The 238,279-nt window shown below is 45.8% G+C and overlaps 1 protein-coding gene across 1 annotated transcript; it reads right to left on the minus strand.

Annotated features, from left to right (window-relative positions):
- Window positions 1-725: 725 nt before the first annotated feature.
- SUMF2 (sulfatase modifying factor 2) lies at window positions 726-237,016 on the minus strand. The gene is made up of 9 exons (XM_069614876.1): window positions 236,844-237,016; window positions 224,460-224,619; window positions 198,924-199,038; window positions 155,568-155,612; window positions 139,829-139,979; window positions 66,949-67,004; window positions 49,250-49,334; window positions 23,115-23,271; window positions 726-1,492 (listed from the first exon to the last, which is right to left on the minus strand). The coding sequence occupies exons 1-9, from the start codon at window positions 236,941-236,943 to the stop codon at window positions 1,396-1,398; spliced, it is 966 nt and encodes a 321-aa protein (XP_069470977.1). The 5' UTR covers window positions 236,944-237,016; the 3' UTR covers window positions 726-1,395.
- Window positions 237,017-238,279: the final 1,263 nt, after the last annotated feature.

The raw sequence follows: 238,279 nt of genomic DNA on the forward strand, positions 1-238,279 counted from the left end.
TTCTGGTGTTACAGGCGTAATAAAATAATTACTTAAATTTAAAAATTCTGTTAGCGTTTGAAATTCTCTATTGGGACACACGTAGAGGTGGCCTCCTCCATATCGCTGCAAATTCCATTTACACACACACACAAACACACCAATTGTAGCTGTATTTTCACCGTTTGGATTGAAAGTCTACAATTACCAGCATGCAAAGTTATGCTAACCGAAGCAAATCTAAAGAAACACACTGAAATTATCACAAACTCAGCTTTGTTTCACATGCCATGCAGATTTATCCACATATTCCCTTTCTAATCGGGCATCATTTGCACCTCTTGGCGACAATGGCAACAAGACACATTTCCTATCTCTTTTTGTTATTGATAGTTAAACCATTGTTGGGACACTGCCCAGAGTCCTTAAAGCCTAGGTGCAGCCCCTCCTCTCACCATGAACACAGCTTTTGGCTGTTTGCTTGGCAGGAACAGGAGAGCGAAGGGACAGGGGATGAGGCACATGGACTTCAGACACCAAGATAAACACACAGTGCTCATTTTGGTGTCTAGGTGAGGAGCTACTGGGAAGCCTCAAGCGAGCTATCAATGTCTCGCAATCTACTGGTTGTTGCCCCTGCAGCATAAAACATCGTATCTCCTTGCATTATGCATTAGTTGACAACAACCTATACTAAGGACCATCATTACTTTGCTTTTAAAAAATAAATAAAACAGTGCAGAGGCTTAGGGGGTGCATTGTAAACTTTAATACAATTCTCTAATCCAACATAAGCCTTGAAAAAGTCTCTTGCTGCATTTAACACCCGTTGCCTATTTTTGAGACTGCTCCAATAAAAAGCTTTTGCACAAACAGTACCATCTCATGATTATGCATAAGGACAAAGTATCCTTTTTTGAATTACAAGTTGATTGACTATACAGAGAGCTTAGCCACTAAGAAGCTACAATCTAACCTATGTGTAAACAGTTAACAGGGAAGTTTGTAAATATGGTACTAGACATTGACCAGTTGTTAGATTTGACAATGAGTGTTGCAAGATACATATTCTCAGAAATAAAGGGAACATACAAATTAGTACTTTTCCAAAAATAAACAATTCCAACAAAATGTACAGTCAGCCTATCTGTGATGGTAGCATTTGGCATAAAAATAACAATTGAAAGTACTCCGAATTAATCATAACACAAATTTGTAAATTATTTTTATTCCTAAACATCGTACATGGAAAGATCAGCAACGTTTCCAAGAAAAGTTACTGCAGTACTCACAATGTTTAAAAACATTGAATTATCACCCTGTAATAGCTCATCTCCATAGGAGAAACATGCGTGATCAAGATAGATGTGGTGGAAATTCAACACCTCTGATCAGGATTGTTAATTTCTTCTTTGCTCATAATTCAGTTTTTGATTTGTTTGTTTGTTTGCTGATGCTCACGGCACAACGGAAACTCAGATTGTCAGACGCGGAATCAGGTGTGTTTCCCATTCTAGAGCAGACAAAAAAGATGAGTATCAAATGAAAGTTACCTTAGCAAAACCGATTATGAAGCCAGTCAATGACAGTAGCAATTGGCCCACAATTGGCTGATGGTAAGACAGAGGCGAGGGTACATAACAAGTGGATGTAAAAATAACTAGCAGAGCAGGTTTTCTTTTCTTTAGATAATCAGCAAGTTTGGAGTTCAGGCTGCTACCACACTGCTAGCACACACTTCTAAACCTCTCCTTTGTTCTTCGCACAGCTTCCAGCTCTCTAGCCAATCAACAAACATACAATGGTGGCTCTAACCGCCTTCAAAAGCTACATTTCAAGCTTTCCTTTTTAAGGAGGACACCGTGGGCACGGGTCAGGGAGAGATGGACAAGCTGCTATACAAGAAGCCCCAGGTGAGGCTGATCTTCCCACCCGCATTAAAGCATTTGTCATCAGGATTGATTGTGTACTGGGTGACCTTCATCCTCGTCAGAGGCACTTGCCTATGGCTTGGGACTCCTACTTGGGAGAGCAGTCATCTACCACTCAACCGAGCCCTCTGGTGCAGGCTCTAAAACCTCATAATTGATCCGTTTCAAGGTGAAAAATATTAGTAGCACATGATTTTGCTATTATTTCTACCCACCATTTTGTCCTCTACTACGCTTTTTCCCCCCTCCAGAAACCTCTACTCTGCTTGCTGCTAGCAATGATGTCTATGAACTGTGTTTTCTGGGAAAGATTCACAAACAGTTCAGAACGAGCTATGGTCTGTGTTCTCAGGAATTTGATGGTCTTTCCCGCTTTCAAAATTAATGTTTCAGTCCTTTATCCTTTATCCCAAAAGTTGACTTAGCATCTTCAGTAAACTTACAAAACATGTTATCCCTAGTGGACCAGTAATGCACTTGGAAGGCCACTGAACCAATTGAAGGTATCCAATTTGCTATATTCAAAGATAGTGTGTAGGCGGAAGGAGCAGACTTATTTTGCATCTGCTCACGCTTAATCAAGGCTCATTTCAATCTGTTCTGAAATTAATTGTATGTAAGTAAATAACAATACCAGAAGAAAATTAAAAACAGACAAAGGAGTTACAAGGAATAGAAATACAAAACACATTTTGCAAGATACAACATGCAGTTATAATTATGGATACGTTTCAAACTATCTTAGTACGAAAGTATTTACTCAAGTAAAATTGTATATATAGTAATTAGTAATCTGCATGAGGCAACGATCACCCCAAAGTGTGAGGTAATCCTGAAGTTCTCAGTCTTTCATTGTATGTGTATAAGGATTTAAAAAACTTTATGAAAAGGCATCCCAAACTTCAAGTATATGACTTGAAGGAGAAATTTGCGGGAACACTTTAGATTTCTGCTTCAGAGTATATAGTAGCTTCTATACTGTGAAAATCAAGTTCTAGGTACAATTTAGAGAAAGTAAGAAAGTAAAAGAAACAGGTAAATGTTCAGTTTAATTCTGTCTACTTTTTAAAATATATATATATACATATATTTCAATATGGGTGAGCACACGGGAGGTTATCTGCATGCCTAAGGTTTACCGGTAGCACCATGTGTCGCCTTCCAAGAGGCTAACATGGCTGGTGTGTTGAATTGCAAATGAGTGCAGAAGAATTTTTCAACTCCTTTCTCCATTTTTCTTTTTCTTTACTTAAATACGAGGGATTTCCTTATTTGATTCAAGATTGTAAAAAGACTTTATAGAGTATCAAACACGAAACCTGCGTCGGCTCAACCACATACTAATATTACCTTTTAATGTATCACATTGGATACAATCAATTGATTTAGAAGCCTTACAAGAGTGTGAATGTTCCACTTATTGAGGATATCCCTCTAAGCAATCTATTAACATATTGGACTGTCAACTCCTCAAGGGACACACTGCGTTCTTTAGAATTACTGAGCAAACTCCCAAAATCTCTCTGGAGTGGAAACCTACCACCGACCCCTAACTTCATTTGAACATGTCAATTGTAATGATAAAAGCTTAGAAAGGAGGCAATATTGTTTTTATAAATGTTTTATAGATTAGCGTTCCAATATCAAGCACTGACTAAATGGTTGTTAATATGCTAAATTCACTTAAAATTTGATCGTAGTCAACATTTATACTAACACTGAAAGTAATGTATTAAAGAGAGAACTGAGGTTGATAGTGAATACAAATGCATCCCTACACCAGTATGGTGCTCTTTATACTTTACCTAAAGTCCGTGGCAGAAATCCTTAGTAAAAGGAATTTCATGCGATAGGAATGGCAGAAAGGGCCAGTGGAAAGTAATGGCTTGAGCAAAGGCTGAACTGGAGAGTTAGCAATATGAACTAGAGTTCTGCACTCCTGCAAATGTTACCAAATAAAATGGCACTTTGAAATCAACAGTAAGATATCTTAGATTATTTTACTTGTGTTGCTGCAGACATCTGTTACCTGCAGGTCACAGATTTCAATCAGGGTAGTTATATCAAGGGCTCCACTCTACTAAATTAGCTAAAATAAGTACCATTGACATGGATAACAAACATTTCATGGCACATTGTAACATCTGTAGCACCGGGGCACACGTCAGACCTGCTTTCCATCCTTCATATGCAAGTAAAATGATTACTGTTGAGGTATGTAATATTACAATATGGAAAGTTCCTCTCAGGCATTAAATGCTGAAAGGATAATAGGGCTGGGACAGTCAGTCTTAGCATGCATGAGGTAGTAATTCACTTTCTCAGGTTCCTTACACGACTATGATTGAGGTTGGGAATATTACAACAGAGAAAAGATTTGACTGGCATTTACCTCTAAATAGGCAGGCAGGGTTGGTGCATGCCTAATGCAGTCATTCATCCATCTGAGGATGCTTATATGAGCATGATTGCCATTAATAATATTTAGAGGCAGGCATTTGCCACTAAAAAGGCCTTTGGGCTAGGGAATAGTGTTGCATGTCAAGCAAGCAAAATGCACAAATCCTTCCCTCTAACTCTGCTTAAATGAGTACTGTTTAGGTGGGTAATATTTTGTTGGTAACTGATTCGTAAGCTTGCTTCACATCTTGGACCTACTCCACGTAGAGTAATTGCCGAATTATAGACCGTGAGAAAAGACCCAGGGAATCCTTTTTCCAGTCACAGGATTTAGTGAGGGTGTCAGGTCACCTCATGAGAAATTGACATGGAAAATACAACTTATACAGCCAGGAAATCTAGGCAGACACTTCAAATGCATTCTGACCAAAGACTTATGTACAAAGAGTTGTTTAGTAAAACGCATACAGGGATTAGGGGAGAATGGGGGGGGGAGACAGCCTTTGGGCCATTCTACTTTTTACAAATAATGCCCCTACCTTTGAAACTCTAAATATGGGCTGGTGGTGTTGTCCCAATGTATTTGTGGAAGGCCCCTTGTTTAATTACCTCAATATCTGGGCATTGAAAATCCCTTTTGGCAGGTTTAGGATTAGTATTAATGGGAAGTGAACACTTGTGTCCTGTCACAGATGGCTTTGAAGACCCTGATATGGAGTTTAGGTGCCCTGTAACCATGTGGGTATATGGCTACAGGGGAGCGGTCATAGCTTATGAATCAACAGACAACTCAGTGCTCAAGATAAAAGGTTCAGACAGGTTTATTTTTCAAATGTTACAAAGGATTGGAATTTTTCAAATATTACAAAGGATTGGGATGAGCTGAACTGATGAATGAGGCTTGTTCAAATAATACTTAAAGTGTGGAATTCCAGTTTGCTTGAGGCCTGTAATCTGTCAATCCATTCCTCACTTTAGTGGGGCTTTGACTTCTGGCAGTCAAACCTCAGTCACTCACCATCAATGGTGTTTTAAGGGTCCCCTGCACTTCTTACTTGACTGGGTTGAACCTTTCTGTCCTCGTCACATTAGATATAATGTTGAGGTCTCTCAAAATGGGTGTCTCCACCCATCGTACCTGTGGGCAGACTAGATTTACCTTTTTTCCAAATCTCACCGGGCCCAGGGTGAATTAAGCCTAGGCCGCTGCAAAATGCACAGGAGTCTCTGCCAAAGTCTTTGCAGCACATGAAGGACAAGTGTTAATTTCACTGTCTCGCTGTAGTCTCCCCTCCACCTCTTGTGCAGATTCCCTTTCAGTCTTGTTTTCTCTTTTCTCTTACTCCTCAGTGCACTGCAACATTCTGGCTCAGCTTCACTTTCACTGCAAGCTTCTCGTCTGTGGGTGATTTTGACGTTCACCACCTTGGTTTCTCACATTCTCTTTCTCTCTTAGCTTCTCACTAAGGTGTAAGTCATTTTGAGATTATGTAGTCTCAACTAGGTATGTTGCCTGCTCCCAACATTCTTCACTGCCTCTTTCTGCCCTTCACCTCTTCCCTCCAGTTTTCACCTTCTTTCCTAGCACCTATACCCTCATGATCTGTCCCACCTTCTTTATTCTATTTTCTGCCCTCCAATCTCCTTCCAGCACCTCTACTATGCACTCCAGATCTCTTCCATCTTATTTACTCTTCTCTCCCCACTTCAGAACTTCATGTTCTATTAATCCTTCTTCCACAAACCTGCTTTCGGATGCTCTCTGCTTTTCCCATCTTGCTCTGCTGTTTGTCTTTCGATTGCTGGCCTTCGTTGCCTGAACCAGTTATCATTGTGGCTAGGTGAGACTCCTTTTGCTCACTACACTCAAGCTTGCACTGAATGTCTCTTACCCTCCTGCTGACCTCGATCCTGCGTCTGTGAATGAACTACTTTCAGCTGTGGCATGCAGCCTACGCTGCACAGGGATTGGTTAATGCAATTCAAACTTGGGTTCTCAGTGGTTTTACCTGGTACCGAAATTGTCAGCATGGTTCCATGGAGCAAAATGTTGAGTGCTGTTAAGAAAGGTGTTCTACTTGCTGCTTTCCTCCCATAGACTTCTGTGGGACACCCTTTCTTTTTGCTTTGTTTAGACTCCTGACCCGACTTTTTGGAGAGAAGTAAAGCCTTCTGCTTTACTTCCCTTGTCATGTTGCTCATTCTTATTGGGAGACTGATTATTCAATAAGACTATAAATACCGAGAGACTATGTCTCTCCTGGTGTATTCCTTGTATTTGCTACAATTGCACACATCACCTTGAAGTGAAATGAGGCTAGGATGCGTTGTATCATAATTTTTGCTATAATGGCTTTTTGGTTACTTTTATAATGTGTCTAGGGTGAGCATGTGGTAGTGGATGATTCTACCGTTTTATATACTTATTTACTGGTGCACTTTTGCTTTTACTGCAAAGGGATACTAAAGGTGGCTAGCGCCCCAAGATGGCCATGCCACAAGGTATTTGCTTGTCCTTTAGCCATATTGTTCTTTGACACTCTTCCTGCCTTCTCAGGTCAGAAAATGCCATATATGAGAAGCCCTTTCCCAGGGAAAGCTGCTGCTTTTGCGGGCAAAGCAGCAGTTTGTGTGTGCTTGTATGTGGGGGCTGGGACTGTCTGGTCCTACTACACATCCACGTGCCTGAATGTCAGTTGCTGGGCAGATGTGGTGGTCAGTGGCTATGCAAGATTGGATAGCCACTGGCTGTTTGAATGGTGCAGTTTCTTACAATTGGTGGACCTGGGTGAGCTTCCAGTCCAGATCGTGGATAAAAGGAGGACTCCTGCAGCCATTCTTCAGATCACTGTTAAAGCCAAGTCCTCTACAAATAAGAGCAGCCCGTTGACGACCCAAGGATGACCGTGGCAGTTGACCAGCACCAACTCCAGTGAAGTCCTGGTGAAGCCTTGCTCCCCTCATCGATGCTTCGACCCCTGAAACGGTGGGAACAACCAGTCTTGGCCCCTGCCTTTTGAGCCTTCAGAAGTGCCCCTAGACCAACATGTGGGCTGACCAGCTCTCTCCTGGGGTACCTCGCTGCAGCAGTCGCCATTCCGAGTGAATTCTTGGAACTCAGCAGTGGTCGCTGGAGAAATCGGAGTCAGGAGTCAGGGGGCTGAGGGGGGATGGGATAAGTTAACATACCTGTCTCATTCATCCCCTGTTCTCGATAGGGTTACATGGGCATAAAGTCCTGTCCCTAAATATTACTCTTTCCTGACTTTGGTCCATGGAGGTCTGGTCAAGGATCCATTCCTAGGCCTATCCTGGTGGCTGGGATAGAGTCGCCTTACCTTGTTGACTTTGGAATCATAACCACTGACATCATCCAAATCCCTTAATAAACATACCTGTGAACTAAAACTTTGGAACTGGTGACATTAGGCCACAAGCCCACAGACCATCTTAGGATTGGACTCATTAAGTATTAGGGGGAGCGCTTCTGACTGTTTATCCAAGTGTGTTTGCTGATATTCATGCATATAAGTACTTTACTGGTTATTGAAGTGTATTCCTTCTTTCTCTCCAAATGGTGAATGTATATATCTGTTTTATAGTATGTGTGTGACAATATTTGGGTAGAAGTATTAATTACTTAGTGTGTATTTCAAAGGTCTAATAAATAAATGTATATTTTTGTACTTGCCTGTCTATTGGTGTTCTGCGTGGACTCATTGTAGTCCTAGATCACTCTTGCTGCGCTCCCGAGATTAAGCTTTCCGCTCTACTACCTTACCTAGAAAGATAGCTTGCTGTTAGCTTGGGACTGACTCATTGATGAATACTGTCTGAGTGCACACAGTGGGACCCCGTGGGCAGTGTTTGCCTTATTTGCCCCGCTCCTATAAATTAATTTTCTGATGCACAAAGCCAGTGGTTTCTCCTATTTATCAAATTATGTAAAACCCCAATCTAAGGCCCGGCCAAGTGACCTGGTCAGAGTTGTAAGGAAAAGGGGAGGGGCAAACAAAGCGGTCAGGGGACTGCCTGAGATATCAAGCAGACTAATTACATTTACTGGCACATTTTCCACAATATCTGGTTGACCATGAGAACGGGAGGTCCAGGGAGGTGGGACAAGGCCCCCATTAAGGCAGCAGAAGTTGTCAGAAGGGTGTGGGAGTCTAAAGAGAGTAGAGGTATGGAGTGTTGTGCTGGAGAGAGAAGTGGATAGGAGGAGTTTGTTGTGAGGGAAGCTGATGGAGAATAGAGGAATTGGGGGAAAGGAGAGGAAGTTTCTTGGAATTGAGAAGAGGAGGTGAACTGGAGGAGAAAATAAGGAGATTAGAAACAAAAGCGGGAAACAGAAGGTGAAGGAGTTAGTGGAGCCAAAAGGGGGATAGGAAGAGAAACAGTAGACCAATGTGGAGAGACACCAGAAGGAGGTGGTGAAACAGGAGAGATATTAGGATAAGGTGAAGACACACTAGAAGGAGGTGGTGAAACACAGGAAGTATAATGAGCAAGTGGAGTGAGAGCCTGATGAGGTGGTAGTTTGCTATGTGACAGGGCCGTTGTTCCAGTCCTGTCAGGGGTGGGAGGGAGCCCAGTGCCCAACAACCCTGGGTACCAGAGAATGTATAGACATGCCTCCTCCCACCATTGCCTTTACTGCCAATATGGTTGCATGGCAGGGCCTGGAATCCCGCTGCATAACATCCATGCAAGAAAAACCAAAGACCAGAAAAGAAGAACAACCAACCGACCAAGGGAAGCTCCCTATACAGCAAAGCCGTGTGAAAAGGGGGCAGGGTTTAAAGCCCTTATGTAACCTTCCAAGTCCTCCCCTGTGACACCCATTGAAAGCAAGGTAAGCCATTGGTAAGTGGCCAATCCAGAGAGGGTGAGGGATATATAAGAGGGAGCTTGGGAGTTGCTTGGAGTGGGCTGCATTTGGGTGAGGACCGGGAGCAGAGGACGTCCAAGAGACCAGAGAAGGTGAGAGCGACTGGAATGTGGAGGCTATAGTTAAGTAGGAGGTCTGTGGAGTGTTTGTGTGAGAGAGGGAGAGTGTGTGTCTTACAGAAAGAGTAGGAGTATTGGCAGATGGAAGTAGTGGTAGAGATGGTGGTAGTAACTGGAAGTAAGTAAAGTAGGCAGTGGTAGTAGCGAGTGAAGGAGATAGGTGGTAGTGGGTAGTATAGGGATGTGAAGGGCACCTTATCCCTGGGTGTCCCTGGGGTTCTGACCAGGGTCTAGGGAGAGAGGTGAGCAAGGCACAATTTCCCTGGAGGTCCGGTGAGAGGAAGACATTGGTAGTAGGGAGGTAGTGGTAGTAGCGGAATAGGAAAAGTGGTAGAGGTAGAGCAGGAAGAGCGACAGTGAATGGGAGAATAGGAGTAGATATTAGTGTAGACGGACGTTTAAATGAAGAACCAGTAAGAGGAGAGGAGAGTAGAGTGAGAGGAAGAAGGGAAAGCAAACAACAGAGGTTGAGGGACAGTTGGAGGTACAAGTGGGAGTAAGAAAAAGAGTGGGAAAGGAAGTAAAATCAAAGGGTGGAGGTGGAAAGGCGGAGTGAGAGATTGGAGGGACAGTAATGTGGTGGGAGGAGAACAGCTTAAGAGATAAGTATAGAGAAGGGTCAGTTACGAGAGGGTGTAAAAGGTGTGAGCGTGACTCTGGGTGAAATAAGGTACCATTGCCTATTCCCTGAATTCTAACCAATGACAGGAGAGGGACATTTAGAAGTTCCCTAGGGAGTCCAGTAGCCATCGTCCCAGGGCAAAAACCTAAAGTGTAGAGAAGAATAAAGACAGATAGTTATTATTGATCTGAGAGTTACTAACCACCCCGATACGGACATCTGGGCTAGGGAGGTGGGAACCAAGCCCGGGGAAGTCGAGAGAGGAAAGGGCCGGCCCTAGCGCCAAAATCCCCAGCTCCATTAGAACCCAAAGAACCATGCAAATCAACCATTTTGACCATCAAAGGTCTTTAATAAACACCCTTGAATTTACTCTAGGAGTCAGCGTAGTTATTTGTGGCGGGCTATCACAAGGATTTAGTGAACTTCCAAGAAGTGGGGAAAACATTGGTGGAGCAGATGCAGAAGAGGCAAAGCCTGGAAAGGACAGAGAGGAAAGGTACCCCAGGTGCCCTATATGCCAGAAGGACCATTGTGGTGTATACAGTGGTCAATTTGTACGAAGACAAGTGCCAGGCCCCAAATATCTTCTTGCACGTCAGTGACACATTGGGCGGGTAGCTCCTAACCCACTAACCACTCTCCTGTTATCTGATGGCACACCTTGTTCTTATTATTAATTTAAAACTTTACGGTTTCATTAAATGTAGTGGGGTGCAGGGGAGAAAATCAACCCTGACACTAGGTTGTGTTTTGAACAAGCAGAACAACAGATGTCCACAGTCTTGTGAAACACTCCCGTCCCTTGCACACCCGCTTGTTTCTGTGCAAAGAGCAACAAATAACCAAAAATATATTTCTTCTTAAAAATAAAAGTTTTTAGATCTTTAATAGTCTCACTTTTTCTCATTACATTTTCAAATAGAAAGTATATCCAGTTTGTTAGTAATCATTAAAGTGATAATCGATTTATTAAAAAAATGTCATTTTTTACAGAATATCACAAGTCCAAAAATAGCATTAATCAGCAACATTTGTGTTGCATATGAAAATAGAATTCTTCACTTCCGAAGAGTTCATTTCCCGAAACGCGTAGAGCAATATGCAGCCCACGTACCTTGTTAGTCGCTGCTGGGTGACGGCTGCTTGCTTCCCCTCTGACGCATGCACACATTGTTGGGAGTCGCTTCTACAGGACTAGTCTGTCATCTTGGCTCCTCTACCTTAGGGGCTGCAATGGGCAAAGGGTTGCCTTAGTGCAATGAGTCTTGTGGGCCTCATGTCTGGTCACAGCTTTGAGTGGTATTATGCTTTGGTAATCACCCAAAAGAGTAGTGGGGGGAGGGTGGAGCACGATAGCACAATGGGCTGCTGCTTGGAGGGGAATCAAAGGGAGCAGGCCACAGTAACAGAGAGCGCCAAGTGCCAGACACCACCCTCCTGCGCCTTGAGTTTAAAGTGGCGTGGAGATGCGTCACACAAGTGGCAGTGGGGAAGTCTATGATTTACTTTTCGGTGAATAAATGAGAATGAAAGGTTAATATGCTAGTGTGGCTGATTGAGGTGGCTCCTTTGGGCAGTGTTGGTGGGCAATTGTTGAGGTGGCTGCCTGCTTCTCCTGCGGACACCGGCAGACACCATCTGGAGCTGCTTCTGTAGGAGCTTCCCTTAGCAGAGGGCTGTCCTGGGGAGGTTCCTTAAATGAGGTGTTCAGGTCACCTGGGCCTGAACGGGCCTATCCCCACTACTCTGGGAGTTGACAGGGTACGGGACATGGCAGGCAAGGGGTTAAGCAGGTTACAGATGCGGCCGAAATTGACTAACACATCCAATCCATGGTGCCGCAAATTAAATAAAATACCATGGGGCAGTTGAAATTAATTAAGTAATCCCATCTATGGTGCTGCAAAATCAATTAAATAAAAGCAAACCATGGTGCGGCCGAAAATAGTTAATTAAGTGGGTCGGGATGGAAGGAGGAATCAGGCAGGCAACGGAGCCTGCAAGGTCAGAGGGCGGGGGCAGGCAGAGACACTCACCGCCAGTAGTTCAGCAGGAAAATGGCATACAGCTGGATCCAGGTCAGGGAGTAGATTCTGACGAGGGTCAGGGTGTTCAGGTCACCTGCCCCTGAATGGGCCTATCCCCACTACTCTGGGGGAGGGGAGGGGACGGGACAGGGCAGGGCAGGCAAGGGGTTCCGCAGGTTACAGATGCAGCCAAAATTCATTAACACATCCAATCAATGGTGCTGTAAAATATAACTCCTGCAAGTACATTCAAGCCAAATTTCCAGGCTAAGCCCGATTTGGGGGAAAGCCTAAAGTAACAACCAACGGGGGTATTAGAACTAAGTCAGTAGGAATCAGTCCTCTTTTCCCTGGGGGGATGGTCGCCTCCCTACTGCTGCATATATCAAAGGCGATAGACTATGTTGTAGTTGTGGTGGAGTCTGAGGCTTGGTTACTGGGTTTCTGAAATTGTATGGTTCCCCAACTTGTCTCAATTGAGTTGCATCCCATTCCCGACACCATATCTGAGGGAGGCATGGTATCATAAGTTGACACTGACACAAGAGTTGCATGTTTTCAAAACCTTTATTGTAACTTTCAAGAGGGTTGGAAAACTCCTATCTGGCCCTATAGCTAAAATGGGAGTGTACTCTACCATCAAATAATAAAGAAAACAATTCTAGTCAGTCTTTGCCCAAAACTATAATAGTTAACCTAGAAAAACCTATTGCCTGCCCTCATTCTAATGCAACTAAAGTGACAAGGAAAATGTATCAAAAGGAAAAATCAGTGTTGAAAGAAAAGGTCAGAATGGCAATCGGGGTGCACTCTCAACCCCACGTTGTGCAGCACAGGGTTTGGTAGAACACTTGACAAACGGACACACTTTGGCTAGCAAACACAACTGGGCATTTGGCTCCACCTTCCGGTCTTGTGTCACCAGTTTGGGGTTTAACCTCTCGGGGTCCCTTCAACCAAGTCCAGGATACCTTTTACTCAGTTCAACAAAAAGTTTTCAAATACGATAGCTGGTCACAGTTCAAGATAGGCTCCCCTTGGTCAGGCTCAAACCTTTCAATTCCAGCACATCACAGTTTTCCCTCAGTCAGGATCAACCCTCCTCAACTTTGCAATTTTCTCTTTGGGGATACCTTCCCCTAGCTTTCATCATCACTTTTCCCCCGACTTCCCTCTGTCGAGTTCAAGTCCCCTTTCACTTGTTCAGTTTGTCGAAAACTTCGAGCCTGCAAGGATTTGGCTTTATATCTGCATAACCACTTCGGCCCTTAACACAATGCTTTGATGCTTTTCTCGTTCACTACGTCTTTCACAATGCCTCTTGGTACTTGTAGTTTTCCGTTAGGCAAGGTTAATTTAATAACTCAAGTTTCCCTCTGCCGGTATCAAACTATAAAGTTCTTATTCCAGAGTTATAACTTCTTTCATGCGCTTTACACAAATCTCTCTCTTTCATTTCTTGCTGCCTCTTCAGCTTCGCAAGCTTTCACAAAGACTTTCGATTGGGCAATCTCCTATCGCCAGACCACTCTGTTACTTTGTACCTTCGATTGAAAGTTCTTAACAATGGGCTCATTTTCTCTCGCGTCTTATCGGCACAAACCTAACCTTCATCTCTCGGATATTGTTGCAAACATTCTTCTTAAACACAGACCAGACTTTCAGTGCTTCCATCAACTCACTGGTCGTGTTAAGACACTTTGTTTCTCTGGGTCTTTTAATCTGGAAGTCAAGCCGTTACCACAGCCGCCTCTGTTCATCCCCAGCTCTTCTGTTCACCCAGGGGGTGGCTGGTAACCTTGTAGCGCTCTGTAGAGCATCTCCTCTTTCCAGCTGGACTGGAATTCTTAACCTTCATGATTTTTAGGAGACAAGGAACTCTCGCTGAGGGACCCTCGGTCACCCCACCACTTCAGTCGAGCCCCTTGCGTTACCTCACTCCTTCGCCTGGTTCGCCAATGCCCTGGAAGATTTGCTCCTTCTCGTGCATCGCCTCACTCAAAGTGTGTCACAGTGTTCCACCTTTTAACCATGTGAGGGGCGGGGTGGAGTTAATAGGTGCTAGGTGTGGGCGATTAAACTCAAGTTCCTGACCCTCACTGATTTCATTAGCGGGACATGTCCAGTGTATTGCATGGGTGTTAATGCTTTCAGACTCAGACCTCCTCTTCCTCGGCTCAGTGTTTGTGTAGGAAAAGGGGGAGGGGGACTTTGGGAGTTGGAATATCCTACAAAATAGGACTGGACAAGGGTGTAGGAAAGGGGGGGAATACCACGTCTCGCCATCGCGTATTTCCTCCCCACTCCCCCAGAACGCCCCACTCAGGTGGATCCTCCCACACTGATCCACCCCCAGGGTCTGGATCCAAAGGTGATGACTGTGCCCTAGCCACCTGAGTAAAGGATCCCCGGCGGGCCGACAGGGAAACAACTTCTGTTTTTTTACAGCATGCTCTCATTTCGGTAATACCTAAAGAGGGCAGAGACCTGTGGTTCGCATCGGCCAATTTCGATCCTCAATGTGGAAGCAAAGATTCTTACTCGTGTCATGGCTTCAAGGCTGGATGTTTATATGCTGTGGTTGGTACACTTGGACCAGGTGGGCTTCATAAGGGGACGACAAAGAGCAGACAATGCGAAAAATCCCTACACCTGATTGCATGGGCCCAGGGCGGGGGGGGGATAGCCTAACCCTCCTGTCGGTTGATGCGGAGAAGGCATTTGATGGGGTAGACTGGGATTGCTTAAAGGCAGCCCTCATCAAGTTTGGAGTGGGGGAAACATTACGGCAAGGAATCATAGCTTTATATTAGGACCCAAAGGCAGGTGTGGCTACCAATGGGTGTTTTTCTCTGTGGTTGGGAAAACGCACAAGGCATGGTTGTCCCTTTTAGCCGATTCTCTTTGCTCTTTCTGTTGAACCTTTGGCTCACATTGAGGTGGGGGGAACAGAATACAAATTGGGATTATATGCGGATGACAGACTGTTGCACCTCAGGAACCCAGTAACATCGGTCATAACTGTAGTGGAGTGGGCAGAAAAATATGGTGTGCTCTCCGGTTTTAAGATAAATGAAGGGAAGTCTATACTATTCCCGTTAGACCATGTGGGTGAGGGGGATCTACAGAGGTTGGCCCCCTTGGGATGAGGGTCACTGAGGATCAGTTGCGTTACCTGTGCATAAATGTTACATGGGAAATAAGCAGACTTTATGAAGCAAATTCCCCCCCTCGAAACACCATCTGTTATGGAAGTTGTTTGGCAACATGGAGGAATGTGGGAAATTAACTATGTCATGATTGGTGTGACTGAATGCCTTAAAAATGAATTGCCCTCCAGGATCTCATACTTATTTCAGATGCTTCCTATTCAGATCCCTGACTCTATGTTTGGGAGGTAAAGGGGTGCCTTTTGAAGTTCTAGTGGCAGGGAAAAGAGGGCAGGGTGGTATATGAGGTGTTGGTGCTTCCGAACGAGAAAGGAGGGGTGGGTTTTTCAGGCCCTTTCCTGTACTACAAGGTGGCGCAAATTTGAATCCTGATTCCAAATTTGAGGGAACAGCGGGAATACCAATGGGTGGAGGTGGAAAATATTCATCTCAGGCCGGTGACAGTAGGGGAATGGTTGTGGGTGACAAGAGACCAGATCCCAAGAAGGATCAGAGAACATCCCATCCTGGGGGTCATTTATAACGTTTGGCGGAAGGGCCCGAGATGAAAGGAGTGACGACTTGACCCTCTCTGCTGTGCCATCTGTGGGCAATTGGTGCAAGGGACTGTATTCCTAATTTGGAGAGGTTTCAGAGCTGGTTTGAGGCAGGTTTAACAAGGGTTAGTCAATTGTGGAGACATGGGGCCTCAATACAAGTCTGGCAGTGGCTGTGCCGATAAAACCAGCAGGCTGCCGCCGGACTTGTGAATTTTTCCGACGACTGGCTTCACAGAAATTTTGGAGGTTTACGACCCTGGTATTCCTGGAAGTCATGCGCCGGTCCGGTAGTAACGGCGGTGTTACCGGTCCAGCACACTCGTAAGGAGGCCCATGTCAGTTTATCCTGTTGGTGGATTAGGAGGCAGCATTAGGAATTGGGATGTTGTCTTGTCTTTTCATACCTGCAACTGAAGGGAGTAATTACATCTGAGTCCTGGAAGGATACGATAGAGGGAGCTCACCCCCTTGGATAAAGTAGGAGACTCCCAAAGGGAGATGAAAGGGCCGATCTCAGCTTTATATGGTGCTTTGGTGGAGGCAAGGAAGGGGAACATAGAAAGGCTTCGGAATCATTGGCAAAGGGTTCTGGGTCTGGAAATGGATGCACCACTATGGCATAAAATGTATTGTGGTGCGTACAGGGTCTTGATTGTGTGCCAATACAAGCTCCATGCAATTAAGCTATTACACAGGTGGCAGTATGACCTGGAAAGACTTTGTAAAATGTTTGTTGGCAGGAATGTGGAGCTTGAGCTGATTATTGACACATGTGGTGGGGCTGTGAGAGGGTGCAGGTGATGAGGTGCTAGGATGGATTAAGAGGTACTAGGATGGATTAAAGAATTGGACAGAGTTTCTTGGACAAAGACACCGTTACTGGTATTATTCAGTTTGGAGGGTAGCGAGGGGGAACACTGTAGCCTGCCGCATCTGGCGCACAGTTTGTTGTTGGCGGGAAGGGCATGTTTGGTGATGCACTGGAAGAGGGTGCTGCTTCCGGGTAAAAAGGAATGGATAAACACAGCAATGAATATATATGTAATGGAGAGTATCACGGCAGACGTTCATGGTAGTGGAGTTAATGTTGAGACAGAATGGGTTTAATTTTAGGAGAGGTACATGCCTACAGAAGGGGAGTGGTGGGGTGGGAGCCAAGATAGGGTGCAGTAAGGATTTTGGTGGAGTTTCTTGGGATGCTTTCATTTTATAGGGCGCAAATCAATCGCTCATCCCCCACTTGACTGACTCCTCACTTTAATGCCTTCTTCCAAACCGTTTGTCTGTTCTGTCCGTCTTTTATGTGTGCCCTGTGCCCTCCACATGTGGCACGTTATAAAAGTTTAAATAAATAAATGTTAAAGGTTGAAGTGACACCGGAAGAAGGGGAGGGGGTGGATGGAAGGCTGATGCACTGGCCAGGTTGATGCAGACTGTGATGCTGGTGGACTTACTCGGTTCAGACGGAGATCATAGCCTATACCAGGGGGGCATTTAAGGGTGTTGTTTTGACTGGCCAGAGTTAAGCATCTATTGTGGATGGTATCGCACTTTTGGCTGTACCTTTTTTGTAACAATGAAAAAGTTAATAAAGTTGATTTTTTTTTAAAGTGCCGTGGCGCAGAAACAAGAGCCAGGGCTGAGCCCTGGCAAACCTCACCCCCCCCCCCCCCCCCCACACAAATTAAGCACTGGGTGTATAACAGGCGATACAAGCATGCATTGAGGAGATGAGAGGAGTTCAGAGTGAGGAACATTATAGTAGTGTGAGATAGTGGAACATAAGAGGGTCTCAGAGGACGGTTGCATAGTTGTGAGGAGATTAGCAAGAGTGGGTTTCTGGGTTTCAGGGAGATATTGCCCGTATTAGAGTTAGAAGTCCCTCCCCCAAAGCCAGCCAACCAAGCAAAGATCAGCGAGAGACTTTGGGGCCCAAGCTTGATGAGACCCAGCCGCTTTCCAGTGGTTGTCCAGATCTGGACAACAGCAATGTGCAAACCCTGGAAAAGGCACCAGACTGAGAAGGTGGCAGGGAAAATCATGGCTAAGAAGGATCTGAAAAGATGTATTGGGACATGTAAACACCTGAGACCCTGAGGGACTGGACACCTTCCTCTCCCAAGGATTGCGGGTCAGGACCTGGAATTAAGTGAACTTTGAAACCCTTGCGTAGATACTTTTGGTTTGCCCATGTTGAAACTTAAGACCTTTCTTTTGATTTGCATTTGTGGGAACTGAAGGAGAAACCATCCTGTTATTTGCTTTCTCCTTTGTTTGGACAGGGAAAAGGACAAGGAAGAGTCCATCTAACCACCTCTTTTATACAGGGTCCAGGGAATCACCCCCACCGAACTATCACCCTCAACCTGACTGTCAGTCCCAGTAATTTCTCTTTATTCTTTCCTAACCGGCAAAGAAGGGCATGGGAAAAAGGTCAAGGGATGAAAATGCATTTGGTAAAAATATGTTATGTTGTATATGTCCAGCTTATTTTCCCATAAGTATATCATTGCAAAGAATCCTCCTTGACGTATGTGTGTTGATCACACTCCACTTCATGACATTGGTAACAAGGAGCACTGCAGTTCAAGGGAGGTTTAGGTAGACAGGAACTTTATCGTGACAGTTGGGTGATGAGCTTTAGGAGACGTTTGGCATAGGAAGGTAGGATGAACCAGCACTCAATAATTCTGGGCTTCTGTTAAATAAATAGCAGAACTGTGTCTTACCATTGAGTCTATGGGCTTTAGGAAACAATGTTGTTCAAGGGCTATAATTAAGTGTTAAGGTGGATTTCTGAACTCTGAACTGGTGGGCAGAGGTTCAGAAGGTGAGCCTAGTTTCTTGGAACAGGGTAATCTTCTGGGAAAGCCAGACCAATCAAGGTAGCATTGGCGGCGGTCAAGACTAGGTCTCAGGAGGGGCGAGGGTGATCAAAAGCCCACAAAGAGCACACACAGTAAACGACACCACAAATTACTCTGTTTTGGTGTATATATCAAAAATACATATACATTTATTGAAGGCCTTTTAACTCAAACACACAGTAAATCTTCAGCAATCTTAACAAGTCTAACAATAACTATGAAACATATATACAGTAACAGTGGCCTAAAAGAATATTACACACGTAGAGATCCACAAACTGCAAAGAAAAGGGTCACAAAGTGCGAATATATTTTAGGCAGTTCTTCAACAATTCAAACCCTAATAGGCAGTCCAGTCCCTAGGAAGTGTGGAGCCTTACGTTCAACAGTACATTCAGTGCCGGAGAAACTTGAATCTGCGGTTAAGTTAAAAACAGGTCTTTATTCAGGAGGCTGTACTGGCTCAGGAAGGTGGGTGAGGTGATGAAGAATAACTTCCCACTATTCAAGGAGGGTCTCCCCAAGAGGGCAGAACAGGTTGCAAGAATTGGGAATAGCTCAGTAGCACAGGCTACCTCGACAAAGGAGAGTGGTCCTCAGGGGACACTCGTGCATAAAAGTCTATGGATGCGCCAGAACCCACCGTAAAGGGATGCAAGTACTTACTGACCCTTAGCGCACTCCGGACCAAACTTCGACAGTTCAGTCCAGTTTGTTCGCAGGTTCAAATCCTGCAGTTGCGCGGCTATGCAGCTTTCAGGGGCTGCGTTCCGGAATTTATTCTGTGGCGGGACAGTGGTGATTTCTCCGCTCATGGTGAAGGTATCAGGTCATATCTACTGCAGCGAGTCTTGGGGAACAGTGGAGCACACCAGCAAGGCACCCACAGAGATAGTCACCACAGCTGAGCCACACGTTGACAGCATATGGTCGGGTTGAGGCGTACTCTCCTAATTTCAGACCTAGGAATGCTAGGTGTACGTAACTCGGTGGGAGAGTGCCTTATACCCAGAGTTTACAGTCTCCAAAGGCTCAAGTCGAAACTCAAGACATCAGCGGTTCCAGAGCAAAGGTCCCGTACGAGCTAGTCAGTTCACTGGGCGGTCCAGGAACACTTCCGAGCAGGCTCGTTTGAAGGTTAAGCAGGAGGTGCAGAGAATAGTTAGTCCCACTATTCCAATGGGTCGAAGCGCCCTTACAGGCCTTCTATGATCAATGCGAAACAGGGGCTCCAGCGGGACAACAGCAGGGTCAGGGTGCCAAACCTTCCAGTGGGTCACCAGCGGTTCCACGGATCTGCTTCAGTGGTTCAGAATACTTGGCTCCTTTACTAAGTTCGTTGTGAACTCAGAAGATCGACCTGGAATGGGTGTACGGTGCCTTTTCTTATCCAGAATCTCCTTTGTGCCAAAATGAAGAGTAACTAACAGGAGATCTGCTCACATTCAGCCATCGCAGACGTGGACCAATCACGGACCATAGGGGTCCCGGTCACTCCCAGCACACCAGACATCCTGGCAGCTAGGATGTGTATTGGAACTACACAGCTCAAGCCCATATTCTGGGCGCAAACACACACACAAGGCATTCAGAAGCCTGTGAATGCTTCGGTTTTGTGCGGGCGTCTGCATGACCAAATAAGGAATTTTCCGGGTCGGGTTGGCTCGACCTCGGGAAGGCAAAGGGACAAAATTACCAAAGGTCAGAACAAAGAACCTTGTGGCATGGCCATTTTAGGCACTGGCCACTGTCCTGGACCAAACGCAGTAAACGCGGTATGGAAAATAGAAAAGGGTAAAAAATGCTTTAAAAGTAACTGCTGCCACGAGCTCTGTCCTGGGCACACTTGTACATTTACCAAAAATCCTTCAAGGGTGTTTAGGGCCTAAGAAATGAAAAAGAGGTCCCAGCGCATTGTACTGTAAGGTACATTGTGCACTGATAAAATGTTACTAAAAAGTAGCAACAAAGTGAAACACTAAAGGAAACAAAATCTCCCAGTACTGACAGTCTGAAGGGCATGTCAGTTTCCCCATTACAAAATGAGCAAAAGCCCAGCGGAGTGCAGCAAAAGACTGGGCTTCACTGGCAAAAGTCAGGCTAGGATGGTCAGACAACAGCAAAAAGTGGGAAGGGTTCACAACTGGAGGGAAAATTACCCATAAATGGAAATCTTTCCTAACATTAAGCTTAGACTTTGCAGCAAACACGTTTTCCAGGCTGCTAATGGGCCTGGGAAACTGGGGGCCCCCACCAGTTCCCACCTCCGGGCATTACATTAACTACAGGGTGGCGGAAATCTGCCCCAGAGCTCCTATAGCCCCAGTCAGCCTTCCCAAAGAAAGGGACTTCGTCACATCCCTGTATCTATGAAAGAACTGCAGTACACTGATCTAAGCAGTGAGATTGTTTTTTAAAGAATAGCTTTTTTTATCAGCTGGAAAAAAGTTCATTTTCCTTTCTTTGTGAGATAAACTGCCACACCAGCTTCACGCAATAAGCGTTACAAGATGTTACTTGAAGCAAAACCGTAAGCCTTTCAACACAGAAACGTTAATTAGCCTTTAACTATCATGTACTGAACACCTGAACAGGTTGTTCAGAGTTCAGCCGAATAAGCTCACTCATGGCTAATATGAGGCGTTCAGGAATGCACTAAGTGTTGTGACGAACCCTTGGATGTGGTTGTCCCTTCTCCCATGGGGGAGAACCCTTTTCATGTGACCAGGGCTCTGCAGAGACAGTCCAATAATCCCCTTGGGGGTGGTGCACTGCTGGAGGATCACATGGGGAGGGAACATCCTCATGGGATGAGGGATGACATCCTAGGAGAGACGTCTCCACTTTAACCAAAATCCCAGCTCCCTCAGCCTCTTACCCTCTCCATGGTGCAAGAATCCTCCATGCTTCTATGTATGGAAACAAGTTGAGGTTTGTCCTCCTTTCAATTACACTGAGATGAAGAAGAGCAGTCATGACATCCTGAAGAATAGTAATGCGACAAAGAAGATGGGCTTTGTGCAGAAGAGCACCCTGCGGTACCGCAGTGAGCAGACCAGCCTATTCTACCTACGCGAACCTGACGAACAAATAAGAAGCAAAGAAGGACTCCCGAGAACCAGTCCTCCCTGGAGTAGCCGCGAGGAAGAGCACTGTGGTCCGCTGGACATGGGAGAAAAGCTGGGACACCCAGGAAGAAGCTGAGAGTTCCAGAGCAGGTCCTGTGAAGCTGGAGGGGACAGCAGGCTGGCTGAAGCAGGTGATGGGCGTTCCTTAAACTTTGGAAGCGCAACAGCTTCCTGAAGGACGGCTGGTGCTGCGGAGCTGCCGCAGACCAGGCAAAGCCTGCACCAAGCACCACGAGCTCTGGGGATGATGGAGGAAGCTGGGAGAAAGCGGATGCCCTCGAAGACCAAACACACAGGTACACGAAGGGGAGGGAACTGCTGGGTATCAGAAGTGGTGGCAAGACAAAAGGGGGAAAAAATACCCCGAACATAGGCTCTGGAACCCTGATAAGCAGAAGTGGTGGTGGCAAGTCAAAAGGCGATAGAACTTCTCTGAACCTAGGGTCTGGGACCCTGAAAGTAATAGTGAAGGGGCTGTTACATCTTTGATCGTATATGGTAGTGCTTGGCAGGAGAGTGAACCAAGCATACCTAGAAAGAGGAGTACTGAAGGAAATACATCATTTGCTTATCTTCATATTCACAGTACCTGGGTGGTGCAATAGTTCATTCTTGGCAGGAGAGTACACCAAGTCTACCTAGAAGGAGAACTGTTAAAGCTAGGCGAGTCTGGGGCTCGCACCCACGTCAAGAAGGACTGTTGTTGCAGAAGGTAGGCATTTGCAGGAGAGTACACCAAGTCTACCTGGAAAGAGAATTGTGTGTGCTAGGCGAGTCTGTGACTCGCACCCAAACCCATATAAGAAGAACAGTTGTAACTCCTCTTCTTAATCACAGTACTGGAGAGAAGTTTGACCCCCGGTTGGCTGTGTAAAAGGAAGAGAAACCTGGGTAAGAGAGACAACCCATGGGATTGTGAACATTGTATAAAAGGAAGAGAAACCTGGGGAAGGGAGACAACCACTGGGATTGTGAACATTGTGACAAAGCCGAGAAAAGGGAGATAATCTCAAGTAGACACTTCCTCTTGGAACTTGTGAACACCATGAGAAGTCAAGAGAAAGGAAACATTCTCTTGACCTTTGTTTGTTTTTGCACCATTTGGAACTTTATGTTTGTAACTCTGAAAAGAAGAACCTGCTGAGCAGACAACCCCTTTGCACCTTATACTTAGTTATTAGTGTGACAGCGGGAGTTAGGGTTTTGACACAACAGTGTGCTTAGCTTTATTTCTCCTGACAGACCAATTTAAGATTTATGTAGAGGCTGGGAAACCCCTCTTTTACCGCAACCCTATTTTTCCTTCAATAATAGTCTGTAGCAACAGAAATGCTACATGTTTGTCGATCTCTCACTACTGCACCCTCACAGTATGTATATAAATAAATGAAAATCATTAATAAAAAGGATGAAGCCAAAAACCAAAACGTTCACTTGCCTTGTAGTTACCCGTGCTTTATGATTAGCGGATCCATCCACTGTGTCAATCCAAGATGCTCCCCTGAGTGCATACATCTTCTGCTTTTGTCTATGTCCAGAGGACAGATATTCAGAGGCGGTCCACTCCCATGCATTCCCTAACATGTCATAGAGGCCTGTAATACAAAACCGCAGTTCAAAACAATCCCATTGGTTCTCTTTTACAGGAGACAATAAAGTCATCATGGGGAAACAATGTTGGATAAATAAGTCTTTTAGAAAGGAGTAGTGTTAGAACATATTGTCTGCAGCTCTAAAGAGGATTGGGAGCATATCTGCTAACTGCTTTTGGATCCTGACTGGTTTTATAGTGGCTGGTCCTTTTAATTCACTCCCGTAGCCCATTAGTACTTAAATCTTCCAGTGCAGGTGGTGGGGGTGGGCAGTCCCGTTCGATGTCTATTGAGTAGTACTAGTACGGTCTCCCTTATGGAGACCAGCATCTGGAAAGCTTCTTGCCCCTTTCTTTTCTCTTTATTGGCCTTTTCACATACAAAGCATAGCCCAGACAGGCTGGTGGAAGTAGTACCTTATTTTAACATATCTGGGTGCAATGCTGTGTGATCTCTTCCATCGCTAAAGTGGCCAAAATGCATGGTAACCTTGTGTTTTAATATGTCTTTTTGGCTTAAAGTCTTTGTTGGAAGTCTACCTCTCGGGAGGGATAGGAAATATAATATATAAGGTAATGTCCTTCATAGTTATGCTCAGAGCCTGGGCGTGGCTTTTGTGTATGGTAACACAACAACAACGGTTTTGTAGGAAGGTAGGCATTCAAGGTGCATCTAAGGTATACAAAACAAATGAATCAATTAGATTGCTCACACTCAAAACACATCAAAGGGGGGGGGCACCCGACTCGGCGTACCTAACCCTAAGGAAGAACACCCTAACCCTGGCGGGGGTGCCTGTCCCAGGGTGGCGCGTGGTGTATCGCCTACTAAAAAGATATAGAGGAGAGTACTTTCCCTCAGCCTTCTATACTAGTGGCAGTGTCTGGAGACAGACACAGATCGTCCAACAGAAACGTCTAAAACATTGGTAAATTCCAGAAGGTTAAGCAGCGTACAACAAGGCTGTGAATTCGATCTTGAGGCTGCTTGATCTTGGACATGGGTACAACCTGCGAATCAGGTCAACTGCTTACGTTCCATCCAAAGTGTGCAACTTTAATGGTACCCGTAGGTCACTGTGGTTGGGGTATGTAACAGTACTACTGGAGAGACCACTGGTGGGTGAGGTAAAATAACAGCCAGGAGGCTGGAGGGCTAAAAAATGGCTCTTATAAGAATGTATAGCTCACTCTGTGGTAATGAGTGTGCTACAGTGAATGATATTTAGAAGATTGCGTCTCTTTTGTTGGTGTAGAAGAGATCAAAAGTGGGTCATGAGAGCCCTCATGACCGAAAGGGGCCGACCGGTTTCAATGGCGTAGGAGATTCAAGCCATCTTCTTCAGGACCGTGATTTGGAATGCAAACAGGTTTGCCAAGTGTTCAGATAGATGCTGAACGAGAAGAGAGATGCTGGTGTCTCCTGGGGGGAGGCAGAAGAGAGGGGGGGGGGGAGAAATGGAGGAAAACAATCAATGAGGAGGAAAAAGCAAAAGGGGGGAAGTAGCACCAGGGGATTGATGCAACACTTTGGGGTAGTGCTTAATCATGCATTGAGTGGGGCATGTAGGAGCGAGACCTTCAAATGGTCAAAGGTTTTCAGGAGATGTGTGGGTGCCTGGGCACCTGTGGTGGGACTCATCGCCAAAGGGTGAGGGAAGGGGAGGGGGTGCCAGACAAAGTCTCTAACGGTGACGGGTGAGCTGCTTCCGGGGGGTGAGAGGCAAACATGCACACAAATGGATGGAAATTGTGCACTACAGGGCGGTTATAGTGAGCCCCTATCTCGTGAGCAAAATGGGGGTAGTGGGGACAACCAGCTCCCAACCAGGTGCAAGTTGAGTGCCTGAGTGGTGGGGAGGCAGGCTGAACATACCTCTGAACCAGCGTACTAGCTGGGATGTGAACGGTGAATAAAGGTTGCTCAGAGCACCGAGCTGTTGTGGGAGAAACAAGCACCTACACGGCAGGTAAATGTATCTGTGGAAGCAAACAACCCGATATCAGGTATGTAAGTTTGTGCAGGGCACATGGCAGAGGTAACATTGCGGAACAACCATGGTGCCTGAGTGTGGTCTGTACCTGTAAGGGGGCAGCTGCTCTCCTCCGTGGTGTCTGTGAGCTCTATCGCGCTGTACAGCTCGAGAATGGCGGTTCCTAAAAAACGCCCATTGCCTATAAAAAATAGCGAGCAACGCGCTCACTCTGGCGTCGGCGTGACGTGGCTGGCTCCCTGTGTGCCTCGAGCGTCGGGAGGCAGCGAAAGTAGCCCGAGCGCCTCTGAAAACAATGGAAAAGCGCGCTCAAGCTCAAGGGGGGTCAGGCACTGGAGCGCAGACTGTGCGAGTACCGCACAGGGCCTTGTCCCTTATAAAGGAGACAGGGTCTGGAGGGAAGGAGTGCAAAAGGGGGGGGGGAAAGGGGGGTAAGAGAGAGGGGGGATAAAAAAACTGACAAGCGGCGGAGCTGGAAAAAAGAGAGGAAGAAATAAATAAATGAAAAGTGGATTGTTGATCCCAATAACCGTGGTTAAAGAATGGACTTCGGGGGCATCGCGACCAATTGTTAAGGAAATGTACACTGTACGCTTTTCCTTGTACACTGTTGTTGCCGGAAGGCTGTATTTATATAATGGTCATTGCAACTGCAAGTAATACTAAGTTTCTTTTCGGACAAGTTCAACGCCTTTGAAAAAGAGCCTTGCTCGAAACACGTGTCAGGCTGTGGAAGGGAATTAAAAATATAACCCAACTGTTACTGTATCACTGATAATTGACGCAGTTCACTGATTACATCTAACTTATAAACTGCATCATACAAACAGTGTCACTATCGCACCCGGCTACCGAAACAAGCCTGTAGTTTTCTACAGGAGAACTTTGACTAACTTTCCCCAAAGTATCTAACATTTTGTTTCTTACCTGAAATGTGTTAGTTTAGGCTAGAAGTCACTGTGCCTCATCACGAGTCTGGCGGTAACCCTTAAATGCAGCGGTAGCGCTATTACCGCCGCATTTAAGGGTCCGCCAGATCATGGCTTTGGCGGATTTCCCCCCAGCTCTGAGTGTTGCATGTTGTTAAGTTTACAAGGCCTGTGATAACTAACCGAACATCTTTTCCCTCAACTTTAGCTCTTACAACAGTGTTATATTATGCAATATACATATGTATTGACAGCGAGAAAGGCCCACCACCCAAGTTAACCCACAGGCAATGTGTCATTTGCGGCAGAGACAGCCAGCCACCACGAGTTATATCGCCATTAACATCCGCTAAAGGCTAAAACATGCTTTGTTGAGATGGAGTTTGTTTTCAGTGTTGATTAAGATGATGTAATCAACACTGAAAGAGGACTCTCTCTCATCGAACTGGTGTCGCAGGAATTAATAAAAGTGAAGGTTTCCTTTTTTTAAACACTTGGTCTAGTTTTTAGCACCTGTGGGGGAGAAAGGCAGCAAGGAGGGGAAGGAAGGGAAGCACATGGCGAGGGAAGCTCAGCATTTGGGAAGCTCAGGAATGCAGGCTTATACTAGGGAATACAGCCCACACACTGAGCTTCCAGATTGGCAAGCAGTCCCACCCAGGGTGCCTATGGACTGTATTAATATTAAAGTGGGCAGGTGTCCCAATTGGGCACCTTAACCGAGAATATGTAAATATGCACATACATTTTACCTTCCTGGTAGTGTTCTGAAAGTTCATGCAGCCATCTTAGTAATAAATAGGTATATTTGATATTTACCATGTGGTTAATCTATTGTTGTGACAACCACCGTGTAAGTGTCACCACTTTGCAGTCTGCTTACCTTCAGGGGGCTGGCACCTCGATTACCGATAGTGTTTGAATTCTGGTGCTGGCGCGCATGGCTGCCTCCCATCCAATGCTCATGGGTCGCCACCACCCCGGAGGGGATGAAACCCCTTAAGGGACTGAGCACCACTGGGCGCTACCATGATGGTCCTTCCAGGCATGCACAAGGGACCTCAGCCGTGACTCGGCGCAGTTGCTGACATGCTGCGTGTAGTTATGACAACACAGGACCGGAACTCATGTCTATTTCCACATAGCAGAACAGCATTTAACGAGTATAGTGAAACTGGTCGGCGTTAGGAAAGATTCCTCATTACTGCAGCTTTCCTTCCATTTCTATGGACCCCCAAACCTTTGCTTTTATTTTTTAATCTGACCTGCTCTTTTGGTAGTGCACTGGCTTTTGCTCATCTGTTATGGGGAAACTGACATGTCCTTCAGGCTGTTAGTACTGGAAAACCTTGTTTCCCTTAGTCTAATTTGTTGCTACTTTTGTTAAACTTTGTATCACTTGTGGTAACTTGTATCATTGTACAAAGCATCTTATAACGCAGTACAATGGGGTACACTTTTTGTTTTGCCCTAGACTAACACTCAGAGGATTTTTGGTTACACTAGGTGTGCTAAATTGACAAGCTGGTTGCAGCAGTTACTTGTTTCAATTTTTTGATGTAATTCGTTTTAGCTTTATCGCGTTTACCACGTTTGGCTACTAACTGTGGCTACTGGTCACTCATGGCCATGCCACAAGGTTTTCGCTTGTCCTTTGGCCATCTTGTGTTTTAGCCTTCTTCATGGTCTGAGAAGCCAGGAAAATCCTTATATGGACTTCCTATGCCTGGCATAGCAGAAGCATTTGGCAGGCTACTGGAGGGCTACCTGTGTTTGCCACCAGGAAGTGGGGTGGGACTGTCTGGTCCCAATTCACAACCTGGTGCCTTTGTGTCTGGGTGGAATTAATGAGTTTTGCTGCCAGTGGTCCTGATTGGACCACTTCTGCAGTGTTTGTGTGGGGGGGGGGGGAGCAGATCTGCAATTGACTAGTGGGGGCTGCTGCTCTTACCTGGATTTTCGGATAAGAGGTAGACACCTGCACCCACTCTAGAGAGATCCTGGAAGAAACTGAAGGAGCCAAGACTCCTGTCCAGCTGCAAGACTTTCGAGGAGACCGTGGACTCATCGGAATAAGGCTTGATGACCAACATCTGCTGCTGCCCTGGTAGAGCCCTGTCCTGTAGGAGATCTCCAGCCGTCCTGCGAAGGAGCTGCGACCCTTGGAGTGGAGGGACCATCCATTCCCGACGCCAGCTCAGAGTCCTGCAAAGAAGAGCCTTCAGAAGTGCCCTGGGACTGCCCTGTGGCTGACCAGCTCAGAGGTTGGGCTACTGTGCTGCCGACGTCGCAGTTCCAAGGACTGCAACTTGGGGGATCCTCAGCTTGCCCTAGAAGACTTACCTCAGCGAAATGTCGTTGCACTAGCATCAAGGAGACCCGAGATAGGAGGGAAAGTCTGACCGTGACAAGCGAGTCCCTTTGTGTCACAGTGCTGCGGTGACCGACGTCAGAAATAGCTTACCCTCATCCATTCCTGTCCTGTGAGTGGCCCTGCATAGAGCTTATCTGCATTCTCCAATCGAGGGACCTTGCACCAGCATTGGACACCGACCAGAGGGTTGCTCGAACCTGAAACCCTTGGGGATCAAGGGCCGAGTCCGACGGCAGGAAAAGCAACCTCTGACCTTCTGCTACTGACCTGCCAAGTCTCATAAAGAATCTGAGTACAGGGGGTGTGTTACAGCGATACCTACCTGCCCACTAAACTCCCTTTAAAAGTTTGATAACTTTAATAAAACCTTTATAACACTTTGGCTTTGCCATTCCTTGATCACACAAGCACTCCGAAAGTTTGGAACACGTTTGCTAGCTAGTTAAACTCATCCCCTGACACTTGGAATTGTTCACTGGACCCCAGAGACCCTACTTTCATTTTTTCCAGCTTCAAAGAACTGTATGAAAGTTTGCTGAATTTTTTAGCACAAGACCCCAGACAACTTAGGGTTGGACTTCTGAAGGTAGGGATTGTTCTAAAAGCAAAATCTAATCTGAAAATTTCTTTTCAGGGATTTGATTGGTATTTTGCCCTAAATCTGTAACTGTATATATGTATCTTATCTTTAGTATTGAGTGATAATATTACCTGTTTGTAGTCATTTTTCATTGTGTGTCTTGGCCATAAGTAAAGAAGTATTTTTTATAACGGACCGTCTAAGTATATTCCTTGACTGCTACACTGTGTGCACTCATTGTGGACCCTTTATAAGCTTACCAACTCTTGTGACTTAGCCTAGACCACTTGTCTAGCTACCTCAAACTGGTTTGGCTACAACCCATAGTTGTCCCCGTCACAATATAGGTTGACCTTCTATACATCTGTCAAACATGCCAGAGAATAGAAAATCAGTCCTAACAGTCAGCATGTTCTAAAACGCTCCACGCCGGCATTACGCCTTGTAGCTCTCTGGTTTTGACTTCCTTCTGTCCCCCTGTATGTATCACCTTGCACTTACTTTGATGCCGTGTCTTCCGCTCAATGGCGCCAGTTGGTTGTGCTGTGTATTCTGCTGCAAATTTGGTCTCCATTGCTCTTCTCCCATTTTCTCCCCCTTTTTTCTGACCACCTAGGTTTCCTGGTCTATTTCCACTGTTTTATCCCTGGTGAGAAATCTGCCACAACCGTCCACAGAACGTGCACCCGCATATGGGTGGGGAGTCTGGTGTCGGTAGGTCGCCTATGTACTTGTTACCACAGAGGCCAGTGGGCGCAAGCTCCCACCATTCAAAATACACACCCAAATATCTCAAGCTGGACTAGATTTCGAGCATTGGGAGCCTCCATTTTGTCCCATGAGGGAAAGCAGATATGCAAGCAAGACGCTGTGCTTGACAGTATGTTAATGGTCCCAAACCCCCTGATCTACTTAGTCTAAGACAACCTGCATAGTCACGTACAATTGAAAGTTTGATCAAACTTTGTATTGAACCTTGCATGTCCACTAAGGTTGGCTTCTGAGAACTTAATACGAGTAGTGGTTCTGAAAAACCAAAGATGGTCGTAGCTTGCTCCCATCTTAGATTTAGGTTTAGATTAGGCATTTATCTCACCCATATAAAGTTCAATAAACACCCTTGAACTGTGATCACTTGTTTCTGTCTTTACTGTTGGCACCATGAGTTACTTACAACACACACAATATGCACATGTATGTGCTTTAAATTTGCAGCACTAGTTTATATTGTTGGAACCATCATGAATGTTTTACAGTGGAAATACTGGCAGATACATGGGTACAAGCATTATGAAAATGTTGTACAGTGCTCCTGTGAACTGCCGGGGACCTGGCGTACATCTATTTCATTACTAACCCCACAGAACTGTTAAAAACCGTAAACACTGTTAAAAAACTGCATGGTTTTCTAACCAGTTCTGAAAAAATAAGCACAATATTAAAAAGAATTCTCCGGTAGAGCATACCCCCAAACCTCCCTACACCAAGCGGCACCACTGAAATGCAATACTTTTCATCCAATTGCACCCATGAACCCTATTTCACTCATCTACCAATAAACACAATTGCATACATTAACCACATTCACACCCATATATCTATTCAAACCCAGTACTCCCAATCACACCCAACCACACCCAAACACCCTTTCATACTCATGTATAGCTACAATTTCACCCATTCATTAATACCTGTTCATCCTTCCACAATCACACCCATCCCCACAAATCCACGCAAACATTTTCCCAATCATATCCATTCACATAATGATATCCAGTGTAGAGGAGGAGCCAAGTGCCTCTACAGGAAGTCCCGCCCCCCTGCTACCTGTGTGCTGGAAAACAGAGGTCGTGCAAAGCCTGATACAAGTGACTGTGACAATTCCGAGGAGGGTCTTTAAAACAAGGTATCCATTAAGAAAACATTATATGACGTACTCCCGAAGAGATAATGATCTAATAGAAGCAGCTCCCAAGGGAATATGAGAATAAGAAAGGAAAAGGCTGATTATGTCACAAGAGGGAAAAAAAGTGACACGCTGAGAAGGATGGTCAAAGGAGAAGATGTATAGACTTTATATATATATACTGATGGCGGAGTAAAGAATCTAGTAGCTTATATGTGCGGACTGAAGATTGCACAAGAGGAAAGCACTACAGAAAACACAAGTGTTTTACAATTGTACAGAATGTACAGACGCTGCAGCGCAAGTAGACGAAGTATTCTTAAGATTGGCTATACGTAGTATGTAGACTGCAGGCGGTGCCGGCAATATGCATATAAAGTTCTGGATATTCAATTACCTAATTTAGTAAGCGAGAAGCCATGAAAGAAGACGGAATAAGGCTATGTGTGGCGCAGTAAAGAAAAGTTTAAATTCGAAGCAACACTGAAGAGGTTGCCTGGCTTGGTGTCAAGGACTGCAAGCAGCCAAGAACTGGTTATCAGCCTGCGAAGAACAGTAGACGTGAGAAGCCAAGGCATCCCTTGTTAAGTTGCAAAGAGAGAACACCATGAGTGCCAAGTTTTTTCATTAAAGACTATTAAATGCTAGAATATGGTCTCTGATCATGTCTCTGATCATGTGAGCTAAGGATGAAAATAGACGAAGAGCATGGTGAACCAGATTGGAGATAGCGAGTGCCTATACTCCCTTTTATTCCCAGAGGCGAGAAACTACTACACGGCCGAGTACAAAGGCAAAATGAATGGCAGACGGCATGAGTGATGAGAAACTGGGCTAATTGGGTGGGGAGACGTGGTCAGCGTCGCCCACCAACTCCAGGGATACCAGTTTACATGCTGCTAGAGCATTGAATATCCCAGAAGGGTACAAGCTTGCCAACCAATTGTAGAAGGACGTATACTGAGAGCCTTATAGTTTGAGAGCCAATGAAATGTTGTGTTTCTAGTAGCTATTGAGGATGACTTGCACTATGACTTGCCCTTGGGGAGGTCCAGAGTGCCTACCTGACTATAGAGGCCCAATCACAATCCTATCCCATATAGAAAGTATATTTGGATGTTCCCCTTAAACCACCCACAGTCCCACCTAGGTTTTCTAGTTTGCCACGTAGTACGACGTCATGCATGACACATTTTTTATTATATAACTGATTTTTATAAACTGCGTTGAGATTTGCTGTGCGACGTCCGTTGATGTCCCTTGATCTCCCCGTTTTAGATAAGTGTTAATAAAACAGTGACCTTTGACAACTTCTTCAGTCGGTCTTGATATTTAGTCTGAGAAGTTATTCTCTTTCCCATCCATAGTACGACATGTTACGATGAGTAAAAGAGCCCCACCTAAACAATCAGGCTAATCAACCCATTCAACCATCTATCCGTCTATAAACAAACACTAATAGTTCTAAAAAGCTAGACCAATTGGTTTTGCCAATGTTTGAGAGAGGGAGGGTCACAACTAAATACACGTGTCTTACAACCAGTTGTGAATAAACATTTTGACCGACAGCTCTTACTGTTTTAGAGAGGAGAGACTGTTCCGCTAAAGCCAGATGAGTGAGGAGACAGGCAGTGTCCCATTTAAGCATGAGCCTGTGTAGAAAAGCACCTCAGTAGGTTGCATGCTGGGCTGCAATTACTGGTGTTTATTCAGTCAAAGATAATGTGTAATCTTTTTTTTTTAGGATTTACACCAACAGTGTGATGATTGGGAAGGTAATAACTAGTAGCACCCAGGAAGGTAACCAAACTTAACTCCTGATAGAACAGAAAAAGTGATACAACAACACTCGCTCCAATTGGCCAGGCAAAAAGGCGAGAGGAATGCCACATGACTCTCTCCTAGGCAGCAAAAGAAAATGCACAGTTAAGTAATCGAGTCCCACATTCCCTGATCAGAACCCCTATGCCATGAAGAGTGGAAAATGACAGGGACTTAGGTGAACGCTTTCGCCCTTCATGGAGGGCCCAAGTCCATAGATCAGAGGAGCCCACCCCATTGAAAGTTGCCAAAAAGGACACTACCAAATTAAAAGGAGAAGTCCACAGACACCTGAACGGCACAAGGGCACAATTACTTGATCACAAGGAAGATGAGCAACAAGCAGGTTGGAAATCCACTCAGGCAGCTAGTAGCAGTAATCTCAAAAAAGAAAGGGCCACGCAACTAATAAATCATCTGAATGACAGGTACTCCGCCTACAGTTCTTTGCATACACTCGTGCACAAATGTGCACAATTTCCCAAATTGCTGCACTATTTTAAATTCAACCTTTTTTTTAAATGACTAATAATTAATCAATTCATTAGTATGAAAGAATATGCAAAATGCTGAATTTAGAATCAGTGTGTGAATTATGTACAGGTTGTGAATGAATAGTTTTTAAATATCAGAATGTAGACGCAGCAAAACCTTGTGGGTGGAAAGTTGTAAAGTTTTATTATAAGTATGTCTTAGAAAACAAAAAATAAGAGACATTAAGCTATCTACCTTTTAATATTAGTAAGGAAGTGTGTAAGGACATGTGTTTATTTATGACAGTGAATTAATTTTGTAAAGGTTATGTAATTTAACCAAACACAATAAATAACAAATGTTTTATCAAGAAGTCATCAACATACATAGACTTCATAAAACCTAGCTACTACTGGAAAATGCTGAAATTATTTCATTAAGCTCTCTACATCATCATCAAATCCAATATAGAGGGAACATAACATACAACACTAAGGAGGGGCGTGGCTAAGCAGCCGATGTAGTGAGACATGCCGCTGAGGAGCTCCGGAGCGATCCTGACAAAATCCGATAAAAACTAGCATAAATTGGTTCCAGAAGACCGCCAAAGTCTCTCCACAGAGACCGGAACAAGAAAACCGGGCAGTGGAAAAGAAGATAGACCGCCGGAGAGGAATCGTCCTGCAAAATCAAAATGGCGGACGCGCGAGCTGTGGGAGGACCCCGGCCGCGTAATACAGAATGAGCCGGAGAATCTACGATCGGCGAGAGGGACACATCCCGCACATAACGCAGAAACCAGCGCGGGGCAGACCCGAGCCTGAGTCAACCCCACGGCGTGAAGATCGGCGCGACCGGCGTAAGTGGGACGCAGAAGCGGGGAGGCCCCTGATACGGTGAAGTGACACACGCAGCAGGCACGGGAAAGGCCCGAGCCCAAAGCGACATCCGACAGCAAAAAGCGCCGGGAGCAACGATGGCCTAACGTATATACCTGCCGGAAGAGTGTTATAATCCTATTACAAGGTAGTAGGTGCCCGAGAAACATATGCCGGAGAGACCCGTAAACACTGAGGAGCAGGAAGAGCAGGCCGGGGGAAGAAGCAGGGGCTATGGCACGTGGGGCACAGCCAAGACTGGTACTGGCAACACAGGCAGAGGACGGTACCTCCCGCGATGCCGAACAAGAAAATAGAAGGGAAAACCAAACAAGTAAGCATGGAGACCTTTACGAAGGTGCCCGACACAAACTGTCGCCTTCAGCGGACAAGGCAGCAGCCGCGGATGACACCTCACGCCCAGCAGAAGCCGCTAACGAAGGCACGATACTGGAGGAAATCGCCTCCATTAAAGCATCCCTCGAAAACAAAATGGACACAGCAATAGTGGCTCTGAAAGCATCTCTAGAAAATAAACTGGATACAGTAATGGTAGATGTGGGCCTCCTCTGCCAGGACGCAAGGAACCTAACAGAGAGAGTGACGGCGACGGAACAGCAGGTGCAGCAAAATACGGCAGGGGTTGCTGTAACGCAGACACAGATGTGGGAGGTATTACAGAGAATTAAGGTTCTGGAAAGGTGAGCGGAAGACGCAGAGGGGAGAGCGCAGAGGAACAACATCCGCATAATTGGAATTCCGGAAGGTGAAGATGGCAAAGACCCCACTGAGTACGTGGAAAACATGCTCCTCCAGGATGTCGGAGTAGGTGTACTATCCCAGGGCTTTGTGGTAGAAAGGGCACACAGAGCCCTGACCAGAAGACTCCAGCCGGGTGCCCCCCGAGAGCCATGATTGCTAGGATCATGAACTACAAAGACAGGGAGAAAATATTAGCGTTCTCAAGGAGGGGGGGGGAAATCATCAGAAACTCTTCCAAGATCACAATGTATCCGGACTATACGGCCATGGTGCAGAGGCAACGGGCACAGTTCGGCCCAACAAAAGAACACCTCAGGACCGCGGGGGTGAGATGGAACGAGTTACTTACCTGTAACTGTTGTTCTCCAGCATGGGTCTGGCATGGATTCACATGCTCATGAATATTCCCCGTCGTCAGGCTGGGAATCCTCGGTAAAGAAAAATCAGTATCAGTTTCCTTTCTGATCTGTCTTTCGTAGTAGTAACCAATCACTGATCTCTGCGTCATACTGACCACAGCCAATGACTGCCATCTCCCTAAGCCCCGCCTCTGGCAGCCATCTTCAGATTTGGTAGCACGTGAAGTGGCAGTATGACCAAGTGAAGAGCCGCAGAGGGGTAGGCGGGAGGGTTTGCATGTAAATCCATGCCAGACCCATGCTTATGAACAACAGTTACAGGTAAGTAACTTGTTCCTTCTCCAGCATGGGGTCTGGCATGGATTCACATGCTCATGAATAACAGAATACATAGCAGTACACACATGCACAACCACGGTAGGTGGCAAAGGCTCAACATTAAGCATTACATCCAAAACTCAACATTAAGCAATTATTAAGTCCTCACCAGGCTCACCTTAGGCGAACAAGTTGCGCAGCACTGCTTGGCCGACCCTGGACTCCTCCCTGGAATCCCGATCGACGCAGTAGAATTTAGTGAAGGTGTGCGTCGACCTCCACGTAGCAGCCCTGCAGATGTCCAGCAAGGGCACACCAGATAGGAACGCCGTGGTAGCTGCAATCGCTCTGGTGGAATGGGCTCTCGGACGGCCAGGCAGCGGTCGGTTTGCCAACCAATGACAGTACATGATACAGCCGGAGAGCCAACTGGAAATGGAAGCCTTCGAGAGAGCCTTCCCCTGATTGACACGTCCAAAGTTCACAAAAAGTTTTGATGTCTTCCGAAAACTCTTCGTGCGGTCCACGTAGAACTTCAGCGCACTAGCCAGAACCAGCTAGTGCAAAGTCCTTTCAGCCGGCAACGAAGATGACGGGAAGAAAACAGGCAACACCAAGGGTTCGTTGAGGTGGAAGTCCGACGGCACCTTGGGCATGAAGGAGGGGTGTGACAAGAACTTCAACAGAGCTGAGTGCAGAGGCTCGAACGGAGGTCCCATGAGCTTGGTCTGTACCACGTTGAGCTCCCATGCCGGGGCCGGTGCCTTCACCGGCGGGAACGAGCTGAACAGTCCCTTCATGAATTCTTTCACCAGACGATGAGACCACAAAGACGTCCGTCCCGTGGTTCTGGTGTATCGGGAGATCGCAGCAAGATGAATCTTGAGGGAAGCGTGCGCCAGTCCAGCCTTGGCCAGCGTCAGCAGGTACGGCAGTACTTGAGGAGCCGTAATCCGTAGAGGGTTAATCTTCTGTGCGTGGCACCAGACAGAGAGAACCTCTTCCATTTGTGTCCGTGGTATTTAAGAGTTGAGGACGCCCTGGCCTTTGCAAGAACCTCTCTGCAGTCGGCCGGTATGTCGTAACCTCCAAACTCTAACGCTGCAGAAGCCAGGCCTGCAAGTTCAGCGACTTCGGGTCGTGATGGAGGATGGCGCCTCCTTCCCTGGAGAGAAGATCCGCATCCACCGGCAGCTTGATTGACGGGGACGCTGACAAGTCCAGAAGGTCCGGGAACCATATCTGCCTCGGCCACGCAGGTGCGACGAGGAGCATCCTGCACCGTGACCTCTTGAGCTGGTTGATGAGCCGGATCAGCAGCGGCAATGGAGGGAACGCATATAGGAACAGGCCCTCCCAGGGGAACGAGAAAGCTCGGCTGCGGAAACCTGCTGGCGAACCTCTGGCACTTGGAGTTCGTCGCCATCGCGAACAGATCGATCTGGGGTGTGCCCCACCGACGGAAGAGGCGGTCCACTAGATCCTGTCGTAGTTCCCACTCGTGGCACGAGCACAGCTCTCTGCTGAGCGAGTAGGCGATGGTGTTTTTTATCCCTGCCAGATGAAACGGCACCAGAAACATCCCTTGGGTGACGACCCAATGCCACAGATCCTGAGCCTCCTTGGACAGGGCTGGGGATCTGGTACCGCCCTGCTTCCTGATGTAGAACATGGTGGTGGTGTTGTCGGTGAAGATCCTCATCACCTTGCCCTTGAGGGACGGAAGAAAGGACCTGAGGGCCCAAAACACTGCACTGAGTTCCAGGACGTTGATATGGAGGGACTCCTCTGTCGGCAGCCAAAGGCCCCTCGCGTGCAGATTTTCGGTGTGCGCTCCCCACCCTTCCAGGGAGGCATCCGTGGTCGCTGTCTTCTGGTGGCCCGGGGTCTGGAAGGCCATGCCCGCCGTCAGATGCGCACCGGTGCCCCACCACGGGATCGCTCATCGGAAGCTCTCGTCGAGTGTGATCCTGTCCTCGAAGCTGCCCGTCGTCTGCATCCAGCGAGCGTCCAGGAACTCCTGCAACGGGCGCATCCGAAGCCTGCACAGGCGGATGAGATAAATGCAAGAAGAAATCATTCCGAGGAGGGATTTGATGGACCTCACCCTGGCCGCATCCGCAACCAGCATCCGCTGCACCTTGCCCAAGATGGCCCTCGTCCTTTCCTCCGACGGAGAGGCCAGAAGCGCCACTGTGTCGAGTGTCGCTCCCAGAAACAGCGCGTCTTGCGCGGGCACCAGGTGGGACTTGGCCTAGTTTATGGAGAATCCCAGGTCCGTGAGTAGTTGGACGGTCCTCGCCGTGTGCTCCGCGGCGAGCTCCTTTGTCTATGCTCGGATGAGCCAGTCGTCCAGGTAGGGGTAGACGTGGATCCCCTCCAGGTGCAGCCGCACCGCCACCGGTGCGAGGCACTTGGTGAACACCCTGGATGCCGACCCCAATCCGAAGGGAAGGGCTCTGAACTGGTAGTGACGCCCTTGGACCACTAATCTGAGAAACTTTCGGTGTCCCTTTAGGATGGGGATATGGAAGTAGGCATCCTCCAAATCCAACGACGACAGGAAATCGCCCTCCTCCAGTTGACCCAGGACGTGCTGGAGGGTGACCATCCGGAACTTCTGTGCCTTGATGAATTTGTTCAGTCGTCGTAGGTCCAGGATGGGACGCCATCCTCCCGTCTTCTTCTTCACGAGGAAGTATCTTGAGTAAACTCTGGAGCCCCGAAGCCTCTTTGGGACGAGCTCGATGGCGCCTTTCTTGAGCATCGCCTTTACCTCCAAGAGAACTTGAGGGATGTGATGTTCCTTCCTTGCCACGGGGGGGACGCGCGGGCACTTCTTTAGAAACTCGAGCGCGTGACCCTGGGCCAGGGCATCCAGCACCCAAAGGTCGGTGGAGATGGACTCCTACACGCTGATGAAGTTCGCCAGCCAGCCTCCCACCGGGGTGCTTCGGTGGGGGCCCGACCCCACGGCCGGTTCAGTCCTGCTTCGACGAGGCTTTGCCGCCTTGGCGACGACGGCGGGGTCTGCCCGACTTGCCTCGTTCCCTGTAGGCTTCCTGTGACGACGAACGGGCCGCTTGACAATAGGTGGAAAATCCGCCGCCGGAACCTTTGGAGGCACCCTGCTTGCCTCCGCCGCTCCGAAAAGGCGGCCGTCGTTGCTGGAGAACAACAAGAGCCCGGGCAGTCTCCGTGTCCGTCTTGATGGCTTGTAGGGAATCATCCACTGTTTTCCCAAACAGGTTGCTCCCGTCGAACGGCATGTCCAAGACTCTGGTCTGCACGTCCTGACGGAAGTCAGTTGCTGAGCCATCCACGCCGTCTAAGGCATACGCCATTGCCCAACTGGCGAAATCCAGTGTCAGCGATGTCCGTCGCTATCGTAATGGCGTGGTCCGACGCCACTTCTCCTTCCTGCAAGATCTCTAGGGCTTCTGCCCTCTTGTCGTCTGGTAGGAAATCCAGCAGGGGGGCGATTTTGTACCACAACTCCCTGTCGTAGCGGGCTACGATAGCCAAGGCGTTAGCAGCCTTAATCGTCGTCGCCGCCGATGAGATGACTCTGCGTCCCATCGTGTCCAACTTCTTTCCCTCGCCGTCCAGCGGGGAGGTTGACGTAGAGGCCGAGGCCCCCCCCCCCGCTTTCTTCCTGGCCGCCGCGGAGACGACCGAGTCCGGGGTCGGCTGTGCACGAAGGCACAAGGGGGCCGCGTCTGGGACCCGGTACTTCTTCTCATACCGATCCCTTCTCGCAGGCGTTGTGGATGGGTTCTTGAGGAGGGCGAGACCCTCATCCCAGATATCGTCCAGTAGAGGTACAGCGAGGACCGTCTTCCTCTTGGTCTTGCGCTGTTGATAAAGGAAACCTTCCTTCTTCTCTTCCGGGCAGAGCTGGAAAAGCTTGGATGCCCTGGCGATCATGGCATGAAACGATTCAATCTCGTCGGGCGGGAAATCCCGGGGAGGAGGTGACGACGGGAGATCCTCGTCGTAAACCTCGTCGTCTGTGCCCGTCGCGGCCGTGTCAGTCCCCGTATCATCCCCACGGGTCGTGGATGGGGAGGAGGGCAGAGCAGGGCGCGATGGTTGAAAAGGAGGTGGAGGATGAATCCTTCTTCTCTTAGGAGGAGGGCTCCCAGAAGGGCCTGGCTCCGGGTCCCCCATCGGGAGAGGTTCCTCCGTTGGTGGTAACGGCAATCTCGTCCTTATCTCCGAGCATAAGGACTGTATAGCCAACAAAATGGCCGCCGAGTTGTCTTGCGGCACTGGTTGAGGGGAGTCCGACGGGCGGTCAGGAGCCCCGTCGGCACCCTCGACGTTCTCGTCGTCTCCTACGTCGGGGTCCCTCCCGAAGGGCTGGTCTTCTTCCACGCCAACGGCGTGGCTTAAGGCTTCGATCAGCTCCTTCTCAGAGGTTGAGGCCGAATCCACAACGACCTCCTGCCTCCCCTTTTTTCTTCTCCGTCGGAGGTTTCACGGGGGTCCTGTCGATGGGCATGAAAGAGGACTCCCTCCGCGGTGGCAGGGAGACCCTGTGCCCCGAGGTCGCCACCACTGGTGTAGCCTCCACAGGCTGAGCCAAGGCCGCCGCAACTGTCTCGATAGAGGCCTTGGCTGGGTGGATTAAGGCTTTCACCACCTTAGGTGCGCTCATCGCCTTCTCCTTGGGGGGAGGGTCACCACCTCGCTCCCCCTCCGATGGGGCCTTCGAGCTCGACCGGGGTCTCTCCAGGAGCTTCGCCGGGTGCTCGGCCTTCCTCTTACCCGAGCCAGAGCGTTGGCTCATGGTTGATGGCACCGGGGAGGATGCTCCCTGCCTGGCGCCCGTAGAGCCCGAACGTTCGCCGCTCCCGGTGCCAGCGGACTCGCAGTGCTTGTCCTTCTGTTGGATCCCCGTCGCCGGGGCGCCCTCAAAGGTCTTAGAAGACCGCTCTGACTTCTTCTTCTCCCCTGACGGGCTCTTCCCTTCCAGCCAGTTGGCGAGACGTAGATGGCGGTCCTTCATGGTCCGCTCTGACATATTGCCGCAAAACGCACAGTCCTTCTCCACGTGTGTCTTGTCCTCATGCAGGCAGTAGAGGCAAAGGGAGTGTTCGTCCTCCTTAAAGACATTCTGAAGCTGGCATCCAGGGCAGACCCTGAACAGCTTTCCGGGCGTCGAGCTTCCCTTCTCCTGGGCCATGATCGAGATGGGCCTGAGAAACTTCTGGAGTCCTCCAAAAGCGTGGCTTGACGAAATCTTCACCCTTGAGGGGCGTAGAAGAATCCGACACGGGTCCCCGTTGATCGGATAAAGAAACGGTGGACTTGAGGCTCTTTTGACCGAAAAAGAGAACATTTTCCTAAGAAAAGGCGCGAAAAAAGCACTAAAGCTCGAGAGCAATAGCACGAGGATCCCAACACTTGAACATGCAGTAAAAATCTGAAGATGGCTGCCAGAGGCGGGGCTTAGGGAGATGGCAGTCATTGGCTGTGGTCAGTATGACGCAGAGATCAGTGATTGGTTACTACTACGAAAGACAGATCAGAAACAAAACGGATACAGATTTTTCTTTACCGAGGATTCCCAGCCTGACGACGGGGAATATTCATGAGCAAGTGAATCCATGCCAGACCCCATGCTGGAGAAACATGCTCCTGTTCCCCGCTAAACTCAAGGTGATACACCAAGGCAAAACATGTTTTTTCGACTCCAGCGAAGAGGCACACAGTTGGATGGACTCACAAGGCATCCCTCAGCTGAGGCAGAGAAACGCTAGCAATCCCGGAAATAGACCCCGATGAGTAACAAAGGCAACCTGGAACAAAGAAAATAAGCATTACGCAAGTTAAAAGAAGCTAGAAGAAAGCATAGAGGAGCAACCAGCCCTACTTTAGCTGTGTTAGCTGAGAGAAGCAGCACCCCCGGGAAGAATGAACTACTAGTTTAGATGTCAGTTTTAAGGCATCACGCTGTGGCGAGTCTGCCCCCCTCACAGGAGCATGACGAGAGAAGCGGCGGAGCCCGAGCAGGGGGAGGGTGGCTGGGCAATAGTTTTCCAGTTTCTGTTGAAGTTAAGGACGTTGAATGGAGTGAATGGGCAGCACACGGTACAAACTACAGAAGGACTATTGTAAAGGACATTGAAATAATACAGACAATAAGCGACCGGAGTAACATGGGACAGGAACCATGTGACAGCAGCAGTGGCTGCATCAAGAGGCAAGGATCCAGGACCAGGACACCGAGGGAGATGGGTATGAGGAGACTAAAGGGCAGGGTGCAAGGACACGGCAGTGGGATAATGAAGCCAGGCAAACAAAGAAGATCATGGGGCCAGACGAATTGACGATATCCACCTGGAATGTGAGAGGACTCAATGCGTATGTCAAGAGACTTAGGGTTTATGCCTGGCTAAACCGGATGAAAATTAAGATAGCGATGTTACAGGAGACACACCTCACAAGAGACAGACAGGCCAAGGTGGATAAGAAATGGGGAGGAGAGATATACAGCGCCACATATTCAAATTACGCACGAGGAGTACTAATATGGATTGCCCCGGGTGTCCTGTTCCAGCTACTCAAGCAGGAAATCGACACAGAGGGACGGCTAGTATTGGTGCATGGCATGCTAGAAAACAAAGAGGTATGCCTGGTCAACACCTACGCACCGAATACTGATGCAACAGACTTCTTCAAAAAGCTAGCGCCCAAGTTAGCGCAATATAGGGAGGCTACGTTCATCTGGGCCGGCGACTTCAACTGCACCTTGAATCCCCTCTTCGACAGGTCTGATAATAAACACAAGAAGCCGGCGCCCCCAACCAAAGAACTGCATAGGATCCTGGAGCAGCTACAGCTAGCAGACATATGGAGGCAGGTACATGGGGAGGAGAGGGGCTATACACACTATAGCGCAACACATGGAACATTCACACGTGTAGACTATATATTTGCGGGCAGGGAATCACTACAAGATATCACAGGAATCACCATTAAAGCACTCTCTGATCATGCCCCAATAGTGGCAACATGGGCACACACCAATAGGAAAGCCCCTATCCCAACATGGCGACTTCGAGCAGAGGCCCTGAGAGAGGGTGAGTTTGAGGAACACCTCCAGGAGGTGATCGATGATTATTTCGAGCAAAACGAGGGCAGTGTTGAGAGTGGCGCCGTATTATGGGACGCATTTAAGGTGGTAATAAGGGGAGCAGCAATAGGCAAAACAGGAAGATTGACAGGAGCGGCCATGTGGGAGTTGAATGAACTCGAGAGGGTGATCGAATTGAAAGAACAACGAGCGGGGCTAGAGGGGGAGGAACCTGGAGAGCTGATAGAGCTGCAGACTAAATGTATGTTGCTCTGGGAAAAACTAGGGAGGCTAAACTATTGGAGGTACCTACAGCGGTTACACGCGGAAGGGGATAAACCTAGTAGGCTCCTGGCCTGTCTTACCAGACAGGAGAGTAAAAAGGATCCCATAACGGTGCTAGAAGACCACACCGGGACAGAGATCAGGGACGTAGGGCATATTAACGCTATGTTTGCACGTTTCTATGAGCAACTGTACCTCCGAATCCGGAAATAGACCCGGAGGACATAGCAGATGCACTGGTAGAAATAGGGTTGCCGAGGCTAGAGGAAGAACAGGTTCAGCTACTGGATGCACACCTCACGGTGGAAGAAATAGAGATGGTGATCACAGAACTTCCCACCGGCAAAACCCCGGGCCCGGATGGGCTTCCGGGAGAGTTCTACAAGGCGTACAAGAGCGCCATTGCCCGGAAACTACTAGAGACATTCCAAGCCGCATATGAGACCATGCGTATCCCGACAAGCCTGTCGGAATCAATAATTGTCCCGATTCTCAAACCAGGGAAGCCCCCTAGGAAATGCGCCTCCTATAGGCCGATATCCCTTATTAATCAGGACGCTAAAATACTAATGGCAGTCCTAGCCCACCGCTTAAGACAGGCAATATCCACGCTGATCCACCCGGACCAAACTGGCTACGTTCAGGAAGAAACACGTCCTGGAACCTCCGCAGACTTCACCACGTGATAGATGAGACAAATCGACTGCAAGACGAGAGCGTAATAGTTTCTTTGGACGCTGTCAAAGCTTTCGACTCCGTGCGTTGGCAATGGCTGATGGGTGTACTCGCCCACTTTGGTATCGGGGAGGGGTACCTCCGATGGATCAGGTTACTATACAAGGAACCCAGAGCAAGGGTGAAAACTGGGCGATTCATTTCCGAGGAGTGGAAGATACATAGGGAAACCAAGCAGGGGTGCCCGCTATCACCAATGTTATATATTCTGGCCCTAGAGCCATTTGCGGTATTCCTTAGAGCAGAATATAGAGACACCGGATTGGACATAGATGGGGTACTCCACCAAATCTCGCTATATGTGGATGATATGCTCCTATTCGTAAGCAAGCCAATCACAAACCTACCCTGCCTCCTAGAAGCGATCGGGGCGTACACCAGGCTTTCGGGCATAGCGATTAATAAAGAGAAGTCCCTCCTCTTCCCCTTGGCAGGTCTAAAACATGTCCCCCCACATTGTCTGCGGACCTGGGTCTGACATGGGCGCCCTGCACCTTCAAATATTTGGGTATAGGGATACATCATGACACCGCTGATACCCATACATCCAACACGCTTGTCGCTCTAAAAAGAACACAGCGGTCAATGACCTTCTGGGGGACACTCCCACTGGGAATGATTGGAAGAGCAGCCCTCCTGAAAATGGTGGTGCTGCCCCGCCTATTATACTTCCTCACGAACATCCCATACAGCATACCCAGGGCCTTTTTCACTAAACTAAACACAAGGACTACGAAGAGGGGTGTATCAGACTACCAGACTTCGAGAGGTACTACTTAGCGGGGCAGCTGCAATTTGCAGTAAAATGGCTGGGGGAAGACGAAACAATAGACACACGCATTTTCAAGCCAGCACTGAAACAGTATTATCTAAGGGAAATACAATGGCTCGACAGACCCAGGCTCAGAACGCTGCCGAACATGCTCAACATTGCAGTGGACTTATGGAAAAGAGTGTAGAAACTCCAACGGGTAAAAGATCCGCAGTCGACGCAAATCCCTCTAGCGGGTCTCCTGGGAGGGAACACAAATACACTAGCAACATATCGAGCACAATGGGAGGCTAAAGATGTAGCACAAATTGGAGACCTGAGAAGGGAGGGAAGGTGGGCGGACTTCCACGAAATGGTAGACGAATATGAAATACATGTGGTCAATTCATCCTATATACCAGCATGCTGAGAAACATCACAAGAAAATGGCCAGATTGGGAAGACCAGGATGAGGAAACGGCATTAGACATATGGTATGACATTGCAGAGGGAACGCACACAACCTCCAGGTTATATGAACAGGTTATATGAACAGCTCCTGAAGGTTAAAAACCCACAGGAACAACACACTAGGCAGCGCTGGGAGGAGGAGTTGGGGAGACCCCCTCAGCGATCAAGAATGGACCAGGGCCCTATGATACCCAAAAAAGGTATCCAGAAATGCAAGATTTAGGCAGGCGCAGCTATATGTAACGCACAGAGCATATCTCACACCCATAAAGATGAAAAAAGTCCAGACAGGAGGCCAGAGCGGGTGCCCCCACTGCTCGTCGGAAGAAGCGGACATGGTACACATGTTCTGGTCCTTCCCAGTGATTCAAGAGTTCTGGGACGGGATCAGACTTAAGATAGCAGGAAGCAGACTTCAAATCCAGGTGGAACACCCCGAAAAGTACCTACTGGGCCTCTTCTGGAGAGGGGGTAAGCACGAATCGCATCTGGCTAAGATGAAAGATTTAATAAGTATATTGGCCAAGAGAAGGATAGCAATGACATGGAAGTCAAAGGAGGGCCAGCGTGTAGAAGCATGGTGGTCAGACCTTCAGAAGTGGACGCAGGCAGAGACAGTGGTGTGGACAAGAGCAGTGATAAGAGGGGAAGGTGAAACTGCGCACAAGTTGACTCCATGGAACACACTAATGCAAGACCTCTTTGGCAACCCGGAGGAGGGAAACTCCGAAGATCCCATGGAAACAGAGGGTCCATAGACGAAATAGTAAGGCCAAGCACGAAGCCTAAGAATAGAACATTATGCGTACCAGACCTGGTGTTCGACCCAACGGGAGGTCCGGACTGAACTAACAAGGTTGTTGGGGAAACCATGAAACTACAATGGAAGGGCAAGATCCGTATGAAGTGCCAATAAGCCATTTATGTTAAGGTTGTTTATATGTTATGTGTTTTGTTGTTGTTAAAAGAAAACAAAGACATTTTTTTAAAAAAAAAACATACAACACTAAAACACGCATTGAGACAACTTGGGACAATTATTACACAAAGGAGTGCATCATTAGAAGATTAAGGACTCGTAGGACTGCCCTGTTCATAGGGATATGATGTGGCCTGCAGTCCTAGAGTTGGAAAAAGAACCTCCGAACACAGAGAAGAGTCCTCAAGGGAGTAGTAATGCTGAAAACACTGTTGTGCAGACCTCGGAAAGTAAGCTGTGGAGAGGCAAACAGATGGCAGTAGTAAGAAACACTGGTGTCTGACCGTGACACCCTGCGCAACAGTGAGGACGAGACACAGCCACCAAAAAAGAGAAGGAAACCACAATGGTAAAGATAGAATGCTAAAAATGTTGCAGTCCTGTGTAGTGGGCAGCACATTTCCTTGCCGAGAACAGCAAGAGCGAGCTGGAGAAAAAGGGTAGATAGAACGAGTCGACTAGAATCCACACTAGTGAGAGAAGCTTGCAGACACCTAGTTCCTAAAACAAGGAGAACCGACAGACGCCCAACACAGAGGAAAACCTAAGGCCAAATGCTGGTGAGAAATTGTGGGCAAGAGAGTGAGAAAAAAGGAAGACTACCGGAGGCAAACATGGTGGCCGCTTCTTAGAGCCGTTAGGAAATGTTGTGCAACAAGGATAGCTATATGCTGGCACTTGAGGTGCAAAGTTCCAAAGGCCACGAAGAAACAGTGTAAACGAGAAGTTCTTCATGTTTGGACTTTGTTTTAAAAGTTCATAGAGCAAATAAGAAAAAGAGTGTAATAAGTAGTGTATGCATTCTGAAACTTAATGTATACCGTTCCTAGAGTCACTGATAAGCAGAGTTTAATGAGAAGTGCTACATGCTGGAACTATAGATCCAACTTCATAGGACCAATATGAAGCACAATAAAGAGAAACGCCAAGGGCCTAAAAGTCTGATGTCCCAAGCAACACTGATTTATTGAAACACCCCTATATGCTGCTAGATAGTGGAAGTCTAAATCACCAAAGTACATTTCTGTTAAGAAGACCGCCTGACAAACCAAAAACAAGCATTAGAGTTCTGCACCATCTGACAATCTGTCCAATCTATCGATGAAAAAAATCTCTGATCTTAGGTAATAGTATTGTGTCATCATGGAGACAATATTATTAAGGCACACAAGCTGTGCTATTCCAACAGAACGCAAATATAAAGGGCATCTATTTGGAGGTTGGGATCGCGTCTATGACAACATAAATTATCAGCAGAATACTGTACGACTATCAAACACCTTAACCCAATAGTCTACCGTGTGGTGAACGATATATAGAGGTTTGCCTGTTTAATTACTTCTACAGTAGGGCTTCACAATATCAGAGAATTGGCAGCCGTCAAGGCTCACAGGGGTCTCAGTGTAAATGAAACAAAGGCAATTGTACAATCTGTGAAGGGGCAAACTGCTGGTGCATGATCGCTCTCCAAGGCTTTTGAGACTTCATTTGGTTCGTCTTGCAGATTTATTCTGTGCAAAACAGGTCATCACCTTTATCCACTGTGGCAATGTCCTCTGCCTTGCCATGACTCCTGGCATGGGGGTAACCCGGGCGGTCGGGCCCCACCACATGCTAAGTAATGTGGGCTCCACTGGCGGTATAGGGAGGATGCCCCCACCCACAGTACAGGGATGGGTTGGCATGAGATTACATTGTTAGCACTACATTTAGTGTATATGTGACAGGACCTTTTCACATATGCCCACAAAGGTCTGTGGGCTCGAAGTTGCGGTATCTGACCAACATAGAAAATTAATCAGAGTGTACCGTAACAGGTTAAGCAAAGCAAACAGGTTACCGTTAATGCCTTGAGAGAAACGTCTAACATGAGTTACACACATACACAATTCACCGGGGTTACTGCAAGCATAGCGGAGAGGAAAGAGGCAGCAGCTGAGAAGCAAACTGAGGGCTAGGTGAGCATTATGCCGTGCATTCCCGATCAAAACCAAACAAAGATGGAGGACTGGCCTTAACCACAGACTGGATCAGAGAAGTTCATTAAAAAACTTGACAAACCCTCAGAGGCAACAATTACAAGTTCCAGTGGCAGATCCTTGGGGAAGGCCCCGCCCAAGGGGATGGACAGAGTATCAAAACCCATGGGGAAGGGCAGGCAGTGTTTCGGTTTGGAGTAGTTGAGCAACAAGCAGGAAGGTGCAGGAGACGGATCAGAGGTGCTGAAAGAGCTAAAAGGTGGATGTTTAGCAATAGCTGGAGCAAAATGAGGAGGTGAAGGCACAGAAATACTTGGAACTACAGGAGGAGGCAAAGGGTTAGAATGAGAAAAATGGCAGAAGGTGGTGGCGGAGTGGATTGAGCTCCACTAGCAGGAGAAGTAGAGAGAAGGAACATTGGAGGAGGTGAAGAACAAGGAGAAGGGGAAGGTAGGGAGGAGTTTGGAGAAGGTATAGGAAAAGGAATAGAGGAAACACAGAGGTTACTTTAGAATAGAAGGAGATAAAGTGGGGCATTCCCTGGGGATTTAGGGATATTGATAGAAAAGAAGAAGGAAAACCCTGCCCTATCACTTATCTGGATGTTACCGAAGGATGAACGATCTTGTGCGGAACGTCTGAGAGTTTAGTTAACAGCCAGCGCAAGGAACAGAGTTTAGGTTCAGCATCATGCTCCATTACAGCTGATAACTGCCAAAAACCGACTGCTGCATTGGGCCTTCACTTGGCGGAGCAATACTGCATATGAAGGCTGAGAAAACGAGGACTGACCTGGAGACTGAGAAAATGATGAATGACCTGGACAGACTTTTTGGAGCATACGAGAAAAATATTTTCTTGTTTCATTTGCCATTCTGAGCACCATTGAATTACTCACCTTTGTATACACAATCTAAATCAACCCGTGTCAACTAAACCTTGCAGCCCCTCTCCTCTGTTTAGTCCAGTTCCTTTCTTGACACTGCCCATTAAGAATCAAATTTACTAGCCAATGGAACTGAAATTGAAAGGTTATAGCTTTTTTAAATTTGGCAAATGATTTACAAATGGAGAGTGGATTTTCTGTTGTATGCTTTAGGTGAGTTCGGAAACTCTTCAAGGTCTAATGCAAAGAGGCAAGTGATTCATATGCATGAATCATTTAATTCATACATCCACATCACGGGATCAGGATTTAATCTAGTCAAAGGCATCATCATAGTGTGATTGGAGGAATGAGTAATATGGCAGACAGACTAAAAAGGAATAAAAGTGACCTATTAGAAAATTATACTTTAAAATTTACCGTAGTTGTTTTGAGAAGGGAATGCATTCACAGGAGAAATTCCATGATACCCGTCTTCTGCTGTATCCAACTCTGGGAAGTTTCCCTGTATCAAACACATTCCAACATTAGGATAACAAGATACATTGTGTGCAAAGGCAATCAATTCCCATAAATAGTGTGTGCAATTCATAATGGCATGTTTACAATGCAACAAGGAAACAGAAAGCCAGGTTTGAATAAAATGGACCTTCTGTTAAGTGCTGCAAGAAGTCAGAGTTTCTACATCCAATATTTGACATGTTACTGCAATTAATCCTCCACTAAATCTGATAGTATCTTCCTTATAGCAAAATAGAAATTAGTTGATTATCCAGAAATGTGATTGGGGCCAAAATCTAACGTATTGTTTTGTCATCCCCACAAAAGCTTCTACATAAGACAAGAGCAGTTTGAAAGTTGAAAATGCAGTACAAAGGTCGGATGTTGTCCGTGGTTTGTTGGAGAATAAGAATGACTTTCAAAGATTGCGACAAAATGCTAAAGGTATTTGTTGTGAGCATCTTCAGCCATCAAGATTACGACAAATTGGTGCATTATCACATGGTTTGGGCAAGCAGTCGCTGGGTGTGGATGCCTAGTGTTGCATAGGATGTGTGATGTCACCTGTGGAAGGTGAGTGTGTATGTGTAGTGCTGTATTAGTGTTATTTTTCCCACACAAGTCTATATAGGTTGGAGTATGTACATGGTATGAAAGGTTGTGCTATCTCCTATTGAACTTTGCATAGGAAGGGAGCGATGTTATGGTCGGTTCTCCTTATTGTTATTTGCATAGAAAGAGGGAGAGGTTGTTGTCTGTTCTACCTATTTGCAAAGGAAGGGAGATATGTTGTGGCTTGTTCTCCCTATTGTTATTTGCATTCAAAAGGAAATATCGCCATCCATAAAACCTTCATTGCCTTCTGTAACAATTACTTGCAATGATCTGTTATGTACCCTCTGCAAATTTTAAGTGCAAGATCTTATAAATTATCATCAGCGAGTACGCTCAGGAGTATGCTGTTCGGCTGGGGAGGCTGTCCGTGAGAATTCTGGATATGCTGCACTGAAAGAAGCTGGAAGAAACCATACGAACTCTATAACTCTTATAACTAAGGTGAGACTCCCAGTGATTAAGGACAACTAATATATGTTTCAGTGTAAGAAGATTGTAACAAGAAAGGAAAGGAAAGCTAATTTCCATTCATTGCTCATTTTTAGAAAACGAAACAAAGCAATCGAGTGAGCCACGCCTACAAGGCGGCACATAAATCTTGGGCCGTGCGCATCAGCGAGTATGCTGTTCGGCTGTTCTGCTGGGTGAGGGGCAGGGCTTGGAAACCTCATTTCTGTAAGCAATGATAAGATTACGGTTCAAACGCATTTAACTGTGGAAGTCCAATGAAATTGAGAGGCATATACTGAGACCTGTTGTAGGCTGTTCTGCTGGGCGTGGGACAGGGTTTGGAAATGTTATTACTTAAACAACGATAAGATTACGGTTCCAACGCATTTAACTGTGCAAGTTTGTTGAAATTGTGAGGCATATATTGAGACCTGTGGTAGGTAAGGGGGACTAGATGATAGGAGGGTAGAAGTACCATAAGCACCATAAAACATGGATATGAAGAAAAAAACTATTACCACGCAGAAGGATACAGTGTTGGCTCCCCTGGTCTTTACCACAAGGAGGAATACATGCACAATCTCCTGCAATTGAATCTGAGTTGGATGACCATGACTGTGAGGGGTGGTTGAAGGAACTGATGCTCTAATGGTGGCAGCATTAGTGGACACTGAAGGGGGGCATTATGTGACGGAAGGGGTGCCGGGTCACTCTCAATCTTTGTATGAAGATAAGGTGGAGCAGAATGTGGAGGGTAGATTGAGAATGAAGAACAGGGAGAAGGTGGTGTGGGGATACACCGCCTATTTTTTTCAAGCGGGATAATGACTCAACTGGCAAGGAAGGTAAAACTTAATGATTTGTGGGCGGTAGAGGCTGAAGAGGAGGAGGAGGAAGAATCAGTTGGTCTTAGTAATGGTAATTTGGATATAAAGTTGACAGTCTTTACTGGAAATGCAATCATGGTTAAAGAAAGAATAAAATGCACATACTGGCTGTCTAAAAAATATTGTAGAGAGACTTGCTATAATAGACTAGTGTGTAAATCTAAGAGGCAAAGCAAAAGATGGGAGTTTGACACATGACATTGTGATGGAGACGGTAAAAGAAAGGGGCATTGATGTAGAAGTGGAATCAAGAGCGGGGGGGTGAAGGTGAGGCGATTGTTGTGCCGGACGAGGAATTGCTTGAGGGAATGAAGGAAAGGGAAGAGGAAGAGGAGGGAAGAGGAGGAGCCTTTAAGAATTGTGATCTCGAAAAACGCAAAAGAAAGTAGGGAAAAATGAGAGGGCTTAAGGCAGCGGAATTGAAGAATTCAAAGGCTACATCTCGTATATTGGAAAGGACTTAAATGAGGGTGAACAGGATGTAGGTAAGGGGAATCTAGTGGTGACTGAGGCGGACTATATACAAGGAGGAGAACGTATAAAGAATGGTTTCATTTTATCGGAATCGGATGTAAGAAATCTCATCAGAAATATATTAGAGGAAAAAAAGATTGAGAATGAAGAGGAAAAAAAAAGATGTATTGAAAAAATTAAGGGGTATTAACCCGGAAAGGAGAGGGGAGCAAGGAAGAGAGAATGAGTGCCTGCGTCAAGGGGAAAATTTGAGCCAGCCGCAAGCGGGGGTTCTTAAAGAGAGGGAGAAACGACTTCATAGGCTTGAAAGAGAGGAGGTGAGTGCACATGTACCTAAACTACATGCACCTAAGCTCCCGGATGCCCCAGTCTAATTCTGAACTATTTGTTTGATGAAGGTGATCCTAGTTCACTGCATAGTATGGGTATCCTGGCACTATTTCATGAGATCCCTGCATTAAGATTGATAACCTCGGCTGATATCCAATTGGTGGATTTCATCCACCCGCAACGTTATGACTTTGTGAGACTTGTCATTCAATCTCCCTTGGTAAGGAATGTAATACTGAAAGAATCACTTAGTCTGCCGAAATGTGGTTATGACATTTCAGTATTTAATAACAAGAGGTATAATGAAGCGGAAATCAGGGTGAGGAATGATTTATAAAATGGGGAGAGAGAAAGAGGAAGATTGAGACAAAGCGTGCCAGGCGGTGAAGCTCCAAACTGGCAGTGGCTGGCACTTACACTAAAAGAATCTATAGCACAATTGAAATCCTTAAGTCAACCACTTTAAAACTAATAGAACTTTAAAGCTCCTTATTTGGAACACCAGGGGGGCATAGGCACCAACTCACCAGCGAAACGGCCTTTAAGGGAATACAAGAAAATTATGTAATATTTTTTCAAGAAACCTGGGAACTTCAAAATTAATCTGGGATAGATTTGATATGATTAGTATATGTGCTCTGCGGGGGGTGAAGGGAAGCCCAAAGGCAGGTGTGACAACAGCAATCAAAAAGGGGGGAGAATTAAAGAAATTCAAGAATGGAGGATAATGGATAACATTCTGGGAACTGGGGTTGACGTCAAGGGGGTAAAAAGGAACATCCTTCATATTACTGATTAATGTATGTTGGACTTCTAATCTCAATTTGGAAATGGTTATCAGCAAGATGAACCAAAGAATGGAAGAGTGGTACAACTTGCATGTGGGAGGGGACGTGATTCTTGCAGGGCATTTTAATACAATATGTAACATCAAAAGTATGGATAGAATGAACTATCTTATGACTGATTATGTACAGGTACTAAGAAGTAGGAAAAAATATATTGAAGGAGTTAACTGGCTTAATTTTGCAGAAACCTGGGGGTTGGTACTTTTGCAGACTAGTGCCCACACATGGGCGGCAAGGGGCTACTCCTCGGAAATAGACTAAGGGCTTCATTACAACTTTGTCGGTCTGGAAACAACGGTGCCGGTAAGCTTTCCGGACCGGCAAAGTATAAGTCTGGTGGGCGGGTGCCAACCCGCCCGGCAGGTCTGACTTGCCGGGCGGACCATCACCCGTCCACAGACTTTCACGGAAGCACCGGCACTGTAATTAATGGTGCAGGTGCTTCTGTGTTCCCCATTACCATTGAGTCCTATGGGACTCAAATGGGAATAGGGAACAACATGTTACCAGCGCTTGATTTACCGGCTGCTGGGGTTGGAATACCCTGATGTTACCGGCAAGTCAGGCGCGGTAACTGTTTACGGGTCTGGCGGCTACCTGCCAGTTTTACCCACACGGTTACCGCTGGACCCGTAATGAGGGCCTATATATTCGTAAACAACTAATGTATACCGCTGGACCCGTAATGAGGGCCTATATATTCGTAAACAACTAATGTATACTCAAAGGTATTGAATTATGAGATTACTTTTATGGATACGAGTGACCACGCGCAATGTGTTCAGTTTGACTGGTTTGCAAATACTGCATCTCAAGATGCTAATTTGAGGGAACTAATGGTCCATGTGAGTGGGAACAGATTGAGATGGACCTCCAAGAATGTGAGTCCATTTAATAAAACCATGATGATGGAATTTAACTCTAGCCCATTGGAAGAGAAACCGATAAAATATTCAGTGCAGGGTCTTCCAGAAAATCTTTGTGGATTTGCATCCACCACAGGGCCAAAAGAATAAGACTAAAACAAAGGAAACCATGTATTTAATCTACAGTACAAGAAAGGGAAAACCACACTGCATAGAGAGATTAGAATAATTCAAAGGAATAGGAGCTGCAGGGTTGAAAAGGGAAGAGAAAATTCAGTTATTAAAACATTAAAACAGAGGCAAAAACTAGCTGAAGTTCGAACGAGCAAGACTATATCAAATTAATGGAGAAATAATGCTAGATCGTGTTAAAGGTAAAATCTCAAGAGCCTATGGGATTTAATAAATAGAACAGAAAAAATCAACATCTACTCATAACTAATCCCATTGGTGAGGAGATTTGGGTGCAGTACTTCGAGGACATTCATAAACCTAATTCCTCAGGAAGCAATATAATAATGAGACAGGACTATAGGTGGAGAATTGACATCTCAGTGAGTAACATCGAAGCAAAAATGAAGAAAGCCAATACATCAAGAGCGACAGCGCCAAATAAATTAACCAATGTCATTTTGAAACAGAAAGTGGGATTGTGGGCTAAGATTCTCCATATAGAATTTAACAACATTATTGACTCGCAAGACATTCCGGATACATGGAAAATGTCTTATATAGTGGCAATATTTAAGAAGGGCTCGAGACTGCTACCTATGAATTATCGATCCATCTCAATAATGGATATGGACTAACATTTTCGCTTCGATTGTGCTTGAGCACATAGAGGAATGGCGTTTAACAACATCTTTGATTATAGACAGATGGGTTTCCGAAAAATGGGCACGCATTGTGGGTGATTACTTGTGAGTTGTCTGCAGAGATCGGCCTGGTCTTCCACAAATTATGATATGTTTATGGCCTCAATGCACCTAAGTAAGGCTTTCGATACGGTAAATGGAAATTTACTGTGGAAGAAACTAGATACATTCTGAATGCCAAAGGGGTTATTGAGCATTGTGATGCACCTCCATAGAGATTCGAAAATGAAGATCAGATTGAACGCAGAGGGATTACTATCTAAGGAATGTAAAACTTGTCGAGGGATACCCCAGGGGTGTTTTTCGGGACTCGCATTGTATAACCTGTGTCGGACGTAGGGGAAGTTCTGGATAAGAAAACGCTAGCTTTGCGAAAAATTGGAGCATTAAAATTAAATTAGGCGGCATACGCCGACGATTTTATACTAGTGGACTCCACTCCTGTAGGTCTGCAAAGACTCATTTCAGTGTTTGGTGAATATATGCTATCAATAGAGTTAAAAATAAATTCCTCAAAAACAGTGATTATGAGAAAGGCCAAAGGGAAGGAGAATAAGTCATTGAATTTTAAGTGGACCTGGGAAAACAGTGTTTTGGCAATAAAAAGATAACTTGCAATTCCTAGGCTACCCAATTGTGGCAAGATTCAAAATAATCTTCCATAAAAATGATCTAAAATCAAAGGTATCAGGAACGATGAGACAAATGAGGCAACTGGATCGGAAATTTAGCTAATTCTCGTTTGCAGGGTAGGGAATTTTATAGAAGCAAAGTCTTAGCAAGCACCTGTTATGGTCTAGAATTTTGGCCAAAAAGATTGGAGTCTGAATTTAAGGTAATAGAAAGTGTGATTTGGCGATCTGTCCTTTAGTACCTGCCGAAATGTGTTCCAATACAGGTAATACGGTATGAGCTTGGTTTGCAGTCAATTGCCAGTATAGTCTTGTGGAGAAAATTGTGTCTGTTAAGAAAATGTGAAAAATCGCATGATTGGACTTTATATACACTGTTGGGAATAAATGATACGGTAGGTTATATGAAGGATCTCAGGGAAGACTGTGGTAAAATCCTTGGGAATCTGTGTCTCTCTCTCGATACCTTAAGAACCAACCCGACAAAGGTTAAAACATTAATAAGAGCATGGATTGGGAGAGAAACAGGTTGGAGATACTAGATTCATGTATGCACAAAAAATCCCGGTCTCTATGGAGCACTATCTAAGCGAATACCCTAGTAGAAAGGTGAAAATTGGGATTATGAGGTTCAGATTCAATGTTATGCTAACAAGTGAAATACATTTCATTCGTAATCCGTTGGAAGTGACAAAGGGTATATGTATACAATGTACAAATTCATCTGAAACTGAATAACTTTCATTTATTACTGCTTTGTCCGGAATTGTTGACCACTAGGACAAAGAATTTCAATGGATTTGTAAATACTGAATGGATTCAACAGCATCAGTTCTGGCTAACTTTGCTACATGGTGGCTCAATGTCACTAAAGTTAAGAGCATTTTCACTTCTGAAAGTTGTTTGCAAAATAGATTAAACAGATTAAAAGTAATATCAGGTGAGTTCTGTAGATCGTTTTAGAATTTGTATAATCGGGAAAGTAGTGCATAATAGGTAGTTTTTTTAAGATATGGAGGACATTTTTATTGTATTTTGTTTATTAGATAATCTTTTTGGGATGAAATTGGATCAAATTATAAGGGTGAATATTTTAGCTGGTTATTCATTTGTTAATGTTTTTTTATATAAAAAGGGGGAAAATATATATGTATTTTGACATTATATTGTTCATATATGTTTTAAAAGATTTTGTAAAGGTTTATATAAAACAAACACAAAATAAAGACTTAAAAATAATAAATATAAAATTGTTTGCACTAAGCTAGTGCTTTACAGGAAATTATTTCTTAGGCCAATATTTTTATTTTATAATGTACAGACTTTTCAGAACACATTATGTTGATTGTATAGTATTCCTGATAGTTTTATTGGATATCATTTACAGGAACTCTGAACAGCCTAATAGAATTATTTAAAATGTAGTCCTTTTTTAATTCCCACTTTATACATAGTGAACGCATATCTTTTCATATCACATACCAGCTCTACACAGTGTATCACACCCTGATGTATCTCTATCCCTCTCCCTCATCTTTCAGGGTCAGATGGTTGGAACCGCTGAGAGCCATTCTTTAGGTTATACTGTGGTGGGAATCGTGTGTGTGCGTGTGCGTGTGTGTGTGCGTGTGCGTGTCTTCCAGTGGAAACTTCAAATAAAGCAAATACATATTAAATGCAAAAATAGGGGGCGTGTCTACAGAGCCATGCAATAGGACGTGTCTTGTGGAGCTCCTATGATCCGTCCATGAGTTTATACCAGACACAAGGTTTTAAGCCAGCCTATGACTTCAAAACTGCAGCACTGCCCGAAGAAACAAGGCGAGCACAGCTGGACATTGTTTGGGACCCCGAGGCACCCCATTGACGGAGCGGTAGCTGAAGGCAGATTGCGTCGCTACTCGTAAAGAAGAACCCCAAGATGGTGGCAGGGAACAAACGGTACGCTGCAGAGAGCGGATTGTTCAGAGCGGAACAAGGCTCCAACGGACACGGGTGCCAAGAGCTTGGACATTTGAAGCCAAGTTGCCACTGTTGGAGCTAATATTGGAAGCCTGGTGTAGCAAGGCAGAAAACGAGGCGCAGCACAAGGGAAGCAGGGACACGCTGATGATGTTCCCTAAGGAGCGTGATCGTGGATTGCAGGTTGGGGGGACTGAAGAGCGGAGTGAGGCAGTGTGGGTGGGGCGCACGCCATGGGTGACTACAAGTTAGTAGCACCTGGGCAAAAGGACAACAGCACCCACGCAGCGTAGAACTAGCCAGTTAAGTGCAAAAGGACAACAGCACCCACGCAGCAAAGGACAACTAGCCAGCCAAGTGGAATCACCCAAGACCGCTATGTGGTATAAGGCGCAGCCGGGGACAAAGACTTGTGTAAAAGGAACTTAAGACCGCAAGTAATTTAGCAGAGTCTCGCGGATGCCACTTGGTCGGTGTGAGAGACAGCAGTGACGTACCCTGAAGTCCAACGGAGCGGCAGCAGCTTCGTAGTGGCACACGTACAAATAATGCAGAATTGAGACCACCGCTGCAGTCCGAGCAGAGTGAGGGTGGTGGGCAACCGAAAGTTTATAGTGCAAATCGGCTGAAGCACTTAAGAATTCGGAAGCAGAGTGCGTCCGTTGCTGTCAGTTCAACCCTGGCAGCCACAAGGGATGAGGACATGACCCGAGCACAACAGCATTGCTGGGTGCTGTGACACATGCCCAGCAGTACCACAAGCCCTTCCTAAAGAGCCATTGTGAGGCAAGTAAGACAGTGGGGCACCCGTAGCGGCCGTGCAGGACCATAAGAATAAAGAATGGCAGAACGAACAAGAAGCAAACACAGCTGGAAGAGATCCGGGATGAGAGCTGAGCGTGCAACGTGGGAGCAGGAGGCCCAGTCGCAGACGGTGTGGGATGTCGCAGAAGGTGTGGGATGTACACAGCGTGTAACCTAGTCTGGTGAAAATGAAGTTGTGAGCGAAGTGCCAGGAGACCGGACACACACGGAGGTTAAGCTGCCAGAAGTACACAGTGGGGAGCTGTCAATAAGTACTCTGCTGGGGCTGATAAACAGAGCTGTATAGGGGGCTCTGTCTGGAAGCTGCGGTGCACTGAATGAAGATGGAGAGGCGAGTGTTTGCCGCACTTTGAACATTGTGCGCCCGCCCGTGGTCAAGGTAAGAGCACGCAAGCGTGACTAGAGGGCTGCGATCAAGAAGAGTGCGTCTAAGAGTGCTGCGCCCGAGGGGGTAAACGTCCTCTCCCCCACATGGATCACCATCGGCGTTGCATGCACGCGACCTGAGAGTATCACATAGGTCTTCTTTGGGCAAAACGGAGTATGCACAGCGCTGGTGCTGAGAGTGGATGAGCCAGAGGGAGAGCGTAATCAGGAGGGTGAGCGAAGTGGAGTCCTAAGAGTAAGTGAGGCGGCTGGGTGGACCAGCGGGCTTCCATCAAGGTCTGCTGCAACGGTAGGACACTGATGGCTCGGCTGTGAGGAACACAGCAGGCTACAACATAAAGATTAACACCTGGACGGCCTGAGGCTAGGACTGGCTAAACACTGTGTACCGAGGGACACAGTCAAGGAGGCCCGAAACGGAGAACCATCGGCGAACTGTGACTCCAAACTAACTGTCAGGCTGAGAGGTCCTGTGTCCGCGGAAGCTGCTGAACCCCCGAAAATCCCCCTGAAATGTAATTCCCAGAACTAGATTTCAATTCAGCTCTGCAAACTACACCCCAAAGGGAACGGGGGAAGTGGATAACAAAACAACACCAGGCTGACTGCGCCAAGGCTAACCAAAGCTGAACCTGCAGAGGATATAAGAAAAGCAGATACAATTCCTTTTATTACTTACTTAACCTTAGGAATGGGAAAGACTTTAAATCCTTAACTAATAATTAAGAATCACACCTGGTTCTTCTCTTGAAATTTCTTAGAGAAGCTTGTAAAGAAGCTGAAAATCTCGCTTACTTGAGACTCTTGAAATTCACAGCAACTTCTTAATTTGGGCAAATCTGGAAAGTTTTGTTCTTTGCCTTTTTTCCAAAATTCACTAGTTGTCCAGTTAAATTGTCTTTATTTATTCTTTCCTTTTCTTTCAAACTTTTCTTTTGTTTTCAAACTATTTACAATTCAATAAAGTTTGTGAATTCTTGAAGAAACACGTGCTAAACACACACGCGGATTATTTCAATACAGATGAATTGCACGTTGAAAACTTCCTGCGTTGAAGAACACGCGCACGGTAAGCAAAGTCCACGCGCAGAAAACATACACGCTTGCCAAAACACACCAAGTAGAATTCAGGCGCAAACGAGAACACGCGCAGAAAACACACGCGCTAATAAATTCCTGCGTTGATGAACTTCCGCGCCTATTCACACACGCCTTATAACCCACACGCAAAGAGTTCACACGCGATCGAGTACACGCGTTAAAAAGGACACGCGCAAGAAACCACACGCGCAATCGAGTTCTCGCGCTGAAGCACACGCGCTTGAAAACACACGCGCTATAGAGTTCTCACGTGGCAAACAGATTATCGCGTCAGGAAGTACACGCGCTGGAAACACACACGCTTTAGAGTTCTCACGCAACAAACAGATTCTCGCGCTAGGAAGCACACGCGCTGGAAAACACACGCAGTTGAATACTCTCGCACGCGCAAGGTTCAACGATAGTTTCAGATTACACGTAGTACGCGTTTTTACAAATAGCGTTCAAGTGCACTCAGAGAGTTCAATAGTATAAATTGAAAGGTAACATTTTACGATTTCTCAAGTAAATGTCATTAAGATAAACAGAGCTGCAGTACAAACAAAGTCACTTATCTCCAGAACGATTTCTTAAGGATCTTCAGAGTTTCCTGTCTTCAAAACGAATTCCTGACAACTGATAGCTTCTCCAGAAACCCCCAAGAAAGTAGCCGCTCAACTGCTAACGCTTGAAGGATAAAATCCACCAGGCCGAAGTCTAAAGCAGGAGCAGCCACTAAACACGTCCTCTCAGCTGGGGTTTAGATGATGAAAGGCAAAGAGTGACAGTTTAGAATGTTCATTGTTGTTCAGCAGTGTCTTCTAACCAATCAGAGCTGTCACTGTGAGACTCCATTTTGCCTTGGGTCAGAACCAGGATTCTGAATCAGCAAGTTAAGGCCAAACCAACTACAATAGAAAACTTCCCACCCACACAAGGCTAATCTAAAAAGGATAAATAAAGAGAAATAATGGGAAGGAAACTGGAATAAGGGAAAATAGCCTGAATAGGGGAAGGAAACCTGACACTAACGCAGCTATCACAGGTCGAAGTAACATTTTGCGCAGTGCAGCCCCACACGGAGGTGGGCCCACGACAGAGTAGCTAATAGACGCTGTGCGCACTGGCCGGTCGGTGCTCGGAAGAAGGCTACTGCTCGGCCACTAACTATAACGCAGAGGAGGGAACTCTGAGGAACCCGTCAAGTGGGACAAACGACATCAGGCAGATGCATCGGGCACTTTCAGAAGGAAGCTGGGTGGGCGCGACATGATTCGCCCGCACTGAGGCGACATCACAACGCCAGGGTTATTTTAACTTTGTCAAAAGGGCAGACAGACGAGATGGAAATGAACCATGGCGTCCAAGCACCAGAAAGTCAATGGGAAACTATTCACCCTGGAGGCATGCACCAAAACCACGCTCTCGATGTAGAGTCCCCCCCAAGCAACGTCAACACCTTTAAAGGAGCAGAGGCTAGTTGATGGAAACAACAGATCCTGGCGGCCATAGAATCATTGAAGGAGTCTTTGGGGGCCAAAATTGAAGCAGTCAGTATTGACGTGAACTTGCTTAGACAGAATGTGAGGGCCCTCGCTGAACGTACGTGAGGGCCCTCGCTGAACGTACAGGTACGCTGGAAAAATCAGTGATGGAGAACACAAGTGGCGAATATATGAGCTGCTGATGTCCAAAGTGGGAAAAGAGTTAGGACAAACAAAGCAGAATTGGGAGGCAGATTTACAGGAACCAATGTCAGAAGCAATGCGGATTAGAGCTATGGCGTACCACAAAAAGGTATCGAGAAATGAAAGGCTCCAACAGATTCAATTATATGTGACCCACAGAGCATATATAACGCCAAACAGGATAGCAAAGTTCAGCCCGAGAGCAACACAATCATGCCCGAAGTGCAGAGAGATTATTTCAGATCTGGTCCACATGTTCTGGGTCTGCACAGAGATTGGGAGATTCTGGGCAGAGGTAGCCCAAGCATTAGCAAAAGCGGATATCGCCCTGGACATCGGATTCCCCCCTGGCGTGTCTGCTAGGGGGCTTCACAAAACCCAAGAGAGCTAGAAATATGAGTAAGCTTAAGGATCTAGCATATATACTGGTGAAACGCAGGATAGCGATGGGACGGAAAGCACAGACGAGGCCTGTAGTACACGTATGGTGGAGAGACCTGTTAAAATGGCCGAATGCAGAAGCTGTGATGTGGCAAGAAGCAGTGGGTCAGAACACGGAACAAGAGGGGTTGGGGGGATTAGACGTGTGAAGGCGGTTGATTGCGGATTTGGCCAGCTCTACACAGGGAACTAAAGACTCAGACTATTCCTGTACAAGTGGGTCCAAGGGGTTGATGAATGATAAAGACGGGTGGTGTTACTATTTGGTGCGACGTAGGCCGGGGTAGGGGAGGGGGGGGGGGATATATGAGGGGAGGAAGAGGGGTGCAGACAGCCAAGAATGTATGTGTGATGCACGTATATGTTTATGCAAGTCTGTAAGTTATTATGTTTATTAAAAAAAAATGTAAAAAAAAAATGCCAAAATAAGAGAATAATTCAGGATCAGTTTACATTTTTGATGGAGAGCGTTACAAGTGAGAAACATTGATCATACCAACACCCTATTTTGCCACTTACACACCTGTATTCTGGCAATGTTTTTACGCATTGAGTTAGTTAACGACTATTGTGTGCCAAAAAATGGCAAAGCCATTTACTATTTTCCAGGCATAGTATTACAGCTTCTTGACTGGAACAATAGCAGTCAAACCGACTTGGAAAACCGACTTGGACAAAGGTAAGAGATCTTAGTGTGATTGATGTGTCTCACTTACAATTATTGAATGTCTTATTTTTGTATCTCATTTTTAATAGGTTTTATCACATATTGCATGCAAATAATTGTCCCATCCATGTATACAATGTGGGCCTATGCAAGCCTATGAAATAAGCAGATACAGGAGTAGGACTCTAAATAATTGCACGTGGAGCAACCATGAAAAAAGCAGAATCAAATCATACAGCATAATTGACATTGAAAGTGGGTTCCATTAGAGATGCCTTCAATAGGAATATCATTTTAAAAGTAAAATGGTCGGAAAAAGAACTTGATATGATATATATTTTATTTATATCACGCCCATAAACAAGTGTTTCAGGGCGCGACGAGGCAAGGGAAGGACAAAACCATCTTACTGGGCCCAGTGACATTGAGAAGGTGCAAGTGCAGGGGAGGGGGGGAATGCAGGGGGCAGAGGAGGAGTGGGAAGTGCTGAACACAAGATCAAAACAACAGGTAGTGCGGTCAGCAGGAGACAAGTACAAGAATTAAGTGAAGACAAGGGGTGTCAATAAGTGCCGGTAAGGGTACTGTAGGGTTGCAGATACAGACCCAAGTGCAGAGGGTTGCCAGGGGACAGTGCAGGTATGCAGCTGAGAGGGCAGGGATCAGAGCACGAATTCAGAGGGTAGCCAGGTGCCCAGTGCAGAAGCAGAAGAGATCAGCAAGGGAGAAGGCAGAAGCAAAGAGGAAGGTCTTGAGGTGCTTCCAGAACCGAAGATGGTTCTCCTCAAGTTTCAGAGAGGTAGGGAGGCTGTTCCAGAGGGAGGCTCCAGCCGAAGAAAGAGATCTACCACCAACTCGTTGCTTGGAGAAGCGACTGACCCTGAGGGATTGGAGGTGGAGGAGAGAAGAGCTCGAGTAGGAAAGTATTTTACAATGCCCCCAGAAGGACCTGTGGACAATGCAGAGGGTCTTGAACTTAATCCTTGAAGCCTCTGGGAGCCAGTGAAGGGATTTCAAGGCTGGAGAGATACAATCCCTGGGCTTGAGGCCAAGGACAGGTATTGCAGTCTTGTTCTGGATGAGTTGCAGAGGGCGGACAGTGGCAGCAGTCAGATTTAAGAAGAGGCTGTTACAGTAGTCCAGCCTAGAGAATACCAGAGCTCTACAGACGGTGAGCTTCTGGGGGAATGAGAGGAAAGGAAGAATACCCCTGAGAAGGTGCAGTTGGAAGTTTGACTTCTTAGAGATATCAGAGATGTGTGGAGAAAAGAAAGCGTGGAGTTTAAGATGACCCTGAGGTTCTTAGCCTCACATGTGGGAGCAGGAAGAGGGCCAAGGGAGGCCGGCCAGAGGGTGACAGGAAAGGAAGGTGCAGGGGTGCTGATGAGGAGGATTTCTGTCTTACTGGCATTAAGACAGTGGTCGTGGGCGGCACACCACTCCTGGATTGCAGACAGACACTCAGAGATGAGAGGGGGAAAAGAGGTGGCAGAGGGGAGCCTGAAAACGAGCTGGGTGTCATCCGCATAGCACTAAAAGTTGGAGCAGAGAGCAGCAATGCAGTGAGCAAGGGAGGCCTAATTGAAGAGCCAGGGAGAGAAGTTAGACCCATGAGGAACACCACAAGTAGAGAGTGAGATAGAGGATAGGAAGGACCCAAGTTGGACCTGGGAGGGTCGATCAGAGAGGAAAGAAGTGAGCCAGGGCAGGGCCTGATCATTGATACCCAGGTTATCACTGAGCCTATTGAGCAGGATGGCATGACCGTATCAAAAGGCAGAAGCGAGATCGAGTAGGATGAGGACAGAGGGGAGATTAGAATCAAGGTTAGAGAACAAGTCTTCACGGATGTTCAGGAGAGCAGTTTCCGTGCTTCTGGTAGCTCTGAAGCCAGAATGATGGTCATGGAGGCAACCAACAGAGTCAGTGTGGACGTTAAGCTGCGAGATGGCCAGCTTTTCCAGGAGTTTGCCCAGGAAAGGAGTGATTGAGATTGGGCGATAGTTAGCTGGGCAGGAGGGGTCAGCTGTGGGTTCCTTGAGAAGGGGGTGCACAAGAGTGCTTCAGAGGGGAGGGGAAGGCTCCAGTGTCGAAGGAGTAGTTGCAGAAGTCAGCCAGGGCAGGAGTGAGGGTGTCAATATGGTCCTTGATGGTTTTGGACAAACAGGGAAGAACTTGATTTCAGTATTTAGTTTTTGTTCATTTGGATTTCAAGAAATTTATTAAGTTGCTCTAGGTTCAAAGTTAAAAACGTTTAATTGAATGTATGAGAAGTTAGCATTCTTAAATCAATAAATATGTACCTAAAGTAGCAAAGCAGCACAAAACGTGTGCACAAGTAGGCACTTGTTTGGTAGGCGAAAGTATTTGGACTCATATCTAGCTTGTTCGTTAACGGAAGCTTGGTTTGAAACAGAGATTTGACTTGTTGGTTTTAAGAGACCATTGGTTTCAAATACTAGTTCTATGTAATATGTGGTGAAATACAAATACATGTATGAAAGTTTATACACGTCTCTAATCTGAAAGCAGTGAGCGTGGGTCAGTAAGATCAAGGGATGGCTGCCTGCTTTTATATTGCATAAAGATACAGGGCATTTTATCCTAACAGTCAGACCCAGCAGATACAGAATATAATAACAGGGCTACGATGAACGCCATGATCGCCTCTTTTTGCTCTTCTTGCAGGCTGAAGTGATGTCAATTTGAAAAATGTAGACTCTTCCCCTGATAATTGGACGCGGGAACAAAGGGAATCTTATCTTTTAAATGAAAGTAAAATGTGTTTTTAAATAAAGATAACAATACTGACGTTGAAAGGAACAGATACTCACAATTAGCACCCTTGGTGGGTGCTGAAGACCATCAGGTCGCTCCAAACCCGGGCCGAATCTACCAATGCAAGCCTGGGTTCGGAGCAACCAGAGTTGTCGCGGAACCCGGCGCTGCTGTTTTCCCTCCTCCCCAGACTCCCACCCCCAAATCTAGTCCCACCAAACCACCCCCAGTCCACCCCTCCCCCCAGCAAAATCTCCTCAACTTCTAAGGTCTCCTTCAACCGGCTTCCGGGTAAAGCCATGGAAATGAGGCGCTCAGAGTGGAGCCCCGCCTTCCATTTCCATTGCAATCCTGACTCTCCCCGGCCACCGTTGCGAACAAAGCAGTGCAGGCGGTTTATTTTGATTCTATTGCCATTAGCACCTCCAGGGTTTGCGTCGGGGTGCTAATAGCAATAATCTGGCGTTCTGCAGGCTTCGCCAGCCCAGTAATGGCACTGGGGTCTGCCGTTAAAGCCCAAGAGAAAACTTTGGTCCTGGGCCGTTATTGCTTTATCCTAAATCTATGTTGCATGCAGTCAATCTCTATACCAATTTATTTTTTATTCCAACCATCACATTTATCACCGACGTAGCCCCCAACTACCTGGGTGCTGCTTTTCCAGTGTATTACAATTGGCTATTTATACCAGAGGTTTTCAAGCGCAGACCAGGGGATCGAACCTGTGTTGCTCAGCGTCATCTTGTTTCGAAGGTGAGAGTGTTGCCCCTGAGCTATCCTCCCGAGACTCTTCTTACTGCTAATTTATTATATTGCTGTGCCCTGCTACACCATCCCACTTCGCAGGAGACAGCAGGAAGGACCAGTCTCTCTTTCATCTTGAGAAAAGCTAGCACAATGTCCTACAAATATTTACCTGTAACTGTACACCTGATGTAGCCCCTGTATCATGAGGAGAGGCGTTGTAAATATGGTTACCCACATGTATGCTGCTTCTTAGCTTGACTGTACCTCACATTTGATGTCGCCCCCTACACGAGGTGAGGCTTTGCCAGTCTGTGCACTCACACTAATTGTTCCTTTTAATGCTCAACTATACCTGTACATCTGATGTAGCTCCTGCAGCATGAGGTGAGGCTATGCCAGATTGTGCATCCACACTAATTGTTCCTTTTTTTAATGCTTTCCTGTACACCTGATGTAGCACCCTCCAACCCCCCGCCACCATGAGGTGAGGCTTTGCCATATTGTGCACCCACATTAATTGTTGCTTTTAATGCTTACCTGTACACCTGATGTAGCCGCCCGCACCACGAGCTGAGGCTTTGCTAGACTGTGCATTCACGATCTACCTTTCTGGTGTAACTCTCACGCTCAGTCCTACACTCTGTGGACTGTTCTACTGCACTTGTACTGTAACTAGCACCTAGATAGTTCAGGGTTTTGTGCGCTGCTATAAACGTAAACATAAATAAATGATCCACCTTTAAATACGACACAAGGAAAGTGATGTGGGTAATTGTGGAGGATGTTTATTATTTGCAAAAGTTGAATTAGACCAGATAGAAGAGGCTTTTTACGAAGTTCTACCTCAGCCAAGCACATTATTGGCAGCGTCCAACAAATAGAATCTTAGTGATGGCAGAGTGGTATAGGCGTGGTAACAACAATCTGTGCTCCACAAAACAGTGATAGAAATAATCGCATAAAAAGTTAAGCAGCTTTAAAGTGCACTACTGTAAAGCCTAAAAACATTAAAAGCAGGAGCCCTCACAGCTTAACGGAAGAGATGTGCAAATTGGAAAAACATTACCTGCCAGAGATTAGTGCGGTTCGGTTGATATTTGTTTCCCCAAGGATAGATTCTACCTGCCAAAAAAGGAGGGAGTGGAAGGTAAAACAAAACATTATCTAGCAATCAATCAATAAAATATACTGTTAGTGTACTTTCATTTGTGGTAGTAGGGAAATACAGTTTATGCTAAAATAAAATGGGCGGTTATTCACTGGTAACACCTTATCGTCTGCCTATTTTCCAGGTGAAAGAAAAAAAAAAGGAGTATTCATCGCCTTTATGTTTAACATTTTTGCAAGCATTTTTCTTGCTGTGCTTGTTCTCGGTTTTGTGGGCTGCCTTCAAGGTCTCAAAGAGGAAGTAAAACCAGAGGAGGAGAGGAAGTGCAATCTGTGGATTGATAACAGCCAAGAGGCAAAGTAATAGCATTTTCTTTTACTGTACACCAAGACGTTCAATTAGCTACTAATTCTTCTAAACCAATAGTAGCAGTACCAGAAGCAGGAGCGCGATGATATGTAATATCGATACCGATTCTCTTATTTGCAGATGATGCAGTATTGCTTTCCCTTACTCCCAAGGGCCCTCAGAGGTAACTGAATATTTCTGAAAATGTCTGAGGATAATGGTCTAGCAATAAATGTGCAGAGGAAACAGTCAATGGTGTTTGGTAAAAGAAGGCCAAAGAAAAACCTGTGCCTTAAAATCCAACTTTAGGGATGGCCCGGTTGAGCAGGTCACCCAGTAGGACTATCTAGGTATTACAATCAAGGTATTTGTACTTGGGGTGACCAGGTGAACCGAGCAGAACTAAAGCTGACCAGGCACTGTGGGCTGTGTCTAGATTTGCTCAGGACCATGGGGCGGGCCCAGTGAGCGCCTCTTTAAAGATTTACAAGTTCCAGGCTTGGCAGGCTGCCCTGTATGGGGCAGAGTTGTGGGGCACGAACAAGAAAGGCAAGCTCCAAGCTGTCCAGCAGACATTTTTTAAAACTGTTTTGGGCATGCCTGTAAGTGCCCCTAAAGTTCTGGTCCTTTCGGACACAGACTTACAAAGCATTGGCTACATTTGTGGTGCAAGGCCAATGTTCTTCTGTTCACACCTTTGGACCAATTGTAACTTGGTTAATTTTAGAAAAGTGAACAAGGATGTTATGTCCCAGGATGGTGGCTTGAACATATCCTGGCTGGTGGCCATAAGAAACAAGTTAATTATCTTGGGATGGGAAATATATTGACTCTACCCCAAAACAATCCCACAAAATTTAAAATTACAATTGAATAAAGCCTATGAAGGAAGATGGGGGAGAGACCGTGGTGAGAAATTAGTAAGTTTAACTAGCTTGACTATGTATGCTTCGAGTAAAGTAAAGCCTGGTTTTAAGTAATATCTTGATAGAATGCAACCAAAATTGATGGGATCCTTATACACAAAGCTGCGCATACGCATTTTGCATCTTGCTAGCCTGAGGCACAATTGGAATTCAACTAACATAGCAGATTGTCCATTCTGCAGAAACGTGGCTGGAAGCACAGTGCACTTTATTCTTCTTTGCCCAGAGTATTTCCCTATTAGAAGGAAATACTTGATACCGCTTTTTAAGCAAACTTGTACAAGAAAAGTAAGTGATGCTCTCCATTTAGGTCTGGCTGGGGTAATTAATTAGCAACCCATTTTATGTGGAACTACGTATAGCAAGCATGGAGGAAAAGAAGCATGTTACTTGCTCAATGAATGATGTATTAGGTCTGGATGGTTTGGACACTTAGCTTATTGTATTTTCAATATCTTATGTATTTTATGTGTTTTTTAATCCACATTTTGTTTTATTTATTACTGACCCAATTTGAATGTTGAATTTTGTATGTAACTTTTATGGTCTTTTAGGTCGAAATAAAGTTACATTATTATTACATACCATCATCATATTACTACTACCAACAGTACTAACACTATTACAAGCAGTAGATACACTATCAGTCACAGTAATATTGCTGCTAATACCGGCATTAGTACTTTTAGTAATAATAGTATTACTAGCACATCTAATAGCAATACTACCAATGCCAACACTAGTACTATCGGTTGATAATGACTGATCCGACAGTCATAGTTTCAAATGCCAATAGTTCAGACACAAAAGTGTCGGAAAAAAAAGGTTTCGATTTTTTATTTATTTAAATATTTAGGGGGGGGGGGTCCTCCCAAACCCCTGTTTTTTTTAAACACGTATTTCACTAAACTAAATTAAAATAAACCCTTCAATATTTAAAAAAATTAATTTGAAACTTGTTTTTAACACTTTTGTGTCGGAACTTTTGGCATTTGAAACTATTGTTTCGCAACTTTGCCTGGACACCGTACTATCATAAGCACTATTACTGCTACTAGTACTACTAAGAGTAGTCATAGTCAGCCATAAAAATAAAGGGAGTATAGGCCACTTCAAAAAAAAATATAATATAATTTAGCATTTATATAGCGCTACGAACCCTCAGGTATATGAGCGCTGCTTATTATTACCCACAGTGTGTGGTGCTCATTTATCGACCTTGGAAGGATGAAAGGCTGAGTTTGGCCCTGCCAGGATTCAAACCTGCGTCAGCAGGCTCTACACAGATGTCAAAGCGAGCGCTCTACTCGCTGTGCTATCGGACCGGCCCTAAAAGTAGGCAAAAACTCCCAAAAAATATAAATAGGGAGTAAACATGCTCCCAATAAAAAATGGGAAATGGACACACAGGAGTGTATGCTCCTGCTTTCATCCAAACCGCTCCATGGCTGCGTTTGGGCTTGTAGTGCATGCAATACCACAGGAAGAAACTACTATAATTACAGAAGTGAGCAGAACTCATGTGAAGAGTCTTTTCTCCATTTAACTATTTTAAACGCGTGCAGCCCGCCTTCTAAACCATCAGGACAAGCATAGCGGAGTGTTACAGAGTGTTTGGTGTTCAGCGAAAAGGAGAGGAGGAGCCTGCGGCAAACACTGAGCACAGTACAATAAGAGGTACTTGTTTATGGATGTTTGCCATCTGTAAGATTCCTCTGACAGTCGGGAAGGCAGTGACGGATTTAATTGTGAGGGTGTGTCGTGCTCGATTCTCCAAGTACATATAGGGTGACGGGAAGTGACTGTGGGCCATCGAGCCTTTGAGCCTTTTAGCCCACTGAATGATTTAAACAAGGGGAGGCACCTAGGCTCGTGCTGCTAAAATAAACATTGGGTGCGGTGAGGTGACTGTGGGCTGCCAAGCCTTTGAGCCTCCGAGCACACGGAGGGTCATTCAGTTAAAGTACAACTTGTGTCACTTCTGTTTGGCAACACAGTCTTGCAAAAACGGATTTCTGAAAACCACTGGAAGAATTCAAAAAGGATATTTGAAGTAAAAAATAAAAAAAACACTGACAGCATTAACTAGGAAAAAACAGACCAGATTAACTGCTTCACTGTTACTGAAGCAAACGACGAAGACGGCAGAATTAAACACGGCTGCATCACGGCAGGAAACTATTTAAACAATAGAAAAAGATCTGATCATATCGATGGACTCAGAGGGCGAACCAACACCTATGAAAATTAGCGTACAATTGGAGGATAAATTACTAAACACAATATGCACAGGCCTAGGTCTCAGTCGTCCCAGCACGTGCCCTGGAGTGCAAAACAAGAGCTGCTATTGGAGGAATTGCCACAACGCATAAAAAATCATGCGGTAACAGCAGAGGTAACCCCGCTGGCCTCATACAAGATTAGTAACATTTACCCCCTGGTGGGAGTTAGCACACTTGTAAGGAAATCGATTCCATAGCTACATCCATGTATAGACCCAGGAAACATGAGTGATATCAGCTTTTTGGAGGGAGCAGCCACTGTGGGCTGTGTAACGGAAGTGCTGCTTCGCCTTAGTAAGTAGATACTACTGACAACTGCTAACCAGAGATCATTACACCAACAGTACACTCTGGGGAAAGAGACACACACTCCAGTATTTCCTCAGACATGTCCCATTACCATGGTCAGGCAGAGTCAGGCAATTGCCGGAAATGACTTGCACCTGATTCCCATTCAACTTCCTCACACGGATAAAAGGCGGAGCACAAGAACACACTTTGAGCAAGGCAGAGCACAAGAAGGAGCAGTTTCTTTCAGGCCACAGCTGAATCGTTGGGGAAAGACAGGTCGAGAAGAGAGAGAAAGGAGGGAGATGCCCTTGAGCTTTTCGATGGCTGATCGTTCTACTCTGGAGGATTGGAAAGCAGCCCATGCAAAGGCATGAAGTAAAGGAAGATAATCCTATTCTGTGTGTCTGTGGTACCCAGGGCCCTCCTGCATGACTGGCCGAGTTAGGGAGAAACTGCTACTGCTGTGGTATCGTCCTTGGTTCCAGTATCGAAGCCGACAGCAGAACCTTCATCACAGCCGGTGAGTCAGAGGGAACCGTGCAAGGCTGGTCTGTGTTTAAATTAAGGTTACTAGGGGCAACAATGTATCCTCAGCGAGCAAACGTTAAATCATTTGATGAAAGACGCAGCATTTGATGAAAGACGCAAGCTTAATACAGAAAGCTGATAAGTGTGTTGAACATTTATGAAAGAAACAAAGATACGAGTATGCAGAGTGGTCCAGCACAGCATGGGTGCTCAATCAAAGGTCTCTGGCGAAAGGTGTTTTACCAAGAAACGAAACAGCGAAACTATGATATTTGAATAACGACAAAACAGATGAAATTCCAATGAGAGAAAAACAAAGTGGTCATGGAAGGTTGTAAGAAAAATCCTTTGCACAATCGAAAAACTTCGATCTAAGTGAACTACTCATTAAAGTGAACCCTACCAAGACCCAAGCCCAGCTGAGGGAGGTCTATCAGGGTTATAAGTTGCAGGAGGGTCCGAGCCCGGCTGAGGTAAACCCAAAGTGAAAAGTTACACCAGAAATTGAATGACTGAACTTTTCAGAAGAGACAACATCAAGTGTAAGTTTGGAAACCTGTGACATTCTGCGAGCGAGAGACTTGTGGAGAACTAGAGATTTTATCGCAGAAAGTCTTGTCTGTCTGTTTGACTTATGAACTGCATCCTGGTGCTCAACGAAGGTAGAGTTACTCCAAGCTCAAGTGTGACGCCTTGTCCCGTGCTGAAATATGGGGAAGGGGAGCTCATCACTCTTCTATCCTGACATATTGTTTCTTGGACACCATTTCTTTTTCATGTTACATTTTCCCCTCACACTTGACAAAGACTCCACAGGACTGTGTTATTTTTTTACCTTGATGGTCGTAGCTTGCACTCATCCTTAGATTTAGGTAGGCGTTTTTCCAACTCATTGAAGTTCAATAAACACCCTTGCACTGTGATCACTTTTGTCTGTCTTCGCTGTTTGATACCATGCCTTCCTTACAGTATGGATGATAAAACCACAATACTGGGCCCAACCATAGAAAATGGAAAATATAGAAACTCGATATTGCCAAAAAAATATCAAAAAAGGCTTTAAAAAATAAATCGAACAATGGTTGGAGAAATCAACTGAGAAAAGACTCTAACATACATACTGAAGAAGAGGAGGGCACGGGGCATAAGAATGACTCAGTGGAACTAGGCCAGATAAATGATCTAGCTCCTAAGACTGCATCTACAAATAAAACAACTCAAAACCAAGCATGTATCGATTTAACTCCTTTAAATGTGTCATCTGTCTCCGTGGAGGTTGAAGTTGATGACTTAGACACTGATCACAATGGATTGTCTACAATAAATCTAGTGGCGGAGTAGCAGTTACAGCACCCAACGAATGTGGAGTCCATCAGTGTTCAAATTGCCAGCAGTGCTCAGTCACCTTCCATACAAGTATCGAATGACCATCTGGGGCAGAAGGCAGTCAAAGGAATTTGGTGGAAAATGGGGGCACACAAACAATTTACAACGGTCTGGAACAGTCCACTGTAGATTCAGGGTGTGCAGGTAAATCTACCCAAGTGGACACAGTCAATCAGAAAAGGGGGAAATCAAAACTCACATTGGCAAAGGAGAGATGGGCAACTATATTCAATCAGCCACACATCACTCAACAACAGCACTGTTCGATAAGATCATAAGCTGTACGCCCACAAACGGTAGCTTGTGCTGACTCTCTCTATACCTCTGATTCCCAGGCAAAACAGAAGCCATCTCGCTCGTATACATTGGAGGGGAAAAACCCACCAGAAGATCAAGAGGGCATGGTCGGACCTGGGACCGTTTACTCAGTCTTTTTGGCCCACCCAGAGTACCGACTCAGGATAGAGTACAGATTGCACAGCATAAGAAAAGGGAGGGGGACCATGGGCCACCAATTAACCTGAGTGGCTTTGAATTGGATGGAAGGAAGACAATTGCCGAAACCAAATGTGCTGTATTTTGAAATTAGCCCTGATATAGATCTAGACATTGTGCTTAATCTTTCGAACATTTTCACAGTACTTAGACAAATAGGTAGTCTGGCAAACATTTCTACACAAGATATAATTTACGTGAGCTTCTCTTTCGAAGATTGATTTTATTTGGCTGAAGTATGTTGGAGATCAGCATTTGTAAAACGATGTGGGTGTGTGGTCTACTATGAAAGATAAGAGGTAAAAACCATGTTGTGTAAGGGCACTAGTTATTCAGGGTCCCACGTGGTTAATAGGGCAAACAAATCTGGAAAGGGAAATGGGCTATTTAAGAGCTGGACCTTCGAGTAACGTGATGTCATACAGTATATTCCTGGAATATCCTGGGTTGCAGGAAGGGGTTTTGGATCTATTAAAAGAAAGAAATGATGGGACAAATGGGCGTACCAAATGAGCTCTGACAAAGGATAATATAAGTTATCTAGACTGGAACACGCAATGGTACAACAGTTTCCTGCAGTATGAGCATGTAGATCATATTTTTTATGTTTTTCATATCATCATATTCCGGGAGACTTGGTTAACAACTAGATTGTGTCGAGATGGCTTCACAATAATTCAACAAGTGACTAATAAAGCCGACAAAGGAAGACCCTCAGGGGGTCTCTTAATTGCGACAAGAAATTCCAAGATAACATTGGCGGTAACCGTCTCCAAAGAAGTTGAGGGTATTCTGGCAGTATCTATTGAAATGTGTGCGGATACAATCAGAAGTGTTCTAGTAGTTATATATTGGAACCAACAATTGGACAGTTTGGATGTATTTGTAGACCATATCTCGGAATTAGTAGGCTCATGGTTGTCAAACTCTGATTCTCTGATTTTGTTGGCGGGAGGTTTAAATGCAGACTGCTTTGAATTGTAAAACCCGCTCGAAATCGCAAGATAGACTAGATGAAAAGAAATGGGAAAATGTGTGCCAAATTTGGGACTTGCATATTGTAAACAGTACGCTGGAGTCGATGCAAAAATAATCACAAATAAGTAGTTGTTCCCATTCTACCATTGACTATGTCATTTTGTCCAGCATTGTCAATGCTGGTCTCATATAATTATTTGAGGTTAAAGAAACTAAGCTAAGCGACCACAACATGCTAGTTACATCTTGATTTGAGAGTGGGGCATTATTTTTTTTAAACAATGTACAAATTCGACAGTCAATCCAGCTGGAAATAAGAAATTCTTTCGACAGTCAATCCAGCTGGGAAAAGGATTCGCAAATTCAAAAGAAAAGGATCTTCGTTGGCCAATAAACTCGAACAATATGTAGGCTTGGTAGAGGAAGATACCATTGTTTCATTATGTTCTGTGGAAAGGTTCAATGAATTCATTCTGCAAAGGGAAAAGCCGCAAATAATGACCTTCACAAAAGATTGGCATAAACATGATTTTGACTAAGAAATTTGTTTGGAAAAGAAAAAACGGGGCTATCACCTGAGACAACTCAAACTGAATAGTATTGGGTTACAAATGTATAAGAAGAAGAGGAAGGAAATTCAGCAAGTTTATAAACATTGGGTGAGGGGGCACAGATATCTTACTGCCACAAAATAAGGAGATGAAATGGTAAAAGTATTAATTAAAAAGGATACAAGGGAGTTTTGATCCCTAATTAATGACTTGGAACATCCGTAATGTGTGCATCAAAGTACTGGTGTAACTGAAGCGGCTTGGCAAGTACGTTGGGAGAAATTTCATAAAGAAATATATGAACCATCCCCATGGGTGGCAAGTATGTAGGAACCGTGGGTTATTCACTTTGATAGCGAGGATACCGAAAGATTGATCTCCAAAGCATCTGACTCATCGGCAGGTGGCCCAAAGAGTTTGTCAAACACAATTTTCAAGACCAATAGTAAACTTTGTTCTGTATTGTTAGACCTGCTGTTTAAGGACAGTCGAAAAAACACCAGATCCCTAAATCATGGAGGGAATCTTTAATAATTCCTATCTCTAAAAAAGATCGAGCTGACCCTATCAACTACCGGCTGATTGCACGCTTAGACCCAGGCAGTAAGATATTCGCAACTATACTTTTAGAAAATTTGAATGAGTGGGTCAGAAGGAAAGGCCTATTGCTGAAAGACCAAACTGGGTTTAGAAAAAGAATAGGTACTACGCTGAATGGGATGATCCCTTCAGTCTTGAAGGATAAAATAGGGAAGGAACACGCGCTCACTTATAACAATGTTTTTGTGGCCTTCATAGATTTTTGGAAGGCTTTTGACATGGTGTACCAGCATTTGTTATGGAGAAAATAACAGGCTTGGGGTATTCCCAGAGCGCTGCTGGCAATCCTGGAATATATTCATAAAGAGACCTGGATTAGAATTAGGTTGGATCCCCAGGGATCATTGCTGTTTCCAATAAAAATGTTAAAGGAGCTGAAGCCGGGGTTACATTCTTGCTCCCTGCCTCTTCAATTTATATATGTCAGATCTTAAGGACGCTCTGAAGGGAGTTGGGCTTGGGCCCTTGAAATTGGGTGGGGAACCTTTGAATTGGTTGGCATACGCGGGTGACGTTGCACTCGTAGACTCCACCCCAGTAGGTTTGCAACGATTGCTAACTAAGATGAGTGAGTATGTTACAATTAATAGATTACTTATTAATCAAAGTAAATGCCAAGTGATCCAATTTTTCATACCCAAAAGGGACTAAAGCTAAATTTAGATGGCATATAGAAGATATCAAGATTGAAGTCCGAAGGGAGATCATCTACTTGGGCTTCTATTTCTCAGACAGGTCATCCAGGGATGATGTGATTAGGCAAACACTGGCTAAGAGTGACCAGTTAAGGTTTCAATTGATGAAAATGTACAAAAGTATTCTAAGTATTCGGGGGGCGTGGCTTGGCAGCCATGGAGTAGGCTGCTCTCTGGAAGAGCTCCGTGAATCCGCACATTTATCCGACGAAGCGCGTTGACTTTCGGCGGTGAATCCAATGTGAAACTGACATTGATGCCTCATGAATGCATGGAGTCCACGATGCATGAGGTCATACAAGATTTAAGAAGAAATTGACGAAGATCTGCAACATTGTTGCTTCCTGCGAGCACCCAGAGCTTGCAACAAAATGGCGGCTGCCCCAAAACAGAAGAAAAGACATGCGACGGCTGAAACGGGAGCAGAGGATCGGTGAGGATAGTGCAACTGGCACCCCTCGAATGAAGTGGCCGGAGCGGAAAGAAGACGACGTGGTCCAGAACAGGGACGTCCAGAAACTTGACCGACTCACGTCGCCAGCCCTGGTAAGCCTAAAATCCGGTGACCACGGTGTGGGGTCCTGGCGCACCCGTGCGCACACCAGAGCGAACCCTCGACACTCTGAGGCAAGACTGGGTAAGGCGAGCCAAGACGTGAAGGGGCTTGCGGGCCCGCAAGTAAACAGCAGGTAGCTGTGGAACGAAGGAGCTGAAGGATGCTGGGGGACTGGAGAGGTGGCGGTGAACGATAGAACCATAGAAGCTGCGTCCTGGGCGCTGAAGTGGAGCACAAGCATTCGCGGCAGCAAGAGAGGAGACTGCAGGACAAGACTTTTAGTAGCGGCAGGGGCCACGTGCCCTGGAACGAGGATGCCAGTGAGGCGCTCATGGGTAAGACAAAGCCCACAGTACTGACTCGCTGAAGCAGCGCGATCTCCCAAGGAGGGCAGAGGAGTGTCATCACGGAGGCCCCCCTCTACCCCCAACATCAAACGAACATTCCCAGAGCGGAAACCCAGAGCAGATGGCTCGGGGATAAATGAGGGGGCCGGATAAACAGCATGAGGGGTAGCAGGACAATGGAAGCCGGAGAAAAAGGAGCAGACAACCCCCTATCTACGGCAGGAAATTAAAATAAAGTTCTAGCTGGGAATAACGGCAAAGGGTGGAAGTACGCCTCCATAGCCAGCAGATGAACACAGGAGCTACATGCGAGATAAGAAAATAAGCACCCACTGCCGCTACAAAGGGCAAATAGGGTTCTGCTAATGACAGACAGACAAGCGCAAGGGGCCGCACCGAGAGCGCTAGGTGGAGGCTCCAAGCCAGACCAGAGCAGTGATGAGGAACATACAGAACGAATAAACAGGAAGTGCACAGATCAAGAGCTGCATACTCCCCACGTGGCCGGCCAGAGCAATAAGCACTAAAACACAGGACATACACTGCTATAGGAAGTCCGCAGCCACGTAGGAGAAGCTGAAAGGCAACAGGTGAACCCAAACACTGTTAAGGAAATGGGTCCTGGCGCAAAGGCCGGGCGGGACAAGGTCATCAAAAAGAGGAAAAGTTAAGAGCAAGCAGCCCACAATGGACATATTCGCCAAGTCGGAGCAGTCTCCGACCGCCCCGGCACAAGCCATAGCTCCTACACCTGCAGAGGCGGCTCCGCCAAGAGATGACCACTTGATCCTCGCAGCCATCACAGAACTAAAAACCTCATGGGGGATAGCAATGGCGGATCTGAAAGCTGCACTGGAAACCAAGATCGACGCAGTGGGGATAGAGGTCAATCTGCTGAGACAGGACGTCAGAGCGCTTGCAGAGAGGACAAGTGGCCTAGAGAGTGCTGTCAAAAGCAGCACGGACACTGTCACAAATAATGCTAGAGAGGTCCACATATTGAAACAACAGGTGTCCAACCTGGAGAACCGAGCGAGATGCAACAACATAAGCGTGGTCGGCCTACCAGAGGGAGAAGAAGGCCAAGACCCCATGGACTATGTTGAGAACATGATTATCCAAGAAATAGGAGCTAGCAAGCTCTCCCAAGGGTTCGCAATTGAACGTGCACACAGGGCCCTGATGAGAAGACCTCAGCCCGGAGCTCCCCCCCGTGCAATCATAGTGAAGATCCTGAACTACAGGGATAGGGAGAAGATTTTGGAGTACTTTCAAAAAGGAGGGACGATAACAAGGGCATCGACGACCATCAATGCATACCCGGATTACACCAGGCTGCTGCAGAGACAGAGCTACAGCTATGTGGTGATAAAAAGGAGACTACGCACAGCTGGATTCAAATACATGCTCCTGTATCCCGCAAAGCTCAAGATTCTACACAAAGGCAAAGCACATTTCTTTGACACCCGAGAAGACGTGGCGAACTGGTTGGACGTGCATGGCTTCCCGGAGCTGGAAGAGAAGCAGGGCCGAGACGAACACGATAAGTGATTAAATGCCATGCAAGATATAATGAGGTGTGAAAGAGTTCGGGGCAGAGACAGGATAAAGGGATAACAATGGGCGCAACTAGAAAGGATAGCATTGAGGGATTGTAACATGTCACATTTGAACTTGTTGGACTGGAATATAATTTGTGTAAAGCACAATGGGGAGCGAAAAGCACGCTCAGAATGATGATTAAAGTAGGAGTTAGAAGACAGAGACAACCTACCCCCGGAGGATAGAATAGTAAGAGCGCCACTAGGGCAATATCTCCCTGGAGTACGGCAATTGCCGGAAAAGGGCTAGATGCGGGGGTGCCTGAGATTCAGGGATGGAGCTGGGCAACAGCTGGGAGGGGGGAGGAACAGTATTGGGGAGGAGACCATGTTGGGGCAAGGGAGGGAAGGGGTGTTGGTGAAGTTGAGGGGTAATGGCTAAGGGTAGTTTAAGTTGGGGAAAGGGCTTACAAACGCGAGCTTTAGCGCCTAAAGAATGTAAGAAGAGGCAAAGTGTGGGACGGGAGTGGCTGGAAGATGGGGGACCTCAAGGTAATTACTTGGAATGTCAGGGGGCTGAATAGCTATCTAAAAATGAATAAGGTTATGATGTATCTTAGAAGGCAAAAAATAGACATAGCCCTAGTACAGGAGACCCACCTCACAAAAGATAAACTAGAGATGGTCCGGAAAAAGTGGAAATGGACCCTTGTTGGAGCAACATATTCATCCTACGCCCGAGGGGTGATCACCTGGGTGGCACCGCATGTCCCATTTCAGTTGCTACAATCTACAGTGGAAACAGATGGGAGAATGGTGATACTGTGGGGACTGGTGGAAAATAAAGAAGTATGTATTATTAACACGTACGCCCCCAATCAAGATAGTGTAGCATATTTTAGGGCCCTATACAAGAAACTGTCCGTTGATCTAAACGGGATAGTGATATGGGGAGGGACCCCAAAAATTGACAGATCAGATAACAGACAAGAAAGGCTGCTCCCGCCGCTAGAGCTCTGCAGACCCTGTTAACAGAGTTTCGGCTAGAGGATGTATGGAGGGCACATCACCCACAACAGAGGCAATACTCATATTATTCGGCCCCACATAACCTGTACACAAGGATAGATTATATTTGTTTGCGACACAGGAGTTAATAGTAGAAACAACATTAGTAGAATATAAGGCGAAGGTCCTATCGGACCACTCACCGCTGGTCCTTATATGGCAATACCGTGCTTGCAGAGCCAGCATTCCAGCCTGGAGACTCAGAGCTGAAGCGCTGAAGGACATAATGTTCAGGAAGGACCTGAGAGAGGAGATTGTACATTACTTCGAAGAAAACGTAGGGAGCGTAGAATCGACCGGCACCCTATGGGAAGCCTTCAAGGTGGTGGTAAGAGGGATTGCAATGGCCAAATCTAAAGGTTTGCAAGGAGCTATACTAAGGGCACTAAAGGAAGCCGAAAATAAGCTAGAGATAGCTCAGAGCAGGGGGAGGATGTACGGAGGAGGATGCCAGACCTAGAAGCCAACTGCAACAAGAATCTGCAGAACACTGGGATAGACTATGTAATCTGAATTACAGGAAATATGTAGAAAGGCAACACGCGGGGGGAGAAAAACCAGGAAGGATGCTGGCATGGTTGTATAAAAGAGAGATCCCTAGAACCACGATCAGAGTAATACATGGAACGGAGGGGCAAATGGTGGACACCCAAGAGGGGATAAATCAAGAATTCCTAAACTATTACTGCACGCTGTATGAAGATAGAGACGGTAGTGAGGCCAGAGAGATAAAGGATACGCTGGAAGACATAGGTCTGCCAAGAATAAGTGTGGCAGAACGAGAGGACCTAGATGCCCCAATCACCATAGAAGAATTGTAGGAGGTAGTAACAGAATTACCCACCAGTAAGACTCCAGGAGCTGATGGACTCCCCAGCAAATCTTATAAAACATATAGAAAAGAGGTGCTCCCCCCGCTGTTAGACATGCTAAGCGAGGCATATGAGAAAGGACGGCTACCAGAATCCCTAAGAGAAGCGATTATCATCCCACTCCCCAAACCCAATAAGCCAGGTACAGATTGCGGATCATTCAGACCAAGACCATTGTCAATGCTAAATCAGGACAGCAAAATCCTTACGGCACTGGTGGCAAATAGAATGAAACGGATTATAGAAACGCTAATACAACCGGATGAAATGGGCTATGTACCGCGTTGGAACATATCAGATAACCTTAGGAGACTTCACCGGGTTATAGAGCACACAATAAAAGACTCTGGGGAGATCGCAATAGTCTCACTAGATTCAATAAAAGCTTTTGACTCGGTAAAATGGCCCTGGTTGATGGGAGCCTTCGTCAGCTATGGGATTGGGCCAGGGTATCTTAAATGGGTCAAACTGCTATATAGCAAACCGCTAGCCAGGGTGAAGACTGGAGCGATTATCTCTGAAAGGTGGCAGTTGAGCAGGGGTACCAGACAGGGGTGTCCATGGTCACCGATGCTATACATTCTAGCGCTGGAACCTTTGGCAATTTGCCTGAGACAACAATATGAAGGCATAGGGATTAGAACGGAAAGAGAGCCACACCTAAATTCTCTATACGCAGATGACATGTTACTGTGCATAAGATACCCCGAAGAGAATCTCCAATACATCCTGGAGGTGATGGAGCAGTTCGCAACATTGTCTGGAATAGCAGTAAATCCCCAAAAATCATGTATATTCCCACGAGGAAGATATGTCGGGGTTCCACAAAAACAGTTACCGATCCTGCAGATACCATGGGTAACACAAACGTTTAGATACCTGGGAATAGTTATTTACCATACGGTGGAAGCAGAACACCAACATAATACGGAAAAAACGATAAAGAGTGTCGAAAATAGCATGAGTTTTTGGTCCAAACTCCCTCTGGCAATGATGGGCAGAGGGACACTCTTAAGATGGCTGTACTTCCGAGGTTATTGCATTTCTTCGGGAATATCCCATATCTAATACCAAAGTGATTTTCTACTAAGCTACATAGCATGTGCAGGGATTTCCTATGGCACGGGACTAGGCAAAGAATAGCTCTTTGGAAGCTACAGAACACACGACAAGAGGGGCATAAAACTGCCGAATTATGGGATCTACTATGTAGCTAGCCAACTACAATATGTGGCAAAATGGCTATCGGAGGACCCGAGCTCGGAATCGAGATTGTTAATGACAAACTACGCCCCATATTTTTTGATAGAGATGATATGGCTGCCCAAGGCAGAAAGCGAAAAGCACACAAAAATGTTATTGGGATGGCAGATATGGCACTATCAGGCAGAAACCTGTGCAGTTCCCTTAGGGACCACTGCAAAAAGTTTAAGACTACAGGAGTTAGCAGTAAACCCAATTGGTAGAGGTCCACACCACCCAGAAAATGTAGATAACAGTGATGACATTGATATTGATCAAAGTATTGATAATCTTGAGGCAGAGTCAGAAGAGGAGGGTGAGGCTGTTGTAATTATCCCCGCTGGGCCTCTGCCTGCTCTACCAGCTCTACCTACTGGACCTTTACCAGGTCCCACATTTAGTCCTCAATGTATTGAACTAGAGAAAATGAAACTTGAATTGGAGTTTAAGAGACTTAATGCTCAAGCAGAAGAAAGTCACCAAGAACTGAATCAAGAACTAAGGCTCAGAGAAATGGAGCTCAAGCATGAGCTAGAGATGAAGAAATTGTCTGTTGAAAATGCTTCTCTCTCCGGATCCTCTAGGAGTACCAGTCCCAAAAGACCCTGGATGCCTAAAGAGCTTGTGGGTATCTATGAGCCCAAGTTGGGTGTGTTGGATTGGTTGGCTATGTTTGAGTATAATCATGGGCTCCAGGACATCTCAGGGAATTAGTTACTTCCCTGGTTGTTCTCTAGGCTCCCCCCTGTTGCATCTGATGTGGTAATGGAGCTTGGTTCGGGCTCCCATTTCCCTAACATTTAAGCCTGAAATTTGCCTGGGTCAGAGGTCAATTTACCAACACCAGGGCTTGTAGTGTGGTTCTCTGTAGAGGTTCCCACAGGCTTAGAGTGATTCCTTAAGGTGGCCTCTCTAGCCAATTTGGTTTGGTTCTGGTTCTCCATACAGGGAGGCCTGGGGTAATAGAAAGATTGTTAGCAAACCAAAGTCTGGGTGATGGTTCAGAGGAATCCACTCTCCCAGAAACAGTGATGACATTGATATTGATCAAAGTATTGATAATCTTGAGGCAGAGTCAGAAGAGGAGGGTGAGGCTGTTGTAATTGTCCCCCCTAGGCCTCTGCCAGCTCTACCAGCTGTACCTACTGGACCTTTACCAGGTCCCACATTTAGTCATCAATGTATTGAACAAGAGAAACAAGCATGAGCTAGAGGTGAAGAAATGGTCGTTTGAAAATGCTTCTCTCTCCGGATCCTCTAGGAGTACCAGTCCCAAAAGTCCCCGGATGCCTAAAGAGATTGTGGGTATGTATGAGCCTAAGTTGGATGTGTTGGATTGGTTGGCTATGTTGGAGTATAATCATGGGCTCCAGGACATCTCAGGGAATTAGTTACTTCCCTGGTTGTTCTCTAGGCTCCCCCCTGTTGCATCTGATGTGGTAATGGAGTTGGGGGAGGTGGATAGAAGGGACTATGAATTTGTGAAGCTAGCTTTAATAGCTAGATTTGGAAAGACCCCTTCCCAGTACCTTAAGTGGTTTAGGACCCTCAAAAAGAATGATGGTACCCCTTTGGCTACCTGGTTGAATGAGTGTTTGAAAAACGTAGAGGGATGGATTAAGGGTTACAAGGTGAACACTTATGAGTGAATGAGAAATGTTGTAATGTTGGAGTCAATTTATGATGCCTGCTCCCCTGAGCTCAGACAGCACTTGGCTGATTCAAAGGAATTAGATTCCAGGAAGCTAGCTAAGGCTGCTGACTTGTGGGTTGCCAACAGGGCTACTCACAAGGATTCAGGGGGCACTCAGAAAAAGAATGAGGGAAAGCAGCCATAAAAGGGCCCCAAACAACAAAATAACCAGGGTAAGCCCCAAGGTAAACCGAATCAGGCTAGTATTGTAACGCTCACCTGATTCCCGTAGAGGCGCGGGTCTTGACTGGGCGTATACCGTATCTTCAAAGGTGATGTGTAACACACGGCTGGCTCTTTGGGCTGGACCTCTGTGCACTGTATGTTTGACTCGAAGGGTAAGATGTCTGCAGATAGAAAATATGGGATTAAGGAACTGGGTTATTGAATGTCTCTCTCTTCTTCCCTTTCTCTTCTCCTGTAGAACCCCAAAGGTTAACGCTCTCACCTTAGGTAAGTGAACGCCGTGCTCTCCATCTGCCTCGGGGCAGGGTGCTGTAACCAGTTTCTTCACTGGATAAGGGAGCAGGCTTCTTGACTTCAGAGGACTGCTGTCCGTCGTTTACTGCACGAACGGTAAGTTTCGAGTAATTCTAATGTCTTTAAAGTCTTTAGTAATGATGTTTCTTGTTTTGCAGGGTTCCGGCGATGGCGGATGACGGGCTGAAGTGAGTTGAAGATGGAGCCCCTGTGATGAATAGAAGCGCCTGGAAGCACGTAAGTAAGCGCTAGTTGCCTGCTTCACGATGCGCTCTGTCTTTTTATTTTGCAGGTACAAGTTCGGAGCGGCTGCAGGGTGCCGGAATACCCACTGGGTTAGATGTGGAATGGAGTAATGGCACGTGAGTATTAAAGTTCCCCAATGTCTTTAAACGCACCTTGTTTTGTCTTTCAGATGTGGGATGCAGCGCCGAAGGCCTCCGGAGCGTGCGAAGAGTTGGTAAGCCTTTGTCTTTCAGATGCCGGAATGCAGCGCGAGGCGTTGGTGAGGGCCGATGGACCAGGTAAGTGAAGAGCTGTCACTGAAGACCTTAATGCTAACCTGTTCTTTCTTGTCTTTATAGGTGTTGCTGAAGACTGGATTCAGGATGGTAAGCCTTTTTCCTTAGGCCCAGGATCAGATGCAGAAGACACGATGAGCGTTCTGCTGCAGAGGATGCAGAATAACGCAAAGCAAGATTCATCCATCGGGTGTGGTTTAAATAGCCTCCTGTAGTGCTTAGGTGTCTCCTTCCACAGCCACGCCTAGGTAAGAAAACAGTTCCTGCTTTCCAGAAGAGTTCCAGTGTTCTGAATCTAGGGAGTGGCTCCTGCCCCACCCAACAGGAAAAGTAGTTCCAAACAGAAGAGGATCAGAGGCTCAACTGGCAGGCAAGTAAGCAGCATGGTCTGCTGCAGGTAAGTCCACCCAAGCATTATGAGCCCGGCGCTTCCAGCGCTGGGACTGGGCATATTTATGAGCCTGGTGCCACTGGCGCCAGGACTGGGTCCAAAAGGTCCCAATTGGGACTGGTTGGCACTCGGAACCTGGGTTATGGATCTGCTTCCAAGGGAGTTGGGAAAACCCTGACCTTTTGGAAGCAGAGATCATGACAGTACCCCCCCTCAAGGCCCCTCCCAAACCGGGCTTCTCCGGGGGTTTTGGCTTGTCAGGAAATGTTCGGTGAAATCTTTTGATTAGGCGAGGAGCGTGGACATATTCAGCAGGTTCCCAGGATCTCTCTTGGGGGCCGTAGCCTTTCCAGTCAATTAGGTAAAATAGTTTAGATTTGGAGATCTTGGAGTCCAGAATGCTTTTGACTTCAAACTCGAGTTCTCCATCAACTAGGATAGGTTTTGGAGATTTAGTTAGTCGGGTTTGAGGTTGCACGGGTTTTAATAGAGAGACGTGGAAGACCGGATGTATCTTCATGTGCGGGGGCAAGTCCAACTTGACCGCTACTGGGTTTACTATGGTAGTGATGGAATAGGGACCAAGGTATCTTGGGTTGAATGTGCGTGGCCCCTTTAGAGGTAGATATTTGGTGGATAACCAGACTTGATCCCCTACTTGATATTGAGGGGCTTCCTTCCGATGTTGATCTGCTCCTTTCTTGTATTGTTCTTTAGCCCTTTGAAGGTGAGAAACAGCTTCCTTAAAGGCTTGGGTGATTGTAGAATGCAGGTAGTCTACTGCTGGTGTTTCAAGATCTTGGAGGGGATCCAACTCCGAGGTTCGAGGGTGACTGCCGTACAAAAGAAAAAACGGGGTTTTCCCAGTTCCCGAATGGACAGAGTTATTGTAGGCATATTCGGCTATCCAAAGGATGTCTTTCCAAGTTTTTTCAGTTTGTTGCAGCATACTGTTCCAGAGTTTGATTGGTCCTCTCGGTTTGTCCGTCGGTCTGAGGGTGGTGACTGGTCGATAGTCTCACATCAATTTGAGCCGACCGACAGCAACTTCGCCAAAAATGAGAAATAAATTGACTACCTCGATCCGAAATTAGAACCGAAGGAAAACCGTGCAGTCGGACGATGTTTTCGAGAAATTCTCGGGCCAGAGTTGCTGCTGTTGGCAAGCCTTTGAGCGGAATGAAATGCGCCATCTTGGAGAATAAGTCCACGATTACTAGAATCGTATTGTATCCGGAGCATGGAGGTAGATCGGTGATGAAGTCCATAGAAAGCATATGCCAAGGGCGAGGTGGGATGTCAATAGGGCGTAAGAGGCCTGCTGGTCTTTCCTTTTGACTCTTGTTTTGGGCGCATACTCCACAGGACATTATAAAGTCTCTGATATCTTTTTTCCAAGACGGCCACCAGAAGTAGCGCTTGATCTTTTCTGAGGTCTTGGCCATACCGGGATGACCTTCCATTAAAGAATCGTGATAACAAGAGATTACTTTTTTCTGTAAATCTGTGCTGGGTAGGTATAATCGTTCTTGGAAATACAATAAGTTGTCCTTTACTGCAAAGTCCTTTCCCTGCAGATGCCAATTCTGTATGTCTGCTGGAGTTACAAGTTGCCTGGCTTTATCCTCAACTTCCTCTATGGATTCTGTGGCGATTACACCCAGAATTCTTTGTTCGGGAATGATTAGTACAGGTGTAGGGTTGATCAAGTGTTCTTCCACTCCCATCCGAGAAAGGGCATCAGCTTTACCGTTCTTTGTACCAGGTCGATAGGTAATTATGAAGTCAAACTCGGCAAAGAATAATGCCCAACGGAGTTGTCTAGAGGATTAGGCTTTTGCGGTTTTCAAATATTGCAGGTTTCGGTGATCCGTAATCACAGTAACGGTGTGTCGGGCCCCCAGCAGATAATGCCGCCAAGCCTTAAAGGCAGACTTGATAGCCAGAAGTTCCTTGTCAGTAATCGTGTAATTGATTTCAGGAGGCGAGAATTTGCGGGACCAAAATGCCACGGGATGCAACTGATTGGTTACCGGGTCCTTTTGTGATAGAACTGCCCCCATGGCAAGGCTTGAAGTATCAGTTTCCACGATGTAGGGGAGTTCGGGGCGAGGGTGTTTTAAGATTGGTGCAGAGATAAATTTAGTCTTCAAATCCTGGAAAGCTTGTTCCGCCTCGGTAGACCATTCAAAACGTTTGTTTTTCTTTAACAAGGCAGTGATGGGCTGGACTATTCGAGAGAATTCGGGGATAAACCTGCGGTAAAAGTTAGCGAAGCTTAACATGCTTTGCACACCTTTTACGGAGGATGGTGATGGCCATTTGAGAACTGCATCGACCTTCTTTGAATCCATACGCACTCCGCCAGGTGATAATATGAATCCCAAGAATTCAACTTCAGTCACGTTGAAAACACATTTTTCCAACTTAGCGAAAAGTTTGTGTTGACGCAATCTTTCGAGGACCATTTTCACGTGTTTCCGATGTTCAGATTCCGATGAAGAATAAACAAGGATGTCGTCAATGTAAACAACAACACACACATCTATGAGCTCTCTGAGGACATTGTTCATAAAATATTGAAAGGCGGCCGGGGCATTGCAAAGTCCAAAGGGCATGACCTGATATTCAAATAGCCCATACTTGGTGCGGAAGGCCGTCTTCCATTCATCGCCCTCTTTTACTCGTACCAAGTGGTAAGCTCCTCTAAGATCCAGCTTTGTATATATGCATGCTTTTCTGACTTGGTCCAGGAGTTCAGGGATCAAAGGTAACGGATATCTATTCTTAACGGTGATCTGGTTCAGGGAGCGATAATCTATACAAGTTCTAAGGTCTCCTTCCTTTTTTGGAACGAAGAACAAAGCTGAAGAAGCAGGGGACTTGGAAGGACGAATAAACCCATTTGCCAGGTATTGATCCAGGTATTGTCGAAGGTGAAGGTTCTCAGGCTCGGTGAGGGCATAAATTCTACTACAAGGAGGAGTAGATCCAGGTATCAGGTCTATCTGGCAGTCATAAGACCTATAAGGAGGTAGAGAGTTAGCCTGATCCTTCCGGAAAACATCTTGGTATTCTAGGTATTCGGGAGGTAACTGGGGAGTCTCTGAAGAAATTGCTGCCAGTGCAACACCAGGTGGAGGGTGACAAGTAGAGACACATTCTGGAAACTGGACCGTTCTTGCTTGCCAATCGATCAGAGGATTGTGTTTCTCTAACCAAGGTATTCCTAGAATAATCTGAAACTGAGGGGCCTTGATCACATCGAACACGATCTTCTCATGGTGTCCATCTTGACTTACTAGCGTCACCTCTTGAGTGGTATGCGTTACTGGCCCGGAGGCTATCTCCGTACCATCCACCGTAGTAATGACGTCCTTTACAGCCTTGGGACAAAGAGTTAGATTCATCCTCAAAACCATTTCATGATCCACATAATTGCCGATGGCACCGCTGTCGACGTAAGCTTCAATTGCATGTAATCGATCCTGATTATCAGGGCTAATGAGGACCATAGGTATCACGAAATGCGAGGTCACGGAACTGGTTTTCACGCTCGGCAAGAGGACCTCTATTCTTGTCGGGCGAGGTCGTTTCCCTGCTCAGAGTTTGTAACTTTGGTAACTGCAGCTCCTACTGCCTTCTTGGCAGGTTTCACCGGACAGTCTCGAAGAAAGTGCCCTGAGTTTCCGCAATAGAGGCATAATTGCAACTGTTTTCTCCTTTCCCGCTCCTTTTGTGTTAGAGGACCTTTCAGACCCCCTATTTGCATGGGTTCCCCGGAGTCTACTCCTTTGGAAGGAGTTGGCGGTTTGGAAAATACTCGAGCATCAAACTTGGAACGATCGGCCTTCCTGTTCTGCAGTCTGTGATCTATTTGAACGACTAAGTCTATATAGTCCGAACAATCTTGTGGGGGATTCACTACTTGGGCTAACACATCTTTGAGCTCTCCACGTAGACCTCTATAAAACAGCGTAATCCTTTTGTCCTCAGGCCATTGAGTTTCCACTATCAGTCTGTTGAAAGACGCAATATAAGCCAAAAGGTCTTGATTACCTTGTCGCAACGAAAGAAGCTCATTGTCCAAGGCCTGCCCCTGTGAATGTCTTGCGAACAGTTTTTCCATACTGAGCTGAAAAGCTTGAAAATCATGGAGGACCGGATCATCTTGATTTACTAGAGGGATCGACCAGTCTGCCGCATTGCCACTAAGGTACGAAAGCACGAAAGCTACTTTAGCTTGATCAGTTGGAAAGGCTGCTGGCCGGCATAAGAAATGCAACCGGCACTGATTGATAAATACTGCAAACCTCTTTGGGTCACCAGAAAATCGTTCGGGCGGAGCCAGAGGTACATTCCCAGGTAGGTTGATCTGCACTGGATTCATAGAGGATGTAGAAGGAACATTTCCCCCAGATGCGGGTAACGGGGTCTGTCCGGCTTGTGACTGTAGCAATTGTCTAGCGAGATCATCTGTTCGCTCCTTGGAAATAATCAGTTCCCTTCTTAGAGCGTTCGTTTCCTGACGGGCTGCATGCACTTCTGCCCTTAGTTCCCCAAGTAACTGGGCTAGCTGGTCGGTATCCGAGGTTTCCATAGCGCCTGGACGGGAGTTTTGTGGTAGGCTTTGCGTTCTGTAACGCTCACCTGATTCCCGTAGAGGCGCCGGTCTTGACTGGGCGTATACCGTATCTTCAAAGGTGATGTGTAACACACGGCTGGCTCTTTGGGCTGGACCTCTGTGCACTGTATGTTTGACTTGAAGGGTAAGATGTCTGCAGATAGAAAATATGGGATTAAGGAACTGGGTTATTGAATGTCTCTCTCTTCTTCCCTTTCTCTTCTCCTGTAGAACCCCAAAGGTTAACGCTCTCACCTTAGGTAAGTGAACGCCGTGCTCTCCATCTGCCTCGGGGCAGGGTGCTGTAACCAGTTTCTTCACTGGATAAGGGAGCAGGCCTCTTGACTTCAGAGGACTGCTGTCCGTCGTTTACTGCACGAACGGTAAGTTTCGAGTAATTCTAATGTCTTTAAAGTCTTTAGTAATGATGTTTCTTGTTTTGCAGGGTTCCGGCGATGGCGGATGACGGGCTGAAGTGAGTTGAAGATGGAGCCCGTGTGATGAATAGAAGCGCCTGGAAGCACGTAAGTAAGCGCTAGTTGCCTGCTTCACGATGCGCTCTGTCTTTTTATTTTGCAGGTACAAGTTCGGAGCGGCTGCAGGGTGCCGGAATACCCACTGGGTTAGATGTGGAAAGGAGTAATGGCACGTGAGTATTAAAGTTCCCCAATGTCTTTAAACGCACCTTGTTTTGTCTTTCAGATGTGGGATGCAGCGCCGAAGGCCTCCGGAGCGTGCGAAGAGTTGGTAAGCTTTTGTCTTTCAGATGCCGGAATGCAGTGTGAAGACCTCCGGAGCGCACGAAGAGTAGGTAAGCCTTTGTCTTTCAGATGCCGGAATGCAGCGCGAGGCGTTGGTGACAGCCGATGGACCAGGTAAGTGAAGAGCGGTCACTGAAGACCTTAATGCTAACCTGTTCTTTCTTGTCTTTATAGGTGTTGCTGAAGACTGGATTCAGGATGGTAAGCCTTTTTCCTTAGGCCCAGGATCAGATGCAGAAGACACGATGAGCGTTCTGCTGCAGAGGATGCAGAATAACGCAAAGCAAGATTCATCCATCGGGTGTCGTTTAAATAGCCTCCTGTAGTGCTTAGGTGTCTCCTTCCACAGCCACGCCTAGGTAAGAAAAGAGTTCCTGCTTTCCAGAAGAGTTCCAGTGGTCTGAATCTAGGGAGTGGCTCCTGCCCCACCCAACAGGAAAAGTAGTTCCAAACAGAAGAGGATCAGAGGCTCAACTGGCAGGCAAGTAAGCAGCATGGTCTGCTGCAGGTAAGTCCACCCAAGCATTATGAGCCCGGCGCTTCCAGCGCTGGGACTGGGCATATTTATGAGCCTGGTGCCACTGGCGCCAGGACTGGGTCCAAAAGGTCCCAATTGGGACTGGTTGGCACTCGGAACCTGGGTTATGGATCTGCTTCCAAGGGAGTTGGGAAAACCCTGACCTTTTGGAAGCAGAGATCATGACAAGTATACCTTCTGGTCAACAACCAGAAGGAGGTCAGAACAAGCCACCCTTTCAGAGAGCATTTGGAATATGCTATGTCTGTAAGGCAACTGACCACATCAAAGGAGATCCAAAATGTAAGGGTAAACCTACAGGGTTCAGCACAGTCTCCTTAGCCTTCACTCCTGAGTAGGAAGTCCAAATGGCTAGTGCTCACTTTGAAGTCTTTGCTGAAGAACCTTTGGGTCTTCAAGCAAGTGTAACAGTAGAGTCCGTGGGTCTGGTTAGTAATCAGAACAGGAGTGTGTATAACTCCATACCAGAAAACTCTAAAGTTTATTACATGGACAGTGTTCTTGTCAATGGCCAGGATACCCCTGCCAGGCGAGACTCTGTGGCCAGCAGAACAGTAGTGGATGAAAGCTTTTTCAGGCCTGAGGATGTTGCTAAGGCACCCAAAGGTCCCACTAAATGTTCTGGAGGTCCTGCCCAAATGGTTCCAATTCTACCAGCCCTCATACAGTGTAACAACATGACAGTGATGATTCCTGTCAGTGTTCAGACTGAGGTGCCTGGGAGAGTCCTGTTGGGGAATGATCTAAGAACTCTAGGAGTAGTATCCAGTACCCCCAGGCCTCCCAGTATGGAGACCCAGAACCAAACCAAATTGGCTAGAGAGGCCACCTTAAGGAACCACTCTAAGCCTGTGGGAACCTCTACAGAGAACCCCACTACAAGCCCTGGTGTTGGTAAATTGACCTCTGACTCAGGCACATTTCAGGCTGATATGTTAGGGAAATGGGAGCCCGAACCAAGCTCCATCAGTATTCCCCCAGTCTTGGAGTCTGTGACTCCCCCTGCTTCTGAGGAAGAGGTGGACAGACCCACTGGACCCCTAACTAGACCTAAGAGAACTGGTAATTCTCAGTGCTGGTGGAAAATCAGAAAAGAAAAATCTAAGGCCAAAAACCTTCAGACTGTTGGACCTTCCACTGAAGACTCCAACTCAATTCCTAGTCTTGGGAGTGAAACTCCTAAAGTAGGTAAGGGTAGATCTAAGGAGAAGCATGTACCTTGCTCATCTCCATCCCCTCCAACCAAGAGGCCCAAAACCCAACCTTCTCCCAACAGAGAGGTGGTGAGGAACTCTGGGGGCCCCTCTAGATCTAAGGGAATCCTTTATAAGGGCCCCTTGAAAAAGCCTACCACAGGTTCAGAAGTTGTACCAACTTCCGAGGGACTGGTCAACCAGATCCCCTATAGTTTTAAAAAGACTGATGTTCCTCAAAGGGTTTGTAGGTCATATAGCTTACAAAGGAAAACCTTTGACTCTACCATTGAACACAGGTCAGGGTGTCACCACCAAAATGCTGACGGTCTCTCTAGGATGTATGTCCTCGACTAGAGGTATGAGTTCATCCAGGAATGTATTAAATCCTCCTGTCCCTTAGTCTGGGGGGGGTGAGTGTTAGGGAGAATTCTCTGTTAAGGCGAATTTCCCAAACCCAGTGAGTCCCCCAGCAGCTTTGCTGGATTTTTGGGGTTTATTTTTTTTCTCCTGCTAAGAGTGAGACTCTTTTTCTCCCACTCTTAGGCATGATTTGAGAATGTCCTTTGACTATGTAATGTGTTTTATGGGCTATGGGGTCTTTTACTCCATAGGGCTTCATGTGTTTTTGTTAAGTGTGTTACACAGCACCCTCAGTGCAGTAACACACGGGTGTCATAGTGACCCCCAAACATAGACTCCATACCCTGGGACTGACTACTGTCTCCCAGGGCATGTAAAGTCACCATTGGCTTTACTAGTCTTAAATTGTGAACAGAACCAATACAAACCATCATATTTTGGAAGTACAAGTAGGGGTAATTTGATTGTCCCTGGGTCTGTTTTCCAAGGGGGCACTGTCCAGTCCCCACTTGTCGAGTTTCTGGCTGGTGGCAGTGGATACCACATGAAATATTCCACTGGAATATTTCCTATGGGATTTTCCCATTCATTTTAAACGCACCACTTTTTGGTGCAATGTTAAAGATACCGCTGGGTTATTTATTTAATATTTATTCCCCGGTTGGGTCTTTTTGCCAGGACTCGGTTTTAAAATGGAGTTTGTGTTCGCCTCTGCAACTCTAACCCAAATTGAGCCCTTTGTTCCACCTTTTGGCGGGCTTCTCCACAGAAGCCCTCCAAATGGTGCCACTCTGTCTGGGGTCAACAGGATGTGTGGGAGGGGGGGATTAGGCTCCCTGGACTGAGTTGCCTTGGCAACTGAAGTCGGACTCTTGTGTGATTCGCCCAGTGGTGAGCCGCCCGGCTCACCACTTAGCATGTTTGAGTGACAGCTAGGCTTTTGAATGGGGGTTTTGCTGCATAAAAGCAGGGCTTTGGGGACTGGAACTTCAGAAGTCGCCACAGGACCTAAAGAATCCGAAGAGGGGAGAAGCTGAGCCATCTACGACGACATCACCGGTGGAGCCCTGCTGTACGAAACTCACCACTTTTCCGACGACAGAGGAGATCTTCGTCCAGGAGAGTCTTCTTCCCTTTGAGCTGGTGGGACCAACAAGTTCGCCTTTTTTCGTCTTCCTGGACCGTCTTGTGGTCGAATCGCCCGTGCCAAGCACCCCAGCGGCCGGATAGCCACGATTCACCAATACCGCAAATAAAAGGGTGGTACCTTTTAACCGGGAAACTCCGTGGCTGGTTTCTTCCCTGGCAGTGCAACGACCTCCAGCTTTCCTCCACGTCAAGATCCTCTCTTCCCCTGGACGAAGCTCCGACTTGCACCCGCTGCCAGGAACAACTGCCCCCGCTGGAGCTTTCTCACCATTTCAGGTATTGTGTCCCGCCTGGTCTCCCTTGCAACAGACTGTCCAAGGTGTCCCGTAAATCCTTGACTCTGTATCCTGGGGTGACCTCGGACCTGTTAACATGACCTTTCTGACTTGATCCAACCTCTTTTTGACTTTTCTGCAAAGACTTTGAGTGCATTTCCACTGTGTGATCTTGGGCACATTCTGCCTTGCTCTCTCCAAGAGTGGGACTGGCCTATGAACTTTTTGCTCTACAGTAGACCCTGCCTTCCTTGACTTGCTGTGGTTTCTTAAAAGTGTTGGTACTGTGTGTTTTCCCTATTCTGCCTTTTCTCTCCCTTTTTAAACAAATTATTGGAGTGCCATCTACGGTTAAGCGCTCACCTCTGTTTTGCTAAATAAGTGGTGTCTTAACGTAGACTTGTCGAATAATTAACTAGGGAAGTGTATATACTTATAGTGACTGTGTTTGAATTTGCTTGACATATTAGTGCCAGTGTATTTTTACAAGTGTGTTTTTAAATAAATAATTAAATAATTATATACTTTTTTTTACCAAAGCTCTGGTCAGTGTTTGCTTGTGCTACTGTATTATTAGCCCTATTGTGTATACTCTATATACTGCCTAACTCTTCTTGAGAGAAGTCTGACTGCTCAGCCACAGCTACCAGGTAAATCTGGGAGATGCGGACTGCTACCAATTGGGTTTACTGCTAACTCCTGTAGTATTAAACTTTTTGCAGTGGTCCCTAAGAGAACTGCACAGGTTTCTGCCTAACAGGCACAAAGCCCGTCAGGCAATGGAGAACCCAGCCCTGTGTTCCCCACAGATGCTGCTAGTTGCCCTGACGAGAGGAGATGAACAGCTAATAAAGGTGATCAGGAGGTACTGAGAAGCGGTTGGAATTGTAACAATGGGAGACATATGGCAAGATGAAGAGATTAAAGGATTTGGGATGCTTTTAGAGGCAACAGGATTACACGAAGGGAAATACCTAACATATAACAGAATAGCACAGCGGATAAGAGACACATGGTCGGAAGCCGTACTAGGAGAACAACCAGATGCCGCAACAGAAACTGTATATGACATAGCGGAGGGGGGCACGAGATCTCTTGAATATACGAGCTATTGATGTCCAAAGTGGGAAGGAAGTGGTACAATTGAGAATGGACTGGGAGGAGGATGCCGGGGTACCTATGAGCGATGAGATGTGGGAACGAGCCCAAAGGTATCATAAGAAAGTATCTAGGAATGCGAGGCTACAACCAATACAGTTGTACATAACCCACAGAGCATACATGACGCCCCAGAGGATAGCTAAGTTCAAAAATGCAGGGAGACAGATGTGTCCTAAATGTCAGGCAGAAGGTGTGGGTATGACGCATATGTTCTGGGCATGTCCCGAAGTTGGGAAGTTTTGGGAAGAAATAGCCTGCCGGCTGGGAGGGAAGGGTATTAAGATAGATGTTGAATCAGTATGGGCATGTATGGTTGGTGGATTCCCCATGCTGCGTAAATTAAGACATGTAAGTAAATTGATGGACTTGGTGTACACACTTGCTAAGCATAGAATAGCTATGGCGTGGAAGGCATGTAACAGGCCCAGGATAGAAGTTTGGTGGAATGACCTCCAAAAATGGATCGAAGCCGAGGCGGCTGTATGGCAAGAAGCGGGTAGCAAAGGGGAAGAGGAAGAAGCAGGAATCCTAACAGCCTGGAGATACTTAGTAGCTGCACTGAACGGGTCCACCCAAGACAGGTCGAGTGGACATGACTCAGATGAAGATATAGGAAGTGTATCCCCTGTGCAAGAGGAAGATGCGTAAGGCAAAGCGAAGTAGGCTCGAAAAGGCGGGGGGGGCAAAACGGTAAGCAGTAGACATTAAAGAACACATGTAAACTTCAAATGTTGAAATATTTACTGCAAAGTTGGGTTGTGTGATGTTTGATTATAATAAAATCAATAAAATTGTTTAAAAAAACATTTTTTGTTCAAAGTATTGTAAGTATTCACTATAGCCGTTACTTACCAACTATGCAGAAAAAGTCATACCAAAGATTTTATATGGTCTGGAAATCAATCCCATGGATTTAACATTGCATTGGACTAAAATCAAGGGATATTTGTACAAAAATGCCCTTAATTTGCCTTTGTCTAAGAGTAAAGGCGCAATTTTTGCGCTTTCGGATAAACCTTCTTCCAACAGTGGACATTTGATCAATACGTGAGAAAGGCAGGAAAGCTGATATTATGACTTGCCGATGTTGCAGAGCTTTGGGTTCTATTGAAAATCTACAACACTTATTGGCAATGTTTTAAGAGGCCTGATAACACGATAGTTTAGTCGATCTTTTATGAAAAGAAAGGTAGTTGGTGCCCAAGAAGTCTAGGATAGAATGAGTTCCAGAACAAGGTTTTTCTAACAGTAGATTTTATTAGAATGTTAGATGAACTAGGGATCATGCACTAAATAAATGAAATGGTTTTAAATTGTTTGATTAATCGCATTGGGAAAACAGTGTTTTTTATATTGTATTGTACTGATATGTTTTATTATATTTTATTATCAATGCGAAACTGCATGCGTTTCATTTTAAATGTGTAAAAGTTCAGGGACTGAACAAATGCACAGTAGAAATGGAGAAATTGTTTGCACGACACACTCAAGGACAGGCCCTGGACAACAAATTACTGTCACTCAGACAGGGAAATCAGGATTTGTTAACATACATCGCATCCTTCAATCGTCTAATTGCTCAAACAAATTGGCCAGAAGGAAAAAGGACTACGCTCTTTTATTGTGGACTGCATGGAGAACTCAAGGACGTTTTAGCTCAAGTGGTAAATGCCCCAGAGGACTATGCTGAATACATCAACCTAACTGTACAGCTCGATCACAGGCTGCAGGGTCGAAAAATGGATCGAACAAGGGCTGAAGGGCGACCGGTCTATGTGCGGCCTCGTGATAATCCACCCAAGTCAAACGAACAGACCGAACCCATGCAAATTGGGGGACTATGAGTACACTCACCAAGGCAGAACAAGAAAAAAGGAGACCACTCTGCTTGTACTGTGGAGAAGCAGGTCACTTTCTTTGAGAATGCCCGGTGAAGCCACCCAGGAAAATAGTCAGAGAAACCGACAAACATGAAGAAGGAGAACAAAACACGGAAAACTCCAGTGCCCGGCAAGCGCAGGGGTCCACTTGTCGAGCTGTAAAAAGGAACCTGTACAGACCTCACATCTAGTCATCCCGGTGCTCTTGGTAGACCACAAACAACCGTCAGAAATACATGCTTTGGAAGCATACATTGACAGCAGAACTGTGGGAAACTACATTGACCAAGATCTGGCTATCCGAATAGGCCTTCCTCTCCGACAACAGCAGAAATTGGAAAATGTCACAGCAGTAGATGGATCTCAACTTTCATCCGGCCCAGTAACACATTATACCGAAAAAGTCAAGCTGTTGTGTCAGGACAGCCACCAAGAGGACATTACTTTCGATCTCATCGGTGATCCTCAGTTTCAGATATTAGGAATGCCTTGGTTGGAGACCCACAACCCTAAGATTGACTGGCGAAAACGAGTTCTGTTTTGAAACCTGTTACACTCAAAGCCCCACCAACCCAAAGACTAAGAAAGGAATCGTACTAGGCCTCACTGGCTCCTTGCCACTCGAATACCTAGAGTACCAGGATGTCATTCAAAAGGAACAAGCAAACACCCCTTCTCTGCACAGGTCTTACGACTACCAAATTGATCTCGTACCCGGAGCCCAGATACCCTGCAGTCGGATTTAGGCTCTAACTGAGCCGGAAAACCAACATCTAAAATCTTACCTAGACCAGTATCAAGCAAATGGCTTCATCCATCCATCCAAATCCCCTGCCTCCTCGGTGCTCTTTTTCGTCCCTAAAAAGGAGGGCGACTTAAGAACTTGCATTGAGTATAGAGCACTAAACCAGATCACTGTGAACAATAGATACCCGTTACCACTTATCCCAGAACTCTTGGAGCAGGTAAAAAACGCTCATTCACACAAAACTGGACCTACGAGGGCCCTACTGCCTTGTAAGGGTCAAAGAAGGAGACGAGTGGAAGACAGCATTCTGTACTAAATATGGCCTCTATGAATAGCAGGTGATGCCCCTTTGGCCGCGGCGCAGTTTATTTTATGAATGACGTGTTCCGTAAATTACTGGACGTTTGCGCACTTGTCTATATTGATGACATTCTCATTTATTCAACTTCCAAAGAAGAGCATATTGGTCATGTCAGACAGTTCTAGAAAAGCTTCAGCAACATGGACTGTTTGCCAAAAAAGAGAAGTGTTTTTTCCATGTAACAGGGGTCGAATTTCTTGGCTTTATTCTCACACCACGAGGCGTTCGAATGGATGCACGCAAAGTGGACGCTATCCTTCAATGGCCCTCACCGACGTCTACAAAAGTAGTACAAAGTGTGCGCGGATTCGCCAACTTCCATTGTCAGTTCATACCTGTTTCCTCTCAGATCGTCCATCCTATTACCACTCTGCTGCGAAAAAACAAAGAATTCTACTGGTCCCCAGAGGCTGAGGAAGCCTTTCAGAAACTAAAATGAGCGTTTACCACAGCACCAGTTCTACGACACCCGCAACCAGACTTGCCGTATGTGGTTGAAACTGATGCCTCCAACATAGCAATTGGGACTGTATTGTCACAACAGAACCCTGAAACCAGACAGTTACACTCTGTGGCATTCTGGACCCGTAAGTTTTCTGCTCCCCAATCACTGACAAAGAATTGCTAGCAATCACGGCAGCGTTTAAAGCATGAAGACATTATGTTCTCGGAGCCAGACATACAGTCACTGTCATAACAGATCACTGCAACCTAAAATACTTAAAGTCTGCTAAGGCGCAATCTTCGCGCCAACTTCGTTGGGCCCTCTTCTTTGCGGAATACGACTTTATCATTACCTATAGACCAGGAGTTCGTAACGGGAAAGCAGACGCCCTCTAGCGCATGACCGAGGAAAAGGAAGCTTTCACTACACCGGACCCTGTGGGTATCATTCCTGAAGAGCGGATCCAAAATATGATTGTCGCCGCTACCTGTCTGGACGATCTACATTCCGACTTGCGATGCCTGATGAGTCAATCTGCCCAACAGGAATTGCTTCAAAAAGGAGACCGATACACCATTAAAGATGATCTAACCTACTTCCAAGGGCGACTGTACATTCCGGATAAGAAACTGCAAAACCAAATCATCACCAACTATCACGATTCCTTGGTGGAAGGACATCCAGGAATAGCAAAAACTCAGGCTTAAGTAAAGAAACACTATTGGTGGCCCACTTGGAGAAAGGACATTACCCACTTCATTGCGACCTGTGGTGTCTGCGCTCAACACAAATCCCAAAAACCAAACCCTGCTGGTCTACTACGTCCATTGATGGTACCACCAGGGCCTTGGCACAATCTGTCCATGGATTTTATTACAGATATCCCTTCATGCAACGGTTACAACGCCATCTTGGTTACTGTGGGTTTGTTCTCCAAAATGGCCCACTTCATTCCTTTGAAAGAACTCTCCACTGCTTCTGCTCTCGCGACAGTGTTTCTGGAACAGATTCTGCGACTTCATGGGTTCCCATCGGTATTAATATTGGATCGTGGAACTCAATTCGTTTCAGCATTCTGGAGAAGGTGTTGTAAAATTACCAAAATCGACCTTCGGATGTCCACAAGTCATCACCCTCAAACCGACGGCCTGACCGAACGAACCAACCAGACCCTAGAGCAGTATTTAAGATGCATGTTACAACAATCCGAAAGACTCCCGGAAAGACATCCTTTGGTTGGCGGAGTACGCATATAACAATTCCATTCACACCAGTACAGGGCGAAGTCCGTTTTATACTGTGTACGGACGGCATCCACAAACATCTGTTTTCGACCCACCTGACACAATAAAAATGCCAACAATAGCAAACCTGAACAAAACCATCACCCAGGTTTTTAAAGAAGCAGCCGAGCATCTGGCCAGAGCCAAGGAGAGACAGAAAAGGTTTGCAGAACAACATCAAAGAAGCTCCCAGTTACCAAATCGGAGACAAGGTCTGGTTGGCATAAAAAACATCCCTCTGAGAGGACCAAGATCTTTCCGTCCCAGATACTTGGGACCCTACACAATCAAAGCCATAATCAATCCTGCCGCCATGAAATTGGAGTTGTCATCCAACATGCGGATTCATCCGGTGTTTCAAGTTTCACTTCTAAAACCAATTAAACCGGGTACACGTGTCGGCATTCCACCAGATCCTGAGATAATTGAGGGGGAGCCGGAGTACGAAGTCAAAACTATCATAGACTCTAAGGTGGTCCGATCCAAATTATACTACCTCAGACTGGAAAGGATATGGACCTCAAGACCGAACCTGGGAACCCAGCGAACATGTCCATGCTCCACGATTGGTTAGGCAGTTCCATCGCGACAACCCCACCAAACCAGGACCAGGAGTAGGACCACCCTTGAGAGGGGCCTTGAGGGAGAGTGCTGTCATGGCCACTTGCCCAGGATCACAGGAGCTGCACCATCAGGTTGTGGGAGCAAGGGGTACCATGGTTCATGCACGTCCCTTTGGAACGTTTATACACAGAGGGCCTTTGGCGCCAGGCTCATGCAGAAACATAAGCAAGACTCTTTATTATGGGCAGGAGTGCTTTTCAGGAACTTTCCACGTGTGTGCAGTCAGTCCAGGTGTGGCTGTGCATCTTGAGCTACGCATGCAACTTCAAGGAGTGGCAGGGTGTGGCAAGCAGAACAGAACTAGCGGGCGTGGCCTTAAGAGCTCAGCTATAAAAGCCAACCCAACCCCAAGGCGCACGCTTCGCGTTAATCTGCATTTGCATACAGCGTAACACTCACCGCCGCCTGGGATAAAGCAGCACTTACCTTTGGGAATCCAGTCTCCTGCCCATACGCTTACCTCCTAGAGTCAGCATTCACCTACATTCTTCAACGCTGAGCCTGGCGTCTATTCTTCATCCTCCGGAATGCAGGGCTTCAGCTCTGGGAACCGCAGCACGACATCTTCTTCATCCACGAAGGCGGACCCTGTAAAAGTACAAAAGGCACAGTTAGACGTTACGAACTTTCAGTTTGAGGTCGCGCTTGCAAAATTCTTCGTGCTTATCCTTAAAAGCTCACTTACCTGCTGTCGGACCGCCGCAGTATCCTCTGCTCCTCATCTGGAGCCACCTCGTGCTATGTAGCTCTGCTGGGCCGCAATCACACCTATTTGGGAGAAAGATAGACATTATTACAGAGCTGACAACAGGCTGTGAGAAAGACAATACAAATACTTCAAGACAAAGAGAAAACTGAAAGACACTTACCAGAAAGGCGTGGAATAGTCGCAGCTGTACTGTCACCCTAAATGTGCCCCTGCCAGAAGTAGCAGGACGGAGAGCTCACCATTAATAATCTACAGGTGAGCCTTAATGGGTCGATGCATGCTCACACAAACCACGCTATGAGTAGAAGGGTTTGAGAGGGAATTCACTCACAGGCCAGCAAACTTACGTCCTCTCATATCTATGCAGGAGCAGTGTTCCAATTCATCGCAGCAGCCCACAGCCTATTTGCAGTGGGAGAAAGCAGACAGAGGGGTTCTACTTCCTGGGAGGGCTGCAACCGTGCCACAACGTCCCGTAGAGACCAGGTGAATGTAACACATGCCAGTAATACTATCCCTAGTGTGACGTCCACTGTACCCATGGTCCTTCACACTTCAAGGTCCCTCAGATTGTTTTTTTCTGACATGAGGACATGAGGTTGCATGAAGTGTAGTGTGAGTACAGTTGTATCCTAGCAGATATAGCCAGATAGCTCATATAACACCAATGCACCTTCTCTAAGGGGAGGAAGTGTGAATCTAAGCAGATACAAGCATCAGAAATAAGATTACGGTGAGTAATGTATCCCTTCTGAGGCTGCATCCCTTCTGAGGCTTGTGGAATCTCACCTTGGTGAGTACCCTTGGAGCTGATATTCCAAAGGGCAGCACCTGGAATTGGTAGTGCTGGTTTGCTACTATGAATCGCAAGAGTTTTCTGAGCACTGGGAGCATTGAAATATGAAAATAGGCATCTTTCGTATCCAATGTTGCCATGTAATCCCCCCCCCCCCATTTTAGCAGGGGAAATACTTCTTGTAGCGTTGTCATGCAGAACTTTTGTGGCATTACATAAGTGTTTGCAGGGCGAGAGTCTAATACTGGGCGCATTGTCAGATCTTTCTTTGGTACAAGGAAGTATGTTGAATAAATACCTTTGTTTACCTCGTTGTATGGCATAATCTCGATGGCGTCCTTGAGAAGCAGCGCGTTGAGCTCTTCTATTAAGTTGCGTTGTTCTTCTGAATTTTTCCTTTGGCGCAGAGGGAGGTTTGATGGTGTTCCTATGAGCTCCACGCAATAGCCTACCGCTACTGTTGATAACACCCACTTGTCCGTGGTTATTCCCTCCTATGCGTGGGTGAAGTTTGAAATTCGTCCGCCTATTGGGGAGGAAAGGGAGGAGACCAGTAGCCGGTTGTCATAGTTGGGGAGGCGTTCCTCCACCTCTGGAAGTGGAGGCTCTCCCCGAGCCGCGTCCCCTGCGCTGGCCTCTAGGATAGCCCTGGGACACTTGACCCTGGTTGCTGTTCCATGAAGAATTCTGGTTTAGTCCGTAGCCTAAGCCTCTTTGGGAGTTTTGTCCGTGAAAACGTTGAAAATTGTTTCTGCCCCCTTGCCCGGTTTGTTTGTTGGCCAAGAGATTTGAGAGTTCCATTCTCCTCTTTGGCTGACTTTAGAGCATCCTCCACTGCTTTGCCGAATAGTACATTTGGTTCCACTGGCCAGTTGAGCAACGTTGCCTGTGTCTCCAGCTTAAAACCGGATTGGCGAAGCCAAGCATGGCACTTGAGAATTGTTCCTTCAGCAATTATGCGCCCTGGCATTGTCTGCAGCGTCAGGGTTATTTTTTTAGCAGACTGGTGGCAGGAGCTTTGCCTTCAGCTGCTACAAGTGCAAGTTTACTTCAAAGAGGCTCTGGAGCAGAATTACCAAGGGCTGACATTTCGTCCCATTTATTGCAGTCACGGCTCGCCAACAGTGTGGAATTGTTAGCGATTCTAGCTTGGTACGCTGCCGAAGTTGCCACTTTCCTACCCAAGGTGTAGAGCTTCTGGCTCTCCTTGTCTGGGGGAGTTTCTGAAGAGGCTAGTGGTGTACCCGCCCTCTTCCGGGTAGTTGTGACTACTAGTGAATCTGGTTTAAGCTGTCCTCTGATATATAATGGATCAGATGGTGCTGGTCGGAATAGTTTTTCTATTCATGGATTGACTGCCCTTGATAGGGCATTTCAAGAGGGTTGGATCCTCCTTTGAACAGACTTTAATATGGATATAAACTGGGTGGCCACTTTTTTTTGTCCCCCAGGATATCTTCTGCAAAATCCTTGTCTTGTTGAGTTTCGTGGGTTTCAATTCCGAAGTGCTTAGCTGCTTTGATAAATAGCTCATTTAAGACTGACTGATTATCCACTGGGGAATCAGGTAAGGGGGAGTCTTGTGGAATATGAAAGTCTATAGAGTAAACCTCTGACTCGTCGTCATTATTATCATCCCCATCATAGTATTCATCCTCCTCCTGATCTCCCTCTGTCTGCATGCATGTCATAAAGGTCTGCAGTGCGAGACCTTTTAGTTGGAGGTTGGGATGAGAACAGGGGTTGAATAGTGGAAGACCTGGGCTGAGAGCTTGAGGCCTGATCAGTTGGAGGTTTATTTTGAAAACTTTCTAAAGCATTAGGATTATTTTTAAAAAAATCTGCAAAGACAGACATTCTAGACATAACTCGATATATGTCTTCCGATGACCTCTTAGCTGAGCTAGGACATATTCTTCCTCTTGTGGGGCAGTTACAGTGTCCCACACCCTTTGAGACTTTTCTTTATGGCTCTTGGTCTTCTGGGACTTGTCCTTATGATTTGTGCTCTTAAAAAGGAAGATTTTTTGGAATTTGAAACTCTAATAAGGGTTTCTGGGACATGTTTTTGAATCCGGTGAGATAACCTGAATCATTAGGCTTCCAAGGCCGAAAGGGGTCAGTCGAAAGTTGACTTCGTCCGACGGAGGCTTGTCCTTTTTCTTGATCTTCACCATGTCGAGAGCACGGCGTCGGGCGTAAAAGGACAGAACGAGAAACAATCTTTTAAACTTTGCAAAAGCAAATGGCGTTAGCCGAAGTTGAGCTCCACTTAGTGCAACCGCTCACGATGTTAGAAAAAACTATGAGGGACCTCGACACGTGGGTACAGTGGACGTCATACCAGGGATAGTATTACTGGCACGCCCTGTCGACGTCCCTTTTCGAGTTTAAAAAACAACAACTGAAATACTCTGTAGCTTCCACTAGATGTCGGCCCATGCATAGCATGTGATCTAAGAAGATTCCACAAGCCTCAGAAATAAATATAACATGCATATATAATAATATAAATATAATATAAATATAATCTAAGCAGATACAACCATCAGAAATGCTTTTACGGTAAGTAATGCATGTCTTCTGATGTTTGATAATCTGCTTAAAATCACATGCTGTGCATAGACTAGCGAGCAGTACCCTGAGTTGGAGGTGGGTTGTGAGAAGGAACAGTAGAGAAAAGATGTCTTAGTACTGCTTGTCCGACCTGAGAATCAGACCTAGAATGAGTGTCTAGGCAATAGTGTTTTGTAAAGGTGTGTACAGAACTCCAGGTTGCCGCTTTGCAAATGGACTCTAGGGGAACATTTGCAATGAATGCTATGGATGACCCAGTGCCTCGAGTAGTGTGCTCTAGGCTTGAAGGGCAGTTCTCTCTTGGCAAGAGTGTAACAGAGAGTGAAGCACTGGACACTCCATCTAGAAATAGTGGATTTGGAGACTGCGTCCCCCTCTCTTCCTGCCGCCACTGAGACAAAGATTAATCTTTCTTAGTGGTCGAGTTCTTTCCATATAAAACATGACCGTCCTGCGCACATCCAGTGTGTGTAGGCTCTTCTCCCCCAAGTTTGAAGGATTTTGAAAGAACGTTGTTAGTTCTATAGACTGATTGACATGAAACTTCTAAATGAATTTCGGTGCAAACCTAGGGTGTGTACGTAGAATCACCTTATCTTTGTGAACTGTTACAAAGGGATCTAAAATAGAGAGCGCCTGTAGTTCACTAACTCTCCTAATGGAGGTGATTGCTATCAAGAAAGCAGTCTTAAGAGTGAGGTCCTTAAGGCTCGCTTTATGCATGGGATCGAAGGGGGAGCCCATTAGACTGGTTAACACGACATTCAGGTCCCACCCCGGAGCTGGGTTAGATATAGGAGGGTGGATTCTTTTCACTCCATCCATGAAAGCTTTAATAACTGGAACCTTCCACCATGATACCTTAAGTTGTGACGTAGTGTAGGCGGAGAGTGCAGCTAGGTGAACTTAAATAGAAATAAAGACTCAACCTGAGTCGAGCAAGTGAGTCAGGTATAGAACAATGTGTGTGGGAGAGCAGTCAACGGGGTTGATGCTCTTTGAGTTACACCAGATGACGAACCGTTTCCACTTACTAGAGTAGCAATAATGAGTGCTCGGTTTCCTTGCCTCCCTGAGAATGTCCATGCATCTCTGAGGGAGCTGCAAATGTCCAAATTCTATGATCTCAGGAGCCAGGCTGCCAAGTTCAGGGTCTGTGGGCATGGATGCAGCGTCCGTCCCCTGTCCTGTGACAACATGTTGTACGGGCAGGGCAGTTTCACTGGAGGAGACAGAGACATCTCCATCAGATGAGCGAACCAGGATTGGCGAGCCCACATGAGGGCCACCAGTATCATGGTAACTGGTTCCTGGTGCATCTTATGAAAGATCTTGTTGAGAAGGGGAGGTGGGGGAAAAGCATAGACAAATTTCCCTGACCATGTTATCCAGAGGCCGTTCCCCTTCGAGCGGTTCTGGGGGTACCTTGAGGCGTAATCTTGGCATTGGGTGTTCTCCAGAGTTGCGAATAGGTTGTGGAGGGTTTTGACCCATGTGGAATCATTAGACGGGGTAAATGTGGGGATTAAGCTGTCGCTGCCCATCATTTTACCCCAGAACAAAAATAAATCTTTGGAGTGGGTAAAGATGGGGATGCGCTGTCGCCGCCCATCATTTCATCCCAGAATCCAGGAGAGCTGCGCAGTTGTGCGCACACCAAAATGGTTACCTAACTTGCCACCCACCAGTGTAAAGAAAGGTCTTTGTTAACAAAATCCACTGTTACTGATGTCAAAAAGTTGCTGAAATCGTGACTCATTGGACCACTTTAAAGATTCAACCCTTTTTGTGGGGTTTCACATAACCATCTTACTGTAAGGAGCCCCATCAAAACAATGTTAAGCAAGGATTTACTACCATGTAAGAACCATTCCTGTTTAGAATGCATTAATCCAAGAAAGATCCCAAAATTGCATGCAGTACCAACAAAATCCTCAAGGCGGCACTAGCGGTCTAAACTCTGACAGGAGAGCTGTCTTGCAAAACTGTCTAGTGCAAAGAAAGGGGTCTCATTTCATCAAAAGTTCAAAGGGGTTGCCTGTCCTGAGAACTCTTGACACTTCAGAACTCAACACAAGAAGCCAGGAAATCACAGGGTTCTGTTAATTAAATGCAAAGTGGCTCCCTGGCCTCCTGATGTCAGCTTCCCAGAGACCACACAATGGCCCCTCTCCTCTGAAAGGAATATGTTGATTTTTACTGTTTTACTGTCAACAAAGGCCTGCCTGCCAGAGGATGCATGTGACTGACCCGCCCAAGACTTGGAGGCGGACTCCAACACTCTGAGGACTGAATTGAAAGTAAAATATATATTTTACAAAAACACTGATAACTCTTTGTAATCAAATGACAGAAATGTACAACTTTGGGAGACTTAATTTAAAAAATGTACCTTTAATTCAAGCCCAAACTCCAAATTGTGGGATATTCTGGGACAAAACCCTGCTGTTTATTAATATTACAGACTCCCTGTTTCAGCTAGACAAACGAAAAAGCATTGGTATGTGGGTAGATATGTGAGGAACAGTTGTATAAAATTTAATGAAGATCCAATGTTGTTTAGCACATTAAAAAGTGCTAAAAGTTGCCATTTTTGAATGCAAGCTCTTAGAAACAGCAGATTTGGGACAGAGTATACCTCATGTGATATGTGACATGGGTATGTAATTTCAAACAACTGTGTAACTGTGAAATATGTATTTTGATCATATATAGATTTGGGTGCACAGATGACAGGGGAGTTTTTTCAAGAGATCATAAATGGCTGACATCACTCTGACACAACTTAGCTCCCCCAATCAGGGGAGAAATGAAAGCTGGACCAATGACAAGTGAGAGGGGCAAGTTTAGTTATGACCAACACACACACCCACTTGCAGAACATATAAATGGACCACTGAAACTTAGGTAGAGACATTCATTTCCATCTGCAGCGGGACGCTCTGCCGGAAAAATCCATACTTACCTCCATCAACCTTCAAGGAGCCAACACTTAGACTCCAAGATAAACAGAGACTACAGAACCTTAACCAAGAAGGCCACTGCCAGCAAGAGTATTTGTCAACAGGCTTGAAAATCTTTTTGCAACTGAACTCTTCAGACAGCCGGCTGACGCCGTCTGAATTTTGCCAAGAACTTTTGCAAGAACCCCGTGACAGAAATATCCAAAGAGAAGGCAGGACCCGACCCAGAGAACCGGTGCCTAGCAGAGACCAGGCCATTGTATCCAGAGTGCTGACCCCGATGCTGTGAGCAGTTCCAGAGGCCAGGCGCTGTGAGCGGAACTCGGGAAGACCTGACCAGACTGAAGCCCGTGACCAAGTCGCTTTCCGGTTCAAAATCTCTTGTGAGTACTCAGCAAAACTCAGAACACATCTCTTAGTTAAAATCATATAATTCAATCCATTTTTAATCTAAGTAGAACTGCAGCTTAGCAATTGTGTTATTCTGCCATCATTTTTAAAGCTGAAAAAGTGTTGCGTTTAAAATTTGCAAAACCAAAAACGACCTTCACTAAATTGCTCATATCTCCGCGACCGTTTGTCTTAGAGACTTGCAGTAACTTTCATCTGAAAGCATAGAATCTTAGCTTTTAATCGCACCAAGAACCACATTCCTACCCCTTATAGTTTTACTGCAATCGCGGAACACGCATTCGCGAATTTTACCGCAATTTGCAAATTTCTCCACGTGTGAAAACAGCAGTTTCATTGCCAGAAATTCGTTTAACCTGCTAATCATCCCTGAATCATTGCTAGTGTGAGCCTGGACTAATATTAACTAGATACCACTCACCCTGAACCTCTAGAGGGAATTAAAAGCAATTTAGCATATTTTTCATATCATTGCCAGCACATATTAAAGCACTTTTGCTGTGTTTCAAACTTCTGTAGTCTAAGCTTGCTGGGGTGAACTGAATCACAGTTGATTGCATTTCTGAGAACTGTGTGCCTTCCTTCCATTTCCTTGCATTGCATAAAAGGGGGGGGGGTGAATTGTACAAGAAAGTGATTACATTGTTTTTGCTGAAATCCTATCAAGTTATTTTCTGTACTGCATTTCTTTCCACATTGCATCCATTTGAAACCATAAAAGTATTGTTGCTATCTTATCCATTTCATGTCAACTCCTTAGTGATTATCAAGAAGTGTGCTAGTGCCAGATTCTCCGTTGTTAATCTTTATCATACCAGATTAAGTGTGATATCCAATTATTAATTTATTATAAAGCGTGATATAATATATATTGTTTAAATTATCAATTAAACCTTTTTAACTTGCAAAACAGAACTACTTCTTGGCTCAGTGGGGTCAGGGGGATTCCAAGGGAGGGGTGTTATATAGGGGTAGTCATCCAGAACGCATGAACTGGACATAAAGATATATCAATAAGGGTTTCCATTCAGTATTTTAGACTAGGCGTTGACTTGGCTGTAGTGCTGAATTGAATCCTCTTACAAATTGGGGGCTCGTATCCGGGATTCTGGGTTAGAATACCACTTGTGCAGCTTAATACAGTGTGCTAACTGACGGGATACATACATCCAGTCGGATCACCACGCTGCATTACGCTGTGAAGCATTCCTCAAAAGGGACACTGCAAGAAAAGTTCTGTTCTGCAAAAATAAAATACTAACTTCTGTAAGTCAGGACAGAGACCAATCTCTAGAATGACGACCTTGGCAGATATGAAAATAGCCAGAGAGCACTTCTTACATAAACTATTTGTGAGAGGTGAATGGGCTGAGCAGGGCCAGGATGCCTGGTTGCAGGCCATCACGCGACAGGTCACTGAAACAGGGTCAGACTTATGGAGAGATCAGGGTCCATTACATGTGGCCCTGAGTGAACTATATATGGCTCCTAAGGCCAAAGATGAACACGACAAGATCGTTAGGATAGCGGCATATTTATATTTATATATGGGAGCCATACAGAATAAATGTGCTGAAGGCCATGATCTGGCAAAAAGGCAACAGATGGCGTTAGAGAAGGCCCAATCTGATCTGGACTCTTCTGAGCAAAGGCTGCACAGAAGCCAGGAGTCAGAAAATGAGACCAGACAGTACATCACTAAAATAAAGGAGGATATGGATGTGCTGCAAAAGGAAAAGTCAGAACAGGATACCAGATTTCTGGCCTTGCAGAAGGAACACCAAGAAGGTTTGGACTCCCTACTGCAAAGCCAGAAAAAGCTGGAGCAACAGCTAGACTTCAATAGGGCATGTGCTGAGCAGGTAGTCACCCTGCAAAGCCACCTAGATAGGGAGAAGGCAGAGAGCAATAAACTGATTCTGAAAGACCTGGATACCCAGGCAGAGTTTGATCAGGAGCGCCAGAAAGCTGGTGCCTTCCAAAGGCAAAGGGACGACATGACGGTACAGATGCAGACTCTTAGTCAGGAAAGGGACACCTTAGGCCAGGAAGTCTGCCACTTAAAAAGAAAAATGGAAGAAAATCACCTGGCCCTCCAGGGACTGGGTGACCTCCAAAAAGAACACCAGAACTTGTTAGAGCACACCAGGAAGGTGGAGGATGCTCTAGCAAGAAAGGAGCAGGCCAATAGGGACACAGCTCAGGAGGTAACCCTCCTGCAGCAAAGACTGGCCCAGTTCTCCAGGACCAACCAGGAAGCACGGAGGGAAAATGAGGCTCTCTGCCAGCACAATGAGAGGCTCCAGCAACAGGTAGCGATGCAGGAGAAACTGATAGAGTCGAGTAAGGCCTTAACAGAGGAACTGAAAGCACAAATGCAGGCTCTTGCATTGCCACAGGGGGCAGGGGCGGATAGAGATGAGGTCCGCTGGGAAAGAGAGATTCCTGACCATAACCGCAGGAGCCCTAACACCAGGGGCCTTCATCTCCCCCAGTCCCTGGACTCTACCACCCCCATGTCCCCTGGCGCACATGAGCACAGGGCCACAGGGATGGCAGATTACTATCCAGCTAAGAGTATGGGGCTCATAGGCCAGTACCACTCAGGAATGGAGGGGTGGGCATCCGGGTATGGGCACCCAAGTACAGTACAGTTCAATGGGGAACCCCAGGAGAGTAGGCCCATTAAGGGCATCCTGAAAACCTCTGCCCAGTTAGGTCAGTGGAGGGGGTACCCATCAAATCCTGGCAGCAAGGAGGAATCTGAAGACTCCTCTGAACTGCGCAGGACACAGGAGACCAGGTCCCCACATTCTGCCAGCCATTCCCAGGCTCGCAGAATCCGGGAAAACCTGGAAGAACAGACGGGAACCTCTGGGAGCAGTGCCTCTGAGTCCGAGGACGAATGGACAAGGGTTACCCGAACCAAAAAGGCCAATAAGGCAAAAAGGGCCTTGCTTAAGGACCCCTTAAAGCAGATTAAGGCGATCAGGAGCGTCATCACGCCTTACCATAAGAACGCTAAGTATTCTGTTTGGGAGCACTTACAGTTGTTTGAACAAATGATGGAGACTTTCCATTTCAAGGACAGCCAAAGCTGTATTCAATATGTAAAGTGGACCTTCTCCCCGGAATACTCCAGTTTCTTTGCGGGGCTGGAGGACCAAAATCATTTAAGATGGTCCACCTATAAGGCGGCCATCTTGAAACATTTTTCTGTTCACAGAAATCCTCAAGAGGCTCGCAAGGCAGCCTACAATTTGCAATGTGGGGAGGATCAGGCCCCACAAGAATTTGTGCAGGAGTTAAAGCGTGCTTTTGCACAGACCACAAGAAGGGTGCGCACGGATAGCAGAGAATTTATTAATACGTTTTTCCATGCCTTGCCCAAACATATCATGACCCAGCTCGTGAGGGATTTTCACGAGAAAAGATCTTTAGACTGGGTCATTGAACAGGCTACCCGGATCTATGAGGTGCAGAAACTGGTAGATAGCAAAAGTAATGCCCAGAAAAACCCCAAAGCCAACAGCACCCCTGCTGCCGCCAAGGTGGCAGAGGTAAAGGTCACCCCCGTTTTAGATTTGGAGATGGGGGGCCTAAAAACCTACCTGCACCTAATAATGCTAGGCCCAGAAGGTCCTCGGGCCAGTCACAGACAGGGAGCCAGGGAGGCAGCCCCACAAATGGGGTCCCTCGCTCTCCTGATTATGTAAGTCCCCGTTACAGGGGAAATCGACCCATCCTGGGTTATGTGTGGACTCCTCCAGCCCAAGGGGGGGGATCCAGCCAAGCACCTAACCCAGGGAACTTCCCTCCTAACTTCCCACCGGAGGGCAGAAACTCTCCAAATCCTGGGCAGAACTTTTTCCCCAGATATCCACCCGACTTTCAGCCCCAAAACCATCCATCCTTCTTTCCCCAATTCCCTGAGCCCAGACTACTGAATCCGGGAGAGGGGAGGCCAAGGGTGGAGGGGTACCCAAATCTTCCCAACCCGGGGTATTACCAGAGGAGGGACAGCTACTCTTCCCGGGATCAGCCCAGGGGAGAAAACAGGGCCCCGTATCAGCCTGAGCGGGTTTCCCAGTTAGAGCGCCAGGTTCAAAACATGGCGCGGGATCTGGGTCACATACTGAGGGCTCAGCAGAACCCTCAGATGGGCGTGCCGGCGCAGAACGCACCCAACTCTGGACCTGGTGCCCCAGAACAATGACGGGGCAGCACCCCGATAACTCACCGGTTCCCAGGGAGGAGGCACAAGGGGAAGGGGGGTGTAAAGCCTTGGAGGAAGCTTCCTTCCTCACTTGTAAACAGCCCCTGGAAACCCAGGAACCGGAAACAAAATCTCCTGCCCCTGAAAGTCTGCCTCCTAAGGAGCAGAGGGGGGGTAGGAGAAACAAAAGACCCAAACAGACTCAGTTTGAGGAGGAGGTACAGATCTTCCAATTTGAGGGAGAGGGATCCTCAGAGGATCCTGGGAAAAGGATCTTCTCCTTCAGAGAGGGGGGGAACTCCTCCAAAAGAAAAATGGGTCCCTAGGGATGCAAATCCAGACTGGGGAGATGTGGAGACTGAGCTACCGCCGCCCACCATCTCATCCCAGAACCAACAGCAAGAAAATCCCCTGGTTCAAACCCATCCTGGGGACTGCCTCCAAAAAGGGTGGGGCGGCCCAGAACTGGAACCAGGGGAACCCACAATGGCTCTGATCTCCAGTTGCCAACTTTTTCTTTCAGATTCCCAAGGCTCTCCACAGAATTCTGCCCAAATCTCTTCGCTAGCGATGTCCAAAACCAGAAAATTAGCCCACCAATTGTCCAAAAATGTACATTATGTGTGCCCCCTTGAGGAGAAGGAGTGAAGATATTATGCCCCGGTACAAGTACAGGGACAGGGTACAATCTCGGCACTGGTGGACACTGGATCTCAAGCTACCCTTCTGTCCAGAAGGGCCTTTGACGAACTGAATGCAGGGAGGGGAGAGAATTACCAAATTCCTCTCACCTCTCTTCCTGGACAACTGCAGAACTTTGACGGGAAGGAAATTCCCGTCGAGGGGACGGCAGACTTGGACATTAAAATTGGGCGACATAAGTTGAAACACCCGGTCATAGTTGTGACCCCAGAGGGCACCCCTTGTTTACTAGGGAATGACCTCCTGAGAAGGTTGTCACCCCTAATAGATTGCGTAAACAAGGTCCTCTGGACCCAGACTAGCCGACCAATAAAATTAAAACAGAGTGTCAACCATGTTAGTTTAAACGGCACCTGCCACATGGTTGAACAAAAATCTGACCAAGTAGAATTTCACTTCCAGAACAACCAAATTCCAGACGTGACAGGAATAGCAGTAGGACAACAGACTGGTGATGGGGGGTCCTCTCTATTTCTGAAAATCAACCTTCCTTCCAGTTTAAGGTGGTATTCCACGCTGGAAGGAAACACTCTGAGATTCTATACTAATCCACCATCAGAAACTCCCACTCCTATAGTCCAGAAAGATGTGAAATCAGCTCAGAGCCTGGCTGATATTCAGCAAATTGGAGAGCAGTTGTTCATCCCTGTTCAGTTAAATGATGGGAAGGACTCTGTTCTCGCTCGAGTGTGTGTGAACAACGGTAAGAGCTTCATCAGCGAAGCCATGTTCTGCCAACTCCCAAAAGATCCAGCCATTCCCACATTCAAACTGATAGACAAATGGGAAATGGACCTGGAAGCACCCAATTCAAAACATCTCCTGCCAAGCAGGTGTATGCTCAAAATCTCCATTGGCAACAAGAGCATAGTCCACAATTGTTGGGTCGTGCGAGACGTCCCTGCCGCCTTTTACTTAGGCAGTGACATTCTCAATCGCTTAGCCATTAGTTTGGACCTAATAAACTTCAAAGCCTGGTCCCGATTAGCGGATAATCCCATGGGCTTTGATGATCCAGAAAAAGCATTTAGGTCAGCTCAATTGCTACCTTATGCCGTTGAAATTCAGGTTAAAGAGGAAGTCACCATCCCAGAAAGGACCCGACAATTCTCCCTGGAAGTGAAAGTTAAAAGGGGACAAGAGTTGAAAAACCCTGATGCTTACATACATCTAAATGCTTCTCTCCAACAGCAAGGGTTAGGGGTAAACCCAACTCCATTAGTCAACATAGAACATGACACCATTCCAATAGAGGTGGATAACAGCGACTTAAAGAGTATTACTCTAGCCGCAGGCACCATTATTGGAATGGCGGTTGATGACCGACATTTCTCCATCGACTTAGTAAATGAACTGTTAAGACCAATCCCCAAGGACTGTTTTGACAGTGACAGTGATGACAATACAACACCAGACAGGATTTTTACCCGGCATGGGGGGAACTTCCTGGTGTACACTTCCTGCCCCTATGGTAAGGAAGATGTGACTTGTGACTTCAGGAGGGATGAGGTGATTTTCCAGGTCCATGAGGGCTGCCTTTCCCACCTGAAGCCTCCGGTCCAAATCAGCACTCTGACCAGGGACTTCTCCACCCAGCTGGAGGAGGCCGCGGAGATAGCCAAACCAGAAGTCTTTCCAGGTTCAGGCAGATGGTGGAAGAGAGAGTCAACCTAGCTGATGCCTGTGTGACTCTGGAACAAAAGCAAAAGTTGAAACAAGTTTTCTTGGATTTCCAAGATCTCTTTGCGGTAGACTCATAGGACTGTGGTCGCACCGACATCCACACAACAACAATCCCCACGGACCCTGGCATGCCTCCTGTGTTTGTGAAGCAATATCACTTGCCTCTCGCATCAATGGAGTCCCTTACTGAAATAATCAAGAACCTTGAGTCCAGGGGAATAATCCGTCCGGTCCACAGCACCTTCAATAATCCAGTGCTGGGAATATTGAAGCCAAACGGCCAGTGGAGACTCTGCGCCGACCTCAGGGAGCTCAACAAACGGGTCCATACTTCCCGATGGCCTCTGCCCTACATTGACCAAGGGCTGGCTCAGATTCAGGGGTCACAGGTATTCACTGCAATAGACCTGACCAATGGATACTGGACCGTGCCTGTCAGTAGGGAGGACCAATACAAGCTGGCTTTTACCTTTGGGGGCCAGCAGTATACATGGACCCGGACTCCCTTCGGATAACTCAACTCCGGCAATGAATTTAACATTTTCCAACATAAGGCCATGCCCGACCTGGGTGCGAGGGGTAACCTGGCTTATGTAGATGATGTCCTCATCAAAAGTTCATCTGTAGAGGAACACATAGCGGAGATCGTTATGTTCTGACACAGTTGAGGGCCGCCGGAGCAAAACTTTCCTTTCAGAAAGCACAGTGGTGTAGAACCCGTGTTAATTTCTTGGGGCATGAGATTACTCCTCAGGGTCTCTGTCCCCAGGAAAAGAAAGTGGAAGCACTTCAGAAACTGAAAGACCCCACAACTCTGCGGGAACTAAGGAGCCTCCTTGGACTGACTAATTACAGCAGAAAGTTCATTGAGGGCTACGCAGAGATCACCAGACCCCTGATTCATCTCCTGAAGGGGGGGTCAAGTGGGAATGGGGTCAAGAACAAGCCGAGGCAGTAAGACAACTCAAGAGAAGCCTCTCACAAGCGCCTTGCCTAGCTTACCCTGTCAGAAACAAGGAGTTCTTCCTGGAGACGGGGTTCTCTAATACGTGCTTGACGGCAGTATTATACCAAAAGCATGACAAGGTCAATAAAGTAATCTCCTATGCGAGCAAAACTTTATCCTCTGTGGAGGAAAAATTCAACGATTGTGAGAAGGCACTCCTGGCAACGGTGTGGGCATTGAAGAATTACCGCCCGTTCATCCAGGGGGAACACGTCATAGTGGAGACTCCACACCAGCCTCTGCAATATCTCCAAAGTGACAGAATCCGGGCCGGAAATGTGAGTAATTCCCGAATTACTTCCTGGATTCTGTCAATGCAAGGCTTTCCTGTGGAGGTCAGATATGGCCAAAACAAGAAGAGTCCCCTCGCGCAAGGTCTGGCTGACTTGCATGATTGTGCCAGAGAAAACTGTCTCGAGGACGAAAGTCTAAAAATAAAGGACAACATGGAGGCATACCTTAATTCCCCCCACAAAGTCTTTGAAGAAGACAAGTGTGAGGGAATGCCCACTGTGTATGTGGATGGATGCTCTTACCATGTTGACAACAACGGGGAGAAAGAACTGGTGGCCGGCGTAGGGAATGCATGGGTGAATGAGTTCCCAGAACCCTCCGCTGGATACAAAATTGGTCCCCGAAATAGTCAGGTGGCAGAATTGATGGCTGTGCATCAGGCCATCCTCACTGCAGTCCAGCATCAACTCCGCGAACTGGTCATAATCACAGATTCGGATTATGTACGGAACGGGTTCGTGGAGCACCTGGTTAATTGGAAAACCAGAGGCATGTTATGTGCTAATAACAAACCCTTGAAACATGGGAAGTTGATCCAAAACATTGATGATCTGGTCACCTCGAATGAGATGACCATCTATTGGAAAAAGATCAAGGGTCATTCCAAAGTAGAGGGACCAGACAAAACTGGAAATGACTTAGCTGATCAGCTGGCCAAAACCGGGGCCATCCAAGGGGATCTAATTGAGATTGAGTCCCTGTTGGGGGAAATCCAGGTCACTGCTATCACTAGGTCCCAGACAAATGCTCACAACAACCTTTCAATTGCACAATGGAGTAAGGAGACCCCTGATGCTGATTTGATTACCGCTCAGAAGGGGGATCCAATAATTGGTAAATTTTACCAACACCTTGAGGACCCTGAGAACTTTCCCCTGACGGATACCGATTACACTGGGAAAGAGGATCTAAGAGTGTTGATGAAATGTCCAAAAATGTTCCGAATCCAAGACGGTTTGCTGGTAAGGAAATCCAAAGCTGGCCACGATCAGTGGGTGGTTCCTACCTCATTCCGAAGCCTGATGTTAAGTCACGCCCATGATGCGGCCACCGCCGGTCATAGGGGGTTTCACACAACATTGGAAATCTTAAGAGAGGTTGCATACTGGCCACACATGGGGCAGGACCTTGACCAATACTTGAAGGGGTGTCTTGTGTGTGCACAATTTCAGCCATCATCCCTCACGCACCGTGCGCCTCTCCAAAAGCGGGGGATGACACTGCGATGGTCAGATTTGCAAATCGACTTTGTAGGCCCTGTGATTCGCTCTGCTAGGGGGAATAAGTACATGTTGACCGTCACATGCTTGTTCACCAAGTGGGTGGAATGTCTCCCAGCCCCAAATTGCAAGGCAGAAACTGCAGCTGCCTTGATGATTAACCACATATTTCCCCGTTTTGGTCTACCTCAAAGGATTGAGTCAGACAGGGGTAGCCACTTCACCAGTGAAGTAATGACAAAGATGTGGGAGATACTGGGGGTCAAGAGAAAGCTACACATTGCTTACAGACCAGCTTCTTCTGGGGCAGTAGAGAGATATAACCGAACCATTGTGAGCATGTTAAAGAAGTTTGTGGCAGATTCTGGGCCAAGTTGGGATATCCGATTACCTCTGGTCCTAATGGCCATCAGATCTACCCTTCATCTGCAACCAAAATGTCACCATTTGAGTTGATGACTGGGCGCAAGATGGTACTTCCTCAGCATTTGCTCTATAGGACCCAAGAGCAGACACTGATAAATGCCTCCACTACTCATGAGTATGTGGAGAATTTAAGGAAACACCTTCAACATGCTTTTGCTTATGCTCAGCGGAATCTAGAAAGATCGGCTGATAGCATGAAGACCCACTATGACCTGAAGACTTCCAGGAAGGAATATCAGGTGGGAGACCGGGTCTATCTATACAACTTCCAAAGGAACCAGGCCAAGCAGCGCAAATTTTTGCCTACATGGAAGGGACCCTTTGAGATCATCGACAAGATCTCCCCTGTGGCCTACAAAATCCACATCCCCAAAGGTCCTTTGGCAGCGGGGGAAGACAAGTGGGTCCACATAAACCAGTTGAAGTGTTGCCATCCCAGGCACGCTCTGCAACAACTGGAGGAATCCTCTGGAATCCTAGCGGGTACTGTCTCAGACTAATTCAGTTCCAATCATAAAACATACCACATCTAGTCTCTAAAATATTGTGATTTGCATGAAACTGTCTCTTAGTTATACTGTTTTTTTTTTCAAAATAAGAATGTAATGTTTCGTTATGATGAAATGCATATGCTGCCCCACTATCTCAACAGTGGTGGAAAAACGTCTATGAGTAGGTATTGCCGCTCTTCCTTTGTCGTCCTAGGAGAAAGAAGACCTTGAGACTGGCCAAGGAGGACGATCCGGAGACCGGGAGCAGAGACGCAATGGGCTCGGGGTACCGCTCACTATTCCCATCAGGACCGACGAGGCGAACCCATCGATCAGTACCGGATGGAGAGGAAGATGCTGAACTGTGCCATCTACAGAATTGGAAGAAGATAATGTGGACATACCAGCGCCAGGGTTCAAAACCTCCCTTGCAACCGACTCCCCCTCGACTCAAGTCAAAGCGCAGTCGGGCGGGGGGGTTTGTGGAGGGTTTTGACCCATGTGGAATCATTAGACGGGGTAAATGTGGGGATTAAGCTGTCGCTGCCCATCATTTTACCCCAGAACAAAAATAAATCTTTGGAGTGGGTAAAGATGGGGATGCGCTGTCGCCGCCCATCATTTCATCCCAGAATCCAGGAGAGCTGCGCAGTTGTGCGCACACCAAAATGGTTACCTAACTTGCCACCCACCAGTGTAAAGAAAGGTCTTTGTTAACAAAATCCACTGTTACTGATGTCAAAAAATTGCTGAAATCGTGACTCATTGGACCACTTTAAAGATTCAACCCTTTTTGTGGGGTTCCACATAACCATCTTACTGTAAGGAGCCCCATCAAAACAATGTTAAGCAAGGATTTACTACCATGTAAGAACCATTCCTGTTTAGAATGCATTAATCCAAGAAAGATCCCAAAATTGCATGCAGTACCAACAAAATCCTCAAGGCGGCACTAGCGGTCTAAACTCTGACAGGAGAGCTGTCTTGCAAAACTGTCTAGTGCAAAGAAAGGGGTCTCATTTCATCAAAAGTTCAAAGGGGTTGCCTGTCCTGAGAACTCTTGACACTTCAGAACTCAACACAAGAAGCCAGGATATCACAGGGTTCTGTTAATTAAATGCAAAGTGGCTCCCTGGCCTCCTGATGTCAGCTTCCCAGAGACCACACAATGGCCCCTCTCCTCTGAAAGGAATATGTTGATTTTTACTGTTTTACTGTCAACAAAGGCCTGCCTGCCAGAGGATGCATGTGACTGACCCACCCAAGTCTTGGAGGCGGACTCCAACACTCTGAGGACTGAATTGAAAGTAAAATATATATTTTACAAAAACACTGATAACTCTTTGTAATCAAATGACAGAAATGTATAACTTTGAGAGACTTAATTTAAAAAATGTACCTTTAATTCAAGCCCAAACTCCAAATTGTGGGATATTCTGGGACAAAACCCTGCTGTTTATTAATATTACAGACTCCCTGTTTCAGCTAGACAAACGAAAATGCATTGGTATGTGGGTAGATATGTGAGGAACAGTTGTATAAAAATTTAATGAAGATCCAATGTTGTTTAGCACATTAAAAAGTGCTAAAAGTTGCCATTTTTGAATGCAAGCTCTTAGAAACAGCAGATTTGGGACAGAGTATACCTCATGTGATATGTGACATGGGTATGTAATTTCAAACAACTGTGTAACTGTGAAATATGTATTTTGATCATATATAGATTTGGGTGCACAGATGACAGGGGTGTTTTTTCCAAGAGATCATAAATGGCTGACATCACTCTGACACAATTTAGCTCCCCCAATCAGGGGAGAAATGAAAGCTGGACCAATGACAAGTGAGAGGGGCAAGTTTAGTTATGACCAACACACACACCCACTTGCAGAACATATAAATGGACCACTGAAACTTAGGTAGAGACATTCATTTCCATCTGCAGCGGGACGCTCTGCCGGAAAAATCCATACTTACCTCCATCAACCTTCAAGGAGCCAACACTTAGACTCCAAGATAAACAGAGACTACAGAACCTTAACCAAAAAGGCCACTGCCAGCAAGAGTATTTGTCAACAGGCCTGAAAATCTTTTTGCAGCTGAACTCTTCAGACAGCCGGCTGACGCCGTCTGAATTTTGCCAAGAACTTTTGCAAGAACCCGGTGACAGAAATATCCAAAGAGAAGGCAGGACCCGACCCAGAGAACCGGTGCCTAGCAGAGACCAGGCCATTGTATCCAGAGTGCTGACCCCGATGCTGTGAGCAGTTCCAGAGGCCAGGCGCTGTGAGCGGAACTCGGGAAGACCTGACCAGACTGAAGCCCGTGACCAAGTCGCTTTCCGGTTCAAAATCTCTTGTGAGTACTCAGCAAAACTCAGAACACATCTCTTAGTTAAAATCATATAATTCAATCCATTTTTAATCTAAGTAGAACTGCAGCTTAGCAATTGTGTTATTCTGCCATCATTTTTAAAGCTGAAAAAGTGTTGCGTTTAAAATTTGCAAAACCAAAAACGACCTTCACTAAATCGCTCATATCTCCGCGACCGTTTGTCTTAGAGACTTGCAGTAACTTTCATCTGAAAGCTTAGAATCTTAGCTTTTAATCGCACCAAGAACCACATTCCTACCCCTTATAGTTTTACCGCAATCGCGGAACACGCATTCGCGAATTTTACCGCGATTTGCAAATTTCTCCACGTGTGAAAACAGCAGTTTCATTGCCAGAAATTCGTTTAACCTGCTAATCATCCCTGAATCATTGCTAGTGTGAGCCTGGACTAATATTAACTAGATACCACTCACCCTGAACCTCTAGAGGGAATTAAAAGCAATTTAGCATATTTTTCATATCATTGCCAGCACATATTAAAGCACTTTTGCCTGTGTTTTAAACTTCTGTAGTCTAAGCTTGCTGGGGTGAACTGAATCACAGTTGATTGCATTTCTGAGAACTGTGTGCCTTTCTTCCATTTCCTTGCATTGCATAAAAGGGGGGGGTGAATTGTACAAGAAAGTGATTACATTGTTTTTGCTGAAATCCTATCAAGTTATTTTCTGTACTGCATTTCTTTCCACATTGCATCCATTTGAAACCATAAAAGTATTGTTGCTATCTTATCCATTTCATGTCAACTCCTTAGTGATTATCAAGAAGTGTGCTAGTGCCAGATTCTCCGTTGTTAATCTTTATCATACCAGATTAAGTGTGATATCCAATTATTAATTTATTATAAAGCGTGATATAATATATATTGTTTAAATTATCAATTAAACCTTTTTAACTTGCAAAACAGAACTACTTCTTGGCTCAGTGGGGTCAGGGGGATTCCAAGGGAGGGGTGTTATATAGGGGTAGTCATCCAGAACGCATGAACTGGACATAAAGATATATCAATAAGGGTTTCCATTCAGTATTTTAGACTAGGCGTTGACTTGGCTGTAGTGCTGAATTGAATCCTCTTACAAGGTCTATCTCTGGGAAACCCCATTCTGCGAAAACTTTGGCGACGATGTCTTCGTGTAATCGCTATTCGTATTCTGCGGGTAGAGGGAACTCTCTGCTGAGACCGTCTGCCAGAAGATTGAGTTCCCCTGGTACATGTTGTGAGAACAGGAACATGTGTCCGAGAGCCCACTTCCAGATGTTCTGTGACAGCTTGGACAGTCCTGTAGAGTGAGTACCCCCTTGCTTGTTCAGGTAGTACATGGCCGTGGTGCTGTCTGTGAGGACCAGCACGGTCTTCCATTGAAGGTGTGTCTGGAAAGCCTTCAGTGCTTTGAAGACCGCCAGCAGTTCCAGCAGGTTTATGTGTTTGGACGCCACACTCGGAGTCCAAACTCTGTGTGCAGTCTGATGGGGTAGGTGAACCCCACATCCTGTGAGGGATGCGTCTGTGGTTAGAGTGGCATCCACTGCGGGAGTGGCGAAGGGTTTCCCCAACACAAAGTTTTCCTTCGACCACCACCGCAGCGAGAGAACCAAGGCCTGCGAGACCACCACTAGATCGTCCCATTGTCCGCTGGCCTGACACCACTGGCTATTGAGCCACTCTTACATTAGGCGCAGGCGCGTGTGAGGTACCAAATAAATACATGGCACCATCATTCCTAGCAATCGCATGGCTTTGCGTACCGTCACCTCTCGACCGGCTACATATTGAGGGATCTGAAACAGCATGTTTTGGACCCTCTCATTGGAGGGGAAGACGAGGCCGTCCTTTGTTTGAATTAGAGCCCCTAGGAATTGCTTGACTTGGCTGGGGTCTAGACTGTACTTCTCGTTGATGGAGAAGCCCAGGTGGAACAAGAGGTCTATGGTCTTTTGGGTATTTGAGAAGCATGTTTCACGTAAGAATCCCCGGTTATGAGCCAGTCGTCAAGGTAAGGATAGAGCGGAATGGACAACCTGCGTAGATGAGCCGCTGCCACTGCCAGTACCTTCTTGAATCGCCTTGGCTCTGAGGCTATGCCGAAGGGTAGCCCTTTGAGCTGATAGTGTCTGCCTTCTATCATGAACCTGAGGTATTTCCTGTGCGTTGACAACTTTGAAATATGAAAGTATGCATCTTTCATGTCTAGTGTTGCCATGTTGTCATGTGTGAGCAGGGGGATTACTTACTGCAGAGTCACCATACGAAATTTTTGAGGTTTTACAAATTTGTTCGCTGGGCGCAGATCTAATACAGGGCGCATGGTTAGATCCTTTTTGGGTACAAGGAAGAACACTGAATAAATACCCTCCTTTACCTGTGACAGAGGCACCACCTCTATGGCTCCTTTTTCCAGCAGCGATTCTACTTCCTGAAGAAGGATGAGAAGGTGTTCTGGTGTGAGACGTCTTCCCTTTGGAGGTCTAAATGTCGGGAACCGGCTGAATTCGATGCATTAACAGTGGGCTATTGTTGATAGTACCCAACGGTCTGTGGTAATTCCCTCCCATGCTCGCAGAAAAGATGTTAACTGGCCCCCGACCGGAGATGCATGGGAGGGGACCCGAATCTTCGGGTCATTTGGTGGTGTTGGCTGGGGGGCCTCTAGGAGTAGGTTCCCAACCTCTTCCCTTGCCTCGACGGTGTCCTCTTTGAGCATACTGCGTGTTATAACTACTGGTTCCCTGAGGTTGCTGGTTGAGGTGTATTGCTGTTGAGTTTGTCGTTGGCCACGAAAAAAGTGCTTATTGCCATATCCGCGCTTATTAGGGGGTCTCGTGATTTGGTCCAGGGTCCTTAATGTTTCGTGCTCCTTCTTAGCTGTTTCCAATGCGTCATCAGCGGTCTTGCCAAACAAGTTGGAATCTTCAAGGGGTTTGTTGATGAGGGACACTTGTGTTTCTGGCTTGAAACCCGAGTTTCTGAGCCATGCATGTCTCCTAAGGAGTACGCCCTGGACTAAAGAACGGCCAGCCGTTTCCACAGCATCTAGGGTATTCTTGATGATGCTTTGGTTGACGTGAGTGCCCTCTGTGACGGTGGCCAATAAGCAAGTACGAAAAGGCTCAGGGACTTCTTGTAGACCTTTGCGCAATAGGCTCCATTATGCATCAGCGTAACTAGCCAACAGAGTGGTATTGTTGGCAATACGTGTGGAGAAAGCTGCAGAGGATGTAACCCTTTTCCCTAGAGCATAGAGCTTTTTCCCCTCCTTATCGGGAGGTGCCTCACTGGTGGACAGTGGAACCCCCGCCTGCTTTCTCGTGGTGGTCACCACCAGAGAATCTGGTATGGAATGACCCCTGATGTATAAAGGATCTGAGGGTGAGGGGCTAAAAAGCTTCTCGATCCATGGGTTTACACCTCTAACTAAGGCAGGTGTAGATAAATAGGGAACGATGCGTCTCTTAATGGAGGCGAAGAGGGGTATGGCTTGGCTAGCAGGTGGCTTTTCTTTGATTATTCTTTCAGCAAAATCGACGTCTGGGGTAGCCTCCCCTGTATCTATTTGAAAGTGTGCTGCCGCTTTGCGTAACATGGCATTGAATGTGGGTTGATCATCCACAGGTGAAGGTTCTCTAACAGGCGTAATCTGTGAAGAGTCCAGATCAAAAGCATCAGGGTCTGTTGACGCCCCTGGGGACTGCCAAGGCTCACCCATGTCGGGGTCTTCTTCAAAGTCCCTTGCAGGGTCTTCTATATCCTCAGTATTTATAAACTCATCCTCTTCCTGAAAGTGTGGATCCTCTTCAGTGAGGTCATATGTGTCTAACTCTTCCTCCTGTGGGTCGAAGAGTCTTGGGAATTTGGCTCTAGGGTCCTCAGGTAATACCTCCCTTGGTCTTTTAGGTGTCAAGTGTTCAGAAGTGGACACAAACCTATCCAGCCTGTTCATGCAGGATTCAAATCTTTCCCTAGTCCATTGGGATAACCCAGAACAGTCTAGTGGTGGGAACGATTGCTCCTCTGCCTCCAAGTGTCGAGATCTCTCCCATAAAGTGGTGGAGATACCCCGTCGCCCTCTGAGAACCCTTCTTGTGGGTCCCCTGTTGGAGAAATACGTCTGGGAGTCTCTTTCAACCTAGGGGGAGGTTCCAATGTACCTTCACCATGTTTCAATGTGTCCCTGATCTTTTGAGCGGGCTTCAGTGACTCCTGCACCAACCATTTCTGAGAGTCCTGTGAGACTATCCTTGCTATGATTTCCCTGATCATCCTCTCTGTCGGGAGCTGGTCGGGAGTAGTTTTCGGCGTAGCCGGAACCTTGCCGTCGACGGCCGCCTTCTTCCGAGGCGTCTCGACGGATGATGTTTTAGTGGTAGAGCCCTTAGTACTAGACGGCCCAGTCGCTAGGCGCGCACGTGGCTGCGGGGAGGGCTGCCGACCCTCACGCTCGGTGGAGGCAGCCGGCTGTGTCGGCGTCTCCGTTGGCGCCGAGGCCTTCTTCGACTTACTCGAAGAATGCCCTTGGTTGTGTGCTTAGTGACTTTTTTGTGTCCGTCAGTGTCGCCGGGGTGTACATCCCCATAAGCAGTGCCGGAGCCGTGCTTTTCAGGGCCGGGGACAGACGCGCCGGAGCGAGAGCGCTCTGTTGAGAGGTCAACAACCTCCATTACGGAGATGGAGTTATCACTATCCTCCTCGTCGGCGGCGGCAGCAGGCGAGGAATCAGCCTTCGACATAGCCTAAGCTGCCCACCTTTTGACCCTGCACTCCTTCAGAGTTTTTGGTCAAAGGAGCTCACAGGCCGCGCAGCTGCCCTCGTTGTGGTCGAGGGGTAAGCAGCGGTTGCACCGCTTATGCTTGTCCTTCCACGGAAATTTGCCCTTACAGCGTGGGTAAAATCTAAAAGGAGTCCTCGCCATAGCTGAGGACGTAACCACTGATAACGACCCAGAAGGAAACGGGGGAGGAAAGAAAAAGCAACAGAAATGTCCACCCCGACCCCCACTCTGCGTTTCATTTAAAAATGTTGTATAATCGCAACAACACAGCCCTACCAGTACGAGCCTGAGTATTCCCCGGAGGAAGTAATTGAAAGAGAAAGATGCGGAAACAATGGTGAATTGAATGATAGTTGGGAAGATGAATCACCGGATCATGAGCTTGAGCCTAGTCGCATTGAAGACGTTTCCACATGGTGTACCTGCAATCACTGTGACGTCATGCCAACCAAGGTGGAGAACTGCTGCTGCCAAGGAAACTCTGGATGCTTGGCCTACATATCAGAAGGAGACACACCACTGCTATGTGTTACCGAGCTGCACGACTTCAAGGCAGCCTGCCTCACAAGGTCCGTTTTGAGGATTATGATGGTGCTTATGCACGAACTTCGCGCAACAGTTCGCCCTCACAATCCATGTAACGAGTAAGTGTACTCTACATGTGATGTCATTTTGAACACGGAGAAGACTAACATTTCATGTTTGTCTCCTATATTGTCGTAACTTCTTTGATCAATCACTGACAAATTAATGTAGTCTGCAAATTAAATATATTTCTCATGCTTTTGGGAAATCAGAGTGTTCATTTTACGTGTTTTTCACATTCAACTAAGAAACAATATTTCTCTGTGCGCCCAAACGTTATGGATTGGATGGGTGTTCACTTTTGTAATGTGTCGAGACTTCAAAGCCCAAGTTCATTTATCCATGAAGTAACTTTTGTACGGGCAACTATGCCATAGAATAGAGGGTGCATTTTCAAGTAAGGTTTGTACACATACCAGGTTCATTTAATGACAGTATGTATGTTTCTCTTCCACAAGGGTTACAGGCTTGTGGCCTACCGTTCCTTTACATGGTGGCTTTATGGGAGGCTTGGATTCCGTGTTCAACGAGTAATACCCGCCTGTGTCAATGGAGTAATTCGCACAAAATTCTCCATTGACAGCGGATAGTACAGGAGATTTTCACACACTGTACTGCAACCTCAAGTATACAATTTGTAGTTTTTTTTGTATCCATCAACATCGCCAAACTAAATAAAATACAAATGAGCATATACAAATAGTTGTTTCAATTTTTCAGTGAATCAAGAACACGCTCACTCGTTTATGAGGGACATAAAAGAATGGTTGGTGCCCTTTTACGCTCACCTTGTCCACATAAAAAACATCCCCACTCCATTATAGCTCACTCTGGTACTAGGTGGCTTGGAATGGCCAAGGTACCAAACACCATGTACACTTCAAAAGGGTTCTTCTGCACAGTGACTTTTGTTCTCATGGCCTCCCCAGATCCAGTCTCTACAGATCCCCCTCTTCAAGACCCCGCCACTGCAATCCACATAAGTGTGCCTCCCTTCAGAAGTATTCCGGGCCTTTTGCGCTCGCCTCATGTCCCATCCATCATCCTTCCTCCCTCCAATATCAATGGTAGTTCACACCTGTGGTCTTGCGCTCGCAAGGGGGCTGGAAGGATGGGAAAGGCCAAAGGTGCCAAACACCATGTACACTTCAAAAGGGTTCTTCTGCACAGTGACCGTTGTTCTCATGGCCTCCCTACACCCAGTGCCTCCAGGCCCCCCCTCTTCAAAACCCCGCCACAAACGCGTCACCCATTCACATACACACCCACTTTTCTAATCCTTTATAAACACCTTGACATTTTACAGGAGAACATCTCTGAGCTCTGCAAGGTATTTCTATCATGCTATCTGTTCCCCGGCTACTTGCTCCCCTGCTTGCTGAATCAGCTTGTTTGTTCGTCCAGGTAAGGATCGGTGACCCATTTACTTCTCTATATTCATTGATTGCTGATTTGCTGATCTCAAATTTTCTTATTTCCACCGAATGTACCCAGTATTGTAATGTTCATTTATCTCAATGACTTCACCATTGCCTAATGTTTCAAGTATTTTGATATCGATAAATAGCACATTGCATCAATGTCCATTGTAATTAATAGAATGGCATCTTTCATGGTCCATGTCTGTAAGCATGTTTCCTTTTGATGCATGATAGTACATTCAACGGACGAGTAACTCGTTACGATTTGCAGTATACCAAATCAATTCTGTAAGAAAGTTATTGCTTTGTTCATTCGACTAGGTTACACAGGTTTTCCTTCTTTGACTAAGAAAGCTATGATATAATTCCACCAATCGCATGCATACAGTATAATTGTTTTTATTTTTTTATATTTTTTTATACAGATCTTATAGACTTTTCAAGAATGCCTGCTTGTATGATTTTCGGTTGCCCTTCTAGGAACCATGCCAAAAGTACAGGCACAGTCCTGCATACATTCCCAAAGGATATTGATTTTATAAGAAGATGGGTTAAATATTGTGGTTTTCCGGTGGACGAGATCGAAAGTGGAGCACATAATATCTTGAAAGACGTGAGGGCCAATCGATCCCGCATCTGCAGCCTGCACTTTACCGACGATATGTACGAACAAAAAGCGGTGACCCAGATTTTTTCGTAAATTGCTTCCAAATGCAATTCCAACTCAATTTATGCACCCCCTCCCTCAGGTGAGTCCTGGATGATGAATTAGCTGAGTTTGTTGGCATGTTGGAAGATGATCTGCATAAATAAGTATTATCTCTATCTAATTAGGGTAGGGTATTCAAAAGTTAACTTCATGAACGGATTGGTGCTTTCGGTGTATATTTACTTAAAATGTGTCTTACTAAAGTTTGCATACTTACCAGATTGTATTGAATGTTTACTATACTACATTTTGCTATACTACATCTGTCCCCGCTTTCTGGAGCCTCTAATAAATCATGGAATTATGAACACTAGAAAAACAATGCCATAGTGCCCTTTAAAAGAAGCATAATGTTTTCATAATTGTTTGCTTGACATGTCCCTTTTTTTCATAGAGCACACGGATGGAAGCACAGACCCTCACAAGTGACAAAACCACCGACACGTCCAGTCTCCCAACGGTGAGCCCTCCCGACATGCACAAAGTGATATTCCCGAACGTTGGATCTGCCCACATATCTAGTACAACTTTAATTTCACCTTGTACCACTTTATGACAATGCACTGAAAATGAAAGCAAGAGATTCTGCATCATTTTCTTTTCTGGAGTGAACAGCAAGTTCACTCGCCTATCAAGTCATTTTATTTAACTTGTCCTTTAAGAGGATGTGTTATGCTTAGAAATAATATGAAAAAGTTTATTTATGCTATCGGCTATTTACACTAAGTGGCATGTACGGGTGTCTCTCTATATGTATCATTGTCTGCATCTCATTGTCTCGGTTCCATTTCGCTGTTTTCATCCATACTAAAACAAGTACTGTGTTAAAGGCAGATGCTGGAACTTCGACTACAATAACTTCCTCCTTTGCAACTGGTCCAGAGTATGAGGTTTGCATACTTACAGTTCCCTTGCAAGATGAAAGTAAATCCTACAAAGGATATTATTAGACAGTAAAATGCATATAACCGTGCACTGTTTCAAACTTTTCTGATTTCATTTCCAACGTTACACTTCCTCCCCAACGCAGAATACATTACAAAAGGGCAACATTACAATCTGTATGTTTTGCACAGTGATCCCTGATCAAGTACATGTGCCATCTAGGAACGTTATCAGGTGAAATTTGAAAAGTATATTTTGACTATAATAATGTCAGGAGAATGTGCCATATTTTAGAGAAAATAGAGAAGAGTACGATCCCAGAAGTTCTGCTATCTATAGACGCAGAGAAAGCTTTAGACTGTGTCGAGTGGTCGTTCCTATTTCTCATCTAGGCAAGGATGGGGTTTGGCCCAAAATTCATTGATAAAATGAAGGTCAATTATAAACATCCAATCGCAAGATTATTGATAAATGGTCACTTATCCCCTCCTATTCCACTCCAGCAGGGGACCAAACAAGGATGCCCTCGCTCTCCATTATTGTATGCTCTTTAGTTGGAGCCATAGCTTGCCAGGGTCGGACAGACAGATGCTATACGGAGTAAACTTTGGGGGAATCCCAAATAAAATCATGGCTGTCACAAAGGATCTGGTTTTGCTAGCGTCCGACCCAGTAAATACCCTACAACCTACAACCAGAGAATTTATGAAGTTTGGAAAGGTAGCAGTTTAAAAATAAATGACCAAATCGGAAATTCTAAATTTCTGCATTCATATGGAACAAAACAAATCCTAGACTGGCCCTACGTACATTAACGATTCCTACTCAAAAGGGGAATGTGGGGGGGGGGGTTGGGTCTCCCAGATTTCTTGCGGTATTACAAAGCCCCTCGAGTAAGAGTTTTTAAGGACTTATCTATGGAGGACTCGGGGAAGAGGTGGGTACAGATGGAGAAGGTGCTAGGAGGCCCACAGATAGGAGATAAACTGTGGCTGCCCAGACAAAACCGCCGCTCCTAATTTACATGCAAGTAAAATTACAAACTTGGTCGAAGAAATCTGGGATATATCTGTTAAGAAATAGCATTTGACAAAATATCCTTCCCCTTTATTTGACAATCCACAATTCACTTCAGGCTTAGAGCTGAAAGCTTTTGTCGACTGAAAAAGAACATTCTGTAGGAGAGTTAGACACATGTTTTAGGGGAATGATCTAAAATCTTTTATCCAATGCAAAGAGGATTTCGCCCTCTGTGAAACAAGTAGATTTCAATACTTCCAAGTTAGACACTGCATTCTAGCCCCACCGCTGAAGTATGCAGCAACTAGACAGTTCACGCCTTTTGAACAATTTTTGGCCTCAACCCTGGAAGTAAATCTCTTCTCTTGAATGTTCACAAAATATTGGCCAATGTCACTCCTAAGACACGGTTAGGCTACACGCAACGTTGGCATCTTACACTGGGGGAGACAGTGGCTGAGGAAGAGTGGAAAACATTATGGTTGGCAATGCCTAAACTGGCCAGATCGATCCACATAAGGGAGAAACATTCATTTGTACCAACAAATTAATGTTTCAGTGGCATTACACACCGTATCGTATTCGGAAAATGAAACCAACTGCTTCCAATGTATGCTGGAGAGGGTGTGGAATGGTAGGGGACTGGATACACATTTGGTGGAATTGTCCTGGGTTGGTGAACTATTGGAAAGAGAAATAAATGTATGCTTCAAATGTTTACTCTACAAGAACCCAGGTCTTTAAAGTCGTGTTTGCTGGTGATGCTTGAACAGAACTTTCAACATAGACCTAAACATATTCAAAAATCTTACGTTGTATTGCAACTGGCGGCTCTATTGGTGATAGCTAAAAAATGGAAATCGAAAGAATGGTTTTCTAAGGTGTGGAAATGTGTGGCCTTGGAATCGATTACATACTCAATACAAGGAGATAAATGATAACTTTGCCAAGGACAGGAATGTTGTGTTGAACTTTTTTCAAAAAGATTATAATACGGTTTATTGTCCTCGGAACTTGTGGATATTGGGAATTGCTCATATTGATGCTTAAAAGGTTGGAAAATGACAAGTAAAATCGTGGCTCTATTCCGATGTGAAATATGTTATATGCACAGTGGGGTGTACAGGGAGTGTGTAGTGTTACTAATGCAAAATGCCAATAAAAATATGTTTTTAAAAAAGGAAGAAAAATGGGTCTGATAGGGAGTGTTCTGCGGGAACAAGACCTCGCTAACGCTGAACATATCCCTTTGGATTGGTGTTCGAATGGGAAGAGCAGGAACACTGCATCTCATCTTGTGACGAAGGCGCGAGAATCCTGGGAATTGACGCAGACAAACAGGGTCGTAACAAACCACCAGTGAAAAGTCTGAACAAAAGGTAAGCATGGGAATGGACCATGGGAAGTTCAAAAATCTCCAGGAAGAAAAGGGCCCCTGCATGACTGAGTAGGCCCAGAGATCGAAAGCCAGCGGAACCAGGGAATCCTTCAAATGACTCCACTGCTACCCGAGATGGAAAAACATTAGTGCACTACACAAGATAAGCCTTAGGAGGGAGGACAGCTAATCGACAGTGGTGCCGGGGGAGGAAGGGTGGAGTGGAGGGGGGTGGAGCTTGGATCTCGATATGGGTTTTGGAGAGCCCGCTGTAAGGAACTCATGGTGACAACAGTAGACAGACAAGTGATCAGAGTTCAAGGGTGTTTATTTAACTATAAATGCTGTGTAGGAAAACGCCTAAACTAAACCTAAATCTAAAATGAGAGCAAGCATCGACCATCAAATGAAAAATAGGGCAGTCCTAGTGGCGTCGTGTCAAAATAAAATGGCCTATTCTAAGAAAAACCGGTTGCCAATTCCTTACAACTAATTACAGAAAGAGTGTGGTATAGGGTTCAATAAAGAAAGAAGTGTTCACAAATCAGGATGTGAATACCAGGGGTCTACCTTTCCCCTGTTTTCAGCACGGGACAAGGTTAGACCTTGGAGCACAGCACACACTCAAGCCCTCTAAGCACAAGCTAACAGTTCTGTTTCCGCTATCCGGTTCTTCGACGGTTAAGTCTCCTTTCAATAAATGTCTCTTGCCTTTGAGGGCCTGATGCATTCAAACAAACAAACACAAAGTTATGTTCCATGTACTTTGGGGGACGGCTTCACCCCGGCCCCCCCCTTTTCTGGGTGCTGACCCTTTAGAACACTTTGGGTGATGGCTTCACCAGGGGGGTCCCCCTCCTCTGGGTGCTGAGCCTTCAAACTTATTCAACAAATTAACAAGATAGTTCCTTTTTCATCTAACTTTAGGTGGTAACTTTCCACCCCTGGATCTCCCTCGGCTGGGCTCAGATCCCTTTTTTTCGTTTGCTTCCCTCCTTCAGGTTCACTGTGGCTTTTCTTGCATTCACGGGTTTCAATGTCTTTTTTAAACAGCTCTTTGGGCCTTGTCCTTGGTTGTCGGCTTCCCTCTTTCAGGTTCGCTCTCACCAACTTTTACCAAACAGTTCACTATGGGATTTTAGACTTTGCACCTTGTCGTTAGCATTCCTCCACTGGGTTCGCTCTTGACAACTTCACGAAACACAGTTCTTTGGGCTTTGCCCTGGGTTGTCGGCTTCCCTCTACCGGGTTCACTCTTGCCGACCTTTACCAACAATTCTCTTTGGGCGATACCCCAGATCTCCCTTGTAGTATCTTGTGTTGGGATATAACTGCTCTGCATCAAGTGCACTGATGCAGGCAGTAGAATGTATGAGGTAAGCATGGAACTCTGCTGGTTCAGGATTCCATGAATGGCAGTTAAGCATTCAGGATGGGAGATTGCATGAAGTAAGATGCATACCTTATAGCTCCTACTCCCTCTTCATAACTGTACCCTGAAACTAATAAAGCCTACTTCCATTTGTACCTGCCTGCCTCCTGACTGGTCCCTGCCTACATTAAAGAACCCCATTATGCTACATCCCTCTTTCCATCTCGGACCCCTTTTTACGTACGCCTCCCTCCTTCGGGTTCACTGTGGCTTTTCTTCACCATGCAGGATTCACTTCACTTTCTTCACAATCATCTGTCGGTCAAAGACTTTCAACGGTACAGAGGATTTTACACGACCCCTGTATGACCAATTTGACCTATTTTTGCCTCTTCCCACGGCCTTCTGGTTATGGTAGTCTCTACCTTTGGGTAATCACCCAGTGTTTTCGGCGTGAGGACCCACGTGGTGCCAGACGCCTCTGTTGCAGGCTTTCCCCTCACTTTCTCAAAAGTTCTTTTATGCTTTCCAAAGTTCAAATTATCTGTCTACTACTTTTCGTTCAACACAGCCCGGTTTCTTATCAACTCCCCCTCAACTCACCGGCTGTGATGAACGGCTTGGCTTTCCTCTCCTTCGAGTCAAAGTTGATACCACGGAGACCAGCGGCTCTCCCTGGCTTGGCTATCAGCAGAGGAGGGTCTTGTGTAACATCAACATTTGTCGCAACACACGCTGGCCTTTGTTCACGGTCTTATGCTTCCGTCTGCAGAGGTTTCACAGGCCTTGATAGGCAAGGGCAAGGTTACTTCTCCTCTTGGTATTCGCCGTCTTTCGCCTCCTTTTGTACTGCCGTTCTCAGTTAGCTCGCACGTTGTGTGGTCTGCATTGCTCATCCTTTGCTCTTGTGCTCCACCTTTTATCCCTGTGGGGAAAGGAAAGGGCCGTCAGGTGTGTGTGTGTGTGCGTGATTCAGGTTAATTGCCCGACTCTGCCTAACCCTTGTGTACTTGTGTCGGGACATGTCAGGTAAACAGTTTTAGGGTTAGTCCGTTGTTTTCTACAGTGTGAATAAGTATTTAGGTCAGAAAGGGGGGGCTGGGGGGTTTGATGAAGAGTCAGCATATCCTACACGGCAGGATGGGGAAGAGGTATTATAGGGTTATTACAATCCCCATATCAGGAAGTTTGATGACCTCAGAACGGGGAGATTGATAGGAATGACCGGGATGGTTATTGTGAAAGGAACAGGGTGTATTGTAGGAACAATCGTGTTTAGTCCAAGTAGAGAGGGTGTTCGGGACAGAATAGAGGGACGTGGAGGAGAATGATCGTGAGTATTAGGATAGAGAACAGGAAAACAGGAATTATGAGAGATAGTTTCTGAATGGAACGGGGTGTTCGATCCTAAGGGATTTGTTATATACGGAGGGGGTCGGTAGATTAATGTAGGAGAGATTTAATGGGAGAAAGGGGGGTAGATGTGGTACACCCAGCAAAGGCCTCAGGGATTTCACCCTCCTCTACTTCTTCCTGGGTATAATACTGCATCACACCTTGGCTATTCTACCAACCTCTCCCCCCCCCCCCCCAAGCATAACCCCGGGTTCCCTTACCCAGGTGATCCTACCTCGCTTGTCCACCACCAGGGTTGGGATCTGAAAGCATCAGCCCATCCCAGGCCACCTGAATAAGGGATTCTCAAGGTCTTCTTGTGAGAATACCCTCAGGTTTCTCACACCACATTTGACAAGGCTGGGAAGCAGTTTGGGCTCAATCCCCGTGAGGGCGTTTTAGGGGGGGCTAGAAGCTGGTTGAGCCCACCCAGCAAGGGGTGCTGGGGAGGGGGCAAAGGGGGCAGGAGGAAAGGGGGAAGGTGAGGGAGGGAGGTATGGGAGTTCCCAAGAACGTGACCTATGTAGACATAGCTACCACCACAAACCTGAACTGTCATGACAAAGGCTAATGCCAACAAGTTAACCATCACTTCATTAAACATAAATAAATTAAACTCTCCCATGAAAAGGAAGAAACGTGCACGATCTCTAAACGGGCAGAGGCTGGACTTGCTAACCCTGCAGGAGACACATGTACAAGTCAGTGACAAACTTAGGATACAGGAAGTCTGTCAAATTTTCCAGTTCAACGATACGGGTAAGAAGGGATGGGTGTTAATAGCAGTTCGGAAACCGTCTTAATCTTACTGTGAGGAACTCTCAGAAATACACTAAGGGGCGATACCTGGCCTTAGTCCTGCAGGGAAATGGGGAGGTTTACACATTAGCTACCATATATGCCCCCAATTCCGGTCAAGATAGGTTTCTTCAGGCAATGCTGATCAAACTAGAGGGATTTGCCGGGGTGGTGAAGATGGCAAGGGTGGATGCATGGAAAAGAGGGACAATGAGAATGGGTATAGCTTTTACGCACGCGTTCATTGGACCTCCTCCAGGATCGACTACATTTAGTTGTCACAATCATTGTTGGGCTTTGTCTTGGACTTTGAAGTGGGAGCACGCTCCCGTATCCTTCAGTTTAAGGATGAAAACAGGGTCCCCGGGGCTATGGAAGTGGAGATACCCCACTTACATTTTTAAAGATGAGACTCTGAAAGAGGAGATACGAGCTGGTATAAAGGAGTGCTTTCAATTTAATAAAAAGGGGGATACCAGCTAGCCTATGCTGTGGGACGCGTTTAAGGCCACTATTTGATGAAAGATTATAGCCATAAAGGCCTGACGAGACAGAGAGAGTAGACTTCTAGAAAGGGATCTGGGGGAGAAATTAAAACAAGTTATGGCCTGTATGGGAGTAGGGGCTTATGGGGGTAGGGGCTAGTGGGGAAATGAGGGAGGGAATATAGGGCGATTAGAGGCCAATTGGAAATTTTACAAACAAAAGTAGCAGAGCGTTCATTGTTATACCTCAAACAGAAGTTTTACATAAAAGCAAACAAGGCTGACCGTCTCTTATCAAGACAACTAAGAAAGGAGGAAAAATCTAGAACCATACTAAAGATTACAATGGAAGGAGGGAGAGAGCTAGAAATAAATGACATACTCTGGGAATGCTCCAATTATTACAAAGAACTCTACAAATCTGACAATCCTCTTGAGCGGTCCCAAATAGAATATTTGGATATATGCAACCTACCCGTAATATCAGGACAAGAGAAAGAGGAGCTAGAACACGATATTACAACAGAGGAAGTCCGTAAAGCTATAGTGTCATTGCCAGGTCCAGATGGCTTTGCAGCCGACTTCTACAAAAGCCTTTAGAAAAGTCTAATCCCTCATCTGGTTCAACTCTTAAATGGCTTCGGGGGGTGAGGGGTAGGATATAGGCTCACGCCAACTATGGAGGAGGAAAAAGTAATATTACTGCCAAAGCCCAGTAAGACCTGGACCATCTGCGGCTCATATAGGCTGCTTGCACTAATTAATATAGATGCAAAGATATATACAAAAATATTAGCACGCCTGGACCAGCTTCTTCCAAAACTCATTAATACAGACCAATCAGGCTTTACGGGTGAGAACACCCGGAGGATTGCACATTTGGTATATCTCGGCCCTTCTTATTGCCCTGGATGCTGAAAAAGCCTTTGACAGGGTGGAGTGGCAGTTTTTGTTCCATACTATGGGTAAAATGGGTTTGGGGGCTAAATGTATATCTATGATAAAGGCGAATTACGCTAGTCCATTGCTGCACCTGACAATAAATGGTCACCTGTCTGGGTCTGTTCGGGTAACTAGAGGGACAAAACAGGAATGCCTTTTATCCCCATTATTATACGCAATACATCTGGAACCGCTGTTGGCCACAGTGAGGGCAAAGATGGACATAACAGGAATTCATTTTGGAGGAAAGGGAACATAAAGTGGCCGCATTCGCGGCTATGATGTTACCTACTCTCACAGATCCAAAAACTTCCCTTAGGGCATTGACCAGTGAGCTAGGTCAATATGGGGCAGTGGTAGGCCTTAAAGCCAATATACACAAATCAGAGGTGCTAAACTTGACGATACCAGAAGATAAAGAACTGGAACTTAAAAATCCCTCCCGTATAGCTGGGCAGGTAACTCTATAAAATTCTTAGTGGTTCGAATTACCAACAATATGGAAACATTATTCTCCGCCAACTACCCCCTTCTACTAGACGCCATCAAGAAAATGTTAAATAAATGGGTCTGGTTAACGATATCCTGGACAGGAAGGGTTAATGTCCTGAAGATGATGTTCCTCCCGAAGCTTCTATACCATTTTATGACACTCCCAACAAAAGTGCCTCAATCCTTTTATCAAGCTATTCAAAGACTCTACTTTCATGTGGAGCCATAAAAAGCCTAGAGTAACGAGACGAGTGATGAACATGCCAAGAAATAAGGGGGGGGGGGCGGGGCATTAGCAAAACCAGGCTTTATGGCATATTATTTAGCCGCACACATTAAAATGATTAGTGACTGGCTAAGGGAAGACCGGGAAAAGATCTGGAGGGACATGGATAATGCAGTGATAGGGTGGGCAGGGGCAAGTGGGGGTCACCTGGGGAGGTGCTCTGGAAACCGAAAAGGGACAGGCCACACAACATGTATTGCAATAAAATAGTGTCTCTGGTAGGAGATGCCTGGGATGAAGCGATAAAACAAGCAGGGCTAACTACCTATCAGTCCCCATTCACCCCATTATTCCACAATTCTCAATTCTCCCCGCAGGCCAAGGGGTCAGGGTTTGGCAAATGACAGGAGAGCGGATGTCATAGGATAAGGGACATGTTTAATGGCAAAGAAATTAAATTCTTTTATACAATGCAAAGCAGATTTTGGGGTCAGAGAGGGGGAAAAGGTTTCGATATACCCAATTGAGACACTTAGCTATTGAATCCAGTCATTAAGAAGGCTGCGACAAGAGAATTAACGCCCTTTGAGAAATGTCTAATATTAGACCCGGGTGACAAATACTTAGTAGGGGAAATTTATGGGCACATCAAAGAAGGGGAGGAACGACACTATATGGCGTATTGGGAAGACTTGTTAGGTCACCCGATCAAGGAGGAACAGTGGTCACAACTCAGAGCGAAATTCTGAAGCTTTCTAGATCGATACAATTACAGGAGATATGGATAAAGATGATGTGTCAGTTGCATCTTCTCACCCTGGTAAACACCCCAAACATGTCCATACTGTCCCCAAGACCTGCTGGAGGGAGTGCAGAGCAGAAGGGACATGGAGCCATATCTGGTGGGATTGACCCCCTTATCCAACCGTTCGGGGAAAATATCCAGGCAGCGATAGAGATCATCTGGCGGTCAAGGATAAGGGCAGTAGAGGTCTCTCTATTTTGGGCCTAGGAGGGATTCTAGAAGAGTAACCATTGAAAGCGCAATGCACGGTAAATGTGATCCTAGCAATGGTCGGAGCTCTAGGGGTGCCACAGAAGCGGAAAGTGATGGAACCTCCCACAGAACATGAATGGGTGGGAAAGGTGTGGTACTTTGTGGCGCTAGAATGGGTTTCCTACTCATTACAAGGGGATCACCAGGGATTTTTGGCAGACTGGGACCTGGTTATGAAATTCGTACAGAAAGACTCTAGTGGAGCCTGGTGCCCGAGGAAAATGAGACTGTTGAGAGTAATATGAATCAAAAAAGCACACACCCTCCACAACGTTTTGGGAACATTGCATCAGGACAACAGGGGGAGCAGCGAAGGGACCATGAAGAGGACAATAATGGGGGGAGAAGGACAATTCAAGAGGGAAGAGGAAATAAAAAAGCACAGGACCAAGGTGGAGACATGACAGAAGGGGAAGGGGAGAGGGGAACCAGGGAGGGGAGTTTAAAAAAATGTTATGTTGTATGAAAAATCAAAGAATTATTTGAAAAAAAAAGGAAAGCTGAGAGGAAGCCGATACTAATTGTGACAAAACATCTTGACCAAGCATATAATTGACCCTATTGATGAACTATAAAATATCCATTTGATGGGGAAGAAGAATCTTTTCTTTGTTGAGCTTTGGATTGTTCGAACTTTCTTTTGACAAACTGACATTTCAAAGAACTGTGTTGGAACTTTATTACAAACCCGGATGTCCTGGTTTCGTTTTGTTGAACGTTGGAACTGAATCCAGCTTAAAACCCGGGGAAGGGGAATTCACCCAGGTTATCAAAACATCCTTTGAATGTGTTGCAAATGCAATAATTTTATTGTGAATTGCCATATATTTTCTTATGTATTTTGGGTATTAGTATGAGGGCCAGATATCCTTTGTTAGAGTGTTTCCTTTAGTTTATTTTAGGCAGGTAAATCCTTGTCAGTGTAGAGATAGTGAGGCGTTTATTGAAACTTCCAATTTAATAAAATGGCATTTGTTAAAAATAATCATCCATCACTTGTCCGCCTCACATTTCTAACCCCTTACAGTATATATAAAGAATGATATACAGATTAATGTACTCCAGCTGTACATTACAAGACTACCAGAAGTCTCCACAGAGCTCAGTGAATATAAAGCACAAGCCCAAAGCACAATTAGTTTATGCAGGCACAGAAATACAAGATGGATTATGCCATCATTAAATTGTTCTGGGTTGGGCACATTATTCTTTATAATATCAAAATAACAATAGATTTTATGAAGTAGAAGCTTCTTGAGGTTAGGAAAATGTTTCAGTATTTAGAGATGTTACCCTTTTTCATGGAAAGAGCAGCTATCAGAGTTGATGCAACCAGGGCGGTTATTTTCCTCCGACTCAAGAATTAGACACCAAGAGCTGCAGCCATGTTCAGTCAGTAAATGTTCACTGACATTAAATCTACATGGTTATAATACATCTAGCACACGTGGGATCTCCCTTTAACTACTGTGTTCTTAGCTGCCCAGCTGTGCCTCCCCAGAGAGTCAGCCATGGATGCCCCTCACCATGCACCCCAGGCTGCTTTCTCCCCTCACGCTGTGCCCAATCCTACCCCAGAACTCCAGATTCACGATGCCAAAACACACAACCCGCACTAACCTCTGCAGTGCCTTCTCTGGTGTGCCACACCGTGGCCTGGAATGCCTGCCAACCCATCCCAAATTACGGCTTGAGGTAATAGTGTTTTATAGTTTCATTTTTAAGAGAAATAGGTGAACAGTGCACAGGGGTCGTGCAAATTCTGTTTCCCTTAAAAACAAACATCTGTCAGCACATGAAGGGATGGGTGCTAATGGCGATCACCCTGCTTTCGTGGGTCGAAAGAAGAGGTAACGTCCCCGACCTCTCTCGAAGCCCTTGCTTTGGTTGGGCTTGCTTTACGCTGCGCTGATGGGTCGTTTCCGCCCAGTCTGCCTCTGAACGCAGGGGAGAGCACTATAACCAGCCAGTTAGTATGTCACAACTACAGAATTATAGAAATAATCATCCAGTTGTGATACCACAACTAGGAGGTTTATTAGGTTAAGCTTAGCGTAATTATATGTATACTATTTAAACACTATGAACTGTATTATATTCTAATCGTTCTAAACATCAAAACAATCAGAATTATAGTAAAATATTTCGAATAATGACCAGATCGAATACATGCAGTCATTTATTTAGCCATTCACTAAGCAATAGATACTGGGTTAATTTGCACATACTCTCGAGACCTCCTCGCACAGCAAATTCCCACTCCTCTTCACTGGGCAATCTCTTCCCTTGCCATTCACAGTACGACCGAGCATCGTTCCAGCTCACTTGGAGCACAGGGTACTCCAGCTTCTCCTTAATGCTGGTTCCAGGACCGGAGGGCTTAAAAGGATGGGAAAGGAACATATTTAGACGACCACCTAAAATGGTAAAACCCACACCTCCAATGGCACAATCTGCAAATAGCAAACAAACATTCATTCAGCAACAACTGTTTTCTTCTGAACAGAAATCGCCATCATAAACAAACACAGTACAAAGACAATAAAGAAGTTGGTGATTGAGATCCTTGGAAACCAGAAAGACATTATTCTATACAGTAGTTCTTGTATGTTAAGCATGCCTGTGCTACTGGTATGGTATCATGCCACCCAAGACAAAAACAAATCCAGGCTAATTGAAGGTGCACATGTTAATACTGTTAACCTGCGAGAGTCAGGTTTTCAGTTGTTTTTTGTTATTGGGTACAAGGACTGGAAAGGAGTTTATGGAGCCAAAATGTCCAGATTTGTCTCTGTGGGGTGCAGTCCGAGATTCCAGTCATTTAGCCTTTAGTAGACAATGCAAGATGTTTAGAGCAGGAGATTTATTTTTAAATCTCATTTAAAACTAGCCCTACTGCTTAGGTTTTGGGCACACAGAACGTCTTCATCACATAGGCTGACATCCCAAATAGATGTTGTTTGAGAGAACAAGGTCAATCTTCGTAGATACCCTATGACAATAAAGGTGACAATATTTCAAAAATCTCCAATGGAAATAACCTGATGTGGTTGCTGGCAAACCGTGTGGTGTTTGATGGAGTCACATGGCCTAGACTAGGAAGAGGGAGCAGAGAGACCCTGGGGGCAGGGGAAAACCGCCCACAACGCGTTCTAAGCTCTGAAAGGTGTCAGCCAGCATGCCCCAAAAAGGATCATCAGTGTGCACACAGCCAGCTCATGATCGTAGCCTGCAACCCCCTATCACTGGAATCCCGCAGGCACATGATTGCGGTCCGCAAAGCACCACTGGAACCAAATCCAAACACCTTGCAATGAGAAAATGAAAAGAACACGGTCTGTAAAACAGAGCATGGGGCTCCCATTGGAAAATCAGAAAATCATTTTGGAGACACCGGAGGGGAGGCACAGGCAACACAAAGATGGAGTCAGGCGTTCGCCATAACAAAAACTGTGTGAACCCAAGATGGCAAACCACTTTCATATGTGCTCTGCCCACAGAGCCATGGGCTGGCTACAAAACCAGGGACATACACATTGTATAAGGACAGGCGGTAAGATTGGCAATAAATCCTGCAGTCCCATGCCAGGGAGATCACAGATGCAGACTGTTATCCCATCAGTACTGCAATGAAAAGGGAGAATGTAATATAAAAGGGAGAGGAGACAGGTGGGGTGCGAGTTATCAGATGGATGGTGAGCGAGAGAAAGACCAGGGAGAGGACTGGGAACCAGAAAAAGAAGCAAGAACTAGAGAGAGGAACGTGCACAATGAGGGAAAGACCAGGAGGCTGAAGGAGAAAGGTGAGTGTTGGAAGGACAGAAGCAGGACTGGGAGGAAAAGGTTATTGCATGAGCAGAGAAAAATCAGTAAGCGAAAGGGGTAACATCTGAAAGAAAGAAGGATGGTGAATAGGAGGCACCCAAGAGTAAACAGGATGAGCCAGGAAGGAAATAAGAAGGATGTAGCCAGACCCAGAGACACCCAAGAATTGCCAAGACAAGAGAACCAGAAAGGAAAAGCAGACATAGGAGGAGCAAGAGTGGCTCACATTTGAGGATGGTGAAGATAGCGTGAAAGATTGCAGGAAGCCTGTTCTACCCGGGGCCAAGAGTTAGTGGGGCCAAAGCCTAAACAACCCCGGAATTGATCATGAAGAGTCAGGCTAGCTGGTAGTTCAAGACGACTGGGTCTGATGGAATGGCACGACCATCAATGATGAAGATAATGTTTTCCTGGCAAGATAGAAACTGAGGTTTAAAACACAGCAATACAACTAGTGGACCGGATCTGATGCGATGGAAATTCACCAGCGGTACAGAAGGAAAACATGCCCAGCAGTATGGAGCAAGTGACCGCCAACCCAGAGGCTCCCTGGGGAATCCAAAGACCAGGAAGTGACAACAAGTTTGAGGCCAGGTGGCTCTTATAAAGACTGCAAGCAAGTGACCTTGGCAGGGGTTGTGGGGATAGGAGTGGTTATAATAATATTGACTATTATAATAATGTTGACTTGCAAGTATGCCACAACAGCTAGGGTTGGAATTAGACCGTCAATAATGGGGAGTGCAGAACGGTCCAGGAGAACCACTGGTCGCCGATGAGTTAAAGACAGCACGAAGAACAAGGCCCAGGGACAGTTTGCATCTAGGACCTCAAGAAGGGAAATATTAAGGTTCAGAGTTATACTGGTTTGTTTTTGTTGTTTGTGAGTACAGGGAGTGTGAATTCCCCTGTCCCATTCTGGGGACATCTGCTGATTTGACATTGGGTGGCAGGTGCCTCCCCAAGCAAGTGGATGATAGGCTTGGGAGTGGTATGAGGAGGATCCACTGTCAACCTCCCTTAGTCCTGGTCTCAGGACAGGGAACGGTCACATTGCGGCAAGTAGGATTAGGGCCTCTTTGTGGGTCATAGCCCTTATACCTGAGGAGCATAGACCGCATGGCATAAGGGAAATCGGACTCTCTGCAAAATCAGTGTCTTTGCTGCTAGTGAAGTTGCAGTCTTTGTAGCTCCTGCTCCTTTTAAGGAATCGAGGAATGGTCATCAGACAGGGCAAGCAGTGTCTGCCCGTTTGGCTTCCTCAAGAGGGTAGAGGCATCCCATGCAGAGGGAGACACGAATCAGTGAGGGGAAACTCAGCAGTCATTCCTCTACCCATCTATCGCACAAGGTCTACACTCAGTACAAGTTAAGCTGTTCCTCAGCATTACATGCGTTTCCGGGCTTTGTTTTTTACTCATTGGTCCAACCCTCATTTATAATCGTTTTATTTAATTACATTTTGCCTCAAGTCATTGTTTTTCCCTTTGCCACAACAATGGTCAGTGAATGGTCAACTGAGGTTTTTGACAAGACTCTTTCAGCAGGGATAGATCCCCATTGATTATTTTAGATCATACCAATGGTATTTAAGGCACTATACAAATGCACAATAACATAACAATAACATCATTGAGCCCTCCTGCGGTCCATGGTCTTCTGCTATCGTGTTAGTCACTAAACCTGACCATTCCTGGAGATTCTGCAGACTTCCGTCAAGTCAATACCATCTTGGATTTCGATGCCTATACCATGGCACGCATCGATCAACTAATTGATAAACTCAGAACAGCCACCTATTTATCCACCCTAGATTTAACCAAAGGGTACTGGCACGTTCATGTATATGGGCCAGATAAGGGAAAAAAAGCATTATCAATGCCTTTAAGACTATTCCAGTTTAAAGTCCTCTCATTTGGCCTACACAGTGCACTGGCCACTTTCCAACGCCTCATGGATAGGATCCTACAGCCCTACTCCGGATTCTGGGTCCTCTATTAACAATATTGTCATTTATAGCTAAGAGTTGGGAGGACCACCTCTTCCACCTTTATACCATCATGAAAGTCCTCAGAAATGCTGGCCTAACTACTAATCCAGCTAAGGGCAGATTGGCCCCATCAGACGTAAAATATCCTGGCTTCTTCGTAGGGAACATACAACCTCAACATGAAAAAGGTAAAAGCCATCTTAGATACACCAACTGCTAAAACCAAGAGAGACCTTAGCGCTTTCCTCGTAATAATAGGGTATTACTGTAGGTTTTATCCCAACTTTTCAGACAAAACAGGTCGGCTAACCGATAAACTTAAAAATGCCGAACCCCAAAAACTTCATTGGAATGACAAAGACGAGATATGCTATAACATCCTGAAACAAACTTTGTCAGAATCCAATCCTGAAGGTAGTCGACTTCTCAAAGGAATTTGTGTTACAGATGGATGCCTCCCTTACAGGGCTAGGAGCTGTCCTGTCCCAAATTTGTGACGGACTAGAACATCCCATATAATATACCAGTCGCAAGTTATTCCCAAGTGAAAAAACAACTTTGTGGTAGAACTACAGGCCATAGCCATCAAATGGGCTATTATCCATCTCAGGTACTACCTATTAGGATGAAAGTTGACACTTGTCACCAACCACTAAAACCTAGTTTGGATAGGCCAACGTAAAGATTCCAGGTTTCTAGACTGACAACCCTATTGTTTCACGGTGAAACACTGAAAAGGAATAGATCAGGGAAATGTAGATTCTTTCCCTTTTTCCCCGTGAAACAAATGTGGCAACATCGCATGGAGGAAGGCTATGTGAGAAACCTGAAGGTGTCTCCCTGTCTAGTACTGGGAATCTGTCATCCAGGTGGCCAGGATATGGCCATCGCTTTTGGATCCAGTTCCTGGGGGTAGACCAGTGCGGGAGGCTCACCTGGATGGGTGTTTCTAGGGGAGTGGGACACCTACGGGTGAGACGCGGTATCCCACTTCTTTAAACACCTTTTCCCCATCCTATTACGTAGGATACTCCAAAACACTGGCCCCCCTCTTTTTCTACACAAATACTTTCGCGCAACACGAAAGACAATGGACTAACACCAGAGCCGTTTTACCTGATGTGTTCCAATACCAGGATCAGGCAAAGTCAAGCAATTGAACAGAATCACACACACCTGACGGTCCTTCCCCTTCCGCATAGGGATAAAAGGTGGAGCACAACAGCACGGGAAGAGCAAGTAAGACAGCACGACCTAAGAGCTAAGTCAGCACGGCAGTTCAGGAGGAGGAGAAGGAGAAAGACGGCACAAACCGAGAGGGTGATAAGGAGAGTCGACCTTGCCCTTTCCAACCAGGGGCTTGAAACCTCTGCATAGGGCACTATAAGTCCACCAACAATAGCCAGCGTGTATTGCACCAGATGTCAACAGTACACAAGACCCTCCTCTGCTAATTGCCAAGCCGGGGGGAGCCGCTTGTCTCTGTGGTACCAACCTTGACTCTGAGGCGAAAGAAAGCCAAGCAGTTCATCACAGCCGGTGAGTCGAGGGGAGTGTCGATAAGAAGCCGAACTGTGTTGACTGAAAAGTAGCCAAAGGCTAAGTTGAACTTTGAAAAGCAAAAGGATACTATTAAGGGAGGAGGTGGGAAACCAGATAAGAGTCGCCCCACCATGTGGGTGCTCACGCAGGAAACCCTGGCCGATTGCCCAATGGTAAAGACTACTGTAACCAGAAGGTCTTGGGAAGAGGCAAAGAATGGTCAAAGTGGTCATATAAGGGTCTTGTAAAATCCTCTGTACTGAAGTCTTTGACCGACAAAGAATTGTGAAAGCTAAGGGAAGTGAATCCCGCATTTATTTATTTATTGTTTATTTGTATAGCGCCTATACACAGAGAATTGTTTCAAAGCGCTCAAGGAGGGGGTGGGGGGGGACAGTGGGAAAAAACGAACTGGTCGATTCATGGAATTAATGTGCGCCGAAAATTCCCGCGCAGAGGTGCCAAAACGTGCGAATCGCAGTAAAAGTGCAAAAATCGCAGTACAACTGCGCAAATCGCAGGGAAACCAGCGCACATCGATTCATGGAAGTCCGTGCGCGAGAAAATCATTGGATGTGCGCTGAAAAATGCGTGGCGCATGCCGGCGCACAGGTCATCCAACGGCGTGCGCCACGGCCACTGCGAAATCGCACATAGCGCGGCGCACATCACAAAAGTAGGCGGAACAAGGGGCATAACACTCGGAATGGGGAACAACGCGTGAAAATATGTGCGTCACGGGGGAAGTACAGGAGGCAAGTGCGCGGAACGCCCACACGCTCGCCTACAACCCGTATTCATGGAATCAAATAGGGCAAACCAGCGCACGGTGAAAGACGCGCACAGGGCCAAACAAGTACGCCACAAGAAGGCAGGCGGTAGCGTCCCTGCGCCTGAAATAGAATGGCCCATACAGTGGCCTTCTAGGACAAATGAGGTGCAAAAGGGTACCGACAAACACGGACACCCGCTGTGTGAAAAATAGCGTGTGCGTGTATTACGGGGTTCACGTGAAGTTCCACACGCGATTGGCCTGGGCACGTGTATTCCGGGGTGCGCATGAAGTTTCCCAGGCGAATTAGCAGGGTACGTGTATTACGGGGTTCGCGGGAAGTTCCACACGCGATTGCCCGGGGTCCGTGTATTTCGGGGTGCGCAGGAAGTTTCACACGCAAATTAGCAGGGTACGTGTATTTCGGTGTGTGGGGGAAGTTTCACACGCGAATTAGCAGGGTATATGTATTTCGGTGTGCACGTGAAGTTCCACACGCAATTTCAGCAGAGTACGTGTACTCCGGGTGCGCGGCAAATTCCACACACGAATCCAGCAGCCTACGTGTATTTCAGGGGTGCCGGGGAGTCCCACACGTGAATTGGCCGTGTGGGTCCTCCCAGCTGTTCCCTCTACACCCTCCACGGCCCCTGCAGGTGGCCCACACCACAGGGGACTACCCTGCACCCTGCACATGTCCCGCAGGCAGCCCATCCACCATGGCCATGCCCCCCAGCCAACCCACATGTCACCTTGCACTACTGCCCACCAACGCATGTCTCCCAGCATCCCCACCCCCCAGCACTGTGGGGCACCCTCCACCAGGCCCCCACTCATGTCCTCCTGCACCCCCACCCCCCTGCATCCAGGGGCACCCTCCACCAGGCCCCCACTCATGTCCCCCTGCACCCCCACACCCCTGCATCCAGGGGCACCCTCCACCAGGCCCCCACTCATGTCTCCCTGCATCCCCACCCCCCACCAGTCAGGGGCACCCTCCAGCCGGCCCCCATTCATGTCTCCCAGCGCCCCCACACCCCTGCATCCAGGGGCACCCTCCACCAGGCCCCCACTCATGTCTCCCAGCACCCCCACCCCCCAGCATCCAGAGGCACCCTCCACCAGGCCCCCACTCATGTCTCCCAGCACCCCCACCCCCCTGCATCCAGGGGCACCCTCCACCAGGCCCCCACTCATGTCCCCCTGCACCCCCACCCCCCTGCATCCAGGGGCACCCCCCACCAGGCCCCCACTCATGTCTCCCAGCCCCCCCACCCCCCCGCATCCAGGGGCACCCTCCACCAGGCCCCCACTCATGTCTCCCAGCACCCCCACCCCCCAGCATCCAGGGGCACCCTCCACCAGGCCCCCACTCATGTCTCCCAGCACCCCCACCCCCCTGCATCCAGGGGCACCCTCCACCAGGCCCCCACTCATGTCCCCCTGCACCCCCACCCCCCTGCATCCAGGGGCACCCTCCACCAGGCCCCCACTCATGTCTTCCTGCACCCCCACCCCCCAGCACTGTGGGGCACCCTCCACCAAGCCCCCACTCATGTCCCCCTGTGGTGTGGGCTGGCTGCAGGGGCCGTGGAGGGTGTAGAGGGAACACCTGGGAGGACCCACACGGCCAATTTACGTGTAGTGCTCCCCGCGCACCCCTGAAATACACGTGCCCTGATGGAAGCGCGTGTGATACTTCCCGCGCACCCCTGGAATACACGTACCCTGATGGAATCGCGTGTGATACTTCCCGCGCACCCCTGAAATACACGTACCCTGCTGATTTTGCATGTGATACTTCCCGCGCACCCCTGGAATACACGTACCCTGATGGAATCGCGTGTGATACTTCCCGCGCACCCCTGAAATACACGTACCCTGCTGATTTTGCATGTGATACTTCCCGCACACCCCTGGAATACACGTGCCCTGATGGAATTGCGTGTGTTACTTCACGCGCACCCCTGATGTACACGTACCCAGGACAATCGCGTGTGATACTTCCCGCGAACCACTGAAATACACGTTCCCCGCTTGGCGTTTGCTGTTTGGCAGCCCTGTGAACTGGTCCAGGGTTAGCGCAGCCCTTTGCGATGAATTGGGAATTTTGAAGGCTTTTCCTTGCGCGAGGGTGTTCTTGGGGGCGTAACTGGCGCTGCTGGAGGGTCGCTGCGCCACTCTGCGCCACGGCTGGTTTTGGAGGCTGGAATCCATGAATACGATGTGCGATGAAATGGATTTTATCGCACGCGGCTGGCGCAGTGTCTCGCACGGGGACACTGTGCGCCAGCCGCGTGCGCCACTTTTGTGCAAAATTCTATGAATTACCCTGTTAGTCATTCAGAACCCTTGACTTTCTGAATGATGCATGTCTACACAGAGCTGGTTAAGTGTGTGATAAGTGCAAATAGTACATATAACAGTGAAGATAACTCTTTCATGTCTAAAGACAGTCCTTAGTTTTTCCAAGTGCCATACACAAATAAAGTAAAGGAGGGGGTTAGGGCAGGGTAGAACAAACAATGCTAACGATGAGTGGGTCATGCAATTGTATAGCGGCAAGATATAAGTACAGTGGCGGGGGAGGGTGGATGAGAGGGGAAGGGAGAGAAGAGTAGGAAAGGTGGGATATGATCCCGGTAGTTAAGCATTTTTAAGATATAAGGGAAAGGGAAGTGGGGTGGAGGGAAAATGAGGATGGGGCGAGGGGGTTGGTAGCAGAAGGGGGGACAATACAACAATAAAACGAGGAGGATAGGAGAAAGGTGAGTGCAAGCAGACAGGGGGAAGGGGAGGCGAGAAGCAGAGGGAAGGTAGTAGAGGCTGCAGATGGCACAACTAATTTCGATTTGTTTGGGCTGGGCAAGGTGAAAACACATAAGGCAGCTGTGCACAACTAAATTCGACTTTGGCTGTGCAAGGTAAAAACACATGAGGCTGGTGGGTACATCCCAATGCGACCTTTGGCTGGACAGGCGAGAACACAAAGGGACTGGGTAGCTAATTTAGTGGGAGTCCAGATGAAATAGGGTGAGAGGTGAGACAGTGAATGCGTGATGGGAGAGGGAGTTGAAGTTGATTAAGTGAACTAACCTGCAGGGAAATGTTAGTTGATCCATTGGTTAACCAGACCGTATTGAGTTCTCCACAGCTTTGTGGCCGATGTAGAGCGGTGTAGGAGGGGACCCCCAGATCGGGCGAGACAACAGACAGGGAGCAGACAGAACTAATTATGAAAATTAGTACATGAACTGTGTTTCATGAAGGTTCGCGAGAGTGGACCCGGCAGGGGGAAGCCACTGAAAATTTGTTTAAAAGGACATTCGAAAGCAAGAAGCATTGCAAGACAAGGGGAAGGAAAGTGTCCCCCTGGTCATCTTGGGTCCGGGCCCGACTTCAGAGGGGTCTGCGTCCAGAACAGGGGGTACCTGGGGTGAAGCCATCACCCAAAGCGTCCGTAGAACGGAACTTTGTGTGTTTGTTGAGAGCATCGGGCCTCGAAGGCAAGAGACTTTTTCATTACAAAGAGACTTAACCATCAAAGAACTTGATAACTGATACGGAACGGTTAGCTCGTATTGGGAAGGCTCGAGCGAGTGCTGTGCTCCAAAGTCCCACCTTGTCCCTTGCTAAAAACGTGTGGAAGGGAGACCCCAAGTCAATTACATCCTGACTTATTATTTGTGGACACTTTTCTTCTTAATTTTGAATATCCTATCCCACACTTTTTCTGTAATTAGTTGTAAGGAATTGACAATAGGTTTTTTTTAGTATAGGCTTTTTACTTTGACAAGACCCAACAGGACTGCCTTATTTTTCATTTGATGATCGACGCTTGCTCCCATCTTAGATGTAGGTTTAGGTTAGGCATTTTTCCACCCTACATTTATAGTTCAATAAACACTCTTGAACTGTGATCACTTGTGTTGGTCTTTACTGTTACCACCATGAATTCCTCACACGAGCAATACTTTCAGTCAGATGAGCAACTTGATTGGAGCGCTTGAACTGTACCTTCATTCTAAGTGTAATCGATATTCTGGTATCCATTTCCTTCTAGGCAGCCAACATCTTTTGGAGACGAAAGTTGAATATTGATGGGCACCGTTTGGAAGTGGGCTATGGCACTCCTCACTGATATAATTTGCTTCTACCATTGAGGTCTGTATCTTTTGTACTTTATTTTGTCGCATTGGCTCCCGTTACAATGGAGTAGTAAGTTACACCCAAGAGTCTCAAGTATAATCACACGAAGGAAAAGGTGCAGGCTACTAAAAATCGCCAGAGGCATAAAGATTTATTTTTGTTTAACAACAGATCAGTGGACCTGCCTGTCTAACTAAGGATTTTGTTGAACAAGCGTATTGATCAAGCAATTGTAGATAGTAAGCTACTTATTTGATTCTTAATTAGTTTAGAGAGTTGTAGATGGCTGTTTTATGGGTATTTGTTATCATAATTAGGATAAGATGCACAAGCTTCTGCTGTGAAGCAGATCAAAGTTAAATAGATACTATATGAATGGAGTGAAGATACAGACTTGTAATAGTTACTATGTTGTCTGTAACACAGGAATAGTTTGGTGAGCAGAGGAGTAGATTTATGGTGCTCTACAGCTAAATGTGATCAGGTGTTGACTGTAAAGCAAAATGTTGCATTACATGAGAACATCTGTACCTGCAAGAAAAGGATACCTAGGAAAGTCTGTGGGATTGACCGATTGCTGCTATGTCCATTGTAAAAAATGTTATCCCCTCAAGAATAAAGATTTATCATTCAGTGCTGAAGCAGTGTGTACTAATGTTCATTTGGCAAGAGTAATGGCATGGTCAATTTAGCTTATTTGGACCCAATAGGGGATGAGTTGTCTACACATTAGAGTCTTCGCCTTGGGGAGCAACACCCACATTTGAGAACATCATTTGTTTTTCACACACTTTGAATGCTTTTTGTTAAGTTGGAATCCCAAATTCAGCCCTGGGGTGAGGATTTTGCGAGGCCATTCTATTATGTGAACAGGGAAGACACAGAGGTTAGCTAAACCCAATCAAGGTAAGGTAGTAGAGCGGCAAGGTTTAGTCTCAGGACGGGTGCGAGACTGGTCTAGGGCAACAATGAGGCCACACAGAGCAACACCAGTAATTCCAGTTACACAGCCAAGTATAAAAATACAATTATTTATTAGGCCTTTAGATTACACACTAAGCAAGTAAAACCTTTAATCAAATATTGTTACACAAAACCTTATAAAACAGGTATTTGTGTGCCCCTGCAAAATCCCATTACTCCTCCCAGAATCACAATTGCATCCATTCTTGGATTCCTTCGTAGTACCCAATTTTGATAATTTATGTTTAATTTGCTTAATTTCCTCTGACAAAGCCTTCAGCCATTCCTCCAATCCAATTTTGTAACTATAATGGCGTTCAGTTCAGCTACGATCTCTTCTTCAATTATTAAATTTAGTTTGCAGGGCTCTGAAATCAAATTGGTGCCTTTCTCATCGTACAAAGTCTGAGTCTGGGTCTGGGTACCTACTGATGGCAACTTAACGGAACCCAGCTTTAGTTGCCTACCAGGCGAGTCCAACTTCCCTTTCCCCTTAAGAATATCCCCTTCCTTTTTCCATAACCCCCTGCTTGCGATGTAATACTCCCCCTTCTCCCCTTTTTTATTTCCAGATATGCTTGCCGATGGGGGGGAATGACCAGTAGACTACCCCTGGCTCTTCCCTGGAGGCTTACCAATAATCTCAATTGACCGGGGAGCAGGCATAACTGGCCCTGTATCTTGATGATCGATTTCTATGATGTCAGCGCCTCGCGCTCCCATGGCAGTGACATTTTTAACAGGGAATGAATCATTTTCCCTTGTTGTCCTGACATTTGTGAAACTTCAAAGGGAGCCAACAAATCCTCCTTTGCTGCACACCTTCTGATCCTACCTGGAGATTTTGTTTTGGGCACAGGGTCGGGATCGCAAAAATCTATCAAATCCAGATCCTCAGCCCTGGCCACACAATTTGAGTTAATTACTTCATGAGCCCCTTTGGATCCCTGCAGTACCCACCCTTTTTGCTCTTCTTCTCCCTTCCCTTTACCATCCACACACTCCATGTCATCTATATCATGCAGCAAATACTTAATCTCAGAGATCAAATGGTAACCTCTTTAATTGGTTGTAATATTCTTGAGCTTTTATTTTTGGATGCCCACGAGGGGTAAGACCACTCTGCTTTGCTCTTAACCATTTCCACTAAGATGATGTGCAAATAAGCAGTTGTGCAATGAAACAGTTGTGCAATAGGGAAAAAATAATTAAAATTATTTAAAATGTTGTCGAAATATTCTAAAAACAGACTCACTAGCATTCAAATACAGAATGACCAAACGGATATAAACTCAGCCAAAAAATCCTACAACACTAAAGTGTAAAAGCGCTCCAACCGGGTGGCCCTCCTAAAGAACAAAAGTTCGCTATCCACTTGAGGTTACTCGGTTCCAAAGTCTCAAAGTCACGGTCCCAAAATCTCAAAGGCTCAAAATCACAGTCTCCAGGTCTCACGGTCACCAAGAGTCAACAGTGCAGTCAATCAGCCTCAACAGATCTCGGGAGCAAAGACAGGCTAAGGGGCTTGATGGGCACCTAGAGTAGGGCACCTAGAGTAGGACTCCCCACATTCACTCCCTGAGTCTTAAAGCACAATTTCGCTAACTCGCTCACAGTCAGTGCTTTAGACCGTGGCTTAGTTTCCTAATTATATCCCAGATTTTGTGCTGAGGTTATATTCCGGAAACGTGGGCGACTCAATAGTAACTCAGCGCGAGAATTAGCAGGAAGCTGCGACTCTTACCACATGCAAAGTTATTCGTGTTGCTGCCGTCAGGCACAACCGCATACTGGACTGCAGTGGTTACTTTTGGATGCCGCCACTTAGCTTCTTCTGCTACAGTTTCCACAGCAGTCACATTGGGCAGGGATGCAAAGTAAAGGACCTATACAACCTTATTGATATTTGCTTTATTATATTTATAAATGGGCTAATGTGCTACCACCCTCACACAAACACCAGCGGCATTAACACTGCGCCCTAGCTCCGCCACAGGCTTTCACCGCTCCGGGTTTAGGAAAGTTAATTTGAAGACAGGGGGTGTGGCCAATTAAATAAAAGCGAGGAAATCCTTGCAAAGAGGACACCAGCGGCATCAACATTGCGCTCTTGCTCTGACACAGGCTTTCCAACACAGTAACCACCCACTAGGCTGCAAAAGCCACAGCTTTCACCAGGAAAGGGATTTCCAAATACATAATTTCCTGCTGCCACCATCTTGTCTCTGGTGCATTGTACAAGTAACCAAAAAGCCATTTAATAAAAAGTTATAAGGATATACAATATCCTAACTGCACTTCACTCTAAGATGATGTGTGCAATTCTAACACTACAAACATTCACAAAAGAGACATAGATGCTCATTAGGAGTTTCCCAGTATCCCGCCAGTAATTTGGCCAGGAAACTACTGATCCGTCTCTGCCCATGGATATCCCAGTCTTACCAGAATATTAAGGGCGGCGGAGACGCTGGTAACTCCCCATTCCATGGAGTCCGATAGGACTCTATGGGTTGGGGTTGCCCGAATCACTGGCACCGTTACTACCAGGTGCCAGTTATTTAGGCATTTATCTGCCGGTAGGGGCCTGATCAGGTCAGGCCTGCCGGTAGAACAGTTGGCCGGTCCGTAAAGGTGCTGGTATACGTTGTTACCGGCACTTTATTTCCGGACCAGACAACTCATAATGAGGGACAGTACTTAGAGCATTAGGGACTAGTCAGTTTCCCCATAAGAATGAAAAAGTATGAAATGTCTAAGGCAAGAACAGTAAAAGGTCCAGTCATCTTTTCTTGTAGCTGTATATATAGGGCCCCTCAAGGGTTTCTGCTAACAGATTTATGAGAAGCTGGAGTATTTTAATTATTTCAAATAAATTGGGGGGCTTGGAAGTAGAATACCTTGTGAGTAATTCCGAGTGATTTGAGATGAATGCAGCGGCTCACTGGGAGGCAGTGGAGTTTCAACTTACTTCTCTGCTAACGAGTAGAGCTGCCATATTATGAATCTTCTGAAGCCGACAGATCAGGTTCATCTTCTTCGATACAGGGCATTACCATAAACAAGCATAGCTGAAGGTTGAGGTTGTGTCAGTTGATAGGAGAAGATTCTTCGAATAATTCTTCCCAGGACCCTCATCTTAAAGTAGTAGCTACTAGCCTCCAATTTGATCACAGGAGCAAGTGACCGCTCAGTCCGAAGTGCATTTTACAAAGGTGGGGACAAGACAGACTAAAATCAGGCTGAATTAAGTAATTTGATAACTTGTCGCTAGCCCCAATTACCATAATATTTAACTTCCCTGTAATGAGAATCATCCAAGGTGTGCTTATCCAGTCCCATAAGATTAACAAACTCTGATGACAATTGAAAGATGTCATCCAGTTTTTGATTCAGCTAAAGAAATAGCTGGCTTGTCCCAATAAACAAAAATATAAAGATGCAGTGAAATTGGACATTGTGGGAGAATTTAAAGCTACAGGAGTGGCTCGAAGTGACCCCTGTAACTTGTAGGTGTAATTCAAGAGTAAGCCACATAATTAAGGCCTGCAGCACTAAGTGGCCCCAATGAACATACTCGCACCAGTTCTTCTGCTCACTGTATTGCTCTGTTCCAATAAATCATGATTATTAGTACATGGAAGCCATCACTGACCTCTTCTAGCCCTTGCCCCTGCAGCTGCACCTTCCTCTCTGCTCCCAATGGCAGCCATGTAAAGTGAAGAGGGGATCCGTACGGAGGCCCCCCTTCCCTTTCCATTGCGGCCATCTTTGTAAAGGATTTTTCCTCATTCGACAGGACACGCATCGTCCCGCTGAACAAAGGAAAATCCTTTTTTTTTTGCACCCCGGGTTACCGCTTTGGCAACCCGGGGTGCCAATGTCCTTAAACCCCCGTTCCAAGGATTGGAACGGGGGTTACCGGCCAGGAGCCCTTGGTATCTGCTCTCGCTTCGCTCGGGCCGATAACTTGGGCTGCCGGGCCGTTAACCGCTGTTGCAGCGCTTGGAATGGGGGCTTAACGCCAAAGTATTTCAATAACTATTAGTAATCATGTACTGGCATTCCAGAGAAAGAAAAAAGCATTTCCCTGCATTCAAGAAACAGCAATGCAATTTTCCATCAACATTTTTCAACATGACATTCCAACTAATTCAACACAAAAAAAGTGAAAGCTAAAGTGTGGAACAATGCTTTCACTTTTGTAAAGAAAAATGTTTACTTTAGCACTGCAACTAAAGCAAAGCTAATGTTTACAATTAAAACGCTTACCTTGTCAACAAACCTAGTTATTTAAATATTACAAAATTAAACCTCATTTAATTTATCAACGTGTTTTGTGCACTTTACTAATCATTAACCTAACATGATGTACTTCACCACAACAACTCCACAACCTTTAATGCCACCAGCATTATGTGCCAATAGCCTTATAGACCTCCGCAGGAGTTCTTATCCCAATTGATAATGCCCATTTCCCAACGTATAGCTCTCCCCTTCGCTGTGGGCCATAACTTGGGAGTGGGTCATTATCCAGAGATAATAAGCCCTCGGTCAAATACAGTATTAGGAAAATACATATCTAGATTCCTTTCACTCAGAGCCATGACTGAACATGGATCCCATTTCTAGTACCAGCCATTCAGTGTTACTATTAGGACATACACCCAGAAGTCAATTTATTCAACATACATACCAATACTTTAATTCCGATTGAAAGACTCACCTGTCGCCAAAAAGCCTTCTCGATTGGAAGCCACCAGGGAGCAGACTACAAACAAAGAAAAACAAAATTTGACAAGTGTAAAGGTTCGATCTAATTTACTTTAAAATATTAAACACATTTGGTAATCATTTTATCAACCTTGGCTGGATAAAATAACAGTTTTTTTTATCCTTCCTACTCCTTCTTTGCAGTAATCCTAAATCACCATGAGATTATGGAATACCATGCTTACCCAGCCCATTTGACAAGGCGGAGGATACCCATTCATCCACATCTCTATCCAACCATTATGCCCTTCCCCAAACCAACCGTCCGTTTTCCTTTTGTTACTCAGTGATTTTACCCGCCGAATATTCTGTACTGAAAAATATGTACCATGAATATTTGGCTGTAAAATCACCGGATATCGATATACTGTATATGAGTCAGATCCAGATATTGAAATGATCAATGCCTGAATCAAACTTCGGGGTAACATTTTAAATGTTTGACCAAGAAGCGTCAGTCTTACCCTTAATGCACTTCAGCCAAGATTTAATAATGATCTGTAAAATAATGAATGTTGTGAAATTGTAATACCAAAAGTGCCCTTTTAAACAACCCCAACAATATTACCAAATATGTAGTAATGGTTTCGTGAAAACCATCCTAATGAATTTGCATTTTTGTGTTTAATAAAGTTCACAATAAAACTATCGGTTTTTCTTGTTGGCAAAGACATAAGGATGCATATTGTGAACCTGTTAAGCAATATCATTTAAATATCCCACCAAATTCCTTCCAAAGAAGCAACCTCCATTCCTGAATGGGAGGGTGTGGGCAGTTTCTCCACTTTATTCCCTGTTCTCTCACCAATCCTGCCCTCACACTCAACTCACTTTTCAGTTCTAATGGGGGGGGGGTTCCATCCCCCCATGCCCTTGTGCCCTCTTGCAGTACAACCTATGCCCATCCCAGCCACATGCATGCACTCCATAACTCCTCCTCGTCAATCCCCCCCAATCACCTTCCTTCCTCTGTGTGGTGAACACTGGTCATAGAAAGAGGACCACATTTTCAACAGTCCAGTGTTCGCTGTGTAGGGGACTTGATGGCCTGTCTAGCCGGCAAACGGGGGTTCAGCAGATATGGATTCTGCGAGACAGATTCACAATTAATAGCGCAAATGCGCGCAGAGAATGCGCTTATGTCATTTGCTCTATTTTTAGAAATGCACAGGTCACCCTATTCACAAAGGTGACCTGCACATTTCAGGAGGGGCTGGACAGTGGCCCAAAGATGTGCTGTCCAGCCCCTTAGCACACATCAGTGTCAGGAGTACACTCCCAACACTAATGGATGACAGGCTCCCAGCAAAGCATTTTACCGAGACAGTGCATTAAGGTGCTCGTCTCGGTGAAATGACAACAACAAAAATTAAAAGACAGCATTTCCATTCCTATTTGGGCAATTGAAATGCTAGTGTGACAGCCACGGTTAAGGCGCAAGGGGATGCCCCTCGTTTCAGGGTATTTAAAAGTGCATCCCGTTTGCGAATTAGGGATGTGCAGAGCAGAAATAAGGCCCTCTGAATGAGCGCATCTTGTGAATTGGACTATCATTTTTTGGTGCATGTGAGGACGTAGGCCAAAAAAGGTTTGGGAATCAATCAACTGCACAATTAACTACAACTGAACGTATGTCAATTGAAGTCTGGCCTAAGTTATCTAAACGTGGCATGGGCTTTCATTCCTGAATTGGGTGTTGGTGTAAGAGAGTACCAACCACTCACTCTGTCATATATATTAGAGGGTCTCGAAAGCGGCTATTTAATTATACTTAAGTAGGACTCCCCATTGAAGAGCACTTTTTTGGCAGCCCTTAACTTTGGTGCCGTTTGAGAAAACCACAAGAAACGTTTTGAAATATAAACCTAACTCTGAATGTTTTTGAAAGGTTTTGTGCAGTTTTATCAAGGAAGTGGCAAAGTTATAGGAAAAGAGTCCTAAAACATACGTTTTCCCATTCATTCTCCATTGACCAACTTTTGATTTAGCTAAAGCCCAAAATGCTAGATGGATTTGCATCAAAGCTTCACCAGGACTTTGCATCTGGTTTGACTTGCTATCCCTTTGTGGTTCGGTGCAAATGCATCGGTTTGATGTGTTAAAAATCGTGGCAAAAATGGCTGTGGACACAAAATATCGCAGCAAAAAGGCAGTGATTTTGCCACCGGAATCCATGTAAAGGATGCGGGGGACACCCCTGCAACCCCTGGACATATAACCCTCGTTCCCCTTGAATGGTGTAATGGGGTACACCTTTAACGGGTAAAACCACAGGCTTTTTTGTACAGGCGACATTTTTGCCACAATTTTATCACTGCATACCAATGATCCACCGGCTTCTTTAAGAAAATGCTCTCAAGTACACAAACATGTAAGTTTGCTGGTACCTGCTTGCTGATTTAGTAAGAGGCAAAAACATTGGCTAGCTAAAGAACAGTCCATCTGTTGGTTGGGGACTCAGAAACACATCCAGAAGGAGTATGTGGTTATATCCTTTAAAAAAGTTCAAACTCAGTGAAAACACTTTAAAGAACGATTATGTTTTCAGCAGCAGAAAGTAAAACCCAAATAATTCTCAAAAAATGCATAACTTGGTCACCAAGTTAAGGTTTTATGTTTACATGGAATCTAAGCATAGCCCAAAATAAACCAACATTAAAACCAACATTGCTAAAACCTTAACTCGCCTCTTTGTTTTGAGGTTATTTCATACAAGGTGCCATTGTGGGTTAATGTTTTCAGATCATATAATATTAGGTTTATCGTTTGCTTGTGTTTAAATCATTAACTGTGTTTAAAATGGATGATGCCTTTGTCATGCTCGCTTTTTGTGTAGATAGTGCTGATGTTACTTTTTGAATTGTCATTTAGAAGGATGAGTTAAGGTTGGTTTTAATATTGGTGTTATTTTATGTTATGCTTAATGTCCAAGTAAACTTTAACGTTAGCATTCCAAACATGTAGAGACTAACTTTCTGCAGATTGCCACCTCATTTGCTTTTTCCTCCCACTCATTTCCTGGTTTTCTTAAGGTAGTAATGTATAAATTATGTCGATTAAGTTGACGAGTGTGCTTGCCATTTCAAGGTTAGTACAATGCGCATATTATTTTCCTCAATGTTTACTTTGTATTCTTTTGTCGACGTGTGCAGACTATACAACATACAGTGGAAGGGTTTGACTTGGTGAGGCAGTGTTAAAGTATATGTTAATGTTTTATCATGTAAATTCTCTTGATGGTTTTTATTTTGATGATGACCTGCTTATGTATGGGTGGACGGTTCTAGAAGGATATTTAAAACAAAAGTCACAGTATCTACATTAAAGATGTGCAGCATTATTACCAGTGGAACATGGATGGACTGTTTAGGCAGGGGCAGGTTTAGTAGGAGAAGATTGGAGTTTGTTGGTTTGTGTGGACTCTTTGCCTTGCTAAGCAGGACATTTTACGGATGTGATATGCTGTTTTGTAGGCTGGTCGGGTTTCTTGGTAGAGACATGGATGACAATGATCCGTGCATAGCAAGATGATGGCTTTAATTAATGTGATGTTTTTGAGCAGGTATACTACATTGCATGCATTTTTCTAAGTGAGTGTGTATTTTTATTTATTGAGTGCAGCACGTGTGTGGATTTTATTCACACTTAATTCAATAACATGTTGCATAGAACTTATTTCGAGATCCAACGTTCTGATCGAGATTACAGTGGAGTTGGAGTAAGACCTTTAGTGTGAGATGGTCTTTTACATTTGAGATACTTGTTGGCTTGGCAAGGTCATTGGGAAGTGGGACTTAATTTCATGAACAATAGAGAGACTTCAATTGAACGTATTTTATGCTTTACCCCTTTCTTTATAACCGAAATGTGCTGAATGACACAGTATTTAGTCTTTTTTTGTCATCCAGCAATACCTACACACGTTTTTGTATACATAATCAATGTTATATTCTGGTGTTTTTAAATCACATTTCATCTGGTGGTGTCATATTTATTTTTGCCATGTCCTGCAGTTGGCTTCCATTCCACCAACGCTCCCGAAAACCTTAGACGAGATATGCCTACTTCTGTGCATTCCTTTTCGATTGTGTCCTTGTTAACAGGAATGGCCCACCGACAGTGTTAGTGTAAGGGTTTGTTTGATGTAAGTCTGCATATAACTAAGTTCAGGAGCAAAATAAGCTCCAGACAGTTTAAGGTAGGGCTTGTTAGAAAGTTGGTACAAAACAGACCTCACTAGGAATGGTTTAACGCAACTAGGCACTGTCGAGTTCCTCCCATTCAAATCTAATTCGTACGTTTTCATTTGCATGCCCTTTTTGAGACCAAGAGCTTTAGTTGCAGTGGGGAAGAGTGAGTTGATAATTAGCAGGGTCCTCTTTATGGGGATATAAAAATTATAACCTCATGACTTTCAGTACACATCACTATTTAATGTCAGGGAAAGCCCCAGATTTCAAGCACCTCACCTTTGATTTCTCCAATTCCCTATCCTCATTTCTACCCTTCCCCTCCTTATCTCCGATTTGAATCAGTGCACTTTTGCTTCTCCTTAACCCTGCCTTTCTATGCCCCTTTTTACCACCAAGTCCCGGGTCTTTGTCTTCAATTCTTTCCTTCCCGAAATGTAGTTATTACATGCTATAATGTTAAAGAATGTGCAAAGACAACTGGAAAGAAGCTGTGTGTTGGTTTTCGTTTTGTCAAATAATATATGCAACCATTAAAAAAAGAAATCACTGAAGTTTGTTCATATAGGTTTGTTTGTGAGGAAAGAAATGAAAAAGCTACAAGTATACTTGCTGTGTCTAATCCATGCGTTGAAAACGATTTTAAATAAATACAGGTGCTAGCCTGTAACAACGCCAGATATAATATTTTCTATTTGTATCAAAAACCACCAAACTGAATGACCTCTTAGTAGTTTAATATATGGTGTAAACATTACCAAAATCAGTTGTACTCATTTCATCGTCCAAAGAAAGATGGTCAGAGTTGACCATGCACGGATTTAAATATGTGACGAGCAGGTTACCAACCATTTCTGTTCAACCAACTGAGCTATCTTCCACCTAACTTTTCTTTACATTTGTTTCACTGCACAAGCAGCACTTCAAAAGTTCAGGAATAATGTCAAAGATTGTTTCCAAGAGCAAAACCAATAATGTTGAATGTAGTGGCTAAAATATTGCTGAATTGACATTGTTGCAAGACGATATATGCCCCATGTGCATAAATACAAAATCACACAACCACCCATCACCACCTTTCAGTAAGTAATGTAATCCTGTTACAGAAGGGAAATTATTTTCTTTGGGGAGAGTACAAAAAAGATCCAAGTCAAGGATAGTTTAACCTGTGTCTTTTTAGCAGAGGCTACCAACTAAGGCAGCTGGGTATAGTAGGAGTTTTATTATATGACTATAAGAGAATGGAAGGCTGGTACGACAAAGTCTCCTGCCTAACTTTAGGGTGTGTCAGGAGGGTGATGAAAGAGCAGGCTACTAACCCAAGCAGGAGGATGATGAGCCTGGAGGAAGTACTAGGGGGATCCCAAGACCACCATCACAGAGTCTCCGCTCAAAGGCAGGGAACAGGCACAGAGGAAAACCCTAAACGGACTTGAATATTCTTAGTGTATCTATGGGGAAAAACATTGGGATAGCGAAGACAGGCCTTAAACCAAATGGATCAGCAAAGAGACATTTCCCTTTAAGGGAAAGCATTTTCAGATACAGGTGCAGACTCAGGTCCACAGCCTCACAAAGGTGGTGGAGATACCACATTATATAAATCCAGTAGCTCAGCCTGGTAGGGAAGCTGCAGCCGAGAGGGTGACGAGTGAAGGATTTTGCTGGAGAAAGAACTGAAGAGAAGACTGCATGAGTGGAAGGAGATCCAAGAGGGCAGTCACAGGTGACACTAGAAAAGTGTGGGGAGGAGATTTAGAGAACAGTTGTAATACAAATGTCCCCCAGAGAATTGCACATAGGCGTGCAGGGGAACCCCAAGATTTAGAAGAGGGGGTGCAGGAGTCACCCCGAAAGTTTAACAGAGAAATGTGTGCCCATAAGGATGAAAAGGTGATAGCAAGAGTGGAGACAGTTGTGCCCAAATCGGTGGTTTGCAGAGTAAGAGATACTAAAGGCAGTTTGAAAGTGAACTCCAAGACGGGGAGAAGGTGATACTGCTAGAACAAGAGGATGGAGGAGATGGGAGACTAGTTAGCATGCCTAGGAAGGTTACGATAGACCAGGCCAATCCACGGTAGTCACAAATGGCGGGAGGAGGTAAAAGGACTCAAAAGAACTGGGGCCTGCCTTCAGTCTTACATTTAGGGGAAAATATCTAAGTTCATCTTGTGTTCCCCTTTATTAGTTTGCACCAGTATGTTTATGTTGCAATCTAGCTTTGTTTATTTTGAAAGCCATCCTCCACACATTTTACTTACTCAGAAAAGAGTATGTTGGTTCTCATTTCGAATTACAGTCACCTTTGTGACAAATGGTTACAATGGTGGGATTGGTTACTGTTAGCCAGTAGCTAGCCCCAAGACGGCCCGGTAGTCATGGGATATTGTCAGCAGAGTCCCATCATACCCTAGTACCTTTCGGTAAGGAAAAGGCAAAACTATCAGGGAAAACAAAGACCATCCCTAAATTCCAACATGAGTTTTACCACTCTTTCCTGGAAACCCACTTTTCAACAACCCTACATTCAAACCCCTTTTCCTGACAAAAAGTCTTTATCCCTTTTTTGTAGACCACCAAAATTCCCATAATCCCATTCCCCTATTGAATACCCAAAGACTCGGATGAAGAAGAGGAAGATGGGAGTCCTGAGGATTACCCATAGGAATCAATGGGCAATGGATTCCTATGGGCAGTCTCCATGTTGTCCCGATAATGAGGTCAGGCAGAGTCAGGCAGGGAGGGACAACTGCTAACACCTGACTCCAATCAACTCTAGCTGGGAGTATAAAATTTGCAGCCAGAACCAGCATTTTTAGAGAGGTGGGGATGCTGAAGGGTGCAGAGAAGCCAGGGGCAGCCCATAAGTGCTGGAGAGAACCAGGAAGGCCTGCAGGAGGAAGAGCTGCCCAGACACTGGACCTGAGCACAGGAAAGGCTGTTGAGTGGAGTGAAAGTTGTGCCACCAGGGAGCCGAATCAGGTACAGCTGGGGTTACCTGGTGGCACCCACATCAGAGCTCCTCCCCTGGGCCACAAAGGAGAACCCAGGCCTTTGAGGGGCAAGTGATAGGACCCTGACCTCAACCAAACATCCCCTTTTTGCTCTTGCTACTCCCAAACCATGAGAATGCCATCATCGGGGAGCTAGTAAAGTGGGAGCAAAATACACCACAATGCATTCTGGGACTGGAAGTCCCAATCTAGTTCTGTGTGGAAAAACTGAGAAGGGTCTGAGCCTGGCTGAGGGAGACCTTTGTGTAAAACATCAAAGGGGGGGTCCGAACCGGACAGAGGGAGAACCCTAAGAACTTTTGGGGAGAATTCAGGAACACAGAGGACCCAGAAAGCCAGAGTGCATACAAGACACCTTGAGAGACCGAGGAAGAGCGTGAAGACAAGATGCCAATTCCGACCGAGACTGTGGCATGGCGAGGGAGACTTATCTCCAGGCAGCCGGTGAGCTGAGAGAACATGTGCAAGGCCGAGCTGTGTTGAACAAAGGTTGCCAGCGGCGAGAGTGTCCCTGATGAAAGATTGGTGAAACAGCGAGTGAGGTGATCAAGATAAAAGTAGAACATTGGGGAAAACAGGAAGAAAAAAAACGCTTTCCTACATGATAGAGCGGTCCGGCATCATGTAGGTGCCCAGTCGAAAGATCTCTGCCTGGAAAGTATACTGCAAATAGAACTTTTGAGATTGGATAGAAAGATCAAAGTGGTCCTTCGAGGGTTTAAGACAAATCCCTAACACAATCTAAAGTCTTCGATCCGAAGAAATACCCAAGAGAATGAAAGATAGGCTTGCGCCCAGTCGAGGGGAGCCAGTAACAGTGACAAACATAGTATTGAAGTTACTCAATTCAAAAAGACATTACGATAAGTGAAAGGAAGGTCTGAGCCTGAACGAGGGCGAGCCTACAGAGTCTTTGAAAGCAAAGGGAGTCCGAGCCAGGCTGAGGGAGACCCCAGGGTGTATGATCCACCCCATATGTGCTACGAGCGAAAGGAAAGGACCTTTAAGTTGTCAGATATTTTTGTTGAACATGACTTTCTTAGAGCAAGAGAATATTTATGCTGTTAAGAGACTCTGGGCCTCATTCCGAGTAGGGCGGTAAGGGTCATCGGTCACCGGTAACGAGACCGGTGCCGTTAAACCCTTACCCCCCTACTACGAGTTCCCTTTGCGGGTCCTCCCTTAATGCCTGCTTTCAGCAGGCGTTAAGGACGGGACCCGCAAAGGGACTTTAGTGCTAATAACGGTACCGTAATTTACAGTACCGTTATTAGCGCCTTCCCCATTCCCATTGAGCCCTGTGGGGGCTCAAATGGGAATGGGGAAGGGCCCTGGTGAATGGGGAATTACCGGTCCCTCCAACCTTGGAATGGACCGGTAATTACTCCATTCACCAGGGCGGAGTCGGAACGATTTTGGAGGCAGCCATGCCGCAAATAGCGGCGTGGTTACCTCCAAAGTCGGAATGAGGCCCTCTTTCTTAGAAGGTCCTGCCATGCCATAGAGACTGCCTCCTCGTGCTAAGAAATGCCAGAGTGTACGATAGAGCCAGAGTGCTCTACCATGGTGAAACCGTGGGGAATGGAACTTTATGGCTCTACCATTCTGAACACTGTTCCTTTTTGCATTTCACATCTCTTTCGCATTTTGTTGTATTAGAGTAAGGGCTGGTAATAGTTTTTTTTGTTAGAATAAGCAATTTTAGTTTTTGACAAGACACCACTAGGACTGCGTTATTTGATGGTCGTAGCTTGCTCCCATCTTTAGACTTGGGATTAGATGGGCGTTTTTCAAACCCCTTTTTGAAGTTCAATAAACACCCTTGAACTGTGATCACTTTTGTCTTACTGTTGACACCATGGTTTATTTACAGTCCTCTAAAAGAAGGTTCCTCTTCTTCTGCACTATTGGCCGATTTACTTACTCAAACTTAGACCACTCGGACAGATACTGCCAGCCCAGGCCATCCCACAGGAGCCCTCACCCTTACCACTATACTTGACTGGTTTTTCTGCAAGTAGCTGACCTTGTTGCAATTCCATTCTAGGGGGGCCGCACCACCGCTATCCCTTTTGTAAACGTATACAGAGGGCAAAGATTCAGAGGCCTTTTAAAATAATTCTGAACGCACAAACGTGTCCATGTGGGAAAAGGCAAGCTGGCCATACTATATAAATCCAAGCCACATATCAGGTGCTCAAACCTGCCAGGAATACAAGGTCTGATACTTTCAATTTGTGAAACTTCAAAAGATTAGGCAGAGAGAGTACCATTGCCAAAGGTTACACATTTTTTTACATCTGCTCAGGTGAAACCCCACTGCACAGTTCATAATGTATTAAACTTATGCTGGACAAATGGCTTGGAGAAATTTCGGAGGACAAAATGAAGAACATTCTGGAGAAGTTTGTCACCGTTCTTTCCCCACATCTACAGTGTCCCGTTTACCAGATCCATCAGCCAGACATGGAATTGGCTATCCGGATTTCTAGCCCGAAATGCCAACCAGGAAACGGGTCACATTATCAACACAGCAAAAACCATTCCCAAATGGATTGGTGGGTCTGTTGAGGCTCCTCAGGTTTTGGAACGGGCCCATGGTTTTGTGAGACAGGATACAGCAGTTGCCGACTCAACCCACCCAAACGAGCCCCATGCATCACAAAGAGAGGGCTCCACCGAGGAGGAAAAATGTGTGGCAATGCCCCCAGCCTAAATTTAGGGACTGTCGGGATTGAGGTCGAAAAAGCAGTCGCAATCTTTCGGATGTTGAGCCTGGGGATCTCAAGACCACACTCATTAAATCGCTGCTTAAAAGCATGGGACACACACAGAGAAACAGCTCCCCTAGAATATTCCTAGAGGGTCTGTGGGGAAAACCTTGGAAGAGCTAAGGCAGCCACAGACCACAGTACATAAGGTATCCAGTGATTTAAACAAATAGAAAATAAAGAATGAAATTCTAAAGAATAAAAAATAAAAAAATACTGATTTTGAAAAGAAAAATATATGTTGGGGTCGTGTAAGGGGTTAAATCTGGTGGGGAGATGATTAGACAAATACCTTTGGGGAATAACCCCAAAGGTATTTGTTTTGTTCTTTTCGGGTAGTTAAAATGCCACCGTTTATTTTTCAATCGTTAAGACCACATAAATCCCTATATAAGCCCTTCAGTTCAGGCTATTAGAAAGCTGCTGGTGAGAAGGTCACTGGTGAAGGAGTTTTCTGGAGAGAAGGCCCCATAGACAGAAGGAGGCCGCAGAGGCTAGTCCAAGGTGAGACTCAAGGACTGTGGGTAGGATACTGAGAGGAGGTGTGCTGTGGTGTTTGGGGTATAGAAGACGGGGTGCAGGAGTCACCCCAAGATTTTAAAAAGGGGGTGCAGGATTTAACCTGAAATTTGAAGAGACAGTTGTGTACTAAGAAGTGCAGATGGGGATATTGTGAGAGTGGTCTAGATAGTGGAGACAGTTTTAGACAAACAGGTGATGGGGAAAAGGAGTGTGGAGAATGTTATGCCTAAAGGGGTAAAGAAGGGGGCAAAGTAAAATAAAAATGGAGTTTGGAAGGGGAGTCCCAAGAGGTGATAGATACTGGAGGGAGTTGGAAAGTGAACTCCAAGAAAGGTGTTGGGGGAGGAGGGGACAGAGATAGACCAACTGTTCATTGGAGATATGAGATCTGCTAACCAGTCATGGAAGGTTCAGGCGGACGAGGTCGGCTGACAGGCTGGAAGAGTGACGAGACAGTGCTCCTATGATGATAGTTAGGGAGTTCAAAATATGCAAAGAGGACAGAATTAGGTCGAGCCCAAACACCTCAGACATAGATAGAAGTGGTTCAAGTGGGAGAATAGAGCCACGCTCCTCCATCTACCTTAGTGGACCCGAACATCAGAGACTCAGCGGAAAAGTGTAAAAGAAGCCTCTGGCACACAGGACTCAGGTACATGCTGCTTTGTGAGCTATTGTGTGGAATATGTTGTACTTTAGTTATGTGTTGCAGGCCCCCAAAAAACTACCAACTAATATTTTGCACAAAGGCTGAACCTATTAAAATCACTCAGAATCGCAGACTAAATTAACTGCCCAGTGTCTCCTGGAAAGGGAATAGAAGAACTGGTGCCAGTCTTTACTTTTGCATTTACAGAAAGGGCTCCCCAAGTCTATCCTAAGTTTCCCTTTGTTAGTTTGCACAATCACAGGAATGAAAGCACTCCCATAGACACACATTGTATTAAACATCATACAAGATGGAGGTTTTGAAATCTTTTATTGAACTAACAAACTGCAATGGAATGATGGAAAAATGCATTAGCCTTTGAATTCCGTAGACTTCACCAGAGGGTGCTGAGTGAAATGGTGGGTAAAGAAACACCCACAGACAGTTAATTCTCAAAGCTTCACTGGCACAAGGAATAGTATGCATGGAGGTCTAGAATATCTGTCTTATCTAAAAGACCATACAACTAGAAGCTGGGAATATATGTAACAGCTTGAAAACAATACACATGTCTAGCATAGAGTTGCATTTTAAGAAAACAAATTGTTTTACCGTGCAACTGTTGAATGTAATAGGTTTTCAAAGTTAGGCACAGTCAGCCTCAAGGTGGGCCACAGTAATTTAGTGAAATTGCTGATTAGTTTAAAAGACATATTGAAGTGAAAGGTTTCAAATACATAATTGGAAAGCAGAAACAGTATTGCATTTTACAGAGAGGCAAAAAGTGCGTTTTGTGGCATCCATGAAAGGGATCTGGAACCTTTGGCTCTCCAGATGTTTTGACATACAACTTTATTAACAGGAAGCTGCATGTCGTGACTCTAGGACGGTATTACAGAGCACAAAGGATACCCCGAGGTCTTAGAATCCCATTAAGACCCACATTATGTAAAGAGAACAAAGAGTTTATGAAGAAATGGGAGCAGACTCTAAACAAATGTCCACTGGACCTCATATTATTAACAATTAAAGAACTTTCTACCAACATCGAAACTAGAGAGAGATTGACAAACTCACTTCAGAAATCATTGCACTCACTGATGCAGAAACATTTGTTGACATATTAACCGACATCAATAACCGCCTTGAACGATACAAAACAGATCTGGAAGCAAGAAATATTAGAAAATTCAGGTGTGACACATACGATTATCTGAATGATTAAGTGTACACAGACAAAATACCAATTTCAGCCTCCAAGAACAAATAACCCATCAACAGATAATAGTAGTTCTGACTCCGACTCCATCAGAGGTGAAACCACCTCTGCATTACCCGCCAGAGTTTAGAGTCCACAAGCACAGGAACAACAAAAGCAGGTACTGGTGAAAACAGGCACTGCAAGACCTTTTTTAGCAGGGGGCCAGAAATAAAACGAAAGAGGAGGGGGGAAAAGGGGAAACAAACAGGGAATGGTGACAGGATTTCAGACGCAGCAAACTCAGTAGTTGATCTTTCAAACATGATACTCACCAAGCAACAAATCCACACACTTCAAAAAGGACTGAAATGTGGGGGGCGCTGTTGCGCACGGCTAAAATGGCCGCCTAGGTGAAGAGCTCCGGCTCGAACGAAATCCTTTTTATTAATAAATCCTTCCAGGTTAGCGTTTGCCGACGCGCTACTGCAGAATATTGTTGGGGAATGCCCCAGGAAGACATCCTGCAAAGGCTGTGTGAGTGGACCTCGGGACGGCGGAGCAATCATCGTTTATATCGGCAGCGCCTGCAGAGCCGCGGCCTGGCCGCCGGTGGGCTCCAGGCGATTCGCACTCGAGCCCGGAACTTGAAACGGCCTGGTGGGGGAGGAGCAACCTGCCCGAACACGGACGCTGCGACGCACCACTCATCCTCCTACCGGACCGATCGGCGGTGGGAGAGCAGACCCCCATGCTTCGGACTTCAGGCCGCAGGGTAGACCAGGCGAGGAAACGCTGCGAAGACGGCACCAGCCCCCTGAAGCCGCCCGCCCGCGGCAAAGCCCAGCTAGGACGTAGCTGGTGAAGTAAGTGGGCAGACCGGGGAGGTGGACGGACGGGGGGCCAGCACCCCCCCCCCCACAGGGAACATCCGTGCCACGGGAGCGGGGGCGAACGACACAGGCGCCAGGACATCCTACTCACGGGACCCCCCGGGAGCTTACACTCCCCGCTGCTGTGGTCTTGTGGGGATACGTGCTGCGCTGTCGGACGGCAGCAAGATCCGCCTGGACGCCAAACGCACAGATTACCCGTGCGAAAAGACAGCCCGTGCTGTGGGAGGCTGAGCTGTGGGCCAGAAGCACTCCTGGACCCCCTCGATAGAGGGGTGAGGACAGGGCGACGGCTGAACGCCGGCCTCTTGAACTTGCACTCCCGACACACTCAAGGCTGAGATCTTGCCTCATACAGTGATAACGGAGGCCCCCAGGGACGGGATCGTATATCCCGGTGACCACCCCCCAACCCACATCGCGACGCACCAAAAACTCACAACATAACCGCTGCTGGTGGTCATTGGCGGCCGGCAGCTTACAGTCGTGGGAGAGCACAATTCACCCTAGAAGTTGCAACGCCACCCAATGGGCCGCACTGAAAAAAAAACTACGGGGGTGAGAAAGACCGGCCCAATGGATTCCTACACAAGCTCCCAACAACAGGAGACACCAGGAGGGGCAACACAAGCGTCGGATGCTCAAAACACGGACCCCTTGGACCGCTTGGCTACAATTGTACAGAATGGGTTCCTGGCGGTCAATGTGAAATTAGACGACATTGTGGCGACGATCGGCTCCTTGAAAGCGCGAGTGGAGAAGGAAAGTGCACGCATCTCGGAGGCAGAAAGCAGGATAGGTGTCAATGAAGACGTGCTCACACAACATGGTCGTGACATAGCCTTACTCCAGACAGAACTACGCAAGACGCAGAATAAGTGCGAGGATCTCGAATCCAGATCCCGCAGAAACAACATCCGCATTGTTGGAGTGGCAGAGTCGTTTGGCAAGGGATCCATGGAGAGAAGGGTGGAGGAGCTATTGAAATCTGTACTGGGGGAAGATTCCCTGTCCGACCACTTCATCGTTGAAAGGGCCCACCGCACCCTGGCGCCAGCCCCCAAGCCGGGCGCCCCACCCCGAACCATCATTGCACGTCTCCTCAACTACAGGGACAGAGATGCGATCCTTCGAGCAGCAAGGGAAAAGGGGACACTACACCATGAAGACAACAGAATACATATATATCCGGACTTTTCTGCAAATGTACAGGCACAACGCAGATCCTACGAGATGGTCAAAAAGCAACTACGGCTCCGTAACACACCCTATGCCTTGATATTCCCTGCAAAAATGAGAATTCAACATGGTGGTAGAGCTCACTTCTTTGAAAACCCCGCAGAGGCACTGGCATACATCGAGGCCTCCATCCCACTGCCCCCAAGAGACCGCGCAAGAGACCCCAATGCAAGACCCTGCCCGGGTGAGGGTAGAGGCGATCCAGCGGATGGATGAGACTCCCCCCTACTAGTTGTAATGTGTTTCTTTTTTCACTACACTGTCGGCACAGCTAAACTGAACCGAAATCCGATGTAATCGGGCCGTAGAGTCTCCCGCATGGGCGGCCAGACGGCTGAGCATTGCTTTGCGACAATGCACCCTCAGGAACGTTCCAATCAGTTACTTGGGCTCATCGTCAAGTTGGGGCAGATGATGTGGGTGGTGGGAGGGATAGGGCCAGAGGGTAAGTTCTTTTGTTGTGATCACCGCCCAGACGAGTTTCAGTTTGGGAGGGAAGTGTGCACAGTTGAAGGTTGTGGTTTGGTTGGAAAATGGTCTCACAAGTGCTGGCACCGCTTCAGTCCTGAATACATGTGCACCAATGGTTGTCGAAACTCAACACGATCCACACGCATAGATAATGGGCGATGGGTTAAAGGTTAAACTAATGACATGGAATGTCCGAGGCCTAAATAATCCAATGAAAACCAGAAAAGTGGGCAATTATGTCAATAGGCACGGGCCCCAAATTTTAATGCTACAGGAAACGCATGCGCAGGGCACGGTTAATGATCATATACTGGTGAAATGGGGCAAGCAGCGGTTCTCCACGAACTACTCCTCACAATCCAGGGGGGTAAGCATTCTGATTCACAAATCACTGGGGTTCATTGAAAAAGGCCACCTGCTGGACTCGATGGGTAGATATGTGCTGGTCTGGGGGGAAATTGCTGGCGAACAGATAACCCTGGTAAATACCTATGGCCCTAACCTGGAGGACCCAGACTTTTACTTGCATATATTCGAAATTCTTGCTAAGCATGAGGCAACAAACATAATATGGGGAGGTGACTTTAACACTGTGCTGGACCAGGCCCTGGACAGGTCAGCCAAGACACCTAGACCACCATCTAGGACGTCACTAGCTCTGAAACAGATAATGCAGCAGCTGTCCCTGCTGGACGCCTGGAGGGTGCTGCACCCAACAAGCAAGCGTTACACGTTCTATTCCTCTGTGCATGACAGTGAGTCACGTATCGACTATTGGTTTATCCCCTCAGGCACTCCACACACCCTACAGAGTTGCGAAATCCTTCCCCGTACACTGTCCGATCATTCCCCAGTGACCATGGAAATTATTATCAGGGGTGCCCCCAAGCCGGCCAAGAGGTGGAGAATGCCCACCGGTATATTAAAAGATCCAAACGTAGTAGAAAGCCTGCACACTTACATTGCCGACTTCTTCACAGACAACATTGGGTCTGTGGACCACATCTCATCAGTCTGGGAAACATTCAAGGTGTGGGCAAGAGGGGTCCTAATATCTAAAACAACGGGCCTACTGAAAGAGGTACGCCGAGACCTGGAGAGGGTGGAAAGGGAATTAACCGTATTGGAGGAGACATATGGCCGGACACATAGTGGAGATACCCTCTCTGAAATACATAAGTCTCTTAGGGAATTCGATAAATTGGCAATGAGGGAGGTTCACTATAAAGCAGCCCCTTCCAGAGCCCGGAGATACGGGGAGGGGAACAAGGCTGGGAAAATGCTGGCCAATCTGGTCAAGCAGGAAAACAAAGTGGCCCCGATTGCGTCGATACTCACGGCACAAGACGTGTTGGTAACAAGTGAACAGGGAATAAACGATGAATTTGTACAGTTCTATAAAGCACTGTATGCGAACCAAGATAGGAAATCCCCTGATGAGATCAAAGCCTATTTGGCCGCCTTGGATCTCCCTAAACTCACAGAAGAAAACAGGCTCATACTGGAGCAACCTGTCACGGCAGAGGAGCTCACTGACGCGATCAAGGGGCTCACGTCTGGTAAGGCACCGGGCTCGGATGGCCTGGGAGTGGAATTTTATAAAGAATTCCAGGAAGAGCTGATCCCAGTTCTGCTGGAAGTCTGGGGGGAGGCTCTGGGTAAACAAACCTTACCACAAACAATGCGTGAGGCCATAATAACTGTGTTGCCCAAGCCGCGCCGCCCGCCTCAAGACATGTCATCCTACAGACCCCTGTCCCTAATAAACGTGGATGCCAAAATCTTTGCGAAAGTGCTGGCAAACCGCATGCTACCCATCACGCCTACACTAGTACATGCCGACCAAAGCGGGTTTATCCCCCAACGGTCCACCGCCCTCAATTTGCGTAGGCTATTTGGAATAATGTCACAGATCAACCCGAACAAACAAGCGGTGGCGATATCCCTGGACGCTGAGAAAGCGTTTGATTCGGTCTCCTGGGAATATCTGTTCTCGGTATTGGAGGCATTTGGGGTTGGCCCATATTTCATTCGATATGTCAAACTGCTTTACACAGCTCCATGTGCGAAAGTACACACGAACAGAACTATATCCCAATTGTTTGAACTGGGCAGGGGCACCAGACAAGGGTGCCCCTTCTCCCCTATACTTTTTGCCTTAACAATTGAGCCCATGGCGTCGGCGATACGATTGAGACACGATAATAAAGGCATAACACTGAAGGGAGCCACCCAAATAATATCATTATATGCGGACGATACGCTACTCTATGTTCGCGAACCCGACAAAAACATTGTTCCCATCATGACAGACATTACCGAATTTACAGAATACTCCGGATACAAGGTCAACAACTCCAAGTCAGAAGTGTTCCCGCTCACCCCTTCCACGAGTTGCCCGGCCCATATTTGCGGCCTTAAATGGTCTGCACACCACATTAGATACCTCGGGGTACTGGTCTCCTGTAACAAACAAACACTATACATCGACAATCACGATCAGGCGCTACACACACTAAATGTTAAATTACAGATATGGAGGCGTCTCCCAATTTCACTACACGGTAGAATTGCCATTCTTAAAATGATTGTATTGCCGAAATTGTTATACCTATTTGTCAATATCCCCATATGGCCGGGGAGAGAGTTCTTCTCTAGACTTCGCTCTATGGTGGTGTCCTTCCTGTGGGACGGGAAAACAGCCAGAATTAGCTGGGAGAAGATGACAGAACCCTAGGAGAAGGGGGGAATAACCGCACCAGACTTTGAGCTCTATTATACTGTATCACAAGCACAATTCGCAAAGTACTGGTACGATGATTGTGACAACTCCCCCCACACGCAAATAGAAGAATACACTACCGAGCCCACTAACATTGGGTCAGTGATTTTCAACACCAGACATAAAGACTCTTGCGAGTTCGACCCTGTGAGTTGCACAGTAAAAGCCTGGGGATCGATATATAAAAGGCTGAAAATAGAGATTCCATATAACCCTGAGGTGCCCCTGTGGAAATACCCTGGTCTCCCCCCCACGTTCGATACCGATATACAGGAGACCTGGGACCCTGGCAGGGAGATGAAAATAGGCGATATGTACCTAGAGGGGAAATTCGTGACCCTAGAAGTGTTCACCAAGGGCATGGGAGGTGGGCAGCTCAAGACATTGCAGTACTACCGAATGAGATCCGCGTATCACAGACGCTGGCCGTCATTCCCAGACGAACCCCCCCTCCCACCCGTGTGTGCAGTTGGTTACAGAGCGGGGTGGGCTGGGAATCTCCAGACTTTACAAGGCAATGCAGACTCACTCTGCAGTGGTAAACCAGGTGAGGGAGAAATGGGAAGTGGACATGAAAATGCCAATACCAGAAGAAAAGTGGGCGAGATACTGTGCACTAACAAAACGAGTCTCCCTTAATGCCGGGCTTCGACAAATACAATTTAAAATCCTTAACAGACTGCATTACACACCCGCCAGGATAGCTACATTCACACCAGACGACCCAGGCAAATGTCCCAAATGTGGTTCCCCGGCAGCGGGGTCTTATCATATGTACTGGGAATGTCCAGTTGTGATGCGTTTCTGGGAGAAGGTAGCGGAAATGCTAAACGAAGTCACACAGATTCCCCCGCACCTGACCCCACAAAAATACTTATTTGGTGACATAGGTAAATGCTCCGAAAAGCGTAGAAGGTTGTTCAATGTGTCGTGTGTTATAGCTAAAAGATGTATATTGAAGGTGTGGAAGAACCCAGCTGCCCCCACCATGGACATGTTCTTACGCGACCTAACCTATATCAATGAGTGCGAGGAACAATTTGTGATGTCCCAACCGAGTATGAGTAGGCCAAAAGACATTTGGGGCCCATTCAGGACATACCTCTGTGATATGCTCTCTGATATTGAAACAACTGTTTAAATGACAACTGTTATTTATGTATTTAACAGCAATATTGCTATGCATACTACTATATATTGTGTTTGCTGGGCGCTGCTGTAATTGTCGAGACCTTAATAAAAACACGTTTTAAAAAAAAAAAAAAGGACTGAAATGTGTACCTACGTACAGCACGAGCATGTTCAACATGAAGGTGCAATTACATAAGCTGACACGTAAACTCAAGCTGAACGTTTTTTTTGCTGAATTACCTCCACAAGAATATCAACAATACAGAAACATCAGATTTTATAGAATTCAAACCTAAAAGCACCTTTTGGCACCAATTAATGTACCAGCAATTGACATTTTCGAAAAGATGGTACTTGCCGTCCTGAAAAAGATACACTTTGGGAAACCAAGGAGCAACAATTTCAGTAGGGGTGAATTGTCAATAATCAGAACACTACACAGATGAGAACATCACTATAAGACCGGCATATAAAGGGGGAGCCCCTTCTACTCCTTAACACCGATGGCTATAGGAGAGAATGGGTACGACAATTGAATGACAAATGGTTTATACCAAAATTGATCACGATCCTACTAACGGCATCATGGCGAGTTTAGACGACATTCTACTTAAGGCAGAGGAACTGGAATGGATTTCCCAAAAAACCAAGTCATTTTAACACATCAACCAACCACAGATCCCACACTTTTATCTGCTCCTCAAGATCCACAAAAGCACACTGGATCCGCCAGGTCGACCAATAGTGGCCATTGGGGACATCTATTGACTGCTTACTGCAACCCCTCATTCAAAAAACGTCCACATATGTAAAAGATAGCATGCGTTTTCTTAAAATCCTGGGTGAGATCAACCCGACGGAAGAAGACACACTGTTCACCATAGATGTGAGCAGCCTATACAAGAGCATACTGCACAATCTATGGCAAGAAGCAGTGGAGTGGCTATTACTTCAAGAAGAAGAAATTGGAGGAGCTAAAGAATTCAGCATGATATTGTTGGAATTCATTTCTGTAAACTCTGACATGGGAGCAGTTTCATGCACAAATTTGACAAATCTCACATCTTAGAGAATGCACGATGGAAGAACAACATCAAGACTTGGGTGAGATATATTGATGACATTTTTTGGCATATGGCATGGAGAAAAGAGGGAATTTACAGAATTTCTGGCATACATAAATACCATAGACCAAAGGATACAATTTACAGCAGAGATAGATTATCCGGGGATACATTATCTTGATGTTAAAGTACAAGTACATGACCACAAGATTTCAACAGCGCTATTCACGAAACCAACGGACAAAAACAACCTTCTACATAGACATAGTTTTCATCCACACAACACGCTGAAAAGCCTACCGCATGACGAGATGTTGAGGATAAGAAGAATAATAAGTGACACAGAGGAATGTGAAATCGAAATGAACAAGCTACATAAGAAACTCCAGGAAAGAGGGTACCCAGAGGAAGATTTAACAGCAGCCACCACCAAAGTGATGATACGGGCACGCAAGAGTATTACAAACCAAGAACAAACGGGAAGCGCCCACAGTGGGGTTTGTCTCCAAATATTCCACCCAGAGCTCACAGGTAAAATGATGCATCTCCAAACACTGGAGCATACTAACAAGTGACACCAGGACAAAGCAACTGTTTTCTGTCCCGCTAGTATTTGCTTACCAAAGAAGCAATAACCTGAGAGATTTACTGGTGAATACCAGAGGAGATAGAAACACCATAATAAGGACGAAACAGCAAGGTACCTTCCCTTGCTCAAACTGTGGACATTTAATAGCTTCAGTCTACCACCCTCGAAAAGGAGAAAATAAATCAAACTAAGACACTTTGCTACCCGCAACACTGAAAATACTGCGTACTGCATAAAATGCCCATGTGGCATATATTACAATGGAGAGACAGGGAGAAATAAGAACATGAGATCCGCATTATCCAGACATTTCGCAGAGAAAAGCCACAGCGTGGCTCAGCTGAAATTCCAGATACTAGAGGTGATTTAAGAACGTGCCCGCAGACGGGATATGAAGAAGTTAAGAGCACAGTGTGAATCGTATTGGATTGATCGCTTAGATTCCTTGGTACCAAACGGCATGAATGAAGAGTGGGATCTCAACAGCTTTTTGTGAACATACAACTTAAGCTTATTCTGTTAGTAATTTTGATAACTGAAATATTCAGGTGATCAAACTATTACTAAGTACGCCTTCCACCAGGCTAGTGGCATGGATGTAATAAGTAACATCTCATGCACATTATGACTCTGATTTCTTAAGGCTAAGCATAGTACAAGACTGTAGCTGGCACACAGATAGCAACAGAACAACAGCGAAATGGATAAGATCCAAATTAGGGGGAATCCTAGAAAACATCAAAACATGCACAGAGAATAGGGCATGGTCCCTTAAAATCTCATTACACTTATGAATTCATTATTTATAGCTCAAGCAAGTGGCCCGACACAAACTAAGGATTGGCATGTTTTATTCAAATAGGTAAGTAAACCATGATCAGCTTTAACATCACCCTAATCCTCAATACCAGGGATGGCACGTAGTTGGTACGACGCCCCGACAGACACAAGATGGCCACCCATGTCCCTAACGGGCAGCCATCTTGTCAGGAAGGACGAACAACAGTCCCCATAGCAACATCACAAACATATTGTGATGAGCCGCAACAGACCGCTTCACTGCTGCTGTACTGCTGCCACACTTTATATAAGCACTTGTACACAAGAGGTAAGCACGAATAATTGTTGGAATACACACAGCAATTGAGAAATATAATACTTCCATATGCATGTCTCGTTGCAGAAAGAGTGCGAACAGTCAGTGTTATATGCGACGATCGATAGAAGGTCAGTACTGTCCAACTTAACTAGCGGGCTATCCTCTTTACAAATAGCCTCACTTGACGACGGTGGCACCTTACTTGATAAAGAGTTTTACAACTATTATAGCAAGGACACGAGGTGAAGTGATTGCACACGGTGAACAGCATTTGATAGATATACGAGTTGTAAAGAAATTGTAAGGTGTTGTATTCATAGGCAGAGCTGAGGATGTTGAACACAAACATTGTTTGGAAGAAAACTAAGTTCATAATAACTGTCGAGATGTACAAGAATGGGGTTATCTGATATACCTCTCTTTATGTTTTCTGCAATATGTTTTCTCCAATTTGTTTGTACGTCTGATGTACTTCTACATTGTGGCCATTCAATGTTTTGTTGATATACTCTGGAATGTTCTATTGGAATGACTATGTGTTAACTACTTACCCTGAACTTATGAACTGGATGTACATGTGTAACAACACCTCTTACTGGATGGTATCCTCGCTTCATGTGTATGTATCAAAATTGTTCACGATTGGGTCATTATTACTGTATTTGATGAACCAATGATTGATGTTATGATTAACATTTTGATTAGGCGAGGAGAATAGGGCCTGATGAAGGGCGGTCATTTCCGAAATGCACAGGCTACTTCTCGCATTTGAAACCAAATTTTTATCAACACAATAAAGCACAAAATCCTATTATCTTGAAGAATCATTTACTTTGGAGAAAAACAAGATAAAGCAAAGGATTATCTGAACTTGATCACAAAAAGCAAACCCTCAGTGGGTGGCGTGTGGCCCACACCGAAGGTTAATCAGCCTAGGTCTCCTTCCTTTTCAGACTTTTTCATGTGCCTGGCATGGTGGCACTAACTAGTGGGTTGCACTTTATTGAACCTTGATACTAAAATATTCGCAAAGATCATGGCAGATCGATTGCTCCCCTATGTCGCACAGGTTGTTCATCGGGACCAGTCGGGGTTTATACCCGAGAGGTCCACTTCACTGAATCTCAGGCGCCTTTTTGCAGTTCTGGCACAAATCGACCCCTCTAAGCAGGCGGTTGCTGCCTTCCTTGATACAGAGAAGGCTTTTGATTCTGTGGAGTGGGAGTATCTGTTTGAGGTGTTGGCGCAGGTAGGAGTCCCGGCATACTATCTGAAAGCAGTGAGACTGCTCTATGCAGGCTCTAGTGCGCAGATTAATGTAGGAGGTACGTGATCCGCAGTGTTGAAGCTGGGGAGGGGGACCAGGCAAGGCTGCCTCCTCTCGCCGTTGTTATTCGCGATTGCGATAGAGGTACTGGATAGGAGACTGAGGAGGTTTCATGGACATAGAGGACTAGCTATGGGGGGGCCCGAGCAAGCTGGTGTCGTTATACGCAGACGATGCAGTGATTAACAATAAGGACCCAGCCACCAATCTAGCGCCGATTACACAGGAAATAACCAAGTTTGGCAGGGCATCTGGGCTTCTGCTGAATCGATCTAAGTCCTCCCTGTTCCTGTTGAACGAGGAGACTACCTGTCCACTGCATATGGAAGGTTTTAACTGGGAACAGGAGGTTGTGACGTATTTGGGGGTGAAGGTTAGCAGGGAGGCTCAATCTTTGCTACATAACAACCACAGGAGCTATCTGCGGGAGTGACGATCCAAGGTAGATAGATGATGTAGACTCCCACTTAATATAATAAGCAGGGTAGCTCTGGCCAAGATGGTGGTAGTACCCAAGCTACTATATATCTTTCGCTACTATATATATCTTTCAGAATGTACCTGTGTGGCCAGGGACGAGTTACTTTGGGGAGGACTGCTCCCAAATGACCAAGTTGGCGTGGCACCCCAAGGCACTACGCATACAGTGGGGGACTCTGGAGCTTCCATGGGATATGGGGGGAACCGGGGCTCCCGACATGGAAGTATATTTGCAGGCAGCCCAAGTGTCCTTCGCACGGTTCTGGGTGACGGGGGTGAAGCAGACACCCCATGTGTGTATAGAGAGGTTCCGTCCATCCCCACACATTGCAGGGAGTATTGATCACAGGAATGGTGAGATATGACTACAAGTTTGATCCGGTGGCATGTACAGTACATGCGTGAAAGAGGGCACTGGGAAAAATGGGTGTGGATGGTCTGTTTGACCCAGGGATCTCATTGTGGCCGATAGAGGCTTTGGCACCGACGTGTGACAAGGCTCTGCAGCAGGAATGAGAGGGGACAGGAATAAAGCGGCTGGAGGATCTGTATTCGAATGGTAGGTTTGTGACATATGAGGAGTTCACGGATGGGATGGGGGCGGATTTGTATGGAAACTACAATCATGGGTGCCAACCATTTGAGCTTAGATAACCAAGATGTCTGTTGTTGTTGTCCTGTGCCCTCACCCAGCAGGGATCATGAATAGTAATGTACAACAGCTGATGGCAAGAGATGGTACTAGAGGGTTGTCTTCTGACTTTGTTGATGCAATTGCATTGCAGGACCTGGACTCAAAGTTGGTCACTGTGTGTCATGAAACCTCTATTTCGGTTTGGATATCCAGTCTTTTAGGTTAGGCATCTTCCGGTACTTGAGCTCCAATGTTCTTCTGTGTGTAATTCAAAAGGTCACATTTTCAAAACATTGCTGATCTACAATATGTGCCCATCCCGTGAAAAGTGTCGAGGCACTGGTGTTTCGGTTTTGTGGTTTGAGATGGTGTATCTAAGCTTCACCCTTTCATGCAGCTCCTTGCAGGTCTCAACTACATACCTTCCCTGCAGCCATTTTTTGTATTGTTTGAGGTATACAAAATTGTATGTTCTACAGTTAGATTATCCTTGTATCAGTATTGTTCCATTCTGTGGGGCTGTTATGGGAGATCCAGTGCAGATGTGCTGGAAGGTTTTGCATCTCCTGACATTGCATAGGCATGTTCAAGCTTTTTTTGTGCTTGATCTCGCAGAAATGTACTCCTGGCCCGAGACCATGCTATGTTTCTCGGTTGCTTGTGTGCAATTGGATGAGCTTCTTTGAAAATATCTTTCAGCTCATCATCCCTCTTAAATATTAGTTGCAGGTTCTCAACAATCCTATTGAGTTGTGCACGTATTCAATGATAGGTGACAACCACAACCAAAAGGAATTCCTTCTGATCACAGTTCTCTATGTATTGTAGCAGGTCATTGCTGGGTATTTTCAACCCGCAATCAAATTCCCTAACATTTTGTCTAGCTGAGTGAACCTTTTGTAAGAAGGATGTACAGAGGGTAGCAAATAGGTTATCCCTCTTCCTGTTGGGGCATTTGTGTTTGTACCAGATAGCCTGGCTGGTTGTAGGTTAAATGGTTGAATCTAAATGGTCGAAAGGACAAATGGTCTACACCAAAAGGTCGACAGGTCAAATGATCGAATTTTTTTTGTTGTTTTTTCACATTTTGTTTTCTTTTGGGGGGGGGTCATTTGTCTGTCGACCATTTGACTAGACACCGGCCTGGCTGCAGATTAAAGACAGCTTTGTGTGGCCTAGATGCAAACTTGCCCTCTGCAGGTATTTGTTTGTCTGTGGGGTTTTTATAAGCAGCTTTTTCCAGGTAGCTGTTCCTTCCAACAAAGATAGTAGTAAACAGGAAGTTTATTTTCTTCTGCAACTAATCCACAGTGAACTTGATGCAATGGTTGAAGTCATTTAGTGAATGATAAAATTGTTAATAGGGTCTTTGCCTTCTGTCCGAATATAGAAGATGTTATTAATGTTACAAAGGTAGGTTATTGGTTTAGGGATTGTTGTACAAACTCGTGTTTGAGGTCTGCAATGAAGATATTAGCATACTGAGGTGCCGTTGCCGTTCCAGTCTTTTGCAGGAAGCGTCTTCCGCTGAAGCTGAAATTGTGTGTTAGTAAGAATATTAAACCATAGTTGTAGTTGGGGCGTCCATGTTGGTATTCACTTTTGCCGGAATGTCCAGCATGCAGAAATTCCATCTTCATGTGGAATGTTGTAATAAAGTGCTTTGAAATCCAACACGTCTAGGAGTGCATCCGGTGGTGGATAATCTACCTCTTGAATCTTTCTGACATAACAGGATGTGTCCTGTACAAAGTTTTTAATCCATTACCAGAGGTTTTAAGTTGGATTCAGAATATCCAGATATGGCTTTGTTGAATGTATCCATAACTGATCGGGTAGCCCGGATTTCCTGGTTTGTGGATCTTTGGAAGCAAATAAAAAGTCCCAGGATTTGGATTGTTTGATATCAGATGTTTGAGGTGATCCTCTGTGATGATTAGCATGGATTTGATGTCTGGTTCCAGAGTTTTGTTGTACTCAATGGTGGAGCGTCGCCACGTTCTTGGTGGTAATGTAAGTCAAGAAGTCTGTATGCTTCCATTTTGTATATCCATTACCCCAACAACACTGACTTTGTCAGTTTGTTTTTTTATAATGTTCTTGGTTGTTTGGAGTGTTCTTCTTACCCTTCTCTCTTAGGTTGAGGGTCTGTTTGTTCCCTGTATGTTACAAGTATGTCAAATCATTCATGTATTCTGAGACAGTAAATTTAGGTTTCAAATTTTAAGCATCAGCCACATGGTGGTGAACAGTTCAAACATTTATTTTGGGCCATCATAATCCATGGCAACTCTTTGTTCATTGTTGTGCTACTGGTAGTATTCTTTCAGCCGCAGGTGACATACATTTTCTTAAATTTCCCTGTATAGTTGAATTTTATCCAATTCCAGGCTGAGGCAGAGCAGAAGAACATTCCCTTGGAGAGTACAAACTGTTCATCATGTCCAAGGGCATGCCCATGCAGGACAATGGGCCTCATTACGGGTCCAGCGGTAACCCTGCTAGTGCTACCGGCGGGTTGCCGGCAGACCCATCAATATTTACCGGTGCCTGACTTCCCGGTGCCACCTGGAGATTGCAACCACGGCAGCCCTGAAGTTCAGGTGCCGGTAAAATGTAAGTCCCCATTCCCATAGAGACGAATGGACTCTATTTGAGTGGGAACACTGAGGCACCGGCACCGTTGCTAACGGTGCTTCCGTGAACGGTCTGCCTACCGTGGCCCCTGTGCCCAACAGGGTCAGACCTGTTGGGAACGGCGGCCCCAGCAGGCATACCTGTAATATGCCAGTCCAGAAATAATGGTGCCAGTAAACTTACCGGCACCCTTGTTTCAGGACAGGCATGGTCAGAATGAGGCCCAATGACTTGTTAGCTGATCAGTGGTGAAGTCTTCCATCAGGTCCTGAGTGTTGTTCCTGTTTGGTGTGAGTATCACTGTTTCAGTTGGAGCTATGGCCTCTCCCCTGTCCCCGAACAATACCATACGTCATTCCTTCTAGGACACAGAGTTTCTTGTTCTTATGAATTAGTAAAGGTGTCTATGTCTATGAAAGTGTCATTCATATTTTTCTTTTTAACTCATGGTACAGTTGTAGTGCTGGCCCATTTATTTGTTCCCTCAGCCTTTTTGTGAGGTTATATATCTGGTTTTCTGCGATGCTTTAGTGCCTAAGTGCTCAGTATACACTGTTCTACCTGTATTTCTCAATGGGTTTACGAGCCCAGTCCTTTTGGTATCACATGTCTTTTGCAGGCAGTCAGGACGAAAATATATCTGTTGGGCTGGGCTTCCATTCTCCTAATTTTGCATACGGGCCATGGACTATGGTGCACTTTGGAATCCATTTTAAATTGCAAAAAAATTAAATAAAGGTTTGGCGCTCTGTTAGTATCGATTTACAAATTTCACCAGACACAGATTTTGATATCTTTTATTGGAATAACTGAAAATACTATGTAGAGTTGGAACAATCCATTGGCTTTCGAATGTCCGAAAGGCTTCTTTATCACATGGTGCAGAGTGAAATGATTGGTAAAGAAAAAACCCACAGGACAAGTTATTCTAAAAGTGAAGTAAAAAACTTTTGAAGGAATAGTATGCAACCATAAAAATTGGAAGCAGTGAAACACATGTCACTGTTTGCAAATAGTGCACATGTTTAGCTGAGAGTTGCATTTTAAGAAAACAAATTGTTCCAACATGTAACTGTTCAATGCAATACCTTTCCAAAGTTAGGCACAGGCAGCCTTAAAGCGGGCTCACAATTTCTGAAAATGATTGATGCCATCTTCCAAATTCTGAGTTGAGTTGCATTTTGTGAAAACAAATCTTGTTCACATGTATTTTCTTTTTGTACTTTTTTTTTTGCACACATAACAACCAACAACAACAACAACCAGCACACTACAACTGGCACTTCATGTTGGATTCTGCACTTCGTTATACATCTTCTTGGCGCACTAGCGTGGCGACCTCCACTTTCATCCTCAATGTTCGCTATGTCCATATTGCTCCACCACCCCTTGTTCCCCTCCTTGCCAAGTGCCCTCCTCCCACTTTGCCTCCTGCCCACTGGGGTCGTTGGTGCTGTGCCTTTCATTACTTCCAAACAGCTCTTGTATGAGGGAGTTCCAGGCAAGTATCTTGGCCCCACTTTCGACCTCACCCCTTTGCAATGCCCTGTTCCACACTGACGTTTCAGCTTTCATCCATTTCTTCAGATCTGCTCACCACTTTTCTGTTGTCGGCCCCATTTTTGTGTTCCATGCCATTGCTATGCGGCGCTTCGCCAGTATACACATCAAGTCTTTCATTTTTGCCATGTGTGTCCTCTTTTTGCCACCCCTTGAGAACAAGCCCAGTAGATAAGACTGCATTTGAATTCCGCCTTCCGCCGCCCTATTTTTAACAGTTTCCCAAAAATTAGTCATCACCGGGCAGGACCAAAACATGTGCAGCATATCTGCTTTCTCTGCCGTACAGCGCGGGCAGCACAGGGTTTGCTTGCTACCCACGTTAGACATTCTTTTGGGCGTGAGGTATGGTGTGTGTATAAGATAAAGCTGCAATTGCCTCAACCTGACCATGGTGGGGAGTGATTTGGTAAGTATTAGTCTATCCATACGAGCTCCCTCAGGTAATATTGATCCATCGTCTCCCAGCCACCTTACCACAAATTGGAGTTGTCCCGCCAAGTAATAATCAAAATCCAGCAACCTGATCCCTCCCCATTCATAATCCCTTTGTAATGTGTTCAGAGCTATTCTGTTCCTCCCCCCGACCCCACAGGAATTCCCTTGCCATTGTGTTCAGTTGTTTGAAAAAGGACCTGGGAAGTTGCGTGGGATGTTACTGAAGTAGTATAGCAGGTGGGGCAGTACCGTCATCTTCAGTAGGGCCGTTCTCCCTATCATGCCCAGTGGGAGCGTCCTCCAGAACTTCATTGATTTCCCTATTTTGTCTAGGGCCACCTGTGTGTTGGCACTATGCGTCTCTGTGGTGTTATGATGTATGTCCACTCCCAAGCAATGAAAGGTGTGTGGCGTCCATGTGAGGCCCAGATTGGGCAGCTGGTCCGGGCTAGCCCATCTCAAATCCAATAGGGGGAACAATGATGACTTCCCTTTATTAATAGTGATTCCCGACAGTCTAGCAAATGCACCCAAGACTTCTAGCAGGTCCAGCAAGTGTACCCACAGGTTCTCGACATAGAGGTTCATGTCGCTGTATATTGCCTGTTGGGAGATCGGCTATTACGGCCGTCAGTTCCTCAACTGTGAGGGGTGCTTCCAGCGTTTGTGCTCGCTCCTCTGTTAGCTTAGTAAGTTTAATATCTGCCAGGGCATCGGCTATGTTCCCCCCGCCTCTGCCTCCCGGTTCCGGGAGTACAATCCTTCATAGAATCGAGAAAATACCTCATTTATCCCTTCCTGGGTCCTCACTTCCGTCCCCTGCTCATCTTTAATTGCATTTATTGGGTCATGTCTGCTCTCCTGCCTGGTTAGCCAGGCTAAAAGCCTGCTGGGATTATCACCCTCCGCATGTAGCCTCTGTATATACTTCCTGTAGTCCAGCTTCCCCAATTTATCCCAAATGGCGTTGCAATGCAACCTCAGAATAGGGAGTTCCCCCGGTTCTTCCCCAGTCGTGCCCGCCCGTGCCTCTACGCATTCTATCTCTCTTTCCATTTCCCCCAGCTCTGCCAGAATGCTTCCCCCCCCACCCCCGAGTCCTCCTGCCTTCCCTATTGCCACTCCGCTGACCACCACTTTGAAGGCTTCCAGGACTGTTCCTGTGCTGTCCACGCTCCATGCATTGTGGTTAAAATAGTAGTCTATCGTGTCTCGGATATGCTCTTGGAAATCCCCGTCCGTCAGTGCCTCTGCCCTCAGTCGCCATGTGGGTATGGGGGCCCCCCTGTATGTGTATGCCCATGTTGCTAACAGAGGGGCGTGGTTGGATCGCGTTCGTGGTTTGATATGTATCCCCGTGAATTCCCCCAGAGTCTCCCTGTCCATGAATAGATAGTCTATTCGGGTGTATGTTCCATGTGGGGCGCTGTAGTGTGTGTATCCCCTGGTGTCTGCTTGTACCTTCCTCCAGACGTCTTCCAGTTCCAGCTGGTCCAGGATCTAGTACAGCGCCCTGGCCGGCAGTGCTGGCTTTCTTTGCTTGGTGTCAGATCTATCCAACAGCGGGTTCAGTGCGCAGTTAAAGTCTCCTGCCCAGATAAATGACACTTCCCTGTATGGAGCCAGCCAAGGATTGTCCTGAAGAACTCTGTCGCATTCATTACCATTCTGCCCTCCGAGTCCTTCTCCTGTTTTATGAGCTGGAAGGGTACTCCCGGGGCAATCCACTTCAGCACACCCCTGGCGTAGTTAGAATATGTTGAGCTGTACATTTGTCCTCCCCATTTTTCGGCTATCTTGGTTTGCTTTTCAGCTGTCAGATGCATTTCTTGCAGCATTGCAATTTGAACTTTTGCCCTATTCAGCCAGGCATACACCCTTAGTCTCTTAACACAGGCATTCAGTCCCCTGACATTCCAGGTAGCTATGATGTCTTTTTCTTGGCCCATTTATTTACTGTGTCCTGCGGCCCACCTATTCCCATGAGCCCATGTACTGTCTTATGCCTGATAACGGGCTCTCCCGTTCCTTCCTCTGCAGCTCTCCTCCATATTAATTTGTGTCTGCACGGATTCTATACTGGACCACTGCCTTGATGTACTTTCCTGACTTCCCTTGTTGGGGTGTGTCTCCATTAGTCCACCACCTGTGCCTCGTCCATGTCTGTGTTGCTTGGTGCTTCCTCCTCCACCCGTGCAAACCTAACCACACACACTATAACTATTAAACACCCAGCCTCCCTCCGCCAGCTCGGGCTTTGCCACTTTCCGTGCGCCACCCTCCTTCCTGTGGGTGCACTTCCTGCATCGTGATGCCTTAAAACTGGCATCTCGAGTTCTGTTCCTTAGTGGGGTTCCATTCGTGGCATCTGGAGGCCCGCCCTCAGAGTTGGCGAGCTCACGCTCATCAAACTGCTGGTTCCTGCGGTTCCTCGGTCTTCGTCGTTCTCTGTACCTCATTGGGGTGCATTCCTGTTGTTCTGCTCGTTCCCAGCTCTCAGTTCTGGGATCCCCTGCTGATCCATCCACTAGTTGGAATCGGCAGTGGAATCAAAGATGTATGATCTGCCATTATATAGCACCTTCAATTTGGCAGGGTACAGCAGCATGAATCGCATGTTGGCGGCCCGAAGGCGCTCCTTCAGGCAAAATTGTGCCCTTTGCTTTTGCACCAGTGCTGTGTAGTCCGGGTAGATAGTTATTCTGGCAGCGTTCCTCATTATCATCCCTCCCTCGAAAATGCCAAGATCTTTTCCCGATCCTTGAAGTTCATAATCTTTGCAATCATGGGTCTTGGGGGCGCCCTGGGCGGGCTTTCCTGGTCAGAGCTCTATGTGCCCTCTCCACTACAAAGCCCTGGGATAGGTTCCACGCCCCCACTTCTTGGAGCAGTAGATTCTCTATGTAGTTCGTGGGGTCTCTGCCTTCCTCCCCTTCTGGTAGTCCCACTATGCGCACGTTGTTACGTCGGGCTCTCCCTTCTGCATCTTCAGCCCTATGTTCCAGGGTGCGTATGCGATCTAGCGCCTCCGCCATTTCAGATTGATTGGTCGGGATGTTCGCTGTGTTGCTTTGTACCTGCTGTTCAGCCATGTTCACCCTCTCTGCCAGGTTCCTTACATCTTGCCTGAGGAGCCCTACATCTGCGATCACTGCGTCCATCTTATACTGCAGTGATGTCTTCAAAGCCGCTATGGCTTAGAGTATGGGGCCCTCCCCCTGTCCCTGCTCTGACGGTTTGGAGTTGGATGTACTTGTGCCGGCCTCTGGTGTCTCGGGCTGGGTTGTGTCCTTACGGGCGAACGCCTGAATGCTGATTTGTCTTCCTTTTCTGCCCTTCTGTTTCTCTGGCATTCCAGCGCCAGTGGTTCTTGTGCGTTTGTGTGGTGGAGCCCCAGCTTCCCCCCCTTACGACTGACGCTGTTGTTACTGCCCAGTGTCTTGACAGTATGTTGTGGATCAGGCGACCCCTGCTGCTCGCCGTTGCTTGTGTAGCCGCCTCTTTTTGCCCTTTATTTGTGCGCCGTTTCAGGACTGCCTCCGTTTGCGTCAAGGCAGTTCATGCGTCGCGTGGATATGAGCGTACTCTTGTGTCCATGCCCGTTTGGGTCATGGCCCCCTTTGCGGCGAATAGCTGTGGTCCTATGAATCCATGGACTGTGGCCCCCGACGTATTGTGGCTTGTTATGCTGTACAGGCAGTCCTTGCCTGCTGATATGTGTCACCAACAATATGGCACCTGTCAGTGGCAGTTGGGCCCCCTTTGTTTTCCTTGTCGCAACTCTTGCTGTCCCCCCCCCCCCCTCGGTTATACACTCGGTGTATCCATGCTGGTTCGGGACAAGGCTGCCGTTGTGACAAGCAATCGTAATACTCTGTGCCCATGGACTGTGCCTTCACACGTGTGAAGCGTTGTTGTTAGGTGGATCGAGCGTTCTCCGCTCGGCCCTGTAGGCCTCCTGCTGTGTGCCTGCTGTGTGGCTGCTACCGCTGGCGATAAGAGTTCCAGCCCACGCAAATTCAGCCACCTCCTGTCTCTTCTATAGTTGTGTCCATGCTGGTGTGGGCCGAGGGCCCTTTTCTGGCTGATAGTCGTGGTGCTGTGGGCCAATGGACTGTATCCTCTCACTTGCAAGGCGTTGGTGTTTCGCGGTTCAATCGTCCCTTGCCGCCTATGTAGGCTGCCTACTTCATAGCGACTGGCTGTGGTGATTGGGTCGCTCTGCGTCGCAGCAGACACTGATTCACCCACCGCTCGGCTTCCCTACGGTTCCTCCGTAGGTCTCCGCCTCCCAGGCCTCTCCGCTATTCTGTTTGGGCACTCCCCTCCCTGTCAGGGTTTCGTAGCTCCCCCGGAGTCTATGTGTTGCTACTAGCTCTGGGGGGGGGGGGGTTACGAGGGGACACTCCTCCAGTGCGCCAGATGCGTTCTTGTATACCTGCTGTGTCCTCCATTGTCTCTGGTGCGCCGCGCTAGCCTGTTTCAATTTAGGCCGCGGCTTCCAGCCCCCTCGCGGTCTTCCTGCTCTCCATCATTCCATCTGATCCCCTCGGTGCCGGACCCGCCTCTGGCTTGGGTGTATGCCTGAGGGATATGAGCCGGCGAGCGCCAGAAAAGTTGATAACTGGCCACGTTCGTTCCCGTCTCGCAATTTGCTCCAGTGGGTCTGTTATCAGGGTCCCTGCGGGCGCATCCTCACCCGCTGCAGGGTGTCGGTCTGCTTCCTACCAGGTCGCAGTGTGGGTATTCTCAGCACATGTGCCTTGTCGGGGTCTCAGGATCACCTTCCTTTCAGCTAGGTGGACCGATTTTTCCTTCGGTGCCCCCCCCCCTCTGTGCCGGTGCTGAGCTTCTCTTGCCTCCCGCACTTCATGCAACGCCTCTCCCTGTGCTGCTTCAATGAGGGCTCATCAGTTTGATGAACAGGTCCTGCCCGCCATTTTGTGAGGTGGTGCAGTGCTAGTTTCGGACTCTCTCTCGACCGCTGTATGCTCTGATTTTTATATTTTTATTTTTTTTAATTTGTATTTCATCAAAAGATTTTTACAAAAATAGAATTTTTGTTGTGCATTTGTCATAGTGAAGCGAAGGGAAAAGAAAAAGAAAAAGAGTTTGACTCTCTAAAAGTGTGCCTGTGGTGGCCAGCTTACAGCTTCCAGTATTTTGTATGTGGCTATTTGCCATTTCGTTTTGGCTCCTCCGATCAGACGAAACCAACATATTTCTTCGTCCGAAATGATGAAGTCCGTAAAGGTTGGCCTTAAGTATCAGTTCCTTATGTGTTGATTTGCGGCACACTTTAGGAGTAAATGACGAATTGTTTCCTTTTCTTGTGATTTGCAGAAACGGCAAGAGTCAGTTTCCAACTTGCCTCGAATGGCCAAGATCTCATTTGTTTGAATAAGTTTAAACGGGCCCTTAGCAGCATGTCTCTCCCCTTCCTGGAAGGAAATTTCTTTATGTATTTTTGTAACTCATTTATTTTCTTCGTATTGGGTGGCAGGTGTATAGTTAGCTCGTTCTTTCCGGCTGTCTCCAAGGTTGATATCCAGTCGAATTGTCTGAGTTTTATAAGAATTTTCTTTGGGTTCTTCATTAGTAAATCTTCGTCGGCCTGTATCTGTTCCAAGACTCTGATGTTTTCTTCTTTCCAATTGGTGAGGCGTTTGCTCCGCCATCCGACATTTTCTTTACAACATTAATGATGATTGTGTCACTGTACTTTTGAGGGATGGTAAACTGAGCTCTTGGCGGATCGATGCGATCGGGGTGGAATTTGGCAGCGTTAGAACTTTCTTCCAAAATTTTGCCTCCATTTTTGACCAGATTGTTGATGGTAGGTTGGTCATTGCGTCTCCCACATATGTTAGCGTTGGCATCACCTTTTTCTTATAAAATTCAAGTACTGGGATCAACGAGTATCTGCCAAGCTTTTTATCTATAGCTCTTGCTTGGGTTGCCAGTTTGTTGACTTTGGTCATTAGAGCTAGTTGCATCGCTTTGTCCTGTTTTGAAGAATCCAAAATTACTCCTAGGTATTTGAAATCAAATACTCTTTCGATTGGACTTCCTTCTAGATTTAGTCTTGGTTTTTCTTTTTTCCTGGTTGATGGTTCTAGTATCAGGAATTTCCTTTTTTTTTTACATTTATTTCCAGGTTGTTTTTTTGCATGTATTTTTGTAGTTTTGTTAATTGCCGTTGAAGTCCTATAGGCGTTTGGTCCAGTAAGACCAGGTCATCTGCATATAGGAGTCTCGCTATCAAAGTTTTGCAAATTTTGGGAGGGAATGAGAGTGTTTCCGAGTCTTCTTCGTTTATATCCCCTATGCCATCAAATGCCTGAGTGAGGTCAATGAAAGCGACAAAAATTCTTGTGCCACCTTCCAGTACTCTGTTTTTCAACACGTTTAACATCAGAATGTTTGCAGCCGTGCCCATGTTTTTTTAAAATCCCGTTTGGAAGGGGTCGTTGCAAGGTGAGTTTGCCGCCCAGATCTTGAAGCGGTCGAGCAGCAATGAGCGAACACTTTACCCATTACATCGAGGAGAGCAATTGGCCTGTAATTTACGGGATCCTTTTTGTCTCCTTTCTTGAAAATTGGTACCACTGTAGCTGATTTCCAAGAAGGCGGTATCATTTTCAGGTTCGTGCATCTGTCAAAAATTTTGCTCAATAGGCTGGTCCACTCCTTTTGGTTTGTTTTTAAGTCTATATTCCTAATCCCATCTGGTCCAGGGGCTCATGAGATTTTTAAGCCCGCGATCTTTAGTCTAATCTCTTCTCGGTCATCCACTTTAGCCCATGGGTCTGAGTTATACTCTATTGGTGCCCCTGTTTGGGTAGTTGGTGCCTGATACATGGCCATAAAGTGTTTTGTCCAAGTTGTTTCTCCAATCTCATTTATTATGGAGTTTTCTTGCACGTCATCGTTGGATCTCAGAGTCCTCCAAAATTATTTTGTATTTCTTCCGCTTATGATTTTTAGAATGTTTTCGGCGTCTCGTTGGTAAAGGCTCAATCTATGTCCTTTTGCCCATGACTTATAGAGTTTTGTTGGCACTTCCGCTTCTTTTACTGCTACTAGTGTTCCTGACGATTTTGCTCTGCGTTGGATTTTGCGAAGAACACAGCGTTTCTCCACTAATATTATGTCAAACACATGTCTCGGAGGATTTCCACCTTTCTTGTTTGTGGTTGACGTCTTTTTGTACTTCGTCAAAAGCGGAATGTAATCCGTTTTATTTGCACCTATTTTGTTTGACATAGAACTAAATCTATTTTCTATGTCAACGATACAATCACTTGACAGTTTTAATCGGTTTCCCTTCAAATTTGTAATAACGTTAAATTCAACATATTCGTTCAGGGGGCTTGTTGACTCCCAGGTCGTTGACAGTGGATTATGGTCACTTGCTGTTACTCGTGTTATATCAAAGGATTTGGTTATTGCCAAAATAGGTTCAGATACAAAGATGTAATCTATGGTCGCCATAGATTTGTTTCTTTCCCACGATGGAAGACTATTTGGGTCAGGAAAAGCTTCGTGCAAGGTATGGAGGTTTCTTGATTTCATCAAGTTGGCCCATAGTTTTCCTCGTTGTTTACCTGTCGAACCTTGACCTTGGTTCTCTCCAGTTCCTTCCAAACCCGCACAAGTGGCATTTAAATCACTGCAGATAAGGAAGTATTTTGCCAGATGGTCTGCCAGAGCGTCGTCTATTGCACCCTCTATGTTTTCTAGATAGGTGGTTGTCTCCACGCTAGCTGGGTTCCAATAGGTGTTGGCTATTATTAGAGCAGATTTTCTATAACCAGCTTTGTTTATTTCCTGTCGGGTCCATGATGCCTTGACCATCAATATCATTTGGTTGCTGATCAAAGTTTCTTCCAGTTTGATCCCGCAATTGTTTTTACATGCAATCAGTAGGCCCGAGGACGGCCTTCCTAGAAGCCCTTGTTTGGCTGGTGCCAGAATGAGTTCAAAACCTCTCATAGAGGGTGGTTCAAACAGCCAGGTCTCTTGGAGGCATATTAAATCATATGCCCCCAGGTCCATGTCACTGATAGTTAGGGGTGTCACTGTATTAGTTTTATGACGGTACAATAACCTTCTTGCCAAATGACGGTATATCATGGTTATCGCGGTATAGCAGGTGGAGTTAACTAAATTGTCAGATTTATCATCACAAAGAAAACCAGGCACCCAGGGCCAGAATTGGGCTTTTCAACATACTTTCCACTGAAATGCCACCAAACAACACACACACACATGTGTGAAGAGGAGGAGGCGGGGTGGGGGGGAAAGAGCCCTGCTGCGACTGGCAAAGCATACTTAATAGCTTTTCTTGAGTGGTCATTTAGGCTTTTAGCTCCCCCACTGGCTGCTGGTGAAGATGAACATGTGGCCATCTTGATAACCTGCATGCCACAGATCAATGGAGTCTGATGGTAGTATACGCTTGTGCGCATATACACACACACGCACACGCACTCTCTCTTTACGTTACAGCCTTTAGTTTACTTGCGGGCCAAAAGGTGTTCAGTAATCACGGACATGTTACCCTTTTGTATGGCAGCAGGGAATTCCCACAGAGATGAGTACATTTTGCAGTGTGACTTATTATATGTAAATTCAATGATGGAACCAGGGAAATCCCCCATTGTCATATGTTTAACATTATCCATTATAAATATATAAACCCCAAAGCCGCTTACCCAAAGTAAACCCTTTCCCTTTTTGGCACTGTATTTATTCTTCCTATTGCTAACATATTGATTTTGTGTCAGGCACGTGTGGTTTATGGAATGGCATTAAAAACTGCTCCAACTGAAACTACTTGGCAGACGGCACATCCAACAGTGCAAGACCAAGACTGCGCAGCACTTGCTTACTGCAGCCTTTCCAAATCAGATTGAAAAGCACACTTAGCGGTATGAACGGTATACCGGTATAAACAATGTGACGGTTATTATTGTTCAATTAAGTGGTTCACGGTATCTTTAACGGTATACCGTAATACCGTTACATCCCTACTGATAGTCAGTAAATGGTTGTGTCCTCTCGTGTTCCACGAGCACATTTTTTATCTTCTTCTTCTGGCGGATCGTACAAGGTTTTTCCTGAAAGATGTGCTCGTCTCTGCTGCATTGCTATATTTGCTTTTTGTCCCTCAGCGCTTTTGGCAACCAGGACCATATCCCTTTCATTGGTTCACATTTTTTTGCAATATGCATTCAATTTTATGATTTTTGTCAGATTTTGGGGAAGTTGTCTTGGCTCTGGTGGTCTTTCCCGTGTCTTTTGTCTTTGTTGAGTTTTCATAGTGTTTATTTTCTTTAAGGACTGTCCGCTTTCCCCCTGACCTCTTTTCGGGTTCCAGTTCCTTTACTCTTTCCTTGATGTTTGTAAGATTTTTCTTCATGGCAGTTGTTGATGTATCATGTTTATGATATTTAGCTTTTTGTTTTTTCTGGAGCGTGTTATGTTCTTTACTTTCTACGTGCTTTTTGTTGTTTTCTGTGCTTGTTGCTGATTGCACTTTTAACTCGTATCCCATTTCTGCTAGTTCCGTTTTGCTATTAAAGAGAAGGTTTTTTAGCGTTATGTTATGTAGAGCACCGTTTTTGCTTTAGTGTCTACGTGGCTGGGCTCTACCAGCAGCAAATCTTCTGATTTGATGTGCTTCAGCTTTTGAATATACTTAAAGAGTTTTAACACCGAATTGCGGTTCAGTATTATGTCATCTCTGTTTTCTTCCACTTGTGCTAGCTTGATTCGCCATTTTGCTTTATCCACTTTTCTCGGTTTTTGATTGTATTTTTGCATCCTGGACCTATAACGAAAGACCGTTTCCCCTAGTTCTCTTGGTGAACAGGATCGATTTTTAGCGTTGTTTCTGCTCCGATCATTCCTGGATTTAGTACGAGGTCTTACTTGTGTTTCGTTGCTATAGCTTTTTCTGTTTCTTCGTTGGTCCCTCCTGCTATTTTCAGGCCTCTTACCTGGTTTATCGTTGTCTTAGACCTTCTGTTTCGAGTGGTTTAGTTTTTGAACTGTCTCTCGGTGGGAATCTGCTTGTCCGGGTTTTTGATCTCACCCTTTCTCTTTCACTTTTCGTTTCTTTCATCATACGTTTTAGACTTGTCTGCCTTGCTGTTTCAAGTGATGGAGTGCCTTTTTTGTTTCTGTTTTTCTCCTTGGCCCTCGGGTCAGTCGCTGCTTTTTCACCAGTCTTTCTCGGTTCTCTGTGATGATTCTGGTCTTTTCTTTTCCATACGGGTTTGTTGGTGTGGTGTTTCACTACTTCTGTCCCGCTTTGGGATCGTCGGGGTCTCTTCTGTTAAATATTGACTCAGATTCATCAGTTCCTCGTTTTCAATGAGGTCAATTGTTGTCGGTGATAAGCTGATGTCTCTTTTGTTCGACATTGTTTGGTTCTGTGTTTGTTGTAGATTTACTTTGTTGTCTTCCCTTTGTGTTGGTTCATTTTGAATTACTGGGCGTGTGAAGAATTGAAGGATTCCTTCTACAGTTTGATTTCTGGTTTTATTTGATCTGGGTGCAGGTATTTTTGGTTTCAAGTGTGCGATTGTTTGGCCCAGAGCTGGTTTCGTCGTCGTCCTCTTGTTTGGTACATCGATTACTGATTTGGTTGATGTTAGATCGATAGTTGCGATGGTTTGGGTCCCGATTGATTTTCCCACCACTCTTTGATCTTTATCTAGGTGGTTCTCTTTTTGGCATGGGACGGATGCATCCTCGTTTACTTTCAAACTATTTGTTTTCCTTGCTTCTAAATCCATAACTTAGGCTTCTAAGAAGATGACTTTGCTGTATATCATCACTTGGATGCTTGTATGGTCTTTCAATGAATCTGCGATGGTTTCATATAGCTTCATGAAGGGTGATAACGCTATGTTTACAGATGACATAATAGAAAATATATCCATTTTTTTTTGTTGTTTGGAGGGTCCGTCAGGATTATCGGTTGTTGCTGTGTAGAACCTCTCCTTGTTGCTGAGTCAGTTGATGTTGTTGTTTTGTTTGCCCATAGGCTTCGCAACTGCCTTGATGTTTCTAATGGGACTCTTCGATTTCTGTTATTGTCTGTGCAGTGACTGGAACTGTCGTTGCCCCCCGTGTTCTGGTTTAGGTAATGTCGAGGTCTCGGGGCTGTATCTTGGTTTGGATCATTTATATCTTTTGGGGATGCCTTCTCCATAGACATACTCGCCCGTCGTATCGACCTTGGCCGCTCCATTTGGTTTGGTTCTTCCCGTTGAGATGTTTTTTTTGGTGTTCTATGCGCTCTGTCAGCGGTTTCTTCTTTTTTTGATTGGTTGGGGGGGTCCCTCGAGTATTTCTATTGTTGGTCCACTGCGGACGTCAATTTCGTCTATTGTATGAGTCTTTTCCTGTTGGTTATTTTCACTTTGATTGTCTACTGCCATCTTCACCATTACAGGCTTTTTGCCAGAGTTTGTCTTATCTTCACTCTTGCTACGTTCTTTTGGCAGCGACAAGTTTAGCTGATGTTCTAACAGTTTCTGTGAGCTCCTTGGGGGCGAAATCAAATTCGGCGTCTCCCTCTCCACCCTCTCTTCTTCATTTGGTTTAGTTAATGTCTCGTTACTCTCTTCTGACACTGTGCCTTTGCTAAAGGTCGGTTTTTCACTGTCATAAAACTCCAATCTTTGCAATTTGGCGACAGGTAAACATTCGTTTAGTGCTTCCAAAATTTCATGGTCTGAAAGTTCCATGTGGTGTAGCCCATTTACTGCTCTTTGTCTTCCATTTGCCAGAAAATAGTCTTTTATGGAGTTTTTGAGTGACCCTCCCTCCCCTCTCCTTGCCTGGTTTTCACCGGCGTTGTTTGGGGTGGGTCTTCTATTAATTTGGGCTTCTGCATAATTTTATTTGCTCTGTAACCCTTCTTACCATTCAGGGTTTTGCGGCTCTTGTATTCCTTGATGATCACGGACCTTGTTCTCTGTCTTTTCTTCATATTTACAGTGTTTCCCGTCTGTTCAATTGTTTCATTTATATCATTTTGTTCTAGAGCTGCTCTAGCTTCTGCGTTGTTCTCCGCGTCTGTATGGACAAGCGCCACTACCTGTACCTGCACTAGCAGGGCAGGCGGCAGAGGCTGAAGCGAGACAGGGTCCTGTTGGAGCTCCCCACTCTCACCAGGGGGGTGCCCGCGGCCTCCTCCCTCGCCGCCTCTCCAATGCCCGTCCTCGCATTCTCCTTGCTCTCCTTGTTCCTCCTCCTCCCCTCGGCTACAACCACGAACGGAGGCCCTCCTCCGAGAGCGGCCGATGTGGGGCCGGGAGCGTCTGCAGACGCAGGCGCCCCGAGGGGGGAGAAATGAGCGGAGTCCGCCGACTCTACACCAGGCCCGGATTTCGCGTCCTCGACGGCCTCCTTTTGCCGCCCCGCCCCCCCACTCCTCACCTTCTCCCACGGACCGCGGCCCTCCTTCGACAGCCGCTGCCGTGGGGACCGGCGCTGCCGCTGGATCCGCAGCTGCCGGGCAGGCAAGTGGAGGCGTCAGGACACGTTCCAGGCAGGGAGGGGCCGCGGCCGAGGCCGGGTCCAGTCCCTGGAGACTCGCCGAGGAGGACACCCTGGCAGGTGAGGTTTGACGTAAATTGTGTAGATTGTATGATGGACTCTCTTTGCTAGAGTCTTCCGTTGAAACTGACGGCCGGCGGTTTCTGTCTTTGATGATTTTGACTGCTGATCTTGGTTCTTCACACATCGTCTGAATATAAGTTTCCGTTTGGACTAGTTCAAGGGGTTCTTTCGCACTCCGAGGCTCCACACTAGTGCCCTTATTAGACCTGTGTGGAGTAGCTACGGAGGCAATTTGGCGGTGTTTTTGATCCAGTTTCTGACATGTTTTCGCGCTTCTGAAGCGCCAACCTTCCTCTTCTTCTCTGGAGGAGTCGCTTAGCTCAGTGTCTCTCATTTCCCTATTAGACCTGGTAGCCCTGACAGACATGACTGCAGGACTGCCACTCGTCGTCCACTCGGCGTCCGCTCCGCGGGTGGATGGGGATTATGTAGGGTCATCCCCCAACTCAGAACACAATGGAAATTAGCAACAGACTCACACTACTCTCCTGCAGGACTGCCACTCGTCGTCCACTCCGCTCTGTTTTTGCCTAGGATTCTTGCAAACTGAGCTCCAGACCTTTAGGCACCCTTCCTTTGCGTTTCTTCAAGTTGCCGTCGCTCATTCAGCCAGTATGATGTATCGGCTTGTCAGATCATGCAGGAGCTCTGAGGTGCTGCCTCTTTATCGCATGGCCGCCAAGCCACGCCCCCCTTGTTCACAAGTTTTGGTTCAATTTAATAGGTTTTCAGAGTTAACAGGCAGGCTTGCCTGTAGGCTCCTGCAATTTCCCAAAATTATTGATGGTATTTCAAAAGACAGTGAAGGTAAGGGTTGAAGAACTCCTAATAGGAAAGCTGGGTCTGGATTACATTTTCCCCAAAGCAGAGTACTTTGGTTCTTGGTTCCATTTCTTATGAGTGACCTTTGCGACAGTATGCATACAAAACAACTGTTAATGTTAGAAATTAACAACAGTAACCCTTTCTGGGAAGGAATGAGCAACAAAAAGCGCAGATGGCAAAGAATTATTAACTGCCTGTGATGCTTTCCCAGAAACCACTCATGAAGACCACTTATGTAGGCCCTTTCTTTTTTATGTGCCATACAAATGTGAGCACTCACTTACTACTCATTAATGTTTTTCACTCAGATTTTCCAAGTGACTTCACGTACAAGAAGAATGAAGCTGGAGTAGTCTATGAATTCCTTACTTGATACCATAGATGAACATCCAATTGTTGTGAATGCAGAGTGCCTAAATAGAATGAGGTAGGACCACTGAAGATTGCTGGTGGCGAGTGAGGCATCCATCTGCAACCACCTCTGACAAATGAGATGCCAATGTTCACTGTGCCCTGGGCTCCGGCTTGTGTATATCCGTGTGAATCATGTAGGGTTGCTGCAGGTGACCCCAGTATCTGATTCCACTTGAGGTGGGATGGAGTGGGGTTGGTGCCAGCATCCAAGGTAGGTACTTAGACCTTCCTCTATAAATGAAGGGGCGTACCAAAGGCCCCTGTTTGAATCTCTCATACTGAAGGCATCAGAGACCTAGAACATGCATCCAATGGCATCATGATGTGAATGCAGGACGTGCATGCTGATCAACTTGGTGAAGGAGTTATCCAAGTAAAAATGTAATTAACATGAATGTGCTGTCTTGCACAATTACTTTTGCTGTCCAGAAAGTGATGGCACAGGGGCAACAGCTGTGAAATTCCTTTGCTGCTCTCTTAAATTAATAACATGCACATATACAATACAATCTGTGACCATAAGGCTGCAGGATGAGAATGTAATTCTGCAACTACTGACACAAGCCAAATAACCAGTCACTAAGAGGGCATAGGGCATCCAACCACCTGTGACTCAGGGACCACTCTGCGTGACACCCAATTTACACCCTATATTTTAGCACTTCTAACAACCGTCCCCCGTCCCCACTCGAAACACAGTCACAATAACTGCTTCACAATGGAGGCATAATTAGTGCATTCACCTGGAGTTTCTGGGTTACTTTCTTTTTCAGGTCCTCTGTTACAAAATCCTCAAAGACGAAACTCCACCCAAAAACTTCAGCTTCAGTTTTATACTTCTTTGCCCTAACAAATTCTCTATTGGAAAGAAAAAACAATACATATGAGAATTTATATAGAGAACATAAGTTAGGGCAAACACAGCAGTAGTGAAAGACTCCAGAAAACGAACCCTCAAGCTCCAGAGAATTATTTATAATTCATATTGGCATACGATGGGTGGATTCCAATTACTTCTGAAATTCCAGATGCCTGTATCTAGTTTTGGCTGTGATATGCCTATATTTACAAAGGTCTATGTATTAAAAACAGTGCCAGGTTGTATACATATTTGCTGCTTTCTGAATACAGCAATGTTACTCCTATCTTTAAAGTTAATGGCATGTAACAGTTTAGGAGAAATGGCAATACAGCAAGAGAAAATATAAAATATAAAATCACAAATAACATTAATAACAGAGCGGAGAATAGAAGAGCAAACCACTTAAAATGTAAGTACAAAAAAGGAAATCAATGAATGAATCAAGCACATTAGTCATCCCTCCAAATTAGTTAAAACTTTTTCACATTTCCTCTATATCAAGATAAGGATTTTTCCAGCGAAGCATCCCAGAATGTATCTTGTATCAGTCATCTATATACGGTGACTCCCAGCTTTCAAATCTCTTAAAATTACTTTGATCTGCTAGTAATTAAAAACCACCAACATGAACAAATTCTTAAAATTCTAATAGAAGACTACATCAAACTAGGAGGATTGCAAACACATTCATTTTTTAAAGGAAGCCACTAGATGCATCTTCATGTGAAGGGGCACTGATCAAAAAGCAATGATTTCCGAATGAACGTTATAGTAATATATCTACTTTCTAGATACCTACTGAAATATTTGGCTTCATTCTGGTCATAGACTTCCTTTGTAACAGACACTAGATTCCAACATCACATATTACCTGCAGCTATTAAAGTTACTAAGGTTTCTCACTGTGAAAGCAGTCTTTCATATGTAACAAACGTTTTTAAATCACGTTAATTATAGGTTTGTGTCGCAACTTCCATACACCTTATACTTTTGAACGCTACGATATGATGGCTGCTTTCTTCACCAGCAACATTTTAAATATGCAGGATGCCATTCAAATTAAAGTCAACAGTCTACCAATATTAGATCAAGATATCCAGCTGTATGCAATGCATACTTCATCAGAATGTGTGCCGGTCAATTTGGGAGGTTACTAACTTTGTTACAGGAATAAAGTCTCGGCCGCCATTGGTTCCTTGCTCTGTAAGGATTGTGCACGATCAGGTTCCCATTCTGGACCCAGGGTTAACAAAATTAATAGTTGTTTCTTGTTAGAATCAGATCCTGCCAGGTTTAAACAGTCCATTGTGAAGCCTATTTTAAAGTTGCCCGATTTGGACCCTGTCAGGCAATATGCACCCCTTCTACTTTCTCCCATTCAAGCCAGGTTGATGGAACAAAATAGTAACTTAACAGGTACAAGAAAACAATTTAATCTACTAACTTTATTGACGATCAGTCGGTTGGTGTCGCCTTCTTCTGTCAGTTCTAAATGATCCAAGGAGCAATGATCTACGGAGGGTGGTTGATGCAGGCAGGGTAGCAGTAGTACTACTACTACTACAACTACTACTACTACTGGACTTGTCCGTGCATCTGATACTGATCAAGTGGATTTGGGCACATGGGTTTCTTTGCTATTCTTATGCAGATGACACACACATCTTGATGTGGCTGCAGGAAAAAAAGCAAACATTAGCCTGTTTACTACGAAGGTGCCTCACTGCGGTGGAGCAACGGATGACTAATCACTTTTTTTAAGCTTAACTCAGATAAGACTGAGTTTTTATTTAATGGGAGTGCAAGCGCAAATCCTGGAGCCAAGCCTTTTAGGTAGCTACTAAGGGCAAGTGCCCCAAACCCTTGGCTGTTAGAAATATTGGGTTCCTTATGGACAATGGTTTGTCCATCATACCCCAGTTACATTTTGTGGTAAGCATTTACGTCTTTCATCTGAGGGTTCTTTAACCTTTTCTACCTGCGGCCGGTTGGGTGGCATTGGTTTCTGCTGAGATCTACCACACTCGTTTATAGACACTCACTTCTTCTGGGGCTGCCTGCATACAATTAATCAGCAGCTCTAGGTACAAAATGCTGCTGCAAGACTACTTTCTGCGAGTTCGCAGGGATCATATTTCACCAGTAACTGGGAGTGCTGCAATGGCCCTAGGGGCAGAAACATAAAATCTTCAAGGTTTTGTGTTCTACGATTTTTACATGGCGATTGCTTTGGTTGTGCAAAATAATTTGAAACATAATGTACTTAACTGCAACCTTCCATCTACTGCTGCCCTCCTCATGCTTATCCCTAGTTTTCACAGGAAGAAAATGGAAGAGATTGCTTTTTATGTGAAGGCCCCCTGCTCCTAGAATGCTTTACCATTAGCCTTGAAAAGGACCAAGCATCATCTGAGTTTTCAGAAACATTTACAAACTAGGACATTTACTAGGACAGGTTAGGGTGCCGCATTCTCTCGGGCTGTAACAGTTTGACCTAACTTTTCTTCAGCAACAAGGGGCCCTTGGGTATTTGCACACTTTATAAAATTAAAATCAAGCATATCGGCAGCCTTTGAGACCCTTGACCATCACCCCTTCTCACCAGCCTGATTAACCTGGAATCAATGGCTGGATCAAACCTGTTCTGATTTGATATAATCGGTGTGTGAGCCATTATGTGAATCCAGCCCCAGATCCCTCACATTTGGCGCCCCAGAGGGGTCAGTATTTTGGCTGCTGTTTAATTTTTGTGTGTTCCATTTAGCAAAATTTTGTATCTTTTGGCATGTAATATTACATGTATACCGATCAACTGTAGATCGTTACGTGTCTGGATGGGAACAGATTGAGTTGGCACATAGATCTAATACATGCCGACTAATGCCGACTAGGACCAAATAGACCTTAGACTGTAAACAAATGTAGCAACTTGAAAGTCATCACACTAGGTGGCTTTCGGGTATTGGTTGACAGAACTATGACCACAACCAAGTCCACTGGTGACAGAGGTCTGGGTCCACAAGTCAATGCTGTGTTCAGCTGGTGCTTCTACATGTGCCAGAATAAGATACTTTTTACACTACTTCTCCCTTAATAACCAGGCAAGAGTAGCTAATGGGTAAATAGCTTCTCAAATAGATTGTTGTAATGGTGCTTACTTGAGACTATCCAATACCTCCATCAGGAAGCTGAAACTGCGGCGCACGCAGAAAGGGACTGTTCCCCTATTGCTAAAACTATGAAAACATGACGACATTATGCAAATTTAAAACAATTGCACTGGCTGCATGTTTTTCTAATAGACTGCACTGAACACTGTGTTTAACAAACAGGGTGCTGTATTATAATAGACTATTGTTTCTTGTGCAATACAATGCCAATACTCTCCTACTAAACTGCTACATTCTAAATCATCATTTTTTCAAACGCATATTATCTACTACTTGCTAATCACAATTAAGATATATTTCCTGTTTAGGCCATGCCCTTCCGTCCTCTCCCGTTTTTGGAAAGATTTACCACCACGCATTAAGATTTGACAACCTGTTTCTTTTTGTAAAAATAGAAAAAGCATGACTATTCCCACATCAACACATCTGTCAATGCTGCTTAATAGTCGCTACATCTTACAACCCTTGTTTATAGTACCCTAAACTGGTCCAGGAAACTGGTTTTCAGGTAAGGGCCGTGCTCATGTACAAAACATGAGAGGTCACATTACCTTGCAGGGTACACTATCTGAGCTCATGAGGACCTGGCAAATGAAATGGAAGAAGGTGCTGCCGAATTTGGTAAACTATAACCCATTTAACATATACATTGCAATGAAATTAAATAGCAATTACAAGCAATTTTTGGTGAAAAAAAACACACACACGCAATATTCCTTCTAAAACAGTGGGTAAAAAGGGCAAAATGTATGGAATCAAACATCAATTGTCAGCACCCATGAAAGGTGGCTGAGCCAATAAGATGGCTTGGATCTGGCCATTATTGGTCCGAATAAAGCCTGTATGCCAAGCCCGCTCAGCTGCTTGCCACATCTCCAATCTGCCGTTTTTCCCTCACCTCGCTTGTGTTCGCCTCTCTACAGAGCTGCTGCAGCCGCCGCCACCTATGCCATTCTCCCCGTGCTAAACCTGCACACTTCTCTTCTTGCCTCCCTTCCATGTCCTGACACCTGGGCTACTCTTGGAAAGAGTGTCCCGTGGAGTTGGTTCTGATAGAGTACCATCAGCGCTTTCTAAAGAGGTACCTTGTTGTTGGTCTGTTATCTTTTTTTTAATATGTTAGAATTTAATGTTGTCTCAAATACATGGAAAGGACACGTTATTATGTCCAATATATAAAAAAAAAGGCAATTCCACTCTCCCATCCTCATATCGACCAATATCTTGTTTAAGTGGTAGTAGTTTAAAGATTTTTCACATACCCTATTGCACTATGTAAGGGAGTCGTTTGAAAGACACACAACGTTTTAACTGATTCACAATTGGGCTTTTGCGAAGGTCTTGGCACTGTGAATCAGGTGCTGAATTTATACCTGATTCTTGCCAATTCTGTTCACATTAAGGCCAAGCCTATTTATGTCGCTTTCATGGACCTCTCCATAGTCTTTGATAATGTGAAGAGGTCTATGCTGTGGAAGGGGCTTCCTGAATTGGGCATACCAGAAAATATAGTCATTCACAGGCACGATATGGCAGTTGTTAGAGTAGGGCGATCCAGATAATGTACACCTCAGTTTGGGGGCGAAAGAGGTGTACAACATGGGTGTCTTTTAGCACCCCAGCTGTTCTCCCTACACACCAATAACATAGAAACTGTATTGTTAGATGGGCAAGAGGATGTTCCACAATTAGACTAGAAGTATTCCGGTCCTGGCGTGTGCGGATGATGTAGCCCTCATCGCCAGGACACCTTGCTCATTTCAATAGGTATGTGAATTGCATAGATACTTTAGATTTAAAACTCAACATGCCCAAATTGATGGTAGTTCGTTTTTTACTGAACCAAAAAAGTCAGAATAGGAATTGAACCTAATCTGTCGGACCCGATTAAAGCATCGCAGAAAAAGACTCCTTTTCTTATTTAGGTGTTATGTATGCGAAAACTGGGAGGAGTTTTGAACATCTCCCCAATACAGACAGGAAGATGAGCATTGAGGTCATTCATACATTTGGCTCCGTTTACAGACGACAGTCAGTGCTGATTAATATGGGTATTCACACAGCTCATGTTAGAGCAACTGGGACATTTGGTGCTGAGGTGTGGGGCTTTGAGGAATCGTAAAAGATCCAAACAATAGAACAACAATGCTGCCATAAGGCATTAGGTCCATCTGGATGCTCCCCTGGTTATAAATTATATATTGAACTTGGTATTTGTCCAATGTCTCAGACTTGGGAGAGCGCACCTCTTAAACGATGGCTATTCACTTTGTCAAATATCAAGGCTGTGTTATCTAACATTATATTAGACCATATTATGTTTCAAGAGGGTGGAAATAAAAAGCCTGTGGTGCACCTTTTACAATGCCTAATAGCTATGAATATGCACGACTTGTGGTCCTTAACCTTTGTTTTGACCAAAGTACAAATGAAACAAATAATTTTGAGGCGAGGTATAGCTAGAAGGGGCAATTCCACTCAAGGTGTGTTGAGGAAAATATTTTAGAATCCCAATCTATGGCATCTTCAGGATTACAGGAATACCCAACACCTCAATGTATCTCCATGAACGTTGGGTTGTTACTAGGTTTCGATTTAACCTATTGTCATTACATTCAGGGTTTACATTATGGAATAATCAAGCACGAGCATTAAATGGCTGGTGTTCTTTCTGTCCAAATAAAGCGGAGACAACCCTTCATTTCATCTTACTTTGCCCAAAATATGCATATGCAATACCCGATTCCTATATTGAAACATATTAACATAAGGAAGTGTTAATTGAATTTTAACAATTTCTTTTTATGCAAAGAACTCTGGGTGTCAACACAGCTGAATATATGTTTGAGAAAGGCTACTCCCCTTAAATATATTACATTAGATGCTCTGACATAATGACTATAAGGTATATGGGATTGCGGATTTATGCCTTCTTCCTTTTTATTAATACGTCAAAGATACATTATGTACATTATGTGCTTTCATGAATTGTAATGTTCAATTCGAATAAAGTTATGACTAACGTTTTGCTATTAGCAGGTGCTAATGGAAAGAATAGCTGCATCAGCGGGCCACATCAGTCTGGCAAAGGCCTGCCACTCTCGGTAATGCTTTAGGCTGACGGACCATTACCATCTGGCATGGCCTGGTGAAGTAGCCATTATAAACTGTGCACTTCACTTTCCAAATACTTTCCCCAAGCAGTGTGCATCTCGGATCTATGTGATTTTCATTCGCGGAAAAGTCAGCGATGGAAATGTCTGCATGAGAAATGTACGCACCACAAAAGGTTCGTACATTTCCCATGCAAACATAATTTTGAAAAACCCTACAAAACCCCCAACACACCCACGCCCCCAACACACCGCCACCCTACTTACCTTTTAAAACGCTCTGTGTCCCAGCGGCGCCAGTTCCCTTTCACTTCCATGATCGGGAACCGGCGCCGCAGGGTCCTTATTTTATTTGTATTTGTTTTCCGCCAGCTGCAGGGGTTTCCCCCCGCGGCCCCCGCTCACTATACTGTGTAGCATAGTGAGGGGGTGATGCGGGGGACACCCCTGCAGCCCCTGTTTATTTTTATTTTTTTCTCAGGAGTGCAGTAGGGGGTGTCCCCTGCAACACCCTGCTCACTAAACTGTACAGTGTAGGGAGCGGGGTGTTGAGTGGGACACTTTTGGTGTTCGAACCTTTGGTGGCATGCATTTACAACCTTTTTGTATAGGTTGAACCTTTTTTTCTTCCGATTCTGTGCATCTCAACCTCCTTTCCCTATCTGCTGTACAGCCTTTGAGGCGACAGTGCAGCTCTAAAATTAAGTAGGATCAAAAGCTGTGTGTGAGTGAAGTTTGGAAAATGCAGAACGAATTAGGACAGCAGCATCACAGGTGCAGTCTCTAACACAGCAGTAAAGGAATGAACTGTGAAAAACTAAAATAAAAATCTCTAGGGATTGATAAAAGGAACAATCTTGGCGCATTCTAACTTGGAAGACTTTCTTTGGCTTTGTGGCATAGGTGTAAGACTGTTAGGGCGGTCTGGTCAGTTCTTTAATACTTTGTCTGACTTCTCGTTCTCTCCATGCAAATTCTGCTCAGCATATAGCAGCTACTCCTCTCACACTAGTAACCATCAGCAGTTTACACAAAAGGTTTAATCTTCTCAGAAATGTGTGGACTACTCCATAAAATGGCATTCTTTGATAAAACTGTTAGTCTATGGCATGTAACTCTCCTGCACCAGCAGCAGTGTCTGCAACTTTTTCGTGATTTTGTTTCACTGGCGTTATGGCTATCGTGTTGAGGGAGTTTGCGTCAAATAATCCGAACCAAATGCGGAGTGTTTCAAGACCCACCAAAAGCACAATCTGGTTGACAGTTCGATTCATTATACTCAAGAGGGAAGCTCTGAGTAGGGATTACAGAGAAGGCAGAGTCATGTTGGGCTCCCTATGAACAATTCCGCCTGCTTTGTGATCAAGGTGAGATATCTAGAAGCCCGTCACGTGAATTACATTGGGCATCGGAGAACAGTACATGGTAAGGCATTAATTATACCAGACACCATGGGATGAAATTCCAGTGGGAAAGCAGTGAGCAAAACCTCAGAGAGGCAAGATTACAGTGAGACACACAGGAGCCAAATCACAGTGGCACACATGGGAGCAAATCCCAGTGGGCAGAATCCCAGTGAGGCACCTGGGAGCATTCTAGTAGAAGGTAGAAAGTAGAATGTTCAGCAGGTTAGCGAGGGGCACCAACAATCAAGTCACATATAGTTAGGGATAACATAAACCAACAAGAAATGACTAGGCAAGGCAAAACATTAGTAGTCGTAACAAACCATGAAAAGGCCCCAAAAGGGAAATAGCTTGGTCTCCTCCATACACTCCCTCCGCTATGCCTATGCGGACTGCTGCCATTTCCCATTCTCACTTTGCCACTGCTGATCTCTCTCTAAATATCTCAAATAAATACATTGTGCACGGTGTGTAGCAAGAATCTAGAAATTGGCAAATAAGGGGAGGGGGCACTTTGAAGACTCCAGTCATTGCCATGAGCAGAGTACTAAGGGTTATGGGAGGCATAAACTTTAGGCTCAGCTAAAGGTCCATCTGAGAGATGGAAGCCTCCGGCACAAGATTCACGTTCCTTAGTATGTTCGTTGGCAGGTTGAATACAAGGGCTGCACTAAAAAGCATGGCATGTGTGGGGCTCTCGCTTTTATTACAGGAGGTAAATAGCTAATCTGTGGTGGCTGTTGAAGCCAGTTATTACAATGGCTCCTGTAGACTCGAGAAGGCCGTAAACCAATGGACATAGTCTATGGCATACTCATCTTCAATAGCCTGGCTTCAAATGTCTAGCTAGGGCGAAGACAGGCCAGTTCAGTGAAACATTTGCATTTATTTAGTCACAATTCCTGTGACTATCACGGTACTGTAAATCAGCAATCTTAAACCCTTGTAAGACCTTGTTGAGACTCACTCAGACATCACACACCCTTCATGCCACTGTTATGTCTGCAGAAGCCAGGAAACCTTTCTCAAAAAAGCACTTCTCGGAGGTGTAGCCCCCTTTCACAGTTGAGCACAATAATAAAAACTTCTAACTTGGGTAGAAGATAGAGTACATCTCATACACACAGCACAACATTTCTTACTCACCAAGAGTCAATCATCACTAGCCAATGGCAATGTTTGGGCATCAGTTCCTCTTAAGCCAGGGTTTGGCAACCTTTGGCTTTGTGGTTGATTAGAACTAAAGCTCCCAACCACCATGGCCAGCAGTCAATGGCGTGGAGTAATGTTAGTTGTGGTCTAAACTATCTGGAAAGACACAGGTTGCAGACCCCTGTTTTAGGCAGATTTTTCTGCACTTGATGTGTTCTACAAGTTGGGAAAGTCTGCAAATCTGATGCTCTGTTTTAGGAAAACAACAATGGCTGCATTTTTAAAAAGATTCTGTAGATTAAATTGGCACCATCATAGGAGTATAGAATACATTCAGAGGTGTTTAAATAAATGGTATCAATTAAAATAGTCCTCAAATAAAAGTAGTTTTGAAACATTTTTATCAGAATCTATTTTTAGAACATTTGGAACTTCGTAACTTGCCCTTGTTGCCTACACGCTCTCTCACTTGGAGCATCTTCAGAGCTAAGAAGGTCTATATTACAAATACCCCAATTAACTGGTTTATAAATTGACATTCAACATACATAAATGCTCTATGATTTTCTAGGTTAAAGTATGTAAAATGTTTGATACCCAATTATACAGCGCTTTGGCATCAAGCGTCATGTAAATACAATAAAATACAAATACAATCAGTGAGTACACATTGTTGCAAGCTACTAGCCAGTCATAAAAAGTCACGTGTCCCTTGAATTCTCTACATGTACGCAGCATACCATTTCTTTCTTGCCAAGAATCAACTATTGCTATTGACTAGTGGCGTCAGCAAATTTTGAGCACTGCTCCCAAACGAGTAAAGTTGGTAGGCGTATTTGTTTCAGATGGCCAAATAGCATACCATAAAACTGTTCTGACCAATCCATGATCTGCTCACATTTTTAATATACAAATCCACATATCCATTGCTCATAGAATTGCGCCTAACCCACAACAAATATTGTTATTCGGCATACTAGTAAGTTGCTGAAGCTATAAATTCATTATTATTTGCTGGAAGCAAGCGACTAACCAATCACTCCAACTGTGTTTGATATGGATATGTTATTACAGAAGATGCTATAGGAACCATATTCAAGAGTCATATTAGTACAACATATTTGCATCTGTTGGAGCAGTCAATGAATGTTTGCAGCCTCTGAAGACTGTGCAGTATCCACATTTCCTCTCTTAACCCCGTTTACATATACAATCATTGGACCCATTATCTAATCATTTTGTCAAATTTATTTAAGCGTAATTACTCCAGACCCCTCCTGTGCTTTTACCCCAGAACGAACTCACTAAGTACATGATGGCCTTGTTAGAGTTAATCTGAGTCAGAGTACTTGATCAGTTAAACAGGTGTACTTTGACTTCCCCCAACTCCACTCATTGTGCAAGTCGATCTGAAAATCTATCACTAACACGCTCTCGTTATACCATTTCCAGCCGGACCGAGGAGAAGCTGGTGTAAATGGGACTTCCAGATGGCAATACAACTAGTAAGGAGTATTCCACAGAGTTCTGCCAACTCATTATTATTAGTATTTATAGAGCACAAACAAAAGGCCCGAAGGTATCTAGGCACTGGGGGAGTTAAAAAACGGAGAAGCAGTACCAACAGAGCATCACAGCAAAAAAACATGAGGCTTAAAATAGGTGGGTTTTAAGGGCCTTGCCAAAACTCAAAAAGGGCGGCAATGTCCCAAAGCTGAGGAGGGATGGCATTCCACAAAAAAGGTGCAAGAACAGAAAAATAACGGGGCTTAAGGAACCTGGGGTAGACCGCAGCTGTCTAGCAGGTATAACTATAGTCTGCTTCGATTGCAGATATTCAGCACCAGTGTTACAAAATACACGATGTACAATGCACAGTACCTTGAAATTAATACGGCTCTTAACTGGGAGCCAGTGAAGCTGGCAAAGAAGACTAGAAGAATGAGACATTCTTGTAGCTCCCAGTGGCAAGCAGTCAATCCATAAATGTAGTTGACCCCAGATAAATTCTGTTGCAATAGTCCAATGAGCCCATAATCGATGCAGTCACCAGCTTTGGCAGAAGCTTGAGAGGAAAGAAAGGAAAGTTTCACTCTGGATTTTCAACTTAAGAAAACCAGAGCTGCATACTGCCAATATTTGAGCTTCCCTGAAACAAGATAGCAGTTTAATGCCCAGATGTTTCAATGAATCGCTGGCCTTAGGACAAAGGCCCAAAGAATCTGGCCCGAAATTCAAACTCCAAAATTAACTGTGAGAGTCAGAAACCACTGCCAGGATCTCAGTCTTTTCTCCATTAAGCCTCAACCAGTTTTTTGTCATCCAATTGCCGATAGACAATTTCTCAGTTTTAAGGGGGTGTTTGACATAGATGAATTCAGGCGAAAAAGCAATTGGGTATCATCCGCATAGGAGTAAAAACGGATCCCATTTTTTAAAATGGGCACTGCTAGAAGTTGAAGCAGAGACCCTGGGGCACACCACAAGAGAGCCACAGGGTCAGAGCAAAATGGGAAAAGATGCACCGATTCAGAGCGTCCTGCCAGAAAAGATGAAAACCATTTAAGTGGAACCAAGAGAAGCCCACATTTTCTAGACGATGAAGAAGAATGCCAAGGTCGAACCCTGACCTCTCTGCGGTCCTTCAACAAGGCAAGATCGTAAAGAACCGAGATCAGAACCGATTCCGTACCCACGCCAAGCGTGAAGCCAGATTGAAAAGGGTGTAAAAGATGAGATTCCAGATAATTAGATAGTTGTGGCGTAACTATTGGTTCCATGAGTTTCATCAGAAACGGGAGGAGCGAAATAGGCCGATAATTGGAAGCCAAGGTTGTGTCCAAATGAGGCTTCTTTAGATGCAGAGTGACCTGCACATGTTTGAGATTAGCTGGAATGGTACCGGTAGAAAAGGGAATTGGAGAGCAGCAGTAAGCAGAGGGCTAACTGTCTGAAGCAGTGCGTGAATGACCCGAAGAGGCATGCGTTCCATAGAAGAAGCCGATTTGACCTTTTCGCAGGCAGTCAGAACTACCTCATTGGTGACAGGGTCAAACTGAAACAGTTCCCCAAGAAATCCCCCTTCTCACAAGACTGAAAAAACAGGATCAGCTGCAAAATTAGAATCAGAAAGAAATAGGCTAATGGCATCACTTTGTGATGTGATATTTTATATGACATTTTATTTATAGCGCACCTATACACATATATTGTGCTTGCGTGCGCGAGGGATTCACCTTTGGGGAAGACGCACGGTCGAAAGTTCCTTTGCCACTTGAAACAATTCATGTGAAGAGCAAGAGGGAGATGAAATGCGCTTGGCATAAAACTAAGATTTTGCTGCCTTTATAGCTCTATGATAATATAGCACAGACTGCGAGTATTTTAAACGAAGGATCATAATTAATCCGCCATTTGTGTTCAAGATGACAGCATGTCTAAGTGCTGTAAGTTCAGGAGAAAGCCAAAGGGTTACCGAATGTTACTAGTTACCACAGGTGCAAAATAGTCAGCTGCATTCATAGCTTTAAGAAGAGCACTAGTCGGATCACAGTTCTCCATCACTGTGGAATTATTAGTGCTACTCACGAGTAGGTTGGTCAAAGTGATAGAACAGACATTATTCCAGCATCAATGGGGGGGGGTGACAGTTATTGAAAAACTAGGGTGAACAGTAGGAAGAGAGATAGTAAACGAGAGGACAAAGTGATCCGTCCAGATCACTGGCAGAGGTTTATACTCATACTCAAGGATTTTCTGAAGAAAATCAAATCCAGGACAGTACCCTGCTTGCGGTTAGAAAGATGATTTTGAAGGGGAAAGTCATGTCTGGCAAAGTGGCAATTAGCTTTTTAGCATAGGGATCAGCCGGATCATTCACCCACATATTAAAATCTCCCATCAAAATCACTTTAGGATGGGAGAGAGCCAGCTCAGCAACCAACTGCGCAAAATCATAAACAAAATGAGTTAAGGAATGAGATGGCAGTCGGTAAACCAATAGAATATGCATAGTGTCATTAGAGGAGATATTTAAATGAATTAGGTAAAGCTCACATGGTATATGATGAACAAAAGGGATAGCGGTACAGTGTAAAGTGGCACAATGAATCAGAGCCAAGCCACCACCAATCCCTGGGGCCTGGGGGGAATCTGTCAAGGTGTAAAATGTTATAACTCACAGGAAGCATTTGTACACAATCCGGATCTCGAAGATGGTGTGCAACTTAATGCAGCCATTCTGGATATTACAGCATCTTTAGCACCTGGGCCCACCAAAGGCAGATCTAAACGTTTATGTTTTTATGAAGCTGTAGCTAACCGTAATTCGAATTTGAACTCGCTGCCACATTAACTTTCTATATCCACTACTCGCATGAGTTGTGTCCTTCACAATACAAGAATACCCTCTCCACGTGGAGATATAATCTTGCACTGATGTTTTTTCCCCATGAATGATAGCATCAAAAGTTTGGACATTTAAAAATTAAACCTTAATATTTGGTGGTTATCAAAGAATTTCAGCAAGGTCAACAATTTCAACTGTGTTCTATAACCCTAAAGAATTTATGTTATGATTAAAATAAGGATTTATTGAATTAATCAATGTATTACTACGTTATAGCATGCAACCTAAAGCTCTCAAAGAAAATAATTATTGCCACTGCTGGGATTTCCTCAGGCCTCTAGTTTGATAATGATTAAACGTTCGATCACCGAAAGCCAGGTATTTTCAGATTCTGTAACTAAAGGTAGATCTATTTCACTTTGCTATCAATGTTGTCAGAAAGAAATTAAAGAAATTAATTCGTCAGAAGATTCTGTTTCATTTGTATTGGACCCCGGAGCAGATGTTTAAAGTTAGGTATGACGAATGAGGAGTCTTGCTCTGGCTGTGATCAAAGGGGAGGCACATTGTTACATATGCTGTGGAAACGTTCTAGAGTGACTGATTTCTGGAGAGAGGTTCTTGACAGATTGGATACAATCTTGGGAACAGCATTTCCTAGATCTCTGTGTGCTGTGATTCTGCTTGCAAAATCAGGAAGGTGTGCTGTGGCAAGAAGTCATGGCGTTTGGATTGATAAGACGCTGGTAGTGGCCACCAAACAGATACTTTGAGTTTGGAAAACAAGAAAGAAACCTTTGGTAGATAGTATGCTGTGGGATTTGCAAACATTGAGGAGCTATGAGAAATTCCTGATGCATAAACAGACGTGAAGGAGAGTATTTGGAGATGTGAATGAGGTTAGGACTTAATAGTGTGATGGGTTTAGGTATGGTGAGATTAGATTAGTGGGTGTTTGCTGTGAGTGTGTATGACTGTGTGTGTGTGTGTGTGTGGTGTGATGGAGGTTTGTCTTTTCTTTTTTATTTTTAGACTGTCTAAAATAAAGGCATAGGCTTGATAGTTTTTGTTGGTCATGTACCAAGCATGGTTGGAATAGTGAAAGAGCAAGTCTTTTTATTTGCCACTCACGATGCAATCACTTGATTCCCTGTAAAATGTATTTACTGTTTGTCAGGCCAGTGTTGATATTTTGTTTACCGTTTAAAAAAGACAAAAAAAGTTTTTTAAAAAAATTAAAGCACCATCGTAGACATTGATGATTGACCTATGACTGAGGGGAGGTTCTTTACCTCCACGTCCACTCTTCCTCGTCCCAGTACTTACTTCATGAGGCCCCTGCCTCCGACACAGGACTTTCTTCTATTTCTTTTCTTTTGTATAACTCCTCCCCTTAACCCTCAACTCACAGTTAAATTTTTCCTGCCTCCGGCAGGTTTTCTTTTCCAGGTGCGGGACACCGAGGAGCTCCATTTTGCTGGCCCCCTGAAGGGGCTGGGTGGCGGGCCTCGGTTCTCCTGATGGTGCAGCGTGCTCCCAGTTCCCCTGCGGGGCTTGGGCTCGGGTTGAGCGTGGAGCCCCTCCTGGTCGTGTGTGGGGCATCGTGGCCGGCGTGTGAGGCATGCCGCCCTGGGTAGTTCAGGCCCGGGCCAAGATAAGGGGCTGCGGTGGGGTATTTGCAGCCCTGTACTTGCCCCGAATTCAAGGCTGTGCATGTCCTTCCTCATGGACATGCGCCTGGTTTGTAAGTGATTTGAAAAGCGCTGCAGAGGGGACCCATTGTCATGGGGAATAATGCTGTTTTACCCCGAATGGTGGTTTCCTGGGCCTAGTAGTAAGAGTTAACGGTGCTCTGAAGTGTCTTCGGGTGTTCCAGTTTTGTTGCAGTTGTACTTCTGGTTACACCATGGGGAAATGCACTGAGAAGCTCAGGCTTACCTCTTCCTCGTCTTCCACTTTCTCTGTGCATCACAAAAGAAAGGGGAAGAAGTCGAGGCGTTTTTCCTTTTCCAGGGGAGACCTTAAAAAGTATGCTCCTTCTTAGTCATGGGCACAAGCACCGGCGTTTATCATCTTCAAAATCCTCCTCTTCTGGTGTCGGAGGCCTCCTCAGCCTCTTCCTGTTTGTCGTCGGCTGATGCGGAAGTGCTTACTCAAGTTTGGGACTGTATGGGGTTTTCGTAACCCTTGGTGCAGGAGGATGGGACGGACCCCTCGATTATACAGTATAAAGATACCAAGAGGATGGGGTTGCCGTTGGTCTGCGACATCCGTGCTAAAATCCTTCGAGAGTGGCGTGATCCGGAGAAGAATGCCATGCCCCGCTTTATGGCCAAACTATCCGTTGAAGGGGAGTGAGAAGTTGCTCTCAGACACTGTTGGAGTTGATAATATCCTAGCTAGTCTGGTGGGTCACTCCTCTGTCAGCTGAAGAGGCGGCTGTCCGAGACCCGGTGGAACGCAGGGTGAATTCCAGCCTGAAAAATGTTCATGCTGGTGCGCATATGGCCCTCAGGCCGAATGTCTACGGCTCCTACACTGCGGAGACAGTGCCAAGCGGTTTCAGGAAGTTGAGGAAGGCCGTGGAAGGGGGCTCTGACTGTGCCCCGCTACTGGCAGATATGCAACGGCAGGTTGAGCTCTTGTCTGATCTGGCTTTTGATGGAAGGGTGCTGGTGTGTCGGCCCGGAGGCATGTTCATCTGCGAGATTGGAAGACGGAAGGTTCACAGACAGTGGCTGCCCTTAAGCTTCCTTTTGACGGTTTCAAACTGTGTGGTGATTTACTGAAAGATAAAGTGTTTTGTGCTTACAAACACGCTGATAGGTGACGACAGAAGTCTTCCTCAACTTTCAAGAAGTCCTCTTCTGGGGCGGGTGCAAGGACCGGACAGTCGTTCGCTGGTTCCTCCTCCCGCTCCTTTTGGAGACCCAGAGGGTGCCATGGTCATCCACACTCTTCTCGTCCAGGACCGGCTCAGAAAGCCTGACGGTTTGGGCGCGTCGGTGGGCAGACGTCTCTGGCAGTTTTTTACGATATGTGACTGGTGGTGCTCAGATTGTTGGGCTCTGGACACTGTTCGGAAAGGTTATCGTGTGAATTTCCCGTCTACCACTGTCCAGGGTTGCATGGTTCAGACTGTTGCTCCCCACTCTCTGCCCAGAAGATTGGCTACGTCAACGGCTCTGTCCGAATTATTGCAGAAGGTGGCCATCATGCCGGATCCTCTTCCACAGCTTGGTCTTGGTTTTTACTCAAGGGTGTTTCTGGTCCCCAAACCTTTGGGAAAATGTTCCTCATTTTGGACCTCAGGGCTCTGAACTGCTTTCTCCAGAAGGAAGGGTTCAAGATGGAGACTTTGCAGGGCATTCTCCCTATGTTGCCAGGGGGGACTGGCTGGCATCCCTGGATCTCCAGGATACATATTACTGCGTGCCTCTCCGACCCTGCCAGATGAAGTTCTTCCGGTTTGCTGTGGGGTCTCAGCATTTTCAGTTCAGAGTACTCCAGTTTGGATTGCGGTCAGCCGCCAGGGTGTTCACCAAACTGGTGGCTCCTGGGGAGGCACATCTCCACCTGAGGGGCCCTCAGATTTTTCCCTTCCTGGACAACTGATTGGTCAAGGCGGCCCTGCAGCAGACGGTCCAGGCTCATCTCCTGCTGGTTTGCCAGGCATTACGGGACTGGGGGTTTCTGGTGAACTGCCATAAGTCTCAACTGGAGCCCTCTCAGGAACTGGTATTCATTGGGGTTCATATTTGCACCGGGATGGGCAGGGTTTTTCTGTCCCAGGAAAGAGTCCAGCGCCAGCTGTCTGTACTTGGCAAGGTTCTCAGATGGCAAAGTGTCACGGCTCGTCTATTGCTCATGTTTCAGGGACACATGGCCCCATGTTTTCCTGGTCCCTTGGGCTCGTCTTCATTTGCATCCTCTGGTCTATTATCTGCTGACCCACTGGCTCCGTGCTTCTCAGGCTTACGAGGCCCTGATCCCGGTGTTGCATGCTCTGAGGGCAGATTTACTGTGGTTGTGGCGGATTCCAAATCTCTGGGCAGGGGTGTCCCTGATCCAACTCTCTATGACCACTCTTACGACGTACGCCAGAGGGAGAGTTTGTGGTGCCACGCTGGGCGTCCTCTTGGCCCAGGGGCTGTGGGCTCCTGAGGAGGCTTGTCGCTCGTCCAATTGGAGGGAGTGGTGTGCTGTTCTCCGGGCCCGGTTTTCCATCAGGATGTTTCTGGAAGGCCGGACAGTGGTGGTGGTCTGGACGGACAATACCACATCTTGGGCCTATATCAACCGCCAGGGGGGTCCGCCGATCCTTGAATGCTCAATCAGGTTGGGGCACCCGGTTCTAGATCCCTTTGCCTCTCCGGCCTCTGCAAAGGTTCCTCTCTTCTGCTCCCGGTTTCAGACCAAAGGAGCTTGGGGGTGGATGCCCTGACTGGAGTGGCCTCAGGGGCTCCTTTATGCATTCCCTCCTCGCCCTGTTCTTCCCCGGGAGGTTAATCGCATCGGGGAAAACGGGGCGACGGTGCTGTTGGTTGCTCCATTCTGGCCTCATCAAAGCTGATTTCCCTCCCTGATTGAACTTCAGTACCAGGAGCCCTGGTTGATTCCGAGGTGGCCTTGTCCCCTTCAGGTGGGGCTGTGATTCGGGGCCAGGCAGATTGATTCAAGGGTGGTTTGGCTACTGCACGGTCTCAGTTAGTGTCCCAAGGTTTTTCTGGTCGTGTGGTTGAGTCTATCCTTAATGCTCGAAGGCCTTCTACTCTGAAGGCATACTACAGGCACTGGGGCTATTTTCCGGATTAGTGTGGGCGGTCTGAGATTCCACCCACCACCCCTCCGGTCTGGTCTGCCCGTTATTCTCCAGTTTCTCCAGGAGGGTTTTGGCAAGGGACTGGCTAGCTCCACACTTTGCTCCCAATGGGCCTCCATTAAAATCCTCTTGGGGGACTGATGGCCACCTGGATGGGGAAGTATTAGTGGGGAAGTTTCTTCAGTGTCTCTCTGCTTCCCGTCCTTGTACCTATTAAGGGCCTCACCCCTTGGGATCGCCCTCTTGTCTTGAGGTTCCTTCAGGGGCCTCCCTTTGAGCACCTATCAGAAATTGATATCAAGCACCTTACTCTGAAGACTGCTTTCCCGATTGCTATCACGTCTGCCCGTCGGCCTGGGGAGGTTGGGGGCTCTGTTGTGTCGACCCCCTTTGAGAGTTCTACTGGATTCTGTGGTTTTGGGATGTGATCCAAAGCTTCTGCCTAAAGTTGTGTCTCGGTTTCACACTTCTCAGGATCTGGTTCTCCTTGCATTTTTTCAGGATCCGCGGACGCCGGACGAGGTGGCTTGGCATGCCATTGATGTGCGGCGGGCGGTTTGGAATATTTGGCTCAATGTTCCCCTTTCCGGCAGTCTGAGTCTCTTGGTTACTTATGGTCCCGCTGGTGCGGGCGGACAGCCTCTGTGATTTCCATTAGCCAGTGGATCCGTACTGTTGTCTCCATTGCTTATATGGCTTCTGGCCCGCCTGTGCCCGACCACGTGCCTGACCACGTTCAGGGTCGCTCTAGCAGGGGTTTCACTGCTTCCTGGGCGGATGCTCGGGGTGTTTCTCTTCAGGAGATTTGTAGGGCTGCCACCTGGGCGATCAGAGCACCTTTGTCAACCAGGAGCCTACGCCCGCAAGCCCTGCGCCATGCAAGGTAGGCCACATGCCTCCCAGAACTGCATTCCAGAAGCCATCAGCACGAATGCTCTTTTTCTGATAATCTGCTACGAATATTTATTTGAAAACTTGCCACGCCTAGCACGACCCAGCCGCCCCTCTCACACGAGGATTTTGCCGTCTTTGTGCACCGGGGTGCACTCATGCGCCATTGGAAGCCACGAGGACTTCCACACTCATAAATGGCCGACCGCTTCCCATACTCTCTTCCACCCGGCCCCTCTGGCGTGCGCACACTGATTGGCTCTTGCTACTCTTTTATAGCCAACCATGAGCCGGCAGGCTCTGAGCCGGCCCACCCACCAAGGCACACCACAAAGGCACGGTGCCTGTCTCCAAGCCTGTCTACGCCTTCGTGCCGAGGGCCACGACCCCTGCCTCTCTGTTGCCGCACCTTGGTTAAGTGATACCCTAACCCTACAGCTCTGCCTAACTTTGATGCCGGCACCCTAAACACGTCTCTCAGCCTCCCTCAATCCAGCGGTCCACATCACAGTGAGTCTATTCCTTCTGACTCCGAGTCATTGAACCTATAAACAGCATACTGGCTAAACAACCAAACGCCCATTACAGCTACGAGTCATACCATGCATACGGCTAACAACTCTATGCAGCTTCACCACCTTTTGCACTCCGGTCTACCATCTCGCGCCCTAATGCTCTCTATGCTCGCTAACCTGCAATGTACTTACTTAACTGACCCCCATTTATCATTGATACGTACAAAATCCATGTCTTAATTAGTAAAGCTGAACTCACCCATTTTTGGCATCTATTAGCATAGCTGATCCCGCAAAGTTTTGGACTTTACTCATGCACATATCAGCAAAGTTGCGCTCGTCTGCATCTAATGAGAAAAGCTGACTTACGCTCCCACAGTGCCTCAAAGTTGAATTTGCCCTTTTGCCTCTATTAACAAAATAGAACCTGCACAGCCCTCCATTTATAAGCCTATTTCTTGAATTTATTAGCAAGGTCAAATCTGCATAGCCCTGCATTTATTAGCCTATTTCTTAGATTTATCAGCAAAGTTGATTCACCCTTCCTAGCATTGCTACAACCAATCTGAATGTGCCCTTTCTGCATTACATCAGCCCAATCTGAATTAGCCTACTCCCCTGCATTATATCAGCAACACTAAGTCACAGCTGGCTGTAACTGGTTACAGCACCCACGTGCTTGCACCTAGCCATTAACCTACCCATACTCTTAACTATGCTCCCCTGGCTCACTCTCATAATGTTCCCTTTTTGTATCCTGAACAACAACACACCTTGCAGCTCCAACAGCTACATATCGCTGAGCAACGGACTAGCAAAACTGGGCTACCCAAGACACTTCTCTATTCCTTGTCCCACTCCATTCCTGCCCACCCAACCACCCTTCCCCCTTGCTACCCACAATCATCTTGCGACCAAAGCTAGCCCTACACGAGATAACACACTGCTTAAAACTTTTAGCCCTCCCAAGTACGACTACACCACCATTAACACTAACCCGCCCACACCACCTGTCTACAAGCTAGCATCCAACCCGGACCATCCCACCCACAACAATTGACTAGGCTCGAGACTCCACTCCACACCCAGCAACTCGCCCACCACACCTACAATTAAGGAAACCAACAAGAAAGATACCAACACTACGAATGTTGCACCCTTAAAAGGCACACTACTCAATGTCAGATCCCTTGTCGCCCACCCCACTGAAATTGCCGACATCATCCTCTCAGCAGATCTCGACCTCCTTGCTATCACTGAAACATGGCTACACGAGGCAGCCGGACCCTATCTAACCCTTGCCGTTCCTAACAACTACTCCATCCACAGAGTGGACAGAGTTAATGCTCGCGGAGGAGGTGTAGCATTCATCTTCAAATCCTCACTTGACCTCAGATCCATCACCTCCTCTCCACTTGAATCATGTGAGCACCTCTCTATCAAAATACAAACCACCCCCAAGAGCTCTATTAACATGCAACTTAAATACAGGCCCCCAGGTCCCACATGCACATTTGAGCAAGATATCACCTTGTTAATAGCTGAGAATTCCAAGCCTTCCTCACAAAACATCATTCTAGGAGACTTTAACCCCAGGTACAATGACCCTAATGAAACGCACGCATCATCCATCATCAACACCTTAGCAGAACATAACTATACTCAAATCATCACACTACCAACACATCAGAAAGGCAGAACCATTGACTGGATCACAGCCTACAATTGCAACATCATTTGCAAAACACCCCAACTTCTCGCATGGACAGACCATCTCCTTATACCATACGACATCAGCATTAACAACCCCAATCCCAAACAATCCCCGCTCCCGCCTGCCTGTCAAACCAGAAATAAGCGTAACATCACAGCAGACACCCTCACACCACTAGTTCTCCCCCTCCTTAATTCGCTCCCCACCTCAGCTGACCTTAGCCTCCTTGTCAGCACATACAATGACGCCATGTCAAACGCCATCGACGCTGTGGCCCCTCTCAAGTCACGCAAAGGCAAACCTAGAGCGCATCTGAACTCTTGGTTCACACCAGAGCTCAAAATACTCAGAAAACAGAAAGCCAAGCTGGAAACCCTATGGAAAACCACCCCCTCAACCGAAAACAAAACAAACCTCATGACCTTCTCCTCCCACTACACAAAAGAGATCATCTGTACTAAGAGGGAAGCCTACAATGTAAGAATTGATAAGGCAGGATCCTCTACTAAAGAACTCTTCACCATCTTGAAGGAAATAGAAAACCCTAACCCACCTACAGACACTTGCGTAAAAGACAAACCCTGGTGCACTGGCATCCAAAATGCCCTTGCCAACAAAATCTCTGGCCACCAAACCAAAATTGAGGCTAAACAACTACAACTATCCAATAGCAACTGCTCTACCCCCAACACATCGACCGTTTCCAATACCGCCGCTGGCTTCACTTTCAAACAGGTCACCATACCGGAAGTCCAAAAGATCATAGCATCTCTCAAACCCTCAAACTGCAAAGGGGATAGTTGCCCTGCCCAGATCATCAAGCTGCAAGAGACCTCTCTCCCTTCATCTCCAAACTCATAAACCTTTCCTTCTCCACCAACTCTATACCCGACAATCTGAAACAATCATGGGTTCTCCCCCTCCTCAAAAAACAATCCTTAGACCCAGCCATTCCCACAAACTACAGGCCGATCACCACGGTCCGCTTCCTGCTAAAAATCCTCGACAGAATGGCATACTTACAAATTCAGGAATACCTAGAATCTAATCAACTACTAGGGCTACGTCAATCTGGCTTTCGACCTCAACATGGAACTGAAACGGCCCTTGTTGACCTCAAAAGTCAGATTGATGACATCAAAGACAAAGGAAAAGCAGCCATACTACTCCTTCTTGACCTCTCAGCAGCGTTCGACCTTGTCAATCATAAAATATTATGCAACCACCTCTCATCTGCCGCCCATTTCTCACCCTCAGCTGTCAGCTGGATACAACCTTTCTTATCCAATAGAACTATGAGAGTCTTTTCACTGGCAGCTGCAGCAGACCCCATCACCATCACCTGCTGTGGCGTCCCTCAAGGATCTTGTGTCTCCCCTACCCTCTACAATATTTTTACTAAACCCCTCTTTGACAAATTGGACCATCTGGGTGTCACCTACACTAATTATGCAGACGACACCCAGATACTCCTCACTATCTCTGGCAACTACCTGGCTGACGTCACCAGGATTAACTAAATTTTCTCCATCATTCAGGCATGGATGGCCACACACAGCCTCTGCCTGAATGATGAGAAGACGGAACTTCTCCTGGTCGGCTCTCCTAATAAACTACAGAAACTTAGTCCTGCTTATTCCAACATCACCATTGATGGCAACACCATCCCCGTTGCCAAACACGTCAAAACCTTAGGCTTTTATCTTGACGCCAACACTAACCTTTCAAAACAAGTCAACATGACTACCTCTACTAGCGCCTACACTGGGAAACTAATTAGAGCTAGCAGACCTTTTCTATCCACGAATAGTTGCCTCACACCGGCGAGAGCGCTTATACAATCTAAGCTTGACTACTGTAACAGCCTTTACTTAGGGGCTAACCAAGCCATAATTAATAAGCTCCAAGTTCTCCAAAACAACATGCTGCGTGCAGCATTAAACATCCCTAGGAGAGAGCACATCTCCCCCATCAGAATCTCCTGCAAATGGCTTTCCATTCAACAAAAATTTGACCTAAAAACGCTTTGCCTCACATACAAAGCCCTTAACCACCTTACCCCCTCACCCCCCATTTTACCAACAAACTCTCCCTGGAACCTAACACCAGAATTACCAGATCTGCCAACACCCTCTGCCTCATGGTGCCTAGATTCTCCTCCAAAAAAGCTGGTGGCTCAAGCTTCTCGGTCCTCGCCCCTCAACTTTGGAACTCCCTACTGCTGAGCACCAAGTCTGCCTCCTTATTCCATATGTTCAGGAAGCTAGTCATTGGCTGGCTATTGGACAAACAAACTAATCCTCAGCCTGACTAAGACCACGCATACTGTATATACTGTACATACTATTCAAATGTCTCAATTGTTTACCCTAATTGCACTGACTGTATATATTGTATATTACCTCCACATATTGCATTACTGTTAATTCTATATATACTGTGCCTTCTGTAACTTGCCTATAAGCACCCTTTTACTCCAGGGTCTGGTGCGCTATATAAATAAAATAAACAAGCAAACAAACGATCAGTTGAATGTCTCCCACCGGTGATGGTTCTTTCAGGGTTGGTGTTTTGTCTGTTGGGATGTGATTATTGGACTGAAAGTACTGGGACGAGAAAAAGTGGACTTGGAGGTAATGCTCAGATTACTTACTGGTAAACTTCATTACTCCTACTCTTCCTAGTCATAGTACTGACGACCTTCCTCTCCCTCCCTGCAGGGGTAGGGGGGGAGGGAGTCCCATGCACCGGCTTGGATATGTTAAACTGAGTTGAGGGTCAAGGGGAAGAGTTATACAAAAGAAAAAGAAGAAAGTCCTGTGTCGGAGGCAGGGGCCTCATGAAGTAAGTACTGTGATGAGGAAGAGTAGGATTAGGAGTAATGAAGATTACAGGTAAGTAATCAGAGCATTAGAATACAGGAAAGGAAGCAATGTTTTAAAACAGGGAACAGGTGAGATCATAGCCTCACTCCATTTTCTATTTTCTTCCCAACTGCAGAGAGTTGAATTGGTCAATGCTTAACTGGGATTTAAGTTAAATGTGATGAGGGAGAATTAAAAGCCTCTCCTTACTTTCGGGCATCACTTTTAAGAATGATCTACCTCTGGGGATCAAGGAGCTAAGTACACAACAGACTACAAATCTCACTTTCACATGAGATGAAAACTGTGGACATGTGCCCACTTATGCTTTAAATGTCTTCTGGGTGTAACCTGATGCTTCTTTTGTATGCAAAGATTTAATTTCCCATAGAAATGTATGGTATCAGTTGGTACGTGGAGTCGAGCGAACCAATCTCCTCTGGGTTACAAGCAACAGCTAAATAGCTCACAGCTATTTTGATCCCGCCTTACAATGTAGAAGCAAAACAAATAATGAAATATAGGCTAAGTATCGATCTACTGCTGAATAATTTACTTGAATGATTGATTCACATACAGTACTTTTGATATTATGTTTTTGCATTCTGAATACGTTCTAAAGGTTCTGGAGTTTTGTAAAAGAAAAGTTAAAAATGTTCAAGTGTAACGTTCTGGAAAATGTAACCTAACACTAAAGAAGATTGTAATGAGGTCACATGCACATACACTTCACATGAAAAATGGTTTTGTTGTCAAGGAGATGTTTCTGTTCAATTGCTATCCATGCTTTCGGAATTTTAAAAAAGACAGACATTTCAAATAGAATATTAATTAAAAGCATCCAATCAATGTTCTGTAATAATGCAATATTTGGCTTTCTGTCGGCATTTCAAACAGTGTACGGATACGTTAGGCGATGGCACGTTAGTGCCATGAAATTTCAAAGCATCTTCGATTGTGTGTTTGCCATTTCAACCAGTCTTGTGTAGTGCGATGCCATTTTAAACAGGATACAAGGAAAGGTTTGACGTTAAATGTGGACATTTCAAATTGGCCAAGTTTGCTTATGTGAAACACAAACAGTCCAGAGTGACTGTGGGCAGCTCAGTTTCAAACATACTTGTGCTACTGTGGGCATCCGCATATCAAATAGGTTTGGTGTTTTTTGGAAGTCCATATAAAACATGCTTTGAGTATGTGTGGACTGTCAGTCAGTCTTAGGCCATAGGCGGACATGGGTATTTCAAACATTTTAAAGTTGTGTACAAACAATTGTTGTGTGTGGGCAAATTAAAGCAGGTTTGCAGTTTTGGGTGGTAGTTTCAAACAGCATTCGGTGACTTAGTGGATTTTTTAATAGTAGTCAGCTATGTTTAAATCTTAAGGTATTTATGCAAATTAACTTATATGTTTAATACTAACCTGAAGTCCTTGTTGGTTACAGGATATTTGTCAATGGAAAACGGCTTCACTCTCACCTCTCTGATGGGCCCTTCTCCATCTTTCCCATCAGAGGAGTCGATCCCCATTTTGAACTTGCCTCCCGGTAGTGGCACCACCATGGGTTTATCATTTTCAGAACCTACAACAAAACTATTTAAAATAAGGATACAGACAGGATTCTCTGGGCACATTCAAGAATGACAGACCTAAATGTTCTTTCCAAACATTTGATATAACACCATCATCTGAACTTAGACAAACTCTATAAAAAAACGTTTTCTTAGGCTAATATTCAAATGTTCACACAAAAAATCCTGCAATGATAAATATAAAAGCTAAAATGCCATTTAATACTCAGACTATATTACATATGCTAACGAAATCACAAATGCTCACAAAAACATTCAACTTGTAGTGTACAATCATGTTTACAGTCATTTCGGCTTTTCTTGGCACAAATAAGGATGACACTGGGGAGGTCAATTAAGATTTCTACAAACAGGTAAGCAGACAAACAAGGTTGCAAATCACCCCCAGTGATTTTTCTGGCAGGTTGTGTCAATCCAGAACCTTAAACTACACATGCCGACTCTGATTGCGCCCCTACAGATGGTCTGAAACGTATCTATGAAATAATCTAGAAGTTGCATAGTTGCCCCTCCACAGTCCACAATCCCATTCCTTGAGACAGTCCTGCCTTGTCTATTCCTTCTCTGCTTTGCAGTGAGTGTGGGAGTTCTGGGCTGGTGAGCAGGGATATCTCTGCACTGGCCACATCAATCCAAAGTGCCCAAAACCCAAATAAGACATTTTCTGGATAGGATGATGGTGGAGAAATCCACAGGAGTATGACTGGTGATGAATGTGTTGCTCTATGACTGGTGTTGGAATTTGTGGAAGCAGATACAATATCTTCTTGTAGTAGCCAAGGGCCGAAATTTAGGCCCAGAGAGGGGAAAGAATAATGTTTGAGAGTTGATGGTTGTAGAGGACAGACTTTTTTTTCAAATGCTATTGAGAGCCCCTCCTTCTTTCCACTCTACATTTCTATCCATGCTAATCGTGGAAAAGGAACCATTTTTTATAACATGCACTGTATTGGTATCTCTCTCATTAACCAAATTAGCACTCCTGACAACATAGCACATTTCGAAGTTGCCCAGCATGCGGCATCAAAGGAATCCCCGTTCATCCCTACCTCTGAGAGCACTACTGTATGGTACACTTGTGAATTCCAGACTAGACGGTTAATGGGCAACCATGGTACTAGGCTGGTCCATCATAGGAAGGTCATACAGGGATCTTTGCATATGTCTTTCCGGTCTTTGATGATGAAGGTGGTGTGCTGTTAACCTGCACAAGCAAAGGGAATCGCCTTTTTTTGGTAGCCATTTCCATTTTTTGTGGTATATACACTTGCACAGTGATCAGTAAGGGGGGGGGGTATAATGCATTTAGGAAAATCCTATAATAATCATTGTGCCTCAATGGTGGACACTGTGGAGTGTGTTGTACAGCAAGAGCCATTTTCATTAACATTCATGTAAATCAGATAAGCCACTTCTCCAACTAAGGTGTGTACCAGATGAATGAACCAACAATATATGCTCAACAAATGACTACTGTAATTAACATGGATATCCAACCCCTGGGGTTGAATATCCTGTTTTACTGAGGCATACAGGAGGTACTTCATTCCTTTGAATAATTACCTTCACTCTGAGCATCAGAGAACACTGCAAACATTTGTTGGGATGCCAAGACGACTCACACATTTGCTTCGCACACATCCTCACTGGAAAACAATCTTCACAACCACTGTCCTAAGCAAGAACTTTCACTCAGAAATGACAAAGCTGATGGCCAAGTTCCTTAAGAGCACTGCATGGACAGCTCTTATTGGATTTACACCATGCGGACAGACTTCTCAAACTAAAAAGGACTACTTCATTGAGAAATCCACTTCCCCAAAAAGAACAGCAGCTTATGCTGAGCTATTATATATAATCTAAGTGACAACGGCACCACACAACTGGTCTGGTTATGTGATATAGTATTTTTTTCTTTTCTGTTTAAATGCTTTCTAATCCAACAGATTTTGGCATTCAGTGAAATGCCGCTCTGGTAGGACTTGGCATTCTGCGACAGCCTTTAACACTGAGCCAAGATTTCAAAAATAATTTCTCGGGCGCTCAAATTACATAACTATCACTCGCGTCACTCAAGACACTGCTCATCTAATCAAAGCACAATCACTCTATACACTGAAACAAATTCCCCTGCTGAATTCTGGGCACAGAGAGTATTGTGGTAAAGGGACAGGGGCCATCCCAAGATAGTAGAAGCCGGACCAGGAGAAGGAAAGTGGCAGATCCCCAGACCACCCCAACTTGGTACCTGCACTAAGGCATTGTGCACACCTCCCCTGCCCAATGCCATTAACTACCAACGGGAAACCGGGAAAATCAAAGGCCCTTAAAAGTATCCCTGATCATGAAGTCGACCATCTTAGAGAGCCATTACAGCTCCTTAGACTGACCCAAACACCCAGCATAAGTAATAAAGTCTTCCCCTTTAAAGAAGCACATTTACAATGCTTTAAAGTCAGCAACGATCATGAAAACCAATTCCTTCCTTCTGCCTAGATACCGAAAAAACATTTCTGAACAGAACACTCACAGACGTCCTGTGGATTCAAAATTGCACACAGACAATCCGAAACTCGATTACGTTGTACTCGAGAGAAAGAAATACAAGCAAAGCCTGTTCTCCCACTGTTGCTAGGATTGCAGGGGTTGTAAAGTTGAAAATTCTGATCCACCAGGGGGTTGCAATTACACTGGGCATTTCCCCGTGTTTCATGGTTTTTCTTACATCAGTCTTACATACTGAGAAAGCTGAGAAGCCCAGGTTGAAGCAGGCAAGGGACCTCTCTTGTTGATGCAATTCTAGAATCCAAGATCGTGGAAGGCCTTAATGTAAGCTTAGTCCAATCTTATTCCAAACCATATGACCACACACCAACCTAAACACAGAGCAGTACCATCCACACTACACTTGTACAAACTATGTCCTTTAGCAGCACAGAAGGGGAAGGAGAGACCACACTATAAAAAGTAGCCAGTGCAGTCTGACAGTGTAGGGTGTTCATGGAGATTGGCAAGCGGGAGGTCTATTGGGAGGTGAGCCGGAGGACAGACAGTGGTTGGTGGGAGAGTTTTAAGGAGGTTTGAGGGCGATTGAGTACCATATTGTGGAGAGTTGGAGGTTAAAAACAATAAGGAGGACAAAAAAAGAGAGTGTTACTTGGAAGAGGAAGGAGAGCCATTTGGACAGAGCAACCTGTTTTGAGGGAGAAGTAGTAAGGGGAGAGAGCGAGTGCCAAAAAGAGTTGTTTGGCAGAGGAGGAAGGGCACCATTTGCAGCAAGGACTGTTTAGAGGTGGAAGAAGTTCGCCCTCAGAGAGCCCTGCTGAAAGAAAAGGAAGGATACCCTCAAAGTTATTAGGTCCTTAGGAGAAGGAGGAATACCATCTGGATGGATGTTGTGAGGACGCTGAAGGGGGTTAAAGCCATTATCATCAGTGGATAAGGACAAGGAAAACTAGAGGGGGCGATACAGCTGTGGAAGTGAGACAAGAACAGGTATCCCTACTAGTCAGAGACCAGGCAGGTTCCAGCTGACTAGGTCAGTCCAGGGCTGACTTCAAAGGAGGTACGAGATGATGCAATCCCACCTGGGATCAGAAGGTATACGATGGTAATAGAGGAATGGGGGTAGTTCGGGGACCAGGGCCAAAAACCAGGGAGGTGGTCATGGAAGATCAAAGCTGTGTTGGAGCAGATGCCTCCCTACCTCGATATTTTAAGAAGGCCTTTCAGCATTTCCAAGTCCCGGAATTATTGGCCTCGTATTGGCCCCGTATTGGCCCCATATTTAGCCAAAGAAGGTTCAAGAACCCTGAAACTGGGCAACCGGGAGACAAAGGCATGGGTGTTCCATCGGACCTTGGAATAGGGCCAAGCAGAGCTCCAGCCAAGAACATTGTGAGAGACTTTTCAGTTGTTTCCATTGACTGTTTAGTACTTCATCCTCTGCCTATTTGTTTGGGGTTGGGGACAGACCGTTGCAAGACTGTGGTTTGGGGAGGGCGTTTTTATTCCCCAACTCACAAGTAGATTATTTTCCTACCGGATATGGAGTTGTGAATACCCCAAAATACATTTTTATCTTGCTGAAGTTAAGCATACTTTCAATTACCCCTTCCTACTCTTACGACATTTCAGTTCATTTCCCCCATTATGAAACACACCAAAACCATACTCATCTTTCATTTATATAATAAAATACTTAAATTACTTCCAGCAGCTTTTATTTCTGGTGTCCACACAGCAATCTCTGTAACAATGCAAACATGGCAATTCTATCCAGATGGAACTTGACTCCGCCACCACCAGAAAAGGAAGCTGTGCTTATAAATACTTGGCACGTTTCCCATGTAGATCGGATGAGTTTGCTCTGTACTCATAGGGATGCACAACTAAAGTGCCCAACAATCAGAATTTCATACACAGTTTGGTCTGTATTTTAACAAAAATGGGATTCTGTGGTACATTTTGTTTTGGGAGATCCGGACCCCAGGAGTGCAGCACCGGGCCACTCCACCCCACTTAGGAATGCTGCACTATCAGTCTCCCCCCTCTCCCCGCCATTGAGGTTTTGCTACGTTAGTAATGGGGAGTGTGTTCTTAGCACCTTGCAACTACAAGGACCATAATTCCCTGCACTGATGGGTGATGAAATAATCATGAACACCAGGTATGGCCTTTCTGAAGAGAGTGCGAGGGACGAAAGAGCTTGAAGGAGAAAACCATCCGAGTTGCCGGGTATACTAAGAATTGGAGTGTGCCCTTCATCTTGTGGTACACAATGATGGGACTGTGCGTCTAGTTATAAAGGTTTACATCTTTCTAGGTTAGTCAGATCTATGAACCTGTCTCGAATTTGTTTTGGCAAATGACATATCACCGATTTATCTTTTTGCCAATTTCACCGCAAAAAGTGGGGAGAGCTCCTCCTCACATACACCGCTTCTACCCGCACACCCTATCTATATACCTCACCCAAACCTACCATATATTTGTTTTCTGCAAATACAAAGTGATAAAAAAATGCAGAAGAAACAGAATTTGGTGAAAATGTTGTTCGGCAAAAATGAGTAATAATGGTCAGTCCCTGAAATCATAAGAATAGTACCTTGCAGTAAGCAAATGCCAAGGAATAGTACTTGAGCTGGGATTAATTCCAAGAATCTAATATGCTGTCATCTTTCATTCACATACAGCGAAGGAATGCCTTTTTAACCAAAATAAAAAGGGGGAGGGGAATGAGGGCAAACATAATAGTGATTCTAAAAATAAATAGAGCAGTTATTAGATATTTTATAACCTCAAATTGATGTGACACTTCTGCCCATATAAGGGAGCATGTTTGGCTGCTTGAGATGAAACTCAACCCAGTGCCTGACATGTAATGTAATATGGCATTTGTATAGTGCCTAGTCCGATGTATGAGAAATTAGTCTAGGGAATTCAAAATGTGTATGTGCATTGTTAGGCAGAAACCTGTGCAGTTCCCTTAGGGACCACTGCAAAAAGTTTAAGACCACAGGAGTTAGCAGTAAACCCAACTGGTAGCAGTCTGCACCACCCAGATTTACCTGGTAGCTGTGGCTGAGCAGTCAGACTTCTCTCAAGAAGAGTTAGGCAGTATACAGAGCATACACAATAAGGCAGGTAAACACAGTAAAACAAGCAAACACTGACCAGAGCTTTGGTGTCAAAGATATATCATTATTTATTTAAAAACACACTGGCACTAATATTAAGCAATTTCAAAAACACAGTTACTAAAGTATATACACTCCCTTAAAAGAGTATTAGACAAGTCTTAAGCAAAGCCCCACTTATTTTCAGACAGCGGTGAGTGCTTAACGCAGATGGCACTCTAATAATTCGGTTAAAAGGGAGAGAAAGGCAGAGCATAAATTGAAACAGATCCCAACACTTTCAGAAGAACACAGCAAGAGAGCAAGGCAGAATAAAACCGTGAAGTTAGAGTTCAGAAAGCTAGATCCACTTTAAGAGGATCAGAACGAAATGTGTCCAAGGTCACACGGTTGGAAAGTGCACAAAAGTCTCGAGAAGGTTCAGAAAGAAGTTGGACCAAAAGAAAGGGACCAGTTAGATGGTCAAGAGGCCAGCCCAGTCTAGAAGGTTAAGGATTTACTGTCACCTTGTAGCAATCTATTGAAAGGGAGGCCAGGCGGACACAGTACCTTGAAATGGTGAGAACCAGCGGGGGCAGTTGTTCCTGGCAGAGGTTGCAAGTCGGTGCTTCGTCCGGCGGAAGAGAAGATCTCGTCAAGGAGGAAAGCAGAAGGTCGTTGTACTGCCAGGGAAGAAACCAGCCGCAGAGTTCTTGATTCAAAGGAGCGGTCCTTTTATTTGCGGTTCAGTGGTAAGTGGCTATCCGGTTGCCGGGGTGCTTGGCACGGGCAATTCGACAACTAGACGTCCTGGTAGGCGAAAAGGAAAGCGAACTGGTTGTCCCCACCAGCTCAAGGGGAAGAGACTCTCCGGCAAGAAGATCTCCCTGTCGTCGGGAAGTGGTGAGACGGTTCAGCAGGGCTCCACCGGTGGTGTTGTTGCAGGTCGGCCCAGCTTCTCCCTCTTCGGATTTTCAGGTCCTGTAGCAACTTCTGAAGTTCCAGTCCCAAAAGCCCTGCTTTTATGCAAGAAACCCCCATTCATTCAGCCTAGCTGTCAATCAAACATGCTAAGTGGTGAGCGGGGCGGCTCACCACTTGGGCCAATCACGCAAGAGTGCGACTTGGGTTGGGAAGACAACTTAGTCCAAGGTGCCTAAACCCCCTCCCGCATCCCCTGTGGTACCCAGACAGAGTGGCACCACTTTGGAGGGCTTCTGTGTAGAAGCCCGCCAAAAGTGGAACAAAGGGCTCGACCTTTGGTTTGGAGTTACAGAAGAGAACACAAACGCCATTTCAGAATCGAGTTCTGGCAAAAAATTCCAACCGGTGAATTAATATTAATAAATAAAGCAGCGGTATGTTCGAGGCTATAGGAATTAAATAATTAAAGTTGGTAGCCTCGAACAATGGGAAAATCCCATAGAGATATATTTGTGGTCGATATTCGCGGTTGAATATAAAAAGTAGTATCCACTGCCACCAGCCAAAACTCGATCAGGGGGGACGAAGACGTGCCCCCTCGAACAACAGACCCTGGGGCAATGGAATTGCCCCGACCAGTACGTCCACCATATGATGGTTTGTACTGGTTTCTGTTCATAATTTGGGACTAGTAAAGCCAATGGTGACTTTACATGCTCTGAGAGATAGTAGTCAGTCCCAGGGTATGGAGTCTATGTTTGGGGGTCGCTGCGACACCCCTGCGTTACTGCACGGAGGGTGCTGTGTAACCCACATATCAAAAACACATGAAACCCTATGGGGTAAAGGACCCCATAGCCCATAGAACACATACAAAGTCAAAAGAACACCTCAAATCATGTCTAAGAGTGGGAGAAAAAAATAAACCCAAAAAATCCAGCAAAGCTGCTGGGGGACTCACTAGGTTTGGGAAATTAGCCTTACAGAGAATTCTCCCTAACATGAATGTAGCCAGTACAATGGTAGGTAGGTGTGTCTAAGTCCCTGCTAGTGACCCAAGTGGAAATGGATTGTGATTGGGTAACGAGAGAGTATGCAAGTCAAGGAGACTTATTTTGTGTCCAGCTAGACCGAATTTGTATAGTGGGACTTAGCTGCATTCTAGTGGCAGAGGTGATGTGCGATATGAGATCAATTAGCAGATTATTGCAGATGTTTGCGGGTGTGTTGCCATGCCTTTGGGAAGGATATAGCTATCTTCCATCGGGATGGAGTGTGATATCTACCCAAGAATCATGGCTGATTTCTTGTTTTGTTGATGGATTGTCGGTCCTGCCATGCGGGGAATCCATTCTGTGCGTGCTCTGCACTTTCTTGTAGTCTCCTCGCGTGACTCATTGACGCCCCCTCCCACCTGTCTGGGGGACGAAGTTCGCCCGGGAAATGGAGTAGGTCAGTCAAGACGCAGGTGGAAAGAGCCAGGTCCTGAGTGACTTCCAGAAGGCGAGGTGATGCTCTATGCAGCGAATGTTGAGAGAGATAAGAGTTCCATATCGTGGGTGCTTTGGCGGAGAAGGAGGATTCCTCTATTCTGGTTGATTTAGTGGAAGAGATGACCAAGGGGAGCGCTGTGCCTGATCTCAAGTTTCTTTTGGGTCAGTAGGGGTTGAGCTTGTGTTGTAGATATTCTGGGCCTGTGTGGTTCAGAGCCACGTGGGTGATGGGTTATGTGAAATTGTCCCTAGGAAAATGTAGTCATGTAAAAAGTAGTCAGCAAAAAAAGTAATTACATTTTGTCATTCAATAGAAGCAATGAAAAGTGTGAAAATGTTGCCAGTAAAAAATCTCTTTTTAAATGCACAAAGGTACAAGGCTGTAAAATTAACTATGACCCAAACCATTCCTAAGCCTTAACCTAACTACAACCCTTATTCTACCCTGAACCCTTAACTAACACTAACCAGTCAGTGGGCTAAAACATTTTATTTGCATGCGACTCAGTCAAAACACCAGATAAATAGAAAACGGTCAGTGAACCTAACTCCAATCCCATCAATAGCTCATCACAAATAGCACAGCCATTGCCCTAACCCAAACTCTTGTTAAAATCCTAACCTTAGCCTTACTCTAACCGCAACTCTGACACTTACCCTAATGCTTACTCTAACCTAATCACTAGGTTTATCCTAAGCCCAGTCCTACACCATCATCACCAGTCCTCTCCAACCTCCCTAGCCCTTCTTTAACACTTAAACAAACTATTCCTATGAAGTTCGAAAAAAAAAAAAAGAAAAACATCATTCCTCTATTAGCCGCTGCTTGAAACACTTACCTGGCACTTAATCTACCCTAACCACTAACCAAACCCAAACATCACCTGCCCTCCCACAAACACCCTGACCCTAAACCTTACCCTAAATCTAATAAAAATGACTATAACACTAACCCCAATCCGTACCCTAACTCCATTCCCAACCCTACATCAGGCAACCACAAGCCCACCAAAAACTTCTTAGCTCCAACACTAACCAGCATCAGTGCAAGTGTGGCTACCTTTCAGTTGCCTTTTGAGGACCTTTGTTTGGTGACTTTTTCACTGTATAGGTATTTTCACCACTGAATACACTTTTGCTGACAACATTTTCACTGGATACCGGGCGATTCACATATCCTTGAAGGTGGACTGTCGCCCGACAGTGAGCCAGTGCAAGAGGCGGAGGGTGGATGTGATGTGCTCTCCAAGGGCTAGGAGGAGCCTGGCTGCAGTGTTTTGGACTTGAGCTTTCTGCGTTGACATGCAAGGGGTGCCCAGTTATAGGGAGTTGGCATAGTCTAGGCGAGAGAGGACAATGGTCCTGATTGATTGTGGCAACTCTGTGAGGGTAGGTGAGATATGGGAAGATGTGTCAGCGAATGCGTAGGTGTAGACAGCATGATTTGACACAGGGTTAATGTGATAGAGGATTGCAGGTCATCTTTCTTGTTTGGCGTGTACAGGTATCCAATCAAGTCCAGAAAGAGATGGTAAAGGCACTGTGCCTATGCCTTTCTGACTCCAAATTACAAACAATATTGTAAGTAGATGCCAGTGCGTATGGGGTTGGTGCTGCCTGAATGCAAAAAACAGGTACAACCACGAAAGCCAAAATGTTTGCATCTAAGTCACCCACCAACTCAAAGATATACTATTCAGTGATTGAAAGGAAAGTGCTGGCCTGTACATGGAATACCACCCATTTCCAGTCACAATTATGGGAAGGCACTTTTGGCTTCAAATGGACCACAAACCTTTGGTCAACATCCGTGGACCTAAAGTGTGGGAAACCTCACACCCAACTGGCCAGATTGGCTTAAACGTTATAAGAGTGCAACTTCAGTTGAATATAGTCCATGGTGGCAGAACCCCTAAGCCGACTGCCTGTCTAGGCTAGCACTGACCATCAGTGAAGATGCACCCCATCTCAAGGGGGACAGCGAGGCCAAAAGCATCTTAAAAATACCCTAAGAGACACAAGGGGCCATATCGCTAGAGACACAGAGGCAGCAGATAGAAAGCAATATCATCTTGAAAGCATTAGAGTTGGTGATGCAATGGTGGCGAGCAGAAAGTAATGCCTCCTGAGGAATTAAAGTTCTGCAAGGTAGCCAGAGAGTTACACACAAATCGAAGTGGGCTGTTTAGGACCAATAACCGAGAACCTTCAGCTCTTGGAGAGCGACGTAATTAGTCTAGCTCACCAGGGTCACCATAAAGAGATCCTCACAAAGATACGACTGAGGGAACATAACCAGTGGTCCGGCATGGACAAAAAAATTGAGCATTGCCAAGTTTGTCACAAGACGACAAACAGCTATCCAACAGAACAGCACGACTACAGCATGTAGAGTTGGAAGGTGTAGTGCGGAAGAAAAGTGGCTGTTGACTCCATCAGACCTATTTGAGATGTGGAACATGAGGAGAGATATCGCCATTATGCTCACCAACTACACATCCAAATGGGTTGAAATAAAGTTCATAAAACACATAACCACAGAAACTATCAGTGTGTTCTTCAAAGATGCGTTCAGCAGAGAAGAACCTCCATCTCCAATGATAAGACAACATGGTCATTGTCCTGCTTAACGAAATGCAGCTATACCTACAATGCATCCCAGTAGAACTATATCACCCACAAAGGAATGGACAGGTGGAATGCCTGAACCGGTTCATAAAGGCACTATACAAATTGCGCTAGCAGCCAAAACGGATTACAAAGAGGCCATCAACAATGCCAAAATTGCACACAGGAACAAACTGAACACTGTTATAGAAGTAACTCCTTTCTCCATGAGAGGAAGGAGGGCAGGAAGGAGTCTTAAACCAGCGTGGATTCTGAAAGGGACTGAACTACAAGCACATTCACTGAAATAATGGAATGGGTGAAGGAACATCAACGCAACAGGGAAGAAGTGCATGACAATAGGAAAGCCAACAAAACACCTTTCTTCCACACCAAAAAAAACCTGGCTAAAAGTAGGACTTGCCTACAAACACAATGAGACATAATTCTATTACAGTAACCCCCTTCAGGTGCAAGACGTTCATGGGAGCAATGCAAGCACTAAAGGAGCAAAGAATTGGAATGTCGAAAAAGTAGCGCTGTACAAAAGCAAGGCGTCCGAGCGATAAATTGCAATGAGGGGCGCCATTTATGTCCAGAGACCATCAGGAAAAACACCCCACCCAAAATCTCTTGGGAAAAGAGAAAAAACCACGGGACGGAGAACCAAAAAGGATGCAGAGCACCAGACGTGTACCAAACAAGTACCAAGACAATGCACTAGTCTGTACGCAAATTAGCGGTCCACACTGCATCATTTTCATTCACAGAAAGGGGAATACTGTAGCCATGACACGCGTCTACACCCGTGTCAACACATACATGCGGGAAAGAGAGGAGTAGACTAAATGTGCCATGATCATTGAGAATCTATGCTAAAAGGAAAGAAGAAAGGAAGTGCACTCCACCCGAGGAGCATCTTAATTGAGAGAGTCGTACATCATCTTCCTTGGTCTGCATGCACATATATATATTCCCTATAGTGGTTGCAACGAACACCGGTGCAAGGATTTTTCCTGCTTTGAGCGAGATGATCTTTTATCAATGTTAACTGTGCGGTATTGCTTTTGGCCCAAACGGGGCCAGGCTGCAACCTCTAGTTGATGTAGACGAGTAGCATAAAAGGCACGTAGTCTAATGGGCCGATTGTTTATTCCACAATCCTACCCTTTGTTTCAATTTTTAGTGTTTTAATAAACTGTTGCCATTTCTTTCCACTTGGACAAAAAGTCTGTTCTCGTTCATTTTTCAAAACGTTAATGCGTTTTTTAGGGGGTGGGGCGCTGAAAGAACATTTTAAAAGAATAACTTCGGAGATCTTGGGAGGAAAAAATGTCCAGTTCGTTTTTTTAAACACTCACATATTAAAACCAGCAGCTAAAATCCAGGAAATACATTGAGCTTGTTTTAGTTCTGTTCTTCTAATTGAATTCTTCGAAATTAGTTATTATTTTACATTTTAAAGGGTTACTTCTCATACAGCCATAGAGTTATACTTTAGCATGTCACACATTGGTAGGCGCCGTCAGCAGCCGTTCAATGAAGAATCACTGAGCAGCGCGCACCACTGACCTTGGAGAGCCCCGGTACCCGATACCCAGGTAAAGCACATAAGAGAAACCATCAACCACAAACAGCGCTCATCCATGACAGCTTGACGAAAAGAGTCCATTCTGATATGACAGCAGCTGACTAGCGAGAAGAGTATTCAATAGTTCCCATTAGAGGAAAGGCCATAGCGGAACGTCATCATCGTGTGATTTACGCTTCAGGCTCAATGTAACGCACGTTCTACGCTACCTAATGCTCTGACCAGTCACGTTACGTTCCGTGAGAGCTGGAGAGAAACGCTGCCAGTTCTTCGAGAACATCCGAAAACGATTATCAATACATTATGTTATGTTAAAGGTTGCACTATCAGAACCTGCACGGTCCCTTGCCACTCTGGCGGATCTGTAAAACAGGGTGACTGAGCGGGACAAAAGAGCAAGAGAGCTATGATGCTGTTGGCAACTTCAGTACGGTTTACACCATTGCTGAACCTAGGTGTGAATTTTCGGTCGTAGCAGCTCATGTGCTATATTATGTGTGGTTTGTTTTGTTGTTGCAGTGTACTGAAGGGTGTGCAGTTTGTTGTGCTGTAGAGGGATGTTTGTGTTTATTTCTGAGTTTGAGAGGTGTATGCAGAGGGATGAGGTTGGTTAGTGGCGATATCTTGTACTGCCCTTAGTTTTGGCTGCTTGTGGCATATATCGCTTCCAATGTCGTACACTGGTGTGTTTCAGTTTCCAATTCAATTTCTGTGCAGGTGCAGAGGTGTGGGTCGTTAACAGGGCTGTTTAGTGGTGGTACCCTCTCCACCCCCCCATTCCCTATATTCAGACTAATGGATGTCCACATCACTTTACCGCCTGGCACATCCCTGTGTGCAGCAACCATCGCCTCCACAAGTCTCTAGAGGAGGGGGCACCTCTTCCCTGCGCACTTGAGCAGCTCCCTGTGCCCTGTGGTCCATCTGTTCGGTCGCCATTATCTCCCCTTTAATTCTAATGCCCTACATCTGTGGTTCAATTAGGTCGGTCTCCTTTCTTTCCGGTAGGGCCCCTATATTGGAATGGTTGCACCTGGGTCTCCCTCCCATTCAGAGGCCTCTCTACTTCCCTGCCCTTCGATGTGGTCTGTCTTAGACCCCATCTTTTCCAGTTGTGTGTTAACTACATGGGGCGTGGGTGTTGGTAATTAGTTTTGGTCCCGTTCTGAGTTGAAGAGCCAGGTTTTTAGAATCTTTCTATATTTTAGAGGGTCCTTCATGGTTTATTTTTCTCTGCGGAGGGAGTTCCAAAGTTTAGCAGCTAGGCAAGAGAAATCTGAACCACTGAGTTTTTTCCTTGTGCATGGTTTGGGTTTAGGCAGATCTCGTCGCTGGATTGTTCTAGTCGGCTGGTAAATGGTGATTTTCTTTTGTATGAATTCTGCCCCCTGGCCGTGGATTGCTCTGTCTGTTATGC

This window comes from Ambystoma mexicanum, chromosome 9 (genome assembly GCF_040938575.1).
Source record: "Ambystoma mexicanum isolate Mex_15411 chromosome 9, UKY_AmexF1_1, whole genome shotgun sequence".
In the NCBI taxonomy this organism is placed as follows: Eukaryota; Metazoa; Chordata; class Amphibia; order Caudata; family Ambystomatidae; genus Ambystoma; species Ambystoma mexicanum.

Coding starts and splice junctions, on each gene's coding strand:
- SUMF2 (XM_069614876.1), bottom strand. CDS start 236,943: ATGGACTCTTTTCGTCAAGCTGTCATGGATGAGCGCTGTTTGTGGTTG. Junction 199,039..224,459: donor GTAACCAACAAGGACTTCAG/GTTAGTATTAAA, acceptor TCTTTCCAATAG/AGAATTTGTTAGGGCAAAGA. Junction 23,272..49,249: donor CCCTTCTCAAAACAACTACG/GTAAATTTTAAA, acceptor TTTGTATTACAG/GCCTCTATGACATGTTAGGG.